Below are 256,846 nucleotides of genomic sequence, written 5' to 3'. Positions count from 1 at the left end.
GTAGTTCAGGGCAACACCAACGGCACGCCAAGTGTTCAGGAATTCCAGACTAAAGGGCAAACTGGAGATTGTTCTCTGTACTGTTATTCTCATCAAGAGATTAAAGTGACATCCTACATGTTTATATAGCAAAGTCTTTTTACTACCAAATAGTTTATATCCCTATGCATTTGTATTTCCAATAATGTGTTTCTCGGTAATACGTTTAGAGATTTTTAGAATTTGATAGAATCCTTGACTTCTTGCGTTATAGTATTCTTAGCAACAGTTGTGGCCCTCTCCCCTTCCACCCTCCCTCCCTTTTAAAAAAAGATTTAGAAGTTCTCAGGTTCACTTTTGTTTTCCTTTGAAAGAGGAGAAAAGAAGGTTGGTTGGTTGGCTCTTTTTTAGTTAAGCCATTGAACTAAAACTCTCTGTTAAACTCTCTTATCCTTTGTTCACTTGAACATTCTCTTTATAGTATTTGAAGAGAGGGATATGGTGAATTCTGGAAGATCTTTCCTGAAGAGTCTTTCCCCCTATTGTTTAGACACAATCGACACAATCAGAAGTTTATGTTGAAAGGTAAAGAACATTAAAATCTTAAAACATCAAAAAAAGAGAGAAAGAGAGGAGAATTTCCTCCCTTTCTCCCTCCACAAACCTCTCTGAGGGACAGTTTCTTCGAGGAGTTTGTCCAGTGTGGTGTAGACTGTTTCCAAGTTGCGTCTGTTCCAGGCTCCCCACAAAGCAGCAGCCAGCACACATCACTTGCCAACCAAACTTCCTCTTTCCCTCTCCTTCGCTGTCAATGCCCCCAGACTACACCTCATAGATAAAACATTAGCACTTAATCCCTGCCTCAGGTTCTGTCACCATAGTTTTCTTTCGCATCTATTTATTTTTGCACCTTTTAAAAGCAGATTTTTCACATATGTTAGCGTTGTGAATCTCCTCTCTGCCCACACCTTTTTTTTCCCCCACTACTATCTAAGTGATCTACTGCCAACTGGCACCAATTCTCCAAATCAAAGTATGCATTGCATTAAAAAAAAAAAAAACAAAGTATGCATTGCAAACACAATTGTGTGATCCTTTACTAAAAAATACACCAATCTGTCTACTTCTGTTCCTCAGAGTCTCTCCTGAATATTTCAGTGTGTTTTTTTTATTGTGAAGTGATGATCATAAGTTCAGTTGAACATCCATTACTTCATATAGGTGCAAAATTAAAGAAAGGAAATGTGTTTTTCTTACAATGAGAACTCTTAGGATTTACTCTGTTAACAGCTTTCATATATAACATCCAGCAATGTTAATTATATTTGGCATGTTGTACATTAAAATAGTACTTATAACTGGAAGTTCATAACTTCTGGCTGCCTTCATTCAATTTCTCCCCCCTACTTCATCATATTTGAATATCAGTTCTGGAAACTTCTTTAGCTTGTCTTTGAGCAGTGCAACAACCCCTTTCTTGATGATTTCCAGACTCCATTCCACTGACAGCTCAGCTCCAGCTTGTAGCAACCTTGAGCTAATGGTGATTACCAGACCAATATTTTGTGTTATATCCTGAAATGAAGTGTGGTGCGTTCAAAATTGTTCAAAGCAGTGCATACACCAAGTCTGGATGGTGGTGAAGAGAATTTGGCAGGCAGGCAGGAACTGATGATCTCTAATATTATTCAAATCACTTCTTCAGTGACATTTAAGTCTTGCTTGTAATCTGCTAAAGGAACATCTTTGGAACTCAGCAAACTTCTCAAGGACTGTCTAGCTTATTCCAGAACTTTGTTGTGTAATCTGTACACAGCAAGGAAAGTAATTATAGACTATCAGTTTACTGTAAAAGGATACAACACAGGAACAGCCAGACGCAAGAGATGGATAGGGCTAGGTATGTAGGAAGGGATGTAGAGGGCTCGTGCTCTCCCATCATGTTACTTTCCCTGAATCTCACCAATCTGGAAGCTCTGAACTGAGTTGTTGTTTTGTTTTGTTTATAATACTTACTTCTTCCTCCAAAGTAGGAAATATTAATATTTCACTAGCTAAAAGTAAACTATGGTTCAAAAAAATTCTAATTGGTTTTGAACAATAGTAAGAATGTTAATGCTCTATAATGGAAATGATATAGTTATCCTCAAGAGTTTTCATCAGAAGGAGTCCATTCTGTCCCTAATCCAAGCCTGGAGGTGGGATATTTTACATACAATAAGAATAGAATAGGAAGAGAAGAGTCTTTCCTTTTCTTTTCTAAGAAAACTAGGATAATTCCCTGATAGCTAAGACTCCTCCTGCAATGCAGGAGACCCCGGTTTGACTCCTGGGTCAGGAAGATCTACTGGAGAAGGGATAGGCTACTCACTCCAGTATTCTTGGGCTTCCCTTGTGGCTCAGCTGGTAAAGAATCTGCCTGTAATGCAGGAGACCTGGGTCTGATCCCTGGTTGGGAAGGCCCCTGGAGAAGGGAATGGCTACCCACTCCAGTATACTGGCCTGGAGAATTCCATCAGTCCATGGGGTCACAGAGTCAGACATGACTGAGTGACTTTCACTTTCACAATGCTCTAGAAGTTGAGAGTGAATTTTAAGAAAGTAGTCAATTTTAAGGGGCTTCCCAGATGGCGCCAGTCGTAAAAAAATAAAAACTAAAAAACCCACCTGCCAATGCAGGAGATGTAAGAGATGGGGGTTCTATTCCTGGGTCAGGAAGATCCCCTGGAAGAGAGAATGGCAAGCCATTTCAGTATTCTTGCCTGGAGAATCCTGTGGACAGGGGAACCTGGCAGGCTATACTGCATAGTGTCGAAGAGTTGGACACGACTGAAGCAACTTAGCACTCACGCATGCAGTCAATTTTAAATGCTATATATGGATAAATCAAGGAAAAACTGAACTGGAAAATTACACAGTAGTGAACTACATCTCTTTTCTGTTTGTTGTCTTCTTGGGGCTTTAGTCTATTGATCACTTTGGGAGAGTCATGAAAAATGAAAACAACAGATATCCTACCTTCACAAAATCCATTTTACTTCTTTGTTTTCCTCCTTCTGCATATATCAGAAACTACTCCTATCTAGCCATTGTCCACTACTCTCATCTAGTCTATTGTCCATCCATTGCTCCAGCCAACTTTTGCAACTTATGCTCAAGAATGCATTTTAACTCATTTTCTTTAGGTATCTGTCATAATCAATCATGATAGAAAATAGAAGATGTAGCAATGATTGTTGCCAATGCTTGAAATTTAATTCAGCTATTCAGACTGACGGTTCACTGATAATTGGAATAATCAAACTTGATTACTGGTCAGGAGGGGGAAAAGTGATAGGGACACAACATCATTGATCATGCCTCCCGCTCTGATCTTCTCTTCAAAAGCCTATGCCTAAGGCATAGAGCTTCTGGTAAAGGTTTTCAAAAGAAACATACTCTCTTGGTATGTTTCCTTGGCCCTTTAGAGCCATCTTACAACTATAAAGCCACATACTAATGATAGAAAACGAGGAGCCTAGTTCCTTGCTGACATTCTCAAATAGCTGCACCAGCCTTGGAGTGTCTACTTCTGTAGGTCTTACTGTATGATAATAACAATTTCTTTTTCATTTGGTCACTGGAGTCTGGTTTCTGTTGCTCAAGTATAACTCTACCCAGACATTTGATTGTCCACTTTTCCCACTAAATCATAAGATATCAGATAGGATCTGCTACCTGTGTAAGCTAGGATAATTTCATAGAAAATAATAGAAAACCCAACTCAAAATGTCTTTAACTATAAAGAAGAACTGTACAAAAAAGATCTTCACGATCCAGATAATTACAATGATGTGATCACTGACCTAGAGCCAGACATCCTGGAATGTGAAGTCAAGTGGGCCTTAGAAAGCATCTCTATGAACAAAGCTAGTGGAGGCGATGGAATTCCAGTTGAGCTATTTCAAATCCTGAAAGATGATGCCGTGAAAGTGCTGCACTCAATATGCCAGCAAATTTGGAAAACTCAGCAGTGGCCACAGGACTGGAAAAGGTTAGTTTTCACTCCAATCCCAAAGAAAGGCAATGCCAAAGAATGCTCAAACTACCACACAATTGCACTCATCTCACACGCTAGTAAAGTAATGCTCAAAATTCTCCAAGTCAGGCTTCAGCAATATGTGAACCGTGAACTTCCTGATGTTCAAGCTGGTTTTAGAAAAGGCAGAGGAACCAGAGATCAAATTGCCAACATCTGCTGGATCATGGAAAAAGCAAGAGAGTTCCAGAAAAACATCTATTTCTGCTTTATTGACTATGCCAAAACCTTTGACTGTGTGGACCACAATAAACTGTGGAAAATTCTGAAAGAGATGGGAATCCCAGACCACCTGACCTGCCTCTTGAGAAATCTATATGCAGGTCAGGAAGCAACAGTTAGAACTGGACATGGAACAACAGACTGGTTCCAAATAGGAAAAGGAGTACGTCAAGGCTGTTTATTGTCACCCTGCTTATTTAACTTCTGTGCAGAGTACATCATGAGAAACGCTGGACTGGAAGAAACACAAGCTGGAATCAAGATTGCCGGGAGAAATATCAATAACCTCAGATATGCAGATGACACCACCCTTATGGCAGAAAGTGAAGAGGAACTCAAAAGCCTCTTGATGAAAGTGAAAGAGGAGAGTGAAAAAGTTGGCTTAAAGCTCAACATTCAGAAAACGAAGATCATGGCATCCGGCCACATCACTTCATGGGAAATAGATGGGGAAACAGTGGAAACAGTGTCAGACTTTATTTTTTTGGGCTCCAAAATCACTGCAGATGGTGACTGCAGCCATGAAATTAAAAGAGGCTTACTCCTTGGAAGGAAAGTTATGACCAACCTAGATAGCATATTCAAAAGCAGAGACATTACTTTGCCAACAAAGGTCCATCTAGTCAAGGCTATGGTTTTTCCTGTGGTCATGTATGGATGTGAGAGTTGGACTGTGAAGAAGGCTGAGCACTGAAGAATTGATGCTTTTGAACTGTGGTGTTGGAGAAGACTCTTGAGAGTCCCTTGGACTGCAAGGAGATCCAACCAGTCCATTCTGAAGGAGATCAGCCCTGGGATTTCTTTGGAAGGAATGATGCTAAAGCTGAAACTCCAGTACTTTGGCCACCTCATGCGAAGAGTTGACTCATTGGAAAAGACTGACGCTGGGAGGGATTGGGGGCAGGAGGAGAAGGGGACGACAGAGGATGAGATGGCTGGATGGCATCACTGACTTGATGGATGTGAGTCTGAGTGAACTCTGGGAGTTGGTGATGGACAGGGAGGCCTGGCGTGCTGCAATTCATGGGGTCGAAAAGAGTTGGACACGACTGAGCGGCTGAACTGAACTGAACTGAACTGATAAAGAAGTTTATTAACTCAGATAATTGGAGATCTAGAAGTAAGACAAACTTAAGAGTAGACATAATCCCATGATTCCAGTTCCATTTCTCTCTCTGCCATTCTTTTGACTTCCCCTATATGTAGACTTCTGTTCCAGTTACCATCAAAGGGACTGTAGTGGGGGCTTCCCTGATGGCTCAGTGGTAAAGAATCCACCTGCCAATGCAGGAGACATGGGTTTGATCCCTGATGCAGGAGGATTCCATGTGCTGCGGAGAAACTAAGCCTGCTCACCACAACTATTGACCCTGTGTTCTAGAGCTTGAGATCTGGCAACAAAAGAAGCCACTGCAATGAGAAGCCCATGCATCTCAATTAGAGAGTAGTCCCCTGCTCACCACAACCAGAGAAAGCTTCACAAAGCAACAAAGACCCAGCACAGCCAAAAATTAATTATTTTTAAAAGAACTGTAGCAATTTCAAGCCTCACATCCAATAATAACTATGTCCAGAAGAATTGTGAATCACTTCTCAAAGTTCTCCTGGAAAAGACTTTCTGGAAGCAGCCTTCAAACCTATTCTTGCAACTCACTGAGGTGAACTGGGGAACATGCATGATCCTAATCCAATCTCTGGCAAGAGGGTAATATTACCCTTAGACCAGTCCAGACCTCTGGAGCTGAGAATGCTGTGCTACATCAACTGTGAATGAGAGAGGGATTTCTGAACATCAGAATTCTGTTGGGAAGAAATTCTGACAAAGGAAGGTAAGGATGTTGAGTAGGTAAAGAACTCACTTTTTGTACTCCCAGCATCTTGCAAACATACTTTAAAAAAAAAAAAAAAAAAACACCTCGACCCTACACATGCAAAGTTTATACTTTATCTCAACAAGTTCCTTGAGAGAAAGAAGCATGTTTTACTTCTGTTTATACTACTCCTGTGTCTAACTCAATAGCCTGAACATAGTAGAATTCAAGTTGTTGATTTTTCTGTCAACAAGCCTCAGAAAATAGCCTAAATTATTTAACCTCTTGGATTCTTTTGTAGATTGCTAGAACTTCTCGCTAATCAATCAACTTTTTTTTTCTTTTGGCCACATGGCTTGCAGGATGTTTAGTTCCCCACCAGGGATTGAAGCTGGGACAACGGCAGTGCAAGTGCCACCTCCTAACTACTAGACCACCAGGGAACTCTGTACTAATCAACTTCTTTGACTCCCAAGACTTAGAACTGCTGGGATAGTCAATAGGTCGACATTTATTCAATAACTGTGTTACTGTATTAGTTACTTTTTCAAGGAGAGCAAATCGTCAGAGAAGGCAATGGCAGCCCACTCCCGTACTCTTGCCTGGAAAATCCCATGGACGGAGGAGCCTGGTAGGCTGCAGTCCACTGGGTCACTAAGAGTTGGGCACGACTGAGCGAATTCACTTTCACTGTTCACTTTCATGCATTGAAGAAGGAAATGGCAACCCACTTCAGTATTATTGCCTGGAGAATCCCAGGGACGATGGAGCCTAGTGGGCTGACGACTGAAGCGACTTAGCAGCAGCAGCAGCAAATTGTAGTGAAGTTCTTTTTTTTTTTTTTTGTAGTGAAGTTCTTAAAGCTCCTTTTTCTCATCCAAATGGAGAAACTAGAGGGATGAAGATGTTCTGCTTTTCTAGGGGCACAGTTGTCAGACGTAAAGTTCCAAATCCTCCCCAAATTCATAACTACAGATGACTACTGATGATTGTTTTTAATAGTTGATTTTCAAAGATGTTAACATGTAATATGATCCATGGAAATATAAGTCTCTAAAGGAGAAAAAATATATTTGCTTTCTTTCTAAAATTTCATCACTAGGCAAATTTGGGTCATTGACTTCTAAAATTCATTCCTCATCCTACTAGAAAGTTTGTGTTTTGTTTTTGTTTTTAAAGTTTGGGGTTGTGAGGGGATATGTATATCTTCTAATAATGTCTCCTCAGTTGATTAGAGCCACTGACATAGTCCCTACCTGACCAGGATAGTTGGCATTGCTAAGGTTGGTTCACAGAAAGTGCCTTTGACTTGGAGATCTCATCTCAGCTTAGACCACTGCTGTGACTAAGGACTAAGCACTGAACCACTCAGTTTCTCTTGCAAAAACGGGGATTACAGTTGCTGCTTTTGACATGGCCCAAGACTAACTGGGATTCAGTATTTCAGTATTTAAGCACAAATCCAGACACACAATATTAATTTAACAATTTAAATGGATGTTTCCTCATTCACTTCTCCAAACATTCCAACTAGTCCTAAATCTCCCAATGGGCCAGGTGTGCTTATTTGCTCAGTCCTGCCCGACTCTGCAACCCCATGGACGGTAGCCTACCAGGCTTCTCCGTCCATGGGGATTCTCCAGGCAAGAATATTGGAGTGGGTTGCCATTTCCTAATCCAGGGAATCTCAACCCGGAGATCGAACCCAGGTCTCCCGCATTGCTGACGGATCCTTTACCGTCTGAGCCACCAAAGGGGCCAAAATACAGCAAAATGAAGAGGACTGCCTGGGGGATAGGGATTGGGGGGACCGCCAACCCGTGTCGCAGTCTTGGGGTGGCTCGGTCCCCGACACTATGACCCATGGCCATAAAGTTCCTCGAGTCCCAGGAACTTGGCTGCAGCGTGTCGCCAACGGTGTCCTGCCCAGACTTCGCCCTCAGTAGGCAGGAGAGGCGCGGGAGCCGAGTGAGAGCAACACAGTACACCGGTTGGAGTAGCTGAAACTCGGGCCACAGCGCTCTCGCAGGCCCACCTGCCCTGGGGAGGGTGGGTGCACAGGCAAATCAGCTAAGTCCTCAGGTCTTAAGTTGGGTAACTCCCAGTAGGCGCGCGACCGACTCTCGGAGGCGGTTTCCAGACCTTCAGAACCGGAAGCGGGTCTGGGCGCGCGCCCGGGCCCTAGTGGGCGGAGCCCCCCTCCCGGAAGTGCCTGCAGCCTCGGGCTGGTTTTCGCGGTGCCCCAGTGGTGCGCGCGGGGCCGTAGGGGCTTGGGGAACGTCGGTTCTCTTATCCTCTCTGAGAGGGCGGGAGCCTGTTAGGGCAAAGATCCCGCGGTGGGAAGGGAGGGAAAGTCGTAGGGGACTCTGGCCTCTGTCCCTGCTAGAGAGGGAAGGGCGTTTGGCCAGCCCGCGGGCAAAAGGTCGGTTCCTGTTCCACAGAAGTGCGGGATGGATGGGCTTCTGACTCCCAGGGAGTCTGCAAAATTCATTGCCGAGAACAGTCGAGATGTGTTCATTGATGACGGAGGCGTGCGGAGGGTGGCCGAGCTGCTGCTGGCCAAGGCCACGGGGCCCGAGCTGCGCATTGGGGGCTGGAAGGCGATTCACGAGCTGAACCCTAGGGGCACTGACGAGGCCGCCGTTAACTGGGTGTTCGTGACAGACACGCTCAACTTCTCCTTCTGGTCAGAGAGTGACGAGCATAAATGTCTGGTGGGGTTCGGGGGAAAGACGTACAGTGGGTACTGGTCCCTGTGCGCCGCGGTCAACAGAGCTCTGGACGAAGGTTGGTACCCCTACTCTCGGTCAGACCCAGTGGCGTTGAGATTTCATTTTACTGGGAGGGTCCCACAGAGTGGGTTGGGACATGGAATAATGTATTGATAAGACGAATTTATTGCCGGTACCTCTGCTTAAAAGTACGAGAAGAAGCTGGCATGAAATCTTTCTTCAGTGTGAAATGATTCTGATTTTAATACTTAGCACTGTCGCAGCTAAGACTGAAAGTCGGTTTTCTTAGGAACGCCACTCTGATGATATCTGAGGAGCAAAGGGACAAATATTATCCCACACTCTACACAGTCAAAATACATTTGGTGTAATATTACAATTGTTAGAAGTGGATGAGTAAGTACAGACAAGCAAATACAGAATGAGGGATCTGTTTCTGATTTTTAATTATTCATCTACTTTTAATTCATTCCTGTAATACTTAAGTGGTTTCAATTGTATGTTGTAAAAGCAAGGACCTAATGAATATAAAAGTATGACATTGTTCCTCTGTATGTGCTTTTCTTCCTAAGGGATCCCAATAACTAGTGCTTCCTACTATGCCACAGTGACCCTTGATGAGGTTCGGCATATACTCCGGTCTGACACAGATGTCCCCATGCCTTTGATAGAAGAGAGGCATCGGATTCTCAATGAAACCGGGAAAATTCTGCTTGAGAAGTTTGGAGGCTCTTTTCTTAATTGTGTCCAAAAAAGTGATAAAAGTGCTCAGAAGTTATTGTACCTGGTAGTTGAAAACTTTCCTTCTTACAGAGATGTGACTCAGTTTGAGGTGAGTTGCTCCCCTTCTAGAGATTTTAGAGTTCTTAATTATCTTCCCATAGATCTCTCTTTTACTTTCAGAACTCCTTTCGAGAATAAAAATTTAAATTCTGGAATTTTTTCCTAATGGAACCGAGGAACAGTAACAAAATTCTTAAGCAGTGTTAAAAAGACATTACTTCTCTTAATGTTTTCTAATCAGTATATTTCCTTTATTCTTTTGTCCTTTACAATGTTTCAAACCTAAGAAAACGCTAGACTTAACATGATGTCACTTAGGGATAGTGAGGTCCTTTTAATACTTCAAAAACTTTACTTCATTGGATAAGAATCAGAATGTATACTAAATTTTCTCTTAAAAAAATTTCTTGTTGAGTTCTAATGTATATATACTATGTATTTTCTTTTTCATGCACAGGGTAGTTTAACAGTATTATTTGCTCTATGGTACAAAGACTACCCTGGTGGCTCAGACGGTAAAGCGTCTTCCTACAATGCAGGAGACCCAGGTTCAGTACCTGAGTCGGGAAGATCTCTTGGAGAAGGAAATGGCAACCCACTCCAGTATTCTTGCCTGGAGAATCCCATGGATGAAGAAGCCTGGTAGGCTACAGTCCATGGGGTCACAAAGAGTCGGACATAACTGAGTGACTTCACTTCACTTCTTCACAAAAAAATTTAAGTAGGCATACTTTTTAAACGGTGAACATTTAGTATACTCTCCTAGTATACACCTGGATTTTATTTTTGTATAATTCTTTTAGAATTCATTATCACTGTGTATTTTAACTGTTGAATAGAATTGAAAGTAACTTAAGAGGGACCATATATATAAATCTCTTGACTAAGTTAATAAGTACTTATGTCAACTTGAAATTTTATAGCTACCCTTTTGTAATCACAACAACTAAAATGACTGGTAATATTGTTCAAATCTCTCTTTATGATTTATAAGGTATTTGCATGCACACACTCTCATTTGATCCACAGAACAATTCTGTAGGGCTAAGGACAAGGAGCATTATAGTCCTATTTGTAGACTTGGAACCAAAGTCTCAAAAATAGAAAGGTTAGCTAATGTACAATATCTTAGGTCATTTAGTCAAGAAATAGCTAGCTTTTCAGTTCTACTGTAAAGTGAAAGATGCCTGATTATGTTAAGATTCTTTTAATTGCAAGTGACAGACACAAAACAAGATTTGGAGATAAATATCCAGGATCAGGGACTCAAAGCCATGGGGATTCAGTCCTCTCTTCTTTGTTTCTGTTGACTCCATTTTTCTCTTACCGCAGACCAACTTTCTCCATGAAGTAGAAAAGCAGATAACTGATAGGACCTACTGTATAGCACAGAGAACTCTGCTCAGGCTCTGTTATAGCCTACTCTGTAACTCTACTCAATACTCTATAGTGGGAAAAGAGTTCCCCATTTTATCACTTTAGCTACCAGGGAGAGAGGGAGGAACTCTCTTGCTTCCAGTTCTAAAACTCCTGGACAAGGACTGATTGACCTGGCATGGATTATGACCAGTTAAGTGTGCCTGTGGAGAGTAGTATGGATGGGACACAGGCGGTTCCTAGGGAAGAGACCCTAGGCCACTTTGAACTTCATTCTCTTCTGAGGAACCATTTTATTAATGCAGAGGTTCCTATGAGCTTTATCTTAGTCTTCAAAGTATGTCATTTCAACCTTGTTTTTCAGGAAATTTGGATCAAGTTCCTTATTTCATGCTGGCCATTTAAATATATTAAACAGTGTATAAAAGAAATCAAACTGTCATTCATGTTGCTTGGAATCTGTGTATTCCAGAATCAACGTGGTTGTTGTAGAAGAAGGGCTAAGATTAAATTTAACATGACTTTAGGATGCTGGCTCAGTTGGTAAAGAATCTGCCCGCAATGCGGGAGACTTGGGTTCGATCCCTGGGTTGGGAAGATCCCCTGGAGAAGGGAAAGGCTATCCATTCCAGTATTCTGACCTGGAGAATTCCATGGAGTGTGTAGTTCATGGGGTCTCAAAGAGGCGGACACAACTGAGCGACTTTCACTTGCTTACTCCCTTACTAGGATGGAATGAATTCAGGACATCATGTAGTTGTTTACTTTCAAGTTGTCCTGAATTTTTGTTTCTGTGAGAGAAAGGAGTGAATTTTTTTGGTAGATAAGATTGAGTTAGTAAGCATTTGCTGAAATTCTCTTTTATTTACAGCAGACTGCTTTCTTTTCATTTGTTGTATATGCTGAGAAGTTCAATTAGAAACTGTACCAGGATATAGATTAATTTTTAAGGCTGATAACACATTTTTTTTTTTTTTCCTTTTTGGCCACACCATGCGGCATGTAGGCTTTTAGTCCCTTACTGGATATTGAACCTGTGCCCCCTGTATTTGAAACTCAGAGTCTTAACCACTGGACTGCCAGGGAAGTCCAAGACTGATACATTTTAAAAGGAAAATTAGTACCTGAGCCATTTCCCATCAGTACTCATTTCTAAAATACATTCTTACAGAAAATTCCCCAAAATGTAACAAAAATCAAATTTAAACATTTTAGTACTTTCTTAAAGAAGCTTCCCTGGTGGCTCAGACTGTAAAGCATCTGCCTGCAATGCAGGAGACCGGGCTTCGATTCCTGGGTCAGGAAGATCCCCTGGAGAAGGAAATAGCAATCCATTCCAGCACTCTTGCCTGGAAAATCCCATGGATGGAGGAGCCTGATAGGCTACAGTCCATGGGGTCGCAGAGTCGGACACGACTGAGCGACTGCACTTTCACTTTCACTTAAAGAAGTATTACTACATTTTTTCATTTTTCATTTATATTTTCATAAGATTATGATTATTGTTACTCCAAAGCACTATATTTCTTGAATCCCTGTGATTCCTCACATAACACTGAGTGTATAGTGAGGACTCAGTCCTTTGATTAGTTAATTTTAAGTTACCTTTGCATATTTATTTATTTTTAAAATTTTTTATGGAGTATAGTTGATTTACAATGTTGGGTTAGTTTCTGGTGACATAAATAATTCACCAAAGCGAATCAGTTATACATATGTGTACTCTTTATTATTTTTTTATTTTTTTGTCCACTCTTTTTTAGATTCTTTTCCCATTGCAGAATATTGAGTAGAGTTCTCTGTGCTATACAGTAGGTCTTATTAGTTATCTACTTTGTATATAGTAGTGTGTATATGTCAATCCCAATCTTCCAAATGATTTCCCCCCCGCCCAACTTTCCACCCCTGGTAACCATAAGTTTGTTTTCTATTCTGTGATTCTGCATATTCATTTAAAAGATAAACGAATAATTAAAGCACTTTGCTCAATTCCTTGTCTAAAGGAATTCTGATGAACTTTTGGTACTGCTGCTGAATTCAGAAAGTGATAAAATCAAATGTATTTTAAAAAATTTAGTTGGTTATTTATTGGCTGCACTGGGTCTTTGTTGCTGTGCTTGGGCTTTTCTCTAGTTGTGGCAAGCAGGGGCTACTCTCTAGTTGTAGTGCAGGGCTTCTCATTGTGGTGGCATCTCTTGTTGCAGAGCACAGGTTCTATGTGTGTGGGCTTCAGTAGTTGCCACACTTTGGGCTCAGTAGTTGTGGCTCCTGGGCTGTAGAGCTTGGGCTCCATAGTTGTGGCACATGCGCTCAGTTGCTCTGAGGCATGTGGAATCTTCCTAGGCCAGGGATCGAACCCATGTCCCTTGAGTTGGCAGGTATATTCTTATCCACTGTACCACCAGGGAAGTCCTCAAATGTCTTTCTATACATATTTAAAAAATTTTCTAATTGCAAAAGTAAAACAAATTAATTATAGAATTTGGATAGTACAGAGAAGCAGTCTTTATTCTGCCAAGAGGTAACCATTGTTCACAATTTGGTCTTTTTCTGTGTGTGACTATATATATATATATATATGTATAGAGACTATAGATATATATATGAGCTGGGAAGAAATATGCTATATAAACTATTTTAGAATTTAATATATTATGAGCATCTATGTCAGTAAAAATTCTTTCACAGCACAGTTTTTTTCCATGCTACTCTTCTTAATGGCTTCATAGTACTCCACTGTATTGATGCACATTACCATAATTATTTGCCCAAACTATTTTACCACAATAATTGTGATATATAGTTTTATTTTTTAATTAAATTTTATATCTTATTGTTTCCAGTTTTATGTAAAAATAAGCAATATTGCACAGCAGTTTAACACCCGTAATTATTTTCTTAGAATGGATTCCCCATAATGGGATTACTGAGTTAGAGTGTGGCCAGGATTTTCAGACTTATAATACATAAAAATGGTTACTCTTCTCCAGGAAAACAATAACAAAGAGGATCAGCAGTAGCATATTTGAGTGTCCTTTTCCCTACTCCTTCATAATATGATAGTAGTATCAATTGCTGTATTTTTTAATCTTCAGCAAGTTACTAAAAATAGTTATAATTGTTTTTAATGTTACACTTATTTACTGAGATTATCATTCATTTTTAGACATTGTGAACAAGTTAGTGAAGTTAGAGAATTTGTCTAAATGAAACAGTTTAGATGACTGATTTCTCAACCTGGCTGTGCCCCAGAATCAGGAGACTTCAGAATTCAGATACATTTCCAAAGCACCACCATCAAAGATTCTGATTGCTGGGTAAAAGAACTTTATTTTTTAAAACTCTTAAAGTGACTCTGATTTAGAATATTCAGTAACTATTGTTGTTTAGTTGCTAAGTCATGTCTGAGTCTTTTTCAACCCCAGTGACTGTAGCCCGCCAGGCTCCTCTGTCCATGGGATTTTCCAGGCAGGAATACTGGAGTGGGTTGCCATTTCCTTCTCCAGGGCAACTTCCAATCCAGGGATTAATAAACCTGCATCTCCAGTGTTGGCAGGTGGATTCTTTATCACTGAGCCATCAGGGAAGCCCATTCAGTAACTATATAAAAGCCCTAATTAACAAATCAACTTCCTTTATGCTGACATACTGATAAATATACATGAAAAGCTTGAGCTTTTCTCCCCTGGTGGTTAGGAATCCGCCTGCAATTCGGGAAACCTGGCTTTGATCCCTGGGTTGGGAAGATCCCCTGGAGGAGAGCATGGCAACCCACTCCAATATTCTTGCCTGGAGAATCCTCATGGACAGAGGAGCCTGGTGGGCAATAGTCCGTGGGGTTGCAAAGAGTCAGATAGGACTGAGTGACTAAGCATAATTGATAACATGTTACGTTATGATTAAGCATTTGTAATTCTTGACCTTTCTATTTGTTCATGATAAGTTTGTTGCAGAAAATCAACTCATGGTTATAGTGTTTTACATTGATTATTATTTTATAAAGGTACTATTTTGAAAATATTTTATTTGCAAAGCAAAGCTTTAATGCAAAGCATTATGGTACATATGTGTTATGTACTTAGTTGCTCAGTCATGTCTGACTCTTTGCGACCCCATGGGCTGTGGCCCACCAGGCTCCTCTGTCCATGGGATTTTCCAGGCAAGAATAATGAGGTAGGTTGCCATGCCCTCCTCCAGGGGATCTTCCCAACCCAGGGATTGAACCCAGGTCTCCCGCCTTGCAGGAGGATTCTTTACCATCTGAGCCACCAGGGAAGCCCTATGGAACATATAGGGAATTGTTACTAGAGAATTTACTGGTATTTTCAGTGATATCAGTTAATATTTTAGAGATGTAGATTTGGTTACTAAATTATTTGACTACTAAAAACCATATCAGCTTGTTAAAAAATGCTTTATAGGTGATTTGAATTTATTTTTAGATTCTTCACTTGAATTTGTTTTTGTTTTCATTTTAGGGTATTATAATCTAACCTTCATGATATCCTAGTTGGCTACCATGAAAACAGTGCTCATGATGTGACAATTTGTGTTTTGTTAGATGCTGGCACTGATTTTGTTATATAAGTCTGGCTCCTCGATTTTTCCTGTTTGCTCTATGCATGCATGCATGTTAAGGTGTTTCAGTCATGTCCAACTCTTTGCAACCCTATAGACTGTAGCCTGCCAGGCTTCTCTGTCCATGGGAATCTCCAGACATCGTGCTCTCCTCCAGGGGATCTTCCCAAGCCAGGGATTGAACCCATATCTCTTATGTCTCCTGAATTTGCAGGAGGGTTCTTTACCACTAGTGCCACCTGGGACGCCCTTGCTCTATGAATCTTGTTAAAAATAGGAGACAATAGCTTCTATTATAATATATATTATGATTAATACTTCTTTTTGGAACAGTTTTATTTTGTGAATTAAGTTTTATGCTTGCTGTTCAATAAAGTTTACTTGAATTAGAAATCTAGTTACCATCTACAAGTCCAGCATCCATAAAGGAACAATTTCCAGGTTGTCATATTTTGGTAGGTTTGGGAATATAGATTATTCCCAGATGATATAGAAATATTTCTTAGTAGTAATTACTTCCCCCATCACTCAATGTAATTTACAGACTTTACACCGAAAAATGAGTGTATGTATTTGCCCTAAAAAACAAAATATTCTGTTTCTTAGTGGTGGCTTTAGAAAATTTAGTTAAAAAGAATGGAAAACTTAGTTTACTTAGAAAAAGTACATCTGGATTGATTGCAGGGGGTATTCTTTAAGGTTAAACAATATTAAGTTATTTCTCATTAGGATAGTATAGCAATATTTTTAAAAGAAGTAGTTTTAATGGAGTTTTTTTTTTAATAAAGGAATCTATATTATCATCTTAAAGAATTTTTATATGGAGTCTATACTTGAAGAATTTAATTTCATTCTTTATTTACTTCTTTATGTCATTTACTTATTTAAACATTCTCCAAGGTGGTCAGAATGTGTTTTGGGAGCCAGTGATACTTTTTCAGTTAGCAGACTCACAGTTATAAAAGATGATTTGAGGTCATTAGCCTTGGTATTAAGACTAGGAGTAGATTGTAATTATGTTTTTCCACAGTCAGTGCTAATGAGCATTTGTAGTTTTATAGAGAATTTTTGAGTTAAATTATGACCCATTGTCTTATAATGCTTGGTTAACTTTGTTTCTGCCATGTATAAATATAATTGGTAGCTTATTTTGTTATATGGACTTAAATATTGACTTGGACTGTTTCCAAAAATTGTTGACTTGATAAATTCTAGCTGTTGATCAGTTGTGTGTTTATCTCTGAAATAAGTTAATCATTTTATCTGAAAGGAAATGGTTAAAAAAATGGATATTGTAATTCTCTTCAAAAGTAAGTTCAGGGATGATTATTTTTTCTTTCATATGCTTCTATATTTTATATAATTAATGTGAATTATGTTGCAGTCAGAAAAGTATATATATATATTTTAAGAAACTTTCTAAAGAAATGCTATCTAGCCCTTAAACATAGTAAGCAGATAAATTATAGTGGCACAGAAATATGTATATAAAGTAATGTCATTGGAAAAGAACTAAGTAGTACCATGATGACATGAATTGTATTTTATGTGTTTTGAAAAATAAAGGAAATAAACCTGGAGTGATAGAGATAATTTAATATCTATAGACTCCCTTTTTTTCTATAAAAGGTCTATAAATTCTTACCGAAGAGTAAGATTATTTACCCTTGAAAAAATGTTTTCGATGTGTACCTTTTTTTAATAGCATACATAAGGCTTTCAGATACCCAGGTAACATTCATATTCTCTTCATTCATCAGGGGAAAAGAATTTCTTTTTACAAAAGGGCCCAAATCCTGGTGGCAGATACGTGGAGTGTATTAGAGGGGAAAGGAGATGGCTGCTTTAAGGACATCTCCAGTATCACCATGTTTGCCGACTATAGATTACCTCAGGTTCTCGTTTACCTGGGAGCCCTGAAATACTCCAATGAACTACTGGAGAAGCTTCTCAAAGGTTTGCTAGCTTAATTAAGACATTCTTTGTTATACTGTGAATTGTTCAGTCTTTGTCATTTCTTTCACAAAAGGTCTTCCCTTAAAAAAAAACAAAACACTATTATTGTTAAAAGCACATGTAAAGAATGCAAAGGCAATTAAATTATAGAGAAAATTGCTGTTTGTTTTTTACACCATGGAATATGGTTATTGCTGGAAATCACACTATCTGGACATCATCATTTCAGAGTCTTACATTAAAATGACACCTACATTTATGTCACATGAAGGTGTGCAACACTAAGACAGTTCAGGTTTGTATTCAAAGTGTTATTAATTAAGCTTAAGAGCACACTACACTGTGAAATAAAAAGTGGGCTGAGAGATAAATATGTACTGGATTTTGAGTGAGGAGGCTCCAGGGTCTGCTGCTGGTTTATCTTGCACAAGTCACTGACTTTTCTAGGCTTATTTATTTGCCATAAGTATAGATAATTGTGTTTGTATGAAAAGTAACTTTTCGCTTTTTGAATATTCCTTTGCATAAGGAAAATAATTATATTGTACAATTTTCATGTTAATTTCTCTTTTAGGGGCAATATTTTCAGCTACTTTTTTCTTTATTTTTAAAAGAAGTTGTTTTTATGATTGAGTAATTTTCTCCCGTCAAATAGATTTCAATCACCCAAAATAAGAATGACACAGCATATAAAGGTACCATTATTCCTATGGTTGCTTCTACCAGATTTTTATGTAGCCTTGGGCAATCCATTTTGCCCATTTCCTCATTTGAAAAATAGCAAGCTGTTCTATGTCATAATACTCATGTCTGGGATCATTAATTGTTGAATACCTTTAAAGGGACAACCTTTAGCAGTCAGGGCTTCTTCTACATACAGCCATATTCAGTTGATTTTTTTTTGGGGGGGGGGGTGTATGCAATACACATTCCTATCTTTATAAACACTTTCTTGCCTGGTTTCCCCCACCCAAATTTTCTTTTATTCAGTTCAAATCCTACACATCCAAAAAGGCTTAACTCAAATGCTAAGTCAGTGTCTGTTCCTCCACTTGCCCCAAGGATCAGAGATAGAGATAAGGAAGGGAGGAAAGTAACAATTTAAGATCCCAAGTGACAGAATGGAACCAGTGGGGGTAGGGCATTTCCTCTAGGTCTCAGTGGATCACAGGGCTTCTCAGCTACTGTGAAGCTCTGTGCAAGCGTACCGATTGGTGGCCTGAGGCCAAATATAGCTTGCAGATGTGTTTTGTTTGGCTTGAACTGTGTTTTAAGCAATTTTTAATTAGTTATCAACACTTGACAATTAGATTTCACGTGAAATTCAATTTTCTGATTTCCAAGAGAAGAAAAATGCTCAAACTTTGGGGTCTACCTTGACGGGGCAGCATATGCTCTCTAATTGATCACATTTTGCATCCAGCTGCTGCATCCACTTACTCTATCTGCCTCATCTTTAATGACAGTTGAGTTGCTAAGCCCAATTCTAGTCTCCCTGGCAAAGCACTGCCAGTGTCTACCTTGCAGGATCAGATATACTCTGGAGATAAGCACTGAATACCTGTAGGATCTAGCGGCTCTGTATTCAGGCAGAGCTGACAGAAGGATCCTGACTCTGAAGAACAAGAATGGTTTTCCTTGCTCAAACTAAGAACTTTGATCTCCTAGGTTTTTCTTGATGTCCCCAAGACAACATTAAGTTCTCAAGGGTAAGGGAGGTGCTGTTTATTTGGCCCCCTGGGAGTCCTCCAAATTTTGCAGTAATTTTTTTTCTCCAACATCAAACCCAAATTTTAAATCCTCTCTTTTAAATAATTTAATAATCTTGCTGTCATATTTTCAAATGTATGGCTCACCCATATTCAATTAGCAGATATTTATTGGGGAGCTAGTATATGCAAGGGGCCATGCTAGGTCCTATGAATATTGAGACAATCAAATCAGACACGATCCCTGTCCATGTGGAACTTAACTTGCAATTTTGAACTAATGCCAGAGTTTAGACATGGTTTAAATTACCAAAAATAAATAAAGTCTGAGATTTACAATTTTAAAATGAGTACTGTTTACTGCATTTTGTCCTACAGTAAAGTTTTGAATACATTTTATTTCATTGACTATTAGTGCTTATTTTTCTTTTTCTTCCTTGCAGGAGAAATGCTTTTTTATGGGAATAGGCAAGAGGTGGAAATCAGAGGGTGCTCAGTTTGGTGTGTCGAGCTGATCAGGGATTGTCTTCTGGAGCTTATTGAAAAAAAGGGTGAAAAAACTACTGGAGAGATCAATTCCATTCTTCTGGATTATTACTTATGGGACTATGCCCGTGATCACAGGGAAGATATGAAAGGAATTCCATTTCATCGTACACGTTGCATATATTATTGACCCATAGTGTCAACTGATCCTAAGAAATTCCTTGTATCATAATTATTTATACAATTCTTCTTTGATATTAAGAGAAAGTGGTAGAGGTTACAGCAACAAGAAAATTGATTAGCCAGACTCTCTTAAAATCTTTTCCTGACATATCACCCTGTATTCCCAATTTTATCCTTTGTTTGCTTGTTTAATTTTGACTGTATTTTCCCTTTCTATAGATACATGAGAGAAATGAAGAAAATTTAATGCTTTCTTTAAATCTCAGATTTTTTAAAATTAATCATGTCTTATAATGATCTTTAGTGATAATATTTCATCCATTCAATCGGTATCTTTTTTCACGGTATAGTAATTTTCTGTGTACCATAATCATTTGATACGAGAGAGAGTAGGGTCTTTGCTGTATTGAATTGTATGTATATGAATACAATATGAATACATATACATACAAATATGTAATTGAATGCTGCCACTCTTATAGACATCAATCTTGACAGATATTTTAAAACTTTTTGTTGATTAACATAATGATTTTCAATTTAGGATATCTATTTTTTTTTCAGAGTAACTACATTGGAACTTATTGAATAAAGATTTTTCAAACATTTCTTAAATATGGAATGAATTGTTTCATTAAATAGAATTTACCAGATATATTATTTTAAAGTTTACTTGAATTTGATTATCTATGTTGTAGGACTCTCATTTCTCAGCTTCACCACCACTTTTGTCTAATGTGGTTAGTCATTCAGTCATGTCCAACTCTTTGTGACCCCACATACTATACCCTGCCAGGCTCCTCTTTCCATGGGATTCTCCAGGCAAGAATACTGGAGTGGGTTGCCATGCCCTCCTCCAGGGGATCTTCCCAACTCAGGAATCAAACCCAGGTCTCCCACACTGCAGGGGAATTCTTTACAGTCTGAGCCACCAGGGAAGCCCATCGTCTTAACATAATCTTGATTTTTGTTAATTATTGACCTTGTCACCTCACTGTGTGTAAATTAGGGAAAGCTTGGAGAAGGCGATAGCACCCCACTCCAGTACTCTTGCCGGAAAATCCCTTGGGCGGAGGAGCCTGGTAGGCTGCAGTCCATGGGGTTGCTAAGAGTTGGACATGACTGAGCAACTTCACTTTCACTTTTCACTTTCATGCATTGGAGAAGGAAATGGCAACCCACTGCAGTGTTCTTGCCTGGAGAATCCCAGGGACGGGGGAGCCTGGTGGGCTGCCGTCTATGGGGTCGCACAGAGTCTGGCACGACTGAAGTGACTTGGTGGCAGCAGCCCTTTCTCCAAGCACTTTACTGCCATCTGCTGGAAACTTGTCAGAGTAACTTTACAAATGAGTGGGAATGTGAATGGGGCACCCAAGTCCTATACTGCCCCTTTTTTTTTTTTAATTGGAGTGTAGTTGCTTTACAATGTTGTATTAGTTTATATTGTACAGCAAAGTGAATCATCCATATGTTTACGTATATCCCCTTTTTAAATTTCCTTCCCTTTTAGGTCACCACAGAGCACTGAGTAGAGTTCCCTGTGCTATACAGTAAGTTCTCATTGGTTATCTATTTTATACACAGTAGCATATATACCGGAGAAGGCGATGGCACCCCACTCCAGTACTCTTGCCTGGAAAACCCATGGATGGAGGAGCCTGGTGGGCTGCAGTCCATGGGGTCGCGAAGAGTCGGACACGACTGAGCGACTTCACTTTCACTTTTCACTTTCATGCATTGGAGAAGGAAATGGCAACCCACTCCAGTGTTCTTGCCTGGAGAATCCCAGGGACGGGGGAGCCTGGTGGGCTGCCATCTATGGGGTCACACAGAGTCGGACACGACTGAAGTGACTTGGCAGTAGTGGCAGTGCCAGCATATATACATCAATCCCAATCACCCAATTTATCCCACTCCTTCCCTCCTTGGCGTTCATACATTTGTTCTTTACATCTGTGTCTCTGTTTCCGTTTTTCTGATAGGCTTATCTGTACCACTTTTCCAGACTCCACATATATGTGTTAATATACAATATTTGTTACCTCTTTCTGACTCACTTCACTATGTATAACAGTCTCTAGGTCCGTCCACGTCTCTGCAAATGGGACAATTTTGTTCCTTTTTGTGAGTGAGTTAAAAAGCTCTCACCCCAGAAGTAGTGGTCTTGTATCTATCTCTCCCCTTTGTGACTAAGGGGAAGATGATCTCGTCCCTAGTTCTAGGGGTGGACCCAAGTTAATAAGAATGGTTTCTTATTCATGGTAATCCTATTCTCTGTCTGTTATTGCTCTATGCTATGCTATGCTAAGTCACTTCAGTCGTGTCCGACTCGGTGTGACCCCATAGACGGCAGCCACCAGGCTCCCCCGTCCCTGGGATTCTCCAGGCAAGAACACTGGAGTGGGTTGCCATTTCCTTCTCCAACGCATGAAAGTGAAAAGTGAAAGCCAAGTCGCTCAGTCATGTCCGACTCTTAGCGACCCCATGAACTGCAGCCTACCAGGCTCCTCCATCCATGGGATTTTCCAGGCAAAAGTACTGGAGTAGGGTGCCATCACCTTCTCCGGTTATTGCTCTAATAATGGATATATAATCTAGCTCTGGCTAGTACACTGAAGGGCAACTCTGAAGGGAGGCTCATGGCAAAAGGTTTCTTCACTTTTAAGAAAGGGCCGTGGAAGGAGATCACTATTCTTCCCCTGAGCAACGTTCTGTCTAAATGTGGTGCCTGAAGCTGTAGTAACCACTGTGTGAAGCCAGAGCCCTCCAGTACCTGCCTTGCCTGAGTCAAACTTAGCTCTGGCTTTCATCCCTGACATGATGAACACAGCACCTTATTATTGCCATCATTTTGAGTTAATGTTCTGTAGAAAGTATCATAGTTAATAATTTCCAATGAAACCCACTCTTTTAAGGCTCTAGGAACAACAAGCAAAAGAGTTGCTTAGACCTTGGGACTAACCCAACTCCTCATCCTGTCCCTTCCTACTCCTTTCCTTCTCCTGCCCACCCTGTACCCTTTTCTTCCTTTCCTGTCTTTCCCCTCTTCTCCTTCCTCCCCACTCTCGTCCCCTTCTTCCTTCCTACAGGTTCAGCCAGCTCTAGCCTTCCTGCTTTCTGCATTTACTTAATCATGTAAAAGACAGGGAAGGCAGTTCAGGACTGTATGGTGCTCTTTGATGTCCAAGACACAGCTGTCTTTTCTCTTGTTCCACTGAGTGTAGCCTGGACTCATGATCTAAGATGTCTGTCTGCATTCTATGCAACAGGATTGAAGAAGATATGAAGTTGAAGAGTGTAAGAGTTGCAGAAAGGCTCTAGCAGCTCTACCTTTGGCTATCTCAAATCTTACCTATAAGGAGGGCAGACTAAGCAAGGAAAAGCTGAAATTGGTTAGGAAGCAGCAATCACTCATTTTAACCAAGGTAGCAGGATGTTTCGTACTGTGTGTGTGGCACAGTGGCCTAGGCCAAACTAACATGTGGCCTTATTTTGGCTCACTTTAAGGTCTCCTGAGATTGTGTGTGTGTATATATATATGTATATACACACATACAGGAGAATACCCTGTGGAATGCCAGGCCAGCTTGTGTCAGGGGCTGCTTTCATTCCTTTCTCAACCTTTAACTTTCCCCTGATTAGCACTAAAGAAATGAATAGATTTCATTGATTTCAATCCAGAAATCAGTTAATGAACTCCTTCACTGGTCCTCTGAAGCCGAATGGGTAGTGGTTTAATAATTCGGTTGAGGAGGTACAGATTTAATGAGCCACAGTATATGACCTGAGGCAACTACACCTTCCCCTTCTTTGTAACTATGACCCAGCTGTCACCCCATGTGTTTAGACCCCTTTTTTTCCCTTTTTCCTATTTATGTGGTTGCCCTGATCTCATATGGCATGTGGGATCTAGTTCCCTGACTAGGGATCAAACCTGGGTCCCCTGCATTGGGTGCACAGAGTCTTAACTGCTTGACCACCAGGGAAGTCCCTCTTCTTTAAAAAAAATTTTTTTTTTTTTTAATTTTCAGCCCTTTGAAGGATGTTATTGCCAAAGACAAAACCTGAACAAGTGAGGAAATTGATCTCATCCTGTTGATTACAATATGGAGAACACCCCAGATGCCAAGATTAGAGCTTCTTGGCAGGTGGTATTACCCTACTGTTTTACAGGTGAGGGATTCATAGGCGGTTGTTCTGCAGTCATGAGGCATCTCAGTAAGTTGGCTGAACAGAAAATGTTTACATTTGTGTCTAGCTGATTTGAGGCAGACCAACAATTCTAATCTCAGCTAATCATTCATGAGACAAGGAGGAATTGGAGAGTGTGTCTGGCCTTGTTAGCAGGTTTAGGTGAAAGGGGAAAGATCTATGTTTGGTCTTGTCACAGTTACAAGTCAACAAGGGAGACATGAGACAGAGTTGTCAGTCCTAAGTCACACAAAGAAGGGTGATCCTGTTGGGTATACTGTTTCCCAGAACACAAAAGGATAGGGGGTTTCATAAAACAAAGATGGGGGAGTTTCTTATTGTCATTATTTTTCAAAAGTACAGAGCTTAGCCAAAATTCAACATTTTCCTCATCAGCCCTTTCTTATGCGCTTGTGTGTTCACTGGGAACAAAAAAGGCTGTCATGGCATAGGTAACATTTTTATTTGCTCTCAAACCATGGGAGGTAATCACCCTCAAAGTAAGGAAGTCCAAAATTGTGAGTTCTCCACAGAATAAAATGCCTAGTGTTAAGATCCAAGGGTCTGGGCTGTCCTAAGGAGAATCATCATATGCTCATTATCTTGGTTCTATCATCGGCTTTTGAACAAATCAGTTAAAATCTTTATGCCTATTTAATTTACATAGGCAGGAGGATAGTCTGAGTCTCTGGTTCTGGTTCTAATTTTCTTTTTGTATCATTTTATAAAATATATGCATGTCTCTAGCTATTTACCGGTTGAGGTAGGACAACACTGTGGTGGTTAATTTTATGTCAGCTTGATTAGGCAAGGGTACCCAGCTGGTTGGTCAAACATTAGTCTAGATGTTGCTGTGAAGATATTTTTCAGATATAATTAATATTTATAATCAATAGACTTGAGTAAAGCAATTACAGGCCATAATGCGGGGGCTTCAACCAATCAGTTGAAGGCCTTCAGGGCAAAGACTGAGCTTTCCAGAAGAAGGAACAAACAACTCTTGCCTCAAGACTAAAACATAGAAACCCTGTCTGAGTTTCCCACTTGCTGCTCTGCCCTGAAGATTTTAGACTCAAGACATCAACTCATCTGAAGTTCCAATTTGCTAGTCTGCCCTATGGATTTCAGACTTAATAGCCCTCACAATCACATGAGCCTATTCCTTAAAATACACCTCTCTTTCTCTCTAGATAGATAGATGAATGGATGGATGAATGATTGGATGGATGGATAGACAGACATAGATTATAGGTCTAAATTTCCATCTACATCTATATCTATATATATATCATATTGGCTCTGTTTCTCTGGAGGACCCTAATACAAGCATGAATAAATAATATGGCAAAGTAATTTTTGTCTAACTTAGGGATATCAAATATAAAGTAAGAAATTAATAAAATATAATGGGGCTAAGTAATTTGTATGATTCCTTTCAGGTATAAGACTCATTGACTAAAGCAGTTGGAAGTTTGGAGAATTTATTATAGTGGCATTCATCTAAGTTTCTCTTTTTTCCCATTCACTATATCCCTTCTTTTCCTTTTTCTTTTCTTTTCCTTTCTGTTTTGATTTCTCCCATTGGGTTAAGGGTGTTTTAGTTTTGAGTGAAAAAAACCAGACTCAAACTAGTTTAATGAAAAAGGAAATATAATGATTAAAAAAAAAAAAATAAATCCAGGGAAAGAGCTGGCCTTAGCAATGCCCAGTTATGGTCAATAGATTAAAATGCACAAAGATTACACATTTTTGCCCTGTTGGAAGAGATGACTCTAATAGCTAGTGATGTTCTTGCCTGGAGAATCCCAGGGACTGGGGGGAGCCTGGTGGGCTGCCGTCTATGGGGTCGCACAGAGTTGGACACGACTGAAGCAACAGGAGCAGCCGCAGCAGCAGCACAGGCAACAGTGCAAATCTTTGCCAATAGTCCATACTAAAACTCTGTAGCTTGGCTAATTAGCCTGGCTCGAGTCCCAGGTCCCCTGCCTGGGGCCTGGGGTAAGAGCCAAGTGATTGGCTGGCCTAGCAGGTGGAGTAGGTGTACATTCAGTTCAGTTCTGTTCAGTCACTCAATTGTGTCCGACTCTTTGTGACCTCAAGGACTGCAGCACACCAGGCTTCCCTGTCTATCACCAACTCCTGGAGCCTACTTAAACTCATGTCCATCGAGTCCGTGATGCCATCCAGGCAACTCATCCTCTGTTGTCCCCTTCTCCTCCCACCTTCAGTCTTTCCCAGCATCAGGGTCTTTTCTAATGAGTCAGTTCTTTGAATCAGGTGGCCACAGTACTGGAGTTTCAGCTTCAGCATCAGTCCTTCCAATGAATTTGCAGGGGTACATGTGTGTGTGTGCTAAGTCGCTTCTGTCGTGTTTGACTCTGTGCGACCCTCTGGACTGTAGCTGCCAGGCTCCTCTGTCCATGGGATTCTCCAGGCAAGAATACTGGAGTGGATTTCCATGACCTTCTGGAACCCTGGGTATCCTGTATTGCAGGCGATTCTTTACCATCTGAGCCAAGGAATAGGGGTAGTTCTTGAATAAATAGGGGAGGTCTGCTTATAGAAAGGAAAAGGGATGGTAGGGAGTCCAAACAACTTTATCTTCTATACCTTTGTGTAATCAGAATTCGTCACCAGGTGGGGATCATTTCAATTTGGCAACCATTGAACAGCTAGGAAACAAGTAAGTCTTATATTCTGAGTTGGTCTAAGGAAAGAACTGACTGAATTTCCTAATGGAGTTGGAAATAATCTAATAACTCTCTCCCTTCCCTTGCCATTTCTATTTCAACATTCTCAGGAAGACTGAGGGTTGGTTGGCATATGAATTAATCAATATTATTTGGTTGTGGGAATGGAATTCAATGATTAAAACTTGACAATATTCATGAAGCCTGGATTCAAATGAAAAGAAACAGTAAGTCACAGTGGTACTTAATAAGAAGTCTAGAAATACTTTGAAGGGTGAAAATGGTATTTGGAAAGCAAATAAAAAGTATAAAATTCTATGAGTTCATAATCACTCCTACTGAATCCAAAAAAAGAAACCCTGTTGGTCTACTTTGGTAGGGATCAATTCATTATTCTCAAAATGGATAAATAGAAGAGAAAAAAAATCAAGCATGGGTCCTCTACTAACTGCATTTTAGGATAATTTGATAGAGGGAAACTTCTTTATAGAACAATTCTAGCTAATAAATGCAAAAAAGAATATTAGAACATTACCATTTTGGAATTCCTAATGAACTCCTAATAATGGATCTGTAAAATAATCATCAATGGTTGTTAAAACCGTTAGGTAAAATATTGATGGGGAAATTTTAAATGGATGGATTAGGCTGAAAGCACCTGAACTCACTAGTAATCTTAACATCACCAGAAGTGGGGCACTCAGACATTGTATGCCTCCTGGTGTGTTGAATAGGGAAGTACACAGCCCTGTCTATGAATTATTCTTGCCAGAAAAATTGAGCCTGAATCTAATCAAGAATCTAGATCTACAGGAAATGTAGTTTACAGAAAATGTGGGAAAGAGAGGAACCTGTTAAATGGTAACACAAAGATGCAATTGTCAAATCTAGAATGTGAGACATTCTAAAGGACAAATGGCACAGTTTCTTCAACAGATAAGTGATTTAAAAAAGTGGGGTGGCAGGGTTGGTGAGGATGTGGAGAAATTGGATCCCTTGTGCACTGTTGATGGGATTGTAAAATAGTAGAGCAGCTATGAAAACAATTTGGCAGTTCCTCAAAAAATTAAAGATAGGACTATCACACGATCCAGCAATTCCATTTGGAGTATATACCCCAAAGAACTAAAAGCGGGATCTTGAAGAAATAGTTGTACATTTTTGTTCTTAGCAGCATTATTTACAATAGCCAAAAACTGGAAGCAACCTGTGTCCAACAAGAGATGAATGGATTAACAAAATATGCTGCTGCTGCTGCTGCTAAGTCGCTTCAGTCGTGTCCGACTCTGTGCAACCCCATAGACGGCAGCCCACCAGGCTCCCCTATCCCTGGGATTCTCCAGGCAAGAACACTGGAGTGGGTTGCCATTTCCTTCTCCAATGCATGAAAGTGGAAAGTGAAAAGTGAAAGTGAAGTCGCTCAGTTATGTCCGACTCTTATCGACCCCATGGACTGCAGCCTACCAGGCTCCTCCTTCCATGAGATTTTCCAGGCAAGAGTACTGGAGTGGGGTGCCATTGCCTTCTCCAGGGGATCTTCCCGACCTGGGAATCGGACCCAGGTCTCCTGCACTGCAGGCAGACACTTTACTCTCTGAGCCACCAGGGAAGCCCAATGTTATTGTGTATTTAATCATAATTTTTAAAAAGGTGGCGAATGACTCACTAACAGAATTAAGGAACATGTCAACGAAATGCTACATGTGGATCATGTTTGGATCCTGATTTGAGTAAATAAGGGGAGAGAGAGAGAAAGAGAGAGGCGTGCCGTGCATTATGTAGAAAGCTATGCTGCTGCTGCTGCTGCTAAGTCACTTCAGTTGTGTCCGACTCTGTGTGACCCTATAGACGTCAGCCCACCAGGCTCCCCCGTCCCTGGGATTCTCCAGGCAAGAACACTGGAGTGGGTTGCCATTTCCTTCTCCAATGCAGGAAAGCAAAAAGTGAAAGTGAAGTCACTCAGTCATGTCCGACTCTTAGCGACCCCATGGACTGCAGCCTACCAGGCTCCTCCATCCATGGGACTTTCCAGGCAAGAGTACTGGAGTGGGGTGCCATTGCCTTCTCCTGTAGAAGGCTATAGCTGACCTCAGTCTCTGAGGAGGCAGTGTTGACTTTGTCAACTGACACATATAGGCTTCAGTCTCGCTTCTGCCACTTACTGACCATGTAGCCTTGAGCAAATTACTTGTTCTCTGTTTTGTTTTTTTTTTAATTCCCATAAATATTTACTGCGTCTCTGAGACGAGCTTAATATTTATTGTGTATTAAATGCTGACTATGCTCAACAATGATAAAATATAAATAAATGATAAAAATAAAAAATAAATTACATAAAAATTAATGATATATAGTCTCTGCTGATGCTGGAGAATTAAAATGTGAGGCAAGAAATAGCAGGGGGACTTCCCTGGTGATCCAGTGGTTAAGAATCTACCTTCCAATGAAAGGGATGCAGGTTTGATCCTTGGTTGGAGAACTAAGATCTCACATGCTGAAAGGAAAGTAAGTTCCTGCTGCAACTAGAGAAGCCTGAGTGCTGCAACAGAAGACCCGGTGCCGCCAAAATTTTAAAAATAAAAATAAATAAGTTACTATATCTTCTTAAAAGAAATTTAGAAATAGCAGGGCATCTAGAAAGGTAAGAAAAAAGTAGATTATGAAAGGCCTTGTATATCATATCAAGAAGAGTGGACTTTATCATGAGAAGCATTTTATCTTTTTCATAAAGAGCCATTTATAAAGGTAAAGTTATAGGTTTTAAAAATTTAATTGCAATTCCAATTAAAAAATCTCAATGGAACTTTCTTCTGGAAATTGTCAAACTGATTCAAAAGTTCTTCTGGAGGAGAAATGCCAAGAATAGTCAAAAAAAGTTAGAATAATGAGGAACAGCTTGCCCTATCAGTAAAATATAGGGCAAAGCTATAGTAATTAAAGCAGTACGGTATTGGTGCAGAAGTAATAAATTAATGCCGCAGAATAGAGGCCCTCATGAATATGTAGGAGTATGTTCTATTTTACCAATTCTAAGACTGATTTTTCATATTTCATTTCAAGTTATATGAACTGAAATATATTTTCTTAGTCAAGATATGACTTGGCATTGCCACTACTTGTAACATAAAGCATTTTAATGATACACTTTTCAATGAAGTCTTTTTTTTTTTTCTTAAGTGTTCCAGAATTGGGTTTTGTTCATTGAATCAAGACCCTAGTTGATTAAATTATAAAATGACCTTTACTCCTCTTTCCCGGCTGGAACCATGGAGGGTGCAGAAGAGAAGAAAAAGAAGGTTCCTGCTGTGCCAGAAACCCTTAAGAAAAAGCGGAAGAATTTCGCAGAGCTTAAGATCAAGCGACTGAGAAAGAAGTTTGCCCAAAAGATGCTTCGAAAGGCAAGGAGGAAGCTTATCTATGAAAAAGCTAAGCATTACCACAAGGAATACAGGCAGATGTACAGAACTGAAATTTGAATGGCTAGGATGGCACGAAAAGCCGGTAACTTCTATGTACCCGCGGAACCCAAATTGGCATTTGTCATCAGGATCAGAGGTATCAACGGTGTGAGCCCAAAGGTTCGAAAGGTGCTGCAGCTCCTTCGCCTCCGGCAGATATTCAACGGCACCTTTGTGAAGCTCAACAAGGCATCAATTAACATGCTGAGAATTGTGGAGCCATACATTGCATGGGGGTACCCAAATCTGAAGTCTGTAAATGAATTGATTTACAAGCGTGGTTATGGCAAAATCAACAAAAAGCGAATTGCCCTGACAGACAATGCATTGATTGCTCGATCTCTTGGGAAATATGGAATCATCTGCATGGAGGATCTGATTCATGAGATCTATACCGTTGGAAAACGTTTCAAAGAAGCAAACAACTTCCTGTGGCCCTTTAAATTGTCTTCTCCACGAGGTGGAATGAAGAAAAAGACCACCCATTTTGTAGAAGGTGGAGATGCTGGCAACAGGGAAGACCAGATCAACAGGCTTATTAGAAGGATGAACTAAGGTATCTACCAGGATTATTATTGTAATCTGGTTAATAAACAATTGAAACAAAAAAAAAATAAATAAAATAAAATAAAATAAAATGACCTTTAACTCAGTTTTAATGATGGTTATTTTGATGAACTTTGTTGAACATTTTAACTATTTCTTGCTTTTATATATGTATATATATGTGTGTGTTTCTCCCCTGAACAAGTTTGAGAAAAATGCCACCATCATTCTAGGTACCTAATAATTTTTGAGTCCTTGCTTTACAATTAGTTCCACCTTTCAAACTTTACAACAATTCTATGAAGTAGGGATGACTTCTATTCCAGTTCTTCAGATGAGAACACTAGATAGTATTTTATATGCTTAATTTGTAGGCATTTTCCTATATCAAATTCTTATAAAATTGAATTTCAATATGTATGTAACATTCTCTTTTATAAATGTACTATTGTTAATTTAGGGATACCTTTCATTGAACATACATGTAACTTCAAAATTTTTGCTGTTACACATAATACCATAATGAATATCCTTCTACATGATTCTTTATTTATATTTTAATTTCTTTGGAGAGATGACAAAAGGTGGGATTATGTATAAAAATCCATCTTGGGGACTTCCCTGGTGGTTTAGTGGTTAAGACTGCTCACTGCCAATGCAGGGGACATGGGTTTGATCCCTGGTGGGACTAGGATCACACAAGTCAAGTTGGGCAGCCATGCGGCATAGTCAAAAGGTTTAAAAAAAAGTCTGTCTCATGGAATGCTTGCCTGTTACTTATAAAAAGTTGTTACCAATTTTATAGGTAAAATGGTTTATTATTTTAATTTACATTGCTTTGGTTTATTAGTGAAGTAAAACATCATTGACATGTAAGCCAGATTTCAGCTTTCTTCTCTGCCTTCTAAGTTCATGTGGTTTTTGTCCAGCACCAGACTTGACTTAGAGGCTGGCAGATCTTCAAGTTGTTACAAACAATTTGTGTCACAAATACTTTGGTAGTGATGTAGACTTTACTGAATATTTTGCAGTGGAGAGTGAGGAAGGGGTTATACAACCTAAAGATCCCCTTTAGCCATGTCTGTTCTCCCTGGAATTCCTTTATCAGCTAGCCTTTCCTTCCTCTCTGATTCGTCCTCTCAGCCTCTTCCTGACATCTCAGGCTTCCTCCGTCTTTCTCATTCCTTCTCAAGAACAGTCCAATAATTCCTCTCTAGGTTCATATGAGCATCACCATCCTCTTCTCTGAAGCCTGAAAACCTATCAAGTCACTCTCAGGAGGCTTAACTTCCTCCTGCTAACTGCTGCTAAGTCACTTCAGTCGTGTCCCACTCTGTGCGACCCCATAGACGGCAGCCCACCAGGCTCCCCCGTCCCTGGGATTTTCCAGGCAAGAGTACTGGAGCTGGGTGCCATTTCCTTCTCCAATGCATGAAAGTGAAAAGTGAAAGTGAAGTCGCTCAATCGTGTCCGACTCTTATCGACCCCATGGACTACAGCCTACCAGGCTCCTCCGTCCATGGGATTTTCCAGGCAAGAGTACTGGAGTGGGGTGCCATTGCCTTCTCCATAACTTCCTCCTGGGTGTAGGCTAACAAAGCATCTTCTCAGCAAAATTGTGCCTCTTCATACATGGATTTCTCATTCCAGCTGCTAACTAGTAATAGTCTCCATAACATTGCAAAGACAGTGTAGGCAAAAGGCAGATTTGTGGTCAGGTTTGTGTCCTGCATAGCAGGTGTACAGGATGGATTTGTGAGGGCAAGATGGAAAACAGGAAAATCACAGGTTCTTACCCTAACAGATGGTGGTAGTGTAGGCTGTTCCACTCCAGGGGCCTCCCTGTGCTGCCAATTTGATTACTTTGCTTCAGCCTAGAGATACAGACAGCTTCCTCCAAAGTCGTGTCCAACCAGAAGGCCACTTTCCACTTGGTGCCATTTCCCTAGACTCTCTGGGTCACTCTTACAGCCTCTTGAGAGAGAAGATCTTAAGAGGCCTCTTAAGACCTCACCTCTTATTGTGAGGTCTATACCTTAAAGAACTGAAAAAAAAAGACATTAAACAGATACCTGTATATCATGTTCATAGCAGAATCATTTATAGTATTCTCAAAGTGGAAATAAACCATGTGTCCATTAATTGATAAATGGATACATAAAATGTAGTATGTCCTCATGATGGAATATTATTCAGCCATAATAAGGAACTAAAGTCCTGATACTTGCTACTACAGGAGTAAACCTGGGAATTGTTTTTTAGCAAAAAAAAAAAAAAAGCCAGCACAAGGCCACAAATTGTATGATTCTACGACTATGAAATGTCCAAATCAGGTAAATCCTTAGAAAGGTGATTAGTGGTCTCCAGTGGCTGGGGGAGAGAGGAAATAGGAAGAGTATTGCTAACCAGTATGGGGTTTTCCTTTTGGAATGATGAAAATGTTTTGGAAATAGAGGTGATGGTTGTACAACACTGTGAATGTCTAAAATGCCATTGAATTGTGCACCTTAAAATGGTTCATTTTATGAACTTAACTTCAATAAAAATAAACAGAATTGGTAGCTAAAATACTGAAAGCAATTATGAGAATCTTTCTCATAATCACTTTACAAACTGGTGGAGGGTTACTTTGGCTGAGCACTATGAGAGGGTTCCCTGGGTTTTACTTTGGAGTGAACCTGGGAGGCGGCCGGTTCTTGGCTCCTCCCTCACGGGGCGGGTCCAGGAGCGGAGCTTGGGAGACAGGGGTGGGGCCCGGGAGCCGCCAGACGCCCTGACGGGCGGGGGCACGTCAGCACGAGCTTCGCCGGTTGCCGGGAGAACCCATAACAACAAAAGGCGCGGGCAGCGGCGGTAGCGGCGGCGCGGCGGAGTGAAGAGAAGCCGAGAAGTCCTGCGCTGCGCTGGCCGCCTGAGACGGGCTTTCTCGAACCGGTCTGTGAGTGGCAGGCGGTCCGGGCCGGGCTGGAGGTCCGGGTCTGGTGCGGCGACAGCGCGTCCTCTGCGCCGGCGTCCTCGGCAGGCCGTTGGGAGGAGAGGGACTGGGACCCGCCGAGGCTTGGCTGACGGGGTGGGCGGTTGGGGCGTCAGCAGGACGGAGGAGGGCGCCCGAGGGGCCTGAGGTCGTTGCTGGGGTCCCCCGGCGACTGGCCGGGGAAGTTGGGTGCCCCGTGAGATAGAGGGGCTTGAGGAATAGGGACGCGCGGGAACCCCGGACCGAGCCGCACTAAGTCGGATCTTGTGTATTATCTTGTGTTCATACTTCAGCTGTGGGATCTGAAGAGGGACGGGAAAGGCCCACCCTCCTTGGGGGTTTCGTTTTGTCACAGGCCTCCTTTTTCCATTGTGGATGTTGGAACTTTGCTGCATTCTAAGCTCTGCAGAAGTCTGAAAGCCCTCTCCCTTACAGCAGGAGATACTTGAGAGAGTAAGGGTGCCCAAATTCTTTCTTTGAAACATTTTTTAAAAGAAAACTTCGCCCCCTCCCAGTTTGAAAAGCTTCGTAGATTCCCTGTCTTTGCTTCCTGTCTTCTTCGTCTAGTTCTTTATGCATTTGGGGCCTTTTCTGAGATCCTTATGAGACTCACTACTCATTTGCCAGAAAGTTTCTTACGAAAATATTACTTACAAACTACAATTTTTAGATAATCACTACTGTTGAAAAGCCAGAGGCACAAGATGATTACGGTATTTGGAGACACTTTTCTAATCAGTAACGGCATCAGTAATCAAATATTTCTCCTTCCTTTGCTCATATTTCAGAACTCCATTGAGTGTGCGTGAATATCACCAGCCAATCATATTTTACCTTTCTTCAAATTTATTGGTGAGATAATATATATGCTTCTGATGGCTGTATTTGATCAGTATCTAAAGAAGTATGAGTACTATGGATTTTTAAAAAAAGAAAAATTCTTTTATACTGATTTTTTTTTTTTTTTTTTGGCTAGCTATATTTTATGGGCCCTTATTGGTTTTTAGTGATTATAGTAGGTGGATTTCTGTGGCCTTTAGATTCAGATTGTTTATAGATACTCCTATTTAAAAAATCAATAAAGTGAAAACATCTCAATTACACTTGTACCTTTTATTAGCAATTTTATTGCAAGTAGGTTTAGCTTAACATAGACTGTTTTGTTTTAATGTGATGGTATTAAAAAAAACTAATCTGTGTGATAAAAACTCCTAATATAGGTGTTCAGAGACATTTGGAAGAACTAAATCATACTACATCCCTGTAGTTTCTTTGGAAAATTTTCCAATACCAAATGTCCTATAGTCCTTTATTATCCAAGAAAAGATTCACCATATTTATGAGTATTTGTTTTTTCAGTGCAGAATTGCACTAGAATGATTAAAACTGCCAAGGTTAAGTGCATCTCTTTGGCCATTAAAGATAGTTTGTTGACTCTGTTTTGGGATTTTATAGCCCAAGGGAGCTGATATTTTAACTCTCATTGGGCTCTTAGTACAGTGATGTAAATGTTTTTTTGTTACTGTGATCCTTTTCAGACTGTCCACTCCCTGAATTATAAATGCACAATACTACTGCAGAGTTCTTTTTAAAGGCTAGTGAATACTAAATGTGTCTTAATTAACATTTTCATTGCATGTAGTGCTGAAAATATTATTTTAGTCCATTAGTCTGCTCAGTTACTAGAAAGCCCTTCTCCATAGGGCTCAGCCGCACCCCAAATTGATTACTTTTCATCTGCATTTAAACATAGATTACTTGTTTGTTACTTTTTTTTCTCTTAACTTTTATACGAACAAGACTGTGAACATTCATTTACAACTTTTTATGTCAACATATGTTTTTGTTTCTTTGGGAAATATACTTGAGAGTAGCATTGCTGGGTGAAGTGATAACTGTGTGTTTAACGTTTTGAGCGCCAGCCTGTTCCCACTGGAGAGGGCATGGCAACCGACTCCAGTATTCTTGCCTGGAGAATTTCATGGACAGAGGAGCCTGGCAGGCTACAGTCCATGGAGTCGAAAAGAGCCGAACACAACTGAAGCAACTTTGCACACTCACACAGACTATTCCAAAGCGGCTGTATCATTGTGTATTCCCATGCTATGCTAAGTCACTTCAGTCGTGTCTGACTCTGTGTGACCCCATAGACGGCAGCCTACCAGGCTCCCCTGTCCCTGGGATTCTCCAGGCAAGAACACTGGAGTGGGTTGCCATTTCCTTCTCCAATGCATGAAAGTGAAAAGTGAAAGTGAAGTCGCTCAGTCGTGTCCGACTCTTCGCGACCCCATGGACTGCAGCCCACCAGGCTCCTCCATCCATGGGATTTTCCAGGCAAGAATACTGGAGTGGGGTGCCATTGCCTTCTCCACTGTATTCCCATAAGGGTTCCATATTCTCTACCTTCTTGCCAACATTTACGTGATCTTTTTTATAGCTATGTCAGTGGGTATAAAGTGATATCTGATTGTGTTTATATATATATAATTTTATATAAATAAAATTTATTTATTATGGTCTTCCCTGGTCACTGAGATGGTAAAGAATCTGCCTGCAAAACTGGAGATCCAGGTTTGATCCCTGGGTAGGGAAGATCCCCTGGAGAAGAGAACAGCAACCTGCTCTGATATTCTTGCCGGGAAAATTCCATGGATGGAGGAGCCTGGTGGGCTACAGTCCTTGGGGTCACAAAGAGTCAGACATGACTGAGCAACTAACCACTACACTACATAATTTTATTTATTTATTATTTATTTTCTGCTTGGTCTTTGTTGATTTGCCCTGGATTTCTCTAGTTGCGGTGAGCTGGGGCTACTTGATCTTTGTTGTAGTGCAAGGGCTTCTCATTGCGGTGGCTTCTCTTGTGGGCTCTAGACCAAGGGCTCAGTAGTTGTGGCACACGGGCTTAGTTGCCCCGCAGCATGTGCGGTCTTCCTGGACCAGGGATTGAACCCGTGTACCTTGCATTCCAAGGCAGATTCTTAACCACTGGATCACCAGGGAAGCCCCCTGGGCATTTTTATATCATCGTTGAAAAACTCTATTTTCAGATCTTTTGCCCACTTTTAAATTTTTTTTTTTTCCTTCTGAATTGTAATCGTTCTTTATGTATTCTAGACACAAATGGTTATTAGATATATGACTTGCAAGTATTTTCTCCTGTGGCTCAGCAGTATAGGATCTCCTGCCAATGCAGGAGATGCAGGTTCGACCCCTGGGTCAAGAAGATCCCTTGGAGAAAGAAATGGCAACTCAATCCAGTATTCTTGCCTGGAGAATCCCAATTCATGGGGTCACAGAAGAGTCAGACATGAGTGGGCAACTAAACAACAGTAACATTCAATTCTTTTCACTTTTTTTTTTCTGTTATCAATATTGTATTTTTTTTTATATTCCTTTTTAAAGTTTTTATTGGAGTATAGTTGATTTACAGTGTTATGTTAATTTCTGCTATATAGCAAAGTGATTCAGATATATATATACACACACACACACACACATTCTTTTCCATTATGATTTATCACAGGATATTGAATACAGTTACAGTGCTATACAGTAGGACCTTGTTGTTCATCCATTCTATATATAATAGTATGCATCTACTAACCCGAAACTGGAGAAGGCAATGGCACCCCACTCCAGTACTCTTGCCTGGAAAATCCCATGGACGGAGGAGCCTGGTAGGCTGCAGTCCATGGGGTCGCGAAGAGTCAGACATGAATGAGCGACTTCACTTTCACTTTTCACTTTCATGCATTGGAGAAGGAAATGGCAACCCACTCCAGTGTTCTTGCCTGGAGAATCCCAGGGACGGGGGAGCCGGGTGGGCTGCCGTCTACGGGGTCGCACAGAGTCGGACACAACTGAAGCGACTCAGCAGCAGCAGCAGCAACCCTTAAACTCCCACTCTGTTCTTCCCTCATCCTCTCTCCACCTTGACAACTGCAGATCTGTTCTCTATGTGTATGAGTCTTTGTTTTGTAGATGAGTTAATTTGTGTCATATTTTAGATTCCACATACAAGTGATACCATATGTACTTGTATTTTTCTAACTTACTTCATTTTGTATGATAATCTCTAAGTCTGTCTATGTTGCTGCAAATGGCATTATTTTCCTTTTTAATGGCTGAGTAGTATTCCATTGTCTATACATACCACATCTTCTTTATCCATTTATCTGTTGATGAACATTTGGGTTATTTCCATGTCTTGATTGTTGTGAATAGTGCTGCTATCTTTTCATTTTCTTGGTAGTATCTTTTGGGGTACAAACTTTTAATTTGATTGAGTTCATTTTATCTACTTTTCCTTTTACCACTTCTTGCTATTGCTTTTGCTTTTGGTGACATAAATGAGAAACCATCGCTAAATTCAATTCAACAATGAATTACCCTTGTGTTTTCTTTTAAGGCTTTTGTAGTATATACTTGCTTTACAATGTTGTATTAGTTTCTCCTGTACAGCAAAATGAATCAGCTATTTTGTTGTTTAGTCACTACATTGTGTCCAACCCTTTTGTGACCCAGTGGACTGTAGCCTGCCAAACTCCTCTGCCCATGGGATTTCCTAGGTGAGAATACTGGAGTGGGTTGCCAGTTCCTTCTCCAGGAGATCTTCTCAACTCAGGGATTGAACCCATATCTCTTGCATTACAGGCAGATTTTTTACCACTGAGCCATCAAGGAAGCCATATATCCCCTCTTTTTTAGTTTCCTTTTCCATTTTGGTCACCACAGATCATTGAGTAGAGTTCCTTGTGCTGTACAGTAGGGTCTCATTAATTATCTATTTTATACATAGTTTCAGTAGTGTATATATGTCAATCACAATCTCAGTCTCCCAATTCATCCCACACACCCCTCTTCCCACTGGTATCTATATGTTTGTTCTGTCTGTGTCTCTATTTCTGCTTTGTAAATAAGATCGTCTATACCAATTTTTTCAGATTCCACATATATGTATTAATATATGATATTTATTTTTCTGACTTGCTTCACTCTATAGGTCTCTAGGTCCATACAATCTGTGGAAATGTCCCAATTTTGTTCCTTTTTATGTCTGAGTAATATTCCATTGTATTTTGTATGTACCATATCTTCTTTATCCATTCCTCTGTTGATGAACATTTAGATTGCTTCCATATCCTGGCTGTTGTAAATAGTGCTGCAGTGAACATTGGGGTGCATTTATCATTTTGAATTATGGTTTTGTCCAAGTGTATGCTCAGGAGTGGGATTGCTGGATCATGTATGGTACTTCTGTTTTTAGTTGTTTGTTTTTTTTTAATTTTATTTTATTTTTAAACTTTACAAAATTGTATTAGTTTTGCCAAATATTTTTAAGAAACCTCCATACTGTTCTCCATAGTGACCATATCAATTTACATTCCCACCAACAGTGTAAGAGCATTCTCTTTTTCTTCACACCCTCTCCAGCATTTATTGTTTGTAGATTTTTTGATGATGGCCATTCTGACAGTGTGAGGTGATACCTTGTTGTAGTTTTTATTTGATTTGCACTTCCCTAATTAGTGATGCTTAGCATCTTTTCTGTGTTTTTTAGCCATCTGTATATCTTCCTTGGAGAAATGTTTATTTAAATCTTCTGCCCATTTTTTTGGTTGGGTTTTTTTTTTTTAATTGAGTTGCAGGAGCTGTTTGTATACAGTTTTAGAGATTAATCCTTTGTCAGTTGCTTCACTTGCAAATACTTTCTCCCTTTCTATGGGTTGTTTTTTTGTCTTGTTTATGGTTTCTTTTGCTATGTAAAAGCTTTTAAGTTTAATTAGGTCTTATTTCTTTATTTTTATTACTCTGGGAGGTGAGTCAGAAAAGATCTTACTGTGATTTATGTCAGAGTGTTCTGCCTATGTTTTCCTCTAAGAGTTAGGTCTTTAATCCATTTTGAGTTTATTTTTGTGTATGGTGTTAGGGAGTGTTCTAATTACATTCTTTTACATTAGATGTCCAGTTTTCCCCTCACTACTTATTGAAGTGTCTGTCTTTCTCCATTGTATGTCTTTGCCCTCTTTGTCATAGAAATTAGGTGACCATAGGTGGGTGAGTTTATCGATGAGCAGTCTATCCAATTATTGATCTATATTTCTGTTTTTGTTCCTGTACCATACTGTCTTGATTACTGTTGCCTGGTTATGAAATTGGGGAAGTATATCCTCCAACTTTGTCCTTTTTCAGTATTATATTTGCTATTCTGTGTCCCTTGAATTTAGAATCAGCTTTTCAATTTCTACAAAGAAGTCAGCTGGGATGTTGATAGGCATTCTGTTTAATCTTGAGAGCAGTTTGAGAAATATTGCCATTTTAAGCTTTCCAGTTCATGAACATGAGATGTTTTTCCATTTATTTAGATCTTCTTTAGTTTCAACAATATTTTGTAGTTTTCAGAGTGTAAGTTTTACATGTCTTTTGTTAAATATATTCCTGAGCATTTGATTCTTTCTAATGTTATTGTAAATGGAATTGTTTTCTTAATTTATTTTTCAGGTTCATTGTCAATATAGCTACCAATTTAATTTTTAGTGTATTAATCCTACCAGAGAATTTTAGAAAAAGTACCACATAATTTATGAATGAAACAACAGTTTTTCTGTTAGTTTTGGTTATCTTTGAATAAAAAGTTTCATTTAAAATTTACATTGATTTATAGAAATCCTTTAAACTGTTTTCATGGATTAATTTCTAACATTTGTGACAAAGGGGAGATGTTATTTTTCAGTACCTAGCTGTAAAGTCTAATATAAGGGTTTGCTTTGTACTACTTGCGTACATATGTACAATTACCAGTTATTTCCTTGCTGTATGTTTCTAACTCCCCAGTTATTCAATATTTAAATAAATGAGCTGGGAAACATATTACCGTTATAGAAAGAATGGCATGATTGAAACCCATTCGCTTATCACTTTGCTTTATCATTTACTAACTCATGGCTCCCACCCCCTAAATTATTTTGCTGCAAAGCTGGACATTGTATTGTTTCATCTATAAATTATATAGGTATACTTTTTCTAGACAGATTTACTCTTTGTAGCTATCTTATATTGGAATAAAGCCTGCTCTAATTGACTTTGCTTTAGAAGATGGTTAGTTTATTAGGAAAGAAGAGTCAATAACTAAATTTTGTTTTTATTTTGATACACAGGGGTCCAGATCTTACGTAAAATGGATGTGTCTCACACTAGATGATGGATATTAAGTAGAAAATCTATTTAGTAAAATCTAAGCTGCCATGGAAGAAATACCAGTTAAAGTTGCTATAAGAATTAGACCTCTGCTGTGCAAAGAAGTTCTTCATAATCATCAAGCTTGTGTGAGAGTTATTCCAAACACCCAACAAATTATCATTGGGAGAGATAGAATCTTTACTTTTGATTTTGTTTTTGGCAAAAATTCCACTCAAGATGAAGTTTATAATACCTGTATAAAGCCATTAGTGTTGTCACTCATTGAGGGCTATAATGCAACCGTTTTTGCCTATGGACAGACTGGATCTGGGAAGACATACACCATCGGAGGAGGCCATGTTGGTAAGATTCTCGTACTCTGACTTTTATTTTAGATAGTAGAAAGAAGTTGAAATACTACAGTGCCCGACACATAGTAGGTGCTTAGCATATTGATTGAATGAAATAATGAATAGGATAATTAGATGTGTTCATAAGATCATTTTTGAAAGATTTGTTTTTCAATATTGAAGTTTCATTAAACAGTTTAATTCATCATTATATTTGCTTGAGAAAAGACCTTTAAGACAATATTCAGTGTTCAGCTCTTTGTCATTTTTTCACAGTTTTGAGATATAATTGACTTGTAACATGGTGTTAGTCCAAAGTATTTAGCATAATGATTTGGTATACCTATATATTGCAGAATGATATAGCTTAACATTAGTCACCTTATGTAATTACATGTTTTTCTTGTGATGTGAACTTTTAAGTTCTACTGTCTTAACAGTTTTCAAATATACAATACATATTAAGTACAGTCACCATGCTGTACATTACATCCCCAGAACTTAATTATCTCATAGTTTTTACCTTTTGAGCACCTTCACCAATTTTGCCACCTCCCAACCCTGGCCTCGGGCAACACGTTCTCATTTTGAACACAATTTAAAATAAGAGAGAAATGAGTTAACATGATCAGATTTTGCATCTTTTAGTATTATAAATGTTGAGAGTCCTGCAACTAAGACATAGAGGCAGTAGAAGAAACGTATTATGTAAAGTGTTTTTAAACATTTTCTAGCCAGATTTCGATTTTATTTTTCTAGCTTTAATGAGGTGTAATTGACAAATACAGTTGTAAAATATTTAAAGTGTACAAGACTTAGGGGCAGTAGGAGAAATGTATTATGTAAAGTGTTTTTTAAACATTTTCTAGCCAGATTTCTATTTTATTTTTCTAGCTTTATTGAGGTATAATTGACAAATACAGTTGTAAAATATTTAAAGTGTACAGCATCATTATTAGATAAATGTATACATTATGAAAGGATTCCTCCCATCCAGTTAACCTACCCATCACCTCATGTATAAGCAAATTTTTACTTTTAGAACTGAATATTTTTGGATAGAAATTCTCTTGTTTGTAATTCTAGTTGAGAAAGGTGGGATCATAGGATTTTCTTTAGAGCTGGAAGGAACCTTGAAAATAGTTTCTCTTTCTTTCTTTGGCTCCAGCCAAAGAGCAATGAAGGGCTTGTTCAGTTAAGGTGGCTCGTAATGGAGCTGAGATTGAAAGCTAGGTTCTCTGCTGAGATCGTTTACTCTATTGGGTTTTTTTTTCCCCCCACTAAAAACAAACTTTGAATGTTGTGCATATGTATCATTGTCTAAAATTATTGTTAATATTCTGTCTGTGTGTAATGATTATCAGTGTGTTTGCTTTGATGCTTCTCAAACACTTAAATACGTGACTTTCAGGAACATCTCTTTTTATAAGCAGGGACTGGTAGGGAGAGTTAGAGGGCAGCTGTGTTGTCCAATGAAGCTCTTATTCCAAGATTAAATGGAGGAGTCATAAGTGCCCAATATCTCCTACCACTTCCCGTTTTTTAGAATCACAGTGATATACAATTAAGAGATTAAAGAGACTACATTATTTTAGGGTCTCATGATAAATAATTCAGTTTTTTTTTCTACTACAAGTTGTGGGTTTTCTTGAGGACTTAGCTTTGTTTTTTTTTGATTGGCAAATGTTTTATGTTCTTTAAGACTCAGTATATATAAAAAAAAAAGACTCAGTATATGCCTTATACTAATAAGAGTTATAAAATTTTCACAGCTTGGTGACATACAGCTAAATTGTTTTTTAAAAGGCCATGAATCCAATTTTAATTCCTTAAGGGAAAAAGTTATTAAAGTTATTTATTGTCCTAAAACATTTTAATTGGTCTAAAATACTTCATTCCAGAAGAAATATCACCATTAGGAACAGTTTTTGATTCCCCCCCTAGTTAAAAAAATTAATGTTCATTGTAAAAAGAATTGCATATGATGCTTAAGAAATCAAATTGAACAATGAAAGCTTCTTTCATTCCTAGGAAATAACAGCTTGCTGTGTACATTGCTGTCTAGAGTCCTCTAGACATTTTCTAGGCTTATTACAAGTATTCACACATGTAGTTTTTGTTTTTTGTTGTTATTTGTCTATCTAATGAGGTATTTTATACCTGTAATTCTGTAACTTTCTTTTTTCATTTAACAGTATAAAATATCATTTCCTTTTTTTCCCATTTAGGTCATAGAATTTCAACTTTTTTTTTGACTGCACATATAATATTCCATAGTTTAAATGGATCATAGTTCATCCATTCCAGCATTAAGGGACAGTATTAATAATTAGGTTTGATTTTTACTGTTATAAAAAGTTGCAAGGGGTTTCCTGGTGGTCTAGTGCTTATCATTTGGTGTTTTCACCACCATGGCCCAGGTTCAGTCCCTGGTCAGGGAACTTAGATCCCACAAGCTTCTAGGTGCCCCCCAAAAACGTTGCAGTGTGTATCTTGTTACATTTAACTTTGGATCCATGTGCTAGTATTTCTGTAGAATAGATTCCTAAAAGTAAATTTGTTGAGTAATGGGTGTGTGTTAATTTGCTTCAGTCATGTCCAATTCTGTACGACCCTATGGACTGCATACTGCCAGGCTCCTCTGTCCATGGGATTTTCCAGGCAGGAATACTAGAGTGGTTTGCCATGCCCTCTTCCAGGGGATCTTCCCAACCCAGGGATCGAACCTACCTCTCTCATGTCTCCTGCATTGTCAGGCTGGTTCTTTACCACTAGTGCTATGTGTGCACATTTAAAATGTGAATAGATAGTGACAAATTATCCTCCAAAAAGACTGTACCTGTGTATATTTCCACTACCAATATATGAAAGCCATTTATTTTCTCTATACTTGGCCAGTCACAGGAACTCATAAATTCAAAATATTTCTCTCACCATCTGGTAGGTGAAAAATTACACTTTGTTTGAAGTTGCATTTCTTGATGTATTTGTGAAAATAGCATTTTCAATTTCCCAGGCTACCTATAGAACACCAGTTCTAGGTCAGCTATCTACTGTTTGATTATTGACCATGCAAATAATGCTGTTTTTTTCTCCAATAAATGATTGCATTTGCAGTGGCTAGGGCTTCCCATGGAGAAGGCGATGGCACCCCACTCCAGTACTCTTGCCTGGAAAACCCCATGGACGGAGGAGCCTGGTGGGCTGCAGTCCATGGGGTCACTGAGGGTTGGACACAACTGAGCGACTTCACTTTCACTTTTCAGTTTCATGCACTGGAGAAGGAAATGGCAACCCACTCCAGTGTTCTTGCCTGGAGAATCCCAGGGACGGCAGAGCTTGGTGGGCTGCTGTCTATGGGGTCACACAGAGTCGGACACGACTGAAGCGACTTAGCAGCAGCAGCAGCAGCAGGGCTTCCCTGGTGGCTCAGATGGTAAAGAATCCGCCTGCAATGTGGGACACCTGGATTCAATCCCTGGGTTGGGAAGATCCCCTGGAGGAGGGGATGGCAACCCACTCCAGTATTCTTGTCTGGAGAATCCCCATGGACAGAGGAGCCTGGAGGGTTATATAGTCCATGGGGTCGCAAAGAGTCGGACAGGACTAAGCAACTAAGCACAGAATAGGGTACCATGTTAGGCACTGGGGTAAAATGAAAATCTGTTATTTTTCAGTGTAATACTTATTGAAAGTCACACTCATTTTCCTTCTTTTCAGAACCTTGAATTTACCAACTTTTACCAAGCATAATGTCTAAAAACTTTCATTTGCATACTCTTTAAATAGTGTATAAAAGCTAAATGATGGCTGTTGAAGTATAAAACTTTATAGTTCCTTTCTGAAATAGTCTGTTTCAGGAATATAAGTGTGACATTGAACATGTGATCTTTTGGTTACCAGAATACATTTTGAAGCTTTAATTATAAATATTATTTGTAATTCAGCTTTTTGATACATCTTTTGAATTGCTGTGCTTTGTTATCTGTTGAAATGGGAAATGAATGAGCTATTTCTGATCAGCCTCATATTCTGGCTAAGCTAGAATGCATATATAATGCTGGAGTTTATAAATAGTGCTATTGGCTAGTTCCTGGAAGCTCTCTAGAAGGAATTTTCACTTTCTTGTACTGGAAAAACCTGCAGCTTCCTTCACTTGCCACACGATGGTGATCTTGCATCTTTTTTGGGTTTTTCTGGTGGTGCCCTGGGCAGTGAAAGCGCAGTCCTAACCACTGAACCACCAGGGAGTTCCCCTGTCTTGCATCTTGAATTAAGTGAATGACTGTCCAGGTTAATTTGGCTCAGGTTTTCAGGATGTCTGTTGCCTAAAATCTGAACATTGATAATCTTCAACTTGGAAGCAAGTTGTTTTTAAGGTTCATTTGTAAGCCATTTTTTTGTAGCTTGGAATGTATTTTCCATGAAAGTGAAGGTGTTAGTTCCTCAGTTGTGTCCAACTCTTTGCGGCCCCATGGACTATAGCCCACCAGGCTCCTCTGTCCATGGAATTCTCCAGGCAAGAATACCGAGTGGGTTGCCATTTTCCTGCTCCAGGGGATCTTCCCTACCCAGGGATCGAAGCCAGGTCTCCCGTATTGCAGGTGGATTCTGAACCACCAGGGGAAAAAAGCTCAAGCTTTTTTCAAAATGTGCTTTTTGGCTAAGTGTCAAGAAATATGACACCAATATATTTTTTTAAAGGGTTCTTGCTAACATAAATGAGTTGCATTCCATTGATTTGGAATACAATAATAAATAGTCTACCTGGATTATAATAAATAGTCTAAAGAGAGATATTTTAGTGCATCAGACTGTGAGATAAGTTGACCTAACTTGGGCTCAGTTTCTACTACCTCTGTCTGTTTTGAACTTCATAGGCACCAGTTATGCCTGTTGCATTCCTGGGGCTTTCAGTGTTTATTAAATCTTTTATTTTTGCCTTAAACTGTTACATAAGTATCATTTAGGTTTTTGTTGTTGTTGTCTTGTCATTTGATTGTCAGATTTTTGTTTTGTGCTTTTTCCAATTCTGTACAGAATATTTAGTTTATTTTTATAATCTATATTTAAAACTTTTAGACTATATATGTATTTCTGAAGGTAAAAATTCAAGTATTACAACTATGAAAGTTTTCCTTTCTTTTTTCTCCCTGTCCTAACTCCCCAGAGGTAACCATTTTTTGTGAATTTTTTCAGAAGTACCCTTCACATAGATATGTATATATGTTTTCTTTTACCCAAGTGAAATTTGCTCTGCAGTTTCTTTTTTTACTTTATGGAGCTTAGACATCTGTTTAAAAATAGATGCATGATATACCATTGTTAACCATTCTCCTACTAATGGATTTGTTAGTGTTCGGAATTTTTTCTCAATTACAAGACATCTTTCAGTTCAGTTCTGTTGCTCAGTTGAGTCCGACTCTTTGCGACCCCATGAACTGCAGCATGCCAGGCCTCCCGGTCCATCACCAACTCCCAGAGTTTACCCAAACTCATGTCCAGAGTCGGTGATGCCATCCAACCACCTTATCCACTGTTGTCCCCTTCTCCTCCTGCATCAGGGAGTCAAATGAGTCAGCTCTTTTCAAATGAGTCAGCTCTTCGCATCAGGTGGCCAAAGTATTGGAGTTTCAGCTTCAACATCAGTCCTTCCAATGAACAGCCAGGACTGATCTCCTTTAGAATGGATTGGGTGGATCTTCTTGCAATCCAAGGGACTCTCAAGAGTCTTCTCCAACACCACAGTTCAAAAGCATCAATTCTTTGGTGCTCAGCCTTCTTCACAGTCCAACTCTCACATCCATACATGACCACAGGAAAAACCATAGCCTTGACTAGACGGACCTTTGTTGGCAAAGTAATGTCTCTGCTTTTTAATATGCTGTCTGCTGCTGCTGCTGCTAAGTCACTTCAGTCATGTCTGACTCTATGCAACCCCATAGACGGCAGCCCACCAGGCTCCCCTGTCCCTGGGATTCTCCAGGCAAGAACACTGGAGTGGGTTGCCATTTCCTTCTCCAGTGCATGAAAGTGAAAAGTGAAAGTGAAGTCACTTAGTCGAGTCCGACTCGTAGCGACCCAATGGACTGCAGCCTTACCAGGCTCCTCCGCCCATGGGATTTTCCAGGCAAAGGTACTGGAGTGGGTTGCTATTGCCTTCTCCGAATATGCTGTCTAGGTTGGTCATAACTTTCCTTCCAAGGAGTAAGTGTCTTTTAATTTCATGGCTGCAGTCACCATCTGCAGTGATTTTGGAGCCCAGAAAAATAAAGTCAGCCACTGTTTCCACTGTTTCCCCATCTATTGGCCATGAAGTGATGGGACCGGATGCCATGATCTTAGTTTTCTGAATGTTGAGCATTAAGCCAACTTGCTCACTCTCCTCTTTCACTTTCATCAAGAGGTTCTTTAGTTCTTCTTCACTTTCTGCCATAAGGGTGGTGTCATCTGCATATCTGAGGTTATTGGTATTTCTCCCAGCAATCTTGATTCCAGCTTGTGCTTCCTCCAGCCCAGCATTTCTCATGATGTACTCTGCATATAAGTTAAATAAGCAGGGTGACAATATACAGCCTTGACATACTCCTTTTCCTATTTGGAAGCAGTCTGTTGTTCCATGTCCAGTTCTAACTGTTGCTTCCTGACCTGCATATAGGTTTCTCAAGAGGCAGGTCAGGTGGTCTGGTATTCCCATCTCTTTCAGAATTTTCCACAGTTTATTGTGATCCATACATTCAAAGGCTTTGGCATAGTCAATAAAGCAGAAACAAGACATCTTTGCTAGTCCTTATGTAACACATTTGGTTGTATGTGCATGTATTTCCATAGAACTGTCTCTGAGTCAGAGAGTGATTATGGTTTCAACTTTTGATACTGTCGAAACTAATGGTTCTCCAAAAAAGCTGTCCCGGGTTTACATTCTCATTATGTTTTAGAGGACCAGTTTGCTCACCTTGAGGAAATGGGGCATAATCAATTTAAAAAATCTTTGCTCACATGGTCTTTTAAACAGTGAATAATCATAATCATCAGATCATTGTGAACACAGTTTCATCAGTTACAACAGTGTGATTTTAATAGTATTTTAGTGTTAATAATTGAGAGAATGCTGGGTAATTCAGTTTTTACTGTATCTTAAAATAATTAACAGCATTGCCCACTTCCCCTCTTCTCTGCCCACTCCACCTGCCATCCACCACCCCACTTCTGCTCCTCTTTGTAGCAGAACTTTGAAAGTGTCATTCATCTGTGACTCGTGGTATCAGTTCTCTCCATCTGACACGGCAGTTGTCAAGATATCACAGATGACCTTCACTTTATTAAATTCGTTGGTCATTCCAGTCAAACTGGCCTTTCAGCAAACTTGGTACATACTCTTTACTTGGATTTCAGGTCACCACATTCATAGTTTTCCTCCTACTCTGCTGCTAGTAGTTCCTCTTAAGTGAACCCACAAATGGTTAAATGCCCAGAGCTCAGTCTTTGGTGCTCTTCTCTTCTGACTCTCAGCTTTTCCTCGTGATCTCATCCAGCCCCATGATATTAAATACCATCTATATGTAGCTACCTGACTTCCAATTTTTAACCTCCAGCCCAGACTACTGTCTTGAACTCTGATCTCGTATATCCAACTGCACCCTTCTTAGTTGTATCCTTAATAGATATCTCACACTTAATAAATCAAAAAATGAACTTCTGCCATTTTTCCCTTAAACTAACTCAACACACACTCTTCCCCTTCTCAGTTGATGACAGCTCCACTTGCTCAAGACAAAACCTTGGAGTTGTCCTTGACTCCAAGGACACCACTTTCTCTCACATTCTCATTGTCCATCACTTTCTCTCACATTCTGCGTCCAGTCTGTCAGGGAATCTTATTGGCTGTCCCTTCAACATAAATCTGGAATCTGGTCACTTGTCATCTTTCTCTGCTGCCAACTTTGTGTCACCATCATGTCCTCCTCTCCCTTGAACTCTCTAGATTCTTGGGTTAGTGCACTGGTCTCCTAAGTGGTGTCCCACTTCTACCCCTGCCCTTCTATGATCGATGTAAAACCCAGCAGATAGAGTGGTCTCTTTTGAATTCCAACTTACTGCTCTGCTCCAGTGAGACTCATGTCACTCAGAATACGACCTAAAACCTCTCGTGGTCTACAGGCACCTACATGCTCTGATTTCTGTCACCTCTCTGTCCTTGTATCCTGCCTCTCTCCCCTTGCTCCCTCTGCTCCAGCTACACTGGCTTCCTTTGTTTCTGGATCACACTATTTTAGCACATTTGCCCTTGCTGTTCTGTCTGGGACACTCAGATATATACATGGCTCCTCTGCCACCTCATTCAAGTTTCTCCTCAAATGTCAGCTTTTCTGTGATGCCCACAATATGACTTTCCAGTTTAAAGTTGCAATCGCCTTCCACCCAAATACCCTTACACTTCCAGTCCCCCTTACCTTGCCGTATTTTTTTCTCCAGGCATACCTAATGCTTTTTAATATACGGTATAATTCACTTATTCTTCTTTTGCTGTTGTCTGTCTCTCCTAGTACAGTTCCATAAGGGCAGGGATCTTTTCCCTGATTTGTTCACTGATGGTTCCTGGGGTCCTAGAATACTGCCTGGCACATAGTAGGTACTATATAAATATTTAATGAATGCATGAATGAAGTTTGAGTAAGCGCATGCATGTGAAAACTTTTGCTTCTGAATTTTATAGTTACAGTTTTTAAAAATTTATAATAGAAATTTCAGAAATTTATTGACAGTAATTTTTTTTTAATTTTTAAAAATTTATTTTGAATGGGAGGATAATTGTTTTACAGTGTTGTGTTGGTTTCTGCCATACAGCAGTGTGAATCAGCCATAAGTATTCATATGTCCCTTCCCTCTTGAATTTCCCTCCCACTCTCCCCACTCTATTCCCACCCCCTAGGTTGTCACAGAGCTCTAGATTGAGCTCCCTGATTGTAAATTTATTGCTTGTAGCTTTTCTTATATCTTAAGTTTCAGATGGGCTTTCTTTTTCTAAATTTTCAGCTTCAGTTGTGGAGGGTCAAAAAGGTATCATTCCTCGTGCTATCCAAGAAATATTTCAAAACATCTCTGGAAAGCCTAGCATTGACTTTAATATAAAAGTGTCTTATATAGAAGTATACAAGGAAGACCTAAGAGATCTTCTAGAATTGGAGACATCAGTAAAAGATCTTCACATCAGAGAAGATGAAAAAGGAAACACAGGTGAAGTAGCCTACTTAATTAATAGCCTTCATTAGCAAATGAATATGATCTAGTTCAGTTTCTGGACATTTTCCAAGGATTCTTTTTTTTTTTTTTTTTCCAAGGATTCTTTAAAAATAGACATAGAAACAAAATGAATTTGTTTTTACTTTTAAATGGAGTAACTTACTGATTATCAGTAGCAGCTAATTCATCTGGGTGAAAAGTAGAAGTTCAGACCACTTGGTATGATAAAGTTATTAAGTTGTAATTCACAATATAGCTGACCCTTGAACAATGTGGAGGGGGTTGGCAGTTAGGGGTGTTGAGCCCCAATGCAGTCAGAAATCCAAGTATAACTTACACTCGGCTTCTGTATCCATGGTACTGCATCAGCGGATTCAACCAACCTCAGATCGTGTAGTACTGTAATATGTTACTATTGGAAAAAAAAGGCCACATATAAGTGGACCTGCACAGTTCAAACCCATGTTGCTCAAGGATCAACTGTATTTATTTCCAATAATCTGCCCCCTTCCTGGTCTGACCTTAAGAAAGACTATGACATAGGCTAAATTAGTTTTGTACTTTTTTTTTTTCTTACAGAGTTACCCTGAGATTGGGGATGGCTTCTCCCTTTTGTGTTCATCCACGTTGATCCAGAACTGTCCTTTCTGCCTTTCTGATTTTTGTCCCAGCACACCTGTTGCTTCCTCTTTTTTAAAAGAAATTTTAGTTTAGAGTTTTTGTGTTTGCTCCTTCATACTGACATTTATCTGTCCTTTGTTGTGCTTCTCAAGGTCTGACTTTCTGTTCTGTCAACTTGTTAATACCATTAAATGTCTATTTGTTTGGAAATAGGAGAAGGTGAGAATGGGAAGGTCAAAATACAAGTATTTTAAAGAATAATACTTTCCACTTTTTTGTTTTAAAAGGTAATATGTTCAACATAAAACATTTAGAAAACATAGTAAAGTATAAGGAAGAAAGTTAAAGTTCAGAACTCAATTTTGGTGTGTTTTCTTCCAGATTTCTTTCTCTATTTCTTTCTCTTATTTTAAAAAATTAGACTTGCAACTCCACATATCATATTATATCTTATATTTTTACTTAATATTTATATTGTAAGAATTTTCACATCATTAAATATTTTTCAAATTTATGACTTTATGTGGTAATTTTATCCTCTGAATATATAATCTATTTGACTAACAGTCCGTTGTTGGACATTTAAGTTTTGGATTTTCCCGATTATTAGTACAGTAACTGTTATTGCATGTCTTCTGCTAGAAAACACATTTAGTAGAATCTTGCTGGAGATAAAGGATCCTGCCAGAGGAATGATCATGCCTGAGGGATTTCCTAGCAGTTAGGAAAATAAGATGGTTAGCTCCTTCAGTAGCCTGCAGGGGGCAGTAAAGCTTGGCTCCTTGTAAGCCCTGTCTTTGCAGCCCTGGCATTCCTGAGTGTTTGAAGGAATTGGTTTCTGGTGTTTTTTTTTAGAAAGAAAACATACATGGTACTCTGTGGCCTTATTAAATAATTTTGTATAGTTTATCTTTTCTAGACAAAATTCAGACTGATGTTTTGAGCTTCTGTATCTTATAAAATGTAACTATTGAATGTTTTTAACTTTTATTAAAAGTTACAAAAATAATACATGTTTGTTGTAAAATAGAAAGTACAGAAGTGTACACTGTCACTCCTGATAAGCTTAATGATCAAAATACTTCATAACTGATAGCAATCCTGCAAAAATTTTAGTAGAATGTAAGTCTTAAGACAAATTGCTGCTTACCTTATAAAATGTCCCGCTCACAACCCAAATGCATTTGTTTGACATATGTATTGAGTTTCTCTGTGTCAAGTGGTAGTTGGTATCCAGCCTGGATGCTACACAATTAGCATCACCTTGGAAGTTTTCTTTTTTTTTTTTATGCATTTTAATTTTTTGGGACTGTGCTGGGTCTTCATTGCAGCATGTAATCTTCTCTAGTCATGGTGCAAGGGTGACATGTGGGATCTAGTTCCGTGCCCAGGGATTGAACCTGGACCCCTTGCTTTGGGAATGCAGAGTCTTAGCCACTGGACCACCAGGGAAGTCCCACCTTGGAAGTTTTTTAAGAAATATTGATTTCTGGGCCCCACTTTTCACAAATTCTGATGAAGTAGTATAGTATAGGGCATGGGTGTTGGTACTTTCCCTTTTATAAAGGTCCCAGGTGATTTTCAGCTGGGTTTGAGGACCATAGTTAGTGCCAAGCTATAGCCTAGCATTAGAAAACTTTTTAAAAGTCATGCTATGATTTATGTTTACATTGTCATATTTTATAATCACCATAGTTGAGCACTCCCTGTTATAGTACAGGTACTTTAGAAATTTAAATGAACTGGGCTGTTAAGAAGAGTTGTCATGTTGAAAACAAGGCAAAAAGGTGAATATTGTTTCAAGAAAGAGTGACATGTTAGGATCTGATTAAAGAGGAAGCATGATGCTGTAACTTGAGCGCAGATTTATTGCTGTGATTCAAATCCCAAATCTACCTACTCCTTTTTGAAATATTTTTGGATATAAACAGATAATGCATGTAGTAAGCTTCAGTTATTTTGGGTTCTATTCTGCCATTGAAATAGAAGCTGTTTTGCTTTTTTTGAGTTGCCTTGCACTCTGATGTTACATAGGGGAAACCTGTTTTTGGAATGAATAACCAGCTTTATTTATACTGAAATATCGGAGAAGGCAATGGCACCCCACTCCAGTACTCTTGCTTGGAAAATCCCATGGACGGAGGAGCCTGTTAGGCTGCAATCCATGGGGTCACTAAGAGTCGGACACGACTGAGCGACTTCACTTTCACTTTTCACTTTCATGCATTGAAGAAGGAAATGGCAACCCACTCCAGTGTTCTTGCCTGGAGAATCCCAGGGACGGGGGAGCCTGGTGGGCTGCCGTCTCTGGGGTAGCACAGAGTCAGACACAATTGAAGTGACTTAGCATAGCATTCATTTATCACTGGGTATATGCTAAAAACCTTAAGCCTTAGGATGGCTTGAATATTAAAGAAACTCAAAAGAGACTATTTCTTTCAATTAATTTACTACTGATTAATTCTTTTGAGTTATATGGATAATTAATCTGTAACCTTTTAATCAGTATATTAGGCTCTACAAATCAAAATACTGGAATCAAGAATTTTTCTTTTGTCAGCCATCTTAAAGAATTGAATGTGATTCCAAAAAAAAAAAAAACCCAAATTGTTTAAAACATACATGCATATATTACATCTTTTAGAATTTGAACATCAAAATGAATGCCATCTATTAAAATAATCCTGTTAGAAGGTTATCTAAAATTATTTAATGATGTTGCTGATGTTACTTTTTTCTTTTAATGCTATTGATTTTTTTTTTTTTTTAGAAAAGCTTTGTATTGGAGTATAACTGATTAATAAACAATGTTATGATAGTTTTAGGTGAACAAGGAAGGAACTCAGCCATACATATACATGTATCTATTCTCTCCCCTGGATCCCATCCAGGCTGCCATATAAATTGATCAGAGTTCCATCTGCTACAGTAGGTCCTTGTTGGTTATCCATTTTAAATACAGATACTGATTTTTTTTTTCAAAGGGCCTCTCTTAGCTGGGCAGTTTAGCAAATGAAAATAGTTATGTGGTTAACTTTACTGTATTTTGATTAAAACTTGTTTTACAAACTTGCTGTTGCTCTTTTAAGTGATTGTTGGGGCCAAGGAATGCCAGGTGGAGAGTGCAGATGAAGTGATGAGTCTCCTGGAGATGGGGAATGCAGCCAGGCATACGGGTACGACCCAAATGAATGAGCACTCCAGTAGATCACACGCGATTTTCACCATCAGCCTTTGTCAAGTGGACAAAAATAGAAAGACAGCTGAAGATGGATCATGGCATTCCCATCGGCATATTGTCTCAAAGTTCCACTTTGTGGATTTGGCTGGATCAGAAAGAGTCACCAAAACGGGGAATACCGGCGAACGTTTCAAAGAATCCATTCAGATCAACAGTGGGTTGCTGGCTTTAGGAAATGTAATAAGCGCTCTTGGGGACCCACGCAAGAAGAGTTCACATATTCCATACAGGGATGCTAAAATCACCCGGCTTTTGAAAGACTCCCTGGGAGGCAGTGCCAAGACTGTCATGATCACTTGTGTCAGCCCATCTTCCTCAGATTTTGACGAGTCTTTAAATTCCCTCAAATATGCCAACAGAGCACGCAACATTAGAAACAAACCCACCTTAAACTTTAGCCCCGAGTCAGACCGTATGGACGAAATGGAATTTGAGATTAAGTTGCTTCGAGAAGCTTTGCAAAGCCAGCAGGCTAGTAGCAGCCAAACTAGCCAGATCCATCAGGAGGGGACTCCTGATAAAAATAAGATCCATTCTCTTGAGGAGCAAGTCACTCAGCTACAAGGAGAATGTCTGGGTTACCAAAACTGTTTAGAGGAAGCCTTTACCTTCCTGGTGGATTTAAAAGATTCTGTGAGACTAAATGAAAAGCAGCAACACAAACTGCAGGAATGGTTTAACATGACCCAGGAGGTCACTTTGTTCGGAGGACACAGGGGCATTGGAAATCTGGAAGAAGGACCACAGCATATTACAGTTCTCCAGCTGAAGCGAGAGCTTAAGAAATGCCAGGTACGTAGACACCACCTTAGTAGGTAACTTGTTTATAGACTAAATTTATTTGGGCAAGTAAGAGTCATTTTGGGGTTTCAGAAGTTTTGGTCTTTTTTTTTTTTAAATAGTTATATGTAAAATCTCATTTGCCTTTTCTCTGTTTTTTTTCTCCCTTTTCTTTGCCTGTTGCTTTTCCTGTTACCCTGTTTTTTCTCTGTTTCCTTTTCCTCATTTTCTTAGCTCCTCCTCTTTTCTCCTGATATTTTTTTTTCTCCTGATATTTTAATTTGTTGTATTTATTAAGTAGACTCTTGTGAACCTGGTTATTAATTAATTTAGAGAATGAAAAAAAACAGTTTCAGAAACAAAATTAAGTTAAATTTTATTGTTTTTAATCCCTCTTTAGGTCAGTGCTTTTTGAAAGAAAAATACTTCATCTCTTGAGTTTGGAGTTTTGATTCTTTAGAAAAATCATCATGTTTGATAATATTTAAGGAATGTAGCTATGTACATGTATATATATTATATATATGTCTAAACTAAGAATTACATTTCTCTTTTCATTCATAAAGACATTTATTATTTAAAGATTATGTGTCATTGGGGAAATAATGGAGAACAGATATACCTATTCATGCTTATGTGGCATTTGCATTCTGGTAGGCAAATGGATATTCCACCATTTTTTTAAAAATAGGAAAACATATAGGTAATAAGATAGCTTTCTAGTTAAAATCTTTCTTCAGTATCTTTTTTAATGTGTATTAGAAAGAAATCTCTATTACAGCAATTCTTGAACTTTTTTCTCACAAGGCTACTTTCTTCAAATTGAGGTCCCCTAAAGATCTTTTGTTGATGTAGTTTGTATCTACTCATATTTACCATATTAGAATTAAAACAAAAAATGTAAACTACTAGTTCACTCAGTACTAACAATGATAACCCAATTAATGTTAACATAAGGAACATTTTTTTCATGAAAAATAATTATTTTCCAAAACAAAAAATTTAGTAAGAGTGGAATTATTTTATATTTTTGCAAATCTTTTCATGTCTGACTTAATAGAAGACAGGTAGATTCTCATATCTCTCAGCATTCAATTTATTGCAATATATTTAGTTGAAGTGTGTGAAGAAAATCCAGCCTCATCTAGATTTGTAGTTGGAGGGGAAGAATATATTAGTGATTTTTTCAGGTAATTGTGAATATCCTTTGCTATTACATCAAAACTCAACAAGTAGAAATTTCCTAAAGGTTACTTGTGATGTGGGATTTGAAACCATTTTGTTATATTAAAGTTCACTGATTTTTATCTTACATTTTGAATGGATCTTTTATCCAAACGTGATTTTTGAATCAGCATGCATTGGACACTTGATAAATATTTGTTTACTAAGTTATGAAGATTTTTCAGTGTTAACATATTCACAATATAATATTAAAAAATCACATTTATATCACCTCTGATCTCACCTCCTGCAAAATCTTTAAGTATTGGGAGCTGTCAAGTTTATAGTAGCAGAAATGTTTTCCAAAATTCTGATTTTTTATGAAACTTGATTTTTATCATTTGCAGTAAATACTGTTAGTTGTTTTCCTTGAAATGATGTCACACACCCAAGTGTGAATAGCTTATCTGTTGTTCTTTAGAGTAAAAATAGCACCCTATGAAAAATGTGGCTATTTTAGCTTGTAACTCAACAATTGTACAAGATTTTTTGTACCAGGTAACTCTCACCCTTCAGTATACAGAAGAACTACTTTATGCCTGCCCATTTTGACACATAGAATACTGAAAAAAATGCTCATGTGCTGAGATTTAATAAAATCATTTTTATTGCTTCATCAGGATATTCTTAAGTGGTTCTCCATCCTCTCATAAATACCTCTTAAGGGACTTTGTTGCTTTTTTCCTCCATGATTTGAACACAGGAGCAGTATGTGAACATGAATATACTCTACAGATAAACACTTTTTAAAAACACTTTTAAATAAAAAATAAACAATAAAGCTGTAGTTTATAAAGTATATGTAACAGCACCATATGAAGTGCTGGGAAAACAATTACATTGTAAGCTCTCAGACTGACAGTTAATTGCCCAGAGCAGAGGATATGGGCCAATGAATATTCTATTTTAAAAAGAGAAAAGTCATAAAGGTCACATAAACAGGGTTATAAGGACCATCAGGGTCAGGCATCCTGTCCTATTTGGTCATTTGAACATCCCAAGCAGAAAAAAGAAGGAACTCTCCCAAAGCCCCAAGGGAAGGCTGTGGCAAAATCAAGCCTGGCCTCAGTCCATGGGTTCCCAGTGGAGAGGCCTGTCCATCTCCATGCCACCACCTGAGGAGTCATGTGCATGCTGTGTTTTTGAGAATGCAATTTTGTTTGTAAATCAGCTACTCATTCTTCTCTTTTCCTGTGTCTTAGTGGAAAGAGCACAGGCTTTGGATCCAGACAGGCCCTGAGGTTGACTGTCAGGAGTTTGGTTTATCCACTGTGTTGTCCTGGAATGGTGTTCACTCACTAAACTTTAGTTTCTTCATGAAAATGTTTAATTTCTTCAATGAGATATTTTTAAAATCCCGAGTTACAGTCTAGTATAAAGTAGGCCCTTGACCAATGTTGATTTTCTATTTATTTAGTTCAAAATTTAAAAGTATTATTTGCATATTCCAAGTTTATTTGGTGACAGGAATAATTCACTAGGAACTAAGAAAACTATATGTTTAACCATATTTCCAAACATATTCAAAATATATCTGTTTGTACTGAAAGGGTGCAAAGTTAACAAATGTTCTTCTTTTAAAGATCCATTATAAATATAGAACATTCTTATACTATATAGGTCAATTTGGGAAATGTGACCTTTTTGATTTCCAAAGACCCACATTAAAAATCTCATGGCAGTTCTAGAAAACTTGTAAATGCCTTGTTGAATGTACTATAGACTTTGAATAACTGGCTTCAGTTTTAAAATACAAGAAATAAAAAAAAGGACTGTCTCCCTATCTCTTTGGTGACTGATTCTTACGTTATACCAGTGATAGGTCCTTTCAGCTGTTTCTGCCTTCCTTATAATAGAGAAACAAGAAAAAAAGGTTAAGATTTTAAGAGTCACTGTCAGGCTGTCATTAAACCACAGTTTTTGTGGTATTATGTGGTTTCTTTTGAATATTTTCCATGGTGACTCTCTCTTGTGCTTTCTTTCCCCTCTCCCAGTGTGCTCTTGCTGCTGATGAAGTAGTATTTAATCAGAAGGACTTGGAGGTGAAGGAGCTAAAGAATCAAGTGCAAATGATGGTGCAGGAAAACAAAGGACATGTTGTTTCTTTGAAAGAAGCACAAAAAGTGAATAGATTGCAGGTAGAGTTAATGTACCTTGCTCTGTGTATTTCACTGGAATAGTACCTGACTAAAATAGCATTGTAAATGATAAGTAGGAATGTTTGCAAAAATAGGTTTCAGTTGAAGAGTTCTGAACACAAGCACCTGAAAGAGTTATTAGAGTTTTCCCCTAAATTGGTGTGAAGGGAAAACATTTTTATTGTTAGCTTGACTTATATTTCACAAATAAAGAGCCTAATACCCAGGAATTTAATTTGCAAGTCGTGCTGTAGTTATCCTTTCTTTATACTTTCCCTTCTGTTACTTGCCAGAGTAATAGGCAATGGGATATTGTTAAGTGTTGGAAGGTAAACACATCATTTAAAATTTTGATTTGTTAGATTACTGTTTTGTACTCCATCAATGATTTGCTCATTCGGTTTGGCCAAATCTTTCAAATTCTCTATCTTAGGTTTTCTGTATTAACATGGATGTGCCTGAAGTGTAACATGGTATGTCCCTAAGTATTGGGTTGGCTAGAAATTTAGTTTGGGTTTTGCCATAAGATATTTTGGGCCAACCGAATATTATACACCCTAGCTGTGAACCCTCCCATCCCCCATACAGTTCATTTCATTTAAAGCCTTTAGCTTCCTATCAGGGAGGAACTACTGTCCTGAATAATGATCTGATCCAGGAAAAATTAGACTTTGATTTTGACATTACTTTTTTCTTCTTCTTTTTTTAACCATTCTATCTCTGAATTAATTTAAAAACATAGCGAAAGTAGTGATAGTCATTCAGTTGTGTCTGACTCTGCAACCCATGTACTGGAGTCCGCCAGGCTCCTCTGTCTATTGGATTCTCCAGGTAAGGATACTGAAGTGGGTTGCCATTCACTTCTCCAGGGGATCTTCCCAACCCAGGGATCAAACCCAAGTGTCCTGCACTGAAGGTGGATTCTTTACTGTCTGAAAATGTATATAAACTAAAATGTGTTGTTCAGTGAAGTGAAGTAAAGTAAAGTGAAATCACTCAGTCGTGTCCGACTCTTTGTGACCCCATGGACTATAGCCTACTAGGCTCCTCCGTCCATGGGATTTTCCAGGCAAGAGTACTGGAGTGGGTTGCCATTTCCTTCTCCAGAGGATCTTCCTGACCAAGGGATCGAACCCAGGTCTCCCGCCCTGTAGGCAGGCGCTTTACCCTCTGAGCCACCAGGGAAGTTGTTCAGTGAATTATCACAGAGAGAACAGCTATGTAACCACCACCAGTTCAAGAAACAGCAAACTGCTAGCCCCAGAAGCCCTTAGTCTCTCCTCAGAGAGAGCTGCTCTCCTAACTTTGATAGTGATAATTTCCTTGCTTTACTTTGTAGTTTTACTATGTATCCTTGAACTCTGCAATTTAAGTTTTGGAATTTTTATAAATTTAATCATTCAATATACATTCTTTAGTATCTGATTGCTTTTATTGAACATTTTGTCTATTCTGCTTCATCCATGTTTTTGTGTGAAGCTGTAGCTTGGTTAGTTTATAGCTGTATAGGATATCATTGTATGACTATTTCACAATTTATTTTTCTTTTTCCTGTTGATAGATTTTTTTCTCCTATGAATTTTCTCATACATGTCCGCTGGTGCACACACACATGCATTTCTTTTGGATTTGTGCCTAGAAGTTGAATTGCTAGGTCATACATAGGGTAGGCAAATCTTCAACTTTAGTAAATAATACCAAACTTGTTTTCCAGTTTAAACTTGCACCAGCACTGTATGAGCATTCCTGCTATTCCACTTGCTTGCCAGCATTTGTTATTGTGAATTTTTTAGATCTTAGGCAATCTGGTAGGTATGTAATGTTATTTTATTGTGTTTTTAAAAATGTATTTCTTAATTTAAGAAATTTATTTATTTACTTATTTTGGGCTGGGCTGGGTCTTTTGTGCTGTGCACAGGCTTCTCTAGTGGAGAGTGGGGGCTACTCTCTAGTTGCAGTGTGTGGGCTTCTCATTTGCAGTAGCTTCTCTTTGCAGAGCCTGGGCTCTCGGGTGTGTAGTTGTGTATGGCAGGTATGTAATGTTATTTTATTGTGGTTTTAATTTTCATTTCCCTGATGGCTAGTGAAGTCGATCACTTTTTCATGTTTTTTCTTTTTTTTGGTCTTTGGGTACCTTCTTTTTTTTTAATTATTTTTGGCCGCACTGGGCCTTTGTTGCTGCCCCTGGGCTTTGTCTAATTGCGGCAGGGTGTACTCTTCATTGCAGTGAGGGCTGTTCTTTGTTGCAGTGGGTAGGCTTCTCATTGCAGTGGCTTCTCTTGTTGTGGAGCATGGATTCTAGGCACTTGGGCTTAGTAGTTGTGGCACACGTTCTTAGTCGCTCCATGGCATGTGGGATCTTCCCAGACCAGGGATCGAACCTTATCCCCTGCATTGCAAGGTGGATTCTTAACCACTGGACCACCAGGGAAGTCCTTGTGTACCTTCTTTTGTGAAATGCTCATTCAAGTCTCTTGCTTGTTTTCCTACTGGACTAAGTCTTCCATTATTATATTTGCCTTTCACATTTAAGAGCTATAGTCCTGAAATTGATTTTTGTATATGGGATAAAGTAAAGGTCAAATTTCAATTTTTTTCCAGGTAGATATCCATTTATTCCAGCATTACGTATTGAAAAGGCCATCTTTTCACCACTATTCTGAGTGCTGTTTGTCATAAGTCAGGGTTCATTCATGCATGAATGTATTGTGTATTTCTGGGACTTCTGTTGTACCCCATTGGCTTGCCTGTCCTTGGACCAGTGTCACATTTCTTATTTATTGTAGATTCCTGATAAGTCTAGGTATATCACTAACCCATGAACTTGGTATATTCCTCCATTTACTCACGTTTTCTTTGGTTTTTCTCAGTAATGACTTTTTTGGGTTTATATTTATGTATTGAACATCTTTTGTTAGATTCATTCCCAGGTGCTTAATTTTTTTATGTGACTATGAATGGAATCTCTTCAGATTTCCATTTTCTTAATTGTTTGTTGGTATATGTAACTGTATTGGTGTGTGAATATTGATAGCTTATACCAAGCAACTTGATAAAATTCATTTCTAAATTCTGATATTTTATGTAAATTCTTTTGGATTTTCATTTATGATTGTGTCATCTGCAAATGATGACATTTTTATTCCTTCATGATCTTTATGCTTTTTTTTAACCTTTCTTCATTGACTTTGATCTTCAATACAGTATTGAATACAAGTGATAGGAAATGTTCTTGTCTTGTTTCCAACTATAAAAGAAAAGCTTTCACTTTTCACTATTAAGTATCATGTTTGCTGTAGGTATTTTTTAATTTATTCTTTATCAAACCAAGGAAAAATTCTTTGCTGAGAATTTTTATTATGAATGGATATTACATTTTATCAAATTTTTCTTTATCATGATTTTCCTACTTTATTCTGTTAATGTGAATGAATTGTAGTGATTTTTCCAATTTTTACACCAATCTTATATTCCTGAAATAAACCTTTTTTTTTTTTTGGTCATGATGTATTGTTATGCTGGGGGTCCCCAAGACCACCCTCAGGTTGGAGGCTGTACTTGGAGGACTCAGCATACAGTTGTGCTCATCAGTTCAGTCGCTCAGTCATGTCCAACTCTTTGTGACCCCGTGAACTGCAGCACGCCAGGCCTCCCTGTCCATCACCAACTCCCAGAGTCCACCCAAACCCATGTCCATCAAGTCGGTGATGCCATCCAACCATCTCACCCTCTATTGTCCCCTTCTCCTCCTGCCTTCAATCTTTCCCAGCATCAGGGTCTTTTCAAATCAGTCAGCTCTTCATATCAGGTGGCCAAAGTTTTGGAGTTTCAGCTTCAACATCAGTCCTTCCAGTGAACACCCAGGACAGATCTTCTTTAGGATGGACTGGTTGGGTCTCCTTGCAGTCCAAGGGACTCCCAATAGTCTTCTCCAACACCACAGTTCAAAAGCATCAATTCTTCGGTGCTCAGCTTTCTTTATAGCCCAACTCTCACATCCATACATGACCACTGCAAAAACCATAGCCTTGACTAGACTTATTAGGCATGGGCCTAATAAAAGAAAGCAAAGGGAACAGGGACATAGAGTGAAGTCTAGAAGAAATCAGGCACAGGCTTCCAAGATATATCTCCCAGTGGAGTCACCCACATGTACTTAACTCCCCCAGCAAAGATTGTGACAACTCACGTGAAGTGTTGTCTATCGAGGAGACTCAGGTTTTATTGAGAACTGGCCATGAAGGCATTCTCTGACCACCATCTACCAGAATTCCAGACTAGCGGAAGGAAAGGAAAGCAGGTGTTCAACATAAACCACCTTGTCTGCACAAACACTTTGAGCACAGTGAGCCACTCTTACTCAATAGGGTATTGGGAACCCAGTTAGGATCCGAGTTCCCAGACACCAGCCAATGAACAACCTCGTATGCAGGTCCTTCAAAGGATAGCAGTCAAGTCTTCTGTGTTAATTTACTCTTTTCTACAAATGTCCTTGATTTGGTTTGTAATTATTTTGTTTAAGATTTTAGCATGTCTATTCATGGGTATATTTTCTTTTCTCAAAATATTCTTGTCAGATACTTTTCTATACTTGGGAAGAGTGTGTGAAGAATTGGTGTTATTTCTTCCTTAAATATTTGGTTGAATTCACTTGAAAAATATTTGGGCCTGGAAAATTTCTCTGTGGAATGTTTAATTATGAATTCAGTCACATTTTCCTTTTGCCCCCTTTTTGGTAAGGTCTGTTTTTCAAAAAATGTAACAGCTATTTCATATTTCAATAAATATGTTGAAATGTTTATAATAGTCTCACCTCTTTAATGCTTTTAGACATGTTAATGACATCCCGTTTTTCATTCCTGGTTGTTTGTGCCTTCTCTCTCTCTCTTTTTTTTTTTCCTTGATCAACTTCACCAGAGGTTTCAATTTTTTTTAGTCTCTTCAGAGACTAAATTCTTTTTTAAAAATTATAATTTTATTTATTTACTTATTTATGGCTGTGCTGGGTCTTCGTTGCTTAGCTCCAGCGTTTCAATCTAGTTGTGGCAAGTGGGGGTTACTCTCTAGTGCACAGACCTCTCATTGCAGGGGCTCCTTTTGTTTTTGAGCACAGGCTGTAGACCGCATGGGCTTCAGTGGTTGCAGCACCTGGGCTTGGTAGTTGCAGTTCCCGGGTTCTAGAGCACAGGCTCAGTAGTTATGTTGCATGCGCTTAGTTGCTCCCCAGCATGTGGGATCTTCCCAGATCAGGGATCAAACCTATATCTCCTACATGGGCTGGCAGATTCATTACCATGGAGCCACTGGGGGAAGCCCACAGAGAGCCATTCTTGACTTTGATGATCTTCTCTGGTATATGTTTGTTTATTATTTAATTAATTTCTATCCATATCTTTATTATTTAGTTTTTTTCTGCCTTTTTTAGGGGCATAGAATCCTATGCTATTTTTATAAGTTGTTTAGATGGGTGCTCAGTTCATTGATTTTTTAGCCTGTCTATATATTTTTAACCATCTGTAATATATGCATTTGAAATTATATGTTTCCTCCTTAAGCTTATCTTTGTCTGCATTCCTCATTTGGCTCAGATTTTTCCTGATTTTTATTGTGAGTTTTTTCTTTGACCTGTGGGTTATATAGTTAGTTATTTTATTTCCAACACATGAAGGATTTCTTTTTATTAATTTTTAGCTTAATTGCATTGTTGTCCATATGACTTCAGTTCTTTGTGTTGAGACTTGCTTTATGGCTCAGCATAAGGCCAGTTTTTGTAGATATTACAGATATGCTTGAAAAGAATTTGTATTCTGTAATCATTAAGTTCTCCTAAGTCTGTTAATCCTCTTATTCAAATCTATATTTTTAATCACTCTTTTGATCTTTTTTTTTGTCCTATCAGTATTTTAGAGGAATGTTAAGATCTCTTACTATAATTTTTGGATTTGTATTGCAAATGCAATTTTTACATTTTACATATGTTGAAGCTGGGTTATTAAGTACATAGAAATGTAGAATTGTTACAGCATCCTCGTGAATTGACCTTTTTTTTTTTTAGTCTTTTTTTAACTTCATTTTATCTCCCAATAGTTTTTGCATTTAAGTCTATTCTAATTAACATAGCTATACCAGCTTTCTTTTGATTAATATTTACATGGTATCTCTTTTTCCATCTTCCCTTTAATCTTTCTTTATTGACTTTACTTATGTTTCTTGCAATTAGCAGGTTAGACAATTTTATAGTTCTTTCTGGTAGTTTTTATCCTTTAACTGGATTGCGAGTTCATTTCTGAATTTAATATAATTACTATTATAGTCTGGTTATAATCCCACCATTGTGGTTTTTACTTATCCTATCTGCTCTATATTCATTTTTCTCTCCTTCTTACCTTTTTTTGGATTTTTAATTGTTTTAAAAGTTGTACTTTCACTGTTTTTAGTGATTATCCTGGAGAGTATATACCATGCACCCTTGACATAAAACAGTCTAATATTAATTGGTATTTTTACCCTTTCCCTGGAGAATAAAAGGACTCCATTTAGTATCCCCCTTCAACTTATATGCTATTGTTTTATATTTTAATTATCTGAATATGTGGTTTTTAAAATAAAGTTACATTTTGTAGTTCAGCATTAACACAGTGAAACTTTAGGGTTTGCTTTTTTTCCCTATCTAAACATTATAGTACATGTGAAGTATTTAAGATGAATGATCTTTCTTTTAATATAATTTTGTGCTTATAAGACAAAGTTTATGTACTTGAAAATTTTTCTTTAGAGGATACACAGAAAGCTAAACCACACATAGTGTCTCTCTCTCTGTCCCCCAAGCACCCATAAACAACTTATTCTGCCTTTGATTTCCAAGTTCTTTCTCCCACGACTCTCAATTGCCTATCTTCTATCTCTGTGTTTGTGGCTTTCTTTTTCACTGAGTAAAGGCTTTCACTTCACTGCACCGGTTACCACTTTCTGTCTCCTTTGCTGTCATCTTAGCTGTTTGCCATTTTCTATACTTTTCAACTTTCTAGTCTTTTGTTACTTCTTGGATTTCACTCTGAAAGTTCAGACTTTTATAAAGATCAGCTAATCATAGTGCTTCAGGTGGGCAAGCTAACCAATCACAGTGTATGGGGCAGTGTCTTGTACTAACTCATTAGCTGTATTTGTTCCTGCTTACTATTTCAAAAGTTTTTAACACTCAGGACAATCCTAAGTTCTTGTGAACAGCAGAAGGCTAGTCTTGGGGCTTTTTTTGTTTGTTTGTTTGGTTGGTTTTAGAATTTTTTTTTTTTTTTTGGCTGCGCCTTACATCACGTGGGATCTTAGTTTACTGACCAGGGATTGAACCCATGCCCTCTGCAGTGGAATTGTGGAATCTTAGCCACTGGACCATCAGGGAAGTCCCAGAAGGCTAGTCTCTGGATAAGTTAGGTTTTATTGTTTTGTTAAGGTAGTTGTGATTTTGTGATCAATGTACAATTTATTTTTAATCATTAACCCATACTGAGTCTCTCCATTTTTTAAATTCTTCTCTTTCTTCTATAAAGAATGAAAAAATAATAGAACAACAACTTCTTGTGGATCAACTGAGTGAAGAACTAACAAAACTTAACCTGTCAATGACTTCTTCAGTAAAGGAAACTTGTGGAGATGGGCCAGATACCAGGATACTTGAAAAGAGACCATACACTGTACCATTTGATACTCGTTTGGGGCATTATATTTATGGTCCAGCAAGGTTGGATTCCAGGAAGGTAAAGTCTAAGCATTAGTTTCTTTCTTTTGAGGTTGTATACAATATAATATCACAGTGTATTTATATAGTCTTAGCAGGTTTTTTTTTTTTCTGTTTGGTTTCATAGACTTTTGTGTATACTCTTTTTCTGTTATGTATAGTCTCTTTATAATCATGCTTCTTTTCAATAAAATTAAGGATTAAGAGAAGGTATAGTTGTATTTGAAAGGAAGAGTTGAAGATAATGCTTAGATTTATCAAGGAGAAAAAAAAGCTACTCTTTGCCATCATATTAATATTTTCAGGTATGACTAAGTCCGATATCTTCATAAATTTTTTTCTTTCTTTAATCACACCAAGTTGATGAGGTTGGAGGTATTTGTTTTGACTTATTTGGTCTGTCTATTTTCAAAATGATATCCATGTATTAGTCAGTCTTGTCTGATATAATTGCTGCTGCTGTTGCTAAGTTGCTTCAGTCGTGTCCGACTCTGTGTGACCCCATAGACGGCAGCCCACCAGGTTGCTCTGTCCCTGGGATTCTCCAGGCAAGAATACTGAAGTGGGTTGCCATTCCCTTCTCCCTCTGACAATTAATTAAGACTGTATAAAAATCAGTATGAAGTTTCATTTAATTTTTAAATTTTACTTCATAAATTTTATTTATAAAATGTGTAAACATATGTGGATGCACAGATTTCTCTTGAAAAATCAAAATCAAGGAATCTCTACCATGGAAAAGACTAATTAACAAACTCATGAATTTTGGTTTCTGTTTATTAATTTTAGGAAAGGAAATGATTTTTTTGAGATATGTTGGATACAGTCCAAGGGATAAGAAATGTAAGAGGTGTCATAGACTTTGCAGTCAGGCAACTCTATGATGTAGGCCTGGAGGGATGACTAAACCTGTGTGAACCCCAGGCTCCTTATCTGTCAGAATGGGGGACCTGTGAGAGGGGTATAGGGAGGACTTACACGAGATGGTGACTCCAAACATGCCTGGCACACTGCGTCCTATAACATACACGTTTATGGGGTACCTCTCCTGTGTCCCAGGCTCTGTGCCTCAGAGTGAGTAAGACAGATGCTACTGTTACTGTATAGTTTTCAGTTTTGACTGGTTGGATTTAAAATTTAAACTTTTGCTGCTATTAATTTCAGTTGAACTTTCTAGAGTTATTGATGTTTTCTTTTGGTTGAATGTATGGTGAATTTTCATAGAACATTTAAGAAGAAAGATAAGTTCTTTATAGAATTGAAATTAGATATCTATTAATTCTACTTAATAATTTTTTTACTCTTGGCTAGTAATGTGAATTTCCTGTTTCTGTGCATTCTTTTATTTTATAAAAATAACATTTTTTTCTGATTATAGAAGTTAGACATTTATTAATCTCTCTCAGTGTCTCTTTCTCTTTTTTACTAGACTTTCACACACACACACTTGCACACACATTCTTTGAGGAGACAGCTCCACAGGGTATTGAGAAGGAGCTAGGCCCCTCTGTTCTTATCTCTAGTTGTTAAATTAGACCTGAAGCAGCCATGATTGGAATAAAGATTTCCACAGTTATTGTTTCAAATTAACAAAGTTTTTAAAAATTAATTTTATTACCCCCTTTCAGTTTCAAGGGTTCTAGTTTGGAAAACATATTGTGTGTGATTACCATAGCTTAGAAGAGGGCAGATACACTAAGACTTGTAACTCCTCTGTGGTTACAGGTGATCTCCAAGTTTGCTTGTGACCAAGTGGGATTAAAATGTAACAGGAAGAAAGAACCAGTGAATTTGCCAAAAGATTGCTATGACACGGAAGGAAAAGATCTTGACCAGAGACAGCCCCTTATGTTGACAAAGGGAAACACTTATTCCCAGTGCTGTTTCCTTCACTATGGATGGACATATGTATTCAAATTAGCAAATTCTTAGTTTTGTTTTTAAAATTTAGTGGCTTCCAGTCATTAAAAGAAGGGGAAAAGGGAGAAAATGCAAAGGTAATACAGCCAGCAGTTTTGAGAGTTCTCTTTCTCCTGTTGTGTGTCCCGGACTCTTGGCCCCTCTGTTGCTTCGACTGCTGCAGCAGACACAAAGGCTTGTATGGGAAGATCCAAAGCACACCAAGCCTTGTTCAAGTCTTGTTTCCTGTTACATTGTTCTAGAGTGAGAGGAGGATTTCATATTAAATACCAAAACTAGCTAAATTAAGCTAAAGAAGACATCTGAAACACTATTTCATTTTTTCCCTGCGTTTCTGTCTCCTTGGCAGAAGTTGGGCTAATATTTTCCAGCTCTAATATTTTCTTTTGAAATTTAGCTCTAATATTTTCTTGAAGTAAAAACAATCTGACAAGGGAAATATTTCCTCAACTTAAAATTCTGTCAAAGAAAAAGGGGGACAATGACTTCATCAGTTTTTAAAAAATATTTATTTTTGGTTGTATTGGGTCTTCATTGTTGTACTTGGGCTTTCTCTAATTGCGGTGCGCAGGGCTTCTGTTATTGCAGAGCACAGGTTTTGGCACATGGTCTTCAATAGTTGCAGCATGCAGGCTCAGTAGCTGTGGCTCGTGGGCTCCAGAGTGTGGGCCCAGTGGTTATGGTGCACAGGCTTAGTTGCTCCATGGCATGTGGAATCTTCCCAGACCAGGGATTGAACCCATGTCCCCTGCATTAGCAGGAGGATTCTTATCCACTGTACCACCAGGGAACTCCTTGAGTAAGTTTTTAAATTGATTACGAAGAGAGTCTGATTTTATTTCCTATGGTTTAGTTGCTAAGTTGTGTCCAACTCTTGGACCCCATGGACTGTAGCCCTCCAGGCTCTCCTGTGCATGGGATTCTCCAGGCTAGAATACTGGAGTGGGTTGCCATTTCCTTCTCCAGGGGATCTTTTTGACCCAGGAATCGAACCTGGGTCTACTGTGTTGCAGGGAGATTCTTTACCAACTGAGCTGTGCTGTGCTGTGCTTAGTTGCTCAGTTGTGTCTGACTCTTTGCAACCCCATGGGATGTAGCTCGTCAGGCTCCTCAGTCCATGGGGATTCTCCAGGCAAGAATACTGGAGTGGATTACGATGCCTTCCTTCAGGGGATCTTCCCAACCTAGGGATCGAACCCAGGTCTCCCTCATTGGAGACGGATTCTTTACTGTCTGAGCCACCAGGGAAGCCCACTGACTGAGCTGCAAGGGATATATTGGAGGGAAACAGTGAAAGGATCGTATTTATTTTAAAAGCATATTACTGAGACTTCCCTGGTCGTCCAGTAGCTAAGATTTTGAGCTCCCAATGCAGGGGGCCTGGGTTCGATCCCTGGTCAGGGAACTAGATCCCACATGCCACATCTAAGACCCAGTGCAACCAAATAAATAAATATTTCTTTAAAAAACATATTACTTATGTGTGTATGTATACATATATATGTACTTTTTACATTTATTTTTAATTGGAGGAAAATTGCTTTACAATGTTGTGTTGGTTTCTGCCGTTCAACAATGCAAATAAGCTGTAACTATACATATATCACCTCCCTCTTGAACCTCCCTCCAGTCCCCTGATCCTGCCCCTCTAGGTCATCACAGAGCACCAAGCTGGGCTCTCTGTATTACGTAGTAATTTCTCACCAGCTATCTATTTTACACATGGCAGTGTATATATGTCAATGCTATTATACACACACACACACACACACACATTTTTTGTTTGCACATACTAAATTGCTATTTAGATGCACCTACTTTAGACACTTTTTAAAATTTATTTATTTTTTAATTGAAGGATAATTGTATATATACTTTTATAGCTAGCTTTTCTCACCTAATGTATCACGAACACTTGACAATCATTAAATATTCTGGAATATATCATGATTTTGATGGGTAATAACATTCTGAGTGCGTGTCATTTTGTACTTTTTTCTGTTGTCACACATTTGTTTTCAACCATCCCTAAATCAAAAGGTTTAATACCAAAATGGAATTTTGGGATTTATCTATATAAGTAGAAATCCTAAAGAAACTGCCCCTCACAACTAAATATAATAATACAACTTATCAAATTAATAGAAAAAAAAAAGAGTAAGGGGCTCATTTAACAGATACTGAAAACTCATCTAATGTAATGTAAAATTGACCTAGATTTAAACTTAAGGAAAAAATGTAACAGAGGTTTCTGTTTTCTTAATATGATATATTAAGATTAATATGATTAATATGATATAATTAAAGCCAAATGCCACTGTTATACACACCAAAATGGTACTTTGGAAGGAAAAAATTATGAAGCTGGTACTAGTCATTACATAAGTTTAAAATAACACCACATATGCTGATGATGCTACCATTTTTCATTGATTATAAGCCTCACATTTTTTTTTTCACATTTTATCAACTATGATGGTAGGATATGTTTTACAGTTGATGGTATTTCATAGATGATAGCTTTTCTTCTTTATTGATGGTTTAAAAATAGTGATGTGTCTTAGTTGATGACATTTTAGATTTGATGAAATATGGCATTATGAAAAGGAAATAAAAGCAGTAGGTAAATAATATCACTTTCAGTACTTGACATTATTGTATAGTAAGAAAACCAACTGGAATGTTCTTAAGGGATATATTTTTAAAACCTTGTGGAATCTCCAAATTCACAAAAGTGGTAATACCTGTATAATCTTGTCTTTTTCCTGAATGAATTACATTTTTATTGAGTCACAAAATTCTTGTGCATTAAATCCCTTACACTGAAGTCAGCTGCCTTTTTAGTTTTCACTAAGATTTTATCTTTCACACAATGGCCATTTCCTCCCCCCCAAATAATTATTTTTGCTTTTTAATCACTTTTTTGCATACATGGGTTGCTCATGATGAAGCAGAGCTGTGTGAGATGTGTCTGCAGAGGTTCTCTTGGAAGGTTCCCTTGCCAACCACTCATTCCAGCAAAACACACCAACTTCATAGTAGCAAAATGACAAATTGCACCTCATGAACCTTTGTGGAACTTTCAAATTCAACTACAAAATTAAATATGTGAAAGCCACAATCTATGGTAAATGAGTTGCAGCACATCTAATGAAACACAATCAAATGCATCACTAGTGAGAAGAGATTATCTTAATGTATGATGATCAAGAATATTTTGTTCAAGTCTGGGTACAACACCTTAAGTCAAATTAGATTATTTTTGGAAAACAACCAAGTTATAGAACCTTGGGGAAAATCTTGAAGTAGCTCTAGATTTAGTCCAAATTATAGGGGACGTAATGACTGTGTCTAGGTATTTGAAGGCTTATCATTATTGTTAGACTTTTGTCTCTAGAACTAGAACCAGTGAGAAGCAGTGCTAAGGGAATATAAAGAGGGATTTATTAGTGAAAACTCTCAAAATAATATTAGAGGTCTCAGGGCTTAATAGGGTTCCCACAGTGAATTTGTTTAAGCAGAGGCTAAATGATAATTTGCAGTATTACAGAGAAGAGTTAAACCTGGGATGAGTTGAACTCTACTCTTTAAAGTTCTGTCCAGTCCTGTTGCTGTGTAATTCTCAGAAAACACAATTAGAATAAAAAAATTGTTTTCTAGTTGGATACACCTCAATTATCTGAATTATTACCCAGCTTATTGAGTACTTACATTATTACCAGTATTATTTAGGATATGGTTGAAAAGGCAAGCATATTCTTTGGGGAGCAGGGAGTGCAGAAGCAACTAAAGAAAACAGAACCCAGCACTTAAGGTAGCAAGGGGACAGATTATGGAAGGCTTTATGAGCCAGAAGGGGTTAAAAACCATTCTTTTGTGTGGAATGACTGCTAAGGAATTAATTTTCTGAATGTTACTCATTGTGGCAAAACCTGTTTCATTATATTTTAAGCTGGGTCATTTGATGTTCTTTGTAAAAAGAACATTTGAAAGCAAGTTGAAATCCTGGAGAACAAAACATGATTGTAAACAAAAAGTTTTATTTGCTCCTGAAATAAACCCCTCCTCAGCCCCCTACCCACACCCCCAGCAAAGAGAAACCTTGAATTCTGTTGGTTATAATGCAAATGGCCATGCTTGGTACAATGTGCTTGTTAGATAAATACTTCTTGAGTTGGTTCTTCTGTAAATAAACTCCCTTGCCCTCCCCCATATCCCAGAATTGGGAGGCCACCTGGAAAACTTTACCCCTGTTCATCATGGTGCTGATGTGACACATGGCCTTATTAAGTGACCAACAGTGGAGGCACAAAAATCAGGTATTAAGAGATATCCAGTATCAGATAGGCTTTTCTGGGAGGGGATGTGTAAGAAACCTACATCAATTGACTCTTGAACACCATATGGTGTATACATTTTTACTCTATGTTGTAATGTTAATAGCTTATAATAATTTATATTAATAAATTGAATGCCTCCTTTGAGATCTTATTGTTTACCTTTTTGGATAAATTACCTTGAGGTTTGGTTATAGTGACAGATAGGTGGCTCAGATGGTAAAGAATCTGCCTGCAATGCAGGAGACCTGGGTTTGATCCCTGGGTCAGGAAGATCCCTGGAGAAGGGAATGGCAAACCCACTCCAGTATTCTTGCCTGGAGAATTCCATGGACAGGAGAACCTGGTGGGCTGCAGTCCATGGGGTCACAAAGAGTCAGACATGACTGAATAACTAACACTTTCACTTATAGAGACATGGTTAGAAAGGAAACATTTGGTAACAGAAATGAAAATACAGGCAATTTCTAATTCATTGTTGTTTTCCAAGGTGAATTTTTGAGAACTTAAGGTCAATAGAAGCATGTTATAATATAGAAAGTTACAGGCAGTCCATGAAAATCTCCTTATCCCATGATACATATTAAGTATGTCACTAGGGCATTAATCAACTATCCCTGACTACCACATGTGAAGCCTGAGTCTGTACTTTTGAATTTCCAAATCAGGAATATCTTACCCTGGCAGAGCAAGTGGCGGTGGTTCTGGATTTCTTCATGTGGTGGGATTTGGATTAGGGGGGGAATTGCAGATCCTTAACAACACTGCAATTCTCCAAGTGTTCAGAACTGGGAAGGCTGGGGGCAGGGCAACAGTTGTGCCCTATTACACTGTGTATGGGCTTCACATTGGTTGGGGAGTGCCTGAGCTATGTTCAAGAGCTGTGATGTTTTCACTCATACCTCTTTTTGAGTGCTGTTTTTCTCTGAAGCTATAACTGAAACCAGAAGAGCTTTCTAGAAGAGGAAGAACTGTGTAGATTCTGAAAGAAGTGTATACCCATGAGACACAATAGTATTGTGAAATGAGTTTTGACTTTTTTGTAGGCAGTGTGGGGAGGGAAATGTCTGTTTTCAGTGATTGGCTATTTTAAGAGTACCTGTCTAATAACCTCTTAGAAAACACATTTTGAGCAATATGATAAAAATAGACACTTTAAAAAAAATCACTTTTTTTTTGTTGTTGGGTGGGGGAATCACTTGTAAGGTCCACACAAGTCCTTCTGTATACTCTCTGGATCGACTAGTTGCGGGATTTCGAACACGAAGTCAGATGCTGCTGGGTCACTTAGAAGAACAGGATGAAGTTCTCCAGTGCCAGTTTTCTGATAACAGTGATGATGAAGAGTCAGAAGGCCAAGAGAAATCGGAAATTAGGTATGTTGACTGGTTTAATAAGCATAAATACATGATGCAGTAAATATATACAGAAATAGGGGTTTTTTTACATTAAAAAAATTTTAGTAGAAGAGTTAAGTGGTTTTTGCTACATATACTGTCAACTAATATGTTACGAAACCAGTATTTGAACACGTCAGTCTAACAACTGTAAAATACTTGTGTTTTTAGAATGTTTATGGTGATTGGAGTTAAATTTTCAGAGAAAAAGATTTTGGATTTCCTAATTCTGCTGCCACAGTGGCAAAAAACATGATGAATTTTCCATTGGGTCCAACATGGTGGGGGGTATCTCTATTTGGTGAAATATTAGTAAATTCCATTTATTTTATGTAAGCCATAATTTAAAGAGTAATTTGGGCGAAAACTAATTTGAGGGCAGATTAAAAATGACTAACAGACAAGTTACCTTTGGTCCTGGCCTTTTCCTTTTTTAGACATAGAAGTTGCTCATGGATTCAGAAGCCAGGCTCTGTTTGTTCACTTGTTGAATTGAATGATATTCAGGATCAAACACAAAAGTCAGGATTGGAGAATGAAGGTACACAGACTCTCTCAAGTACTTTAGATCTAATATTTATAAGACACTTCTCTTTTTCTTCAAGCAATAATTTAAGAAGCATCTAGGGATTCTCAGAGACAGAAACTTGGTTTGGAGTGCTTTCCTGGCTTTTCCTTTATGTTCTCTGCTCTGTGCTCTGATTTCTTGTTCTTTTTTACTCCTTAGTAAAGCTTTTTCACTAGTCAATTCTAGATAGAGTTATAGGCTAAATCTCTCAGAATGGGGATTTGATATTCAAACTTGAGTTTGACTTCCCATTCTTGCCTTCTTTAAAATCCATCTTAAGTAATTTACTGGGTGTTTCTTCACTGCTTCACTGGCACCCATGCCTACCATTAGTGATGTATTTGATATTAGAGCCAACTTAGTCTATCAGATGCTTGTAATGTTCACAACTGATGAGAAATTTTATGCATTAAAAAATGGCATAAAAGATGTTTATGTTACAAAAACTGTATGAGGAGATTTTAGCTCATTTCTCTTGGCTTATGAGTGGTAAAACACAAAGAGTACAGAGAATATAAATAACATGATAAATAAGTCCTACACTGTGAAAATAGCATCTTTTTTAAGAGCCTATGCATGTAATATTAAAACATGAAACAAAATAGATTTTAAAAGTGTATAATAATATAGATAAGTGCTACAGTCACCATCCTTGAACCGTTTGTTACTGGTCTACAACCAGGTAAGAAACTTATGTCAGAATGTAAATCAGTGCATCAACTCCTTCATTGAGGAAGTCTATGAAAAAAGTCTCAGCTGAACTAAAACAGTGAGGTAATTGATCTATATTCTGGTACAAGACAGTAACAAACAGTGTGGACCCTGTTCTGATTAGTCTGGGATAGAATGCATTCTCTGATTACAGTAAAACTACAAGTTAGTAGGAAAAAAAATGAAAACCTCTACCCATCTGGAGATTTAATAGCTTTTTTAAGTAGCTCAGATTAAAGAAAAAGTCAAATTGCAGAATATCTAAGAGCAATGAGAAACTGTGTCAGAACCTGCAGGATATGACTAGAGCATATACATGTTTTAAGGAAAGGAAAACTCACTGTAAGCTGGAAAACTAAAATCACAATTGACATGTTTTTTCCTTCTCTGTTTGTCCCTTCCTCTGGTACTTCTAGACTGCTTCTGTGTCTGCTTTTTTTATTTTTAAACTCTACTTCTGTTAAATGTTTCTGAGCAGATAGTTTCATTTCTCAGCTTTGTTTCTTTTATTTTGAAGATTTAAAGATTGAATGTCTCCAGGAGAGTCAAGAGTTGAATTTGCAAAAATTAAGAAATTCAGAACTCATACTTACTGAAGCTAAACAAAAAATGAGAGAACTTACTATTAACATCAAGATGAAGGAAGATCTGATTAAAGAATTAATTAAAACAGGTAATAGTATCTAGTGAACTTATGAGAAAGAAAAGGTTCTAAAGGTGCTTCTGATGTTGTAACATTTATTTTAATTTCTGATGCTCAGGACTATCCACGTCAGTCTGGAATTTGGTATAGCAAGGTGGGCTCTAAAGCCAATACATGGAGGTTAATTATCAAAAGAATTTTATTATGTTCAGTTTTATCTATGAATTGTCCTAACCAGTGTAAACTCTGTGTTGTCCTGAATCTCTGTGGCCCTTAATGTTTTTTGTCACTTTTTAAAGAAACATTATACTTGGCATCTGGAAATAAGATGTCCGAGATGTTTTCCTAACTCATTTTAGTAAATACCTATTTTAAATTATTGGTCTTTACTTTCTTGAATAATTTGTTTTTAACATTAATTACAAGCTTTGTATTTTAACTGTAGATAACTTTTGTTTTTCTGAAGATGTAAGGATTTGTCCTTGAGAGCTGTCCTCTTGAGTGAGCCAGGCTTTCAGCTCCTCCCCTTAGTCTCAAATTCTACCAGGTTGGGTGTATATACCACCACCTTTCCTCACCATCAGGCTTGCTCTAAAATGCACACCTCAAGTTTTTTTGGTTCCCCCAACTAATATACTCAAAGTATAAGCCTTGACTACTATGAAATTCAGTAAAGAATTGAATGAATTAGACCACTAACATTTCTTTTCCCAGTTCCAATGCAGAACAACTCTCTGGTCTCCTAGGGGAACTGAAGGAAATACTACTAATACCTTCCTCTTCTTCAAGCCCAGGGCTGTAATCACACTCAGACTACACAAATTATGGGTACCAGATCCTCTGCCAGCAAGGAGAAACTTGCCTTCCCTCTCCCTCCTCTTTCTTGCAGTCTAGCTTTCTAGCTGTCAGTCTTCCTTTCTCAATTTCCTTTCCCCTACAGTTGGATACAACTGAGCGTGCGTGCGCGCGCGCACACACACACACACACACACACACACACATATGCTGTCCAAAGCATTTTCGTTTCTCATTCCTGGCAGTGCATCCTTCCAGCTCCAGTTATTTCATGTGTTTGATTTTGATTGTGCTCCTTCCTCGTAGGCAGGATCGATGCCAATAAACCTCCCTTAGTGAATCTAGGAAACAGTTTAGAAGTTTAAATACCTTCTGCATTCCCATGATTTCAGGGTAGTGTGCATAGAACTTGAGGATATTTACTGCTCTAAAATAAATGGTTTTCTTTCAGATAGGTTATCCCACCATGGGATATCTAGCAAGCACACTTTTGTAGCCTGGTATACCCATCTGGCACCCAACTCCAGTACTCTTGCCTGGAAAATCCCATGGATGGAGGAGCCTGGTAGGCTGCAGTCCATGGGGTAGCGAAGAGTTGGACACGACTGAGCGACTTCACTTTCGCTTTTCACTTTCATGCACTGGAGAAGGAAATGGCAACCCACTCCAGTGTTCTTGCCTGGAGAATCCCAGGGACGGGGGAGCCTGGTGGGCTGCCATCGATGGGGTCGCACAGAGTCGGACACGACTGAAGCAACTTAGCAGCAGCAGCAGCATACCTATCCTGGTTGCCTTAAAATAGAGGATATCTGCACTTAAACTGAGTAGGTTCTCTTCTTGCTCATTAGAATGGAGGGCAATTTGGAGCTTCCTGAAGACACTTAGAGATGGTGTTTAGCAGAAGGGTCAATGTGTACTTCCTTTTCAAAGCCCTTTCCCTGAAGACTTCCCCAAATAGTAGCTACTTCAGCCAAAATGAATAACAATGACAATTATTCATTAGTTTTAATATATACTTTTTTCACATTTTAATATCTCTGAAATCAGAATGCATTAAAAATCAGTGGCATTTCAGCATTTTATCATGGTGTAATTGGTACTGTAATTTTTCTTAGTGGTTCATAAAATATTGGTGTGTTAAATAATTTTTGGGATCTTAGAGTCACTAAAATATTGTCATATATATTTTAAAGTTAGTCAGAATCAGAATTGTAGAGCCAGAAGACAACTTACGTGTACTTATTTATAATTAATTAATTAATTGAGATTTTTAAATTAAAAGATTTTTATTAAAATTTTTTTACTTTAAAAAATTACTAAAAAATTAAAAGATTTTATTAAAAAGTTAAACAATTTTAAAATTCAGAGATTTATTTTAAAATTCAGAGATTTTAATTTATTAAAATTAATAAACTTTTATTAAAAATTAAGAGACTTTCAGTATACCAATATAACAACTGGACCCTATGATTATTCCTTCTATGAGCTCTAGACTCTTACTTCCCACTGCCATGGGTTTGCTAGTCCAGGGATAGCTGACTATTCAGAATAAATCAGAACCAAATTTTCAGGGTCAGTAGCTGGGCTTTGTGATGCTTTCTAAGGCCCACTTGACTTCACATTCCAGGATGTCTGGCTCTAGGTGAGTGATCACACCCTCGTGATTATCTGGGTCATGAAGATCTTTTTTGTACAGTTCTTCTGTGTATTCTTGCCACCTCTTCTTAATATCTTCTGCTTCTGTTAGGTCCATACCATTTCTGTCCTTTATTGAGCCCATCTTTGCATGAAATGTTCCCTTGGTATCTCTAATTTTCTTGAAGAGATCTCTAGTCTTTCCCATTCTGTTGTTTTCCTCTATTTCTTTGCATTGATCGCTGAGGAAGGCTTTCTTATCTCTTCTTGCTATTCTTTGGAACTCTGCATTCAGATGCTTATATCTTTCCTTTTCTCCTTTGCTTTTCACTTTGCTTCTTTTCAAGGCTATTTGTAAGACCTCCTCAGACAGCCATTTTGCTTTTTTGCATTTCTTTTCCATGGGGATGGTCTTGATCCCTGTCTCCTGTACAATGTCACGAACCTCCATCCATAGTTCATAAGGCACTCTATCTATCAGATCTAGTCCCTTAAATCTATTTCTCACTTCCACTGTATAATCATAAGGGATTTGATTAGGTCATACCTGAATGGTCTAGTGGTTTTTCCCTACTTTCTTCAATTTAAGTCTGAATTTGGCAATAAGGAGTTCATGATCTGAGCCACAGTCAGCTCCCGGTCTTTTTTTTTTGCTGACTGTATAGAGCTTCTCCATCTTTGGCTGCAAAGAATATAATCAGTCTGATTTCGGTGTTGACCATCTGGTGATGTCCATGAGTAGAGTTTTCTCTTGTGTTGTTGAAAGAGGGTGTTTGCTATGACCAGTGTGTTTTCTTGGCAAAACTCTATTAGTCTTTGCCCTGCTTTGTTCTGTATTCCAAGGCCAAATTTGCCTGTTACTCCAGGTGTTTCTTGACTTCCTTCTTTTGCGTTCCAGTCATCACTGCAGATGGTGACTGCGCCATGAAATTAAAAGACGCTTACTCCTTGGGAGGAAAGTTATGACCAACCTAGATAGCATATTCAAAAGCAGAGACATTACTTTGCCAACAAAGATTCGTCTAGTCAAGGCTATGGTTTTTCCTGTGGTCATGTATGGATGTGAGAGTTGGACTGTGACGAAAGCTGAGGGCCAAAGAATTGATGCTTTTGAACTGTGGTGTTGGAGAAGACTCTTGAGAGTCCCTTGGACTGCAAGGAGATCCAACCAGTCCATTCTGAAGGAGATCAGCCCTGGGATTTCTTTGGAAGGAATGATGCTAAAGCTGAAACTCCAGTACTTTGGCCATCTCATGTGAAGAGTTGACTCATTGGAAAAGACTCTGATGCTGGGAGGGATTGGGGACAAGAGGAGAAGGGGACAACAGAGGGTGAGATGGCTGGATGGCATCACTGACTCGATGGACGTGAGTCTGAGTGAACTCTGGGAGTTGGTGATGGACAGGGTGGCCTGGAGTGCTGCGATTCATGGGGTCGCAAAGAGTTGGACATGACTGAGCGACTGATCTGATCTGGTCTGATATGATAATGAAAAGGACATGTTTTTTGGGTGTTAGTTCTAAAAGGTGTTGTAGTTCTTCCTTCTTGTAGGCCTTCCATTTCCTTCTCCAGGGGATCTTCCCAACCCAGGGATCAAACCCAGGTCTCCCGCAATGCGGGCAGATGCTTTAACCACTGAGCTACCAGGGAAGCCCGTAGGTCTTCATAGAACCATTTAACTTCAGCTTCTTCAGTGTTACTGGTTGGGGCATAGACTTGGATTACTGTGATATTGAATGGTTTGCCTTGGAAACGAACAGAGATCATTCTGTCGTTTTTGAGATTGCATCCAAGTACTGCATTTCGGACTCTTTTGTTGACCATGATGGCTACTCCATTTCTTCTAAGGGATTCCTGCCCACAGTAGTAGATATAATGGTCATCTGAGTTAAATTCACCCATTCCAGTCCTTTTTAGTTCACTGATTCCTAAAATGCCAATGTTCACTCTTGCCATCTCCTGTTTGACCACTTCCAATTTGCCTTGATTCATGGACCTGACATTCCAGGTTCCTATGCAATATTGCTCTTTACAGCATTGGACTTTGTTTCTATCACCAGTCACATCCACAACTGGGTATTGTTTTTGCTTTGGCTCCATCTCTTCATTCTTTCTGAAGTTATGTCTCCACTGATCTCCAGTAGCATATTGGGCACCTGCTAGTGGAGGTGATGGAATTCCAGTTGAGCTATTTCAAATCCTGAAAGATGATGCTGTGAAAGTGCTGCACTCAATATGCCAGCAAATTTGGAAAACTCAGCAGTGGCCACAGGACTGGAAAAGGTCAGTTTTCATTCCAATCCCAAAGAAAGGCAATGCTGAAGAATGCTCAAACTACCGCACAGTTGCACTCATCTCACACGCTAGTAAAGTAATGCTCAAAATTCTCCAAGCCAGGCTTCAGCAATACGTGAACTGTGAACTTCCAAATGTTCAAGCTGGTTTTAGAAAAGGCAGAGGAACCAGAGATCAAATTGTCAACATCTGCTGGATCATGGAAAAAGCAAGAGAGTTCCAGAAAAACATCTCTTTCTGCTTTGTTTACTATGCCAAAGCCTTTGACTGTGAGGGTCACAATAAACTGTGGAAAATTCTGAAAGATATGGGAATACCAGACCACCTGACCTGCCTGTTGAGAAACCTATATGCAGGCCAGGAAGCAACAGTTAGAACTGGACATGGAACAATAGACTGGTTCCAAATAGGAAGAGGAGTACTTCAAGACTGTATATTGTCACCCTGCTTATTTATCTTATATGCAGAGTACATCCTGAGAAACGCTGGACTGGAAGAAACACAAGCTGGAATCAAGATTGCCGGGAGAAATATCAATAACCTCAGATATGCAGATGACTCCATCCTTATGGCAGAAAGTGAAGAGGAACTAAAAAACCTCTTGATGAAAGTGAAAGAGGAAAGTGAAAAAGTTGGCTTAAAGCTCAACATTCAGAAAACGAAGATCATGGCATCTGGTCCCATCACTTCATGGGAAATAGATGGGGAAACAGTGGAAACAGTGTCAGACTTGATTTTTTTGGGCTCCAAAATCACTGCAGATGGTGACTGCAGCCACGAAATTAAAAGAGGCTTACTCCTTGGAAGGAAAGTTATGACCAACCTAGATAGCATATTCAAAAGCAGAGACATTACTTTGCCAACAAAGGTCCGTCTAGTCAAGGATATGGTTTTTCCAGTGGTCATGTATGGATGTGAGAGTTGCACTGTGCAGAAAGCTGAGCGCTGAAGAATTGATGCTTTGAACTGTGGTGTTGGAGAAGACTCTTGAGAGTCCCTTGGACTGCAAGGAGATCCAACCAGTCCATTCTGAAGGAGATCAGCCCTGGGATTTCTTTGGAGGGAATGATGCTGAAGCTGAAACTCCAGTACTTTGGCCACCTCATGCGAAGAGTTGACTCATTGGAAAAGACTCGGATGCTGGGAGAGATTGGGGGCAGGAGGAGAAGGGGATGACAGAGGATGAGATGGCTGGATGGCATCACTGACTTGATGGACGTGAGTCTGAGTGAACTCTGGGAGTTGGTGATAGACAGGGAGGCCTGGTGTGCTGTGATTCATGGGGTCACAGAGTCAGACACGACTGAGGGACTGAACTGAACTGAACTGAGCTGGGCTTAGAATGAAAAGAGATACAGAAACAATATTTATATTCTGTTTTTCTCTATGTTCTAAATATTCAAAAGAAAAGCATTTCAAAAAAATTTATCTTTAACAAGTTCAAATGAGATGAAAAAGGAGAGGGAGTCAGGTCTAGATTAAAGGATTCTTAAGAAATATAACAGTAAGATGTATTGTGACCTTGTTTGGATTGTGATTAAAATAGACTAATTGAAAAAAAAGAGGCTAATTGTAAGACATTTTGAAACCACTGGGAAAGTCTGAATAGGGACTGGTAGGTATTAACATTGTTGGTATGATAATGACTTTTTGGTTATTTCCATATTCTGTATAAATGCTTGTTAAAGTATTAATATATATATATAGGTAATGTTATGACATCTGGAATTGTTTTAAAGTTTTAAGTAAATTAAAGAAGAAAAAAGGCATAGATGAAAAAGCAGTGGCAAAATCTTGGTAACTCTTGAATTTGGGTGATGGAGATTCATTATAAGGATTATTTCCCTACTTTTGGTATGTTGAAAAATATTCATAATAGTGAAAAAAAGAGAATTCAGAGATAGATTATGAGTAGTAGGAAGACAAATTATAGTAAGCCAGGGGCCGAAGAATCACCCCAAATACCTTTCTAACTGGAGTTTGATGCCTGCAAAGGTAAACTGCAAATTCAGAACAAAAGATGAACCAGAAAGAAGATTGAATGGCACCAGATGGGGACAGTCATTAAGGGTCTAATTCTCAAGAGGCCAGATGACAAGTTGTGTTTGACTGGGATGTAAAGGGACAGCTGGATTTTTAATGCTATGCCTTAAATAGTTACATGGCCAGCATTTTAAGAGTAGGGAAATTTTATGTTTTTGGTGTTTTACTTAGTTTTTAACATAATTTATAATTGTTATTACTATTATTATTATCATGAAGGTAATGATGCCAAGTCCGTAAGCAAGCAGTATTCTCTGAAAGTAACAAAACTTGAACATGAAGCAGAACAGGCAAAAGTGGAATTAACTGAAACAGAAAAGCAACTACAGGAACTGGAAAACAAAGATCTTTCTGATGTTGCTTTGAAGGTAAAATTACAGAAGGAATTTCGTAGAAAGATGGATGCCGCTAAGCTAAGAGTCCAGGTAATTTAAAAAATGTAATTGAGAAAACTTATTTAAGGCTTCCTGCTTTTGAGGATTCTTATACCTAGTTAGGAAAGAAGTAGGATTCAGTTTTTACTAGAAGAACTGGAAGGCAAGTTTTCTTTTCCAGTATGCTGGTGGGTTTGCATAGTTTGTGTAGTATATTTCTTCATTCAAGAAGTGTATTTTAACCTTTTTATCAAAACTACATGATTATAAATGAAGATAACCACAGAAATAGTGTTACTTTCTGAAGGATAAAAATGTAACTAATGATTAGATAATCATATATAAAATATCTGGTATGTATATAGCACTTTCTTGACATTCAACAATGATAACTTTCAGATAGTTTTCTGAAATTATAAGTGATTGGTTTAAGAAAGGTTAATAATTGAGTACTAGCTGTGCTAGTTGAAGTCCCTCAGTCGTGTCCGACTCTTTGCGACCCCATGGACTGTAGCCTACCAGGCTTCTCCATCCATGGGATTCTCCAGGCAAGAATACTGGAGTGGATTACCATTTCCTTCTCCAGGGGATCTTCCCGACCCAGGGATCAAACCCAGGTCTCCCGCATTGGATGCAGATGCTTTAACCTCTGAGCCACCAGGGAAGCCTACCGAGTACTACTGCATCTTATTCTTCATTTCCTAATGCTGGACTTTGCTACAACCTCAAATATAGCTAAAGACTTATATTCTATGAGAAATACTCCATTACAGAGAGTTACTGTGTATGAAGTTATTCCCAAATGCTTTTGGTATGGTCACAGTGCTTTGTTAGTCTGCTTATAGTGAATTTGCTAAAATGCCTTTTCCATTTCTTTTGATTCATAATCTATTGCTTTCATATTGTTTCCACTGTAGGTAGAATGAAATTGTAATCAACCTAGTCAGTGCATTAGTTGTCTGTTTTTTAACTGTGCCACAGTTATTTTCTTTCTTTTTTTTTTTTACTTTTATTTTCATTTATTTTTTGCGGCATTTATTCCCGGGCCATAAGTTTTTGTTTCTTCAGTTTCTTCTGGGATATCTTTTTCTTCTGTGCAACCTCCTCTTCTGGTTTAGGAACAATCTGTTCTTTTTCAGTAAGGATCATTCTCAGTGTGGCAGGGAGAGCTCCTGTAGGGGCTGATCCGACCGTGAGCTCTGTAAGTCCTGCGCCGCATCTTGGGGGCTTTGTTCACTTGGATGTGCTCAATGACCAGAGAATCTACATCTAAGCCCTTAAGTTCAGCATTACTCTCTGCATTTTTGAGCATGTATAGTAAAAATTCAGCACTCTTTTTGGGCCACCGACCCTGCGTCCAGCCCCACTGTTCGGCCTGTGCACACCTACCAACTCCACTGTTGTAACGACGGAATGGCACACATTGCTTCTTTAAAGTGACATCCTTCAGATACTTGTTGGCTTTTCGGATATGCATACCCTTTATGGCCTGGGCAGTTTCATGAGTGTTCTTAAAGTGAACACGAAGATTTGAACCTCTTGATTTGCATAATTTTGTGGGGTTTTCTGGGTCAAGTGAACAGCGCACCATTTTTAGGGGTCACCTCAGGCTGCTTACCGAAAAAGCCACAGTTATATTCTTTAAACAACATAAGTGTTCATTGCACACCTCCTGTGTACCAGGTTCTATTCTAGATGGGGATGCAAAAGTGAATAGAGCAAGAGTCCCTCCTTCTAGAGTGTTTAATGCTACCTCAAATATATGGATGTTGCCATTAAAGGTTCTTTTTACCTAAGTACCCCTCAAGCCAACACCAAGTTAAAATAACATGACTTGACACTTTGCACTTTCCTTTTGAATACGTATTTTCCCTTAGCAATTCACCTCAGAGAGTCTTGGGATCAATTCTTTTTTATTTCTCAACCATTTAAATTAAGGCTATGATATCTAACAAAGTACTCATTTTAACAAAACATTAATAGAACAAAACAATTAAGAATTTTCCTTTGTGATTATTATGAAATTAATAATTTCATAGGTTTATATCCTACTTTTAGTACTGATATTAATTTTTATACTCAAAATCAACAAGAACCAGTCTCGTGGTAATCAATCTATTCAGCTTCTCTATTTCTTCATAATTCAGTCCTGGAAGATTGTAGGTATCTAGGAATTTATCCATTTCTTCTAGGTTATCCAATTTTTTGGTTTATAATTATTGATCATAGTCCATTATGATCCTTTGTATTTCTGTGGTTCAGATCAGTTCAGTTGCTCAGTCATATCCAACTCTTTGCTACCCCATGGTCTGCAGCACGCTGTGCCTCCCTGTCCATCACCAACTCCCGGCGTTTACTCAAACTCATGTTCATTGAGTTGGTGATGACATCCAACTATCTCATCTATCATCCCCTTCTCCTCCCACCTTCAATCTTTCCCAGCATCAGGGTCTTTTCCAGTGAGTCAGTTCTTCGCATCAGGTAGGCACAGTATTGGAGTTTCAGCTTCAGCATCAGGCCTTCCAATGAATATTCAGGACTGATTGCCTTTAGGATGAACTGCTTGGCTCTCCTTGCTGTCCAAGGGACTCTGAAGACTCTTCATACCACAGCATTTCTGTGGCATCAGAATACAAATTCAGAAACAAATTCTCTTTCATTTCTGATTTTATCTCTTTTTTTCTTGCTGAGCCTGGCTAACTTGTCAATTTTATTTATCTTTTCAAAGAACCAGCTGTTAGTATTGATCTTTTCTGTTGTTTTCTTTTAGTCTCTATTTCATTTATTTCTGCTCTGATCTTTATTATTTTCTTTCTTCTTCTAACTCTGGGCTTTGGGTGTTCTTCTTTTCCTAGTTTTTTTATGTGTAATGTTAGAAGATTGTTTATTTGAGATTTTCATGTTTCTTGATGTAAGCCTGTATCACTGTCCACTTTCCTCTTACAACTGCTTTTGCTGTGTCCCATAGATTTTGGACAGTTGTGTTTCCATTTTCATTTGTCTCAAGGTACTTTTGATTCTTTTCTTTGTTGACCTATTGGTTGCTTAGTAGCACATTGTTTAGTCTTCACGTGTTTGTGTTTTTTCCCAATTTTCTTGAGATAGCCAAAATTATTATTTTTCTAAGTAGGTTATGGCCAAAATTATTATTTTTCTATGGAGGTTATTATATTTGCCATATAAATCTATAGCTTAAGCCTTATTTGTGGATTTAGCAAAGATTATTTTTATGATTGAGATTAAAAGATTACATGAAGGATTATTTACAGTGTTTGTGAATTATCATGTCCTTTTTTGTTTTCCATGTTTCTTGTTGTGTAACTTTTTCTGCTGAAAGTACTGATAAGGAAAGGAAAGAACTTACTTAAGTTCAAAAGAAATTCTGATAGGCCAAGGACTGAAATAAGTTTCCCTTGTAGTTGTAGAAATTTCTGTACCTTTGCCATATACATGCACAGCTGGGGATGCTCAAGATGACAAGGATGGTGGTAGGGAGAAGAAGGAGGGTGATAGTTAAGTGTCTACAAAGTGCTCTATACACACAAGATGTTTTATATGTATTATTTAATCATTATTTAATCCTTTGAAGTGTGTATTTTTACATGCTTACAAATGAGGAAACAGGTTTATGAAGGTAAAATAACTTACTCATCGTCATATAATTGTGATGATAAAAGTGGTTTTTGGTACACTAACAGTTCATACCATTTAAAAATATTGAAATACTAGTTGTTTTATTGGTATAATGAAGTTATTTTAGTTTTTAAAACTTAAATTTGTTTTAATTAAAAAATCTGAAATCTGTGTTCTTTGCCTTTAGATATATATATAGCATTATATGTTGTATTAATATTTTAATGCTAACAGAGTGCACATTCCACATTTGAGCATCAGTGGAATAAGCGCAAAAGACAATGACAACCTATCTCACTTGTAAATAAGATTATCAGTACTTATACTGATGTTTTCAATATCATGTGGAAAAGACACTACAGAACTAATATTAACATTTTTGCTCCAATATTGCAATTACTGTCAAAAATAAGTGACAAAACCAGGGACCAAATTCAGGCTTGGGAAACTGCAGAGTCCTGTGGCATCCAAGCTAGTAGTACTCAAAGCAGTCCACTGCAGATTGTTCATTATTGGTCTGCAGCGGGATAAAGGTAAATAGGAGCACAGCTTCCCTCATCAAAAAAAGTCTTGCATGGAAACACCATCAGCTGAATCTAATAATGACCTTCATGGTGCAGGCTGACAGCAGTCTGTGACTGGTACTGGTCCACAGACCACCCTTTGAATAGCCCTGCTCCTAAGCTACAATGCGTCTGTGAATACTTAATTTAATTAAAACAAAATGTGTTTTTTTTTCCCCCCAGCAGTTTATTGCCAAGATAAAAGAAATAATTAATTGTAATCTGCATAACTTACAAATAACCTCACCTTAACTTTATTTCATGTGAGATGTACTTAGTGCAATGCTAAAGTATGTAATACAAATCTATGTTTGTTTGATCAAGATTAAATTGAAACACTGGTATTTTATATTAATATAGTAAGCTCTTCACAGATGTTCACAGATTTTTAGTGCTGTCTATGGATAACTTTTGCTAGAGAGCAAAAGCTTTATTTATGATAATTAAAATAATAATGATAATGGTTACTGTCTGGGAAAATGGTATCATTTCTGATCATTTTAACTCAGGGATTAATGATTTAGGCTATAGCTGGATTTTAAATATGAGTACAATAGAATACTATGCAGTCATATAGAACAAATCTATGTGAAAAGACCTCTAAGATAAATTATATAGAAAAAAAAGGAGGTGGAGAATAGTCTACCTAGAATATATATACATAAAGTTATTTATATGCATATAAATTATTTCTCCAAGAATACTTAAGAAATTGGTAATTTTGTTTCTGGAATCAGGACAGGTAGAGTAGAGTCTTTTTAAATATAAGTTCAGTTTTGTATTGTTTTAATTTTTATTGTGTACATAAAGTATTTTTAAATTAAAACACTCAAAAAAAGAAGCAGCAATGTTGGTTTTGTTCTGTTTGGCTGCCAGCACCAGGAAGGTTCATCATTCTTTACATCTTGTGAAAATTATGATAGTTGACCGATTGTAAAAGTAGAAATATAGAAAACAATTGTGACACTGTCAAGAATAAATTAAAATCTAGGAAGAAATGCCAACATGTGTAATTTTTTTTTTGTAGAAATATCAAGTGTATTAATAAGAAATGCATACAAGTTTGACTATCACATTTCACATATTGCAAATATATATACACAAATAGATGATAGAAAATCCCTTACAATTGTTGAAATAAATTTCAAAGTAAAAATAATGTAACTGATATGACATATTCAAGGATTATAAAAAACTGTTTAAAGGCATTTTTCACATTTTAATTGAATATTTTTTAAATTAAAAAAAATAATTTTAATTCATTTTATTTTATTTTTTTTCTTTCTTTTTTTTTTAAAAAAATTTATTTTATTTTTAAACTTTACAATATTGTATTGGTTTTGCCAAATATCGAAATGACATGTGTAATTAAATGAAAAGTTTTAAGTTCACTGGAAGGATATGAGAAATGCAATTTTTTATTTTTAAATATTCCATATGATCCAGGTCTTACAGAAGAAGCATCAAAATAGTAAGAAATTGGCATCACTGTCAATCCAAAATGAGAAACGTGCTAATGAACTAGAGCAGAATGTAGATCACATGAAATATCAAAAGGTACAGCTGCAAAAAAGACTTCGAGAAGAAAACGAAAAAAGGAAGCAACTGGATGCAGAAATTAAGCGGGATCAACAAAAAATCAAAGTAATATTGTCATACTTGCCTGCTAAGCATAATATGAAATGTTCAACGGCTCAGAGCTAATGAAACCAAGGTCTTGATTCAGTTGGCTTGTGACGTATCTAACCTTGGCCTGTCCTTGGCTGCTGTTCCCATTCACCTTAAAACTTTGTTGATCTACATAGTAAAAGCTATTTATTGAATTCTGAGTACTGTCTTGAAGGCTTTGACTTCACAAAAGAAAGTGCAATGATAATTTCTCTAACTAGGACCTTAACTTCAGTTGAGGCTGTCAAAAACATAAATTTATGAAGCTGACTTTCTAAAAAATATCTAACATTTGACTAGGATTTCCCATTTTCAAAGTGCTTTGACATGCCTTGTCCAGGTGTCAGCATAGGAAAAAGTACAAGGTAAAAATGATGGTACCATTTCATTCCTAGTGTGCAGAAAAGTGATCAGACCTGTGTGCCTAGCAGTTGTAGGCTGGGAGGAACTAGTGATATCAGCCCAGGCTCTGGAGTTTGGCTAGTGTGTGTTCAAATCCCAACTCTCTCATTCTTGGCTGGACCATTTATTGGGAAAATCACTTACCCTCTCTGTGTCTGTTAATTCTTAAATATCCTTATCATACTTGCCTCAGTAGGGCTCTTCTGAAGAAAAGGAGGCTGATAATAATCATAACAACAACAATAACGAACACTTATCTAGCACTGTGTATCAGCCTCTGTTCTATTGAAATGTTAAGCCGAACCAAAGGTTTGGGACGTAATTGGAGGTTTCCTAGATTTTAAACTTAGGAAAGTAACATATTCTCAGACGTTGGAAAAAAGAATGACAGAATTTAGACACAGAAGGGAACTTAAAGAGCATTTAAGCCAAGTTACTGATTCTTTATTTTTTTTTTAAACACTTTTATTGAGATATACTTCACATATCATACAGTTTACCAATGTAAAGTGTATCGTTCAGTGAGTTTTGGTATATTACATTATTGATTTTTATAAACTGTGGTAAAATATAATATGAAATTGAACATTTTTACCTTGTTTAAGCATATAATTCAATGGCATTAATTACATTCACAGTGTTGTGCAACCATCATCTCTTATCTTTTTTTAAACCTTTTCATCACCCTCAGTAACCATTAAGCAGTGAGTCCTTTTCCCCCTCTTTCCCCCAGCACCTGGTAATCTTAATCTACTTCTATATTTATGAATTTGCCTATTCTCAACATTTTATAAAAGTGAAATCATACAATATCTGTCCTGTGTCTGGCTTATTTCATTTAGCATAAAGTTTTCAAGGTTCAGCCATGTTGTAATATATATCAGAACTTCATTCCTTTTTATGACTGGGTAATATTCCATTACATGCATACACAACATTTTTTTTCTATGTTTATCTGATAGACACGTGGGTTGTTTCCACCTTTTGGCTGTTGAATAGTGCTGTGATAAACATTGGCATAGAAGTAACTGTTCAAGTCCCTGCTTTCAATTTGGACTTGAAATACCTTGATGTGGAATTGCTGGGTCATATGCTAATTCTATGCTCAGCTTTTTCAGAAACTACCAACTGTTTCTGATAGTGACAGCACCATTTTACATTCTCACCAACAATGTTTGAGGGGTCTGATTTCTCATCTTCATCAACCCTTGTTATTTTCTGTTTCTTTTTTGTTATAGTCATCCAAGTACATGTGAAGTGGAATGTCATTATGATTTTGATTTGCATTTCCATATTGACTAATGATATTGAGCATCTTTTCATGTGTTTATTGGCCATTTGTATATCTTCTTTGGAGAAAAGTCTTTTGAAGTTGTCTTTTTTAATTGGATTGTCTTTTGTTACTGAGTTGTGGGAATTCACTGTATTCTGGACATTAAACTTTGATACATGACTTCCAAATATGTTTTTTCCATTCTGTAGATTATCTTTGCATTTTCTTGATAATATTCTTTGATGCGCCAAAGTTTTAAATTTTTATGATGTTCCAGTTCATCTGTTTCCTTTTTTTCACTTGCGCTTTTAGTGTCATATCTAAGAATTCATTTCCAGATCTAAGGTCATAAGGACTTACCCACCCCTGTGTTGTCTTCTGGAGTTTTATGGTTTTAGCTCTTGTGTTTAGGTCCTTGGGCCATTTTGAGTTAATTTTTGTATGTGGTGTGAGGTAGGGGACCACCTTCATTCTTTTGCATGTGGAAATCCAGCACCATCTACTGAAAGACAATTATTTTTCTGTTGAATGGACTTGGTACCCTTGTCAAAAATCAGTTGATTATAGATCTATGAATTTGTTTCTAAACATTCAGTCTATTCCATTTGTTTCTGTGTCTGTCCTTGTGCCAGTACACACTGTTTTGATTACAGTAGCTTTGCAGTAGATTTTGAAACTGGGAATTAAGACCTCCAACTTTGTACTTTACCAGCATTGTTTTGGCTATTCAAGGACCTTTGCAATTCCATATGAATTTAAGGGTCAGCTTTTCCATTTTTGGAAAAAGGTCATTGGAATTTTGATACGGACTTTGTTGACTGTGTAGGTCTCAGAGGAGTATTGACATCATGGCAATATTAAGTTTTCTTATCCAAGAGCATGCGCTGTCTTTTTTTATTTTTAATATTTTCTCCATTTTATTTATTTATTTATTTCATTTTCTGGCTTTGCTGAATCTTAATTGCTCTGGAGTTTTTTCTGTAGATGTGGTAAGTGAAGGGCTACTCTTCATTGCAGTGAGCAGGCATCTCATTGCGGTGGCTTCTCTTATTGGGGAGCAGGGCTCTTGGCACAAGGGCTTCGTTAGTCGCAACGTGTGGGCTCAGTTGTTGTAGTTTCTGGGATCTAGAACACAGGCTCAGTAGTTGTTCTGCAGGGGCTTCATTGCTCCACAGCATGTCAGCTCTTCCTGGATCAGGGATTGAACCTGTGTCTACTGCATTGGCAGGTGGACTCTACCACCTAGCCATGGGAGAAGCCCTAGGGTGGTCTTTTCATTTCTTCTTTAATTTCTTTCATAGTATTTTAAAATTTTTAGTGTGCTAGTCTTTTACCTTCTTGGTTAAATTTATTCCCAGATATTTTATTCTTTTAGATGTTACTGTAAATGGAATTGCTTTCTTAATACTCTTGAGTTACTCATTCTTAATATTGTGATAATTATTATTTATAGAAAATAAATAACATTATTTATCTTCATTCAATACTGTGCTAAGCACTTATGTGCTTTATCTCATTTATGTCTTTTTCTGTTCCTATATTGCCAGCTTTTCTTTTTCTGCTAGATTCTTTCTTTAAACAGCTTAGATTTTTCTCATCTGAAAATTATTCTTCATCAACTTTATACTTCTGTCTCTCTCTCTTCTTCCCTTTATAACCAAACTGCTTGGAAAAGTTTACTATATTTGATTCTGTTTCTTTTCTTTTCATTTGTTCTCTTGTCTTCTCCAGTCTGGTTTCTGGGTCTTGGCTGTACCATTCACTTCAAAGCTCTTGAGAAGTACATCAGTGCTCTCTCTGTGACTGAAGTCCTTAACACTGCATTCAACATAGTTAACCACTTCCTCCATCTTGAGATATTTTCCCCTTTGCATTTGTGAAGTTATATTTACCTTGTTTTTCTTCTCTGATTGATTGTTCTTTGTCTTTGCTAGCTTATCCTACACCATCGTTTCTTTACTTACGGGAATTACTCCAGACTCTAGCCTATGTCCTCTTTATCTTCCATACTTTGGCCTGGGTGACATCTCATCTCTTTTCGCATGACTACAGTTTAACTCTGACAACTCCCAGGTTTAATCCTTCATACCAGATTTACCATTAGAGCTATGGATTCACACATCCAACCATTGGCATCTTTATTGGGTTGTCTTATAGGTGATCCACACAGTCAAAGGCTTTGGCTTAGTCAGTAAAGCAGAAGTAGATGTTTTTCTGGAACTCTCTTGCTTTTTCGATGATCCAGTGGATGTTGGCAATTTGATCTCTGGTTCCTCTGCCTTTTCTAAATCCAGCTTGAGCATCTGGAAGTTCATGGTTCACATACTATTGAAACCTTGCTTGGAGAATTTTGAGCATTACTTTGCTAGTGTGTGAGATGAGTGCAATTGTGCAGTAGTTTGAGCATTCTTTGCCATTTTGCCATTCTTGAGGCTTGGAATGAAAACTGACCTTTTCCAGTCCTGTGGCCACTGCTGAGTTTTCCAAACTTGCTGGCATATTGAGTGCAGCACTTTCACAGCCTCATCTTTTAGGATTTGAAATAGTCAGCTGGAATTCCATCACCTCCACTATCTTTGTTCATAGTGATGCTTCGTAAGGCCCACTTGACTTTGCATTCCAGGATGTCTGGCTCTAGGTGAGTGATCATACCATTGTGATTATCTGGGTCATGAAGATCTTTTTTATATAGTTCTTGTGTGTATTCATCCACCTCTTCTTAATATCTTAATACCAAAGCCTTTGATTGTATGGATCACAACAAACTGTGGAAAATTCTGAAAGAGATGGGAACACCAGACCACCTGACCTGCCTCCTGAGAAATCTGTATGCAGGTCAAGAAGCAAGTTACAAACTGCACATGGAACAACAGACTGTTTCCAAATTGGGAAAGGAGTATGTCAAGGGTGTACATTGTCACCCTGCTTATTTAACTTATATGCAGAGTACATCATGAGAAATGCTGGACTGGATGAAGCACAAACTGGAATCAAGATTGCCAGGAGAAATATCAATAACCTCACATATGTAGATGACACCACCCTTATGGCAGAAAGCAAAGAAGAACTAAAGAGCCCCTTGATGAAAGTGAAAGAGGAGAGTGAAAAAGTTGACTTAAAACTCAACATTCAGAAAACTAAGATCATGGCATCTGGTCCCATCACTTCATGGCAAATAGATGGGGAAACAGTGGAAACAGTGGCAGACTTTATTTTGGGGGGCTCCAAAATCACTGCAGATGGTGATTGCAGCCATGAAATTAAAAGACACTTACTTCTTGGAAGGAAAGTTATGACCAACTTGGACAGCATATTAAAAAGGAGAGATGTTATTTTGCCAACAAAGGTCTGTCTAGTCAAAGCTGTGGTTTTTCCAGCAGTCATGTATGGATATGAGAGTTGGACTACAATGAAAGCTGAGCACCAAAGAACTGATGCTTTTGAACTGTGGTGTTGAAGAGGACTCTTGAGAGTCCCTTGGACAGAAGGAGATCCATCAAGTCCATCCTAAAGGAAATCAGTCCTGAATATTCATTGGAAGGACTGATGCTGACGCTGAAACTCCAATACTTTGGCCACCTGATGTGAAGAACTGACTCTGGGAAAGACCCTGATGCTGGGGAAGATTGAAGGCGGGAAGAGAAGGGGACGATAGAGGATGAGATGGTTGGATGGCATCACCGACTCAATGGATGTGAGTTTGAGTAAACTCCGGGAGTTGGTGATGGACAGGGAGGCCTGGTATGTTGCAGTCTATGGGGTCACAAAGAGTGGGACACGACTGAGCGACTAACCTGACTGACTTATAGGTGAATTCAGGATCTTTCTTTATCTCCTCACTTTATCTTTATCTCCTCACTACTCTTCCTCCCTGCTCCCTTAATGGGGGAGAAAGTAAAGTCTTCCAGTGTACTTTACATGACATTTCAGTGCATTCAGTTGAGTAGACTAGAAATTTATCAATCATTCTTGACTGTGTCCTCTTCCTCCTTACCCGTATCCAGTGAACCAAAAAGCTGTACAGGCTGAATCTTCTGATGTCAGTTCTCGTTTCATCGCCAACAGCCTGGTCTGTGTGTTGCGGTCCTTCCTCCAGTCTGAGGAGCAGGCCCCCCCTCTCAATCCTGTGGTCTTTGGGTCTCAGCTTCTCATCTCTCATGAACCCTGGCTTAAACCAAAAAGACATAGCGCTCTCTAAATCTTTGTTTAGGGAAAAGAAAGAAGCTTTTGAGTAGAACGCATAGTCTGCTGAAATGCAACTCTTCTGGTAACTAAAACTTAGCACTTTCTTATCTAGGGTAATTTTGTTCCTTCTAGCCATCTCTCTCAGTATTCCAGGAAAAGGAACAGTCTTCCCTGAAGATATATTGAAATTTCTATTACTTCATGCAAAAACAGCATCTGCTCAGAGTCCTAAGGGACATCTTGTTTGCTGTTTTGGAACTAGCTTTCTAACATTTCATTTTTCACTTGACTAAACCATTTCCAGTGAATACTAGGACTTCTGCATAGGTTCTTATTAGAGCAGCAGTTCTTAACTGAAATAGTAAAGAAAAGATATGGGAACCCCTGAAATTGTGGATCAGTGTGTGATATGGGACTTTTACTTCTCTAAGCACCAATTTCCTCATCTGTAAAATGGGATTTATAATGGTATCTGTTTCATGGGATTATTGTGAGGATTAAATGGGATAATTAAATAGATGTGAAAAGCATAGCACAGTACCTGGTAGACAGCTATTTTAATATTATGTTAGGGATTACAATATATGGTAAAGGTAATAATTTCTAGAGCAACATATAGAAGAGGGGATTAGATCACCTGTTAAATACTTTCAAAGCATGTGTAGAAGAACGAATAGTAGAGAGTCAGCCTTGGTATAAGGTGCCTTTATTTCAGCATCCTAAAGTCACCGTGACTGTGACAGGAGCTGAATTACAACTGTGAACAAGCAATAGGGAAGCATGAAAAATTAATGGTTAGTAAATATAAGAGGGTCTGAATTCACTCATAATTCAACTCAAGTGGGCATAGAAAATTTCTTTATTGACTCTTTAGTAGCCTCGTGTTCTTTATGACACTCCTTGCACCCTGCCCAGCCCAATCCATGTCATAATAATTGCTGGAAATATCATAGGAACTAACCAAATATTCAGTCTGTTCAAACCTTATTCTGATAGTTTAGACATTTCCTTCAAATAATTCTCAGTTCTCCTGAATAAGAATATTCAATTTTTTCCTCCCCATGCTTCTCAAAGATAGGCTCCAGTGTATGTGGTGTTCCATTGTGCAGCTTTATTGCATCATATGGAGTTGAGGAGGAGGGACTTCCTGAGTTTCAGTTGGTTCTTGCCTGTGACTGGCTGGAATCTGCTCTCCCTTGTCCACCTTTCCCTCCTGGCCCCTGGTGTGAAGCCAGTATAGTCTACAGACTGGTCTCACTTTCAGTGTAGAGTGTGGAGGAGCTTTGGCTTCATCTCTTTTCCCTATTTGTCCTCAACTCGTAATCCTCATTCTCCAAGTGCAAGGAGTCCAATTAGTCGCTGTTCCCTGATCATAGTTCTGTTCTTTCAGCAAGACTGCATGGACCTATGTGGATATGAAGCCTCTGCACTGCAGTCCCCATTCTCTCTGCCCTCAGTGACACCTTTACTTATCATCTCCTTCCTAGGTCAAAACTCAAGAGTAAACTGGGACACACATATTTCTTACTCTCTTTTTCCTCTTTTCGGCCATTTCCAGACCTGGAAAATGGTAGACTTCCCTTTTACTTCCTTTTATTCAGTACTTCCAAAATTCTCTATGGAAAAGGTACAATTTGGGGGTCTTCCCTGGTAACTCAGACGGTAAAGAATCTGCCTGCAATGCAGGAGACTCAGATTTGATCGCTGGGTGGGGAAGATCCCCTGGAGAAAGGAATGGCAACCCACTCCAGTATTCTTGCCTGGGAAGTTCCGTGGACAGAGAAGCCTGGGGGGCTATAGTCCATGGGGTTGCAAAGAGTTGGACAGAACTGAGCAACTAACACACACACACACACAAGGTACAATTTTCATTTTATTATGAATTTGTCAGAGCCCAATACCTTTGTAAAACAAGAACTAGTAGAAAAATGAAATAAAAATTAAAATATACAATAAGTCTATCTTTTAATTATTAGATTCAGTAGACATAAAATTATTCTGTTAAATTGTTGTAAAAGGTTCTAAACACTTAATTTCTGTACTTATCCATCATGGACCAGTAAGAAATAGCAGTGCGGACCAGCCCACTTTGAGTTCATGGCCTCCTTCAAGATTCCTGCTAAGCTTTGGTGGTGGACAAGAACATCGTCTCTAAACCCCAGTAGAACACATGGGCCCTCTTGACTTGACTTTTAAGATGTGAATGGAAACTGAAGGAATTTGGAAAATACTCTTCAGAGGACCATGATCGGTCTTGAAAGACTATTCTCATGTTGAAAAATCTGAGTTTTGAATGCTGGAACCTGAGTATTACTTTTCTTTTTATATTTCTCCTGTGATAAATTCTTATATCCCTGTTGCAGATGGGTACCTTGGGTGGACTCACTGAAGGTAATGAACTCAGAAAGGCAAGAGAAAAGTGAACTTATAATTTTCATACTCTTACCCTTGTTACTCTAATTTGTAACACAGGCGAAAAATGAAAAAAATACCTAGCTTTTCTGATTTTTGCTGTGAGATTTTATTGCTTGAATGGCTAACATTATTTTCTTCCTTAATAGCCCCAAGCTTCATCTACTTGTTTTCTTTCTCTTTGCAACTAGGAAAGTAAATATTAAAATGATTATCTGCATAAATACTTATTGATGGCCATGTAGTAAAAGCAATAAGGTGATTTAAATTCCTGTTTTCTATAGGAACTACAGTTAAAAACAGAACAGAAAGATCTAAAACTGAAAGCTGAGGACCTTGATGCATTTAAGATGAAAAGGAGAAAAGGTTCGTTTGGAAGTATAGACCAACTCCAGGTTTGTCGATTCTATTTAGTGTTTCCTGGTTTCTTTTCGATGTGATGATTGTCTAAGTAGAGGTAAAAAGAGGTGGACTCTAAATAAAATCTTCAAACACTAGACATTGCTGCTGGAGTACAAAATTTCTAATATTTCTCCTGAAACTTTTCTGTTATTAAAAAGTAATTTCTCATCTAGAAATGCGCTGTACTTTTCTTTTGTTTTGAATTTATTTTTAATTGAAGGATAATTGCTTTACAGTATTGTGTTGGTTTCTACCCAACATCAACATGAATGCTGTATTCTTACTTCAGTAGAAATGAGTTTATTTGAATGTTGTGAAATGTAAACATGAAAACTAGATTATGTTTATCCTTATGTCAAGACTGGTTTATTCCCTTGGAAACAGATATATTTCTAAAGATAAGAGCTCTCTACTCAAATACAACCAAATTGTATATGCACCATATGTAATATATTAAAAAGCTATTGTCTTAATGCCACATTTAAAAAATGAAATTCATAAATTAATATTAAAGTTCAAAGAAACAAAATTTTATGTAAATAAGGAATGGCAGTACTAAAAGTCTTAAAAATTACTGTACTTAAAACTATAATTACCCTCAAATGCAAATGCATCAACCTAATTCTGAAAAAATTATTTGCTCTTCTTAAATCTTATATATTAATATTTTAACAGTAGGATTTAGGACATGCATGTATTCTCAGTTATTTTACTAGTGCTTTTTAGAAATTAGTTAAAGAGCTTTCTCTCTGACATGCCTGGTAATAATATTTCTGGGTGGAAGGGTATGTGGAGGAGTAGAAGAGGTAGGAAAGCATAGAATAGTTAACGCAGCTTTACAAAACGTTAAGAATCTAAATGAATACAATAATAGGTTCTCACAGTATTGACTTTGTTGGGTTAAAAATAATAATAAACAAAAAGAAACCTTCCTGCTTTTTTTTTTTAACCTTCCTGCTTTTTAGTGTTCTAAAACAACATTTTCCAGAATTTGACTCTAAATAAGATTATAAATTAATCAATATGACTATCCAAAAAGCTTATAATAGGACCTTGTTTTGATATGAAACTCTTTTATAAGAAGAAAGTATTTAAAATTGGCACTGTGTGGTAGGACTATTTACTGTAAGAGAGAAGAGACAAAGTAAGAAATTTTCAGAAAACTTACTAAGATACTGTGAATTGCACAGATCATAACTTTATTATCTCCAGTGCAGGAAAATTCACTCATTTATTATTGTTTCTCTAAAACACCTATTACGTTAGCAGACTGCTACCCAATCCTCAAGGGCTTCCTGGACCTGGCGGGCTACAGTCCATGGGGACACAGAGTGTCCGACGCAACTGAGTGACTAAGCACAGCACAGCACCCAGTCCTCAAAGCACAGCTAAAGTATTGCCTACTCTGAGGCAGGCATTGATGTTACTTCCATTTTTCAGACAGAACCAATCCCTCTCTCCATTTTTGCATACATATACCTAGCAGTTAGCTGTATATAACATTTATTATCAACAGTCATCATTTTTTGGTTTCTCTTTGATTGGAATGGAGCTTACAGAAGATCTCTTACTTAACTTTCAAACCCCACTCAGTCAAGAAATGTTTGTAGAATATGTTTTAGTTGCTAGTCTTCATAGGGTCTCATGTGTGGAGTTTCTAAGATATAGCTGGATATAACAAAACTAAAGTATTTCTATCGTGGTTCTGGGATATCCTTACTGTTCTAGTAATTGTAGAGCTGCTATTTTAGGGTTTAGTATTATTCACATGTGCTGTTGCTAATAGGACCATACTGTCTAGGTCTGGATGAAAAACTACAGAGCTCTGGACTCTGGATCTCACTTTGCCTTGGCCACTTTGCTCATTTTTTCTCGTGCATATTCACTGTCTTATTGTCTTAATATAGATTTCTGGGAACAGGTTTTTTTTTTTTTTTTTTTTTTTATCAAGTTTGAGAAGAACTGGAAAATAGTACTATATTGATTTGTTTTTTTGTTATTTAAGAAGTATTGCTTCATTACTCTGTTGCAGTGTAGATGGGCACTTGGTAGAGTCCATCTTGGATAGTTATTCCATTCACATTTTTGTTTGTACTTATTTCTAGGTACCCTTAGCTCAAGATAATACTGAGATGCTTGTTTTGGAAATATTTACAGCTCAATTTATTTTGTAATTATTTGATGTTGACAGGTTATAATGCAGAGTGGGTTTTCATGCCTTATCCCCTATGTCTTTCCACTATGGCTATTCATTTATTCACCTCATTGGTTAATTGAATCAGAAATTCATTCAGTCATTCATATAATGTTTTACTGAAAGTCAATCATGGGCAAGGCAGTATAGCAGGCACTGGGGCTAGAGAGGCAAAAAGCTTTGTCCCTGCAGTCACGCAAGGAGCTCATTCATTAGTGCTGAGATGGAGGTAAGCACCTCTGGAACAGACAAGATTTCCAGCATGTTCTCAGAACTGACTGTCAGTATATATAAAGAAAATTGTCAGCCTTAAAAATCCTAGACTCAAGCATGTTCAAGGAATAAATTTTAACTCCTTATAAAACAACACAGGAAGATGTTAACTTAGAACCACGTACTTCTTGACAATTTTGGACAGACACTATTTTGTTCATTTAAGGTGTTCTAGATAGCTTTTAAATGTTCATTTAAGGTGCTTAGTCAGTCTGAAGTTATATTATTACCATATAAATTTTATGGTGAAGAAAAACAAATTGTAACATTTCTTTGGAATTTTAATATAGAAATTGGATAAACAAAAGAAATGGTTAGATGAAGAAGTAGAGAAAGTTCTGAACCAACGCCAAGAATTAGAGGAGCTGGAAGAAGACTTAAAGAAACGGGAGGCCATAGTTTCAAAGAAGGAGGCCCTGTTACAGGAGAAGAGCCACCTGGAAAGTAAGAAGTTGCGATCTAGTCAGGTATTCTATTTAATATGCTCTTTGACTCTGGTTGTAAGCCATAAATTGATATTTATTTTTCTATAAGGTACATCAAACCACTGTGAAGTTAGAAACCAAAAGAAAACTTTTCTGGTTTTCAGTGTATTTGGCTTATTAGTGCTTACTTAATGACCATCAGTAAAATCTATTGCAGTTTTGAAGTAAAATGTTCAGTGTTCTACCAAGTATGAGTTATCTATTATTAACTTTCGGTGGTATTTAAAAAATTGTAGTGTGTTATGCATAACATAAAATTTACCATTTTGACCACTTTAAAGTGTACAATTCAGCAGCATTAATTATATTCAGTGTTTACAACCATCACTGTTATCTATTTCCAAACTTTTTATTATCCCAAACAGAAACTATGTAATCATTTAGAATAATTTGCTTGCCATTTCCTATGGAAGCCTCTATTATTAGCCTTAGTGGATATTTTAAAAATAATCTGTACCATTAGAGAGTGAACATTGGGTGAAGGTTGAGTGAACATTGGTAATCTGGAAGAATAGACTTGAAAATGATCTAACTATACTACTAATCACAATTCCTATAAAAGAAAGACTTTGTATAATACAGATTTGTTTATTTTTCTACTTATAAAGACTTGAGTATCTTTACAAAAATTTTTGTTGTAAGACTTGGGTTTTATGAGCCATTCAGATAAGTGGTTTTATGAAGGACTTTGCCTCAGTTTCAGGTTTTGAAAAATAACTGTAGAAGTATTATAAGGACCAGGAGAAGTTTTTTTGATAATAGCAGTAGCAATAATAGCATCTGAAAATAAAGCTGACTTGCCCTAGACTTTAAGAAAACTTTCTCTACGAAGAGAAAGACAAATCCCATATATCATCACTTGTATGTGGGATCTAAAATGTGGCACAAATGAACCTATTTACAAAACAGAAACAGACTCATAGATTTGTGTTCACCAAGGGAGAGTGGGGGAGGGAGAGGGATGGACTGGGAGCTTGGGGTTGGTAGATCCCAGCTATTGCATTAGAATGGATAAACAACAAGATCGTAATGTATAGCCCAGGGAATTATATTCAATATCCTGTGATAAACCATTATGGAATATATAAAAAACAATGTATATATGTGTATAACTGAGTCACTTTGCTGTACAGCAGAGATTAGCACAACATTGTAAATCAATTATACTTTAATTTTTAAAAATTGTAAAAAAAGACTTTCTGCACAAACCTTTGCCTCCAGCTGACCTTGAGTCTGGGGTCAGTCATGGAATCATGGAATAAGCTCTGCCTCTTTATTAAAAAACCTGCCTTTCATCCAGCATAGATGTACCACTAGGTCTGGGGTGATGGTGACATGTTCTTAACTTCTCCACCTTAATGTAACATGTGGACAAGATCTGCACTTAGCTCTGCTCTGTCTTCTGTTTCCCAAACATGTCAAGATAGCTTTTAGCAGCAGGCTATTGGACACTGGGGTAGGGGCAGCCCTTCTAAGCAGCCTAGTTGCTGTTGCTCCATCCAGGTAACTTGTCCACACTGGCTGTCAGGGTCAGGTTTTAGAAGCTGCCCCTCTCCCCGCAAAAAAGAAACATGTAATGACAGCAAAGAGGATTTACAAATCAATGTATCAAGTGACTAAATAGAAGAAAATACCTGGGACCTTTATGATACGTTCTGTATCAAAAAAGAAAAAAGGAGAAAAAGAAAGGAGTGAGAAGGAAACGCTTATTCCTGAAATACATTTACTTTATGATGCAGGAAAAACAAAGAAAAGAAAATAGGTGTTTTCTAGTTTCAACGAGATGTAATATTTAGGAAGTAAGAACATACTGAGGTAAGCATAGAGTACAAATAAATGAAACCCACAGTAGATCATAGCAAAATTGATTCTTTGAAGATAGTTTTAATTAAACAGAAGAGAAACTTGAGACATATTTCAGGGTTCTTTTTGGACAAAGGATATTATAAAGGATAAAACAAAGCATATTACATATTTTTTCAGTATTTAAGAAATACTATAAGATGTGATCGTATGCATTTCAGACAAGAAACACAGTATAAAAAAGCCTATATTCAAGGCTTCTCTGGTGGCTCATTGGTAAAGAATCCACCTGCCAATGCAGTAGACACAGGTTTGATTCCTGGTCCAGGAAGATCCTACATGCTGTGGAGCAACTAAGCCTGTGTGCCACAACTATTGAACCTGTACCCCATAGCCCATGAACTTCAACTTCTGCAGCCCACATGCTAAAGCCCGTGCTCCACAACAAGAGAAGCCACTGCAGTGAGAAACCCTCACTCCACAACTAGAGTGGCCTGCTCTCACTACAACTAGAGGAAAGTCCGTTAGCAGTAAAGACCCAGCACAGCCAAAAGTAAATTAAAAAAAAGATTTATCTTAAAAAGTCTATATTCATACCATATACAAATAAAATGAATCAAAGACCCTAAATGTAAGTGCTAAAACTATAAACATCTTAGAAAGAAACATAACTTTTTGTGACCTTAGGTTAAGCAGTAGTTTATTGAATATTACACCTAAAACACAAACAACAGAAAAAATTAGATAAATTGGACTTCATCAATATTAAAAGCATTTGTAATATAAAGAACACCATCCAGAAAATGAAAAGATAACCCATAGAATGGGAGAAGGTGTTTGTACATCATTAAGTCTGTATTTAGAACAGATGTAGAACTCTTTAAAAGCTCAGTAATAAAAAGGCAACCCAGTTTAAAAACGAGCAAAGGATTCAGATAGAAATTTCTCCAAAGATTTGTGAATGGCCGGTAAGCACGTTGAAAGATGCTCAACATCATAGTCATCCTGTAAATGCAAATCAAAATTTAAATGAGATACTGCTTCATACCCACTAGGATGACTATAATCAGAAAAATAATTTTAGTGAGGATGTAAAGGAATTGGAACTCTTACACATTGCTGGTGGGATTGTAAAATGGTGCAGTTACTTTGGATAACATGTTGAACATAGAATTACCAAATGACTTAGCATCCACTCCTAGGTGTACATTCAAATCAAGTGAAGACATAAGTGCACACAAAAACTTGTACATGAATATTCATAACAGTATTATTCGTAATAGTCAAAAAATGAAAGCAACCCAGTGTCCTTCAACTGATAATGTATAAACGAAATGTGGTACGCATTCATATAACGGAATATTATTCAACAGTAGAAAGGAATGAAGCACTGATATGTGCTACAACATGGATGAACCCTGAGAACATGTTAAATGAATGTTAAATGAAAGAAGTCATTCATAGTAGACAATTCCATAGAGACAGAAAGTAGAATACTGGTTACTTAGAACTGGATCAGGGCTTGGCGAGGAAATAGAATGAGTGCTAGTGGGCATAGGGTTTCTTCTGAGAGACTGATGAAAATGTTCTAAGATTGATTATGGTGATGGTTGTACAAGTTTGCAAATATACTTAAAACCATCGAATTATACACTTTAAATCGATGTATATGAACTATATTTTAGTAAAGCTATTACTGAAAAAAACCTATAAACACATAAAGGGAAAAAAGAGTAGGGGAGATAACAGAAGACAAAAGGTTACCAAAAAAATGTAAGCTGGAAAGCAGATAGATAAGTGGTTACTGGCTTAGCAGAGCAGAAAAAGCTGAAATCCAAGTGCCTAGATGAGGGACTCCAGTGAGAGTCAAGCCTTTAGCTTTCTTAGTAACAGCTTCACAAGCTATAATTCACATAAACATGAAAAAAAACTCAGAAATGAAGGGACCATGAATTTTAGAAGAGAGGAGTGAGGCCTGAGAATGAAAACAGGGCATGGTTGGGAAACCATCCTTTTCTAATTCTGGACTAGATGATTTATTTTCTGAAGATTGAACCAGGTACAGCAGAGGGCTGGGGTAAGTAAAAATAAACAGGGAATGAATGGAAGTCTGAATCCTGAGATACCCATTTCCTAACCCCTTCATATATCCCAAAATGCAGGCAGCCAGACTTATACTTCCCAGCAGAAGATTGGTAGATTTTTCTGAAACAGTCCCAGGAAAAAATAGCCTAAAAATTTACATTTGGGAGCCCTCAACTAAGTGTCCAGGTTCCAGGTATATCCTACTGTCATAAGTCTTAACCCACCACAGTATCAGCATTTTAATACCTGACTCTTAAGTATGATGGAGATCTCAGGAATGCTACTAACATTAAAGATGGAGGCCAAAACAAAAGGAAAAAAAAAAAAGATGATTAGAAAAATTAAAGATAGAACAAGGAGCTGAAAAAACTTTAAAAATCTTAATATCCTCAAGGTGGTAAAAGCTGATACTCCATCCATAAAGCAAGAACTGCAGGCTATGAAAAACATGAAAGAACTTTTAGAAATTAAAAGCTCTGAAGGATAATGTTAAGAAACATCTCAAAAAGTAAATAGAAAATAAGAGGAATAAAATTTAATTGACAGATAAACCCACAAAGTCCATCATCCAAGTAACAGGAATTCCAGAAAGATAAAACAGAGGAAGCAGGAGAAGAGGAGATTATCAAAGACATAATACAAACAATTGCAACACTGAAGATATGAAACTCTGGGTTGAAATAGTTTATCAAGGGCATAGCAAAGACTACCAAAAGCATATCATTGTATAAATCTTGAGAGTCAGAATGGCACTGGAGTTCTCAACCTTCTTCATTAGAAGACCTGAAGCAGTCTTAAAACTCATAAGGAAAATGGTATCCAAACAAAGATTCTCTTTTTAGACTAATATAAATTAAATGGGAAGGTAGAATACAGACATTTTCAGGTGAAAAAAATTATCTATAACCTAGCCTGTCTCAGGAAACTGCTAGAGGATGTGCTCCTTAAATATGAGGACACAAGCTATGGAAAAGAAAGCCTTGGGAGCCAGAAAATGTGCTCTTACTGGAAATTTTCAATAGTACCAAAGGAAGTCCAGGAACAACTATAGTCTAGTTTGGAGCAGGGGGATGGAGACTCTAGGCAAAATGTTGCCAGAAGAGAAGAGAATGAAAGTATTCCCTGATTAAGTTTTGATCAACTGAAAAAATAATGTTGAGAGGAATTTTATAGTTCTATTGGAAAAGAATTAGTTACAAGGTAACAAAAAAAAATTGTTCCAGATGGAAATATGATCATTTTGTCCTAGATAGTTCAGTTATGAATAATATTCACAAAGTCATGTAAACTATTGATTTAAATAAAAACCGTAATACAACTTAAGTTGGGAGAATACAAGGAGGGGAAATACAGACAAGGAGGCATAAGAGTGCCAAATCCTTATCTTTCATAATAGACAACCAGTAGACAGCATCTAAAATTGGTAATGTTATTTAGAAACATGGACATATACCAGAAGAAATAGCTTTAAAGGTTAAAGATGGTCATTTCTAGGGAGCAGGAATCAGAGAAAGGGTGGTGTAGGAGACTTCTTTTTAAAAAAATTATAAACCTTATGGTAGTATATACATGTAATTATTTTGATGAAATACCAAGACCAGGCACAGCCAAATAAATAATAAAAACTTTATTTTTAAATCTCCACTTAAAAAAAGACATTCAACTTAAGGCTTAGAAAATGAAGCCCCCCCAAAAAAATCCATGGGAGAAAATAATAATGTAAGAGCTAAAAATATGTTCACATAGTAGTTTTCTCTCTGTTTTTTTCCTGATTTATTTATAGTCTGTATTTCTAATAACTGACCTTAGGGTGTCTGGTTGATTATCTTTTTAGGCTTTGAACACAGACAGTTTAAAAATATCAACTCGCCTGAGCTTGTTGGACCAAGAGTTGTCTGAAAAGAATGTGCAGCTCCAGAGCAGCACAGCTGAGGAGAAAATAAAGATTTCAGAACAAGTACAAGCCCTCCAGAGAGAAAAGGATCAACTGCAGAGACAAAGAAACAGTGTGGATAAGAAACTTAAAAATGGTAGCATGTTGTCACCTGAAGTAAGTCAGTATGCTTTGGAACTGGAAGTACTGTATGATGGATCACTTGGATGATTTCCTTCACCCTTGTTACCGAAACATAAAAATGATAAACCTGACCAACTTTGTTTCCTTGAGACTTTGTCAGATGTACTGAGTTTCCTTGGCACCTGTTTGGTGCCATGAGCCAGGCTTGACTAGAGACTGTGATGTCCTCTCATGGAGGTCCATGAATGTGGCCCCTTCCTAGCATTGCCAGGGATAGGGAGACTCACACTTGCCTTGAGTATGGCCTTTCTCAGCTGAGGTTTTCACAGAACACAGAAAATGATTTGAGGGACTCTTTCTCTCATTTCTTCTAAAGAGGGCACCTTTTCTTTATGCATCTTTCTTGGGTGATACTTGGTAATTCATCATCTATAACAAAGGCCTAGAGCATTAAGGGTTAATTGTTTTAGAAAGTACAGGAACATTGTTCCACACTAAGCCCTAGCCAAGTAGATATGCAAAATTCAACCCCCAATAGAAATAACTTTTAGGAGTTTTCATTTAAGGGAACATGTGGCTTCTCTTTTGGAGAAGGCAATGGCACCCCACTCCAGTACTCTTGCCTGGAAAATCCCCATGGACGGAGGAGCCTGGTGGGCTGCAGTCCATGGGGTCGCTAAGAGTCGACACAACTGAGCGACTTCACTTTCACTTTTCACTTTCATGCATTGGAGAAGGAAATGGCAACCCACTCCAGTGTTCTTGCCTGGAGAGTCCCAGGGACGGGGGAGCCTAGTGAGCTGCCATCTATGGGGTCGCACAGAGTTGGACACGACTGAAGCGACTTAGCAGCAGCAGCAGTGGCTTCTCTTCATCATTATTTTTTTAACTATGTAAAAGGCGTTGCATTTATTGGCTCCCAAATTGTCCCAGACTTTTTTTCAAAATTTTATTTCAGTTGGCAGTGGTAACCATAACTTATTATTTTATCAGACAAAGATGAACTTTTGAGCCTGGATTTTCTCTGCAAATATTTATGGTCAGTGTCCAAAGTAAGGGAAAGTTACTAACAAAAAGTAAGTGGCTAGGAATCACCTTGCTGTATCTTGTAGTGTTTTAGATTTGAGCAAGTATGAGAAGAAGTTGAAGGGGCTGGTTAAGAAGCAACAGGGGAGAGGATTTAATGACATTATTGTTCATTGAGTTGATGAAAGAAATTGAAGACAAACTTGACTGGAGGTTATGTGACATCATGAGCTTCTACTGCCCTATTTTATAATGTAATTTGGGTAGCTTTGCCAAGAACCACAGAATAAGGTTTTCCCCTCAAGGCTGTCAAAGTCAACCCCCAGCCCTGCAGATCTAAAGGTCTGAGAGGCTAAAATTCAGCAAAACATTTGAGCATTTAAGGAATTCTTGAGTGCCCAGGACAGTTCCTGGGCCCTATGGAAGAAACAAAAAAGTAGAAAACATTATGCTTCTCTTGAGGAATTCTACTCCATCTGAGAAGAGACAGAAAGATGAGAAAACTCTAAATCTTGATGAATATAAAAATCAAGTTATAGATAATGTAATAAAGTTATTTTGTTGTTGTTATTTAGTTACTAAGTCATGCCCGAATCTTTTGCGACCCCACAGTCTGTGGCCCGCCAGACTCCTCTGTCCATGGAATTTCCCAGGCAAGAATACTGGAGTGGGTTGCCACTTCCTTCTCCAGGGGGTCTTCCTCACCCAGGGATCAAACCCACGTCTCCTCATTGGCAGGCAGATTCTTTATCACTGAGCCACTAGGGAAACCTAATAAAGCTATACTTAATGCATTATTTATCCAAAGCAATGCAGTGATCATTTGGTGGAAGATTGAATTAAGGCAGCATTGGTGAATCAGAATCTTGAGCTGGATTATGAAAAACATGGTATGTATTGATAGATATAAGAAAGAAGGTCATTTTAGATAGAACACTGTTAAATAAGGCATAGAGATAGGAATGAGCAAATTATGTTTGCAGAGTGGTAGAGTGTCCATTTTTAATTTTTATTTTTTAATACAATTTTTAAAGGTTATACTCCATTTAAAGTTACTACAAAATATTGGCTATATTCCCTGTGTAGTATAATATATCCTTATAGCCTGTCTTACTCCCAGTTGATTGTACCTCCCACTCCCCAGCCCCTATTATGTGCCCTGCCACTGGTAACCACTATCTTGTTCTTGGTATCTATGAGTCTGCTTTTTTTTGTTGTTATATTCACTAGTTTGTTGTGAGTTTTAGATTCTACGTATAAGTGATACAGCATTTGTCTTTTTCTGTCTGACTCACTTACTATAATGCTCTCCAGGTCCATCCTTGTTGCTGCTGCAAATGGCAAAATTTTGTTCTTTTTTATGACCAAGTAGTATTCTGGCACCCCACTCCAGTACTCTTGCCTGGAAAATCCTATGGACAGAGGAGCCTGGTAGGCTGCAGTCCATGGGGTCGCTATGAGTCGGACATGACTGAGCGACTTCACTTTCACTTTTCACTTTCATGCATTGGAGAAGGAAATGGCAACCCACTCCAGTGTTCTTGCCTGGAGAATTCCAGGGACGGGGGAGCCTGGTGGGTTGCCGTCTATGGGGTCGCACAGAGTCGGACACGACTGAAGTGACTTAGCAGCAGCAGCAGTATTTCTTTGTGTATATATACCACATCTTTATCCATTCATCTGTTGATGGACACTTAGGTCGCTTCCATACCTTGGCAATTGTAAATAAAGCTGCTATGAACATTGAGGTGCATGTATCTTTTCAAATTAGTTTTTCTTCCCAGATATGTACCCAGGAGTAGAATTGCTGGATCATGTAGTAGTTCTTTTTTAGTGTTTTGAGAAACCTCCATACTGTTTTCCACAGTGGCTGCAACCAATTTATATTGCCACCAACCATGTATGAGAATTCACTTTTCTCCATATCCTCACCAACATTTGTTATTTGATGATGGCCATTCTGACAGGTGTGTATCACACTGTGGTTTTTTATTTGCATTTCCCTGATGATTAGCGATGTTGAGTATCTATCTTCTCATATACCTGTTGGCTATATGGATTTCTAGAGGGTCAGTTCTTCAAGAAACATTTGAGTTTCTATTTTATGAGGAATTCTGTAACTAAAAATGCTGTAATGTTTTGTGGTGAAAATACAGCACAATTCATGATACTTATTTGGCAGCCACCATGGATTGGTTTGAGGGAAGAGTAGAAGAATGGTAATGTCCATTAGACCCAAATAGCATAGTAAGATCTTAGAGTATGACAAAGTCCAAGTTATACTACTTCATTTAAAATGAGTGATTTCTATTGTATTATATCTAGGAAGAACATCTTCTTTTCCAACTTGAAGAAGGGATTGAAGCTTTGGAAGCCGCAATTGAATACAAGAACGAAAGTATCCAGAGTCGCCAAAACTTGCTCAGAGCATCATTTCAAAACCTCTCTCACAGTGAAGCAAATGTCTTAGAAAAACTAATTTGCCTGAGTCCTGTTGAGATTAGAGCTGTTCTTTTCAGATATTTCAATAAGGTTTGTTTTTCAGGGACAGAGGGTTTTCTTATAAGTAGGGATCAAGATGGGTATGCAGCTCACATATATGAAGACTTTACAGTCCTGAATGTTGTCATCTGAAATCTTTGTGCTTATCCAAGTATTGTAGGCCTAAATTCTAGTGAGGTTCTTAAAATTGAAGGGTTGCTTGAAAGGAGGATGCTTTTTGAAATAGTTTTAAAATCCAAAGAATTTAATCCAAATATTCTTCAGGCACTATTAGTTGGATGTTTTCTAAATTTGGTTGTTCCTACTTAGCATTCATGAAAAATCAAGGGACCCTCCAGGTTTGGGTTCCCTTTCCTTCATTGCTGGGTAGGGGTACCTTTCTCATCATACTTTATGAACTGAAATAGAGATGAAATGGTACATCAGTGACAAAGATAGTGATTGATTTTAGCATTAACCTGGGTGTGCTTTCTCATCATACTTTCTCATCATGCTCTATGAACTGAAATAGAGATGAAATGGTACATCAGTGACAAAGATAGTGATCGATTTTAGCATTAACCTGGGTGTGCTTTCTCATCATACTTTCTCATCATGCTCTATGAACTGAAATAGAGATGAAATGGTACATCAGTGACAAAGATAGTGATCGATTTTAGCATTAACCTGGGTGTGCTTAATACAAATTAAGATATTTTATACAGATTTTACAGTTTACTGATAGAGATGTTTCATAACACTGAAAATAATATCCGTCTTTTCTCCAATGTCTTCTCTTAAGATATATATTATGAAATGTTAAGCAAGTAGATTACTTTTTTCTCTGAAAAATATATTCAGTTTAAGATAATAGACAATGAAAAATAAAACACTGAAGTTTTAAAATAAAGTTCTAATTCTGTGAGACAAGTGAAATAAAGATGAAAAAATTAATAGAAGTGTTATACACAGCCCTCCTCTTGGATAATGACTATCAGAAGTACACTTCTATCATTGATGTGAGTGCATCCCATCACTGGGTGTTTGGAGGGCAGAAATAATGGTGCATATTGTCTGAGGCTTTGATACAGATAACTCTTTTGTGGTGGTCTTAGTGCAAGGGCCAAGGTCAGTGGATTTTTCTGATCTTAAGAACCCTTTATAGAGATTAGTATTTTTCTGGAGAGAAGGTCTTTATGTTATTAACAAGTACTGTGACACAGATATTGTCTGAAGTGTTTTTACTTTATATCAGTGCAAAGAGGAACCCACTGGACTAAAAGTAAAGTCTCAGGCCAAACTCTATTTATAGCTGAAAAAATTCTGTCACTTATTTATAACATTCACTTTGGAGTTAAAAATGAGAATTATCTAGATATTACAAGAGTCTTTAGAATTCTTGATATTTTTTTAGACCGGGAAAATAGTTATAGGATTACAAATGTAAACTACAAAGATTATGTCTAAGAAATGATGGTGGGGTGATGGTTAGACCAACATTATATTTAAATTGACGTTGTTACCAATTCAGAATCCCAACAAATTAAAAAAGGCTAGTTATTTTGTGGGTTTGTTACAAAGCATTTGCCTAGTTATACCATGGTGATTAAGGGCGTTCATCTTTATGAAGTCTAAAGAGAAGTAAATTAATCTATTATATTAGGCTGTCTAAGACAGTTAAAAGGTCAAAAAATGTCTTTGCTAGGTGGTTAATTTGCGAGAAGTTGAACGGAAACTAAAGTTACAGAATGAAGAAATTAAAATGAAAGTTTTGGAACGGGATAACGTGGTTCGTGAATTAGAATCTGCACTGGAACATCTGAAATTTCAGTGTGACCGGAGACTGATCCTCCAGCAAAAGGAACATGAGCAAAAAATGCAGCTGCTGTTACATCATTTCAAAGGTAACTGCCCCTTCTCATCAGCTGTGTAAAGATGATGTAGAGGATGGGGATCAAGAAAGGAATTGGGTCAGTTAAAGCCTAACATGCATAAATAATTACTACTAACAGGTGTTTTGTGCTTTGTGTGTTTGGGTCCACATGCTGGGATAGCCCTATAGATGTAAGGCACTTCAGGCCTGAAATACCATCTCGTCTGCCTATCCCCAGCGACACACAGAGAACTGCTGCAATCCTGTTAGTTATTTGTCTAGTTACTGTGTAGGAATGTGGGATGACATCTGGCTTGGTGATATATAGCTGAAAAGGTCCCCATTTCTAGGATATAGAACCTTGATATTTAAATCACTTTACCTTTATAAAATTAAAGTGATAGGTTCTGTAAGATGTCTGGTTATAGTTCTCCTTTTAGTTATATCAGTTGTAAATTTTATGCATTAAAGATTATAGCTTAGGTCAAAATTAGTCTACCATTGATGGGCACATACTGTTCCTTAGCACACAGTAGTTTAGTTCAACTGTCAACTGTGGTGTGGAAAGACTTGTCATAGCGGTTGGTCTTCACAATACCTGGGCTTATGACTGGTACACAAACAGTTTCTATGGCAACAGAACCACTGCCTGGCGATACTTCAATGCCTGGAATACTTCAGTTCAGGCAGCTTAGCTGTTGGGTCTTCATTCTTGTGAATCTAGAGCTGGAAATGTGGTAAAAGGGATCTGGAAGAAGAAACCCAAGTAAGCAGAAAATTGGAAAATCTATGCATTGGAGTGTTGAGGCAGTCTGCCTGTAAGTTAAATTTTATAACCAATTAATTAGCAACTAGTTGCCTGATGACAGGACTTCCTTTACTGGATTCCACACTTTATTTCATTCAAACACGTTCTCTTTACATCATGTTATTCTGTCTTACGTCTCTAAAAGTGATATTTTAATAGAATTTTTAATATGTTTTTTCAAGTGATTGGCATTTTACAAAAAAGCTCATGCTTTAGCCAAATGAGAACATTTTAAAAATCATTCATTACTATAGCTGGGACACGTTTTTCATAACTAAGTTGTAACTGAAAATATTTATGTAGGAAACATTCTGTGCAAAATTCTTGAAGAGATGGGAATACCAGGCCACCTTACCTGTCTCCTGAGAAACCTATATGCAGGTCAAGAAGCAACAGTTAGAAGTGGACATGGAACAAGAGACTGGTTCAAACTGAGAACGGAGTAAGTCAGGGGTGTATATTGTCACCCTGCTTATTTAACTTATATGCAGAGTACATCATGCAAAATGCTGGGTTGGATGAAGCACAAGCTGGAATCAAGATTGCTGGGAGGAATATCAACAGTCTCAGATATGCAGATGATACCACTCTAATGGCAGAAAGTGAAAAGGAACTAAAGAGCCTCTTGATGAGGATGAAAGAGGAGACTGAAAAAGCTGGCTTAAAATGCAGCATTCTAAAAACTAAGATCATGGCATCTGGTCCATCACTTCGTGGCAAATAGGTGGGGAAACAATGGAAACAGTGACAGACTTTATTTTCTTGGGCTGCAAAATCACTGTGGATGGTGACTGCAGCCATGAAATTAAAGGACGCTTGCTCCTTGGAAGATAAGCTATGACAAACCTAAGCAGCTTATTGAAAAGCAGAGATAATCGCTTTGCCGACAGAGGGGTGGGTCCCTATAGTCAAAGCTATGATTTTCCAGTAGTCACGAATGGACGTGTGAGTTGGACCATAAAGAAGGCTGAGTGCCAAAGAACTGATGCTTTTGAATTGTGGTGCTGGCAAAGACTCTCAAGAGTCCCTTGGACAGGAAATCAACCCTGAATATTAATTGTAAGAAATGATGCTGAAGCTGAAGCTCCAATACTTTGGCCACCTGATGTAGAGCTGACTCATTGGAAAAGACCCTGACACTGGAAAGATTGAAGACAAGAAAAGGGGGTGACAGAGAATGAGATAGTTTGATGGCATCACTGATTTAACAGACATGACTTTGAGCAAACTCTAGGAGATAGTAAAGGACAGGAAGCCTGCATGCTACAGTTCATAGTGTCGCAAAGAGTCGGACACAACTGAGCAACTGAGCTCAGGACCGTTTTCTAGATTTACCAGTAGGAGAGGGTAGGTCTGAAGATCAATAAACTGAATTTTACTGGTTGTAGAACATAACTCAAAGGGAACTGTTGTGAACATTACTAAATATTAATTAGAAGTTTTAAGTTATATTGTGGCATAAACTAGAGGTTTACTTATGGCTTTTTCCCCACTTCTCTTTTTCTGGTGGTTTTTCCTTTGTAATTTAATCTTTCAGCCTCTTCTGACAGGTTTCTGGTTTTTCTGGTTGTATATTTCTTTTTTATTTTCAATTTTATTGGCCATGCCACAAGGCATGTAGGATCTTAGTTCCCTGACAAGGAATGGAACCCACGCCCAGTCTTTTTTTCCTTAAAGCATTGCATTTATTTAAAAAATTAATCTATTTATTTATTTTTGGTTGCACTGGGTTTTTGTTGCTGCATGGGCTTTCTCTAGTTGCGGAGATTAGGGGCTACTCTTCATTGCGACTTGGCAGGCTTCTCATCACGAGGGCTCCTGCTGTTGTGGAGCAGAGGCTGTAGGCGCAGGGGCTTCAGTAGTCGCAGCACACCAGCTCAGCGGTGGCAGCTGACAGGCTCCAGAGCACGTGCTCAGAAGTTGTGGCGCATGGTGTTAGTTGCTCCTCGGCATGTGGAATCTTCCTGGACCAAAGACTGAACCCACGTTCCCTGCATTGGCAGGTGGATTCCTGTCTACTGTGCTACCAGGGAAGTTCCCTGGTCGTATATTTCTTGGGCCGATAAACCTTAGGCTTATGACTTTTATATATCCACAGTTCCTGATACAAACTTTAAGACACTGATGCAGCTGGACAGGGTTCCAAATGTAGACCTTACTTCTGATGTTCTGAGGATAAATTTAGTTAGTAACTACTCAAAAAGTACTTATGAATCATGAAAAATATGTAGTTTTAAGGGTTAGGATGGGGAAGGGCTCATCCTACTTTGAAAACATTTTACAGGCAGAAGAATCCATATTGTAGCTGAAAACAAATCCATTCAAGGAACAGATACCTGTAACATACTTCTCATCCTTTAAATAGAGTCTGGGAGCGCTGTTAGGATTTTCAGTCATTTATTTTAAACTGATTTTAAATGTAAATTTCTGTTTTATAGAGCGAGATGGGGAAGGCATTGTGGAAACTTTAAAAAATTATGAAGATAAAATCCATCAGCTGGAAAGAGATCTATATTTCTATAAGAAAACCAGCAGAGATCTGAAGAAGAAACTCAAGGAACTGGTAGGGGAAGCAATTCGGCGGCAACTACTACCATCAGAAAGTAAGAGGTTTAGCATTACCTGTTGCGCCAACACCATAGCACGGTTTGCCGTGGAGCCTCTCCCAACTGATTGGATTATTTAGAATTCTGTCTCTGTAACAAAAATAGTTGTCTAGTTTATGTGTAAGACAGAACCACTGGATAAAAGAATAAAAAAACAAATGTATATGTGTGTAGGAAATGATCATTTACTGGATTGTCTACCATGTACCAGGGGGTCCTATATTTTCTGCTGCTGCTGCTGCTAAGTCGCTGCAGTCGTGTCCAACTCTGTGTGACCCCATAGACGGCAGCCCACCAGGCTCCCCCGTCCCTGGGATTCTCCAGGCAAGAACACTGGACTGGGTTGCCATTTCCTTCTCCAATGCATGAAACTGAAAAGTGAAAGTGAAGTCGCTCAGTCGTGTCCGACTTTTAGCGACCATGGACTGCTGCCTACCAGGCTCCTACATCCATGGGATTTTCCAGGCAAAGTACTGGAGTGGGGTGACACTGCCTTCTCCGACTCACTAAAATTCTTAAAATAACCCTAAATATAGGATAGCTGTTTTTTTCCTGTTTTATAGGAAATGAAGCCTTCTGATTATCATAAAAAAGTAAAATAGAGAATAACAAAAGTAAAGGTAAAATAATATCATATGTATTTCTAAGATCACTCAGGTTTTTCATATTGTGACGTCTGGAAATTCGAAAATATAATAAAACCATTGTTGAGACTAGGATGTTTTCTTGCATAATTATATGTAGATATGTAGAAATACCACCTTCCTCAATGAAATGATAAAACATGACAAAGAACTTTGCAAAAGCAAAAACTGCCATGAAGGTGATATATCTATGATTAAAACATATTGTCTTTAAGCCCACCAGTAGAGAGAAATCCATATCTCTAAAATAATATATTCTCTTTTTATGAAAGAATTAGCCTTCCTTTAGAGAAAGTATTCTTCTAATAAGTTAAGAATGGTTTTGAAAGTTGATTTTACAGTCTTTTTTAGGAACACAGCTATTTTGTACCTGTAAAGAAAACTTGGGTTGTTAAAAAAATTCGTTCAGGTTTTTCTGTACCAGCTTATGAAAAAACCCGAACAAACTTTTTGCCCAACCCAGTACTTAAAGATGATTACAAGAGGTAAAGAGTACACCTGAAACTAATATAATGTTACATATCAATTATATTTCAACTTAAAAAGATAATTATAAAAACTGAAACCATAAAAAATAGAGTCCAGTAAAGAATGATGTATGTGTACAATGAAAAGATGTGTGCTGAATATATAATGTAAGCAGAATTAACAGTTTTAAATCTTAAAACTCAGTAATATTTTATTTTTCTGTTACTGTCATTTTATTTTTAAAATTAATCTATTTATTTTAATTGGAGGCTAGTTACTTTATAATATTGTAGTGGTTTTTGCCATACATTGACATGAATCAGCCATGGGTGTACATGTATTCCCCATCCTGAACCCACCTCCCACCTCCTTCCCCATCCAGTCCGTCAGGGTCAATCCAGTGCACCAGCCCAGAGTACGCTGTCTCATGCATTGAATCTGGACTGGAGATGTATTTCACATATGATAATATACACGGTTTCAGTGCTATTCTCTCAGATCATCTCACCCTCGCCTTCTCCCACAGAGTCTAAAAGTCTGTTCTTTACATCTGTGTCTCTTATGCTGTCTCACATATAGGGTCATCGTTACCATCTTTCTAAATTCCATATATATGCATTAATATACTGTATTAGTGTTTTTCTTTCTGACTTACTTCACTCTGTATAATAGGCTCCAGTTTCATCCACCTCATTAGAACTGATTCAAATGCATTCTTTTTAATAGCTGAGTAATACTCCATTGTGTATATGTACCACAGCTTTCTTATCCATTCATCTGCTGATGGACATCTAGGTTGCTTCCACGTCCTGGCTATTATAAACAGTGCTGCGATGAACATTGGGGTACACGTGTCTCTTTCCCTTCTGGTTTCCTCAGTGTGTATGCCCAGCAGTGGGATTGCCGGATCATAAGGCAGTTCTATTTCCAGTTTTTTAAGGAATCTCCACACCGTTCTCCATAGTGGCTGCACTAGTTTGCATTCCCACCAACAGTGTAAGAGGGTTCCCTTTTCTCTGCACCCTCTCCAGCATTTATTGTTTGTGGACTTTCTGATAGCGGCCATTCTGACCAGCGGGAGATGGTACCTCATTGTGGTTAAAACTCAGTAATATTTTAGAAAAGTAGTTCTAATGCTACATTATATTTATTGTATGTATCATTTATAGGCATTTTCCCAAACAGTTCTATTTAGTCCTAAACTCGGTAAGCCGGTATATGCTAACCCCATTTTTAGATGTGGGAATTAAAGCTTAGCGTGGCCCAGTGACTCCAAAACAGACCAGTAAATAGAACATGGTCTGAGGTCCCCGGTCTTCTAACTCCTGGTTCTGTGTTCTAGTAAAAAGCCATTTTAGGATAGAGATGTGATACAAACATACCAATTCTGCCAAAGAGACCAACCTTTCTGATTTCAGGGTAGTAATACAGAGGTATTTACTCATATAACTAAAACATTTACTTGAAACTCTGTCTGTGACACATAGCTGAACCTTTTACTTGAAATGCTATCTGCAAAAAATTAAAGTATAAACAGATATTAAGTAGGGAACAAAGCAATTAGCGTAACCCCATTTTTGCTTTAAAAATATACTTTCAAATTTTAGATATCTGAAATTAGCTGTTTACTGTTTAAATGGCCCATTTTTATACTCCTGAGTCCACTAAACATCTCTTAAAATGACAGTGTGGTATATGGTGGTAAACAGGCTTAAAAAACCTAGATCTTCATCATGCTCTTTAATGAAACAAACACAAAAAGCTGAAAAAAAAAGTTAAATAATCTTGGAGATGTGTAAATTGAGGATAACTCATATCTTACCAACTTACCTGGGAAGTCTAGTCTTTTTTTTTTTTTTGACCTTGTAACTTGCAGGATCCTAGTTCCCTGACCAGAGATCAAACCCAGGCCCCTGGCATTGGAAACTCAAAGTCCTAACCACTGGACTACCAGGGAATTCCTGGAGGTAGACGTCTTAATGATGTTGAAGATGTTATCTCAGCTAATTTGCTATTTCCCCTAGAACTATCTTAAATATCTTTATTTTTTAGCTATAAAAAATAATATATAGTCATTATAGAAAACTTTGAAAATATAGAAAAAAAATCAGAAAAAATCACCCACAATCCTACCCAAAACTATTAATATTTCAGCATAATTCTTTTCAGTGATCTCCTTATGCTTTAAAAAAATTCATTTGAATTCATATTGGTGAAATAGCTTGTACTATATCCTATTTCAAAATGCTGCTCTAATATAATGGAACCCTTCTCCACATTCCAACATGCCAGAGGCTGTTCACCTTGGAGACCTGCTGCAGATATGGGTACGGCCTGGCATGAGATGTTTTAAATGAGACCGTTTGAATTATAAAATATAGCTGTTTAAATATATCAAATTTTGAATTCCCTAACATCACTTCATGGGAAATAGATGGGGAAACAGTGAAAACAGTGTCAGACTTCATCTTTTTGGGCTCCAAAATCACTGCAGATGGTGATTGCAGCCATGAAATTAAAAGATGCTTACTCCTTGGAAGAAAAGTTATGACCAACCTAGAGAGCATATTGAAAAGCAGAGACATTACTTTGCCAACAAAGGTCCGTCTAGTCAAGGCTATGGTTTTTCCAGTGGTCATGTATGGATGTGAGAGTTGGACTGTGAAGAAAGCTGAGCACCAAAGAATTGATGCTTTTGAACTGTGGTGTTGGAGAAGACTCTTGAGAGTCCCTTGGACTGCAGGATCCAACCAGTCCATTCTAAAGGAGATCAGTCCTGGGTGTTCTTTGGAAGGAATGATGCTAAAGCTGAAACTCCAGTACTTTGGCCACTTCATGTCAAGAGTTGACTCATTGGAAAAGACTCTGATGCTGGGAGGGATTGGGGACAGGAGTAAAAGGGGACGACAGAGGATGAGATGGCTGGATGGCATCACTGACTCGATGGAGGTGAGTTTGAGTGAACTCTGAGAGATGGTGATGGACAGGGAGGCCTGGCATGCTGCGATTCATGGGGTCACAAAGAGTCGGACATGACTGAGTGACTGAACTGAAAGCTATAGAGAGTTTTTTTTAGCTTTTTTTTTAAATAAAAATTTATTTATTTTAATTGGAGGCTAATTACTTTACAGTATTGTATTGGTTTTGCCATACATTGACATGAATCCACCATGGGTGTACATGTGTTCACCATCCTGAACCACCCCCCCACTTCCCTCCCATCTCATCCCTCTGGGTCATCCCAGTGCTCCAGCCCCGAGTATCCTGTATTATGCGTCAAACCTGGACTGGCGATTCATTTCACATATGATAATATACATGTTTCAATGCCATTCTCCCAAATCATCCCACCCTTGCCCTCTCCCACAGAGTCCAAAAGACTGTTCTATACATCTGTGTCTCTTTTGCTGTCTCACATACAGGGTTATCATTACCATCTTTCTAAATTCCATATATATGCTTTATTATACTGTTCTGGTGTTTTTCTTTCTGGCTTACTTCACTCTGTATAATAGGCTCCAGTTTTATCCACCTCATTAGAACTGATCTAAATGTATTCTTTTTAATGGCTGAGTAATACTCCATTGTGAATTTGTACCACAGCTTTCGTATCCATTTGTCTGCTGATGGACATCTAGGTTGCTTCCATGTCCTGGCTATTATAAACAGAGCTGCGATGAACACTGGGGGACACGTGTCTCTTTCAATTCTAGTTTCCTTGGTGTGTATGCCCAGCAGTGGGATTGCTGGGTCGTAGGGCAGTTCTGTTTCCAGTTTTTTAAGGAATCTCCACACCGTTCTCCATAGTGGCTGCACTGGTTTGCATTCCCACCAACAGTGTAAGAGGATTCCCTTTTCTCCACACCTTCTCCAGCATTTATTGCTTGTAGACTTTTGGATCGCAGCCATTCTGACTGGAGTGAAATGGTACCTCATTGTGGTTTTGATTTGCATTTCTCTGATAATGAGTGATGTTGAGCATCTTTTCATATGTTTGTTATCCATCTGTATATCTTCTTTGGAGAAATGTCTGTTTAGTTCTTTGGCCCATTTTTTGATTGGGTCTTTTTTTTTTCTTTTTGGAATTGAGCTGCAGGAGTTGCTTGTGTATTTTTGAGATTAGTTGTCAGTTGCTTCATTTGCTATTATTTTCTCCCATTCTGAAGGCTGTCTTTTCACCTCGCTTATAGTTTCCTTTGTTGTGCAGAAGCTTTTAATTTTAATTAGGTCCCATTTGTTTATTTTTGCTTTTATTTCCAGTATTCTGGGAGGTGGGTCATAGAGGATCCTACTGTGATTTATGTCAGAGAGTGTTTTGCCTATGTTCTCCTCTAGGAGTTTTATAGTTTCTGGTCTTAAATTTAGATCTTTAATGCATTTTGAGTTTATTTTTGTGTATGGTGTTAGAAAGTGTTCTAGTTTCATTCTTTTACAACTGGTTGACCAGTTTTCCCAGCACCACTTGTATATTCTTGCCTCCTTTGTCAAAGATAGGTGTCCATAGGTGCATGGGTTTATCTCTGGGCTTTCTGTTTTGTTCCATTGATCTATATTTCTGTCTTTGTGCCAGTACCATACTGTCTTGATGACTGTGGCTTTGTAGTAGAGCCTGAAGTCAGGCAGGTTGATTCCTCCAGTTCCATTCTTCTCTCTCAAGATGTTTTGGCTATTCAAGGTTTTTTGTATTTCCATACAAATTGTGAGATTATTTGTTCTAGCTCTGTGAAAAATACCATTGGTAGCTTGATAGGGATTGCATTGAATCTATAAATTGCTTTGGGTAGTATACTCATTTTCACTATATTGATTCTTCCAATCCATGAACATGGTATGTTTCTCCATCTATTAGTGTCCTCTTTGATTTCTTTCACCAGTGTTTTATAATTTTCTATATATAGGTCTTTAGTTTCTTTAGGTAGATATATTCCTAAGTATTTTATTCTTTTCGTTGCAATGGTGAATGGAATTGTTTTCTTAATTTCTCTTTCTGTTTTCTCATTATTAGTGTATAGGAATGCAAGGGATTTCTGTGTATTGATTTTATATCCTGCAACTTTACTATATTCATTGATTGGCTGTAGTAATTTTCTGATGGAGTCTTTAGGATTTTCTATGTAGAGGATCATGTCATCTGCAAACAGTGAGAGTTTTACTTCTTCTTTTCCAATTTGGATTCCTTTTATTTATTTTTCTGCTCTGATTGCTGTGGCCAAAACTTCCAAAACTATGTTGACTAGTAGTGGTGAGAGTGGGCACCCTTGTCTTGTTCCTGACTTTAGGGGAAATGCTTTCCATTTTTCACCATTGAGGATAATGTTTGCTGTGGATTTGTCATGTATAACTTTTATTATGTTGAGGTATGTTCCTTCTATTCCTGCTTTCTGGAGGGTTTTTATCATAAATGGATGTTGAATTTTGTCAAAGGCTTTCTCTGCATCTATTGAGATAATCATATGGCTTTTATTTTTCAATTTGTTAATGTGGTGTATTACATTGATTAATTTGTGGATATTGAAGAATCGTTGCATCCCTGGGATAAAGCCCACTTGGTCATGATGTATGATCTTTTTAATGTGTTGTTGGATTATGATTGCTAGAATTTTGTTAAGGATTTTTGCATCTGTGTTCATCAGTGATATTGGCCATCAGTGATATTTAGTTTTTGTGTGTGTGTGTGGCATCTTTGTCAGGTTTTGGTATCACAGAAGAAATCAAAAAAGAAATCAAAATATACATAGAAACAAATGAAAATGAAAACACAACAACCCAAAACCTGTGGGACACTGTAAAAGCAGTGCTAAGGGGAAGGTTCATAGCAATACAGACATACCTCAAGAAATAAGAAAAAAGTCGAATAACCTAACTCTACACCTAAAGCAAGTAGAAAAGGAAGAAATGAAGAACCCCAGGGTTAGTAGAAGGAAAGAAATCTTAAAAATTAGGGCAGAAATAAACGCAAAAGAAACAAAAGAGAACATAGCAAAAATCAACAAAGCCAAAAGCTGGTTCTTTGAGAGGATAAATAAAATTGACAAACCATTAGCCAGACTCATCAAGAAACAAAGGGAGAAAAATCAAATCAATAAAATTAGAAATGAAAATGGAGAGATCACAACAGACAACACAGAAATACAAAGGATCATAAGAGACTACTATTAGCAATTACATGCCAATAAAATGGACAACTTGGAAAAAATGGACAAATTCTTAGAAAAGTACAACTTTCCAAAACTGAACCAGGAAGAAATAGAAAATCTTAACAGACCCATCACAAGCACGGAAACTGGAACTGTAATCAGAAATCTTCCAGCAAACAAAAGCCCAGGACCAGATGGCTTCACAGCTGAATTCTAACAAAAATTTAGGGAAGAGCTAACACCTATCCTACTCAAACTCTTCCAGAAAATTGCAGAGGGAGGTAAAATTCCAAACTCATTCTATGAGGCCACCATCACCCTAATACTAAAACCTGACAGAGATGCCACAAAAAAAGAGAGTTTTATATATATAACTCTCTCTCTATATATATATAAACTATATGAATGAAGTAGTACATGCTTAATAATCAGTATCCTAGTTAACACATAACTGTTTTAGTATTCAGTTGATTGGGTTTCAATAGTCATCTTTTCATTGCCTGCCTGCCAGACTTTATATGCTTTCAATATTTTTAGTATTTCCAAGTAGCAAAGAATTACTCTTTTGACTAAAATATCTTGGTTACTTCTTGATCATGCTTCTGGCTCAGTGCATCTGTTTTCTAACATTTTGTGAGGATAAAATCAGTTAATATGGACATGCAATCTATGTACTTGTTTAACTATTTAAAATTATCCTTGTATCAATTAATTAATTTAAACGTCACCCATTAATTAAAAATATAATAGGCTTAGCTATGAGTGATGGAGGACCTAAAGCTGAATGGAACTCAGGTCCTTGTCAGGGAGCTGATAGTCTTATGGTGTGTTCAGTTGTAAACTAGAGCAGAGCCAATAAATGATCTACCAGAGGTTAAAGTCTAAGGACCATAGTCTTCCTCAGTGGGCCTAAGGTGGGCTTCATGGAAGAGATGGCCACCCTGGTGCAATTGATATTGACAGAGTATCCTCATATCAATTTAAGTCACTTATAAAACTCTATGTGTTAGGATATTAGAGTCAAAAGATCTGGTTGGGATTCTAATTTCTTTCCTTTTTTTGGGGGGGTGGATTCTAATTTCTTTTACTGCCTGTGTAATTATGGATGAGTTAAATCTTTGTTTAGTCTGTTCCATTAGTGGTGAAATTCTGGAAGAGGGAAACTGTATTGTGAGGAATCTAAGTGGGCTTGGGAGTGAACCTTTCCAATGAGCCCATCTCTGCCCTTTCTCTTACAATCTTTAAAAACTAAGATGTCGGGCTTCCTCCACCAAACACTATGACCTGAGCATCAGGATTTCTTTTTTCATTGAAATATAGTTGATTTACAATATTGTGTTAGTTTCAGGTGTACAGTAAAGTGATCCAGATACACACACACACACACACACACTTACCTGATAGCTCAGTTGGTAAAGAATCCATCTGCAATGCAGGAGACCCCAGTTGGATTCCTGGGTCAGGACCATCTGCTGGAGAAAGGGATAAGCTACCCACTCCAGTATTCTGGCCTGGAGAATTCCATGGACTGTATAGTCCATGAGGTCGCAAAGAGTCAGACACAACTGAGTGACTTTCACCTATCACTTATATACACACACACTCTTTTTCAGACTGCTTTCCATTGTAGGTTGTTAGGCATCAGGACTTTTAAAAGTTTCCGGGTGACACTAATGTGCAGCAAATTTTGGAAGCCACTGTGATCAACTTTGTACCTACTAATTCCATTTGAGGATCTATGTCATTTGCCAGTTCGGGTTTTTTGTTTTTGAGAACTTTAAAAACTAGAAAAATCAATCCTTTTTTTTTTTTTTTTTCAATTGAGGTAGAGTTGATGTATGATGTTATGTAAGTTTCAGGTGTACAACAGAGTTATTCACAATTTTTAAAGGTTATATAGAAAATCAATTATATTTTAAACCTAAAATCAATTATATTTAAAACCTATATACAAACTAAAATGGCTGCAGGAGCCAGGAAGCCAGAGTGAGCAGTGGGGCTACAACAGCCATCCACACTGGCAGGGGCAGCTCTGCTCTGGCTGCTGTTGCTAGGCAGAAATTGTCAGTTTCTCTCCTTTTTCTATAAAATCCGGAAATTTGTATTTTTATGTGAAACTTTCCACTTTTTAAATTTTCCATCACATATTATTTTATAGGCTAAGTTAAACAAATCTGTGGGCCAGATTTGGCTTTGGAGCTGCCAGTGTGCACCTCCTGTTTTTAAACTTGATATACACAGGACCAGAAGTGTACTAATTGCACCATCAACATATGTTACTGTTGGCATTTTTCTTTGCGTTAGGTCTAGTACCTATATGGACTTTCTTTAAGTTTTGTCTTTGATATTAGATGATTCTGTGATTTGACAGCCTCAAGCTTTGCTATCTTCACTCAGTCCTATCACTCATTCCAGCGAGATGGTCCCCTCTGAGGGGTATGCTGTCATTTCCATTTTGATGCTGGGAGCTGTGGTATGTACCCCAGAGTACGCTCAGATGGAAGAACCCTGCTCTCTTGCTTGGAGTCCCAACCAAGACTAGATTTTCACACATATATGCCAAGTCAGAAGATTCCCTGGAAATATGACCAGGACTTGGGACGTAATTCACCAGTGGCAAGCCCAGCAGAGGCAGGTGTGGAAGGGCTCCACAGAGGCCGAAAGCACTCCTATGTTTCTATGGGCGCCAAAATCTCTAGAAAACTCTTTCAGTTTTGCTCCATTAATAAAGAATTCTGAGTTATTCACATGCAAATGCCTCTAAGTGAAATAATTCATTTTTACATTTAAGTCACATAACAACACAAGTTGGAAGACATAATTTATATTGCACAATATACTATGGTTAAAATACCTGTTTTTAAGGAAACCTCTAATTATTTTTCTGCTTTTTTGATTACTTTTAGATCATGATGCTGGAGATGGAGTTCAGAACCCAGAAAAAGCCAGCATGGTTTCAGAAGAATTAAAATGGGCATCCAGAACTGAAAGTATGAAATTAAGTGGAAGGGAAAGACAATTAGACAGTTCCACAAGCAGTTTAAGAACACAACCAAATCCTCAGAAGCTCTGGGAAGATGGCCCAGAATTACCTCCAATGTATAGCTCTGTAGCACCCACTAGTGGGCATTTGTTAAGCAATGAGGACAAAACCGAAATAGATGAAAATCAGTTTACAAAATCTAACAGTCGACCATCATCCCAAATTCAGCCAGTCGGAAATGTGGAACAGCTTCATGGTATCACACCTGTAAAGTTGTGTCGCAAAGAGTTACGCCAAATTTCTGCCTTGGAACTGTCATTACGACGTTCCAATCTTGGAGTTGCGGTTAGATCAATGACTGCTGATTCCCTTGAAGTAGCTAGGAAAGTGAGTGACTTAAAAACTTAGGCATTTAATAAGAAAAACTTTAATTTAGAAGATGTGTAAAATTCCTTTTTCTAACCTGTTAAAAATTAAAGTTTAAGTTCACTAGCTCTTCCCTCAGGATAAAGAAGGGGAGGAAGAAATCCTTTTGTATACTGTGAATGTGTGTTTTCTTCCAAGATTTTTTTGCTCTAAATATTATTATATAATATAAACTTCAGTTTGGAATTAAGAACTAAATACTGATTTGCCCAACAAATACAGTTTGTACATTTTCATATTTTTCAATCACAGAAAATATCCCATTACTATTTTGTTACCTATGTTACTTTTGTTACTTTTCCAAACTTTCACTTGTAAAATAAAGCTTTTTCTTAAACTAATTAGTGTTTGAGTGGAACAGCAGCAAAACCACCCTGATGTACGGAAATCTGCTCCATTAGAGTAACCCACTTTCTTACTGACTCCCATTTTTCTTATCTGATGCTGCTAATTTTTTTCTTTTGTTCTTTCCTCGGTTGCTGTCGACGCTGACCATCTTACCTGGCACCCAAACTGTTGCCCTGTGTTCAAAGACTTCTAATTTCTAGCCCCTAGGGAGTAGGATTCCTTGGTCCCACTGGTAAAAACCAGTTCCTATAGGAAAAGAAAACCAAACCAAAACTAACTTCTAAATTGGTGAATAGTTTTTATATCTCTAAAGTATGGTATTAAAAATAATTTACCATATTTTAGAGATAATACACAATGGAGTATTACTCAGCCATTAAAAAGAATACATTTGAATCAGTTCTAATGAGGTGGATGAAACTGGAGCCTATTATACAGAGTGAAGTAAGCCAGAAAGAAAAACACCAATATAGTATACTAATGCATATATATGGAATTTAGAAAGATGGTAACAATAACCCTGTGTACAAGACAGCAAAAGAGACACTGATGTATAGAACAGTCTTATGGACTCTGTTGCAGAGGGAGAGGGTGGGAAGATTTGGGAGAATGGCATTGAAACATGTATAATATTATGTATGAAACGAGTCGCCGGTCCAGGTTTGATGCACGATACTGGATGCTTGGGGCTAGTGCACTGGGACGACCCAGAGGGATGGTATGGGGAGGGAGGAGGGAGGAGGGTTCAGGATGGGGAACACATGTATACCTGTGGCGGATTCATTTTGATATTTGGCAAAACTAATACAATTTGTAAAGTTTAAAAATAAAAAAAAATAAAAAATAAAATAAAAAAATAATTTAAATTATGGATTAAATAGATTTCTGTGGACTTACCTGGGAATGGAACCATAATATATAATGTCAGCCAATTAGAAACTGCTTCATCCAGCAAATTTACAAACGAAGTTAGAAATTTTATTTGTAACAGGGACTATTTGAAGCCAGACTGGTTTTAAGCCAGGTTTTTTTTTTTTTTTTTTGGTCTTTCTTTGTAAGATATATACTTAATATATACCATATATAATGTGTGATATATGTGTATTGTTTGCTAAGTTATGTCCAACTCTTTTGTGACCCAGTGGAGTGTAGCCCACCAGGTTCCATTGTCCATGAAATTTCCAGGCAAGAATACTGGAGGGGTTGCCATTTCCTTCTCCAGGGGATCTTCCTGACCCAGGGATTGAACCCACATCTCCTGCACTGGCAGGCAGAATCTTTACCACTGAGCCACAGGGAAGCCTGATATGTGTATAAAATGGCACAAGGCCAGTATCTTAAAAAAGCATATCAATCATATATTTAATAATAAGTACAGGTTTATTAATGAAGGTCCTAATTTTAAATCCCTTATAAGATTAGTATTTAGAAATAATTCATATAAGAATGTATTTTGACTTTGGAATTCTGCTGCCTGCCCAAGAAATTGACACATACTTGTTTTACCTGTGGAAATACAAATGCATTTTCTAAAAGCCAGCTCACTAACAAAACAATAAAATTTATATTAAACCAACAATGAGTAGATTTAATAATACAAATGTGAACTGACTTCTAAATAACAAATACATAATTTTTCCCCTTTTTGGTTAAACATATATCCTTTATATGCTATGATGGATTTCATGTACATACTCAAACACACATATGTTAAGAATGTCCTGAATAATATATTCTAGGAATGAAACTTCTGTCTTTCTATTTAGTCAGCGCACTTACAAAGGAAAAAAAAAATTAAGGCACCTCCCCAAAAGCAAGTACAATTTTTCTTACATATACCGCTAATAAATTTTACTCTTATTTCACATGCTGTCCTTAAGTCTGAACATTTTGTCATTGTGTTTGCCTTTTTGGATGTGTATGAAATATGTGGGGGTTTTTTTGTTGATTATATTTTTTCTACCTATAACAGCGTTTGGAAAGAAACGTATTTGCCTCCATAAAGTAGTAGTTCCTTCCCTAACTCCAGAGTGTTGTAGATAACCGAGTTGGAGAACTTGGTGAATATGGGAACCGTGAGTAGCAAGAACATTAGTGAAGGTGCTTTTGTGCTTTAATGTTTGTTTTCTTTTGCTAATGTTTTTTTCCCCCTTAGTTCTTCATATCTTCATGAAGTCAGGGTCCAAGAAGTCAGCAAAAAAATATATATATATGATCTTCTGTAATGTGGACTTGATTGCCATTGGCTTGTTTGTAACAGCCCAGGTCAATAAAGTGATAAATGCTAATTTAAGGATGGGCATCTTATATTTTAAAACAAAGGGTTTTACATAGAGTCTTAGAATGAATTGCTAAGGAGTCAAGTCCCTAATGGGATTTTGGTTCTGTAGGCACAAATTCTTACACATTAAATGACATATGTCATTAAAGTATGACATGTTTTACTCTTTCATTTATTTCCTTAGGCACATACTTAAGATTTTTGTAAAACACTGGAGTATTAATAATGAAAGTTCATTGTCCACTCATGTACATAATTCCTCTCTCAACTTCACTGGAATCTTTTAAAGTACTCATGTGTATTTTACATTTAAAGATAAACCAGGCTCCCTTGATTAGTACTGATAAAACATATATTTTCAAAAATTGAGAGTTAAGCTGAGTGAGATCCTTCCATGATAAATACTTCAAATGCATTGGGTATGCAGTATTTTGAGCTCATCTGGGCAGTAGTGTTCAAAGAGTGTGTATGGGAGCATCGGTCTAATGGGAGAAGTATTTTATCGCTGTCATTGTTTCCCTGATGCTGATAATAAAAAAGTAGACTGACTTTTAATAAGTTTTATTGGTTTTAAATTCTCTCCAAATAATGCACCCCTCAGTGCTTGCAACAGGGGTGCCTACTTCCATTCCTTGCTTTGGAATACAGAGCATGCATGACACCACATACTGGAGTAGTGTTTGACTTTTATAATGCTATTTCCATTTTGACCCCAACAATACCCCAATGTGGCAGTAATTAGAACGAGAAATTATAAAAAGAAAGCTCGGCAAAACTTGATGTTTAGTATTGGCTTTTGATATTTTACATAGTTCTTATTTGTCCCTTTTTAATATCTCTTTTCCTAGGAATTTCCACGGTGCATCAACAGAATAGCCACTATTTGAAATGCTGGCAGTGTAATTTAATTGAACCCAAATATATTGACTTAGATTTAGGTATTGGTTTATGTTGGTAAACTATTATTCAACACACTACTACTGAGTTACCTCTGTACTACCTGAAGAGAAAAATACAACAATCTCACACTTTGTTATAATGAGCAAGATCCTTATATGCCCAAGGAACAAAACCATTCACAACAGAAGACGAGAAAACTAAACATTTAAAAATATTTGTGATTAAAGCAGAACAAAAGCAATATATCAATGAAGTGAAATAATATGTGCACACTGTATTATTGTGTTTTCAAGCTTATTACAGTATGTTGTTTAGTCACTAAGTCATGTCCCACTCTTGTGATCCTATGGACTACAGCCCTCCAGGCTCCTCTGTCCATGGGATTTCCCAGGCAAAAATATTGGAGTGGATTGCCATTTCTTTCTCCAGCAGATCTTCCCAACCCAAGGATAGAACTTGCATCTCCTGCATTGCAGGCAGATTCTTTTACCACTGAGCCACCAGGGAAAGCAAAATATGATTTCTCAAGTCCAAAGTGGTAAATATTGTTCGAAATTATTTGATTTGAGAGATATCTTAAAAGAAATACTTCTTGGGAATTCCCTGGCAGTCCAGTGGTTAGGACTCCATGCACTCACTGCCAAGGACCTGGATTTGATCCCTAGTCAAGGAACTAAGATCTCACAAGCCTTTCAGCATAGCCAAAAAAAAAAAAAAAAGAACCACTTTTTGAACCTTACCCCAAGTAACAACAACAAAATATAGGTAAATTATAGCTTACTTACCCCTCACTCCCCACAGAGTTCCAGGATTCAAAAAGCTCTGATAAAAAGAGAAAAAAGAGCTTTATTTTAAAGCATTCCATAGGCCAGCAAGGAATTTTCAAAAATATTTTGAGAGAATATATTTTATCTCTCTTGCAACAACACAAACTTTTAACTTCAATCATGGGCTATCTCTAAATAAACCCTGAAGAATACTCAAGTTGGTACTGAATTTGCCATTTGAAAATAGACACATCCTGGTTCTTACACCAATTCCTCCTCTTATGAATACTGTTTATTCAGGATTATGTGAAAAGACACTCTAGACAGAATCTGAATGGAAATTGTTGAGCCATTCAATAGAGAATTATAAGAAACATTATTTTGGATAAATTTTGTCAGCCATAACAAACTGAAGACTAGGACTTAGATGATTACCACCAAAGAACCACAAATAGTATCCCAAAGCAAGCACTGGAGGCAGAATTTACAGAATTCATCTTCATAAAACAATACTTAACCATTTTGCTTAATTTTTCTCTGCCAAAATATCCCTAAATTTTCTACTGAAAAAAAGGCTTCCATTCGTGATTACAAACCATCAGCTATTAGCCTTCCTTGAGAGGCTGAACTTATTTTTGTTTGTGGCCTGCAGTGGAGTATCACTGCAGTATCCACCAAGAAAAGGAGTGAGGAATTGATAATTTTGGTAATTTATAAGTATTAAAATTGTAAGATTAGGCAGCATTTGAATTGTTCCATTAGAACCCTGGGACTAAGCCTGTTTTACAGGACATTTTCCTGGCCAGCACTGGGAGTCCCTTGGCTGTGAGATGACCAGAACACGATCAGAGTGATACAGGTTATAATCTTATCAATGGAGTACATTAAATAAATATATTTTCTAAAGCACCAAATAGACTTTTTTTTTTTTTTAGAAAAAGCAATTTATGCGTCGCTCCTTATATTTAAAATCAAAATCTTATTTTTCAAATGCAACTTTAATAAATCGGGAGCAAAACTACTATTTTTACTATATGTAAATAGCCTGTTGCTTTATCAATTACATATATAAAAGCACTTTGAAGACTAAAGCATCATATATGTTTATGGTAGAATTATTAGGTTTTCCATAGAGCTGACTGTCAAAATGGAATAACTTTAGGACAAATGTGGTTGTTTAATTTATATTAAATATTTTAAACTTTCAGAGGTTTAATTATATATGTTAGCAATAGCAGAAATAACTATTCTGTGGAAAATTTCATGTGAATTCTATTCTCAGAAGAAAATATTTTAAAGATTTGGCTGTCTATTTTTATAGGCCTAAGAAGTAGTTCTTATGGGCTCCCCTGGTAGCTCAGACAGTAAAGAATCCACCTGCAATGTGGGAGACCTGGGTTCAATCCCTGAATTGAGAAGATCCCCTGGAGGAGGGCATGACAACCCACTCCAGTATTCTTGCCTGGAGAATCCCCATGGACAGAGGATCCTTAACAGGCTACAGTTCATGGGGTCGCAAAGAATCGGACACAACTGAGCGACTAAGCACAGCACAAGAAGTAGTTCATAACTAATTTCTTTGATTTATGAACAAAAAATATGTTTTTTTCTGGGTTTTTAGCCACCAGTTTTGGGCTGTTTGTTACTTATTTCTTTAGTAACAATTACATTTTTGAGTTATTGATGATCCCTCTGGCTAGAAAATAACTTCCTTAAACTGAAAAGTCTGCTTCCATTTGGTAAATATTTTAAGCTCAATTTTTCACTCTGGGAAACTGAAGAAGTTAATTTTTTGATATGTGAATAAGTATGTGATCAAATTAACAGCAAAGTCAGGCTTTTGAGGGATTGATACTCTTAGCTACTATATACAAGAAGTATATTAAAATTAAATCTGACATTACCAATGGTGAACTTCTCTGTTAATATCCTTAGGAAAGTTCATTTCCCTTAGTTTGCAAGTATCTGCGCCAATGTTAAGGAATATTTTGTCTCTAATTTGATCAAAGCACCCATAACCTGTGCAGCCAAGTAGTCAAAGAGAAGGCCAAGACTTTAAGAGTAATGGAACCTACAATCAGAAGTATTCCAGTGGATTGTGAACAAATAAATCAGAGGGGAAGAATACTAACATATGCTTTTCCTGAAAGAGTTACCTTCAGTGTGTACTGAGGTCCTCTTAGTAAGGTTTATTACAAAGGTTTATTACAAAAAAAATCTATTACAAAGATTATTACTACATCTCACTAGTCACTGAAAAGGGAAACTAGATGTAAGGACCTGAATATGTGAGTTTAATTGGCCAGGCTTGTGCTTAGTCGCTCAGTTGTGTCCTACTCTCTTGCACCAGGCTACAGCAAACCAAAACACCTTTCAGAACCAGGCCAGTACCCCAGGGTTTAGTTCTCATGTTAGGGAAGAATCTGTGCCTTTCTCAAAGGGTGGGTGAGCTGATAAAGTGACTCATGTTCTGAAAACATCACAAAAGCATCTACAGACAACAGAGGGAAATTTTCTGTAGATATTTAATTTATAAGCATTTTCCCTGCTGTATGTTTTCTATTAACCTTTTATTATTGAGGATAGAACTGGGAACTAAAAGTTGTATCACTCAAGTAGTTATGTTCTGGTGATAACATTCTGTGAAGGAAACAAAGCAGAGTAAGGGAACAGAATCAAGGACAATTTTTTTTTTTAATATGGAAATTGTTTCTGAGTTAGGCAAACACACAAAGTTGTGAAAACTAGATGTAAGCTCACTGACTTAAAGATTGCTTTTCAATTGACCTAATTCATGCATGCTTAAACGGGGCAAGTATCATAAAGTGCATCTGAACAAAAATCACATCTAGCCAGTTTTTGTGGGAGGGGAAGCGCACTGACTGATTTTGCTGAGCCATTTTGTCCTTTCATAAACAGGAAACTTCTAGATCTAGTCTTTGGTCTCTACAATTGATTAGGACTTATTTCAAATTCAGGATCACATTTCATTTAAAAATTTTAAAATAGAGATGTAATTTATGTAACATAAAATTTACTATCTTAAAGTACATAATTAAGTAATTTTTAGCATATTCACTATGTTGTGCATCCTTACTAATTCCAGAACATTTTCATCATGCCCAGAAGAAAGTGTATCTGTTAGCAATCAGCTCTGATTTCTGTTTTTCCCTACCCTGATGCTGGGAAAGATTGAGGGCAGGAGAAGGGGGTGACAGAGGATGAGATGGTTGGATGGCATCACTGACTCAATGCACATGAGTTTGAGCAAACTCAGGGAGACATTGAAGAATACGGAAGCCTGATGTGCTGCAGTTCATGGGTCACAAAGAGTCAGAGACGAATGAGCGACTGAACAACCACCATCCCCTGGCAACCACTAACCTCTTTCTCTCTGTGGAATTGCCTATTTTTGACATTTCATGTATCCTTTAGCATATGACTTCTTTCCTTAGGGTGTTTTCAAGATTCATTCATGTAGCCTAAAACAGTATTTCATTCTTTTTTGTGACTGAATAATAATCCATTGTGTGGATATACCACAACTATGTTTAGCCATTCATGCGTCGATGGACATTTGTATTGTTTCTTTTTGCTATTATGAATAACTATGCTATGGAAGGCTATAAACATCTGTGTACAAGTTTTTATGTGAGTATGTTTTCAGTTCTCTTGGTTATATGCTTAAGAGTGGAATTTCTGATTCATGTGGTAATTCTATGTTTACCTTTTGAAGAGACTGAAAAGCCATTTTCCACAGCAACTGCACCATTTTACATTCCCACCAGCAGTTACAGTGGGTTCCAGTTTTTCCATTTTCAACAACACTTGTTATTGTCTGTCTTCTTATTTTAGCCATCCTAGTGAATGTGAAGTGGTATCTCACTGTGTTTTTGAGTTACATTTTTCTAATGAATAATGATTTTTTTTTCATGTGTTGATTGGACATTTGTTTATGTTCTTTGGAGAAATGTCTATTCAAACCCTTTGCCCATTTAAAATTGAGCTGTGTTTTCAGTGTTGTAAGAGCTCTTTATATATTCTAGATATAAGTCCCTTATCACATATATGACTTGAAAATATTTTCTCCAATTCTATGTTGCCTTTTTACTTCCTTGATGGTCTCCTTTGCATTGCTGAAGTTTTTTCTTTTGATGAAATTCTATTTATTTTCTTCTTTTGGTGGTTTGTGCTTTAGTTATCATATCTAAGAAACCACTGCCTAATTCAATATCACACAGATTTATACCCATCTTTCTTTCTAAGAGTTTTATTGTTTTAATTTTTACCTTTATGCCTTGAGTCCATTTTGAATTAATTTTTGTATATGGTGTGAGGTACAGGTCCAACTTCATTCTTTTGCATGTGGATATCAAGTTGTCTCAGCGCCGTTTATTAGAAAAAAACTATCTTTAATTTATTGAGTTATCTTAGCACCCTTGTTAAAAACCAGTTGACCATACATGTTTGAGTTTGTTTATGGACTCTTGATTCTATTCCATTGGTTTGTGTCCTTATGCCAAGACCACACTTGTTTACTGTAGCTTTGCAGTAAATTTTGAACTTGGGAAGTGTCAGTCTACCAGCTTTGTTCTTTTTCAATACTGTTTTGGCTATTGGGGGATCCCTTGAGTTTGAACATAAATTTAGGGACAGCTTATCCATTTCTGCAAAAAAGGCCTGTTGTAATTTTGATAGGAAGTACATTGAATCAGTTGCCATATGTGGCGAGTATTGAGATCTTAACGATATTAAGTTTTCCAATCCCTAAACATGGTCTTTCATTTATTTAGATCTTCTTCAGTGTCTTTCAACCATGTTTTGTAGTTTTCAGTGTGCAAGTCTTACCCTTCTTTGGCTAAATTTATTCCTAAATATTTTATTATTTTTGATGCTATTGTAAGTGGGCTTGTTTTATTTCAATTTCAGACTTTTCATTGATAATGTGTAGAAATATGACTAATTTTTCTATATTGATCACAATTTGTGGCAAATAGTAAATTTGGGTTAGAAACACATGAATCAAGGAACTTAGGTAATGTTCACCCATAAACTGACTTAATGAGCAGAAATCCAACTTGTTATTGTTGATGATAACTTTTTAACTGATTATTTTAAGATTATTCCTTCAAGTATTACTTCTGTTTTTCTTATTGCTAGGTGAGGAGTGAGCGGTAAGAGTATAGAGCACAGGCAGGTAATTTGGCTTTTGCTGTCTATAGTCTCAGGTCTTTCATGTGTATTTTTCCTATTTAAGTAAAACACCAAAGGAACAATCCTCAGCACCTTGTCTCTCTGTATCATGAGGATACGTTCTGTATATTCCTCAGTGCTATATATTGTAAAGATTAATGGTGATACAGAGAAAGCTAATTTATTCAACCGATTTCTATGTTCTAGGTCTTATGCTAAGTGCTAAATGATAAAGAAAACTCAGGGATCAAACCTGAGTCTCCTGTGTCTCCTGCATTGCAAGCGGATTCTTTAACCACTGAGCCATTGGGGAAGCCCAAAAAAAACATAGTTTGATAAATCACAAATCCATCCACCAAGGAGCACATAGTCTGCTGAGTAAAGACAGTAACATTTTGACCATTTGAATGCATAAAGGAGCATGACACTGTGTAGTGACATACAAGAGAGTTAAAGGCCAGGTTTCTATTTTAATGGGGTTCACAATCTAAAGGAGAATATAATGGCTCTGGTAAAAAAAAAAAATATGTAGAGGGCACAATGGGAATATGGACAAAGGGCTTTTAACTTTCAAGGGTAAGGGAAGGCGTCCCTAAGAAGCTGCCTGTTGTATGTGGACAAGTTGGCTTTTAGAAGGTATAAGAACAAGAGGAATAGCATTTTAGACCAAGAAACCTCACTGCAAAGGCTAAGACATGATCATATACTCAGGGAACTGTAAGCAGAGAAGTAATTGTCCTAGTATATTGGAGACTCCAAATAAGGGTCTGCTGAGTGACTGAATTTAGCACTGGATGTAAGGGATGGCTGGAGCTGAGGATAGGAAGGTGGCTGAAATCACTGAAGGACCATACCAAAGAATTGAAAGGCTATGGAAAGCCTGTTGCATTTATTCTGTGCAGTTTACACAGCAATTGGACTGGTTTAATTTGCTGCCCCAAATCTTTTTTCTGTAGACAGTATAGATGATGTACAAAACACCAGAAGAGAGTTTAAAACCCATTTAGTTCGGTTCAGTCACTCAGTCATGTCCAACTCTTTGCGACCCCATGAACCACAGCACACCAGGCCTCCCTGTCCCATCACTAACTCCCGGAGTCCACCCAAACCCATGTCCATTGTGTCAGTGATGCCATCCAACCATCTCATCCTCTGTTGTCCCCTTCTCCTCCTGCCCTCAATTTTTCCCAGCATCAGGGTCTTTTCCAATGAGTCAGCTCTCCGCATCAGGTGGCCAAAGTATTGGAGTTTCAGCTTCAACATCAGTCCCTCCAATGAACACCCAGGACTGATCTCCTTTAGGATGGACTGGTTGGATCTCCTTGCAGTCCAAGGGACTCTCAAGCGTCTTCTCCAACGCCACAGTTCAAAAGCATCAATTCCTTGGCACTTAGCTTTCTTTATAGTCCAACTTTCACATCCATCCATGACTACTGGAAAAACCATAGCCTTGACTAGATGGATCTTTGTTGGCGAAGTAATGTCTCTGCTTTTTAATATCCTGTCTAGGTTGATCATAACTTTCCCTCCAAGGAGCAAGCGTTTAATTTCATGGCTGCAATCACCATCTGCAGTGAGTGTAGAACTAATTATTTGCAAATAACTAGTAGGTGATATCTATGTCTGTATTTATATATTACATTGATTTCAAGCAAAGCTCCTGAGGAAAATACATTTTTGGGGGGTCTAGTGTGAGAGAGGGTATTTTAAAAATTATATTTGAAGTATAAAATAGCCTTTCATGACACAATTCCATATTCATGTAGGTCATTTTTCAAGTTAGTGACATTTGACTTCATATAAATAGTACACTATAAATAACACCACAGTAAGGGCAAGGGAAAAAGGTAGCTGAGTCAAAATACTATCAAAGCCATATTAACATTTCAGTTTTGTAGCGGGCAGTGTGAAGGTGGAATGAGAAAGTTTAGCCTTTAGTGCTTTGATTTATTTAATTCTCCTGGAAAAGGTATTTTTTAAAAGTATTAATCAGGAGTAGTTCTACTCACAATCTTAATATTACTGTGGGATGATTCATGATCAGACAATTTAACTGAATTAAAAACAATAAAACTACAACCTTTCCCTCTTCTCGCTTGGCATTAATTTTTTCTTAAAGAAATGTAATTTTAATTTTTTCAATGTGACAGTGATACGGTTTGAGTCATATAATTACAAGGTTCATACAAGAAACAGAAGGCCCTGTTTCATTGGCCATCACTCTGATGCCCACTTCCCAGAGGAGACTGCTGTCCTGCTATTTAACTCCATGTTTCTAAAGAGCATCCTTCGACTGCCATGTCTTAGTTGTTCCATTTTAGCCATTTTATGCCATTTCCTAATTTCCCAGTATACATATATCATATTGTTCAGTGTTTACTGTATATGTTTAACCCCTATTTTATACATTGTCCACCGCATCCCATGTTCTATCAGTCAAGAGAGGTTAGTAATGCTGCATTAACAAACTACCACAAAAACCTCGGTGGCCTACAACAATAAAGGGTAACTTCTCATGTACACTGCATGTCAGCAGCAGGCCAGCTGCAGTTCACGCTAGAGTGTCAGCACCTGGGACTCTGACGGCCAGAGACAGCCTCTAACAAGTGTCTACCTTGTGGCAGGCCGAGAGACAGGGCTCTAATGCTTCTGCCCCGAAGTGACACATTCACCTGTGATCCTATTTCCTTAGCCACCATAATTCACACTGCCAGGTCTGACATCAGTGGGTAGGGAAGTATAATTCTCCTCCAGGGAAGTAACATCAGGTATTCTCAAACAGTCATACAGTCCACCACACTTGTTTTGTTTTCTCTGGAATTTATAGTCCCTTCTTTCCTGGGTTGCTTAGTTTTCTCTAGATGTATCACCATTTCATCTATGTTCCACCAGAGCTGTGAAACATAAGGTTCACACACGTTAGGAAACTGATCATGGTGTGTGTGGGGCTTCGGTTGCCACTGCTTTGTTTTTTCTCCTGGAGACATCCCTTCTGGAACCCTCCATTCTCTGTGTCAGAGCAGATGGTTTGCGCTCCAGGTTGGCTCCACAGTTGTCATCCTCGAACTTCCCTTCACCTTTATCTCAGGAATTCTCTCTACTTTCTCCTTTGCTGGTGCTACTGGTTAAAAGGAAAACCAGGTAGGTTTTCTTGGTTTATACCCTCATTTTGATGAGGTACCTCTCCGTGGGGCTTCCGAGGTGGTGCTAGTGGTAAAGAACCCTACCACCAATGCAACGGACGTAAGAGATGCGGGTTTGATCCTTGTGCTGGGAAGATCCCCTAGAAGAGGGCAAGGCAACCCATCCCAATATTTTTGACTGTAGAATCCTACGAACAGAGGAGTACAGTCCATAGGGTCACAAAGAGTGGGGCATGACTGAAGCAACTTGGCACACACCTCTCTCTAGTAGATTACTGAGCACATGCAAAGAAAATTTTTGCTTTAACATCTTTTTCTGCTCCCTGCATTGGTTCTATTTCCTTTCTTTTCTTTTTTCTTCTTTCCTTTTTTCTCTGCCTCTCTCTCTGCCTTTTTCTATTTTTCTTTCTTTCTCCTGTTTGTTCATTTCAGTCTCTTTCATGTAAAGGGATGTCTTCAAATAGCTGGAGACCCTTGACTCCACCCATGTTTAAGAATAAGATGATTAAAAGTTGATGAAAGTCTCTGCGGGTGGGACTAGGACTTGTCTACTGTTGGGCTTCACTGTAAAGAGGTGAAGAGCCATATTCTCCATTCTCAATTATCAGTATTTGTGTGCCTTTTCTTGTGACCTGTTGGTTCTCCACCCAGAGGAAGCTTCTAATTCCCTGACAGTATCACAGCACGAATCTGAATTTGGAAAAGAAACTGGTGGGGGTGGGGTGATGGGAATATGTCTCCTAATTCAATATGCACAACTTCATTTAATTCTGCTTTTCTAAGGCGTGAGTCACTCCTGCCCTCAGCTCTGCCTGGTATCCAGAGGAGTTCTGAGTCAAACCCTCCAGAAAGCAAACTTCCTGAATGCAGAGTTAAGGCAGCAGGGAGTGGAGATATGGACTGGGGGTAAGAAGGATCCCACTGTTCTTCACAATAATACATAATACAAAACTTTCATAATACATTCTCATTTTCAGGCCCAGTCTACTGCTTTCAGACGTGGGGGCAGCTCTAGTTTCAGAGCCTTTCCAGGGTCCGGGATGTGAAAAGGTTCACCTTGGCTGGCTCAAACCCCTCCCAAAAGCTTAGGTACTAAATTTCTCAGTTTGGGTAAACTAGTTATCACTCATCCATCTGTTTCCATGTTCCTAAGTTTGTTGACATCCTTCTTCAGCAGGGATCTCTTTTCCTGTTTGCTTTGTCTTTATGGGTTTATACCTATTTTAAAATCCCTTCTCTTAAAAAAAAATAAAATCCCTTCTCTTTTATTTTAATGAGGTATCTGTACTGAGAAAAGAAAAATGTGTGATAATGAACCATGCTTAACCAGAAGTCTCCTTACCATTAACATCATAGATGTAATGAACATCTTTTCTAAGTAAGAAAAGTCCAAGTATGACTATAGGCAGTTCTATAAGACTTAGATATAAGTATAATAAAACACCTAAATTTTATTGAATGCTTAATATGTGCTAAATGGTCCTTTAAAAAAAATTTTTTTTGGCTGTGCTGTACAGCATGCAGGATCTTAGTTCCCTAGTCAGGGGTCACATCTGCATTGGAAGTATGAAGTCTTAACCACTAGACCACCAGGGAAATCCCTAAACCGTCTTTTAAATGCTTATTTGTATTATATATATATACATATTAATATTTTATCTTCACAATAACCCTGAGATGGATTCTGTGATTCAACACCTAGCAGTCTGACTCCAGAGCACCTATGCTATATAATGTGGTACATCATTTCTAAACTACAGGAAATCTTATTTTCAACTTGTCAGGTCTCTGGTCAATCCATACTTATTGGTAACTTAAGCTATAGCTGAGGTTTTTCTCATAGACAGCACATTATTTGTTGTGGCAAGGCTAGCATCACTTTTGAAGTGTCTATTTGAAATACATGTTGGAGGTAGAAGAGAGTAATTTATGACAAATTCTAAAGCAGAGTCATTTAAACTGGAAATCCTGGCATGTGTTTATTTTATAATACAGACAGATGGGCCTTTCCTCTTAAAGAAAGCAGTTACCGTCTGTAATCTGAGGGGTCAAAGAGAAGCAATTACAAATCCCACATTAGTAACACAACACTAAAACGCTTGGGTAAACGAAACATAACTGCCAGAGTTTAATATCTTAAAGCACTGATGGCCTTGAACATCCTAACTCAGAGAATTCAGCTCTTCATTCTTTGTAGATTTTTGGACAAGGTTCACTATCACTCTCTCCAAGGCTACTCATACTCCAACTCCATTGTCACTTCTGCAGATAATTCTTTGCAAGATATAGATATATCTTTCAAATCCTTACTGCCTCTCAATTCCTTCACCTCTCTTGGAATGATCTTTGCCCTCTGCTATCTCAGGTACCCACTCTTACGGTCATTCCCTATACCTTGTCATTACTTCTAATTTTAATTTCAAGCTAACTACTCTCCAATCCATCTCTTCTTTTTTCAGGTCATTCTCTATGGTACCTAAAGCCCAGCAATTCTTCAACCTGATGAGAAATCCATTCCACTCACTCTCTCACCTTTTCACAGTTCCCCACCGCTCTCAGTTCTCCACCTTTCCCTCCCAAATCCTTCCTTCTTACCATGTCTGAAATTGGAATGCCTCCTTTGCATCTACCTTCAACTACCCTTTGCCCATTTCTCCCCATCATACTTGCCTGACCAAATCTCAGGCCTGGGTAATCGGACTGCCTAGTCAGTGCCTGCACATGAGCAACCAAATCTGGCTGGAGAAAAATGTGCAATCATACTGACTTATTTCATGACTGTAGCCCACCAGGCTCCTCTGTCCATGGAATTCTTCAAGCAAGAATACTGGATTGGTAGCCATTCCCTTCTCCAGGGTATCTTCCTGACCCAGGGATCAACCCTGGGTCTCCTGCACTATAGGCAGATTCTTTACTGTCTAAGTCACCAGGGAAGCCCTCACTATACTGACTGATCTCATTACAGATTCATGTGGGCCCTTAGTAGTGCCTGGAAACCTTACCGTGCTTCTCTCAATTCCCTTTCCCACACTCACAGACTAGTTTTTCACCTCTCTTCCTCTCCCCCTTCCCCATTAACCCCCCTCACTACTTTCAGTTAATAACTACACGAACCAGAATATGCTAAACTGCTGTAACAAACAAAAATGTTATAGCTCCCACTCAATAGAAATTTGTATCTTGCTCAAATAATAATCCAGAGTGGATATTCCAGGTCAATGGGCAACTCTTCTTCATCTCTACACCTTCTTTCTTACTGTCTGCCAATCCCGGGGTCTTGTAGTCATCTGCATAATCTAGCTGGCAGGAAGGAAAAAAATGAATGAAGGAGGCATAGTGGCCTGGAAGTAGCCCACATCATCTCTGCTCACATTCCAGTAGCAATAACTTCACATTTGACCATACCCAACTGAAAGAAAGCCTGAGAAAAAAAGTCTCTGTGCCCAGGAAGAATGAGAGCATACACTGTGATGGACAAATAGCAGTCTCCTAAAATGATGTTGTTTCCTATTTCACTGAGAAAATAGAAGCAGCTAGAAAAGAATGTCTGCTTTGTCTCGCTATCAAATCCACAAGACTACTTCAGGATGTCCCATACATATGGAGACTGGAGGGATTATATTTCCAGGCTGTTCCCAAAGGGGCGGGTGTCCAAGCTTTCAGAACAACATGGTCATAATGACTATATCACCTAATCACAAATTCAAACATACCTTCTTTCCTGGTGCTTCTTTCACCTCCGTGGTTTTGGATGTTGTGATCAACACTCCTTCCTGGCCCTGTCTTTGTGAAACTCCAGTGTATCTTGCTTTGGTGATTCTGTGTTACTCTGGTTCTCCTCCCACTTCCTCCTCTCTTTCTTTGTTGACTTCTCTATCTAGATGAAATCCCTTCTTTATTTGTTGGCTTTTCTCGTCCAGGTCTGAGCTTCTTAAACTTCAAGGTGATACAATCACTTGGGGTTCTTGTTAAATCAAAGACCCGATTCAGCAGGTCTGAGATTCCACCTTTCCAACAAACCTCCTGGTGACAACCAGCGCTGCTGGCCCATTGACCACAAGGTTCTAAAGACAATGTTCTTCAAGATTCTGTCCTTTGTTCTCTTCTCTCACACTGTTATCACTGCTAGGCTGAACTTCCCAAACTATCTTCTACTTCGACCCTCTTTCCCTGACTTCAAAAAATTACATCTAACTTCTTAGTTGTCTACCTCTATTTGACTGACTCAACAACCTCTCAGACCTTTAAATGTCCAAGTCTAAACTGATCTCTCAAAAAGTAGTTTCTGTTCTACTGATAATTGTCTTTTTTCTATCTTATATAATTATCTCCAAACTCAAACCCTCCAATACCTTTTATTTTTCTCTTTTTCCTTCATGCATGTTATGCTATCCCCTCTTACTAGAAAACCAATCAATCAATTGCCAAATTCTGTAGATTCTGCTTCCACATTACCTTTTAGCCAAGCTCTTTTAAAATTTCTCCTGCCTTTACCTTTTAGTCCAGATTTATCAATACCTTTTACCTGGCCTATTGCAAGTTTATCTGACCATTGTCTCACCTCTAATTTCTGTATCCAGTTACAGAGAGGTGAAAGCAAAGCAAAGTTTTAAACCTCCAGTCTTTTATTTATTTACTTTTAACTTATTTTGTATTGGGGTATAGCCGATTAACACTGTTGTGATACTTTCAGGTGAACAAGGAAGGGATTCAGCCATATATATACGTGTATCCACTCTTCCCCAAACCCCGCTCCCCTCCAGGCTGTCACATAACATTAAGTAGAGTTTCATGCGCTACACACTAGGTCCCTGTTGTAAACCTCCAATCTTTTAAACCACGAAAACGAAGTAATGTTTTAAATACAAATTCTTCCATTTAGCATTCCAGGCCCCATTCTCCTCGCTGTCTGCCACTTCTCAACATGCCCTAGAATGTTATCATTTGCTTTTCCTTAACACGACTTTCACTGATTCACCTTCACATATGTTCTCATGTTATCTCTTCTTGTTGTAAAACCATCCCTATGTCCTTCAAGGTCAATCCCAAATGCCGTTTCCTCCTTACTGCCTTTCTTTCTTCATTCCCAGACAGGTCTGAGCAGTTCCCTGATATTCTGCAGTACTCTATTTTTCTCGTGGCACCTATCATGATTTATCTTTTATTATAACGGTTTTATCCCTTATTCTGAAGGCAAGGATAACATCTTCAACTTCCCTCTGTAACCCCGCAGCGTCTTACCTAAGCGGGCGTCTACTATTAGTTGAAATCAAAGTGATTTAGGAAGATAACGTGTGCAACGGTAAGCAGCAGAGAATACGAAGTCAGGACAGTTGGGTTCCTGCTCTGCCATTTATTAGACGTGAGGCTTTGGCTAAGTCGCTTAACTTGGCTTGGACAACGGGAATCCTACTACTTGATGGAACACTAAGGGAGATAACTCTACAGAGAACGAATTAATCCATGTTCGTTATTTTCCTTGCAGAGAGCTGATGCAGCCTTTCTATTCAAATCCTGTTTGCAGGACCATCCCTACTTAACCGACCGAAGGTCGGGCCCCCGAACGGCTGGGAATTCGGGCCCCCATGTTCCCCGGGCCTCCTTCCACGGCAGGGCTCTCTGTTCTCCGCGATGCAGGTGAAGCCGCCGACCTGCGGGGTAATGGCCTGGAGTCCTATTCTCTCGGGAGACCTCCCTCCTCCCACTCTGGGAAAGCTCTCCCCTTCCCGGTAACCCAGAAGACCGCTGCGCCGCCGCCTACGTGAGACGTTTGGACCCTGCCCGGCCCCCGTAGCTCCCCTTCTCCAGCAGGTGGTTCTGGTCCTTTCCCCCAACTCTGGGCGCTCACGTCACCGGCGAACCTCTACCCACGCGCTAGCGCCGCAACCAACCGAGAAAATAAACAAACCCCAGCGCGCGGCGGCGGGCGCCCCAGGCCCCTCCCCCGCTCCGCCCCGCGGCTCTCACACCGCCCCCTCAGCCGGGACTTCCCTCCCGCCCTCGGCTCACGGCCGCGCTCTCTCCGCCCCTCACCGCGGCCCGCAGCCGCGCTCCCGGCTGCCGTCCGCCCGGCGCGACGCCCCGGGGCCCGTTAGTGCTCGGCGCCCGCTCGCGGGGCTGCCGCGCGACCCCTGCCCCGTGCGAGCCCGCCCCTGCCCCCGACACTTGACCCAGCGCAGTCCCAACGCCCAGTGCGGCCGCCCCGGGAGCCGCGGAGCGGCGGCGGCGGCGGCGGCGGGGGGAGGAGGGAGAGGAGGACCGAGCCGGCGGCCGGGGAGGCCCGGTGAGTACGCGGAGGGCGGGCCGCCTCGTGGGGGGTCAGCTTCGGCGCCCCTGAGGCAGTGGTGGCGGCCCGGCCGCGCAGCTCCGGGCGCCCCGGCTCGGCCGTTGGGGACTCGGCCTGAGGCGACGGGCCCCGCTGGCCGGAGCCACTGGTCAGAGTGCGCGGGAGGGCCGCTCCTCAGGAAGGCCCTCGGCGCCCAGCTCGGGGGCGGCGGAGAGAGACCCGCGCCAACCCCAGGCCCGGGCGCACCGGCGGTGCCTGCGCCTCCCGAGACGCCGCGGGGGCCCGGCCAGGGGTCGACCGCGGTCGCGGGGCCGCCGAGTGACAGGTGCCGCCGCCCCCTCCCCGCCGCGGGCATCGCTCTCCCTCCCGGGAAGCCAGGCGCTCGGAAATTTCTGGAGCAACGACCCGACTCGCTGTTTTTCTCCGTTGCAGGTTTTGAAACCGCTTCTTTGCCAGAGTTCGGTCTCTCCCAGTCCTGTTTCTTTCTCGTTTGTACTTTGCGCGAGTAAGTTTGGGAGCATCGGTTAACAGCCTATGGGTGAAATTTGGCTTTCGTTCATGCATGAGGTATAGTAAATTACTTCTTGAATAAAGTGCTCCTCCTTCTCCCGCTAGCTATTGAAAAAAGAGAAGGGTTTTGAATTTTTTTATTTTTTTTGCAGTTATTGTTTGTAATAAGCAGTCTTCCAGAAATTTTGTCATTACTAACACTTAGGGATCTTGGTCGATATTGAACAGTAAATGGCTTATTAAATTGTGTTTTCTCTCCAACTTCTTTTAGATTTTTCATTTTTAACTTTACCTAGAGTCTCCAATTGAGTAAGTGCTATGGCTTTCATTAGAAGCACTAATGAGAAAAATAGTCTTTCCTCTACTGGACAGCCACTGAAATATTCTCTACACTTTTCATTATTATCTGCTTCTTTACATAGTAAACGTGCTTGTAAGTGTAACCTGAATCGTCAGTTTAATAAATTTTACTTGCCAGCTATAAGAATATTAAACTTCGTGGCAATTAAAAATGTAAAAAAATCTGTAGAAATACAGATTTTTTTTTTCTCAACAAGTTTATAACACATAAGCTCACATTAGTCAGATCCTGATTAACGGAAGATGATGTCATACTTGGTAACAACAAACTTAGCTATAAGACATCAATCAGGTGGCTTCACTCTATAGTGAAGAATTCAGAAGTTGAGCAGTAAGAGATCATTGGGACTAATGAAAATACGTGTGCTTTATTCATGGGAGAATTCCTTAGTTCCTCAGTCGGTACTTGCTTGTACTTTTTGCTTAGCTTTTTCAATCCACAGAAATTAGATGCTGCAGGTTAGAGACGGGAGACAGTATTGAACTATGAAGAAAAAAAAAGTTTGTATTAAGTTCGTTGAGAGCAAAGTTTGGGTATGTTCCTGGCACTTACTGGTTGTGAACCTTAGTTTATAAGACGCCAAAGTGAAAGATATTGTGTAGTTGGCGTTATTTGAGGAACAGAACATGAAAAAAATACAATAAAAAATTTTCACCAGATATTAAGTCACTCATACTCAGTGCCATTTCATTTTATGGCTTTTGTTTTTTAAAATCTAAGCTACTTTTCAGTGAGACCACACTGTATTCATTTCTTTTTTCAGCAGGCTTACTGGTTAGTTATGTTAGTGGAAGATCACTATCGTTTTTGTAAAAAGGGATATCTTTCTTGATAGAGGAGCTTATACATATATCAGTTTTGAAGTGCCCTAATTATGGTTCCCTAGACTGAAGGATGGCTACTGCTACCATCTTTCTTGACCCTAGAATGATCATAGCCGAAAAGAATGATATCATAGTGGCACTTTTTCTCAGAACTTTGGTAGGGGAACCCAAGAGGCTCAGCCATTTATAAAACCATTTATAAAACCTGCTTCTTGCAGTTTAGGCTATTCATTTAAAAAACGTATTTACTTAAGCTCCTGGTGTATTCTAGTTCTTTTAAATTAATGCTTTAAAACCAGTTCTGTTTCCTAAATAAATATACCTTCTAAACGAAATTAGTTGTGGTGATGATGAGTTAGTAGAATGGCACTTAACAATGAAGCAACTTTGAACTGCTAATAACCACTATTAACTCACATTTGCATTTTGGGAATTGAGGATTATCTCTAGTGCACTTTGCATTTTGCTGCATTCTATTTTAGAGCAGGTCTTTGAATGTGTAGATAGCTGTGTACTTGAGGAATGTAAATATTTTTTAAAAAAACAAATTCAATAAACGTATCTTTTGTGTGCCAGGTCCTGTGATTTTTCTTGGGGATGGAAAAAAGAGGCCCTTGCCTTTCAGGATATTGAAATCAGGATTATAAAGAGCTGGGCACAATAAACATAATTTTAATTAAATCTATCCAGTAATAAATATAGAGTACAGAAATATTGCAGAGGAGGAAATGATTAAACAGGCAGGTTAGAAGAAGCATTTTAGAGATGCTAGCACCTGAGCAAGATTTTGGGGAACAAATACTGGGTAGGCCAAAAAGTTCCTTTAGGTTTTTCTGTAAGATCTTATGGAAAAACCACACAAAAAAAACTTTGTGGCCAACCCAATACAGGTTGTAAGTGGAAGAGATATAGGGCATTTTAGGCAAAAGGCATAGCAAAAAGCTATAAACAAGTAAAATTAAATGTGTGGTCAGGAAGTTTTAAGTAGTTTTTTTGTTGTTGTTTATTTATTTTTGGCTATGCTGGGTCTTCATTGTTGTGCACAGGCTTTCTCTGCTTGTGGTGAGCCGGGGCTACTCCCTAGTTGCAATGCTCAGGCTTCTCATTGTGGTGGCTTCTTGTGTCGTGGAGCACGGGCTCCAGGTGCTCCAGCTCAGCAGTTGCGGTGCGCAGGCTTAGCTGCTATGTGGCATGCGGAATCTTCCCAGACCAGGGATTGAACCCGTGTGTCCTGCGTTGGCAGACAGATTCTTATCTACTCTGCCACCAAGGAAGTCCTAAATAATTGTTTTGGTGGAGTACAATGTCTGAGGAAGGACAGTTGCTTTTGAAAATCTAACATATGTTCTAATATTAAGTAATTTTTTTCTAGTACTGAGTATAAAGTGGAGACTTTCTGTAATTTGATATTACTGCAATTTCAAGTATAGAGGAATAAATAGTTTTTACTAATGGTGTTCATTAAGAAAGTATAAAATATTGCACTTCATGTGATGAGTTGCCTGCATATTTATATTTGTAAATTTATTGTGCATTTGTTTTTAAGTTATCTTGTGAACTTTTGTCTTCCTTCAACTACTTAAATTAGCCTTTACATTATTTTTAAAAGAAAACTCAACAGGAAGAGGGATAAACAGAAAATGATATTACATTTCTGGACCAAAAAAACTGATTTGTGTAGTATTTTAGTAATGTGTAACTGTTTAACATAGAACACTAGCCATTACATTCATAGACTGACCAATGTAGGTAACTTAGTAGATGTCTACTATATTTTTGTTTTGTGTACCTTAATTATCTCCATGTTATTTAAGTGTATGTATATAAATGTCTGAGCATTTGAATACCTGGATTTTAAAGACTATGTGGTAGAGAAAGAACGGGAACATGGGGGAGGGAGAAGAGCTCCGTTTGCATCTGTTTACCTAAGTATCTCTTTGATATGACTATAGGTGGAGATGCAGACGTGTAGGACACAAGACCTCTAACCCTACGCTCACAAGAAGCCCTTTCCCTGAAATAGTATCTTTAAAAGTCTGATGTTTTTGTGGTCTGCTTATTTGTCTCTCTAAGATTTTTAAAAAGTAGTTTCAAATGAATTCCTGGATTATATGACATGATTTTTTTCTTTTGTAAATTCAGAAAAATTTGTTAATGAAGGCAGTGTTCTCTTAAAGACATGCAACACAGTCTTTAACAATTGCTTTCTGTCATTTGTCTTCTCTGTCACTAACATAAGGGACCTGAGGCATGTCATTGTTAATTCTGACCTGTAGTTGCGCTTTCTAAGTTTTGACGCAGGGCAGAAAAATCAATATTGCATTGATTATATTATGTTTTCTTTTTTGAATTTGGGTATAGATAGCCATTTTTCCTTTTCAAGATGAGATTTTTTCTTTTCTTATAGAAAATCATTGTAGACTATTTGGGAAAATAATGAAAACTATAGAAAGGAAGATAGGCATCATGGGTAGCCCCATGCATCTCATTCTTTTTGGTATGTAAACAACTAACATGTTTACAAACTGGGGATTATTTTTATTCCCTTTGTTCATTTAAAGTTTACATTTCACCCCTCTTCCACTTGTGAAGTATTGGTTAGTGTATGGTATATACATTTTTGATATATAGATTCCTCTCATGACTAATGAGGGGGTTGATGTGTTGTCTGTTTATCACTTTTTTTTTAAAAGTAGAACTTATGATACAGTTGATCAGCCCTTCCAATTGTCCCATCCCTTTACTCCCTCAGCTGCTAAGTAGAACTATTTTTTGCCTTTAGTTTTACTATTATATAAAGTCTAGTACAGGTGGCTACCACTCTTCTCTTCTCCCATCTGTAGCCCCTGACCAAACAAGATGAACATTTCCCCATTTCCATATACCTTTCATTAGTTAAGCACATGGGTTGCTAAGGTGTAGCATAGGTAGCTGCCTCATCAGAAAAAGTTATTTTGAGTGTTTATCACTGATTCTTTTCTCAGTTAACATAATGTATTCTAATGCTTTCTTTTCACTTTTATTATTTCTTCTCATTCATTCAGGAAACATTTGTTGCTTGTCACATATGTCCACTATTTAAGACATGGTCACTACTGTGATTCTTGGGTTTCAGGTACACTGGTATTCTCCTCATGTAGTATGTTAGATAAAATCTTTAGGTCTTTGACTCTTTTCAGTGGCTCAACGGCAAATTCTGAAGGCCAAAAACGTTTTTCTTTTCATTTCAAAGAAAAACAATTTCTGTGAGCTTGTAAGAGATGTTTAGAATGTCTGTGAACATTTCACTCATGCAGGACAATCCAGATAATGAAATTCAGTTTTGGTATCAGTCCTAAATTGGAGAGGAAGTGTATTTGTGTAAGCTATTAGTGATGATAAAGTTAGATAATATTGCAGTGACAACCTGAAAACCTCAGCAGCTTAAAGAAGCAAAGTTGCTTTCCTACTCAAGCTACATATCCATTACAGGTTAGTAAGGAGATTTTTTTCATTGTAGTTTCAGACTCCATCAGACTTGACTGATGGAGACTTCATCTAAGCATATGCTTCTGCAGTAACAGAAGCAGAGAAAAAACATAGCTCACTATGCTCGGCTTTTAAAGCTTACATTTCACTGGTAAGTCACATTGGCCATGTCTGCATTCAACATGAGAGTGATACATAATTCTTTTTCAGGGAGGGGCAGTGAATATTTTTGAATAGCTATCATATGCAATTTATAGTTGCAAGAGTTAAAATTAAATACAGTAGTTGTAGAACAACTGTGTAGGATTAGTGTACCTAAAGTGGTCAGAACTACTAAAACTTGGCAGGATTTTAACGTGGCATGTTGAAGTGGAAGCAGAATTAATGTTTTCTATAATATTTTTGAGTCTGAAAATTTCTTTTCATTTTTTAGTATTTTCTTCCTTTTAATAACTTACAAAGTCTTAATTCTCAAGTTTGTGGGAAAGAGTTAAGCCTAAAAATATGTCTTAATTTTATTGGTGTAATGTCATCTCTGTATGCTGTGGTATTTTATCTTAATTCATTTATTTCTGGGCATAGGAACAATAGGTATTAACATGATCTTATAATAAAAATACTTTGATTTCGTAACTATTAGATGGCATCTTTAAATATCAGCTCTTCTTTTGATTTTCCCTCATTGTTTAACAAAAAACTGAAAAATTTCTAAATAATTTTCTGGATTGTTAGGTTAAGATAGAACATTGAATATATGATTCTCATTTTTGTTTCCTCCTGGGGGGTGAAAACATGATAACCATAGTGTGTGGTTAGCTTTCAAAATGTACCTTGATCCTTACCTCCTGGTATTCACACTTTTAAACAGTCTCCTTCTGCAATGAATAAGTAGGGTGTCCTGGGTGAGCAGTAGGATATTGTGGAAATAACAGTAGCTCGTTTAGGTGTGAGCACTGTGGCTCAAGGCAGACATGATAAAACTATAAAGAAAAAGGAATAAGTAACACACAAATCAGGATAATAACTTATCTTTGAACAGGTTGGGTGTTAGGGGGATGCTATTGGGGAGACCCATAGGGTGGGTTAACATTTCATTAATCTCTGTGCTGGTTGCTTAGAGTGTTCCTTTAGTTTTTTAAACTTAATATTTTATTCAGTTATATATTCAATACATTTCAAAGTAAAACATTTATGAATTTCACAATTAAGAAAATCTGTTTCTTTTGAACTGAGAGTACTTAAGTCTTCTAGTAGTTATAAGGCTTCTTAGAAACTTCAGAGTGTAAGCAAATCTAATTTCTGGTCCTGACTTCAACAGTAACTTGCAGGGTGGCTTAACCAGTCTAAGTACCAGTTGTCTCATCTGTAAAGCCAAAGGGTTTAGGTTAGATATTACTAGAGGACCTTTTTAAAAAAATTTTTATTGTATAGGTGATTTACAGTGTTGTGTTAGTTTCTAGTGTAAATAAAATGATTCAATTATATATATATTCTTTTATTAGAGGACCTTTGATATCATAAGTTTAAAAATTTCTTTAAAAGCTGAAAGATACCAATAAGGGATTAATTTCTAAAATATATAAAGAGCTCATACAGCTTGATATCAAAAAGGCAACCCAATCAGAAAATAGGCAGAAGACCTAAATGGACATTTCTTCAAAGATAACATACAGATGGCCTACAGGCACATGAAAAGATGTTCAATATGCCTAGTTATTAGGGCGGAGAAGGCAATGGCACCCCACTCCAGTACTCTTGCCTGGAAAATCCCATGGGCAGAGGAGCCTGGTAGGCTGCAGTCCATGGGGTCGCTCAGGGTTGGACACGACTGAGTGACTTCACTTTCCCTTTTCACTTTCATGCATTGGAGAAGGAAATGGCAACCCACTCCAGTGTTCTTGCCTGGAGAATCCCAGGGACAGGGGAGCCCAGTGGACTGCCGTCTATGGGGTCACACAGAGTCGGACACGACTGAAGCAACTTAGCAGCAGCAGCAGCAGCAGTTATTAGGGAAATGCAGATCAAAACTGCAATGAGGTATCATCTCACACCAGTCAGAATGACTGTCATCTAAAAAAAATCTACAAATAATAAATACTGGAGAAGGTGTGGAGAAAAGAACACTTTTATGTTGTTGGTGGGAATATGAATTGGTGCAGCCACTGTGGAGAACAGTACGGAGGCTCCTTAAAAAACTAAAAACAGAGTTACTACTATATGATCCAGCAATCCCACTCCTGGGCATTTATCCAGAGAAAACTTTAATTCAAAAAGCTGTGTGTACCCCCGTGTTAATTTGTTGTTGTGTTCAGTTGCTGAGTCATGTCTGATTATTTGCAACCCCATGGACTGCAGCAAGCCAGGCTCCTTTGTCTTCCACTGTCTCGCAGAGTTTGCTCAAACTCATGTCCATTGGGTCAGTCCATTGATGCTAACTCATGTCCACTGGTGCTATCTAACCATATCATCCTCTGCTACCCCCTTCCCCTTTTGCCTTCAGTCTTTCCCAGCATCAGGGTCTTTCCAGTGAGTCAGCTCTTCACATCAGGTGGCCAAAGTATTGGAGTTTCAGCTTCAGCAGGAGTCCTTCAAAGGAATATTCAGGGTTGGCATCCTTTAGGATTGACTGGTTTGATCTCCTTGCTGTCCAAGGGACTCTCAAGAGTCTTCTCCAGCACCACAATTCAAATGTATCAGTTCTTTGGTGCTCAACCTTCTTTATGGTCCAGCTCTCACATCCATACATGACTACTGGAAAAACCATATCTTTGACTAGATAGTCCTTTGTCAGCAAAGTGATGTCTTTTTTTTTAATACATTGTGTAGATTTGTCATAGCTTTCCTTCCAAGGAGCAAGCATCTTTTAATTTCATGGCCGCAGTCACTGTCCACAGTGATTGGGAGCCCAAGAAAATAAAATCTGTCACTACTTCCAGTTTTTTTGCTTCTGTTTGCCATGAAGTGATGGAACTGGATTCCATGATCTTAGTTTTTTGAATGTAGAGCTTCAAGTCACCTTTTTCACTCTCCTCTTTCACGCTCATAAGGAGGCTCTCTAATTCCTCTTCGTTTTCTTCCATTAGAGTGGTATCATCTGCATATCTGAGTTTGTTGATATTTCTCCCCGCAATCTTGATTCCAGCTTCTGATTCATCCAGCCTGTCATATTGGATGATGTACTTCACATATAAATTAAATAAGCAGGATGACAACATACAGCCTTGTCGTACTCCTTTCCCAATTTGGAACCAGTCACTTTTTCCATGACTGGTTCTGTTTCTTCTTGACGTGTATATAGGTTTCTCAGGAGTCAGGTAAGGTAGTCTTGTATTCTCATCTCTTAAAGAATTTTCCACACTTTGTTGTGATCCACACAGTCAAAGGCTGTAGTGCAGTCAGTGAAGCAAAAGCAGATGTTTTCCTGGAATTCTCTCGCATTTGCTATGATCCATCGGATGTTGGCAATTTGATATCTGGTTCCTCTGCCTTTTCTAAATCCAGCTTGAACATCTGGAAGTTCTCAGTTCATGTACCATTGAAGTCTGGTTTGGAGAATTTTGAGCATTGCTTTACTAGCATGTGAGATGAGTGCAATTATGCAGTAGTTTGAGAATTCTTTGGCATTGCCTTTCTTTGGGATTGGAATGAAAACTGACCTTTTCCCATCCTGTGGCCACTGCTGAGTTTTCCAGATTTGCTGGCATATTGAGTACAGCACTTTCACAGCATCATCTTTTAGGATTTGAAAAAGCTCAGGTGGAATTCCATCACCTCCACTAGCTTTGTTCGTAGTGATGCTTTCTAGGGCCCACTTGACTTCACACTCCAAAATGTCTGGCTCTGGGTGAGTGGTCACACCGTTGTGGTTGTCTGGCTCATGATGATCTTTTTTGTATAGTTCTTCTGTGTCTTCTTGCCACTTCTTCTTAATATCTTCTGCTTCTGTTAGGTCCATACCATTTCTGTCCTTTATTGTGGCCATCTTTGCATGAAATGTTCCCTTGATATATTCAGCTTTCTTGAAGAGAAAGAAGGAATTTTCTTGATATCTCTAGTCTTTCCCTTGTATTGTTTTCCTCTGTTTCTTTGCATTGTTCACTTGGGAAGGCCTTCTTACCTTTCCTTGCTGTTCTCTGTAACTCGGCATTAATTTGGATATCTTCTCCTTCCTCCCTTGCTTTTTGCTTCTCTTCTTTCCTCAGTGATTTGTAAGGCCTCCTGAGACAACCACCCTGCCTTCTTGCATTTCTTTTTGTTTGGGATGGTTTTGATCACTGCCTACTGAACCTCTGTCCATTGTTCTTCAGTCACTGTCTCTACCAGATCTAATCCCTTAAATCTATTCATCACCTCCATTATATTGTTATAAGGGATTTGATTTAGGTCATACCTGAATGGCCTGGTGGTTTCCCCTACTTGCTTCATTTTAAGCCTGAAATTTGATCTGAGCCACAGCCAGCTCCAGGTCTTGTTTTCACTGACTGTATAGAGCTTCTCCATCTTTGGCTGCAAAGAAAACGTAATCAGTCTGTTTTCATTATTAACTATCCGATGGTGTCCATGTGAAGAGACATCCTTTGGGTTGGAAAAGGGGGGTTGCTGTGACCAGCGTCTTCTCTTAACAAAACTCTGTTAGCCTTTGCCCTGCTTCATTTTGTACTCCAAGACCAAACTTGACTGTTATTCTGGGTATCTGTTGACTTCCTACTTTTGCCTTCTGATCCCAATGATGAAAAGGACATCTTTCATCTTTTTTGGTGTTAATTCTAGAAGATCTTATAGGTCTTCATAGAACTGGTCAGCTTCAACTTCTTTGGCATCAGTGGTTGGGGCATAGACTTGGGATTACTGTGATGTTGATAGAACGGGTGAGGGGAAGATTAAATGAGTTTGGGATGAACATATTCACACTATGATATATAAAACAGGTAAACAACAAGCACCTACTGTATAGCAGAGGGAACTATAGTCAATCTATAAACAATGCTGCTATGAAGACTGGGTGCCTTCATGGATTACAGCTTTGTCGTGGCGTAGTGGCTTGCATAACTCAATGAAACTGGGCTGCTTAGTCACTTCAGTCGTGTCCGACTCTGTGTGACCCCAGAGATGGCAGCCCACCAGGCTCCCCCGTCCCTGGGATTCTCCAGGCAAGAACACTGGAGTGGGTTGCCATTTGCTGTTTTCATAGCAGCATTGTTTACAGGTTGAATATAGTTCCCTCTGCTATACAGTAGGTGCTTGTTGTTTACCTGTTTCATATATCATAGTGTGAATATGTGTGGTTTGCCTTGGAAATGATTTCAGATCACTCTGTCATTTATAAGATTGCACCCAAGTACTGCATTTCAGATTCTTCTGTTGACGATGAGGGATACTCTTCTTCTAAGGGATTCTTGCCCAGAGTAGTAGATGTAGTGGTTATCTGAATTAAATTTGCTCATTCCTGTCCATTTTAGTTCACTGATTTCCTAAGATGGCGATGTTCACTCTTGCCATCTCCTGCTTGACCATGTCCAATTTACCTTGATTCATGGACCTAACATTCCAGGTTCCTATGCAGTGTTGTTCTTTACAATGTCAGACTTTACTTTCATCACCAAATACATCCACAACTGAGCATTGTTTCCTTTTTGACCCAGCCACTTCATTCTTTCTGGAGCTGTTAGTAATTGCCCTCTACTCTTCCCCAGTAGTGTATTGGACACCTTCTGGCCTGGGGGGCTCATCTTCTGGTGTCATGTATTTTTGCCTTTTCATACTGTTCATGGGCTTCTTGAGTCAGTAATGATTTGCCATATCCTCCTCCAGTGGACCACATGTTGTCAGAACTTTTCACTATGACCCTTCCATCTTGGGTAGCCCTGCACAGCATGGCTCATAGCTTTATTGAGTTATGCAAGCCACTACGCCATGACAAAGCTGTAATCCATGAAGGCACCCAGTTTTCATAGCAGCATTGTTTACAGATTGAATATAGTTCCCTCTGCTATACAGTAGGTGCTTGTTGTTTACCTGTTTTATATATCATAGTGTGAATATGTTCATCCCAAACTAATTTAATCTTCCCCTCACCCCTTCTATCACCTGTGGTAAGTATGAGTTCATTTTCTATGTCTATGAGTCTATTTCTGTTTTGTTAATAAATTCATTTGTATTTTATATTTTTAGTTTCACATATAAGTGATTTATGTGATACTTGTCTTTGTCATATTTACTTCACTTAATGTGATCATATGTAGGTCCATGTTGTTACAAATGGCATTATTTCATTCTCTTTTATGGATGAGTATTACTCCATTGTGTTTGTATATCACAAACAGATGACTTGGATTACACAAGTCTATACACACACATACATCTTCTTTAGCTATTCATCTGTTGATGGACATTTAGGTTGTTTCCATGTCTTGGCTATTGTTAATAGTGCTGCTGTGAACATTGGGCACTGTTTACAATATTTCCCAGGCAATAAAACTGGAGTGGGTTGCCATTTCCTTCTCCAGGGGATCTTCCTGACATGGGGATTGGCCCAGCATCTCCTGTGTTGTCAGGTGGATTCTTTAGCACTGAGCCACCAGGAAGCCCCATAAATAATATATGTATATCAGTTCAGTTTAGTCTCTCAGTCGCGTCCGACTCTTTGCGACCCCATGAATCGCAGCATGCCAGGCCTCCCTGTCCATCACCAGCTCCCGGAGTTCACTCAGACTCATGTCCATCGAGTCAGTGATGCCATCCAGCCATCTCATCCTCTGTCATCCCCTTCTCCTCCTGCCCCCAATCCCTCCCAGCATCAGAGTCTTTTCCAGTGAGTCAACTCTTCTCATGAGGTGGCCAAAGTACTGGAGTTTCAGCTTTAGCATCATTCCTTCCAAAGAAATCCCAGGGCTGATCTCCTTCAGAATGGACTGGTTGGATCTCATTGCAGTCCAAGGGACTCTCAAGAGTCTTCTCCAACACCACAGTTCAGAAGCATAAATAATTGAGTAAAAATATATACATGTATATAAATAACTGAATCATTTCCCTGTACACTTGAAACTAGCACAGCATTGTGAATTAGCTGCTGCTGCTGCTAAGTCACTTCAGTCGTGTCCAACTCTGTGCAACCCCATAGATGGCAGCCCATCAGGCTCCCCCGTCCCTGGGATTCTCCAGGCAAGAACACCAGAGTGGGTTGCCATTTCCTTCTCCAATGCATGAAAGTGAAAAAAGTGAAGTCGCTCATTCATGTCCGACTCTTCGCGACCCCATGGACTGCATCCCACCAGGCCCCTCTGTCCATGGGATTTTCCAGGCCAGAGTACTGGAGTAGGTTGCCATTGCCTTCTCCGTGAATTAGCTACAGTCAAAGAATAAAAAACTGAAAGAGGGTGCACTGAGATTAATTAACTAAAAAGATGGTAGAAGGTGATTTTGAACAGTTTCCTTTGGTTGAAAGAATTTAAGTTCTCTTTTTTATACTATTGAGGTAACACATTTTATTTTTACATGTATAATTATAAAAACAATATATGCTATTTTTGTTATAATATGTTTTTATATTATATAATTTATATATTACATAGTTTAAATTTTACATATATAATTTATATATATATATAATAATTTTGGTTATAATAGTCATGCTTTGTTGCTGCTGCTGCTAAGTTGCTTCAGTCGTGTCCGACTCTGTGCGACCCCATAGATGGCAGCCCATCAGGCTCTGCCGTCCCTGGGATTCTCCAGGCAAGAACACTGGAGTGGGTTGCCATTTCCTTCTCCAGTGCATGAAAGTGAAAAGTAAAAGTGAAGTCGCTCAGTCATGTCCGACCTTTACAACCCCATGGACTGCAGCCCACCAGGCTCCTCCATCTATGGGATTTTCTAGGCAAGAGTACTGGAGTGGGGTGCCATCGCCTTCTCCATAGTCATGCTTTAGGGACATTTATATAGAAGAAAATTTTATGAACTTAACCAATGTAGTTACTATTTCCAGTATTATTCTGTCTATTGTGAAGAGCCACATTTCTATCTGGGATGATTTTCCCTGTAACCTAAAGAACCTCCTTCAGTAATTCTTGATGTGTGGTTCTGTTGGTTATGAATATTTTCAGGTTTTGCCTGTGTGGTGGTGGCGTTGGTTTAATTGCTAAGTTGTGTCTGACCGACTCTTGCGACCCCGTGGACTATAGCCTTCCAGGCTCCTCTGTCCATGGGATTTCCCAGGCAAGATACTGGAGTGGGTTGCCATTTCCTTCTCCAGGGTAAGTTCTCTATTTTGCTGTCACTCTAGAATCAAACTTAAGGCAGAATTTGTATATGATAAGAATGTTCTTCCTTTCCTATTCCTTTTTCCCTGTCTTCAAAGTTGAGGGTAAGCATGTAGTAGGACCAGTGGTGGGAGAAGGCAGTGGCACCCCACTCCAGTACTCTTGCCTGGAGAATCCCATGGACGGAGGAGCCTGGTGGGCTGCAGTCCATGGGGTCGCTCAGGGTTGGACACGACTGAGCAACTTCACTTTGATTTCTCACTTTCATGCATTGGAGAAGGAAATGGCAACCCACTCCGGTGTTCTTGCCTGGAGAATCCCAGGGATAGGGGAGCCTGGTGGGCTGCTGTCTATGGGGTTGCACAGAGTCGGACACGACTGAAGCGACTTAGCAGCAGCAGCAGCAGCAGCAGCAGCAGGACCAGTGGTCTCTAGTGCAGTGAAAAATGATATATGTACTTTTTCATTATATTAATAAACTATTGATTTAGGATGTTCTCCATAAATGTATGTACGAATTATGGCAGACTTAGGATGTACTTCATAGATATATGGTGGCGTATTTAAAAGAAAGAGGAAAGTCACTGATTTTGGAAACTGTATGGATAGTCGGACACGACTGAAGCGACTTAGCAGCAGCAGCAGCAGCAGCCTTGTAATAATTGTGAAATCTCAGTATATGATTTTTTGTTTTATATTATACATTTTATGTTGTTTACTTAAGTTTAAAAAGTATGTTATTGCCAGTAGGACTGTGGGTATGAATGCAAATGTTACTAAATCCAGTGTCAGAAGTGTGTGTGTATTTCTGTTTGTTTTGAAACCTAAAACAGATTTTACTGTGTTTACTCATCTGCCTTTTCCCCTTCCCACAGGAATTATTCTTGACAGAAGTATTTTGAAAGAAAAATTTTTACAATGGCCTCAGCTGTACTTAGTTCTGTCCCCACTACTGCCTCTCGTTTTGCCTTGTTGCAAGTGGATAGTGGCAGTGGTTCTGATTCTGAGCCTGGAAAAGGCAAAGGTCGAAATACTGGAAAGTCTCAAACAAATAAATCAACTACAAATGAGAAAAAAAGAGAGAAAAGAAGAAAAAAGAAGGAACAGCAGCAGAGTGAAGCAAATGAGGTAGCAATTATAATTATTTCACGTCTGCTTTCCCAGTAGATTGTAAGCATGAGGAGGACAGTTACTATCTTGTTGATCCATGTATCCACAGTTCGTGGTCCATAGGTACTTGGTAATGATGACTATAATATACATATAAATACATGAATTTGTGTGTATTTGAAGTCTAATGTAATGAACATATTGAATGCCTTTCTTTTCCTGGTCTATGGAAGCTTATGTGCTCATTCCAAAAAGTTCCTGAAAAACACAGGAAGTCTTGGAACAAAGATCATTTCTGAATATAAAATAAAAAATATTTTTTAAAAACATCAACTGTGAATATAAAATAAAAATATTTATTCTCTAGTGACTTTAACTAGAGATATAACAAATTAATATTTTGATATGTTTTCTGTACACATACATATGTTTTTTGAATATATAGACATGTACACATATATATCTACATTCATATTTAACTTAAATGAAATTAGATTATATAATAGACTTTTGTAACTGGCTTTTTAAAAATTAGCATGATCAGTTTTCCATGTGAGTAAATAAAAATCAACATTATTTTAAATGAGTCCACATTATTTAAAAGTATGTGGCTTTGTCATAGTTTACTTAATCAGACTATTGTGATAAACATTTAGGTTTCCCATTTTTTTTTATTATTATAGATAATAATCCTATGACTAGCCTTGAAATGCATACATTTTTATGCATTTGTCATCTGTTTCTTATGACAGAGCCTTCTCCCCTAAATACTCCTAGCATGAGTTATATGACCAACATGTAATGTGCCCATTTATTTTTAAAAGAAATACTGGGAGGGAGGGGGGTTCAGGATGGGGAATACGTGTGTACCTGTGGCAGATTCATGTTGAGGTATGGCAAAACCAATACAATATTGGAAAGTAATTAACCTCCAATTAAAATAAATAAATTTATATTAAAAAGAAAAAAAAATACTGAAAAACAACTCTAGCCTGTGTTTGTCTTTTAGTAGAGCCGAAGGTATATAAGGACCTTTCTCTATCACTGAATAAGAGAAGTGTAAAAGTGTTTTTTTCCTCTCTATATTCATTTTATAATATCCCAAGACTGTGAAAAAGCCTTTTTAATTTGTTAATTTCCATCACCATTGCTTTCTGAGTACCTCTTTAAAATTTTGCCACACAGGGTCACTTTTTTAAAAGACATTTTTCTCACTGTATAACCTTTCAGAAGTCCAGTTAGAGAACTGTTGATTGCCTACCATTTTCTTTTTGGAATTAAAGATGATTTGGGGCAACAGAAAATAAGGTAATAGTGGGGTTTACATTGCATTACTGAGAATGAGCCTGAGGATCCTCCCTTCCCACTTGCGTAGCTATAGTTCTATCAGTCTATTTTCTGTAATCAGCACTGAACCTGCCATGGCTTCATCTCTTAACAGCATCTCCTCTACTCTGGCTTTCCCACAGCAGAAACCACCTACTTAAAGCAGTATTTGTATCTCATCACTCCCTCCTGCAGAATAGTCTGTGTTAAATTGTTGATCCTTGATTTAAAGCCTCTTCATTGGTTTCTTAGGACTTCTGTAACAAAATACCACAAGCTGGGTAACTTAAACCAACAGAAATGTATTCTCTTAACAGTTGTAGAGGCTGGAAGTTCTAACCATGGTGTTAACAGGACCAGGCTCTTTCTGAGTAGAATCCTTCCTTTCCTCTCTCCTCTTCCTAGCTTCTTATCGTAGCTGTCAGTCTTCAGTGTTCTTGGCTTCGTATATCTTTGTCTATACCTTTCATTCACTAGGGCCCAGCCTAATTCAGTTTAACCTTAACTTGACTATATTTGCAAAGATCCTTTTTCTAAATGAGGTCATATTCACAGACAGCAAGAGTTAGGCCTACAACATATTTTTTGAGGCAATACAATTTAATCCATAATAGCCTCTCAGTACTTTTCTCCCTGTTTCAACCTCTGTGTCTCAGATTATTCTTACTGTTGGGAGTGGCTTGACCAGTACAGTTTTAATTCATTATGTTACTTTGTGGGCTAAGCCCTGTATTTTTTGAAAAACGTATCCATTGCTTTTATTGGAGAAATCTTTAAAGCTATTAGATCACAAGTTTTGGGGTTTTTTTTTTCCCTTTTAGAGATACAGGGGAAACTGATACAGTCTTTACAATATAAGAGGAACAAAATTAGCATCTGTTCTCACTGGAACTTTTTACCTTGCAAACATTGTTAGGGTAGACGCTAATGTCTGCTGCATTAGAAGCTCATTATTCTACATTAAATGTAAATGGCAGACATCTATAATGAAATAATCATGGGGCATGAATGTTTGAACTGCTCTGTCTCTTGTCATCATATTTTAAAGTTCCTCAAACTTACTAATGTAGAGCAATCTGTATCACCTAAGACAGACCTTTTTGATTTGTCCTCTTTCCCCACTGGACTGTTGTAACCAATTAAAGTATTTTCCTAACCATATATTGCTAGTTGTAGGCTCTGTATTTTTCATGACTAGCAAAGTAGTTGCTAGAGTTCCTCAAGCTATCTTCTCTCACTATTTAAACTTTTAAATTTATAAGCCATTAAAGTTTAATCTTATTGAACCTTATTGTTTTGTATTTTAAAAGCATACTTGTTATCCTGTTCGCTATTCCTATAAACCCTTTAGTAAACCAGGATTATTACATTGGTTCAAATGATGGTATAATAGAGTATAATCCATTTTTACTTACTAATCATTTCATCTAGAAATCCACCAAAATTTTCTCAAGCTGGTGAAATTCTACAAAGATTACAAAAGTTCACATAGTGACTTTGTGAGTTAGCATAATGAATATTTAGAAGTATAAAAATATTGATTTCTTAACTTCCAAAAAAATCATTAGTATCCCAGTATTGGTAAACTGAATTTAATATATTTTTTTTGTTTTTTCCATAGCTCAGGAATCTTGCTTTTAAGAAAATTCCACAGAAATCCTCCCATGCTCTTTGTAATGCTCAACATGAGCTTTCATTACCAAACCCAGTACAGAAGGATTCACGAGAAGAAAATTGGCAAGAGTGGAGACAAAGAGATGAGCAGGTCAGCTAAGTAAATTAAGTTGTTTTGCTTTAGATTTCAGTGAATTTTTGCATTTTTTATATAGCAGTGCATCCAACCATGACACTACTGTTCTGAGGAGCATTTTATATTGGATTAACTCACACGTGTATGCTACTTTTAATAAGAGGTTCTGGGTTTTATCTAACTAGGAAAGCAGATAGACGCATTTATTATTTTTGTTAGTTTGTTAGTTTCAAACAGTTATTTTCTGAGTTTTTACTTCATCTGCCTTTTTACAAATGAGGTAGAGATAGGGAAGGTAGAAAAACAGGATTAAATTATTTAAAGTAAAGAAAATCATATTTGTAAGACCAATACTAACTAGAAATACTCCGTGACAGTTTGTTTAAAGAAGAAAGACTTTGAGGGGAAACTTTTCCTTTTCAGTCTTGTTGTAAAAGTTTGTGACATTTCTTTTTTTAAACCTATTTATGCAATGTTTTCTTCTTTTATGCCTCTATTAAAGAAATGTCATTAATAACTAAATCAAAGAGATAATAAAACCAATCAGCTTCTTTTTGTGTTTGTGGTATTCAGGAAAATGACATACTAAATTTGGAATGTACTCTAGGAGATGCTGTATGTATGAAAAATGAATAGTTATTTTCTTATCTGTTAAACTGTCATTTGATCTGTTGGAAATAAATATTATTTTAGCAGATGTTTGGCTTAATGGAGTGGCTATACCTGTTGTGCTTGAGTTTCAGTTTTAAAAGAATTATACTAAACCATGCTCTTAACATAAACTGTTAATTATAACATTTTCTATAGAAATTTGTAGTGCCTCAGGCTCATCATTACAAGCATTTGTTATTACACTGGAGCTGTGCAAAAATGATATTTCAAGGTACTGGTTAACTGGATAAATCATCTTATTTTAGGGGGATTATTTGATTCTTTTTTTCCTTTTGCAGGATTCATTATGACATTTTATTCTGGTTTAGAAGTATTATTAAGGATACACTTGTTTAGACAGTAATAGGATTTCCCAGTGTCTTCACTGGAGAGAATTTCTCCCAGTGGCCCAAGGGGCACTGGAAAATTAATAAAGGAAAACTGCTCAATTGTGCATCAAAATAAATTCCATGTAATATGGGAACTTAGGAACAGATATTTATTGCCTTTCTTCCTGACCCCATTGATTACTGCCAAAATGACCAGGTAATTAGGAGAAAGAAATAGTTAACTTGGCCCTAACCCTATCTAAAAATGTCATCCAAGGCTGAGGAACTTTGAGGAATTTCTACTAGATATACTATTGATGGGTCACTTAGGAAAACCTGGTACCTTATTTGGAAGTCTGACTTGTAGGAAAATAATCAAAGTCCTGGGAAGTAGCATAGTTCCTGGGATAATTACACTGATAAGTAAAGAAGAGATAAGGCAAACTCTGGAACTGATAGACAGTATACCACTTGCAATCTATTTTACTGTGTGGAATAATAGATTTTAAAAATAGGGACCAGACTGACTGTAGTAGGCAGAAGGCGTGCAGTTGTGGTGGGTATTCTTCTTCACACAGGGCAACAGCATTGTGAGAAACTTCATGTATGTCTTTACAACAAATGGTTTTGGGGAAACTGGATATCCACTGCCAAAAGAATGACATTCAAACTGAGCCAATTGAAAAGCTGGATATAGAAATCTTGTCTGTTATATTACTATTTATTTTAAATATAGAAGAGTAATACCAAGACAGTTTCCTACTCCTAAATCGTCAAAGTAATAACATAAATTTACATCAACTAAGCCTCAGCATAAAATCTGAGAGCTGCATTAAACAGCAACAAGATAGACAGTAAAGAAGAATCCATTACATCTACTTAGGAGCAAGCACTGGATCTTAGTTAATCTCATGTCAACGGAAGAAAAGTTTCTGCCACATAAAAGGAGAACATTGTACTTAATGTCCAAAGTGAAAGTGTACTTTGAAAAAGATTTGTTACAGGGAACAGAAATTTATTTTAGACAGCACCTATTTTTTGTTTTAATAAAAATCAAGGAGCTAGAACATTTTATGAAAGTCGAGGTGGCAGTTAACGTTATATGGACTATAGTCCATAGAGCCCCGCAGTCTGACATGACTGAAGTGACTTAGCATACACAGTACTGATTCCAGTGTTACCCTTTCAAAATTTTACATGATGGCTCAAAAATAATAGAAAAATCTCTTTTAATGGATGTTGAATGAAAAATAGATCAGATTCTGTGTATTTCTTTCTCCTGTTGTATTGACTCAGACCCCACATATCACTGGTTTTGTCCAACTCTGAAGTGAAATGTCTGCTGGCATGTGCATAGTTAATTGTTTTCTCACATTCTATCCTCTAGTCCACCTGATAAAGGCATTTTGCCAATAGCTTGTTCTGTTTTTTGTTTGTGAGAGTGATATTTCTCATTAACCTTGTGGCTGGTATAGTAAGTCTCTTGGTGATAGTTTGACTTGCACTTGATTTCACTATAAAGAGTGCTCTTCGTGTTTTTTTTTTTTTCTTTTTTTTTTACTTTAGCAACAAAATTCATCACTTTTGTTCTCCAAAGCATTACTTGGTACTTGTTTTGGAAAAACTCATACAGGTTACTGCACTTTGAAAGTGAAACAAAAACTATGTCTTTAGGTCACTGGTCTGACCATATTTCATAGCAGAAAACTAGGAACAAATAGACTGATGGTTCAGTAAATTGAAATGTCAAGTATTTGGTGTCTTTGTTGTCGTTCAGTCGCTAAGTTGTGTCTGACTCTTTGCAACCCCGTGGACTTCAACATGCCAGGCTTCCCTGTCGTTCACTATCTCCCAGAGTTTGCACAAACTCATGTTCATCCAACCATCTCATCCTCTGTTGCCCTCTTCTCCTTCTGCCATCAGCCTTTCTCAGCATCAGGGTCTTTTCCAGTGAGTTGGCCTTTCACATCAGTGGCCAAAGTATTGGAGCTTCAGCTTCAGCATCTGTCCTTCCAGTGAATATTCAGGGTTGATTTCCTTTAGGATTGACTGGTTTGATCTCCTTGCAGTCCAAGGGACTCTCAAGAGTCTTCTCCAGCACCACAGTTCAAAAGCATCAATTCTTTGGTGCTCAGCCTTCTTTATGATTCAACTCTCATATCCGTACATGACTACTAGAAAAACCATAGCTTTGACTTTATGGACCTTTGTCGGCCAAGTGATGTCTCTACTTTTTAATATGCTGTCTAGGTTTGTCATAGCATTTCTTCCAAGGAGCAAATGTCTTTTCATTTCGTGGCTGCAGTCACCATCCGCAGTGATTTTGGAGCTCAAGAAAATAAAACCTGTCACTGTTTCTGTGTTTTCCCTATCTGTTTGCCTTGAAGTGATGGGACTGGATGCCATGGTCTTAGTTTTTTGAACGTTAAGTTTAAAGCCAGCTTTTTCACTCTCCTCTTTCACCTTCATCAAGAGGCTCTTAATTTTGGTATTTTAATTTTCTATTATTCTCCTTTTTAGCTGCTTATATGATACCACTTTTGTCCTGACACATACAGATTTATATTCTGTATTCACTGTATTAGAGTCCTGTCCATTTTTTAAATTAATGCTGTTTTTATAAGTTGTATTATTTACTACTTTCATTGCTACTTTTAATCCTTCCATGAATCAGTGAACTATTTTTATTACTTTGATATATAATTAAAGCATTCAATTTAGTAAATGTAAACAGCACTCAGAAGAGATGAAAGTGTGTTAGCTGACTTGAATGGAACATGAACACATAGTTTTTGCAGAATATTGACAACTTTTTTTTAATATAAATTTATTTATTTTAATTGGAGATTAATTACAATATTGTATTGGTTTTGCCAACTTTAAAAATCATAACGTTCAATAAGATTATTTGAAGTTTTCTGGGAAATAATTCTGCTTTCTACACTTTGAAAATCATTGAGTTAGAGGAGCAGAGGGCACTACTGCTACTGTAGCTAAACACTTGGTTGCAAGTGTTAAATGTTCTCAGAATTATGTCCCGTGTTCTGCAACAACCCTTTTCCCATGAAGCCTATGAGAATTGGAAATTAACTATTAACTCTTCATTTGGGATTTGTTTTGCTTGGATTTAAAGTGGGTAAAATATTTATGGTACTTTGATTTGCAAATTTTTTAAAATGTCCTAAAATATTTACTGTCCTCATTTTTCATCAGTTTTTCATACTCTTTAACTGATCATAAACCCTTGAGCCTGTAGGTTTATTTAACTACAAAAAAAATGTTTTACTACTGGATAGGGATAGGAGGCCGGAGAAGGCAATGGCACCCCACTCCAGTACTCTTGCCTGGAAAATCCCATGGATGGAGGAACCTGGTAGGCTGCAGTCCATGGGGTCACTAAGAGTCGGACACGACTGAGTGACTTCACTTTCACGTTTCACTTTTCTGCATTGGAGAAGGAAATGGCAACCCAGTCCAGTGTTCTTGCCTGGAGAATCCCAGGGATGCGGGAGCCTGGTGGCTGCCGTCTATGGGGTCACACAGAGTCGGACACGACTAAAGTGACTTAGCAGCAGCAGGGATAGGAGGCATGAAGGAAGCCTAGAGGAAGGGAGTCTGAAGTACTCCATCTTGGACACATGTAAGTATCTTCTCCAATCCTGTAGGTATTTTAGGGTCATTTCCTCTTTTTCTTCCTTTCATCCTCCTATGGGTACAAAGGAAATGATGAGCAGCTCTCAACTTGCAAACTTACATATAAGGTACTTTTTAAGAATCATGGTTTTATTTGCATTTTCTTATCCAGTATCTGTCTTTCAGGCCCAAACTTTTTTCTCCTCTCAGTTCTACCTTTACATGTACTGATAATTAATTACATTGAAGACTACATTTGTAGCAGTCTTATGATTAATTCTCTAATTTAGACAACTTTAGGGAATTTGGAATCATGTTATCTTTTTCCTGATATTGTAGCTTTGTGCTGCCTTTCTCCCTGTTATATGGAATCAAAAATCTTATTTTTGATTCATCCTTCTTTCATTCTTCATATTTAATCAGTGTTCTAAAACTTGGTCATTCTTTGCTGAGAAATGGTGTTCTTTGTTTCCTGCATTGCTATGGTCAGGTCCAGGTTTCGTATGCTGGGACTACAGTAGTTTAGCCAGACCCGTTGATTCTAAGTTCTCATTCTCCTAATATGCCAGTTTATTTCTTTAAAATCACTTTTATCAGTGTTCCTCGTTGATCTATCCTGAATCCCTAGTTTTTAGGGAGTGTCTGGAACCCAATTTTACCTACCTAAGCAGTCTTATTTTCTGCTGTTCTCCAGCATAGAGAAGAGGAATTCTAATTTACTGTGTGCAACTCTTGTGCAAGGTAGGCACTGTACTAGGTACTTTACATATATTATAGCTTTAAATTTTTAAAAGTACCCTGCAAGGTAGGTATTTCAGTTCTCTTTTTATGTATAAATAAACTTGAGATTCCGGAGAAGGCAGTGGCAGCCCACTCCAGTACTCTTGCCTGGAAAATCTCATGGATGGAGGACCCTGGTAGGCTGCAGTCCATGGGGTTGCTAGGAGTCAGACTCGACTGAGCGACTTCACTTTCATGCATTGGAGAAGGAAATGGCAACCCACTCCAGTGTTCTTGCCTGGAGAATCCCAGGGACCGGGGAGCCTGGTGGGCTGCCGTCTATGGGGTCGCACAGAGTCGGACACGACTGAAGCGACTTAGCAGCAGCAGCATCAGACTTGAAATTCACAGAACGTAACTTGCCCCATGTCACAGCTAGCATGGGTAGAAGAGAAATTTAAATCATCCACCTGTGTGATCTCTCAAAGCCTGTGTTTTTTCACATTCCTCTTGTATTTCATAGAATTCATCTTTTATCATGTATCCCATGATGTGTCTGTTCTTAATATTACACTTTTGTTCATATGACTCTTTCCTCCTAAAATACTTTCATTCCTTTTCTACCTATCCAAATGATATCTATCCTTTAAGGACCAACTTAATAGTTTCTTTTGTGTATGCTTCTTTGTTCTTGTTTACCTTTTTTCCCTTAACTTTTGTAGCACTTTTAATATCTTATTCTGTTCTCTGTGTGTCATGTGCATAAGTTTTCTGTTCCCAACTGGGGTAGAAATGCTTTGAGGGCAAAAGCCAAATTTGTGCTTCTTCTTTAAGGCCTACAGGCAAAGCACATAGAAGGTTCTCTATGAATCCTTATAAACTGATTGATCATATAGTGACATTTTATAAGTTTTTTGTAGTTTTAATAAAGCTAAACTGAAATTTAAATCATTTTATCCTAATTGTATTTCCTTGTATACTAGTTTTTGTTAATAATTAAAAGGTAAATGTAAGCTCTAAACTGCTTTGTTTAGAATCAAATGTTGGGGAGAGCCATATTTTTTACTTTTAAAAGGTCCACTTCATTGATTTTTATCATGCTCTTAGAATCAGCTACAGATACACTTAAGTTATATGAGATAATATGAAAAAGAATAATGACATCTTGCAAGACTCCCACCTTCATCACCTCTTCTCTTGCCCAGGGATTTGTTTTTGGAATATTAGTCAGAATATGTGACATATTGGAAATAATCTTAAATGCCTTTACTGTAAATTTTAAATGTCATTAATATGGGTTAATAGCATGGTGGTAAATTGAAACAACTTTGCTCAGAATAAATTTAAGTAGTTTTGTTACTTTTTCTATGGGGTTACTTTTGCTGTGCTCTAATTATATTGAAATATTTTGTACTCTGTTTGCTTTGTGTTTTGGTGGAAAGATTGATATAAATTTCCTTTTTTTGTGTGATACTAACATGAATCCATGTCATTAACATGGAAGTAAGATTGCTGGGAGAAAAATCAACAACTTCAGATATGCAGATGATACCGCTCTAATGGCAGAAAGTGAAGAGGAACTAAAGAGCCTCTTGATGGAGGTGAAAGAGGAGAGTGAAAAATCTGACTTGAAACTCAACATTCAAAAAACTAAGATCATAGCATCCAGTCCCATCACTTCATGACAAATAGAAGGGGGAAGAATGGAAACAGTGACAGGTTTTATTTTCTTGAGGTCCAAAATCACTGCCGATGGTGACTGCAGCCATGAAATGAAACTATACTTGCTCCTTGGAAGAAAAGCTATGACAAACCTAGACAGCGTATTAAAAAGCAGAGACATCACTTTGCCAACAAAGGTCTGCATAATCAAAGCTATGGTTTTCCAGTAGTCACGTAAGGGTGTGAGAGTTGGATCATAAAGAAGGCTGAGTGCCTAAGATTTGATGCTTTCGAACTGTAGTGCTGTAGAAGACTCTTTTGAGAATCCCTAGGACAGCACAGAGATCAAACCAGTCAATCTTAAAGATAATCAACCCTGAATAGTCACTGAAGGACTGATACTGAAGCTGATGAAACTCCAGTAATTTGGCCACTGATGTGAAGAGCCAACTGCATTAGAAAAAACCCTGATGCTGGGAAAGACTGAAGGCAGGAGAAGAGGGCAACAGAATTAGATAGTTGGATGGCATCACCGACTCAATGACTATGAGTTTGAACAAACTCTGGGAGATGGTGAAGAACAAGGAAGCCTGGCATCCTGCAGTTCATGGGGTCACAATGAGTTGGACATGGCTTAGTGACTGGACAACTACAACAACAACATGAATCCAATTTATTTTTACCTTTTAACTTTAAATACACATTTATATAATAAAGTATAAAAAGTTAACCTTTAAGAAAGATTACTTTTTCCTGATCATTATTCATTTGGATTGAAGTAATTCTTCAGTTCTTTCAGTTATTTCTTAGAAAAAGTATGTACAAAAAAAAAAAAAAAGTATGTACAATTCACTTGGGAATTAATGAGAATTTCTGTATGCCCTTATTTACAATTTCAGTTCTAATTGTATTTTTCTCTGAGTTAGATCAATTTTTTGTGATAAACCTAGTTTTTCCCCTCTTTTTGTTATCTCAGTATAGGGTTGGATGAGATACTGTCAAAGGGATAACATTGATTAGAAATAAATGATTTATCAGGTCCTGATGTCCAGTGTTAACATTTTTCTAATTTTCAAGGTATTCCTTTGAAACAGATTACTCCTTCTAGGAACTTATTTCTGTTTTAGTTCAGTTTTTTTAAATTGCTAAGCAGCAGAAACAATTCTGAGTAACTTTGGCAAATAATAATTTGGTAAATGATACTAATTAACAGATTTGAATTAAAAACTAAACAATGAGACCTTGGGAATGAGGAAAACTAAGAAATTCTGGCTTTTCATGAAGATGGCGCCGAAGGCGAAGAAGGAAGCCCCTGCTCCTCCTAAAGCTGAAGCCAAAGCAAAGGCTTTGAAGGCCAAGAAAGCAGTGTTGAAAGGTGTCCACAGCCACAAAAAAAAGAAGATCCGGACGTCGCCCACCTTCCGGCGGCCCAAAACACTGCGGCTCAGGAGGCAGCCCAAATATCCTCGGAAGAGCGCCCCTAGGAGAAACAAACTTGACCACTATGCCATCATCAAATTCCCCCTCACCACCGAGTCAGCCATGAAGAAAATAGAAGACAACAACACACTGGTATTCATTGTGGATGTCAAGGCCAACAAGCACCAAATTAAACAGGCTGTGAAGAAGCTCTATGACATTGACGTGGCTAAGGTCAATACTCTGATCAGATTGGCATCATCTAAACTGAGTCCAGCTGGCTAATTCCAAATATAAAAGTTTTCACTATGTAAAAAAAAAAAAAAAAAAAGAAATTCTGGGGTGCTCTTAGGCATGAACTAGTAGAGCTAGTATACTCACTTTTAGAGGCTATAATCAGCTGATTGAACCCTACTTACTTTGTGTTTATTCTCAAAATTTAATTCCCAAGAGAACAAAAAATAGCTGGGTCCTTTGCTCCCTTCCTGTTGGTGGTTGCAGTGGCAGCTGGGGTGTTTGTGGGTATGCTAGCGAGTGGTGTAAAGAATCAGGTGGTGACTGTCTTGCCAGAATCCTAGGACACTGGATTGAAGTGTTGTTATTCAAAGGAATAAAGGAAGGTATTGTGGGCAGATTAAAAGCAATGCCCATTGAAGTTATGTTTTTATTATATGGTATGAGTAAGTTGACACATACATGTAAACAAATCCAGGATAGTTAACTGTTGTCCTATTGCAACTATCCTATATTTAGCTGCAGACATACCTTACCTCCAAAGGTAGACAACCCAAAGTCTCATTCAGATACGGTACCAATTCTTTTGGGCAGTTAGGAAATAGGAAAAGTAAGTCTTAAAGACTAATTTGATTGGAGGTGGCAGGAGCTGGATTGTCAGAGGTTAAGGTGAGACTGAGTGGTGAGGGAGAGGAACCAAAAGATACAGATCACAATCATTTTACTACAGTAGTATTAGATGACTTTAAAGGTAGACCAGTCATACAAAAGGAATAAAAAGAAAACAATAAAAAGATGCACTGTAATTTTACTGTAACATAAGGCATATGCCAAAGCAATTGGTCACCTTATTTAAAGGTTCTGTACCTGCAAATTAGGCTATGTTAAGGATATGGTATGTTTTATAATGCTTATTGAGTTTTAGTATTCTTATTTGTTTTTAGTAACATTATATTTTGTGCCTCCAAAACTAGATACCATCTTTGACATCTGCTATAGTGTTAATTTCTTTGTAAGTTTTTTTTATTAGAGTAAAAAGATTGTGTTACACAACAGATAATTGACAACGAGGAAGTAAAAATATCAAAATTGTAAGTTTTTGCTTTGGTATCATCTATAAAACATGGAGTTCTGTACTTTGGTATCGATAGATAACTTTGGAGAACCCAACTGTTTTTTAAAGTATTTTTTTTCTTATTCTGTATATATTATCATAGTTATTTCGCTGGTGTCATATAATGCTATATCTGTTTATTGTGAAACTTTTTACTTTTAGCTGACATCTGAAATGTTTGAAGCAGATCTTGAGAAGGCATTGTTGCTGAGTAAATTAGAATATGAAGAACACAAAAAGGTATTTACACATTTATTGATTTAGATATTTTAAGTCATCAAAAGTTTGAACCAGCCTTCCTGAATTTTGTATAAAAGTTCTCCTTTAAACTCTGTCGTAAAAATCCATCCTTGTATCAAAGTATTAACATAAAGTTTTTATGAGATTCTCCTCAAGTTTTGAGAGATACCACAAACATGTGGACTAAGCTTTGTCTGGTGATTTGGAATATTTAGTTAAGAAATTTCTCCACCCACGATGAAAGGGAGCGAGGAAATGAATAGCAGATGAATTATTTTAACTTATTTTAAATGAACATAGAAAATAGTTAAGATTTAAAAATTTGAGTAACTCTGTGTACAGGGGCATCCATTAAAAGACCCTCTACTGAAGATACACTGTAGTTAAAGTAAATGAGAGGACGTTTCTGATAATTTGACCTTGTGAATTTAGCATTTATCACTAAGCTTTGATATAGGGCTATGTGTTGAAATGCATTATATAGCTTATAACTGTAGGGATATTTAAGCAAAAAGTAGCATTTGTTTCTATTTTCTATATTTAAATTGAGCATTTATATTATCTCCATATTGTTTAACATTTTAGTCTTTTGCATACATTGGTAATTTTTTTGGGGTCTGTAAAATTTACTCAACTTGTGGTTACTTAGTGGTTGATCATAAATGGCCTTTGGGCTTACGGGCCTTTAGACTGTATCACTGTACACTAACTCCTTCACTCAACATGAAGGGTGTAGAGGAGTGAACATTTACAGTAGATGATTTTGCCATTTATTTGTAGCTCAAGGAAAGAGGATGAAGGTTGCTATTAGACTGGACTTGGTACGCTGTATGTGTTAGTTTCATTTTTCATGTCCCTATTTGTATTATCTGGAATAATCAAGGATAACTGTAATCCTTACTGTTATTTGTTCATTTAGACACAAAGCTGGAAATTACCAAAGTGGATTCAGCTAGCTTTACTATGATTTAATCATTTAAATGAACTTTCAGATTACACTGGAAAAATCCTCCTGACTTGCTCGGTTCGAAGATAAAATTTATCAAATAGAGTATTACCATACAGTGATGATTTGTTGTTAAATATATATCTACATTCTAAAGCTAAAAGGATTAGCCATACCTATAGAGGAGGAGTAGAGTAGATGGTATTGGTAAAATATGCTCCCAGCCAGTTTTTTTGAGGCAGTCATAGGCCTGGTCGGAGAAGCAATGGCACCTCACTCCAGTACTCTTGCCTGGAAAATCCCATTGACGGAGGAGCCTGGAAGGCTGCAATCCATGGGGTCGCTGAGGTTCAGACACGACTGAGCAACTTCACTTTAACCTTTCACTTTCATGCATTGGAGAAGGGAATGGCAGCCCACTCCAGTGTTCTTGCCTGGAGAATCCCAGGGATGGGGGAGCCTGGTGGGCTGCCATCTATGGGGTCACACAGAGTTGGACACGACTGAAGTGACTTAGCAATAGGCCTGGTACCTAAAAGCGCAGGTTTTATCAGACTATAATGATTCTCAGAGAATGGTCAAACTCCTTTTCTAGGTGATGACTGCTGCTGCTGCTACTTAAGTTACTTCAGTTGTGTCCAACTCTGTGCTGCCCTATGGACTACAGCCTGTGGACAGGCTTCTCTGTCCCTGTGATTCTCTAGGAAAGAATACTGGAGTGGGTTGCCATACCTTCCTCCAGGGGATTTTCCTGACCCAGGGATCAAACCCGGGTCTCCTGCATTGCTGGCACATTCTTTACTGCTGAGCCACGAGGGAAACCCCATGCAATGGCTAGTTTGATGTAATTACACTGATGTAGATATTAAGTCAATATTCCAATAAAATAAATATTATTTTAGCCTAAAGGTTTTCATAATAGCTAAAGTGTGGGATGGCATTTTCTATCCTGTCACTCACTCACCAAATATTTTTTTTGAATAGTCAAAAATTGCTAGGCATGCAGTACAAAGATAGAGACATGGTCCAAGCTATTGAATTTAGTAGAAGGAGTGGAGTGAGAGACACACATATAATTGTAGTGTATAATATTGAGAGATTTTATGTTTTCATTGCAGTGGGCATTCAGTAAGATAGAATTTTCTGTGCTTTTGATGGGGGTGGATTTCAGGAAGGGATTCTTTTTTTGTTTGATAAATCTGAAGTGTTACAGTATGTAAATATAAGATGTATAGTGTGTTAGTTTGATATATTTGTATATTGTAGTATGATTGCCAGTGAAGTGATTTTTATCGTATGATAGTGTTGTAGTATATAGTATTATTGATTTTTATTCATTATACTGTGCATTGGATCTCTGTGGTTTATTTATTACTCATTATAAGTTTGTATACTTAAACACCGTTGGTCTCATCTTAGCATCCCCTGGTAACTACTTTTACTCTTTTTTAATAGGTTTGACTTTTTTCTTTAAAAAAAGATTCCTTATATAAGTGATATCATTCAGTACTTCTCTTTCTCGAACTTATTTCACTGAGCATAATGTTATCAAGGTCTATCCATGTTGTGACAGGATATCTTAGGATGGCAGGATATCCTAGGAAAAGGTTCTTAAACAGGAGTCTTACTTGATGTATTAAAAGTTCATCCGTAGGCAAGAGAAAGGCATTCTCAAGGAAGGAGAGGTGAGTTTATATCTTGTATGTATACATGTGAAAGAGTGGCATTTTGAAAAACTGTAATTTAGTACCTAGAGTTGCTGGAGATACTGCCTCCAGAATAGACTATAAACATTGTGTGCAGACTTAGGAGATTGACTTTTATACATTTGTTGGGAGAGAGCTGTTGAATATTTTTAACTTTTAGATTTCAGGTTTTCATTTTAGAAACTCATGCTGTAACAGTGTAGAAGATGCGTGGTGGGGCTAAAACTGAAGAGTATTGTAATGTTAAGTTAAAGAAGGCAAGGGAAATGACAAAGTATGAAGTCCATGGAGTTGTAACGAGTCGGACATGACTGAGCAACTGAACTGAACTTCCCTGCTGGGGATGAATAAAAGAGAATAGATTTAAGAGCTCTTTAGGAGATAAACTCAACAAGACCTAGTAACTAATTTGCATATAAAATATAAAGGAAGAATAGGCAAAGATCACTGAGGTTTCTAGCCTAGACAGTGTAATGATGGTGATACTAAATAAGGTACTCACTAGGAGTTCAGCATGCTTAGTTTGCAGATGTTTATTGAACATTCCATGTGAGTTGTCTGTACGTACACAAGTCATCAGGTAGAACTTTAAATTTTGAGGAACAACAGGTATAAAGGATATGAAGATAGGTTAAGGATGGAATAATGGTGAATAGCACCTGCATTTTAAAGAACAGAGTTGGGAAAAGAGAAACCAGTGAAGGAGAAATAAGCATAGTCAGAAGTGTATTGAAAAAACCAAGAGATGCTTAAAAAAAAAAAGTCTTTGGTTTTGAAAAAGAAAACGGAAAGTGTGAGTTGGTCAGTTGTGTCTGACTCTGCCACCCCGTGGACTGTAGCGTCTGTCCATAGAATTCTCCAGGCAAGAATACTGGAATGAATTGCCATTCCCTTCTCCAGGGAATCTTCCCAATCCAGAGATCAAACCTGAGTCTCCCGCATTGCAGGCAGATTCTTTACCATCTGAGCCACCAGGAGGCTGACTTTAATTTTAGTGTCAGAGACTAGCAGAAGCCAGATTTCAGTTTGCTTGCAAAAGGAAATTGACCCTAGATTATTGTGTTAACTTTGGTCCTGAAATGAAGAAGAGGATGAGCAACTCAGAGTTATAGATCAAGGTATAGCTTTTAATTTTTATTTTAGTGTTTTATAGTCAAAAGATTAAGTATATCCGTAAACAGGTAACTTTTTGTACAGTTTGGCTAGCCTCTGTTTTGATTTTTTTATTTGCCTCTTATCTTTAAAAATATAACTTTAAGAAACATATTCCATATTGGTGAATTGATTTTACTGGTGTAAACCAAGCTTAATTATTGTTGGTAATTTTTTTTAGGAATATGAAAATGCTGAAAATGCATCGACTCAGTCAAAGGTTATGAATAAAAAAGACAAAAGAAAGACTCATCAGGGAAAAGACAAACCTCTCACAATATCACTAAAAGAGTTTCAGTCTGAAGGTAATATATGTACAAAATCTATTAAGCCAGAGAAACTATTCTGAGTCTTTGTATACTTAAGTTTAAGTACCTTTCTAATTTTTAAAATAAGATTGTTTCATTAATATGTTACTTAGAATGTAAAACATGTAAACCTGCTTGGAAATAAACTATTTGGGGGTTAAAGTGTTTTAAACACAGTCATTAAAACCTCATAAAATTTCAGTAAGAATTTATCTTTCTGTATTTCTGAATTTGCCCCTTTTCTAAAATTCACTGAAAATAAAAATTGATATTTGTAGTTTTGAGTCATCTTGAAACATATTATTGTCCTTACACATAAAGTAATTTGACTTACGCCTGACCAGAATTAGGGGGCTTCCCAGGTGGCGCAGTGGAAAAGAATCTGCCTGCCAGTGCAGGAGACATAGGAAACATGGGTTCAATCCCTGGGTTGGAAAGATCCCCTGGAGAAGGAAATGGTAACCCACTCCTGTAATCTGGCCTAGAGAATCCCATGGACAGAAGAGCCTGGTAAGCTACAGTCCATGGGGTTACAAAAGAGTTAGACACGATTTAACAACTAAATAACAACAAGCCATGCTTACACCAGTCAAAACAGTTGCTGAACAGATAAACAGCAAGGTCCAACTGTATTGCAGGGAATTATATTCAAAGGAAAATAAGAGTAGTTGCTGACCAAATGAACAGCTGTTTGTTCATTGATCTTGAAGTCAGTTTGACTCGTATGAATTTAAACTTAATACATTGGTCACCCCGTGGACTGTAACCAGGCTCCTCTGTCCATGGAATTCTGCAGGCAGAGAATACTGGAGTGGGTTGCTATTCCCTTCTCCAAGGGATCTTCCCAACCTGGGGATCGAACCCAGATCTCCTGCATTAGAGGCAGATTCTTTACCATCTAAGCCACCAGGGAAACCGTCAATGAGGATTAGTAAGACCGTAACAGTAATATATAAAAAAAAAACTTCACTGTTTTTAGAAACAAGCCTGTCTGTGAGTTCAGTTCGGTCGCTCAGTCGTGTCCAACTCTTTGCAACCCCATGAACCGCAGCACGCCAGGCCTCCCTGTGCATCACCAACTCCCGGAATACACCCAAACCCATGTTCATCGAGTCGATGATGCCATCCAACCATCTGATCCTCTTGTCATCCCCTTCTCCTTCTGCCCTCAATCTTTGCCAGCATCAGGGTCTTTTCAAATGAGTCAGCTCTTTGCATCAGGTGGCCAAAGTATTGGAGTTTCAGCTTCAACATCAGTCCCTCCAGTGAATACCCAGGACTGATCTCCTTTAGGTTGGATATCCTTCTAGTCTGTGAAGTTAGGAATAAATTTAGAGGATTGCATTGTTTACATTTAAGGATGAGGAAAGTTTTTCCTGTAGCTGACTTTTCTGATTAAGTCACTTTGTTTTGGGGTTAAAAGAACAGATACATGTTAAATTTCCAATTTTAGTAAGAATGATTTTATATAAGAGTTATGTCATTATAAACTAGGCAAAGATATGAAAAGAATGTTTTTTAAAACTTTAATTTATTTATCATATGTTTAAATATTATGTAAATTTATTAGATGAGTTGAGAATGACATTAGTATGCTATTGTTAAAGGCAGGCTGCACAACTATTTCAAAACATGATAAATACAACCATGGTTCTTCCCTGGGTTTCTGGCTTTACATTGAATACCAAGTAGAACATGCAAGAAGAATGACTGAGTAGCCTATCAGGATTTGGTAGTTTGACCTGAAACACGATTTTGACATTTATTGGGTTTTTGGACTCTATTCCGATCAGTGGATACTTTAGAGAATTGGACCCAGCTTTTAGATTTGCAAATAGATTTCTCATAAGAAACTATGCTGTTAAATTATTTTTAGTCCTTGAGAATGGAAAGTTTCTACTGTGCCTGAGAAGCATTGTTAAATATTAGATACCTTGATCATCTCCAATTTAAATAAAAACACTTGCTACCTATTAGTTTCAACCTTTTGTCTATGTGGATTCCCAGTGTCTTCCTTGTAATCATTTCCCAGAAATACTGTGTTATTACTAAGTCAATGGTTTAATTGTTTAATTTCGATATAGTTGTGTCAACATAAATATACATTAATTTTTAGGATTTTTTTCACAGTATTATCATACCATTATAATATGTAGTTTTAAATTTTAAGAAACCTAGCTAATAGTTTTACAGGACACAAATTACTATTCTACCTTTTATCCCACAAAGGCAGTGGTCTGTACAATCTTTACACTAACAGTACCCTGTGATTTGATTTTAGACATGTTTTCCTCCCTTTAAGTGCTCCCCCCCCAAAAAAATTATGTAAAACAACAAATCTAAAATATATGACATTCAAATGTTTAGAATTTAATAATACCCCTTGGTATGGGTGGCGTTTAGTGGGATATCAGTCCTTAAGCTGAGCAAATTAGTAATTATATGGTAAATTTTAACATCTTATCCCTAGAAAAATAAATCTGATGTGAGTCCCAGACAACCCCCAAATGACTTCTGTAACTCTTATTGTTGTTGTTCAGTCACTAAGTTATATCCAACTCTTTTGCGACTCCATGGACTGTAGCCCACCAGGCTTCTCTGTCCATGGAATTGCCTAGGCAAGAATATAGGAGTAAGTTGCCATCTCCTTCTCAAGAGGATCTTCTTGATTCAGGGATGTAGGCGGATTCTTTACTGCTGAGCCACCAGAGAAGCCTGGTGTAACTCTTAGAATTTTGAAATTCTTTTCAATAACTTAGTTTAAATATTTTGTACATATTGAAATATTTTACATGTTAATGTCCTTCAATGAAGTCTCACCATTTTTTTTTTGTTTACAGATCACATTAGTAAAAAGACTGAGGTAAGTGTTATTGTACCATCTTTATTCTAGAAAACATTTGTTGGTTTTAAGAGTAGTACTTTAGTGTTTATAAGTTTTTTTTGAGATATAGCCATTTAAAGGACGTTTGTCATGAATAATTAAACTCAATCCTTTGTCTTGCAACTAAAATGATATAAAGTACAGTACAGTAGAATAAAAATACTATTTGCATGAAATACAGTATCATTTGACTTTAGCAACCTAATTATTGTGTGTTTGAAGGTTACCACATGTAAGCTTAAAATTTTAGGGAAAAGTGGTATAATACTTCAAACTTTATTAAAAAAAAATTGTGAAACCATGACTCAGGATATTTTGGAATTACAGAGATTGTGAGGTAAGCTGTGATTTTATTGTTTATACCTGTGGATAAGATTAACCTGGTCATATATTTCTCGTATCATTTGCCATTAGAGGGTAGTGCAACCTACACATACTTTTCTAGTGTTATTGGTTACTTTTTTTCTGTTAAGTCTAATACAGTCTCTATAAACCTTTTAGCATTGGCAGATACTTCTATAAAATACCTTGTAATATTGAGGAAGGTACTAATAAAATGTTAAGAGTTCTTTGGCTTCTTTAGGTAATAATCTAAGGTTTCATTATTTTTGTGTCATGTATGTTTTCTTGTTAGTAATTCCATTAATTGATTTTTTTAATAGTCAGGTGTTCCTTGATTTCACTGTAGAATACATGCATAGTTTTGACTATTTTTGTTGTTTCAGATGTTTTCTTGACAGGTCAGGGAAATGAAATCCTTTCTAAGAAAACGACATCTATATAACTCTGTAACTATATTAGTAATATAGTCCTCAGCTGTGCACACAAACACAAAATTCATTTATTGTTAAAATAGATGATTGAAATTCTTTTAAAGTTATTTACAAGCCACTATCGGAGAAGGCAATGGCACCCCACTCCAGTACTCTTGCCTGGAAAATCCCATGGATGGAGGAGCCTGGTAGGCTGCAGTCCATGGGGTCGCGAAGAGTCGGACGTGACTGCGCGACTTCACTTGCACTTTTCACTTTCATGCATTGGAGAAGGAAATTTCAACCCACTCCAGTGTTCTTGCCTGGAGAATCCCAGGGACGGGGGAGCCTGGTGGGCTGCCGTCTATGGGGTCGTACAGAGTCGGACACGACTGAAGCGACTTAGCAGCAGCAGTAGCAGCACACGCCACTATCACTGTTTTTAGATTAAAATTTAAATGACTGCAAATATAGACTGAATGTTATATATTAGAAGATCCCCTGAAGAAGGGAATGGCTACCCACTCCAGAATTCTTGCTTGGAGAATTCCATGAAGAGTGGGCTACAGTCCATGGGATCACAAAGGGTCAACATGACTGAGTGACTAACACACACATTAATTATGTGTTTGAAAGTGGAAGATGTGTACTTTTGGACTGATTTCATTTTTTTTTAATCCATTGATTTATTGGGAGGGTAGTTTTATGCAAATGATAAAGCAGATACACATATTCTTCAGATAGTACTGGCAACTGTTAGTGGAGGGAAAGATAATTTTTATGAGCTATTTATGCTTGCTTTTTTTCTTCAATGACATGAAAGGAAAAAAAAAAAGACTGACAGGATCTATTTAATATATTTAACCCAAGTTGTATTTAAACAAACATGTGACATAACATATGTTTTGTGTTTCATTATAGTTTTAGGGCTGTATTTATCTATTTTAAAATAATTTGATATGTAATAATATTCACTGTGAGTAATCTTGATGATTAAAATGTAAACATTTGTAAATGCAGTCTAATTATAATTTATTTCCTACATAAATATTTTAAGAAATTGGTCACAAAAATATGTATCACATTATTCTATGATATGTATTGAAAATATACCAAAGTTATGTTCTGCTACTATTGAATGTATTACTAATTTTATGGGGACTTGGATACTTAAATGGAAGAAATTGAAGAAAATAGGGAAATTGAAGAAATTAGGGAAATTCTTAAATTGAAGAAAAAATAGAGAAAACCACTAGACCATTCAGGTATGACCCAAATCAGATCCATTACAAATATAAAGTGAAAGTGACAAATAGATTCAAGGGATTAGATTTCATAGAGTGCCTGAAGAACTATGGATGGAGTTTCGTGACATGGAACAGAAGGCAGTGATCAAGACCATCCCTGAGAAAAAGAAATGCAAAAAGGCAAAATTGTTGTCTGAGGAGGCCTTTCAAATAGCTGAGAAAAGAAGAGAAGCTAAACACAAGGAGAAAAGGAAAGATATTCCCATTTGAATGTACAGTTCCAAAGAAGAGCAAGGAGAGATAAGAAAGCCTTCCTCAGTGATCAATGCAAAGAAATAGAGGACAACAGTAGAATGGGAAAGACTAAGAGATCTCTTCAAAAAAATTGGAGATACCAGGGGAACATTTCATGCAACGATGGGCACAATAAAGGACAGAAATGGCATGGACCTAACAGAAACAGAAGATGTTAAGAAGAGGTAGCAAGAATACACAGAAGAACTATACAAAAAGATCTTCATGACCTAGATAACCACGATGGTGTGATCACTCACCTAGAGCCAGATATTCTGGAATGTAAAGTCAAGTGGACCTTAGGAAGCATCACAACGAACAAAGCTAATGGAGGTGATGGAATTCCAGCTGAACTATCTCAAATCCTAAAAGATGATGCTACGAAAGTGCTGCATGCCATATGTCAACAAATTTAGAAAACTCAGCAGTGGCCACAGGACCACAGGAAAAGGTCAGTGTTCATTCCAATCCCAAAGAAAGGCAATGCCAAAGAATGTTCAAACTACTGCACAATTGCACTCATCTCACACACTAGCAAAGTAATGCTCAAAATTCTCCAAGCCAGGCTTCAACAGTACGTGAACCAAGAACTTCCAGATCTTCAAGTTGGTTTTAGAAAATGCAGAGGAACCAGAGATCAAATTGCCAACATCCATTGGATCATTAAAAAATGCAGGAGTATTACAGGAAAACATCTGCTTTTGCTTAACTCTCTCCACTTCCCTTGAGTGTGGGATGTATTTAATAACTTGCTTCCAAAGGTAGACTGTAGAAAGGGAGGGAAAGTAACTACACTGGAGAAACCTGGCAAACACAGCCTTGCCAGGTGATAAATGTTAATATTAGTGTTAAATCATGTTGGTAGTATGTATCCTTGATGTGATGAGAATGGCCTAATCCTCTGTGGTTTTTACCCCTAAAACACATGTCTAGTTTTGATAAAAATCAAACAAATGAATATCCAGGACTATGCAACATAATAACTGACCATTGTACCTGTATGACTTGAAAATATAAAGGTCATCAAAAACAAAATATGAGAAAATGTCATGCTCAGAGAAGGCTAAGGAGATAGGGTAACTAAATGTAATGTATCCTGGATGGGATCTTGGAACAGAAAAAGAACATTAGAGAAAACTAGTTCTGGGGAAACCCAGATAAAGTGTGAAGTCTAATTATAGTAATATGCCAATAATGGTTCCTTAGTTGTAACAAGTGTACCTCAATAATGTAAGAAGTTATCAACAAGGGACACTGGGTGAGAGATATGTATGGAAATTCTCTATTATCTGAAACTACTGTAAATCTAAGACTTTTCCACATTTAAAAGTTTATTTTAAAAATTGATCAGTGTTTTAAAAATTGATCAGTGGGTTCAAGTGTTGTGAGCCAATATAAAGTTAGGGTTAAGGCTGCAGCTGCTGTTGCTGCTGCTGCTAAGTCGCTTCAGTCGTGTCCGACTCTGTATGACCCCGTAGACGGCAGCCTACCAGGCTCCCCCGTCCCTGGGATTCTCCAGGCAAGAACACGGGAGTGGGTTGCCATTTCCTTCTCCAATGCATGAAGTGGAAAGTGAAAGTGAAGTCGCTCAGTCGTGTCTGACTCTTAGCGACCCCATGGACTGCAGCCTACCAGGCTCCTCTGTCCATGGGATTTTCCAGGCAAGAGTACTGGAGTGGGTGCCATTGCCTTCTCTGAGGGTTAAGGCTAGTAGCTATTAATAATTATTTCCTTGATTCATTATTTCTTTAGAGCTGTTATTTAACTTTTTACCAAAGGAATACATGCATATAATAATAATTAAATGGTAGAACTTATAAAATCAGTGGTATCTCAACTATTGTCACTCTCACTACATATTAAAATCCTCCTCATGTTTCAAGATTGACTATGTCAAGCTATGCAAGTGTATTTAGAGTTTTTTGGAACGTGCTATACTTTCTCATACTACCTTGCCTCCCATGTATTCTTTCCTTCCATCTTTCTCAGTGGTGTCTTGTCTATGAATAGTTGTTAGTTCTTATAAGAGTGTGAAATCAGGAACAACGTATGTCACCATCTTGGTGATGTCACATGCCTCCATCTTTCTTTATTTGGCTAACTATGCTTTAGAAACTTGGCCAAAGAGTCACTTTTTTCCCTGGAAAAGTTACCTCATCGTGGTCTTATTTAGATGCTCAAACATCCTGTATATACTTGATAGCACTCAACATCCTGTTTTATCACTGTTTTGCTTCTTGACTAAAATTTGATTTTTTGGAAATCTGGGACCATATCTTACTGCTTTAATTTCTCTCATAGTCCTAATTCCTTTCATAGTGTGTGTGTGTTTGTGCACATGTGCGTGCACTAACTCCTTTCATACTGTGTGTGTTTTCACATGCACACATGCACTAACTCCTTTCATATGGTGTGTGTGTTCATGTGTGCGTGCACTAATTTCTTTCATACTGTGTGTGCACGCATGCACTCCTTTCATTGTGTGTGTGTGTGCGCACGTGTGTGCACTAACTGCTTTCATACTGTGTGTATATGTGTGTGCTTGCCTGCACATGCATATGCTCAGTCTTATCTTGACTCTTTGTGACCCCATGGACACATGAATGTTGATTGATGAATGAATGTTCTGCCTTCTTACTAAAACTTTCTCTAGCCTTTTTGGACTGCTGCTGCTGTGTATTTTTATCACACTGTAACAGAGAAACCTGGTTTAATTGCTCTGCCAGTTCAAGCACATTGTTAGGGTCTTCATAGAGCTCAATATTAAGAAGAATTCTGAGACTGCATCCTTGCTCAGCAAGAAAAGTGCCACTATCAGTTAATTATGTTTGCCATTAATAAAAGAGGAAAAAGTGGCTTCATGCTTTACAGGTATTTTTCATTTCTGACATGTTCAGAACAGTGCTTAATTATTACATTTATTATTATATCGTGTGATAGTTTTTATCTTTCTCAGTAAATTGTGAGTTCCAAAAGAGTAGCTAATATGTAGCATAGTGCTAATTGCATAGTAAAGGTTTAACAAATAATTATTTCAAGTCAAATTCAAAACTTGAGTCTGTCAGGGTCTATTCTAGGAGAGAGAAGATAGGCTTATCCCATATATAATGTAATTTTTAATATTATGCTTATAGAAAGAACACCATTATTTAGATTTCTTCTTGGAATAAATTCAGAGCACTCAAGTGTGGAAAAGAGAAGTAACATACAGATGGAGCATTTTGAGGTTTGCATGTTACTGTATAGTAAGGTATCTTAAAACTTTACAGCCAGGAAGCTGTTCTAAAATGTGGCTTGGAGCCCTTAGAAATATGAAACGAATTGTCAACAAGTGCATTTGTATTTGTCAGTTTATAAATGATACGTTCTTCAGATAGAAAACAGGTACTCAGTGGAAAACTAGATTTGTTTTTAATTGAAGTATAATTTTCACACAGTAGAATGCACCAGTCTTAAGTATGCAGCTTTGACACATATGTAAAGTTATATGACCTGCATTTCTACCAAGATAAAGAACATTTTCATTACATCAAAAAATTCCCTTCTGTACCATCCCTGTCATTCCTCATGCCCTAACCTGCTTCCTACAGGCAGCCACTTTTGTGGTTTCTACTGTCATAGATGAGTCTTGCCTCTTTATTTACAGTAAAGCATTCGGTATGTTATTCTGTGGTCTCAAAATGTTTGAGGATTCATCCATGTTGTTGTGTATCACTGGTTCTTTTCCTTTCCATTGTTAAATTATGTTCTGTGGTGTAAACATGTCACAATGAGTTTATTCATTCCCCTGTTGGTGAACATTTGGTTTGTTTCCATTTTTTGACAGTTATGAATGAGGCTGCTATGATATATTAAAGAATAGCTTTATCAAGGTATTATTTACAGGTACTATAAACATTCAATTCAGTTCTGTCACTCAGTCGTTCCGACTCTTTGCGACCCCATGAATAGCAGCATGCCAGGCCTCCCTGTCCATCACCAACTCCCGGAGTTCACTCAGACTCAGGTCCATCGAGTCAGTGATACCATCCAGCCATCTCATCCTCTGTCGTCCCCTTCTCCTCCTGCCCCCAATCCCTCCCAGCATCAGAGTCTTTTCCAATGAGTCAACTCTTTGCATGAGGTGGCCAAAGTACTGGAGTTTCAGCTTTAGCATCATTCTTTCCAAAGAAATTCCAGGGCTGATCTCCTTCAGAATGGACTGGTTGGATCTCCTTGCAGTCCAAGGGACTCTCAAGAGTCTTCTCCAACACCACAGTTCAAAAGCATCAATTCTTCGGCGCTCAGCCTTCTTCACAGTCCAACTCTCACATCCATACATGACCACAGGAAAAACCATAGCTTTGACTAGACAGACCTTTGTTGGCAAAGTAATGTCTTTGCTTTTTAGTATACTGTCTAGGTTGGTCATAGCCTTTCTTCCAAGGAGCAGGCATCTTTTAATTTCCTGGCTGCAGTCACCATCTGCAGTGATTTTGGAGTCCAAAAAAATAAAGTCTGTCACTGTTTCCATTGTTTCCCCATCTGTTTGCGATGAAGTGATGGGACTGGATGCCATGATCTTAGTTTTCTGAATGTGGAGTTTTAAGCCAACTTTTTCACTCTCCTCTTTGACTTTCATCAAGAGGCTCTTTAGTTCTTCTTTGCTCTCTGTCATAAGGGTGGTGTCATCTGCATATCTGAGGTTATTGATATTCCTCCCAGCAGTCTTGATTCCAGCTTGTGCTTCATCCAGCCTGGCATTTCTCATGATGTACTCTGCATATAAGTTAAATAAGGAAGGTGACAATATACAGCCTTGACATACTCCTTTCCTATTGGAACCAGTCTGTTGTTCCATGTGCAGTTCTAACTGTTGCTTCTTGACCTGCATACAGATTTCTCAGGTGGAACGTCAGGTGGTCTCGTGTTCCCATCTCTTTCAGAATTTTCCACAGTTTGTTATGATCCATACAGTCAAAGGCTTTGGTGTAATCAATAAAGCAGAAGTAGATGTTTTTCTGGAACTGTCTTGCTTTTTTGATGATCTAGCAGATGTTGGCAATTTGATCTCTGGTTCCTCTGCCTTTTCTAAATCCAGCTTGAACATCTGGAAGTTCTTGGTTCACATACTGTTGAAGCCTGGCTTGGAGAATTTTGAGCATTACTTTGCTTGTGTGTGAGATAAGTGCAATTGTGCAGGAGTTTGAACATTCTTTGGCATTGCCTTTCTTTGGGATTGGAATGAACACTGACCTTTTCCTGTGGTCCTGTGGCCACTGCTGAGTTTTCTAAATTTGCTGGCATATTGAATGCAGCACTTTGACAGCATCATCTTTTAGGATTTGAAAAAACTCAGGTGGAATGCCATCACCTCCACTAGCTTTGTTCGTTGTAATGCTTCTTCCTAAGGCCCACTTGACTTTGCATTCTAGAATGTCTGGCTCTAGGTGAGTGAGTGCACCATCGTGGTTATCTGGGTCATGAAGATCTTTTTTATATAGTTCTGTGTATTCTTGCTACCTCTTCTTAATATCTTCTGTTTCTGTTAGGTCCATGCCATTTCTGTCCTTAATTGTGCCCATCGTTGCATGAAATGTTCCCTTGGTATCTCCAATTTTCTTGAAAAGATCTGTAGTCTTTCCCATTCCTATTGTTGTCCTCTATTTCTTTGCACTGATCACTGAGGAAGGCTTTCTTATCTCTCCTTGCTCTTCTTTGGAACTGTACATTCAAATGGGAATATCTTTCCTTTTTTCCTTGCGTTTAGCTTCTCTTCTTTTCTCAGCTATTTGAAAGGCCTCCTCAGACAACATTTTGCCTTTTGCATTTCATTTTCTTAGGGATGGTCTTGCTCAGTGCCTCTTGTATTACTGCCTCTTGATCACTGCCTTTAGTACAACGCACTCTTGAACTAAACTTTAAATGAAGAAACATTTTCAATTTTTATTTGTATTCCTCTATGCCAGCAACATCAGGAAGTGTAATTAAAAGCAAAATGCTTTTTTAAAATAATAGGTTGTAATAGTTCTTATAAATCTAATAAATTATGTATAAAACCTATATTGGGAAAATTATATAACTTTATTGAAAGATAGTAAAGACTTAAATGGAGACACCGTGTTCATGGATTGGCTGACTTACTATAAAGGGGTCACTTTTCCTCAAATTAATCTGTAAAATCAATGTAATCTCAATCAAAATCACAGGTTAGTTGTTAAACTAAAAATGAAATCACTTCTAAAATTAATGTGCAAGTCCAAAGAACCAAAAATAGCCAAAATGCTCTTGAGGAAGACAAAGATAGGCAGATTTGAAAAATCAGATATCCAAGATTTTTTTTTTTTTTTAACTAATACAGTAAGGATTTGGCATAGTAAAGTAAGTAAGTAAAGTCGCTCAGTCATGTCCGACTCTTTGCGACCCCATGGACTGTAGCCTACAAGACTCTGAGGAGCCTCTCAGTCCATGGAATTTTCCAGGCAAGAGTACTGGAGTGGGTTGCCATTTCCTTCTCTAGGGGATCTTCCCAACCCAGGGATCGAACCCAGGTCTCCCGCACTGCAGGCAGATGCTTTACCGTCTGATCCACCAGGGAAGCCTAGATTTGGCATGCTGCTGCTGCTAAGTCGCTTCAGTCATGTCCGACTCTGTGCGACCCCACAGACGGCAGCCCACCAGGCTCCCCCGTCCCTGGGATTCTCCAGGCAAGAAAACTGGAGTGGGTTGCCATTTCCTAGTGATAGACACAGAGAAGGCAATGGCACCCCACTCCAGTACTCTTGCCTGGAAAATCCCATGGATGGAGGACCCTGGTAGGCTGCAGTCCATGGGGTCACTGAGGGTCGGACACCACTGAGCGACTTCACTTTCACTTTTCACTTTCATGCATTGGAGAAGGAAATGTCAACGCACTCCAGTGTTCTTGCCTGGAGAATCCCAGGGACGGGGGAGCCTGGTAGGCTGCTGTCTATGGGGTCGCACAGAGTCGGACACGACTGAAGCGACTTAGTAGTAGTGATAGACAAATAGACCTTTAGAACAAAATGGCCCATAAACAGAACAGCCATGTATGTCCCTTGATTGTAGCAAGGTGATGTGAATATTACTGGAAAAAGGATTTACTTTTTAGAATAAGTAGAGGTTTGGAGACCAACTGAATATATGGGGAAAAAAGATGGGATTATTACTTCACATCAGTTTAGTTCAGTCACTCAGTCCTGTTGGACTTTTTGCAACCCCATGGCCTGCAGAATGCCAGGCTTCCCTGTCCATCACCAATGCCCAGAGTATACTCAAACTCATGTCCACTGAGTTGGTGATGCCATCCAACTATCTCATCCTCTGTCGTCCCCTTCCCCTCCTGCCTTCAGTCTTTCCCAGCATCAGGCTCTTTTCAAATCAGTCAGTTCTTTGCATCAGGTGGCCAAAGTACTGGAGTTTCAGCTTCAGGGTCAGTCCTTCCAATGAATATTCAGGACTGATTTCCTTTAGGATGGACTGGTTGGATCTCCTTGCAGCCCAAGGGACTCTCAAGAGTCTTCTCCAACACTACAATTCAAAAGCATCAATTCTTCAGTGCTCAGCTTTCTTTATAGTCCAGTTCTCACATCCATACATGACAACTTGAAAAACCATAGTTCTTTTGGCTTGAAACTCAACATTACTTCACATCAAACACAAAAATTCATCCACAGTGGATCACAGGCCTAAAAGTCAAAGGCAATGTTCCACATAATTCAGGTGCAAATGCAGAAATAATATGTTCATTATTTTAGGGTAAGAAAAACACACAATGCACTAACTTTAAATGTATACATTGAATCAAGGACTTTTTCCCATTGAAGTATATTAGAAGAATGAAATAATGGTCTTCACAGTAGGAAAAGAATTTTTCCAAAGAACTCAATTGTGGATGGAAAAACAAGTACTCATGAAAGAGCATATTTACATGTGCTTAAAACATACAAAAAGATGTCCAGCCTCTTTCCTAATCAGGGACATGCAAATTAAAACCACAGTCAGAATAGTATTTACCTTCTCTGTTGGCAGAAATCAGAATCTGATGATTTGAAGTGTTGCTGAGGATGTAGAATATGAATATGTGTGCTAATTCACTTCAGTCATGTCTGACTCTGCGACCATATGGACTGTAACCCCCTAGGCGCTTCTCTCCATGGGATTCTCTAAGCAAGAATACTGGAGTGGGTTGCCATGCCCTCCTCCAGGGGATCTTCCTGACCTAGGAATCGAACCTGTGTCTCTTGGCAGGCAGGTTCTTTACCACTGGTGCCACCTAGGAAGCCCCCAAGAATAAGGAATAGTACACTCCTTATGAAGAGGTAATCTGTTACAAACAGTTTGTCCAACATAGTATTGGAAATCCTGATCAGGGCATTTAATTAGTCAAGAAGAAATAAAAGGCATCCAAATCGGAAAGAAATTAGTAAAATGTCACTGTTTACAGATGACTGTATTTGCAGTTGACCCTTGACTAGTGCATGGGTCAGGGGTGCCAACCTTCCATGTAGTCAAAAATCCGTGTGTAATTTATAGTTGGCTGTCTGTATAGCCACTTCCTTTGTATTAGAGGTTCCTCTGTGTTTGAAGTTTTGCATTCACAGATTCAGCCAACCATAGCTAGTGCAGTACTATAGTATCTACTATTGAAAAAATCTGTATATAAGTGGACCCACGTGGTTCAGACTCTTTGATTGTTCAAAGGTCAGTTCTAACATAGAAAACTATAAAGACTTACCAAAAAACTATTATTGTAACTAATAAGTGAACTTTGCAGGGTACAAAACCAGTATACAGAAATCTCTCTCATTTCTGTGTACTAACAGTGAACTATCAGAAAGAACAATTAGGAAAACAATCCCATTTGCAATTATATCAGAAAAATAAAATACTAGAAATAAATTTAACCAAGGAGGTGAACACTGAAAACTGGTGCACACTGAAAACTACAGGAATATCCTAGGAGATATTTCAGATACTCTAGGTTCAGTTCTAGACCACCGCAATAAAGCAAATACAGCAGTAGAATGAGTCACACAAATTTTTAGTTTCCCAGTGCACATGTTATGTTTACAATATACTGTGGTCTATTAATTGTACAATAGCTTTATGTCCTTTAAAATGTTCATATAGTAGTTAAAATACTTTATTGATAGAAAAGGCTAATCATATGACAACATAGGATTGCTGTAAACCCTCAGTTTGTAAAAAAACTCAGTAACTGTGAAGCACAGTAAAGCAGAGCATAATAAAACAGGGTATATCTGTATTCTCACCCACTGGTCCATTTATTCCTGTGCTAATACTGTAATGTGGTCATCACATCATAATGTCTTATATATGAAAGAGTGAGGGGCAGTTTTTAGTCATATTAAGAAAATCAAATTGGATCTCTGCCTTCCATCATACATTAAAATCTATTCCACATAGATTAAATAGTTACATATGAAAGAAATTATACCACCCTTAGAACTATAAAATACAGGAGAATATATTTCTCACCAGGAGATAGGGAAAAACTTTCAAAAACACTATAAAATGAAAGGTTGATAAATTGGATGCTGTTCAAAACAAGTAACCTGTTTTACACAGAAATACTAAACAGAATTTTAAAAGACAAGGTACAAATTGAGAGAAGCTATTTTCAATACATAGAACTGATAGACAATTAGTGTCCACATATGTAAAGAACTATCACATGGTTAAAAAGAGATTGTTGTCTTATTTTTTTACTGGCTTATAGGATAAAAAATTTTTTAAATAGATGAGACATCAAACATTTTACAAAACGGGAATATTAATAGCAAAAAACATGAAAAAATGTCCAACTTTGCTAATGTTGGGAGAGATGCAAATGATGACCACACTGAGAACTTTTTTTCCCCTCTCAATACATAGGCAAAAATTATGAAGTTTGGAAATACCAAGATTCAGAGGTTATAAGTCAAAGGAGTTATGGATTGGTTTACATTGGTGGAAATGTAAATTAGTACAAATATTTTGCATAAGTTTGGTGTTCTTGGAAATACATTATAACCTAGGAGTCAGTAAACTTCTGTAAAGGAATAGGCAGCAAATATTTTAGGCTTTGGGACATATCGAAATCTCTTTCACAAGTACTGAACTGTGCCACAGTAATATAAAAGCAGCCATAGGTGATACATGAATGAGCATGGATGTGTTCCAATAAAATTTTATTTACAGAAAACTATAATAGGCCCCTTTTGGGCCGTAGTTAGCTGATCCCTGATAAGACCTATCTGTTCTCATATAGATGTATGTGCCTAGAGAAACTTCCCCATGTATCCTGTAAACTGTGTGCTTGAATGTTTATAAATGTGTAACAGCCGAGCCAAAATTGAAAAATCTAAATGTAAATCTTCAGTGGGATGGATAAATTTTAATTATAATCACACAATGGTTTATGCAGTAGTGAAAATTAGTGTATAAATCCAGGCAACAGAATAGATGAATCCAAAAGGGAATGTTAGGCAACAAAATGGTTGACTACAGAAGAGAATGTTAAGTGAAAAAATCTTAGAACCATATCAAAGTGATACCAATTTTTTAAAACAAAATCAAGCAAAACTGAATACTCTTGCCAAAAATGATTACGCTACATACAGATCAAGTCTTAAGGTCTTTCGGGCTTCCCTGATAGCTCAGTTGGTGAAGAATCCGCCTGCAATGCTGGAGACCCTGATTCGATTCCTGTGTTGGGAAGATCCGCTGGAGAAGGACTTTCGTGGAAGGACAGTCCATGGACTGTATAGTTTATGGGGTCGCAAAGAGTCGGACACAACTGAGCAACTTTCACTAAGGTCTGACTTCCATTTTACAGGATAAATAGGGATTAGAAGCACAAGTTAAATCATACCTAATGGAATCAATGAGGCAAATCTAGAAGATGGCCACTTTGTAGGACAGTTGGCCTGGTCTCTTCAGCAAAATGTTATGGAGAAGGAAAGGTGGAGTGTGGGGAGGGGATGTTCTGGATTAAAGGAGATGTGAGAAATGATCAGTAAAAGACAGTTTTGTACAATTGAGGAAATTTAAATATGAGTAGGTATTATAATGTTTTTGTTAGGTGTGATGTTATAGTTAAATTATAAAATTTATTTTTTTGTAGCTAACTCCATGTGAAGTTTGAAATGAAATGTCATGTTGATACTATAAAATAGCTAAGTGGAAAAGGGGATGGGATAAATTGTTAAGAAGTTATAATGATTGTTAAAGTAGTTGTAGAGTATACAGGTGAAATTTTTCATAATAAAAAGTAAAACAAAATGAAAATATATTGTTTTCTGATGCATCTATAAAATAATAGTAAAAGATGAAAATGATAAACACTAAATTTGTTACTCTTGTAGAGGGCACCATAGTATAGGTAGTAGTCTAGTTTTTAAGTAAAATAGTGGAATCATGGGTGTCCTTTTTTTAAAAAAGCTTTTTTATTCAGTTATAATTTACATAGTGTAACATTCACCTATTGTAAGGATATAATCCAATAATTTATAAATAAATTTAAAGAACTATGCAACCATAACCATAGTTTAAGACATTTCTGTCATCCCCCAAAGTTCCCTTATATCCATTTGTAGTCAATCTCAAGTCCATCTTCAGCCCCTGGCAAGTTCTGATCTGCTTTGTGTTCCTATAGATTTGCATTTTCTGGTAATCTAATGTGAATGGCTTCCTAGGTGGCACTAGTGGTAAATAATCTGCCAGCCAGTGCAGAAGACACAAGAGATGTGGGTTCGATGCCTGGGTTGGAAAGATCCCCTGGAGAAGGAAATGGCAACCCCCTCCAGTATTCTTGCCTGGGAAATCCCACGGACAGAGGAGCCTGCTACAATCCATGGGGTTGCAAAAAGAGTCAAACACAACTAAGTGTGTGCATGCGTGTGCACACTGCACGCTCACACACACACACACAATGTGAATGGACTCGTATTCTTTTACATCTGACTTCTTTCACTTAGCATGTTTATTTTGTTTGTTTGCTTGACTGTGCCACATGGCATGTGGGATCTTAATTCCCCAATTAGGGATTCATCTTACATCCTCTGTATTGGAAACCTAAAGTCTTAAAATACTGAACTGCCAGGGAAGTCCCTAGCATAATGTTTTTGAGGTTTTTCTATGTTACAGCATGTGTCAATAATTCATCTTACTTTATTGTGGAGTAGCATTCCATTGCATCAGTTCAATTCAGTTCAGTCGCTCAGTTGTGTCCGACTCTTTGCGACCCCATGAATCACAGCACGTCAGGCCTCCCTGTTCATCACCAACTCCAGGAGTTCACCCAGACGCACATCCATCGAGTCAGTGATGCCATCCAGCTATCTCATCTTCTGTCGTCCCCTTCTCCTCCTGCCCCCAATCCCTCCCAGCATCAGGGTCTTTTCAAATAAGTCAGCTCTTCGCATGAGGTGGCCAAAGTACTGGAGTTTCAGCTTTAGCATCAGTCCTTCCAAAGAATACCCAGGACTGATCTCCTTTAGAATAGACTGGTTGGATCTCCTTGCAGTCCAGGGGACTCTCAAGAGTCTTCTCCAACACCACAGTTCAAAAGCATCAATTCTTCGGCGCTCAGCCTTCTTCACAGTCCAACTCTCACATCCATACATGACCACAGGAAAAACCATAGCCCTGACTATACAGACCTTTGTTGGCAAAGTAATGTCTCTGATTTTCAATATGCTGTCTAGGTTGGTCATAACTTTCCTTCCAAGGAGTAAGCGTCTTTTAATTTCATGGCTGCAGTCACCATCTGCAGTGATTTTGGAGCCCCAAAAAATAAAGTCTGACACTGTTTCCACTGTTTCCCCATCTATTTCCCATGAAGTGGTGGGACCGGATGCCATGATCTTCATTTTCTGAATGTTGAGCTTTAAGCCAACTTTTTCACTCTCCACTCCACTTTCATCACTTTCCATTGCATACATGTTGTTTATTCCCTAGTTGATGGACATTTGCTATGAACATCTGATGCATGTCTTTGTGTGGAGGTGTTTTCATTTCTCTTAGGTGGATACTTAGGAGTGAAATTGCTGGGTTGTATGGAAATTTATGTTTGACTTTTATTTAAGTGTCTTGTCAAGCTGTTTTCCAAAGTGACTGTACTGTTTATCATTCCCACCAGCAATGTATGAGGGTCCCAGTTTCTCCACATCCCTGCCAACCCTTGATATTGTCTCTTGTTTTGATTATAGCCAGTGGCTATCTCATTTTAACTTGCATTTCCCTAATGACTAGTGATTTTGAACATCTTTTTATTTACTTATCGGCTATTCTTGCATCTTATTTGAGGAAATATTTATTCATATCTTCTGCCCATTTTAAAGTGTGTTGTCTTATTATTGTTTTCTAAAGTTCCTTTAGATACTCTTGTTACAGAACCTTTATTAAATATATGACTTGCAAATGTTCTCTCCTAGACCATGACTTGCCTTCTTAGGTTCTTAACGTTCTTTTGAAAAACAAAGAATATTGCAGTCTAGTTTATTGATTTTTTCTTTTATAAGCCATGCTTTTGGTGTTCACTTAATAACTACCTAACCCAAGGCCACAATGAATTATTTTATGGTTTTAATTCTTCATTGAAAGTCTGTGATCCATTTGTTTCATTGTAGTAAAATACACATAAAATTTACTATTTTAGCCATTTTAAAGTATACAGTTTAGTGGTATTATGTTCACGTTGTTGTGTGCCCGTCACCACCATTCGTCCCCATAGCTCTATTCATCTTATGAAACTTAAAATCTGTACCTATTAAACAGTAACTCCTCATTTTCCCTCGCCAGCACTGGCAGCTACCATTCTACTTTCTGACTTTGACTACTCTATGTAACCAATAGAAGTGGAATCATACATAAATATTTGTCTTATTGTGACTGACTTATTTTACTTATTGTAATATCCTCAAGTTTTCATCTGCATTATAGCATATTGCAGAATTTCCTTTGTTTTTAAGGTTAGTAGTCCAGTTTATGAATATACCACATTTTGTTTATTCATTTGGTGCTGGTCACTTGGGTTGCTTCCATGTTTTAGCTGTTGGGAATAATGCTGCTGTGAACATGGGTGTACAAATAACTCTTTGATACTCTGCCTTCAGTTCCTTTGGGAATATGCCCTGAAGTAGAATTTCTGGATCATATGGTAATTCTCTTTTTAATTTTTTGAGGTACTTACTGCTTTTATACAGCAGTGATACCACCAACAGTGTGCAAGGGTTCCAGTTTCTCCACTTCATTGCAAACACTTGTCTTATTTTTTTCTGGCAGTACCCATCCTAATAGGTCTGAGGTAGTATCTCATTGTAATTTTGATTTGCACTTCCCTAATGAAGTGATGTTGAGGATCTTTTCATGTGGTTATTGGCCATTCATTTATCTTCTTTGGGGAACTGTCTGTTGTAGTTGTTTGTCCATTTTTATTTTATTTTTTTAAATTAAATTTATTTATTTTAATTAGAGGCTAATTACTTTAAAATATTGTATTGGTTTTGCCATACATCAACATGAATCCGCCACAGGTGTACATGTGTTCCCCATCCTGAACCCCCCACCCACCTCCCTCCCCATACCATCCCTCTGGGTCATCCCAGTGCACCAGCCCCAAGCTTCCTGTATCCTGCATCGAACCTGGACTGGCGATTCATTTCTTATATAATATTATACATGTTTCAATGCCATTCTCCCAAATCATCCCCCCTCCCTCTCCCACAGAGTCTAAAAGACTGTTCTATACATCTGTGTCTCTTTTGCTGTCTCGCATACAGGGTTATCATTACCATCTTTCTAAAGTCCATATATATGCGTTAGTATGCTGTATTGGTATTTTTCTTTCTGGCTTCACTCTGTATAATCGGCTCCAGTTTCATCCACCTCATTAGGACTGATTCAAATGTATTCTTTTTAATGGCCGAGTAATATTCCATTGTGTATATGTACCACAGCTTTCTTGTCCATTCATCTGCTGATGGACATCTAGGTTGTTTCCATGTCCTGGCTATTATAAACAGTGCTGTGATGATCATTGGGGTACACGTGTCTCTTTCAGTTCTGGTTTCCTCGGTGTGTATACCCAGCAGTGGGATTGATGGATCATAAGGCAGTTCTATTTCTAGTTTTTTAAGGAATCGCCACCCTGTTCTCCATAGTGGCTGTACTTGTTTGCATTCCCACCAACAGTGTCCATTTTAAAAATTTAGTTGTTTGGTTGTTACTGAGTTTTAGAAGTTCTCTGTATATTCTGGATATTAATCACTTATCAGATACATGATTTGAAGACATTTTCCTGCATTCTGTGGGTTGACTTGTATTCTTGTATTCAAGCAGTATACAGGATAGTGCTGAATCCTTTTCTTGAGGATTTTTGTTTGTTGTTTCATAAGGGATATTAGTCTGTAATTTTCTTTTCATGTAGTGTCTTTATCTAATTTCAATATCAAGGTTATGCTGGCCTCAAATGATTTAGGAAGTGTTATCTTCTCTTCAGATTTTTGGAAAAATTTTGAGAAGGATTGATTTAGTTCTTGTTTTTATTTTTCTTTTTTAATTGATAGAAAATTGCCTTACAATGTTGTGTTGGTTTCTGCTATACAACAGTGTGAATCAGTCATTATTTTATATATGTATATATATCCCCTTTCTCTTGATCCTCCCTCCGCTCCCCCCATCCCACCCCTGATTTAGTTCTTTAAATGGTAGAATTGACCAGTGACAGCATCTTGTCCAGGGCTTTTCTTTGCTGGGAGATTTTTGATTACTGATTCAGGCTCTTTACTGTAATAGTTACAGGTCTGTTCCAGTTTTCTATTATTTGTGATTTAGTCTTGAAAGGTTTTGTGTGTCTAGGAATTTTTCCACTTCATCTAGGTTATCCAGTTTATTTCACATATATGTGTTCATAATACTCTCTTATAATCATTTCTGTGTAATGAGTAGTAATGTCCCCATTTTTATTTCTGACTTTAATAATTTGAGTCTTCTCTCTTTTCTTTCTAAGCCCATCTAGCTGAAGATATGTCAATTTAAAAAATTTTTTTGAAGAACCAACTCTTGCTTTCATTTATTTTTTTTCCTCTATTTTTCTTTTCTCTACTTTGTGCTAATCTTCATCGTTTCCTTCTGTTGACTAAAAAATATGCACAATGTGAGAGTTGTGAGTTAAGTTTTCTTCCAGGGAAAATGAGGACTGTAGTCTGGGAGACAGCACCTCAGATAGCTCTGAGAAACTGCTTCAAAGAGGAAGTGGAGGAAGGTCAACATATAAGATTGTGGTGAAGAGGGAGTTCAATGCAATCAGGTACTTATTTTACAAAAGATTTTCTGCTAGTCACAAGGAGCTGATGTCATCTTGAAGGAATTTAGTGCTTTTCTAGATATGAGGAGATGCAAGGATTGGGATCATGAAATCAGTTCCTGAAAATATCTGTCTAAAACCCTGCTCCACCAGTTTCCCTGGAGCACAGAGTTCCACCCTGAATTCCTCTCAGGGCATGTCAGAGGTCAACAGCTACAGCAGCACAGGGTTCAAACTCTGCAGAGGCAGATGGCAAATGCCTTTGACAAGTGCCAATTTGTAGTTGACAGGGCCCCATCATGGTTATAAATTTGACCATATTGGGAGCTGTGAGGGAAGCCCCAAGAAATTTAGTGTCCTTAAAATTCAGTTAAATTTTACATTAACATAACATAACAGCAAAGAACTATTCAGTTGTTTGTTGGTTTATTTGCATTTTCCAAACTGCCACATGTGAAAGTGAAAGTTGCTCAGTTGTGTTCAATTCTTTGCAACTCCATGGACTAATCTTTCCCTTCTCCAGGGGATCTTCCCAACCCAGGGATCAAACCCAGGTCTCCTGAATTGCAGGCAAATTCTTTACCAACTGAGCTATCAGGGAAGCCCCCAAAGAACTATTCAGGAAAGGAGTCTTAGTAGATATAGACCTCCATTAACAAGGTCTTCCCTGATAGCTCATTTGGTAAAGAATCATCTGCCTGCAATGCAGGAGACTCCGGTTCGATTCCTGGGTCAGGAAGATGCCCTGAAGAAGGGATAGGCTACACACTCCAGTACTCTTGGGTTTCCCTTATGGCTCAGCTGGTAAAGAATCTGTCTGCAGTGTGGGAGACCTGGGATCGATCCCTGGGTTGGGAAGATCCCCTGGAGGAGGGAAAGGCTACCCACTCCAGTATTTTGGCCTGGAGAATTCCATGGGCTGTATAGTCCATGGGCTGCAAAGAGTTGGACACGGCTGAGCGACTTTAACTTTTCTATTAACAAACCAGCATTTAATATTCATTGAAACATCTTTTCTTCCCAAAATTACCCTCATTTTTACCAAATACAACCAAATTAAGATTAGTTTCTTTGCAGAATAACTCTGGTTACAATAAACTTGGCCTGACAATCTATATAACCATAATTGATCTTAGACTTTTTAGCTTTGCTGAAACTTTTATAAGAGTTTTGGACTGAACTTTTAAAAAAAACATCTCAGGGCTAGGAGAGTCATGCCCAAAGCTTATCACAGATTTCACCTAACAGATCTATCTACATGAATTCCTCCCTTGTTAAGGTCTCCAAAATTTCTTGAGATTTCTGTTATCTGTTAGTGAGATAGCCTTCCTAAATTATCTGATAAAGCTACTGGAAACCTTAGAGTTTCCAATCTTTGGAGGGATCAGATAGAAAAAGTAAATGTTTCAGCTTTGCTTACAAAAGTATAATTTATCAAATTACTGTAAATAGTCATTAGTTTGAGGGGAAAGGTTTTCCTTACACCTGGAAAACACAGGCTCAAACCAGTAGTTTTTCAGATAGAAACCATGTAAGTTATAAGCATATTCACCAGTTCTTTCAGTCCTTTTGTTAATCTTGGTAAAGCCATCAGGCTTCTCATTAGAATCCTTTCATTTCTTACCTAGTTCAGCATTATGGTCTGAAAATAAGAAACTTGTATTTATCCAAAAGTCCTTTCTATAAATCTTCTTGAAGAGGAAGCATTTTTGCAAAAGCATCAGAATAAAACCATAACTGTCTATATTAAAAAGGCACTTTTAAAATTTGATTACAGTGCAGTTAACAGAGGAACTTGGTTATGGCTGTGACAACACTTTAAGATAACTGATAACATTTATCAGAATTTTAGGCACTCCATTTAATTTCTGGGATAGATATATTAGTAACATTTATCATACTGTATAACCTAAGGAGATTTATTACTTATTCAACAATACCTCCCATGCAATTCAACAATACCTCCCATGCAATTCAACATACCAAATGAACCCTATTAGTTCAATATCTCTCTCTAGGATGTTTGAGAAGCCTCCTAAAGCATCCCAAAGTTAGCTAGTGGTCAAAAGTGCTTCATTAGAATTTGATTTAAGAAGTTTTGTCAATAAATATCAAAGGGATTTAGGACACTCAGATAGGACCATAAGTCACTGTGAAACAGTAGTTACTTAGCCAAAGTAACAATTAAATACTTCAAGGACAAATGTAGAACAGATCATTTAAGAGGTAAAGAAACTTGAAAATCAGTTATCAAAGGCAATTTAACATCTTCAGAAAACTTGTCTCTTTTTTAACAGAAAAGCCAAATTTAAGTTTTATACCAGCTTACTTTTAAAGTTCATTTACTCAACTAAATTTACCACCTAATTTATTTTAGCACAGTTTTTAACTTTCAGGTTGTTGAATATCTGGAGAGATCCTAAAATACAATCATTTCTGCAAGTTCACCTAAAGCTCTTTATCTCATTTGTATTTTGTTTCCTTAAAAGTTTTTCCACATTGAGTTAGTTTTCTTATCAGCAAATTTGTAACAGAACAAGGTCTTATTTGACCTCTAGTAAACCTAGGTACAGGGCTTTCCTGGTGGCTCAGATGGTAAAGAACCTGCCTGCAATGCAGGAGACCCAGGTTTGACCCCTGGGTTGGGAAGATCCCCTGGAGAAGGGAACGGCAAGCCACTCCATTATTCTTGCCTGGAGATTTCCATGCACAGAGGAGCCTGGTGGGCTATAGTCCATGGAGTCACAGAGAGTCTGACATGACTGAACAGCTATCACACACACAAACCTAGGTACAACAGGAATATTAACATTGATAAGCCTAGACATAATCTATATTAATCAAACCAACAAGCTTAAACCACCTTCAATAACAGATATCAATTCAGTACTGAATATTTCCCAGATCATGGATCCTAAAATTTATCTTGGCCAGTTTTTTATATATTTAGATTTAATTTGTAAGCTCTTACTTTCAAGTCAACTAAAATAATTTATTTACAAGTTAACTTTTACACAAAGATCGCACCAGAAATCTCAGTTTTTTTCCACTTGAGTTCAAAAGGCTTTTCCCCCACTCCCCACTTTTTTTTTTTTTTTTTTTTTCCCTGAGGGCCTGGGCACAGGAGACTGTGTCCCCACTCAGTTGTTTGGCATGAAGCTTCCCAGCACTGTAGCCTACAGGCCAGGTCTTGGAGCTAGTGAGCCCAGATGTCAGCTACCACATCAGCAGTATTCACATCACTGAATTTTCCCCAGTATGTCTGTCACCAGTGTGTGTCCCCAGGGTGAACCGCAACCACCCCTCACCTTTGCAGGAAACTCTGAGATGAGCAGATAGATACAGTTCAGGTTTCTATCAAATTACTGCTTTTTCCCTTGGCCTTGCTGTATGTAGGGTTTTGTGTTCCTTCTTTAAGAGTGAGATCTCAATTTCCCCCAGTCCTGTGGGGCTCCTGCAATTAAGTAAGCCCCACTAACCTTCAAAGCCAAATGCTCTGGGGGCTCATCTGCACCTGTGGGTTAAGGGGTCTGACTTGGGGCTCAGAACTCTCATTCCTCTGGGAGAACCTCTGAAATATAATTACTCTCCAATTTGTGGGTCACGCACCTGGGGAGTTTGGGATTTGACTGTATCATAAGTCCACCCCTTCCACTCATCTCATTGTTTTTTTCTTTTTTGTCTTTAGTTGTAGAAAATCTTTTCTGATAGGTTCTAGTTTTCTTCATAGTTTTTTGTTTGTTTGTTTTTGTTTTTTTAAACATATTAGTCTCTTAAATCATGTAGAAAACAAAAAGTATAGTCACATGCCATTGTTACAGTAATACTGGCTTTTATAATTACCCATTTATTGTAATGCTTGTTTCCCCATGTGGTTTTGAGTTACTGTCTAATGTTATTTATACCTTCCCAGCACTATCTTGAGCACTAATGGCAGGTCTGGTGGTCACTAACTCCTTTGGATTTTGTTTTTCTGGGAATGTCTTGATTTTTCACTCACTTTTAAAGGAGAGTTTTGCCACTTAAAAGATTCTTAGTTGAAAGTTTTTTTTATTCTTTAGTATTTTTAATATTTCAGCCCACCATCTTCTGGCCTTCAAGTTTCTGCTCATGATTTTATTGAGGATCCTTGTATATGATGACTTGCTTCCTCTTGCTGCTTTTATGATTTTCTCTTTGTCATTGTCTTTTGAAAATTTGTTATAATGTGGCTTGCTGTAAGTCTTTCTTGAATCCATCTTTTTTTTTTTTTTTTTTTAAATAATCAACAAGAGATATTGCACTGTATTCTCCAGGATAAAATCAGGTTGCAGATGGGGGGCCACCAAACCATTCCAATGAGATCTCGAAGCAAAGCAGTTCAATTCAGGCTTCTAAGTCCCTTATATCCAGTGATCTGAGCTCCGAGGTAATAGAAGAAACTGTGCAAAAGTCAGAGTCTTGGGAGTCAGTGGTAGGAAGAGGTGACTGCTGTGCAGAGAGGACCGTTAGTTTGGAGTGTGGGGAACTCCTGGGAAGGTGGAGGGGGGCAGTTTAGGTGGGTGGGGGTGGGGGAAACAGGCGCTCAGGGCTCACGGTTGAGTCCACATTCTTTCAACGATGATAGCCATTCCTACTTGAAAGCAGCCAATCTCCATGAAAAAGATGTTCTTTCCCGCAAAAAAAAAAAAAAAAAGCACAGGGAAACCTCAGAAAGATAGATAATTTTGGCTACCAAAGTACTTGATGTTGGTCTCTTCCAATAGATTATATCACAGGGTGTGTCCACATGAGAAAACAATGTCTTAAGTACAGCTTTTGAGAAGCAAAGCAGGAAATTCCTCTAAGGAGTAGGTTTGTGAGGATTTTCCCACCACCAGCACCAACGAAGAACTTATCCAGGCTCCTGGAATTCTTTAAGCCTCTTGGACGTTTATAGTCATATCTTTCATCAGATTTAGGAAGTTTTTAGTTATTGTTTCCTCATATAGTCTGTCAGTTCCTCTTTCTTTTCTCCTTCTAAGACTCCTACAATGTGTCTGTTGTCCTGCTTGATGGTGTCCCACAGGTTCCTTAGGCTCTGTTTGCATTTCTTTAATGTTTTTCCTTCTGTTTCTCAGCCTAGATAATTTCTGTTTTCCTATCTTTAAGTTTATTGATTCTTTCTTCTGCATGCACATCTCTGCCTTTCAGTATTAAAGAATGTGTTGTTTCAGTTATTGTACTTTCTTAGCTCCAGAATTTCTTTTTGGTATCTTTTAGGTTTTTTAATCTCTATTTATATTTCCATTTTGTTCACCCATTGTTTTAAAGTCTTTGTCGAACATAACTGCCATAAATAAGTCTTTTCCAGGAACAGTTTCTATTGATTTTTTTTCCCTTTCAGTGGTTTATACATTCCTGTTTCTTTTATGCCTTGTGATTTTTTGTGGAATATGAATCTAGTACTGAGTCTAACATTTGAGTGTAGTAATGTGGTAACTCTGGAAATCAGATTCTCCCCCTTCCAGGGATTGGTGTTTTCTTATTACTATTTTGGGGTTTTTTGATTGTTATCAGCTGTCTGTTTCACAGAACAACATAACATGTAAACTTAGTGTCTTAGGTATTTAGTGAGCCTTTCCTTAGGCATTTGTAGTCACTTTCTAATTTTCCCCTTATAGGCAATTGTTTTTTAGTGGCCTGTTTTTTAATGTCTGGTTCTCAAAAATGGAAAAGCCAAAAATGAAGTGGGTGTGGGGAGAGGACTAGCCTTTTAAATCCACTGAAAGTCACTTCAGCTGGAGGGGGAGGGTCTTATAACAATGAGGGGAAGTACAGCAACAATGGCTGCCTATCTGTCTGTCTCTTGGTCTGCATCTCTGTGATGAGAAACAATAACCAGTGACCAGAGCATAGATCCCCATTATTTAGAGAAGTTCCTTTCTGCCCACGCTGGCTCCCATAAGTTGTGTCCAAGCTACTCCAGGAATATGCACACAGCTCTCTGCCACATCACTAAGGGTGGTGGATGGGTAGTTGCTACTGTACTGAGATATAAAATTGACTAAACTTTACTGCAGTATACCACCCAAGTGTTCCCTGAAATTTGCAAGCCTTCAACAGACTTCAGAGTTCCAAAATGGTTGTTTCAAAATCAGACAGATTCTGCCAGTGCAATTATTGTCTATGTGAGGACTCAGGTTTCTGGTGCTTCCTACTCTGCCATCTTCACAGAATCTTCTCCATTATCTAATTTTGAGTTAATTTTTAAGTGTAATGTGACCAGTTCACATTCAGTTTTTGCAAGTCTGTATCCAGTTTTCCCAGAACCATTTGTTTAAAACAATTTTATTTCTTTAATGAAGTACCTTGACGTTTTCATAAAAAATTAATTAACCATAAATGTGAAGGTTTCTGTCCTCTCAATTTTGTTCCAATGATCTATATAGCTATACTTGCACAAATAACATACTGTCTTTTTAATTACATTCTTGACACATAATAGGTGCTCAAATTTTTAGTTAAATTGAAATTGACTCTGCCAGGAAAATGTTGGGGGGAAGAGAACATTTACTCTGCTGCAGTGGGTGAATCACTAGAGTTATCTGGTAGCACTGAGGGCAGCTGCCTGACGCTCTTCGTGGGCTGTGCAGCAATCGTTAAGTGTGGATGACAGAAGACATATGTATATATACATATGCATATAGATACAGGGATGTGTTATATGTGTATATACATATTAAAGGTTCTGACGTCCCCTTATATTTTTGATTCCATCTAAAACTTTTAACCAAAAGAATTAAGTTTCAGCTGATTCCTCAAGAGAAAGAGAAGGACCCCAAAGGGAGGAAATTACTTTACCTTATATATATCACAAACAAACCAAAATATAACACTCTCATTTTCTTCTAAATCCTTGTATTATATCACTCTGAAACTATTCTAAACATTTAGTGGAAATTACCAGTGTTTATGCTTTTAACCTTCATTTCTGGATTCCAGCCTGTACATAAGTCTTTGTTGGGGAGGGGTAACTTTGACAATACGACTTTTAAATTTGCATATTCCGAGGTAAATCATGCAGTTTCTACTCAAAGATAACTTTTCCAGAGGTTTTGAACTTAAAGCCAGTTATTCGCTTATTTTTTATGTTTCTCATACATACATAACTCAGTTATCTTTTGTGGCTGGAATAGATGTTTTCATATTTTGTGTTTGCCAGTCTTTTTCTCTTCTGACTTACTATTAGTGTTTAATAATTGGGGGCTTATAAAATTAAATGAAAACTTCTAATTTTGATTATTTGGACAGAAAATTGACATTGAATTGGCTAGACTTATTAAAGAATATGTGTTCTTACACTTGCTGCATTTTTGTCTTGTTTCTTTTGAGGTGTACATGTTGTGGGAGGTGGGGTGGTATGTGGTTTATTTATTTTTCTTTCATTTCTCTAGTTTCCTATCAAGGTGTCTTTTGAGAACTTCTGTCCTTAGGCTGAAAAGAAAGTTTATGCCTCACTAAAGAAAAAACATCAAGGACAAAATTTGGGATAGGCATGCTGGTAATGGTTCAGTTCAGTTCAGTCACTCAGTTGTGTCCGACTCTTTGCGACCCCATGAATCGCAGCACACCAGGCCTCACTGTCCATCACCAACTCCCGGAGTTCACCCAGACTCATGTGCATCGAGTCGGTGATGCCATCCAGCCATCTCATCCTCTGTCGTCCCCTTCTCCTCCTGCCCCCAAACCCTTCCAGCATCAGGGTCTTTTCCAGTGAGTCAACTCTTTACATGAGGTGGCCAAAGAATTGGAGTTTCAGCTTTAGCATCAGTCCTTCCAAAGAACACCCAGGACTGATCTCCTTTAGAATGGACTGGTTGGATCTCCTTGCAGTCCAAGGGACTCTCAAGAGTCTTCTCCAACACCACAGTTCAAAAGCATCAATTCTTCGGCACTCAGCCTTCTTCACAGTCCAACTCTCACATCCATACATGACCACAGGAAAAACCATAGTCTTGACCAGACGAACCTTTGTTGGCAAAGTAATATCTCTTCTTTTTAATATGCTATCTAGGTTGGTCATAACCTTTCTTCCAAGGAGTAAGCGTCTTTTAATTTCATGGCTGCAGTCACCATCTGCAGTGATTTTGGAGCCCAAAAAAATAAAGTCTGACACTGTTTCCACTGTTTCTCCATCTATTTGCCATGAAGTGGTGGGACCGGATGCCATGATCTTCATTTTCTGAATGTTGAGCTTTAAGCCAACTTTTCCACTCTCCACTTTCACTTTCATCAAGAGGCTGTTTAGTTCCTCTTCACTTTCTGCCATAAGGGTGGTGTCATCTGCATATCTGAGGTTATTGATATTTCTCCCAGCAATCTTGATTCCAGCTTGTGCTTCTTCCAGCCCAGTGTTTCTCATATGTACTCTGCATATAAGTTAAATAAGCAGGGTGACAATATACAGCCTTGACGTACTCCTTTTCCTATTTGGAACCAATCTGTTGTTCCATGTCCAGTTCTAACTGTTGCTTCCTGACCTGCATATAGGTTTCTCAAGAGGCAGGTCAGGTGCTCTGGTATTCCCATCTCTTTCAGAATTTTCCACAGTTTATTGTGATCCACACAATCAAAGGCTTTGGAATAGTCAATAAATATGTTTTTCTGGAACTCTCGTGCTTTTTCGATGATCCAGCATATGTTGGGAATTTGATATCTGGTTCCTCTGCCTTTTCTAAAACCAGCTTGAACATCTGGAAGTTCATGGTTTGCGTATTGCTGAAGCCTGGCTTGGAGAATTTTGAGCATTACTTTACTAGTGTGTGAGATGAGTGCAATTGTGCGGTAGTTTGAGCATTCTTTGGCATTGCCTTTCTTTGGGATTGGAATGAAAACTGACCTTTTCCAGTCCTGTGGCCTCTGCTGAGTTTTCCAAATTTGCTGGCATATTGAGTGCAGCACTTTCACAGCATCATCTTTTAGGATTTGAAATAGCTCAACTGGGATTCCATCACCTCCGCTAGCTTTGTTCGTAGTGATGCTTTCTAAAAAGGCCCACTTGACTTCACATTCCAGGATGTCTGGCTCTAGGTGAGTGATCACACCGTTGTGATTATCTGGGTCATGAAGATCTTTTGTACAGTTCTTCTGTGTATTCTTGCCACCTCTTCTTAATCAGTAGCCATCAAAAAATAGAGGACAAAAAGACTGGAGCTGCAGTCTTTAAAGTAGTGAAATCCAGAAGCTGATTAGTTACCATCATTATGCTATACCTGACTTTCCCAGTGGCTCAGCAGTAAAGAAACTGCCCGCAGTGTGGGAGAGGCAGTTCGATCCCTGGGTCAGGAAGATCCTCTGGAGTAGGAAATGGCAACTCACTCCAGTATTCTTGCCTAAAAATCCCATGGTCAGAGGAGCCTGGCATGCTAAAGTCCTTGGGGTCACAAAAAAGTTAGACACCACATAGCAACAACAACAAAGGCCAGAATACTGGAGTGGGCTGCCATTTCCTTCTCCAGGGGATCTTCCCAACCCAGGGATCAAACCCAGGTCTCCTGCATTGCAGACAGATGCTTTACCATCTGAGCCACTAGGGAAGCCTGCATAGAAGCTCAACCGTGTTTTAAGCATTGTTGTATTCATTGCTTTAAAGTGAAATGTTATCAGAATATACTGGAAGTATTTTATGAAGCAGATTTAGAGTTCTATCTATACCACTTAGCAGGAGAATCACTAATGGGTAAGTTAAACTTCTTGTGACCATGATTATTTTCTGGGGAAATGATTCTTCCTATATCAGTTTCTTAATGATGTTAATGAGATTCAAATAAAGGGATGTTTCTGTAAGTGTTTTGAAATATAAAGTGCACTACAAGCATTTTAATTATCATTTGTATATATTAAACACTGATACATTAGTTTTTTTTCTTTCAAACTCTTTCTAAGATATTGTGAAAGGAAGAGGATGGACAGTCATAGAACTGTTGGGTTATTTGCTCACAAATATAATTGAAATGGGTAAAATATCAAAGCTCAAGAATGTGGGACATAGGGAAAACCTATAAGAGAGAAAGGAGCATTTTCTTTAGTCTGTCTTATGACAGGAAAGGAAATGATACTTTTCTTGGAGAACATACAAAATCTGTAATTTTACATAGTTGAGTAGATTGTGATAAAATCATCTCTTTATCATTCATGTGTAAAATATATGTAAAAATTGTTTTCAAATATACTGTAAAACTTTGAGTAATACAAGGCTAGAGTAGTTAAGGCAGTGTGGTATGGCATAAGGGTAGACATGTAGGTTGACAGAGTAAAGTTGAGTCTAGAAAGAAGCTTTAATATTTATGTTGAATTAATTTTGAACAAGAATGTCAAGACAAATTCAATGGGAAAATAATCTTAACAAATAATGCTACGTAGCCACATGCAAAAGAATGAATTTGGACCCCTTCTTCATATCATACACAAAAAATAACTCAGATTAGAAACTTAAATGTAAGAGCTAAAATTATAAAGCTCTTAGAAGAAAATGTAGAAGTAAATCTTGGTGACCCTGAGTTAGGCAGTGATTTCTTGGATAAATTAGACTGTGTCAAAAGTAAAACTTCTGTGATACCAAGGATACTTTTCGCATCAAGAATGTGAAAAGACAAGCCACAGAATGGGAGAAAATATGCGCAAGTCATGTTGTTTTTAGAATATATAAAGAACTCCTGCAACTCAGAAATAAAAAGTAACCCAATTAAAACTTGGGCAAAATATCTGAATAAACATTTTTCCAAAAAGATATACAAATGTCCAGTAAGCACATGAAAAGATACTTAGCACGATTAGCCATCAGAGAAATACAATTCAGAACCACAGTGAATCTCATTCACACATACTTCACACTCACTGGAGTATTTATAATTTAAAGAGATGCATAATAACAAGTGTTGGTGAGAATGTGGTGAAATTAGAACCCTCATACACTAGTACACTGATAGGCTGTAAAATAGTACAGTCACTTTGGAAAACTATTTGGCAGTTTTTCAAATGGTTACACAGAGTTACCATATGTCCCAGAAAATCTACTTCGAGATATATACCTGGATATGTAAGAGATCTGAAAACATGTCCACACAAAAACTTGTTGCATGAATGTTTATAGCAGCAATATTCACAGTAGCCAAAAGAAGGAACAATTCAAATGTCCATCAACTGATGAATGGAGAAATAAAATATGGTGTATCCATTAATGGGATATTATTTGGCAGTAAGGAATGAAGTGCTGATAGATGCTATAATATGGATGAACCTTGAAAACATTTTGCTAAGTGAAGGAAGTCAGTCACAAAAGACCTTATACTGTATGATTCCATTTATATCAGATATCCAGAATAGCCAAATCTATACAGACAGAAAGTAGATCAGTGTTGCCTAGAGAACAACCGAGGGGGGCAGGGATTAGGAGAGAATGGGAGATGATGCTAGTAAGTTGTGGGTTTCTTTTTGGGCTGATGAAACTTTTTGAATGGGTTATGGCTGTACAACTCTATGAGTATATTAAAAAATAATTGTGCAAATTAATTAAATGGATAAATTGTATGGTACATGTATAAAAATAATTTAAAAATAAAGCAATACCCAACTCAAAAAATATAAAGAGAAGGACATTTGCATATGTGTTTCTGCTGATTATCACCTGAAGATAGAGAAGAATCAGATGGTTGATTGTCTCTTAATTATAATTTTTCTTTCATTTTCCATGCTTCTAGTGGCCAACTAGGTTTATTAAATGTGTGCACTTTTGTATTGATTGATAATGAATCTTAATTCGTTTTTGACAGGAATTGAGTTCTCAGATTTTGTCACATGATGGAGGATTCTTCAATAGACTGGAGGATGATGTTCATAAAATTCTTACTAGAGAAAAAAGAAGAGAACAGCTTACAGAATATAATGGAACAGATAATTACACAGCTCATGAACACAACCAGGCATGTAAAATAGAAAATTCTCTTAAAATCACAGTGAAATTATTTTTCATTTTTTAAAAATGTAAACAGTGGAATTCAATTAAGATTGTATAAAACTATAGTTTTAGTGTATTATCTTAGTCATTATTACACACAAATATTTATATTAAAAAGTGTGAGGTACTTCATTAATGGTTAATTATTGAGCATGTGCTATAGTGCTCAGTATTGTTAGGCATCTGTATCGGGGAGTGGGACTATCAAGATGGTTAAGACCATCCTTGACTTGGACACTCAGGGTAGTTGGGGATATTAAGTAGACTGTAAAGAGAATATCACTCAGCATGATGAAGGATTTAAGAGAGAGAGGAACAATTAAAAAAAAAAAGTTTTTAAATAGAAAAGGTAATAGACCACTCCTTGGGTAATTGGGAAAGGTATATAAAGAAGTGACATTTGCAGTGGATTTTGAATGCAAATAACTGTATAAACTGAGAAATAGAGAAAAACCTAAGGGAACTGCAAGAGCAATGGCCCAGAGCAATGAAAAGCCTTTAGATTGAATATTCAGGAAACTGAAAAATTATGCATCTAAGAAGTAAAGACTTAAGTGAGTGTGGGATAACATGATTAGAGAAGTAGATTGGAATTAGGTTATAAATGTCTTTTAATGTGAAAATAAGAAGTTAGAATTTTGTCCTGCAGACCAGGGGCTACAAACTATAGTTGGTCTGCAGTCTGTTTTTGTAAGGCTCACAAGCTAAGAATGGTACTCACATTTTAAAATACTGTTTGGAAAAATAGAGAAAAAAGCCCAAAATATATTATCATATAGAGACCTCTGAGTTTGCATTTATTTTTCCCACCATAAACCACCAGTCTTCTGTTTTACTTCCTCTTAAACTATGAATCTGTTTTTTACCTTCTGTTGACCTCTAGTCTATCAATAACTGTCTTCTCAGCATGGAGCTTGCAATAAATAATTTGAGTCATGTCCCCATGAACGCTTTCCCTTACTTCCTTGATTTTCTGGCATTCCCTTCATGTCAGTCTGCAGCATTTGCTTTCACAGTACTGTCTGCCTTCTCTATTACAATTTAATTTCTGTCTAACCAGGTATTGCTGGACAATACTCTTTCTCGTTTATATTCTCTTCTGAAAATCAGTGTTGTGTAACTTTTGCCATATCCTCATTTCTACTTAATGGTGGTTTGATTCATTTTTTTCTGACTTTAATAAATTCCTTCCAGTGGCTATTTCAAATTGAAAAGCCCATTTTCCATCCTTTTACTGTCTTCAGTGGATGTTAGTTTTTTGTTGCTTCGATAGATTCAGTCATTCAACAAATTAAACACTTAAACTGTGTTGTTATATAGGACACACAAATGGAACCAGACTCTTAAGAATTTTTTATTCCAATGCAACAATAATATCACTTTATAAAAACACGGTATCACATGAAAATTTATTTTCAGCTTAGTATGGGACATCCTTGCCTGCCCTCAGGCACTTGTGAGCTTCTTCCTTTCTAGCACTGAATTAAATTTGGTGTTTTCCTGAGTTGTCTTGACTGTCAAATGTTGTGTACAATGCAGGCAACCATGTTAACATTTATAGGTAGTGTATTTGTTTCCTCTTTTTATGTTGATTTTGATTTTCCCCTTTGTGCTTTATATCTTATTCTTTAAGCCATCTCAGATCATTGTAAGAATGATATTAATATACTTGAGCAAGTAATTAGGTGTTTCAGATCTTTTATAGAGCAAAATTGGGTACACATAAGTTAAATTATTAATGTTAATGATACTTTAAAGTCAAAGTGACAGTATAGTAGAAAGAGAATAGTCTCTGAAATCAAACAAGTCTAATAACACAAAATATAGCACTGCAGCTTGTCAGCTCTGTTACGTTGGAATGGAATTACCTGCCTTTCATGCACTGTTATTATGAAAGTTAGCAATTATGGTGTAAAATATTAGAGCATTTGTACACAACATGTGCTTAATAGATCATTGTTTTTGTACAAGGTAGGAAAAGTGGAAAGTCAAAAAAAAGGTAATTCATAGGAATAGAGATGAGAGATGGCTTTCTTAGGAGAAAATAATTTTTGAATTGGAATTTAAAGGACAGTAGAATTTGAATATGCGGAGGTGAGGGAGGAGAAGCTGGAATGCCATGAGTAAAAGGATGGAGGCACTAAAGTATAAACCAGTTTAAGAAAAGATTCATTGAGGAGTGTAGTATAAGTTTGGCACAGTGGGTTTGGAAGGATTGTGGAGGACTTAAAAGCCTGATTTATGATTAAGTCAGGAGATAAAAAAGAATTTTTTAAAGTTTTTGAGCAGAAGACAAAGTTCTACATGGTAATATTAATTTCACTGCAGTGCCTAGGAATAACTGAAGGAAGGTGAAGACTAGTGATGGGAATCAGACAATAGGCAGTATGGTGAGGCTGTAGAAGAGCAAGAAGAGATTACTAGTAGTATTGTCACTTGCTGTAGCCGTTTTGGAGAACAATGTGGCATTAACTTTTACAGTTGAAGATGATGGGTGGACTGTGTGTTCTAGAAATTCTGCCTTAGATTAAACCCTGGAGACATCTTCAAGAAGAATGATTCAAGCTCAGTTGTTTGTGACAACAAAGTCAGTAGAAGAAATGAATGAATTATAGCAATACATGACAACATGGATGAATATCAAAAACATAATCTTTAATGAAATAAGTCACCAAATAGTAATAGTTTGATGCAGTTTATATAAATTTCAAAAAATAGAAAGTTTAACTGATGGCTCAGGGATACATCTGTATGTTGTAAAAGACTATTAATAATGAAAGGAGTGACAAACACAAATTCATAACAGTGGATATTCTCAGCAATGGGGGAAAAGGATACGATTGGGGAGAGAAATGTGGGGGATGCCACAATATTGGTAATGTTCACATAATCTGCATATTGGTTTATTTTTCTTTTTACTTGCCATGTCAATTTATATATTCTTTTGCACATGTAAATTTTTTCATAAGTAAAAATGTTGAGTATTTTGTCATGTCATTCAGTGTAGTGGGGGAAAAAGGAATATTGAGGCCATTAAAAAATACTCTCTTTTTATCTACCTCCTTCCTCTCCTCCTCACACTCCTTTTTCAGGGAAAACCTTTTTGCAAATGTTAAAATCATTTTAAACTGTGTATTAGTGTACCATAAATTTTTAAAGGTGAAAAATACATCCACGCTAATTCAATCAGTCTTTAACATTTGGTTTCATTTTTGTATAGTACTTTTCCAGGGAAACACTACATGCATAGGTATTTTAAAAATAACTAACAATAAGGAATATAGTTTTTGTAGCCCCTTTTCTAAACTGTAGTTATATTCTGTCAAGTCAACATTCTGTGATTGTTCATTACTCAGTATTTTTTTTAACTATTTTCTGTAAGTTTTTTTTAAGGTTTATTGTTTTATTTATTTTGGCTCTGCTGGGTCTTTGTTACTGCGCACATGGGCTTTCTCTAGTTGCAATGAGCAGGAGTTACTCTTTGTAAGTAGGCTTCTCATTGTGGTGGCTTTTCTTCTGCAGGGCACAGGCTCTAGGTACTTGGGCTTGGTAGTTGTACCAAGGACCTAAGGCACAGGCTCAATAGTTATGGCACACTGGTTTAGTTGTTCCAAGGCATATGAGATCTTCCCAGACCAGGGATCAAACCCATGTGCCCTGCATTGGCAGGCAGATTCTTAATCACTGGACCACCAGGGAAGCCCTGTTACCATATTATTGAACATCTGGGTTGTTTAGAATTGGTCACCTGGTATTCATCTATTTACTTTTTTGATGAATTTGTCCTTGGAATAAATACATTCTTTAAAATAGTTGCATCAAAGCATGTAAACACCTGTATTGCTCTTGATATGTATAAACATTGTCTTCTGGCAGCAGGATATGAAGTTACTAACTTCTCCACAGCTTCCCTGTGTGTGTTTGTGTGCACGTGTGTATGTGTGTGCGCATGCATGCGTGCTGAGTCACTTCAGTCGTGTCCAACTTTGCGATGCCATGGACTGTAGCCCATCAGGCTCCTCTGTCCATGGGATTCTCCAGGCAAGAATACTCAAGTGTGTAGCCAATCCCTTCTCCAGGGAATCTCCCCAACCCAGGGATTGAACCCAGGTCTCCTACAGTGCAGGCGGGCTCTTTACCATCTGAGCCACCGGGGAAGCCCACAGCTTCACTGGCATTCCCTCTTAATGGTCTTTAGGGCTCTGTTTTTTTAACTGCCTTTGTAGCGTATTTCACTCTTGTTCTATGAATACCTTAGCCTCACTATGCTGAAACTTGAGGTCATCATTTACTTTCCAAACCAAGCATTCAACTTGACCTCATCATTTCTGTTTGGGGTTTTGTCATTTTTTCCAGATATTCTGACTGAATCTCCCTTTTCACTTCTCTGTTTCTCAAAGTTTGGGAATTTGTAATCTCTGAAATAGTTCTCAGATACATCTTCTCTTCCACTTTAACATTTCTCTAATTTAGAATCTCATTATCTGTTACTGGTATTATTTCAGTAACCTAATAAGACTTCCTGCCTCCTGCCTTCTAATTCTAGGTAATTTATCTTATACACTGTTAATAGACGACTTTTTAAAGAGTAAGACTTCCATCCTGCCACACCATGTCCTTAAGCTTCAGTGTCTGTTGAATCATTTACTGAAGCCCTCAAGCTTTTCAAATGAAGAGTCCCAATCCATTTAACCAGTCCTAAAATAAATTTAGTAGGTTGCTACCAGCACTCTCAAAAGTCATCAGCATATATGACATCTTTTCATATTTTATGAAATTTGTTCCAGTGTACATATGTTTATATACATAAATATAAATATATATACATACACTGACATGTTTATGTATTGAGTCATGATGTAAAACATTCCTTAACGTGGATCACTGTCAAACAAGTTTGAAAGCATTGTTCTACAGTGTAGCTTCAGCCTAAATAACTTTAGTCATACTCTTTCCAGTTTTTTCTTCTAGCCAGACCAGAGCACTCCTGTCACAATGTTGAATCTTTCCCAACTTTGCTCAAAGTTCATTTCACATGTCATCTACCCTGATGCTTTCTCACATTTCCCTGTTCCAGCCCCAAACACAGAAAACCTGGATATGATCTTTCTTTTTTCTCTATACCCTATAGCATTTTGGTTTTCTTATGGCACATTTCACACAGCACATTTTTATTTGTTGTTTGTAGACTACAGATCCCTTGTGGACATAGATTTATACACCTTTTTATTTTCATTTTAGTGTAATCTACTTAGAAGATAATTTTAAATTTTAATGAAATATAACATTTCATAAAAAATGAGTGTACCTTATAACGGTAAGATTTTCTGTTTTAAAAACTGCCAATTGTTGTAAAAATTCTAGAATAGAAATAACGGCTAAGTTAAGAACTTATAATGCAAAAATAAATATTTGAGGGCTTAATATATATTTGCTAGATATTATATTAAGTACTTAAATTTATTATTTCATCTAATTCTCACAGTTAACTGTGAAGATAACAGGTATCTTTATGATCGCCAGTTTGCAGATACAGTAGGAGAAAAACTGACCCTAATCTCATTCAATTTAAGTCTGAATTTGGCAATAAGGAGTTCATGATCTGAGCCACAGTCAGTGCCTGGTTTTGTTTTTGCTGACTGTATAGAGCTTCTCCATCTTTGGCTGCAAAGAATATAATGAATCTGATTTCGGTGTTGACCATCTGGTGATGTCCATGTGTAGAGTCTTCTCTTGTGTTGTTGGAAGAGGATGTTTGCTATGACCAGTGCATTCTTTCGGCAAAACTCTATTAGCCTTTGCCCTGCTTCATTCCGTATTCCAAGGCCAAATTTGCCTGTCACCCCAGGTGTTTCTTGACTTCCTGCTTTTGCATTCCAGTCCCTTATAATGAAAAGGACATCTTTTTTGGGTGTTAGTTCTAAAAGGTCTTGTAGGTCTTCATAGAACCATTCAACTTCAGCTTCTTCAGCATTACTGGTTGGGGCATAGACTTGGATTACTGTGATATTGAATGGTTTGCCTTGGAAACAAACAGAGATCATTCTGTCGTTTTTGAGATTGCATCCAAGTACTGAATTTCGGACTCTTTTGTCGACCATGATGGCTACTCCATTTCTTCTAAGAGATTCCTGCCCACAGTAGTAGATACGATGGTCATTTGAGTTAAATTCACCCATTCCAGTCCATTTTAGTTTGCTCATTCCTAGAATGTCGACGTTCACTCTCCATTTCCTGTTTGACCACTTCCAATTTGCCTTGATTCATGGACCTAACATTCCAGGTTCCTATGCAGTATTGCTCTTTACAGCATCGGATGTTGCTTCTATCACCAGTCACATCCACAACTGGGTATTGTTTTTGCTTTGGCTCCATCCTTTCATTCTTTCTGGAGTTATTTCTCCACTGATCTCCTGTAGCATATTGGGCACCTACCGACCTGGGGAGTTCCTCTTTCAGTATCCTGTCATTTTGCCTTTTCATACTGTTCATGGGGTTCTCAAGGCAAGAACACTGAAGTGGTTTGCCATTCCCTTCTTCAGTGGACCACATTCTGTCAGACCTCTCCACCATGACCTGCCCATCTTGGGTGGCCCCACAGGGCATGGCTTAATTTTATTGAGTTAGACCAGGCGTGGTCCGTGTGATAAGATTGACTAGTTTTCTGTGATTATGGTTTCAGTGTGTCTGCCTTGCATCAGATGTCCTCTTGCATTCAGGTATGACCTAAATCAAATCCCTTATGATTATACAGTGGAAGTGAGAAATAGATTTAAGGGACTAGATCTGATAGATAGAGTGCCTGATGAACTATGGACCGAGGCTTGTGACATTGTACAGGAGACAGGGATCAAGACCATCCCCATGGAAAAGAAATGCAAAAAAAGCAAAATGGCTGTCTGGGGAGGAAGAGAAGCGAAAAGCAAAGGAAAAAAGGAAAGATATAAGCATCTGAATGCAGAGTTCCAAAGAATAGCAAGAAGAGATAAGAAAGCCTTCCTCAGCGATCAATGCAAAGAAATAGAGGAAAACAACAGAATGGGAAACACTAGAGATCTCTTCAAGAAAATTAGAGATACCAAGGGAACATTTCATGCAAAGATGGGCTCAATAAAGGACAGAAATGGTATGGACCTAACAGAAGCAGAAGAGATTAAGAAGAGGTGGCAAGAATACACAGAAGAACTGTACAAAAAAGATCTTCATGACCCAGATAATCACAACGGTGTGATCACTCACCTAGAGCCAGACATCCTGGAATGTGAAGTCAAATGGGCCTTAGAAAGCATTACTACGAACAAAGCTAGCGGAGGTGATGGAATTCCAGTTGAGCTATTTCAAATCCTGAAAGATGATGCTGTGAAAGTGCTGCACTCAATATGCCAGCAAATTTGGAAAACTCAGCAGAGGCCACAGGACTGGAAAAGGTCAGTTTTCATTCCAATCCCAAAGAAAGGCAATGCCAAAGAATGCTCAAACTACCGCACAATTGCACTCATCTCACACACTAGTAAAGTAATGCTCAAAATTCTCCAAGCCAGGCTTCAGCAATACGTGAACTGTGAACTTCCAGATGTTCAAGCTGGTTTTAGAAAAGGCAGAGGAACCAGAGATCAAATTTCCAACATCGACTGGATCATCGAAAAAGCAAGAGAGTTCCAGAAAAACCTCTATTTCTGCTTTATTGACTATGCCAAAGCCTTTGATTGTGTGGATCACAATAAACTGTGGAAAGTTCAAGAGATGGGAATACCAGACCACCTGACCTGCCTCTTGAGAAATCTGTATGTAGGTCAGGAAGCAACAGTTAGAACTGGACATGGAACAACAGACTGGTTCCAAATAGCAAAAATAGTACGTCAAGGCACTGTACTCTGCTTATTTAACTTAAATGCAGAGTACATCATGAGAAACACTGGGCTGGATGAAGCACAAGCTGGAATCAAGATTGCTGGGAGGAAATACAAATAACCTCAGATATGCAGATGACACCACCCTTATGGCAGAAAGTGAAGAGGAACTAAAAAGCCTCTTGATGAAAGTGAAAGAGGAGAGTGAAAGAGTTGGCTTAAAGCTCAACATTCAGAAAACGAAGATCATGGCATCCGGTCCCATCACTTCATGTCAGACAGATAGGGAAACAGTGGCTGACTTTACTTTTGGGGGGGCTCCAAAATCACTGCAGATGGTGATTGCAGCCATGAAATTAAAAGACGCTTACTTCTTGGAAGGAAAGTTATGACCAACCTAGGCAGCATATTGAAAAGCAGAGACATTACTTTGTCAACTAAGGTCCATCTAGTCAAGGCTATGGTTTTTCCAGTGGTCATGTATGGATGTGAGAGTTGGACTATAAAGAAAGCTGAGCGCCGAAGAATTGATGCTTCTGAACTGTTTTGTTGGAGAAGACTCTTGAGAGTCCCTTGGACTGCAAGGAGATCCATCCAGTCCATCCTAAAGGAGATCAGTCCATCCTAAAGGAGGTCAGTCCTGGGTGTTCATTGAAAGGACTTATGTTGAAGCTGAGACTCCAATACTTGGGCCACCTGATGTGAAGAGCTGACTCATTTAAGAAGACCCTGATTCTGGGAAAGATTGAGGGCAGAAGGAGAAGGGGACAACAAAGAATAAGATGGTTGGATGGCATCACCGACTCAATGGACATGGGTTTGGATGAACTCTGGGAGTTGGTGATGGACAGGGAGGCCTGGCGTGCTGTGGTTCATGGGATCTCTAAGAGTCAGACACAACTGAGTGACTGGACTAAACTGGTGGCTCAGTGGTAAAGATTCCACCTGCAATGCAGAAAAAATGGGTTTGATCCCTGAGTCAGGAAGATTCCTTGGAGAGGAAAGTGACAATGCACACCAGTATTCTTACCTGGGAAATCCCATGGACAGAGGTGCCTGGTGTGTACAGTTCATGGGTGCACAGAAGAGTAGGACACCACTTCACAACTAAATAACAAAACATAATTTTTGATGATTTCCACCCTTATTGTTGGGCATTTAAATTTATTTCCATTTTTTTTTGTTGTAATCTTCCATAAACACTTTCATAGATACTCCCCCCTCACTTATCTATTTAGATGAATTCCTAGAAGTAAGATTCCTGGGCCTCGCTTATCTATTTAGATAAATTCCTAGAAATGAGTTTCCTGGGCCATTATAATAGTATGTATATTGCTAATTTTGATCCAGATTTTTTTTCCAAAATCATATACTGTCATCTTTTTCTCTAGGCTTCAACCATGCTTGCCTCTTTACTAGCCTTGAAACGCTCTAGCTCTTTTCTGCCTCAGGGCCTTTGTATTAATACATGCTTTTCTTTCTACCCGGAAGGCTCTTACTTCCCTCCACTTTTTACTTAGGCAGTTCCAACCCAGTCACTCTAGGTTCATCTTACAAGTGTCAGGACCTCAGAGAAAGCTTCTCTGATCCACTAGGGAATAACCCACATTATTTCCTAGTGTTTCTTTTCTTCATTGCTTAAACCCCATTTCTAATTGCAGCGTTTCAAAATGTAATATCTGCCTTCTCCACCAGACAAATCCCATGAGGTCAAGAATCTTTTCAGTTCTGTTCACTGTTGTATACCCAGCACCTAGCAGCTAGGTGCTCAGTGAGCATTTTGTTTTAATTTATTTATTTTTTACAGAATCAGTGAGTATTTTTGGAATAAAATTATGTTTCCATGTTACTCATTAGATAAAGAGAACCAATATATATTCTTATGAAGTATGACTTTTGGGGGTTTTTTTTTTTTTTGCATTTAAATTAAGATGGCAGGGATTTAACTTGATTTTTCCCAGTTAGCCATTTGTCCCATATCCTACCATTATTCTGTAATTCAGTCTTTTCTCACTTTAAAATACAGTTAGTTATAATAAATTCTTAAACCTCTTTCTGGACTTCCTTTTAGGGTACATTGCTTTGTCAACCTAGGTACCATGACATGCTATTTTAATCATTTTTGCTGTATAGTATATAATTACTTGATAGGCAGATTCTACTGCATTAACTTTTGTTTCTATCCTGTGTTCTCACAGATAAAATTTTGGCTATCTTGCTAAGTTCCAAAGAAGAAAACTCTATTAAAATTGTGTTGAATGTACAAACTAATATTTAGTATTGCCATCTACAAACATGCTTTGTTCTATCCTTTTCAATATTTTATCATTCATTGATCCTGAAAATTACTAAATTTTATTCTTAGGGATTTTTTTTTTTATTGCTGTTAGGATAAAATGTTTTTTCTTATATCTTATATGTGTTAATTGATGATATAGTAAAAAAACTAATTTGAGGTTTTGTATTATTATTTGTTTTTTACTTTTCTCATAAGTTTTCAGTTCTTTTAGGTTTTTAAGATAAACTAATAACAACTTGTCACAAACCACTTTTAGTATGTTTATTCCAGGATGGAAATATCTCAAAGCTCTCATATTGTTCTAGGTTACATTTGTTGTTTGAGATTAGGCATAAATATCTTATTTGCTTGTACTGTCCACAGTTACAGTTGTAAAATTGCATACAAGTGGAAATGTAGTTAACAGTTTAGGTTGCTTTAGAAAATGAATTAAAATTGGGATTTTTTTCCTCTTAAACCTTTAGTAAAGGATATTGTAAATCAGACATGTCAAAACTGTCTTAGTTCTAAAATGGTGTTTTCCCTGTTTAGGAAGTAATTCTAAAAGATGGAAGAATTGAAAGATTAAAGTTGGAACTTGAAAGAAAAGATGCTGAAATCCAGAAGCTGAAAAATGTGATTGCTCAGTGGGAGGTTTGTATATATTTAGTGTTGTAAACTAAAAAATTCTATAAATTTGTACATTTTATATTTTTATTATATGCAAATATATTTAATGTTTGATAGAAATAATATCTGCTATTTAGGTTTCTAGCTCATTGATTATATATAATCTGAATGATAGTGTATTTTTATCATAGTAAAATAGGTATAACATTAAATTTGCCATTTTGACTATTTTTAAGCGTATAATTCAGTGGCATTAAGTGTTGTATAACCATCACCACTATCTGTTTCCAGAACGTTTTCATCATCCCAAACAGAAACTCTGTAACCATTGAACTCCCTATTTTTCCTTGTACTGCAGTCCTTGACTTCTAATCTCTGTGACTTTGCCTGTTCTAGGTACTTCATATAAGTGGAATCATATGATATTTGTCCTTTTGTGGTCTGACTTACTTCACTTGCCATAATATTTTCAACATGTATATCCATGTTATAGCATATATCAGAACTTCATTCCTTTTTATGGCTGAATAATACTTCACTGTGTGTTTATACCACTTTTTTATTCATCTGTTGATGGACACTCATATTGTTTCTACCTTTTGGCTATTGTGAATAATGTAGCCATGAACATTGATGTCAAGTATCTGAGTCCTTGCTTTCCTTTCTTTTGGTATATACACAAGAGTGGAATTGTTGGATCATATGGTAATTCGGTGTTTAACTTTTAAAAAAAATGTTAATGTTTTTAATTGGATTATAATTGCTTTACAATGTTGTGTTAGTTTCTACTGTACAACAACGTGAATCAGCTATATGAGTACATACATACCCTCCCTCTTGAGCATGCCCCCATTCCACCCTTCTTGGTCATCACAGAGCACCAAGCTGTGCTCCCTATGCTAAGTAACAGCTTCCCACTAGCTATCTGTTTTACACAAGATAGTGTATATAATGTCAGTGCTACTCTCTCAACTCATGTGGTAATTCTGTTTAACTTTTTAAGGAACCATCAGACTTTTCCATAGCAGTTGCACCATGTTACTTTTCCCCCAGCAATGCATAAGCTTACCAGTTTCTTCATATCCTCACCAACACATGTTATTTATACAGTTTATTTTAACCACAGAACTATTACTCTTCTCCTTTCTCAGGCTTTAAAAAAAATTTATTCATATCAAGTAGCATTCTTTTTTTGAACTAATGTTTATTCACTCAACGATTATTTGTTGAATGCCTGTAATATGCCAAGTGCTTTTCTGGGTCCTGTATGAAGAAAAATATGTCAGGTTCCAGCTCTGAAGGTTCTTACATTTCCCTTCCTCTTGTACTTGTGCCTTTAAGAATCATCCCTGTTAAAAACCCTCCTGAACTTCAACCACTTCTCCCTTTTCTTGTCATTTATATTTTATTTAGCTTTTGTTGAACACTTACCATGAGTTAGACACAGTGAATGCAAAGGTGAATTAGTAAGAAGCTCATACTCTAATGGAGAAGATAAATCATGTAAATAATTGCAGTACAATGTAGAATTTGTGACAGATTTGACAGAGGGTTCTAGAAACAGGAATAAATCTGTTGCTATTGAAAATTGCTAAGGATTTCATCCAAAAAAAAGATAGTTTTCCCACATTTAACAGTGCATACAAAGGGAAGAGAATGGGAGGAAATGCATTGTTGCGGACATTTAGAGAAATGGGGAGTTGTAGGAGAGATTAGAGATGTTAGTTGAGGTGAGAATATGAAGGTATTTGCATTTTAGACAAGGAGAGGGCAGTAAAGGTTTTAGAAGGAAAGTGACCTGAGAGTTGTTTTGTAGAAGGTAATGCACATAGCTGAGGCCTGGAATGAAGACAAATCTGGCAACATAATTAACAGGTATTGAGTGTTAAGAGGAAGAACACGTTTTTAACTGGTTTGGGAAATGGGAACTAACAGATCATGATTAGACATGTTGAGTTTGAAATGGCTGTGGATGTGGGCGTAGATGTTCAGGATGTTGAACATCTGTGTTGGACACTGTGGAGTCACAACATATATGTATTTGTGTTCTCTTTTTCATGAAGTTAAAAGTACTAATGAGGACACTATATTCCATGTGTTCTTTGTTATAAATTGCATAGTACTAGGATTTTATACTTTCAGGTTTTCACGGATATTAATACATTTCCTGTTCAGGATTATATATGCAAAACTATGTTATTTTTATGAGCAGTATAAAGAATTTTCATGGATAATTTTGATCATTTACAATCTTTCCTTTATGAACTGGCTTTAGACCTTGAAGAGTAACTAAAGATATGCCTCCCTCCCTATATACACTGATCTGAACCTTGGACAAAGGCTTGAGCTGAAGAAACAGTTTGATGAGATATTAATGTTGATTGAAGCCCTGAGAGTGAGAATTTCATAATGGATACAGTTCAGTATTCCCAGTAGATATATTTCTATATTCATAATAAGTATAGTTGTAATTGACTGTATATATTTTCCCCTTCATATTTTGGTGTTTCCAGTGGACTTATCTCCCTCCTTCATTTCCTAGCTTCTCAAAAGTCCAAAAGTCCTACTACCTTTTATGTTCACTATGCTTGCTTCTTCCATTCAGTGTATTGTCTGCAGTATCACTGAATAACATTATTGCTTTATCCTCACCAATTTACTGGACATAGTATTTAGTAAAAGTCATCTGCTGGACTTAATTTAAAATACATCAAATTTGTTTTGTAAGGAAGATTTTTGAATCTGGTAACTTCTGTACATATCTGTGTACCTGTTGAGAGAAGAAATGACAAGTTTCTTGTATTAATCTATTTTCTTTTACCTCCTCTATTTCTATAATTATTAAATATATTGTTTTCTCTAATGTATTAATTTATTAAATATTTATAAATAGTTCAGTGTGTGCTATATGTTGAATAAAGGTACTATAGGGGGAAAATTCTCTGGAATCTGGATGTTAATGTGGGAATACAATTCCTAAATTGTTTATAATGTATAATTGTGTCATTTGTGTAGTTTGAAAAGAAATTAAGCCATTTTTTAAAAGTTGAAAATAACTGAAAAATATTTCAGTAGATTACTCATTTCAGCCAAAAATTATTTTAACAGTATTTAGTTAATGAAATAACAAAAGATTAGTAAAGCCTTAACTGATCAAGTATAGAACTGTACTGTACAGTAACCACTACACATGGTATAAAATTAATATGCTACATGAATTTTAAATAAAATAAAAATTTTAATTTGTATTAGTAAAGGTTAAATTAAAATTTTAATTTAATAAAACTAAAAACAATTAAAAGTCATTTTCTCAGTAACACTGGCTACGTTTCTAGTAGTAGTCACATATTGAACAGTGGCAGTTATAGAAAAGATACAGAGAGTTCTAGTATAGTACTGTATAGAACTGTGCATCGTTTTTGTTTTCATGTAATTATTTTGAATTGTATAAGGATTTTATTCAAGGAGGAAAAGTGACTTTTCAGAAAATTTAGTTTTATTCTCTTTTCTCCACTTTTGTCCTACTCTATTTATTCAGTCACCTATAATGTTGATATATATATTATTATACCGGGGATTTAAATAATATTTCTGAATACATTTTCCTTCATCTTGTTTCTTTCAGAAGTAATTTATGTCTTTGAGCAAGTCTAGGACTCATAGCTCCATGAATTGGTAGTAAGGCATTTATCACATCATTACTTTTTAAGAAATTAAATCTTTTTATTTGATTATTAGGCAAAGTATAAAGAAGTAAAGGCAAGAAATGCACAGTTATTGAAAATGCTTCAGGAAGGTGAAAGTAAGTGATTTCTGTTTTTAGAATTAATCTTAAAAATATTTGAAGATAACTTTCCAAGATGTATGATTTATTAACTCAACAAAATAAAAAGGTTTCCCAAAATGGTATAAACTGGATTGTTTTTGATAATTTTATGATTACAAGTCTCTCTTACAGCACCTTAGTATTACACAAGTTTACAACTATTGAGGTAAGAAACTCTTGAAATTTCAATTCTTATAAATTATTGGACTACATTTAGAGGGAAAACAGGAATAACATTTTCTTAAGATTCTATTTATTAATAGAGAAGGCCTGTCATCATTTCAGCTTTTCCTTCTCCCCTGTCTCTCTGCCCCCACTCTTCATCCTTTTGTGGCCACTCTAAACTTTTGGCTATAGATCACCAGTAGGAAGCCAAGGAACTCAATAAAAAATGACTAGAGATAATAACATTAGTAAAGTTGATGTTATATGAAACTCCCCAAATCAGCTGCATTTCTGAATATGTATACCAAATGGCATTGATCTTGAAAGCTCTGTGAAAAATTTATATTAAGAACGAGTGTGTATTAAATTTGTAAAAGAAAATGATGAACCATATAAGACATAAAGACATGAATAGATGAGAAAATCTTTTATATAGATGAAATTAAGTATAACAATTTCCCTTGTTTACAAATGTTAATGAAATCCCAAATATAGCTCCTGTGAGTACTGTATAGCACTTAAGAAATTAAGAATTTATGAAGCACAGCTTAAAAGATAAGTAAACAAGATACCTAAAATTGTTTCAGATATGAAGATACTGGGAGTGGAATTGTCCAACCAAAATTTAAACTATATTAAATAGCAGTTATTAAAACAATATGAGTAAAAACCAGAAATCCTGTCCAATTGAATAGAATCAGTTCAGTTCAGTTCAGTCGCTCAGTCGTGTCCGACTCTTTGCGACCCCATGAATCGCAGCATGCCAGGCCTCCGTGTCCATCACCAACTCCTGGAGTTCACTCAAACTCACGTCCATCGAGTCGGTGATGCCATCCAGCCATCTCATCCTCTGTCGTCCCCTTCTCCTCCTGCCCCCAATCCCTCCCAGCATCAGAGTCTTTTCCAATGAATCAACTCTTCGCATGAGGTGGCCAAAGTATTGGAGTTTCAACTTTAGCATCATTCCTTTCAAAGAACACCCAGGACTGATCTCCTTTAGGATGGACTGGTTGGATCTCCTTGCAGTCCAAGGGACTCTCAAGAGTCTTCTCCAACACCATCAATTCTTCGGCGCTCAGCTTTCTTCACAGTCCAACTCGCACATCCATACATGACCACTGGAAAAACCATAGCCTTGACTAGACAGACCTTTGTTGGCAAAGTAATATCTCTGCTTTTCAATATGCTATCTAGGTTGGTCATAACTTTTCTTCCAAGGAGTAAGTGTCTTTTAATTTCGTGGCTGCAGTCACCATCTGCAGTGATTTTGGAGCCCCCCAAAATAGAGTCTGACACTGTTTCCCCATCTATTTCCCATGAATTGAATAGAATAGTCTTAAAGTAGAGTCAAACATTTTTTATAATTTTACTATTTTTATAATGTAACTTAACTGTTACACAGCTTAACTATGATAAAATAGAAGTTAAATAATAATGGGAAATGACATTATTTGAACAGTTATCAACATCCTGAGATGAATTTAGATTTATGCATGTTACTGAGCTCCATGTGGATCATTTAATGAATAACGTTATGAAAATAAAATAATGTTTACAAGATACATTTCTAATTGAAGAAATTAAGGATATCATTGAATACTGGATGTATGATTTTTAAATGTGTAAAAATAAAGTAATATTTCTTAGGGAAAAAGTTGTGAAAAATGAGAAGGTTAACTGATAAAAACTTATTCTCAAAAATAGACTAAAATGGCTACCATAGTAATACTGGTGTCCATACTCCATACTGTAAGTCGTCCAGGTAGAATAATTTTATATACAACTACTACATGAAAAATACAGTATGTTAGAGTATACAGACACTAGCATTTATAATATAAATATAAATGTAAATATAGTCCATTCTATTATAATACAATGTGTTCCTAAAAATCAGTAACCTTTACGAAATCATACAGTTAAAGACCACAAAATTTATAGAGAAAATGGAATTAGCATACAACATTTAAAGGTTTCATTGGTGACACATGAAAAAAATTGGGAACTTAATTAAAAAGCTAACAGTTTTATTCATGTTAAAATGGTTAAACACATAAATACTATAACAAATATGGCACTTTACTTTGAAGACAACCCAAAGTTTGCTGTAGAAGTTGGTTTCAGAAGGGTTGCAGCTTGTGTTTGTTACTATTAAGTGATGGAATGATGGAAAGTAGATGTGGTTCTTGACATAGTGAACCGAAATAGCTGGTAGTTAATTTCAGGTGTGTGCATGGCTGCAGTTTTCTGTGTTCATGAAATTGTGCTTAAAACAAGTATACAGTTCATGTTATGTTCAAGTTGTTCTCTGATGTATCAGTCTGTTTGAAACACAAAACAGCATTACAGAAAAACTGTAGTTAAAATACGACATAATTGTTAAAAATCACTTATTTCTCAATGAGTGTGCTTAATTCTGAGGATGAAGGAGTAGAAAGTATAATTTGTAAAAGTTCCCAGTTTGAGTTTTGAGAGACTGTGATTTGTTTCTTGACACAGCATCTCACCTTAGTGCATATCAAACTGGGAAAAATTTGAATGACAGTGTTACATTGGAAGAGCTGTGGTGATAGAGATTTCTTGCTTTCCTAAAGAGGGAAAAACCTTTAGACAAGTGAATAGTTCTGAAACTATAGATATTACATGATTGACTGTGCTCATATGAGCTACATTTATTTGATAGTGCTTTAATGGTATGAATTGGGCTTCCCTGGTGGCTCAGAGGTTAAAGTGTCTGCCTGCAATGTGGGAGACCCAGGTTCAATCCCTAGGTTAGGAAGATCCCCCTGGAGAAGGAAATGGCAACCCACTCCAGTATTCTTGCCTGGAGAATCCCATGGACGGAGGATCCTGGTGGGCTACAGTCCACGGGGTCACAGAGTTGGACACGACTGAGCGACTTTACACTTCACTTTAATGGTATGAAAAGTCAGATGAAAATAATTTTTGTGGGCCTTAGAGTATGCACAATTGACAATTTTAACAACAACAACAAAAAACACAGTATGTTGTTTTTAAAATCTTGGTTTGACTAGCCTAGGTATTTAAAGTTTTTTCCCCTACGTGAAATGTTTTATTTACTCTGTCCTTATCCTTTTTAGTATAGATGGAAAAAATTAATCTTTTATCATATCTGCACAATTAATATTTTACCACCACAGAAAATGTAAATTTTCCAATGAAAACTGCTGTGGTGATAATAATGATCAGAATTTACCAGTGGAAATAAAGAGGTATATATAGGTTCAGGAATACAGTCATTAAGTGTGAGGATAATTTAATCTTTGCCTGACTGCACTGCTGTCTTGGTTCACCAAAAGTATTATTAAAGTATCTGAGTGATTGAAAAGATTATACTGCTGTTTTTCCTTTTTTGTCAGTGAAAGATAAAGCAGAAATACTTCTGCAAGTTGATGAATCACAAAGTATCAAGAATGAGCTAACAATACAGGTAAGGAAAACTATTTATTCTTTTGTCCTGAATTAGGAAACTTGACTAAACAAAAAGACAGCCCTTCAGCACTGCAAAAAAATGTTTTAAACCATACTTCATTATCACTGTGCCATGCTGTAACAAATGAATGAAGATTCTGTTTACTGTGCTAAGAGAGGTGTATATGTCCTAAAGAATAGGGGAAGATAAGGTTGTATTTTAGTTGATGTGGACTATGAATATAGACATAGAAAGGGCTGATAGAATTTACCATGTTCATATACTTGATTTTTCTCCCCTTCCCATCCTTATCCTGTGGTCTTGTCTTAGAACAGTGAACTTGTCCTGCCTGTCTTTATAATATACAGCTGAGCAAAATGCCTAATTGAAGTTGTATGTGGGGAGAGAGGTTCTCTCCTGATGCTCATTAATCTAGTAATCAAAAATCATCATTGCGAATAAGTGTTAAGAAATAAAGAGCATTGATCAAAAAAGTCTCTTTTAATTGAATATTTGGTTATAGGTAACTTCACTTCATGCTGCATTAGAACAAGAAAGATCTAAAGTGAAAGTGTTACAAGCAGAATTAGCCAAATATCAGGTATGCTTTTATAAGTGTTTTCATCACAAATAATACATTTAGAATAGATATATACATGTGAGGATAAATGTACTATTTTATTCTTAGGCCACAATTTATTCACCAAATTTGTTATTAATGGTTATATAGTTTACATATTAGAAAATGTTAATTCTAGATATTGGTATATACAGCAATATCTAAAGTAGTTCAACATGATCTTTGGTGCTACATAGATAATGTGGTGTATGTGCAAGTGCATCCTATTGAGGGAAGGTACATAATGATGTTCATCCCATTATATTGTAAGTTTGATCACTTGGGTACAGCAATATCTTTTAGATATCTTATGATAAAGATATCTTCCCCCTTTGTAATCAATAAATAATATGTGATAGTTTGAGATTGTGTGAATATTCTTTTCTTTTTACTCAATGGTTTTAGCATCCATTGATGGTATTTATAACAGTTATTATTTTGGTAGTTGCAAAAGAGTGATTTTTCTAATTCTATCATTTCTTCTGCATTTACAAGCTGGCATTGAGTATTTTTTTCTGGATGAAGCCATAAATAATGTCATGGCTTTCTTTCAGTATATGTGTACATGTGTGAATATATACAAACATATATATTTGTGTATACATATGTATGTGTGTCTATGTCACGATATAAAATGAGTTAATTAGTGTGGAGTCATAGTCAAAAAAGTTTGAAAGCCACTACTGGTGGACTAGAGAACATAAAAATTGTTTAGCTCCAGCTTTTGACATCTCATCAGTCTAGGAAGGAAGATTCCCTTTGTCTGGGAAGCTCTGAAAAGGATTGTTGAATTATTATTATTTTTAAAAAACTCTTGTTTAGATGTGAAGTTAGAGTTTTAAGCTGTATAACATTGGTAAATATGTATAGTGAATATCTACCTTGTAGAAAGTTTTTTAGTAACTTTATTTTTTATTTCCCTGCTGTCAGGAAATAAATCTTGTTTTTAATACCTGTCATTATACATCTCAAGTTTTACATAATCTCTTCAGATTTTTTCCTGTGGATAAATCTTTTCAAAACTTGTATTTGTTCAGGAGTGAATAATAGAATTGTTTATTTGATTTTTTTTTTTTTTTAAAGAAGGTTGGTATAGATATGTTTTTGAACTCCGAGAGGGAAGTTAAGGCAGAAAAAGGATGGAACAAAGAGAAGCTGCCAACATTATTAAATGGGTCTGGGTTCCTTGTGCCCCTCATATAACCACCACTCTGAGAAATGTACTTTCACAGGCAAATCATTCCCAAATTTGGCTGATCATCAGAATCTCTTGGGAACTTTTTGAATTACAGATTGTTCAGCCCACTCCTAATTATCATAAATAAATAGGTTGGGACCAAGTCTGGGCATCAGAATTTTTAAAATATTACTACTTAGGTGATTCTAGTGATTAAGTTTAGGATCTTTGCCATAGTTTATAAAAATGAAAAATTATTAAATTATTATAAATACCTTTACTATTAGTGTTAAGTCACTCAGTCATGTCTGATTCTTTGTGAGCCCATGGACTGTAGCCTGCCAGGCTCCTCTGTCCATGGAATTCTCCAAGCAAGAATACTAGAGTGGGTAGCCATTCCCTTCTCTAGGGGGTCTTCCCAATGCAGGGATCAAACCCAGATCTCCCACATTCAGGCAGATTCTTTACCAACTGAGCCACCAGGGAAGCCCCCATCAAACCATTATTTATGGTTAAAATGGAGGGTAGAATAGTTATGATTAAATTTTCTTTTTTGTACCTTTGTGCTTTTCATATTTTTAAAATAAATATTTGCTTTTTGAATCAGAGTAAGGCAGAAAATGTTACATTAAAAGTAACTAATGAAAAATTACTTTCTGTCTTGTAAGCTACCTTTCTCTTTCTTTGGCTCAAGTTAAAGTACCATTGATAGAGTTTCATTTGGGGCAAATTAAATAGATTTTTATATGTCACTGAGCAATATGAAAAGTGTAATATCTTTTCAACCCATTGATGAACAAAATCAGATTTCTAATGCTGTCTTACATGAACAGAACTATACAACACTTGAATTGAAAATTGAATTACTGGAAGCAATTCCCCAAATTTGCTGATCATATGGAGCAAGTTGTTTATTTTAGCATCGATCAAAATTTTTATTTTTTAAAAAGATCTGGGACAGTGCAGATGAACTCTAAAAAATAAGATACTGGTAATCATAGTAAATCCAGACTAATTCAAATAGATAGCTGTTTTCTACAACCTACTTTAACCATTGATATCTGATAATTCAAATTTGCAACAAACTCAAAAAGAAGTTCCTTCCTTTTCATAGTCAAAAATGCCTTTGATCTCATTTATTCTTAAAAGGAAAATTCCCTCCAAAATGTTACTTTCTAAATAATTTACCCTATTTCTCTTTGCAGGGTGGCAGAAAAGGGAAAAGAAACTCTGAATCCGACCAGTGTAGGTGATTCCATTAGCTTTTGAGGTCAACACAAAAGGAAAACTTTCAGGGTTTTGCAAAAATGTATATATTTAATGCTGTGCAACTGCTGAACTATGCAGTTTTTGTTGAAATTTAAAATGATTAGCTCACTAACAGTCTATAATTTTATGTCCTTTTGGCTTAAAGTGAAAATAATAAAAATAGAATTCCAGCAAAACTCACTGATTATTGTATACTAGTCATACTTCTTATCACTTTAGTTTTTCATCAGTCAATAAAATTAATTTACTCTTCCATTAATATGTTTGGTTTTTTAAATTTCAGAAACAATGTGAAAGTGTGGTTTTTGTTCATAGCACAATCAGTTATTTGGATTTCACTGAATATTTGCTTGGCACTTTGTCCATCCTCAACCTTATAAGCTAAGCTAAGCTAAGTCACTTCAGTCGTGTCCGACTCTGTGCGACCCCATAGACAGCAGCCCACCAGGCTCTGCCATCCCTGGGATTCTCCAGGCAAGAACACTGGAGTGGGTTGCCATTTCCTTCTCCAATACATGAAAGTGAAAAGTGAAAGTGAAGTCACTCAGTCGTGTCTGACTCTTGACGACTCCATGGACTGCAGCCTACCAGGCTCCTCCGTCTATGGGATTTTCCAGGCAAGAGTACTGGAGTGGGGTGCCATTGCCTTCTCCAATAGGACATACAGTATATTGCCAAATGGCCTATGTTCAGGCAAAACAGAAGATGGGGGTAGGAATGATTACCAAAAATAATTACCATACATATTAGAGTGTGATTTCACATTGTTTGGAAATTGAGAAAACTTGCATGAGATGGTTTTTGGAGGGTGGATACCTTTTCTGTAAATTTTTTGAGAAGCATCCCAGGCAGAAGAAGCAAAATCTGGGCAGAAATATTTATGTAAAGAATAGTCTGACTTGAGGACCAAAATGTGACACACTGAGAATAGGAAGGGTGTTGATTGGGGGGGAGTGAAGATAGACTTTTCATTGGTATAATCAATTAGTAGTTTATGGGATTGAATTTTTTTTTAGTGTAGTCAGTGAAATACAAATATGATTCATTAAAATATAGAGTTTTTTTGTTTTATAACAAAGATAAACATGTAAATACTGGTACTGGCCTCCAAAACCAGCATTATAAGGAAGACTCCACTTCATGACAGTCTTCGGGAAGAATGCTTTATGTCATCATTACTTATATTATATGTCTGGCTTCTTCCATCAGGTTACATGAACCTTGCAAAGAAAGAACTGTGACTTACTGTTCTCAATGTGGCACAAAGTAGATGTTAAATAATTATTTATTTAATTAATTGGTAAAGTAGTAAAGATTTCGAAGATAATTTCCCTCTAATTTACCTTTGATTAAGAGTAGGTACCATCACAACCTAATTAATTAATTATATTTGGTAATCTATGATACCATATTTTTCTACCCAGTGATGAATAAAATAAAATTTCTCATGTTGACTTGTATAAACAAGCTATTCAACAGAACTTGAATAGCTTCCATTATAATTGAATTACCAGCACCCATCATATTATCATCTGCTTTTGATTATCTACCTGTACACTATCCATTTGGTACATTATCTAACATCTAGCACAGTGCCTGGCACATATTTCAATAAATATGCCGTTTTCTACTAGTGTGAATATCAGGCTTCACTGGTGGCTCAACAGTAAAGAATCTGCCTGCAACACGAGATGTGGGTTCAGTCCCTGGGTTGGGAAGATGCCCTGGAGAAAGAAATGGCAACCCACTCCAGTATTCTTACCTGGATTCCATGGTCAGAGGAGCCTGGCTACCATCCATGGATTTGCAAAGAGTCGGACATGACTTGGCGACTAAAAGACAACAACTAGTGTGTATACAGTGTATATATAGTGCACATAGAAAATTTCATTTATTCTCAGGAGAACTGCATTCATGACTTTGTTTTTCTCCCTGAATTTTTTTTCCTTGATTTATGTATCCACTCCTGTGGATAATCTATTACTTCCAGGCCAGTGTATCAACAGGAAAAGCTTTATCTAGTAAGAGATAGAAAAGACAGTCAGTGATTGGTTAATGAATTCTTCTGTTTGATTTCTCAGGCATTCTGTGTTATTAAATACCATTCCTCAGATTCTTTTCTATTTTCTGAATGTTCAGTGAAATTATTGATAGCTTATTATGTGCTAGGCACTGTGCTAAGTACTAGAGATGTAAATATGTCCACAATGAATTGGAAGAAAATAGAAATATAAAGAAATATTCATAAAATATTCCAGTAAATAATGATATATTCAAATTGTTATTGGGGTACAGAAGAAAATACATGTTATTATTTTAAATATTTTAGATACCTTCTATGGTATTTTTTACATTTTCTATAGTGTGTTAGTAATAGCCAATACTCATGAACTACAGCTGTGTTCAAGTCCCTGTATAGCTGTATGGCCTTGGCTCATACTAAATATGCATGAAAATGCAGCATGAAATTTGGTATCAAATGAGAACAGCTAGTGAAAAAGTATTGGGTAAAAACTGTGTAAGATTTCATTTTTACCTTCAAATTATTTTCCGTCTAATATGAATAAAAGCATAGCACATAAATAACTAAAATTCAAGATAGAATACAGTAGATTCCATAACAATTATATGGAAGTAAGAGAGTATCTTTGTTCATGGTATTTTATATTCTTTTTAAAACAATAATGTTTTAACTGGTTAATAGGTAGCTTTCCTAAAGAGTTTTAAAGGGCAGAGGTTGTTTGATGAGAAAGGAAAATTTTAAAAGTGGGGTAAAGGAAAAGCAATGTATGTGTTCAGGGAATAGAAAGATAGCAAGGCATGTGTTGAGAAAATTGAGTGTCTTCATTTTCCCTGGAGCATAGGAAAGTAATGAGATAGCCAGAAAAGTTGTTTGCGGATAGCTACCCTTCATCTGAAATTTTAGATTAAGAAATCTATGCATAATTTGGGAGGCATGTGGAAACCATTAAAAGTTTATATACAGAGAAGTGATGTAATCAAAGTTGTCCTTTAAGAAGATTGAAAAGGCAATGATGTAATAGGAATTATTGAAGAATAAATTTGGAAATATCAAGGAAGCTTTTATAATAGTAGAAACAGGAGATAAAGAGGATCTGATCTAGGGAGGTGGCAGTGGGATTCAGAAAAGGAGATAAAAAACATTCTCAGGGTGGAATCTAACAAACTGGGGTAGAGGAAAAGAACAAGGGCATCAGAGGCGAAAACAAGATCTCAAGCCTAAATGAGAGTAAGAGTGCGAGTGCCATTAGTAGGGTACACTGATGGAGGAATTGACTTTTGATTTTTTAAGCTGGGTTTGCCTACAGAGTATCTGAAAGTAGAGAGTCCAAGAAGTTGGAAATACAGATCTGGTCCTTTGAAGGAAAGCTGGAATTACAGATTTGGGATCCATCTACAATTAAGTTGTATAAATAGTTGATATGCCCAAAGGAAAAAGGTTTTGAAGAGAAATATTGCTGAGAGCAGACTGGAAGGAAACAGGTGAGAAGGGTGGGACATGTGGTAATGAATGTTGCATAGAGGTCTCAAGTTATGACTGAGGATAACTATTCAATTTAACAACTACAGAATATGACCTTCAGAATAGCTTTTTCAATGGCACAGAGCAAGGCATTGAGGAAAAAAACTAACACTTTTTGGCAGTTACAAGACAGGGGCTCCAAGGTGCTTTGAAGGGACTACAGAATTGAGTGAGGGTTGGTCAGTTTAAATTTAAGACTGAGTAGACTTTTACGACAATATGTTCATGAACCAAAAGGAGCCAGTTAAGAATGAGACTACGGGGATGGTCAGAGAAGGCAATGGCAACCCAGTCCAGTACTCTTGCCTGGAAAATCCCATGGACGGAGGAGCCTGGTAGGCTGCAGTCCATGGGGTCGGTACGAGTCGGACACAACTGAGTGACTTCACTTTCACTTTTCAGTTTCATGCATTGGAGAAGGAAATGGCAACCCACTCCAGTGTTCTTGCCTGGAGAATCCCATGGACGGGGGAGCCTGGTGGGCTGCCGTCTGTGGGGTCGCACAGAGTCAGACATGACTTAGCAGCAGCAGGGGAATGGTGGGCTTGCTTCAGAGCTCATCAATTAAGTATTTACTTTGTTGTTGTTGTTTAGTCGCTAAGTTGTGTCTGACTCTTGCATCCCCATACCCTGTCGCCTGCCAGGCTCCTCCGTCCATGAGCTTTCCCAGGAAAGAATACTGGAGTGGGTTGCCATCTCCTTCTCCAGGGGATCTTCCCAACCCAAGGGTACAACCCACATCTCCTGCATTGCAGGTGGATTCTTTACCACTGAGCCACCAGAGAAGCCCTAAAATCACCTGGGAGATTTATAAAAGAAAAAGTACCAACACCTGTGCCTCATCCAATACTAATTCATCAGAATCTGTGAAAAGTGGGGTCCAGAAATAAATATTTCTTAAACTCCCAAGGTGATGCTAATTGTGTAGCAGCCAACTTGGATACCAACTACCACTTGAAAAGAGAAACTCAATACATATGTCAAACAAATGGCATTTTGGTTGTTTTGAGTGGGACATTTTATAAAGTACACGGCAATTTGTCTTTAAGACAATATTCTGGCAAAATTTTTGCAGGATTGCTATCAGTTATGGAGTGTTTCCATCATTAAATTTATCACAAGTTACAGTGTATACTTCTGTACTATTTTACAATAAACATTTTTGTAACTTTTAATAAAAGATAAGAACATTCAATAATTACATTTTATAAGATAAATTTGCATTGCAGGCAGATTCTTTACCACTAAGCCACTTGGGAAGCTCTAGGTATTTATTTGTCATTGTGTAATTTGGTTTCCTTATCAACACTGTTTCATTCATAGTTTAATTCTAAATTAAGCTGGTTTCTATTAATGGAGTTATTGCCTTTTCCATATAACAGTTTAAGACTGTTAAAGCAGAACTCAAGGGCTTAAAAAAGGAATATAAAATGATTTTGTGATCAGACATTAGTAAACTTCAATGAAGAAATAATTCCTGAAGCAACAGACAGAAAGTGAACGATCCTCCAAAGTCTGTAAATTACTGAGGGATTGTCCTGGGGTAAAATTTTAATTGAGTTTAAAATGTTATTTACTTAAAGTTAACACTTCTAGTATGGTTTTTATGAAGTAGATACCCATATGTACTACTAGCAACCTTGTACTTAGATTTCTGCCTTTTGGAAAAGCACTATAGTAATACGTTTCAGGAGCCAGGAAAATGTTTATACCCACTGATTCCCAATATTGGATAATTTATCCTAAGAAAACAGTTTGAGAGAAGAATAAACTTTAAAAGATCTATACAGGTAGAACAGTAAGTGTAACAGGGAACCATGGAGTAACCCAGATGCATAGTTTCAGTGCCTAATATAAATACCCAAATGATAACACATCAATGGGATTACTATGTAGCCTTTTAAAAAGGTATAATTTGAATAACTGTAAAAACATTGAATATCTTGAACAAAGTTTAAGTACAAAGACAAAATAAAAATTTGTACACTCATTATAGCTAATGTGAATGTATATGGATAAATTAGAAAGTAGTAATTCCCAAATAAAACTGCTTGTGTTGGGATGGGGGAATATGGAAAAGTATGGATGGGTTTTCCCCCTAAATTTTATCTAACACACCATTTTTTTTATAATTAAAAAAAGGAAAAAATACTACTGCTTGGATTTGTGTTATATAATTTCCTGTTATAGAAGTAGGTTATAATAACATTTATTTTTTTGACATGTTCAACTGAATTGTGTTAATATACAACATCTCCTGGACATGGAGGTTTTGTTTTTTAATCTAGGACTCTTCACTATAATAGAACTTAACCAGGGAAGGCGGCTTTGTGAATCAAAATGACTGTGAGGCTGCAAGAAAACTTGTAAAATTGTAGTCAATTTTGATGATTTTTCCTTGCTTGATGATTTCCTTTCCTTTTGATGATTTTCCTAGCTTGATGTTTCCCTTGTTATACTTCTCATTCAAAAAATTTCAGAACTTTAGAAGTTTTATTAGTGACATCTATTCAAAAATTAGTTTTTTGATATGCGTATTACAAACTAAAATGTGAATTATTTTATTGTATAAATTATGGTATGCTCCCTACTCTGAACTGGTTAAGGAAGACATAATTTTCTCCTTGATACCTCACTGTACATAATACGTAGTGATTATACCATTTTATATAAAATTAATTTTTATAACTTTATTGAGATACAATTAGCATACAACTGCACATGATATATGGAATAAGTAAACAATCTGATTTTAGTACTTTGAAATTTGTTAAGATATGCTTTACGCACCAATATATCATCTAACTAGTATGTTATGTGTGGGCTCAAAAAGGATATGTATTATGCAGTTGTTGGGTGCAGTATTCTACAATGCACAATTAGATTGACTTTCTTCAAATCTACTATATCCTTAATTATTCTCTGTGCTTTTTTCTACCAGTTATTGAGACACAAAATGCTGAAATCTGACAGTGATTGTGGATTTGTCTACTTTTTAAAAATGTTTGTCAGTTCTACTTTTGAGGTACATACAAATTTAAAATTGCTTTCTATTCTTGGTGATTTTATTTTTACAAAGTGACTGTCACTAATATGTTTTTTTGCCTTAAAAGTATTTCATCCAATATTATATCTACATTAGTTTTTAAATAGATGTTTTCTAAACAGCATAGTACGCTGTTTTTAAAAATCCCAGTCTGACAAACTTTATTTCAGATTATTTTTCTCATTTTCTTTCAGTGACTGACTTCCTGACCTCTTCCTTTGTTTGGCCTTCAGTGCTTTTAAGAAGTCCGTCAACCTTTTAGCTTTTCAAACAGAAAAGTTTGTCTAAATAAGGTGGTTTATCATATCCCTGGAAAAGGAAAAATAAAAATTCTATTTTTTCTATTTCCTTAATGGACTTATAATTACCGTTTATAGTACAAAAAGTTGATTTCAGATACAGAGTTGATATTTTTTAAAATTTCTTTTTCCAATTTGTTAGTAAAATTTGTTCTTAAAAAAATTTTTTTTTAAATTGGTAAAAAATTTCTTTCCAATTTTGTGTTGGTTTCTGCTGTACAGTGGGGCTTCCCCGATTGCTCAATATCTGCCTGCTAATGCAGGAGTGTGAAGTGTGAAAGTTGCTCAGTTGTGTCTGACTCTTTGCCCACCCCATGGACTCCATGGAACACTCTAGGCCAGAATACTGGAGTGGATAGCCTTTCCCTTCTCCAGGGGATCTTCCCAACCCAGGGATTGAACCCAGGTCTCCCCCATTGCTTTTGAACTGTGGTGTTGGAGAAGACTCTTGAGAATCCCTTGGACTGCAAGGAGATCCAACCAGTCCATCCTAAAGCAGATCAGTCCTGGGTGTTCATTGGAAGGACTGATGTTGAAGCTGAAACTCCAATACTTTGGCCACCTGATGTGAAGAGTTGACTCATTGGAAAAGACCCTGATGCTGGGAAAGATTGAGGGCAGGAGGAGAAGGGGACGACAGAGGATGAGATGGTTGGATGGCATCACCAACTCAGTGGACATGGGTTTGGGTAGACTCTGGCAGTTGGTGATGGACAGGGAGGCCTGGCGTGCTGCGATTCTTGGGGTTGCAAAGAGTCGGACTGAAAAAAAGTGACTGAACTGAACTGAACTCCCCCATTGCAGGTGGATTCCTTACCAGCTGAGCCACAAGGGGCACAAGAATACTGGAGTGCATAGCCTATCCCTTCTCCAGGGGATCTTTCTGACCCAGGAATCAAACCGGGGTCTCTTGCATTGTGGGTGGATTCCTTACCAGGTGAGATATTAGGGAAGCGTGGGTTCAATCCCTGGGTCAGGAAGATCCCCTGGAGAAGGAAATGGCAACCCACTCCAGTCTTCTTTCCTGGAATATCCCATGGACAGATGAGCCTGATGGCCTATAGTCCATGTGGCTGCAAGGAATCAGACAGGGCTGAGCATGCACACTGCTCTACAACACTAATAACTCCTAATTATATATATCCCTTCCCTCCTGAGCCGCCCCCACTCTCCCCATTCCATCCCTCTAGGTCATCACAGAGCACCAGGCTGGGCTCCCTGTGTTATTTAGCAACTTCTCAGTAGCTATTTTACGCACGATAGTGTATATATGTCATTGCTACTTTCTCAGTCTGTCCCATCCTCAGCTTCCCTACTGTGTTCACAAGTCTGTTCTCTACTAGTTCATCAGTACCATTTTTCTTGACTGCATATATATGGCCTAATACACAATACTTGTTTTTTCTTTCTGACTTACTTCACTGTTTAAGAGGCTCTAGATTCATCTACCTCACTACCACTGACTCAGATTCATTCCTTTTTATGGCTGAGTAATATTCCATTGTATAAATGTACCACAACTTCTTTATCCATTCATCTGTTTCCATGTCCTGGCTATTGTAAATACTGCTGCAGTGAACTTTGGGGTACATGTGTCTTTCCGAATTGTGGTTTTTCTCAGTGTATGTGCTGAGTAGTGGGATTGCTGGGTCATATGGTAGATTTATTCCTAGTTTTTAAAGGAATCTCTATACTGTTTTCCATAATGGCTGTATCAGTTTACATTCCCACTAACAGTGCAGGAGGTTTCCCTTTTCTCTGCATCCTGTCCAGCATTTATTATTTGTATATTTTTTGATGATGGCCATTCTGATTGGTGTGAGGTCATGCCTCACTGTAGGTTTGATTTGCATTTCTCTAAGGACTGATGCTAAAGCTGAAACTCCAATACTTCGGCCACCTCATGCAAAGAATTGACTCATTGGAAGAGACTCTGATGCTGGGAGGGATTGGGGGCAATAGGAGGAGGGGACGACAGAGGGTGAGATGGCTGGATGGCATTACCAGCTCGATGGACATGAGTTTGAGTGAACTCCGAGAGTTGGTGATGGACAGGGAGGCCTGGCGTGCTGTGATGCATGGGGTCGTAAAGTGTCGACTGAGTGACTGAACTGAACTGAATAACGAGCAATGTTAAGCTGCGATTCATCGGGTCGCAAAGAGTTGGACATGACTGAGCAACTGAACTGAAGCATTCCTCATGTGTTTATTGACCACCTGTATGTGAGTTGACATTTTTAAATAACTCATTTAAGGGCCTGTCATTAAAGCAGGTATTGCTGGAGAAAAAAATAGCTAACAAATAGAGGTGAGGTTAGTCTTCTTTAACAGTGTGGTTCGTTTTGAGCCAGTGATTCTAATGTTACCAAACATAATGTTGTCTAGTTGCCTGATATTGAGACATTTTTGGTTTCTATGAAGAATTGTGCTACTCATACTATTTAACATCTAGACTTACATAAGAGAAAAGGGATTTTTGTTAATATTGTTTGGTCAGAACAGCAGGTTTTTTTCCTGCTTATTTCTAAATGTTATAATATCAGCCTTTAGTGCCTATATGATAACAAACAATATTACCATGGGATATTATGGTGAGTCAATTCTCCAATGACTTGAAAACTGCAGCCAGTCATGTTCACTATTCGGCTAAAAAGTAGAACAAAAACAGACAGACTTAGGGGAAGAGTGTGTGTGTGTGTATGTGTGTGTAATCATCACACACAAATATTCTTAACAGCCCCTTCCTCTAATTTGCCCATGAAGTCTGTGCTCTATCTTTTATCAAGAAGTTGCATCTACAGTCTCCCAAGTCAAAAGAAATAGAAGTAAAAATTAAAAATGAGACCTAATCAAACAAGCTTTTGCACAGCAAAAAAAAAAAAATAAGGAAATGAAAAGATAACCTATGAACTGGGAGAAAATATTTGTGAATGATGCAGCCAACAAGGGATTAATTTCAAAAACATATGGACAGCTCATATCAGTTCAGCTGCTCAGTCGTATCCGACTCTTTGTGACCCCATGGACTGCAGCACTCCACGCTTACCTGTCCATCACCAACTCCTGAAGCTTACTCAGACTCATGTCCACTGAGTCAGTGATGCCATCCAACCAACTCATCCTCTATCGTCCCCTTCTCCTCCCGCCTTCAATCTTTCCCAGCATCAGGGTCTTTTCCAATGAGTCAGTTCTTTGCATCAGGTGGCCAAAGTATTGGAGTTTCAGCTTCAGCATCAGTCCTTCCAATGAATATTCAGGACTGATTTCCTGTAGAATGGACTGGTTGGATCTCCTTGCAGTCCAAGGGACTCTCAAGAGTCTTCTCCAACACATAGTTCAAAAGCATCAATTCCTCTGTGCTCAGCTTTCTTTATAGTCCAACTCTCACATCTATACATGACTACTGGAAAAACCGTAGCTTTGACTAGATGGACTTTTGTTGGCAAAGTAATGTCTCTGCTTTTTAATATGCTGTCTAGGTTGGTCATAACTTTTCTTCCAAGGAGCAAGCGTCTTTTAATTTCATGACTTCAATCACCATCTGCAGTGATTTTGGAGCCCCCAAAAATAAAGTTTGTCACTGTTTCCATTGTTTCCCCATCTATTTGCCATGAAGTGATGGGACCAGATGCCATGATCTTAGTTTTCTGAATGTTGAGCTTTAAACCAACTTTTTCACTCTCCTCTTTACTTTCATCAAGAGGCTCTTTAGTTCTTCACTTTCTGCCCCAAGGATGGTGTAATCTGCATATCTGACATTACTGATATTTCTTCCGGCAATCTTGATTCCAGCTTGTGCTTCATCCAGTCCAGCGTTTCTCATAATGTACTCTGCATATGTTAAATAAGGAGGGTGACAGTATACAGCCTTGACATCCTCCTTTCCCGATTTGGAACCAGTCTGTTGTTCCATGTCCAGTTCTAACTGTTGCTTTTTGACCTGTATACAGATTTCTCAGGAGGCAGGTCAGATGGTCTGGTATTCCCTTCTCTTTAAGAATTTTCCACAGTTTATTGTGATCCACACAGTCAAAGGCTTTGGCATAGTCACTAAAGTGAAGTAGATGTTTTTCTGAAACTCTCTTGCTTTTTTGATGATCCAACGGATGTTGGCAGTTTGATTACTGGTTCCTCTGCTTTTTCTAAATCCAGCTTGAACATCTGGAAGTTCACGGTTCATGTACTTCTGAAGCCTGGCTTGTAGAATTTGAGCATTACTTTACTAGCGTGTGAGATGAGTACAATTGTGTGGTAGTTTGACCATTCTTTGGCATTGCCTTTCTTTGAGATTGGAATGAACACTGACCTTTTCCAGTCCTGTGGCCACTGCTGAGTTTTCCAAATTTGCTGGCATATTGAGTGCAGCACGTTCACAACATCATCTCTTAGGATTTGAAATAGCTCACCTGGAATCCATCACCTCCACTAGCTTTGTTCGTAGTGATGCTTCATAAGGCCCACTTGACTTCACATTACAGGATGTCTGGCTCTAGGTGAGTGATCACACCATCATGATTATCTGGGTCATGAAGATCTTTTTTGTATAGTTCTTCTGTGTATTCTTGCCACGTCTTCTTAATATCTCCTGCGTCTGTTAGGTCCGTACCATTTTTTTTTGTGCCCATCTTTGCATGAAATGTTCCCTTGACATCTCTGATTTTCTCGAAGAGATCTCTAGTCTTTCCCATTCTGTTGTTTCCCTCTATTTCTTCGCACTGATCACTGAGAAAGGCTTTCTTATCTCTCTTTGCTGTTCTTTGGAAGTGTCAGTTTAAATGGGTATATCTTTCCTTTTCTCTTTTGCCTTTTGCATCTTTTCTTTTCTCGGGTATTTGTAAGCCCTCCTCAAACAGCCATTTTGCCTTTTTGCATTTCTTTTTCTTGGGGAAGATCTTGATGGATGGTCTCCTGTACAATGTCACACACTTCCATCCATAGTTCTTCAGGCACAGTATCAGATCTAATCCTTTGAATCTATTTGTCACTTCTGCTGTATAATCATAAGGGATTTGATTTAGGTCACATCTGAATGGTCTAGTGGTTTTCCCTACTTTCTTCAATTTAAGTCTGAATTTGGCAATAAGGAGTTCATGATCTGAGCCACAGTCAGCTGCCGTTCTTGTTTTTGCTGACTGTATAGAGCTTCTCCATCTTTGGCTGCAAAGAATATAATCACTCTGATTTTGGTATTGACCATCTGGTGATGTCCATGTGTAGAGTCTTCTCTTGTGTTGATGGAAGAGAGTGTTTGCTATGACCAGTGCATTTCTTTGGCAAAACTCTTAGCCTTTGACCTGCTTTGTTTTGTATTTCAAGGTCAAATTTGCCTGTAACTCCAGGTATCTCTTGACTTCTTCTTTTTTTTTTTTTTTTGCATTCCAGTCCCCTATAATGAAAAGGACATCTACCTCAAACAAAAATGGTCAGAAGACCCAAATACATTTTCCCAAAGAAGACATACAGATGGCCACCAGGCACATGAACAGATGTTCAACATCACTAATTATTAGAGAATTGAAAATCAAAACTGCAATGAGGTATCACCTCACACCAGTGACAAAGGGCCACCATAAAAAAGTCAACAAATAATAAATACTGGAGAAGGTATGGAGAAAAGGGAACCCTTTTACACTGTTGGTGGGAATGTAAATTGTTGTAGCCATTATGGAGAACAGTATGGAGATTTCTCAAGAAAACTAAAAATATAGCTACTATATAGACCAACAATCTCAATCTTAGAGACATACTCAGAAAAGGTGAAAACTCTTAACGTGAAAAGGAACATGCACCCTGATATTCATAGCAGCACTATTTATAATAGTCAAGACATGGAAGCAACTTTAAGTGTCATTCACATGAATGGATAAAGATGTGTACATACAGGAATTATTATATTCTTCCATAAAAAAAGAATGAAGTAATGCTATTTATAGCAACATGGATGGACCTGTTATTGTTCAGTCTCACAGTCAAGTCTTACTCTTTGTGGCCCTGTGGACTACAGTACATCAGGCTTCCCTGTCCTTCACTATCTCCTGGAGTTTACTCAAATTCTTAGAGTCGATGATGCAATCCAACCATCTCATCCTCTGTCGCCCTCTTCTCCTCCTGCCCTCAATCTTTCCCAGCATCAGGGTCTTTTCCAATGGGTCAGCCCTTTGCATCAGGTGGCCAAAATATTGGAGTTTGAGCTTCAGCATCAGTCCTTCCAATGAACATTGATTTCCTTTAGGATTGACTGGTTTGATCTTGCTATCCAAGGGACTCTCCTGAGTCTTCTCCAGCACAGCAGTTCAAAAAGAAACAATATTCCAATACTTAAAACTGCTTTAGCCCTACTTTCCATTTTGGCATCAACTGCTGACTTATAAATAATCAATGAATGTCTTGAAATTGCAGTAACACTATGGCTATAGTACTTTTTAAACCACTTTCTTAACCTGTGCTATACGGAAAAAACATTTCCCTAATTTAGGATGATGTTAAATTGCAAGGTTCTTAAATTCAGATAGTTAATATCTGGGTTTTTGTTGTTTAGAATTTTTTGAATTGTTGATTCTTTGGACTAGCTGACCTTTCACTTTATTTCTACATGAATGACATTCATGACAGTTTTATAAATGAAACATTGAAAAAGAGGGCTACTTCTACATAGGGCAAGAAGATTTATGGCATAATACGATTTTTATCTTTCAAATGCTGGTACAAGCCCGTTTTTCTGCTGTAGTACTTACTGTGATATAAGTTTAGTATACATAAGCTGCACTCTACCACAAATCTCTTATCTTACTTGAAGCCTGGATATCCCAAGAACACAGGTAACCCTTGACATCTTGTTGACTAGCAGATATTTCGTCTTACACATTCCATGGATCTCAGAATTTGGAGGTGACTTTCTTATTCTTCGCTGCCCAAGCAATTTTTTCCTAACCTTTGTAAGCCAAAGCTCTTTTGAAGCTTATACCATAAGTATAATTTTTCCAAAAATTAAAAAAATTAAAACTCACTTATCTAAGAGCTCAACAAAGCTCAAGCCTAAGAAAATGAAGGAAATGACACCAAAGCACATCATACTGAAGATAGTCTAATCTAGTGCCAGAAAATTTTATAAGCAGCCAGAAAAAAAAAGACTCATTGCTTACAGAGAAAATAAGATGAGGTTGAAAGCAGATGTCTCATTATAAACAAAAGAGGTAAGAAGACAGTAGAGCTACATCTTAACTGAAAGAACAAAATGAATTGTCAATCTAGAATTCTATACTTAGCAAAAATTACTTTTAAAACTGAAGAAAAAAACATTTCACAGAGAAAAAGGGTGAAACAATTCATCACTAGAAGACATACTACAAGAAATGCTGAAGGAAGTTCTTTTATGCAGAAAGAAAATGATAGCCAATAGAAATATGGATATATATAAAGGAATTAAAAGCATAGATAGGGTAATAAACTCCATGGGTAAATATATCTGATTTTTTTCTTTTTTATATAAATCTCTATAAATGACATTGGTAAGTAATTTGTGGAACTTATTAAAAAGTATGACAAAACTTAGCAATGGATAAATGGAAATACACTTTTATAAGTTTCTTATACTTTATATTAACATATGAAATCATTTGAAGATAAACTGATAAATACTATATCCCCAAAGCAAATAAAATAACAAAACAAGATGTGGCTAATACAATCAATACAAGAGATAAAATCCTAAAAATATTCAGTTTATCCAAAATAAAGCAAAAAAAAGGAAACAAAGGACAGATGGGACAAAGGTGTTTTTTTTTTTTATTTTATTTTTAAACTTTACAGTATTGTATTGGTTCTGCCATATATCGAAATGAATCCACCACAGGCATACATGTGTTCCCCATCCTGAAGCCTCCTCCCTCCCCATACCATCCCTCTGGGTCGTCCCAGTGCACCAGCCCCAAGCATCCAGTATCGTGCATCGAATCTGGACTGGCGAGTCGTTTCATATATGATATTATACATATTTCAATGCCATTCTCCCAAATCATCCTACCCTCTCCCTCTCCCACAAAGTTCAAAAGACTGTTTAAAAAATAGAAAAAGATGGCAGACTTAAGCCTAACAATATAGGCAATCACATGCAAATGACCTAAATACCACAATGAAAAGACGGATCATATTTAATTCTTTCAAAAGGCAAAATCCAGCTATATGCTTCCTATAAGATACGTACTTAAAAAGATACAAAGAGAAATTGTACTACTTTGTACTAGTGCTAGTACTTTGTACTATCAGCGAACAAATGGAAATTGAAATTAAACGATACAAACTCCATGGGGATTTTAACTACCTTTTATTACCTGCTTAGTGGCTTTTTAGTACAGATAACCTTTCTTATTGAAACACTTTCTACTTATCAGAGATCAACAGAGAAAACAGAAACCATTCTAGGATTTCAAATAGAAATACAGGAATTGGGTACTTAGAAAATCATTGGAATGATTAAAGAGTGGACTTCAGGGAGCTAGTGGTATACCTTCGGTTCTGAAAGCTACTACCCCAGGTCTCACAAAGCTACAGGAAATCCCTACCAAAGTTACATCTGTTTCATAGCCCAAAAGTGAATCATACACTAACAAACACAATTGTAGGAAACATAGCCTGTGCTTTTCAAGCCTCCATGCAAGCCTTCTGAGTCTCACAATGGAGGAACCTAAATTATACCCAGAACCCTTGTATAAAGGGCCTCTTGAATACAGGATCTCTAGTTTCCATCTTCTGAGTAACATATTTGAGCACAGAGGGGCTTGAGAATAGATGCTGATCACAAACTGACAGTATGCTGTAGCAGGTTGACTTGTGTCCTTCCTAAAGATACTTTCAAGTCCTAACCCCCAATACTTGTGAATGTGGCCTTATTTGGAGTAAGGATCTTTGAAGATCAAATTAAGATGACTCATACTATAGAGTGGGCCCTAAATCCAATGACTGATACCTTTATGAGAGAAAACAGAGGGAAATGAACATATAGGGAAGAAGGCCACATGGCAATAGAGACAAGAGATTGGGATGATGCCAGGTATAAGCCAAGGAACACCAAGGATTGCCAGGAAAAAAACAGAAGCTGGAAGAGGCAAAGAAGGATTCTTCCCAAGAGCCTCCATGGAAGCATGACTCCGCCAACACTTTGATTTCAGACTTCTAGCATCCAGAACTGTGAAAGAATACATGTATGTTACTTTAAGCCACCAATTTGTAGCAACTTGTTATGACAGCCTTAGGAAATTAATACATCAGCTTCTACATCATCAAACTAATTTTCTTCCTACTTTACTTGCTACTCCTATGGTCTCCTTTGTAGGATCTTCCTTTCTGACCTGTAAATATTGTAGTGCTCCATGACTTAGTTCTGGCTGTCCACCTCTCTCTACATTATCAGCCTAGGTGAGTTCATCCACTGTTGTTTAGTCATTAAATTGTGTCCAACTCTTTTGTGACCCCATGGATTGTAGCCTGCCAAGCTCCTCTGTCCATGGGATATTCGAGGCAAGAATACTGGAGTGGGTTGCCATTTCCTTCTTCAGGGGATCTTCCTGACCCAGGGATTGAACCTGTGTATCCTGCATTGGCAGGTGGATTCTTTACCACTGAGTCACCTGGGAAGCCCCAAGTTAATCCATTCACTTCAGTTCAGTCGTGTCTGACTCTTTGCAACCCCATGAATTGCAGCATGCCAGGCCTCCCATTACCATGCTTAAAATACTAGCAATATGTTGATAATCTCTCAAATTTATATTTCCAAACCTGATTTCCCCCAGGTTGGATATAGATTACATATCCAACTGCTTTATCCTCACTTGGATAATTAAGAGACATCTCAAAACTCATTTTATCCCCTCCCCTCCCAACTTTTCCTCTCTCAATAAATGATACTAATATCCCCATGCAGCTGCTTAAGTCAAAAATCGATCATCATTGGATCTTTCCCTCTCTGTCATTCCATCCTTTAGGAAGTCCTCTCAAGTTTTCCTCCAAATGTATCTCAGGTTTGCTCATATCTCTCCAGCTCCATTGCCAACATCCTGTTCCAAGTCATTGTTATCTCTATGTTGGGCTAGTGTTATCCTTCTAATTGGTCTTCTTGCTTTTGCTCATTACCCACACTATTCATTTACATACAACCAGGGCAAATTTTTAAAAAAATATAAATCAGGCCATGTCACTCTGCATAAAGTCATTCATTGACTGTGCATTGCCTGGAAAATAAAATTCAAACCTACCTCTGTGGCATATAAGATCCTGTATGTATGGGCTGCCCTCTGTCTACTTCTCCCATCTTCTTGGACTATAGTGCTCCAGCTCCACTGGCTTCTTTTTTTTTTTTTTTTTGATGCCTGAACACACTAAGCTCTTCCGTACTTCAGGCAGGCCTTTGCACTTTACCGTGGACCAAAAGTTTGTGTCTCTCCCATCCTGCAAGATTTATATTTTGAAACCTAATCCCCAGTGTGATGGTATTTGGGGGTAGGACCTTTGGGTAGTGATTAGGTCATAAGGTTGGAATCCTCATGAATAGGATTAGTGCCCTTAAAAGAGTCACAAGAGAGTTTGCTTCCCCTCTGTGCTGCCATGTAGGACACAGTGAGAATGCCGTCTTTGAACCAGAAAGTCTTCACCAGATGCTGAATCTACCAGCACATTAATCTTGGACTTCTTAGTTTCTAGTACTATAAGAAATAAATTTCTGTTGTTAAGTCACCCAATCTATGATATTTTTCTCATAACAGCCCAAATAGACTAAGACACGCTTGACGCTCTCTCTCCTTACAATACTCTTTCCTCAATTCTTAATAGATAACTCCTCATACTTCAGGTCTCAGTTCAAATGTCATCTTCTTCGAGAGGGCTTTTCTTCACTATTCTGTTCTAAGTAACTTATTAGTTACTCCCTACTACATCTTCACGAAAGAAATTTTGGCACTTATTTGAAATTATCTTATTTATAGGTTCTTAATTGTGTTACTAGAATGTAAGTTCTGTGAGAGCTAAGATCATGCCTTTTGGTAATACTGTATCCACAGTACTCTGCCTGTGGCATGTTGTGGATTCTTGATGGAAATATCTTAATAAATGATGAATGAATCCAGCAAATCTTTAGGTCATGAAACATTCTAGATTCTCACAGTGAGAAATGAGTACACTTTGAGGCTAATTTAAAATCTTCGTCATTTAAAAAAGAAACCATCATAGCCAAGTGTTCATGGTCTAGCATCCAGTGGAACCAGAGAATATTAAAGGGTGAATAAATCTTAAGAATATATGCAATCTACTCAATTTACAGCTGAGGAAATGGAGACCCAAAGTTATATCATGTGTATTGATATAAATATCTGGAATATTCCCCCTTTGGAGGACCTCTTTCTGTGCAAACAAATGCCACTTTTAACAAAGACTATCTTTCCCTCTGGGCTTACCTGGTAACTCAGTGACAAAGAACCTGCCTGCCAACGCAGGAGATGTGGGTTCCATCCCTGGGTCAGGAAGATCCCTTGGAGAAGGAAATGGCAACCCACTCCAGTATGCTTGCCTGGAAGAATCCCATGGACAGAGGAACATGGTAGGCTACAGTCTATGGGGTTGCAGAAGAGTTGGACATGACTTAGCAACCAAAAAACAACAATTTGTTGCTTTGCTCACTATGTTAGCCCCCAAAATGCTGTATGCTTTAATAATTTAATAAGCAAGAAAATGCTTAAATTAAAAGTGGTTTGAATTCAGGAAAACATGCTGTCTTAGGCACATAAAAGTTTGAGTGGCCAACTACACAGACATGGTCAAGCCCATAAATATAGTGGCTCTCACTATGAGTTCTTAATACAGTACATCCAGTTAGCCTGAAATAGAGGAGTCTATGGCCCTCTTCTGGGCAACTTGAATTAAAAAGTCACATAGTTTGGTACATATTATATATGCTCTAACTCAGTGATTAAACTGTCCCTCCCTGACTTCCTCAGATGCTCCTTCCTTACCCCTAAGTTGATGGAATATTACCTTTCCTCCAGCATATCCCACCATCAGATTGTACTATATCTACCTAGAGTGATGAGAGCTTTCCTTCCCTTTACCCTGGGCTAGGGACCTTCATCTTGACTACCCACTGAGAAGACAGAATACAAGTTTGTTGCTTATGGATAAATTTATATTCTCTATGAAATGACTCACCAGAAGAATGAAAAGGATCTCCTCTCACCTGTGGAACCACAATATTATTAGTTGTTAATTAGAATAAACTGTGACTTACAGAAGATCTTTCAGTGACCAAATATTGGAACTAGGTACTAGAATTCTGAATGCAGTTCCATTCCATTATATCTTTCTCAAACTGGTTTGCAGATCAGCTGCATTAGACTTAATCGGTGGTACTTGTAAAATGTGTCATTTTGATCTTTACTCCAACCATGATGAACCAACACTTTCGGGTCTGGATATCTAAAAATTTTAAAAACTTCCTTGAGAAATGTTTATGCATGTTAAAATGTGATAATCACTACACTACTACTGTTTTTTATGATATCTACATTAAAATAATCACTTCCATTGGCAAAGTACTTCTCAAGTATCATTAAGTTCACAAAACTTCAATTTCCCCTGTAAAATTCACCTTGATTTCTTTATCTTTAAATTAAAAGTTTTACTAGATAATGTTTTAAGTTCTAAGGTTAAATGTTGTTCTTCCCAGAACTCTTGAAACTACAGAATGCACATTTAGTATTCAAACAATAACTATTGAGATTTACTTATATTAAATGATTGGAATTACCCTTATCACATGATTGAAAGTCATGTCAAAGTTTAAAGAATAAACTATTTACAAAACTATCAGCTGTCCACAGATGTATCAGCTTCACATAAAACTTCCTTGGATGAAGTAAACTACTGTCACAAATAGTACCATTTGTTGTAACACCTCTGGAGTAATGAACTTCATGTAGAACCTATTTCAAAGGAGTCTCATTTGAGCTAGAATTGCTGTCAATGGGATGGGGCACTGTGAATAAGATGAACTCCAACTGAAGAACGACATTCCTAATATACAAAGGAGAAGAAAGATTTAAAATTATATAAAGGAAATATTTCAAAAATAAGTTATCACAAATACTGTCTTGTAATAACTGCCTTTTTTTTTTTTTTTTGCTTTCAGAAATTGACCTATTGTACCTTGTGGGAAAAAACTGTCAAGTAGCTCTAGTCTGACTTTTTAAAAGTGATATTTATCACATAAAAATAAAGCACTTTACTAATGTCACCAAGATTATCTGAGAGAACATCGGGTATTGAATTTCCAGCAGTCACAGCAACTCAAAACAGAAAAGTGTGGTTGATCTAGATCAAAAGAGCAAAATGAAATTCAAGTGCAGGAGTATTTGTACTAATTTTCAAGCAAATTTAACCTCCTACAGCAAGGAGAACAAAGCTGGATATAATCTGTCAGTTCTTTTAAATGTCCTACAAACCTGTCAGTTTATTTAATGATAAATATATATTAGATCATGAAAATTTTTTCTTCTCACTTCTAAGTAACAGTTGGAACTCAAAACTCATGTGAACTAATCAGCATTAACAACAACCAACATCCAATAAAAAAAATCACTAGTCATGCTTAGGAAGCAGCAAAATGTTACCCATAACTAAGTGGAAAATCAGTCAACAGAAGCAGATTCAGAATTGCAGAGTTAATGGCAACAAGGATGTTAAAACAGCTCTGATAAATAAGATAAAAGAGAAACATCTTAATAGTAGTTGCAGGGTAAAAGAAATTACTTAACAGCTGAGTAAAGTTAAGAATTTACACAGACTTCTTGTCAGAAATATACAAGCCAGAAGACAATAGCATGATATCTTTGAAATGTGAAAGGAGAAAAGAAACTGTCAATCCAGAATTCTACAACCAATGAAATATCATTCAAAGATAGCTGAGATACAGGAACAAAAGCTCAGGGAATTCATCACCAACAGGTGTGCACTACAAAGTAATGTGAACAAAATCCCCTCTGCAGAAAGAAAATACCACCAGACAGAAATCTAGAGCTACACAAAGGAATGATGAGCAGCACCAAAATGGAAATATTGGGTAAATAAATATTTTTCTTCATGTTCTGATTTTTTAAAAATGATAATTCACTAAGTATAAATCTAATAAAGCATTGTAGGGCTTATTATATATATAACATAGAACAGCATTGCCTTGCACAAAGGACAAGAGAGGAGAATGAAGTAAACACTTCCCAAGATTCCTACATCCTGTACGAAGTGGCATATATTTGAAGTTAGACCATGATAAATTAAAATTCAGGGTTTCTTAATCTTGGCACTACTTACTTTGGAGACTGGATAATCATTTCTTGTTGGGGGAGAGGGGCACTATCCCATGTATGGTAGGAGTTTCAGCAGCATCCTTGGTCTCTAATTATTAGCTGCTAATAGCAGCCCTACCCCCATCAACACCCCAATTGTAATAACCAAAAATGTCTTTGGACATTGCCCAAATGTCCCCTGAGGGGCAAAATCACCCCTGAGGTTGAAAAAACAATGCCTTATAGCAACCACAAAAAGAGGGGAAAATTATACATATATGAAGCCGGGGTGGAGATCAAATAGATACTAAAAAATACTCCAAAATAAGGCAGGAAAAGAGGATAAAAGCAACAAAGAATAGATGAAACAAACAGAAAACAATATAAAATGGAAGACTTAAAACCTAAACCAACCAACCAAAAAAAAAAACCTCTAAACACATTGATAAGTGCATTAAATGCAAATATTAAACAAATACTCCAAATGACAGGCAGAGATTGTCAGACTAGATTGAAAAAAGCAATAGCAATAGCATGTTTAAAAAAACATTCTAGCTACAAGAACTCTCACTTTAAAGACACAGATAAACTAAAAAAACAGAGTAAGATATAATATGTAAACAATCATCCTAATAAAGCTTAAACACCTAATAGTAACATATATGATGCAGTCATATCCATTCTGTCTACTCCTAGGTAGAAAAACATGCCAACACAAAGATATGTACATGAGTTCATAGCAGCTTTATTTAGAATAGCCACAGGCCGGAAGCTACAATACATAAAAGTCTATCAAAAGTTGAATGGAAACACAAATTGGAGTATATCCATACAATGGAATACTGAAAGAAACCACTAATATGTACAATACAGAAGAACTATAAAATAATATTCCTGAATAAAACAAACCAGACACAAAAGAATACATACTGATTCAATTTATATGAAACTCTAGAAAAGATTAATCTTATAACGACAATCAAGACATCAGTATTTTCCTGGGGCCATGGTTGGAGGTATGGATTGACTGGAAAATGATAAAAGGGAATTTTCAGACCGCAATGGCAGCCCACTCCAGTACTCTTGCCTGGAAAATCCCATGGACAGAGGAGCCTGGTAGGCTCCAGTCCATGGGGTCGCTAAGAGTCGGACACGACTGAGCGACTTCACTTCCACTTTTCCCTTTCAGGCACGGGAGAAGGAAATGGCAACCTACTCCAGTGTTCTTGCCTGGAAAATCCCAGGGACGGGGGAGCCTGGTGGGCTGCCGTCTCTGGGGTCACACAGAGTCGGACACAACTGAAGCGACTTAGCAGCAGCAGCAGCAGAATGCTTTGTATCTTGATTGTGATAGTGGTAACATAGATGAATACGTTATTACGGTTCATGGAATTGTGCACTTAAAATAGAGTGTGCTTTATAAATGTGTAATTATATCTCCAAAAAATGGATTTAAAAAATTCTTGCCACACATTTTGTTCAGTCACTAAGTCATGTCCAACTCTTTGCGATGCCGTAGACTGCAGCATGCCAGGCTCTCCATCCTCCGTTACTGGAGTTTGCTTAAATTCATGTCCATTGAGTCAATGATGCTATCTAACTATCTCATCCTCTGCTGCCCCCTTCTTTTGCCTTCAATCTTTCCCAGCATCAGGGTCTTTTCCAGTGAGTTGGCTCTTCGCATCCGGTGGCCAAATTACTGGAGCTTCAGCTTCAGCATCAATCCTTCCAATGAATACTCATTGTTGATTTCCTTTAGGATTGACTGGTTTGACCTTGTTGATTCCAAGTGACTCTCAAGAGTCTTCTCCAGCATCACAGTTTGAAAGTATCAGTTCTTTAGCACCCAGCCTTCTTTATGGTCCAACTCTCACATCTGTACATGACTACTGGAAAAACCATAGATAGCTTTGACTACATGGACCTTTGTGAGCAAACTGATGTCTCTGCTTTTTTGACATGCTGTCTAGGTTTGTCATAGCTTTCCTTCCAAGGAGCAAGCATCTTTCAATTTCATGGCTACAATCACCATCCACAGTGATTTTGGAGCCCAAGAAAATACAATCTGTTACTGCTTCCACTTTTTCTCCTTCTATTTGCCATGAAGTGATGGGCTGGATGCCATGATCTTAGGGTTTTTTTTCATGTTGAATTTCAAGACATCTTTTTTACTCTCCTTTTTGACCCTCATCAGCAGGCTCTTTAGTTCCCTTCATTTTCTGCCATTAGAGTGGTATCAGCTGCATATTTGAGGTTGTTGATATTTCTCTTGGAAATCTTCATTCCAGCTTGTGATTCATCCAGCCCAGCATTTTGCATGATGTACTTACTCTGCAAAGAAAAATAAGCAGGGTGACAATACACAGCCTTGCCATACTCCTTTCCCAATTTAGAACCAATCAGTTGTTCCATGACCAGTTCTAATTGTTGCATCTTGACCCACATACAAGTTTCTCAGGAGACAGGTAGGGTGGTCTGGTATTCTTTCTTTTTAAGAATTTTCCAGTTTGTTGTGACCCACACAGTCAAAGGCTTTAGTGTAGTCGATGAAGAAGAAGTAGATGTTTTTCTGGAACTCTCTTTCTTTCTCCATCATCTAATCAATGTTGGCAATTTGATCTCTGGTTTCCCTGCCTTTTCTAAACACAGATTGTACATCTGGTTCATGTACTGCTGAAGCCTAGGATTTTGAGTATAATCCTGCTAGCATGTGAAATGAGTGCAATTGTATGGTAGTTTGAACATTCTTTGGCATTGCCCTTCCATACATATTCCATGTTCAAAAAAGATCAAGTCAAGCAAAGAAAACAACTAAAAGTCATCTTCAGTCAAACATAAAACAATTTATATTTTATTCTTATAAATCCCATTAAATAATTAAAATTTAAAAGATAGTGCATAACATAAAAACTTTAAAAATATCATTTAAGATAATATAGCACTAATCCCAAAACAGGTGTGCAATACTATGGTTAACAAGAAAAGTATATAAGTTTACTGAGAGACAGTAATGATCTAGACAGATAAGCAATGTTCCTGGAGTAGGAGGTCTAATGTTTTAAATATTTTAATTCTCTCCAAATGGATTTATAGATTTAAAGCAACCTCAGTTATCCTCAACAGAATATTTACTTTGTTCTGTGGTACTTGACCAGCTGAAGGAAGGGCCAAGAAAAGCCAAGACACTCTTGAAGATGAAAAGTTATTTTGGAAGATTTGTTCTTCCAGCTACCAAGAACTCTTACAACATTACATTAACTACAACAATGACACTGCCTCAGAAGTAGACAGACAGGTAAACTGATAGAATGAAAAGTTTATTTAGAGAACACTTGTATCAATATTTGGTTTAGGGGAAGAGTGGCACTATGGCTCAGTTGGGAAAGGACTATCTTTTCAGTATGTTGTCCTGGTACAATTGTGCAAAAAATGTTTACCTCATACCATGCAAAAAAATTAATTACAGATAGACTGAAGAGCTACTTGTGAACAGCAAACCCTAAAGCTTTTAGGAAATAACAGTCATGAGTTGCATAGTAGCCCTCCAAAAGATATATTCATCTGAAACCCCACAATGTAAATTTACTTTGAAAAAGTCTTTGTAGATGTTTTTAAAATAAAGCTCTTGAGATGAGATTATCCTGGATTAGGTGGGTCTGAAATCCAATGATGAGTATCTTCATAACAGAAAAAACAAACAAACAAACAAGACACACAGGAGAAACAAAGAGAGAAGGCCATGTGACTAGAGACGGAGACTGGGGTCATGTAACTACAGCCCAGGAAGGCCCAGAGTTGCTGGCAGCCAGCAGAACTCTCAGCAGGAGAGTCAGAGCCTCCAGAAGGAAGTGACACTCCTGATATCTCAATTTCAGACTGCTGGCCCCAAGAATGGTAGCGGAACACATTTCTGTTGTTTTAAGCCATGAGGTCTGTGGTAATTTTTGTGGCAGCTGTAGGAACTAATAACATAAGAGAATATCTTCCTGAAAAAGCACTAACTATAAAGGAAAAGATTAACTATCTTAAAACTATAAGAACCTCTTTTCATGAACATATTCTATGAAAGAATAAAAAGGCAAGCAACAGAGGGGGGAAAGCTTTTTGAATATATAGCTGACAAAAGAACAAAGCTGAAAAATGGGCAAAAAACTTGAACAGACACTTTACAAAGGAGGAAATCCAAATGGCTGGTAAACATAAATAAAGGTGATCAGCTTTATTAATAAAGGAAATAAACATTGAAACCAAAACAAAATACCATTACACACCCATCAGACTGTTAAAATCAGACAGAAACTCCCATATCAGGCTCTTTACAAAAAGAGAAATCCAAAATGGCCAATAAAAATATGAAAATGGGTTGTCTCATTTAAATTCAAACCACAATGAGAAACTATCCCTGTAACCAAAATAGCAAAAATTTAGCGACTTAGCAGCAGCAGCAGCAGC

At 37.6% G+C, this 256,846-nt stretch overlaps 5 protein-coding genes and 3 long non-coding RNA genes across 27 annotated transcripts; 6 read left to right on the top strand and 2 right to left on the bottom strand.

Annotated features, from left to right (window-relative positions):
* Positions 1-8,226: 8,226 nt before the first annotated feature.
* Positions 8,227-20,509, top strand: QNG1 (Q-nucleotide N-glycosylase 1). 6 transcript variants are annotated; one of them, XM_055578934.1, is made up of 4 exons: positions 8,227-8,338; positions 9,431-9,654; positions 17,321-17,516; positions 19,669-20,509. In XM_055578934.1, the coding sequence occupies exons 2-4, from the start codon at positions 9,481-9,483 to the stop codon at positions 19,899-19,901; spliced, it is 603 nt and encodes a 200-aa protein (XP_055434909.1). In that variant the 5' UTR covers positions 8,227-8,338; positions 9,431-9,480; the 3' UTR covers positions 19,902-20,509. The 6 variants fall into 6 exon arrangements, with proteins under 6 accessions (XP_055434909.1, XP_055434908.1, XP_055434910.1 ...); XM_055578933.1 differs by having other exon boundaries at positions 8,229-8,338; positions 9,395-9,654; XM_055578935.1 differs by lacking the exon at positions 8,227-8,338 and adding an exon at positions 8,345-8,512.
* Positions 20,510-30,025: 9,516 nt separating this feature from the next.
* Positions 30,026-30,847, top strand: LOC129651675 (60S ribosomal protein L7-like). Its single transcript, XM_055580301.1, has one exon. It carries the CDS (start codon positions 30,252-30,254, stop codon positions 30,786-30,788), a length of 537 nt encoding a protein of 178 aa, XP_055436276.1. The 5' UTR covers positions 30,026-30,251; the 3' UTR covers positions 30,789-30,847.
* Positions 30,848-33,523: 2,676 nt separating this feature from the next.
* On the top strand, positions 33,524-126,655 carry KIF27 (kinesin family member 27). Of its 12 annotated transcripts, none has more exons than XM_055578921.1 (19): positions 33,526-33,713; positions 34,047-34,206; positions 40,914-41,298; positions 50,322-50,522; positions 54,239-55,182; positions 58,389-58,532; positions 66,080-66,286; positions 73,731-73,900; positions 74,359-74,462; positions 75,718-75,873; positions 82,831-83,036; positions 88,628-88,825; positions 97,406-97,516; positions 100,281-100,457; positions 106,198-106,413; positions 109,732-109,938; positions 111,593-111,791; positions 115,007-115,171; positions 125,330-126,655. In XM_055578921.1, exons 3-19 carry the CDS (start codon positions 41,001-41,003, stop codon positions 125,812-125,814), a joined length of 4,188 nt encoding a protein of 1,395 aa, XP_055434896.1. In that variant the 5' UTR covers positions 33,526-33,713; positions 34,047-34,206; positions 40,914-41,000; the 3' UTR covers positions 125,815-126,655. The 12 variants fall into 12 exon arrangements, 10 of the variants coding, with proteins under 10 accessions (XP_055434897.1, XP_055434900.1, XP_055434896.1 ...); XR_008713771.1 differs by lacking the exon at positions 34,047-34,206 and adding an exon at positions 112,872-113,010 and having other exon boundaries at positions 33,527-33,713; positions 125,330-125,468; XM_055578919.1 differs by lacking the exon at positions 34,047-34,206.
* Positions 102,965-142,295, bottom strand: LOC129650449 (uncharacterized). The gene is made up of 3 exons (XR_008713773.1): positions 142,178-142,295; positions 130,147-130,183; positions 102,965-103,283 (listed from the first exon to the last, which is right to left on the bottom strand). It is a non-coding gene; the product is annotated as an uncharacterized LOC129650449 (long non-coding RNA).
* Positions 142,296-144,608: 2,313 nt separating this feature from the next.
* On the top strand, positions 144,609-231,436 carry GKAP1 (G kinase anchoring protein 1). Of its 4 annotated transcripts, none has more exons than XM_055578909.1 (13): positions 144,609-144,747; positions 145,183-145,317; positions 159,044-159,296; positions 162,226-162,369; positions 172,279-172,356; positions 176,342-176,465; positions 179,309-179,331; positions 209,750-209,899; positions 220,615-220,716; positions 224,431-224,494; positions 228,064-228,134; positions 228,640-228,717; positions 231,118-231,436. In XM_055578909.1, exons 3-13 carry the CDS (start codon positions 159,087-159,089, stop codon positions 231,163-231,165), a joined length of 1,092 nt encoding a protein of 363 aa, XP_055434884.1. In that variant the 5' UTR covers positions 144,609-144,747; positions 145,183-145,317; positions 159,044-159,086; the 3' UTR covers positions 231,166-231,436. The 4 variants fall into 4 exon arrangements, with proteins under 4 accessions (XP_055434884.1, XP_055434886.1, XP_055434888.1 ...); XM_055578911.1 differs by having other exon boundaries at positions 209,750-209,903; positions 220,619-220,716; XM_055578913.1 differs by lacking the exon at positions 209,750-209,899.
* Positions 170,583-172,355, top strand: LOC129650442 (60S ribosomal protein L23a-like). Its single transcript, XM_055578918.1, has one exon. It carries the CDS (start codon positions 170,598-170,600, stop codon positions 171,051-171,053), a length of 456 nt encoding a protein of 151 aa, XP_055434893.1. The 5' UTR covers positions 170,583-170,597; the 3' UTR covers positions 171,054-172,355.
* Positions 231,437-236,046: 4,610 nt separating the features above from the next.
* Positions 236,047-245,331, top strand: LOC129650445 (uncharacterized). The gene is made up of 3 exons (XR_008713769.1): positions 236,047-237,750; positions 237,966-239,007; positions 243,453-245,331. It is a non-coding gene; the product is annotated as an uncharacterized LOC129650445 (long non-coding RNA).
* LOC129650444 (uncharacterized) lies at positions 245,331-252,802 on the bottom strand. Its single transcript, XR_008713768.1, has 4 exons — positions 251,723-252,802; positions 250,993-251,126; positions 250,263-250,290; positions 245,331-247,254 (listed from the first exon to the last, which is right to left on the bottom strand). It is a non-coding gene; the product is annotated as an uncharacterized LOC129650444 (long non-coding RNA).
* Positions 252,803-256,846: the final 4,044 nt, after the last annotated feature.

The sequence above is a fragment of the Bubalus kerabau genome, chromosome 4, assembly GCF_029407905.1.
Source record: "Bubalus kerabau isolate K-KA32 ecotype Philippines breed swamp buffalo chromosome 4, PCC_UOA_SB_1v2, whole genome shotgun sequence".
Taxonomy (NCBI): domain Eukaryota; kingdom Metazoa; phylum Chordata; class Mammalia; order Artiodactyla; family Bovidae; genus Bubalus; species Bubalus kerabau.
Note: the sequence above shows the minus strand (reverse complement) of the source record. Positions and strands in the feature narration are given on the sequence as shown.

What these genes read in the sequence shown, in the direction of transcription:
- QNG1 (XM_055578929.1), top strand. Translation starts at nt 8,541, where the DNA reads ATGGATGGGCTTCTGACTCCCAGGGAGTCTGCAAAATTCATTGCCGAG. An exon ending in CAACAGAGCTCTGGACGAAG is followed by an intron (nt 8,878 to 9,394) that starts GTTGGTACCCCT and finishes TTTCTTCCTAAG; the next exon opens with GGATCCCAATAACTAGTGCT. An exon ending in ACTGGAGAAGCTTCTCAAAG is followed by an intron (nt 17,517 to 19,668) that starts GTTTGCTAGCTT and finishes TCTTCCTTGCAG; the next exon opens with GAGAAATGCTTTTTTATGGG.
- LOC129651675 (XM_055580301.1), top strand. Translation starts at nt 30,252, where the DNA reads ATGGCTAGGATGGCACGAAAAGCCGGTAACTTCTATGTACCCGCGGAA.
- KIF27 (XM_055578919.1), top strand. Translation starts at nt 41,001, where the DNA reads ATGGAAGAAATACCAGTTAAAGTTGCTATAAGAATTAGACCTCTGCTG. An exon ending in CAAGGTTGGATTCCAGGAAG is followed by an intron (nt 66,287 to 73,730) that starts GTAAAGTCTAAG and finishes ATCACTTGTAAG; the next exon opens with GTCCACACAAGTCCTTCTGT. An exon ending in TAAAGAATTAATTAAAACAG is followed by an intron (nt 75,874 to 82,830) that starts GTAATAGTATCT and finishes ATTATCATGAAG; the next exon opens with GTAATGATGCCAAGTCCGTA.
- GKAP1 (XM_055578909.1), top strand. Translation starts at nt 159,087, where the DNA reads ATGGCCTCAGCTGTACTTAGTTCTGTCCCCACTACTGCCTCTCGTTTT. An exon ending in GGAGACAAAGAGATGAGCAG is followed by an intron (nt 162,370 to 172,278) that starts GTCAGCTAAGTA and finishes TTTTACTTTTAG; the next exon opens with CTGACATCTGAAATGTTTGA. An exon ending in ACATTAGTAAAAAGACTGAG is followed by an intron (nt 179,332 to 209,749) that starts GTAAGTGTTATT and finishes CGTTTTTGACAG; the next exon opens with GAATTGAGTTCTCAGATTTT.
- LOC129650442 (XM_055578918.1), top strand. Translation starts at nt 170,598, where the DNA reads ATGAGGAAAACTAAGAAATTCTGGCTTTTCATGAAGATGGCGCCGAAG.